The sequence below is a fragment of the Drosophila subpulchrella genome, chromosome 2L, assembly GCF_014743375.2.
Source record: "Drosophila subpulchrella strain 33 F10 #4 breed RU33 chromosome 2L, RU_Dsub_v1.1 Primary Assembly, whole genome shotgun sequence".
NCBI lineage: Eukaryota > Metazoa > Arthropoda > Insecta > Diptera > Drosophilidae > Drosophila > Drosophila subpulchrella.
Window position 1 is genome coordinate 10,104,038 of NC_050610.1, and position 210,135 is coordinate 10,314,172.

Sequence of the window (210,135 nt, forward strand, 5' to 3'; positions counted from 1 at the left end):
GTTCCTATCGGCATCCCTTTCCCGCTCACCGTGTCTTCGGTATGGCCAGCCATAACGGAAGTGTGCCAATTTCCGTTTCGGTGTGTTAATTGTTTTGTTGCCCCGCTCTGCGGCCCCCTTCCTACACCCATGGCCATGGTGAGTTTCAAGTGCATTAAAAAGATCATGGGTGGTAAATTAACTTATTGAGGCGTCACTCTGCAGACCGTCGTCCTCAGACGCGGGGCTGCTAGTTAACGGTAATTGATTCCTTGTTTTTGTTGCTATTGCTGACAATTATACAGATGTACATATGTACCACGTATGTACATAAATATATACGTACTTTGCTAGAGGACAGAAAGGTTCGCTGTATTATAGAACTAAGCGTTAAACCTTTAATATTTTACATTTACATTTTTTGTCCTCGCAGTGATATTATTTTTTTTACAGACATTACATTTTTTGTACAGATACTTCGATTTTGGATGCACGGATGACAGATACCAAGTAATTCTAATAACTTTAATATTGGCTTTTAGATAAAATCATGTTTAACTCAATTGTATAAGTAGTGCAAACCTGATTACTGGAATCTATGGAGTCTATAGACTCTTTCAACACAAAATGGATAGTTAAGATAAAGGTTACTTAAATTAAGTCAGACTTTATGTACATAAGTACATATTTTAGTCACAAACTAAAAAAAACTTTAATTGTGTTTTAAAAAAATCTTTTTTTAAATTGGTTTCTTTTATAACCACTGATTAATGTCTAAATAAAAGTTTATAACAGAAAGCGAACTGGAGGTGACATACCGACAATATATGTACATATAGAAATCGGGTTTTCTTCCTGGTTTTGAAAAGCGAAAATATGTATGTACATTATATAATATAGAATTCAATTTGCGTGAATCTTATAACATCTGTCAATAGTTTCACTATACTTTGACAAATTATCTTAATTACTTTTATCTTATCTGTGTATTTGGAATATAATGTGCACCTAAATTTGTTTACTCTTTAAACTAAGCAGATATTTTTAAATGTTATTTTAAGAAGTGTGATGCTCGGAAATGGTTTCTTCGCTTAGTTTCTGATATTGAGTAGGGTACTTCTAAATTCAAGCTTTGTTTTAATTTTTTTTAAACAAATCGATTGATTGATATTTATTTAAATCTTTATGTGTGGTTTGTTTTGAAATGTTACCCTTTAACATACAAAATTTTAAATAAGTGTCATAATATCTTTTCCTAAAACCTGTAGGCCTAAAAAAGGATGTGAATACCAGATCGCGTCAGGATCTAATATTAAAACCAAGCTTTTCAATTACCCAAAAACATAGTAATAAACCTACTCCATTTTTACATTTCTTAGTTTTTAAATATTTTTTTTTAGGTAAGTGCATAATAATGAAATGGATTTGCGTTAATTTCTCAGATCATAATTTTGCAAAAGTAAATGTGTCCCTATATAGAGAAAGCATATATTTGATTATTTCCCCATTTAAGTTCCCTAACCTAAAACTTTTTAAATCGATTTCAATTATTTTGGTGGTTTCTCAAATATTTGAAATGGTATTTAAGCCAATTATTATTATTTAAGTGAAAATGATAAAATAAATAATGACTAGAGAGGTTTTTTTTGGGAAAAAATTCCAAATTACCTTAACTTTTCTAAAATTTTATTAATTCACAGGGGTTTGAACTCAAGCTGGGGTTCATAAATATCTTTTTTGAGCTGTCTGCTGTATTTATACATGTCTGACGATCACTTAGAGGAACTCTCGAAATGGCTCGTCGAAATTATCGTTGATATCTGCGAAGCTGGAGGTGTTGTTGCCCACACCCACACCAACCCCCACCCCCACGCCCACGCCCACACCAACCCCTATGCCAACTCCCACGCCCACTGGTGAGTTGCCATTGAGTATGAGCGTGGGCTGCTGCTGCTGCTGCTGCTGCTGCTGTTGCGACTGCATCATGGTGGCCCCCAGGTGGCCATGGCCATGCATCGCCTGCTGGTGGTGGGGGAGGTGGCTGGATTGCTGCTGCTGCTCCAGCGGCGTCTGCATGTGGATGGCCTGCGGCTGGAGGCTCTGCATCGCTGGACTGGCAGTCACTGCGGCGGCGTTGAGCAGGCTGCCGGTATCGGTGGCCGCCAGGAGGGCACAGTCGAAGGCTCCTCCATTGGCCAGGGCGTCCTCGAAGCAGAGCGTAGCTGCACTGGTATTATTTGCTGACCCACCTCCATTTTCCGCAGTCAAATTGGAGAGCAGCACACCGCCCACCGCGCCCGAGTTGAGCTCCAAGGCTGCCGCCTCCTCGTTCCGCTTGGAGAGTATTATGTGGGTCAGATTGATGATGTAGTTCTTGGCCAGCGTCAGCGTTTCGATCTTGGACAGCCGCCGTTCCATCTCCACGTGCGGGATGACCTCTCGCAGCGATTGGAAGGCATCGTTAAGGCTGTGCATCCGCATGCGTTCGCGTTCATTGGACTCTAGGCGCCGCATATTCCGCTCCTTGGCATTTAGAGCTCCCTTGCGCCGCCGATTGGCATTGGCATTTGCATTGGAGGCGGCGGAGGAGGAGTTGGCGCTGTTAGGGGCCAGGGTCGAAGGGCAGGAGGCACCGCCACCTGAGCCGGCCTGCTGGACGCGTCCGCGACTCGAGGATCCCTGGTTGCCCAGCGAACCGCCAGAGGGATGACCAGTGTTGGTGGCACTGCCTCCTCCATTGCTGCTGCCCCCACCGCCACTCGTGTCATCGCTCTGCGAACTGGAGTCGGTCATCTCCAGGTCGTAGGTGTTATTGCTTAACTGGATGGAAGGTACATGATAATGGCAGGTGTTAAGGCACTACATTCTACCCCCTCTTTTTGACCTACCTGTGAGGTGCGTCTGGTGGCGCGACGAATGGGTCGCGAACTCCCCTCCGCCGACTCCGAGGATAGTCCATTGTGTCCGTCTGTGTTGTAGTTATTGTTGTTGTGGTGCAACTGGTGTTGCAACTGCATGAAGTCATGACTGCTCATCAGTTCCGTTAGCTGCGTGGCATCCATTTTTGGTGAAACTTCCCAATAGACCAGATTGAAGCTTTCACTATAAAAATTGATTATTTTATAGAATTTTAAAGATTTTAAAATTTGATTAAAAAGGTTTTCGGTGGAAATCTTCCATTACTAAACTTTTCAGTATCCCGTTTAATGAGAAAAAGGCTATTTTGCCTTTGGCAAAAAAATGTAAGAAGCAACAGGAAACGTTTTCGACTACATAAAGAACGTGTATTCTTCATCAGGATTGCTAGACGAGTCGACAAAGTCCGTCTGACTCATAAAAGTCTAGAAGCCGAGATTTTTCTTTGGCACACATTTATTTTGTTACAACTTATTAAAGAAGTTTTTAAGATATTAAGGTACAGTTCAAAAATCTTAAAAGATATATGGTCTGTTCCAAAAACAAACCGCCGACGGCATTTTTGAAAAATTATGTAAAGAAATTTTAAGGTCTTTTATTAACGCTAATATACTTTCAAAAACTTAAACCGGCAAAGTTTTGAAAAGATATCAATATATGTATATATATGTCATGTTTCCCTTTTTTTAAATAAGTATGCTTACTGTTTAAAACATTTTTTGATTTCCCAATTCATAATACTCTATAATTGTAATTGCTTTGTTATTCTTGGATGGATTTTATCTCTAAACCAAAATCGCTATCTGCAATTGACATTGCACGTGTCTATTTATCACATTAATTAGATTTGGTGACACATACCAAAATGATGCTTTGAAAAATTAATAGCTGTCCGATAATAAAGCACCAATAAAAAAATTGTATTTGGGTGCTGTAATAAACGGGAATCAAAGAGGTATCAATGTTTCACATTGAAAAAAGGACGAGTTAGTCATAACACTGGTTAACAAATTAAAATTTAATCCAGAGATGAATGTATTCTTGAGTGCAGCTGGTCCCCATTAAAAGAAATGTAGACCATTTTTTAGTATTGTAAATATGTTGTACCCTTTTCCGTGGTTAATTTCCTTTTTATCTCGAGATCTGATGGTTAACTTTTCAGATAAAAAAGTTCTTCAACTTTTCCATACTTGTTATAAGAGCAACGTTCTTAATAGACCCCAACCGCGATAGTCTACATAGTTTTAAAAATATATTAGTGCTCCCGTCCTTCTTTTTTCCTATAGTACTGCAGGAATACAATATACCCTTTCACTCAATGAGTGAGGGGTACAAAAAAAATGTGCGACAAAACATTTACCGATGAAACGCTTTTGCGGCATTGTCGTTGTTATGGTTATGCCCCTTGGCTTACCAGCATTTGACCCGGAACCGTGCTGCAGCATTTAAAGCGTGGGACTGACCTGGGGACCCGCGGAATGGGAAATGTACATCTACACCGACTTTGTTGTAATAGAAAACGCGCACTTTGCAGTGCATTTCTTTCGCGGTCGGCGCTGAGTGAAACAAAAGTGTCGCTATTATTTAACGACAACAGCTCCTTGGACTTCAGACTCTTTGGAGCCTTTTAAATAAATGTTGAGAGAAATGACATAGCTTAACACAGCGGTGGTCTGCCTCAAAGGCGGGATTGTTTGATCTTTTATCGAAAAACATAGCGGGGTTTTACTTTATAAGAAGGGTTTCTACTTGAATTGAATTCCAATTTTTGAAATCACAAATATTGCCGGTTTTGTGTTAAACAAATTCTAAAATACCACTATTTTTAAGATATTCACATATCCAAGTATGTGCTCTATATTAAATTTAAACTTTAAATACCGGATCTTGGGTGTATTTAAAAGATACGGATATTATAGATAAACATATTTGGGTCAAAATAAGTCCTTCAACTTGTCACCGATGGCTTTTGATGCCGATCAAACCCACATCTCAGACGAACTTTCTGTTTCTCTTGGGGATTTCACTGAAATTTCAGTTCCATTGTCTTGCGGCAGACAGGGGTTTGGGGATCTTAGCCATGTACCCAGCAGTCAGCACCTGGTCTTGTGTAATATTTATTATGCTTTCTACTAAATAAAGCATACTTTTGTGAGCTTTTGTTTGCCTTTTCTGTGGGTCGACGCAAAGTTGCAACATCGCTGCACTGCATTTGACAAGTGTATTGGGAGTTTTGTTTAGGTATTAAATGAACTCAAGTTGTATGAAGTCTGAAAGACTTAAATGCACAATGTACTATCAATCAATTTAAGTTTATAACCATTTTATCTTAGTCGTATTTGTTAGGAAGAACCTGTGTTCAAAACCTTTTAAAATATGTATTTTAATTAATAATTATTTATAAAGCATAGCTTTAAAAGCCATGATTCACAATATCAAATTTAATTTTTAGAATTTCATAACTTTGTAATTGGTAAAATAAGACACCAGTATTTTTACAACTTACGTTTACTTGTTTTCAAATAATGTCAGGATACCTTTAAGACATTCAAAAACACTTTTTTTAAAACACTTTCACACTTTTCACATCACTTTCATTAACTTGTTATATCATCTTTCTTTATATCAATTTGGTTTATGAACCTTTTATCCTTGACTAAATCAACACTATAACTTGTATGCTTTCTGAATATTTCTTGGCATTAGTAGATTTTTGAAAAATTCCGCACCACTAGGAATTTGTTTTTTTGGAAACTTGCAATGATAACCAAATTGCTCTGAGCCAAGTAACGAAACGAGTACCGGAAACGCGGAAGCGCTGAGGATGACGGCCACTTGTGGAATGGCTGCAGGAACGAAGCGGCGCCATCGGCAGACCCGAGTCCGGACCAAAGACGAATCAAATGCCTGCCCGACGGACGACGAGTCGAGCAACAAGTCCACCCAGCAGAGGGGGCTGGAGCTCCAGCCCGCACGAAGGCCTGAGTAGAATCTGACTGGCGAATGGAGAGCATCTGAAAGGGCTCAAACACCGAGTCGAATTCCGAGTGAGTTTGGGCCATTTTATTTGTGTCTTTCCCATGCGTTTGAGCGTAGGCGTGATTGGGGTGGCACCCCTGAAATTAGAGGCTTAGGTTAAGTTGGGTCGACCAATTAATACTTGGATATCAAAGTATTTTACAAATGATAATTGGTAATTCATAAAAAAACGTCTAATGTATATGGTTTTCCAGAAATACATAAAAGCATAGAAGAAGTTCGATGATACGGGTCGTGTCGGACGATAAACTTATAGATACTACTACTAAAACTCAATATTTTCCTCATACAATCTAAAAAATACATCTTTTTTTAACTTATTGTTTCTTTTTAGCTATGAACAACCAATAATGTTAAAATATTTTAGGATCATAATAAAACCCTTCCAAAGTAAAAGTTTTACACCAATATTTTTGAGTTGTACAATTTTTTAAATTATAACTTGTCGAAATCTTATATTTTTATAAAACCAAGATCGACTTTAGATTGCTCTCTTAAAGGATATACCATTTGTGGGTCCAAAAAATATATTTTAGGTATGATAGGTAGCACTTTGTGTTTGAAAATCCAGTAGATATATTTTAGGTATGATAGGTAGCACTTTGTGTTTGAAAATCCAGTAGATTATCTGGCCACCAATGAAAATCCCAAGTAAGGGTATTATAAAAACTCGTTAGCACATAAAACTAATATACTCCACAATTGTAGAGTAACCAGTGGAGCTCTAAATCGTAGTCCTTATCACATTACACGTTATCCCAGTCTAGCACACATACACATAGATGCAGTTCCAACCCCACAATCACACAACCCCCAACCCCAAACTTCTATTCGCCCAACGGGGTGGCTTGTGCTCCGGAGTTCCTAGACAGGCACACCACGTGCTCAGGGCCCAACTCCAGACGGGGGGTATTGAGCCAGCGGACCACGGAGGGCCACAGCCACAAGGGTCGAAATGGGAATGTGGGGTGGATGTGGGCTAGAGTGGGTGGGGTTGGGTTGCGATGGGTTGGGATGGGTGCCGAGCCTGATTAGTCCATGTGACGCATGTTGCTCTCGACGGCCTGCATTCGACTTTCCACTGCGGCTGACTTTCCACTTGGCTGTCGCCAGCTCCTTTGTTACCAACTCCGATTGACTGAGTGAGTTGTATACTGTTATTATTATTATCGTCTGTTTGTCCACGCTCTTGTTGCTGTTGGTTATCACAGTGCTTACGCCCTTATCGGGTGGGCTTTATCTTATGATAAACTATTGTCGGCAGATAATAAAATGTTGCTAGAAAAGCTATTTTGCTTATTCGAATGTTGCCAGTTTCCCCTCACACCAAATGTTTGCGTCTGTGTGTGTATATGCGGTTTTTTATATGACTAATATTTCTTTTGTTTGATTTGGATCAAAGGGTTTTTAATAATTGCTTCAATATTGGAGAGACGTGAATGATAAACTTTTATGTGGAAAACAGTGAAAGCAAAAAACTATAAATGTAGACTTTTAAGACTACCCTGTCTGAGGCAACTAAATGCAAATATGCCTTGGATAGTTGGGATTGGTATTTTCAAAGTCCTAAGAAATACGTAAAGTAGATCACTACTTTTATTAAAATAGCAATAACTTTTACATTACCTCCGTCTTGAGCGACTCTTCTAGGAGAACTGCGGGAGAGTCTTCTAAGGGATTCGTGGTAGTCTCTTGTTAAGATGTCCAGTCGATTCTTCTTGGAGAGTCGCGTTAGAATCCTCAAAAGGATTCTCGAGAATCTTTTCTAGAAGAATCGTCGGAGACTTTTCTAGGAGAATCGCAGGATATTCTCAGAAGAGTCTTCTGGGAGAGTCGTGTGAGGCTTCTATGAGTCCTCGCTGGAGACTCTTCTAGGGGAGTCGCGCAGCATTTAGTTGGGTGAAGGGTATTTGATAGCCGATACCACTTAAAGACTAAGGGGACATTTCCGAGAATATGGACTTGGTTTTCTTTCATTAGAGTTATCGATAAAATAAAAGCACATTTTCTGTTTCATCAAGCATTCATTCCGTGTTTTTATTCGTTTTTTTAAACAAATATTTAGTTTTTTGCTCAAGTTGGGGTAGAAAGATAAATTACTTTAGAAAAAAAATATACCATGGATGTGTCTTATGACACAACTTCTGTCTTTAACTTTATTGTGTGAATAATAGTGTACGCCTGGATATTCTCTGGGAAAACTGTTTATTTACTGGAAGTCTTACTTAAAAAGGAAGTAAGTGAACTTAAGTATCAGCTCTCCTCGTTTCTTGCTCGGCCCACAAATTCCTCTTCAGCCAAGTGTTGCCAAATACAAATTGACAGTTAATATTTTTAAACTGGCAACTCAGTTCCTCAGGATGGGTAAAATAAAATAGAGAGTGCACAAGCAGCATGTTGTCGACAAGGACATTATGCAAATCACCCGACGGCAGCGAAAGAATTTGCGTCGCCCACCGCCTTTAGCAAAGACATGAAAATAATAAACAGGATAAAAAAGCCAGGGATAGAACTGCGAAAGGAGAAAAAATACCGGTCGACTGCTCTGGAGGCAAAATGGTTCAGCCGAAAGCTCCTTACAGTCCTTCGGAAAGGAATCTTTTGATTATTTTTACCCAGAAAAGTTTGTTGTCGTTTGTGGCTGGCTTGAAAGTTGAAGGTTCCCTATCAACAGTTGGTTGTTGTATTCATGGATTATCTTCCCCTTTGACTTATTAAACCGATCATTGTACTCGACATCTCATACAAAACCAAACCAAAGAAATGTGTATCACGCGAAAAACATCTGTAGGTATGGCGCAAATATAATAGAAATCAAGAGAGGATGCTAGTTTCGACAAGTCGAAGTTGATATACCCTTGCAGTTTAATCCATATCATGCAATTAAAATCAAACGAATATTACAGACACCGTATATTCGAAAGACTTGTACATAAATATTCCGATAAATCCTATGGCTGCTTTATGATATAGACGTCCGATTAAAACACAATTGTATTGAATATTTCGAAATCGTAAAAAGAGGCTATAATCAAAAGCAAAGAAGCTAAAATTTTTGTACTTTTATTTTTCCTGTTTAATACTATGGGAGCTCGGATCGTTCCGGCTTATATGTACATATACTACATGAATTAGGAAGAACATTTTTTTGTAAAGATTCGTCACGATAGCCTTCAAACTGAAAGACTGACGCTTATCAAGAATGTTTATACTTTATGGGATCGGAAACGTCTCCTTCACTGCGTTTCAAACTTCTGACTGAAATCATAATACCTTCTCTAAGGGTAAAAACAGCCATGGCCAGCAGAAGCAGCGCTCTTGGCCCGTGGACTTGCAAAAATTCCTCTGCCGCTGCTGCTGAAGGTCTGCCACTACAGTTGCAGTGCACGGATCTGTTCACACACACAGAATAGTACAGCGGTCGACCCTTACACTTCGACAAGTTTCGCAGAGCAAATAATTCACTCAAATTATTGTATGCTATGCCTCTGATGACCATCACTGGTATAAAGACATTAAAGTTTTTACGAGGTTAAAGCAAATTTTCCTATACTTCTTGGAAAATGATGTATTGTGATATGTACAAATTAAAGGCCCTTAAGGGAGATTCTTAGTCAAAACACTTCAAACCTAATACTTGTTAAACATTTCTGTTTTATTAAAAAATGGGCTTTTATTTTCTGATAGAGTTTTTTAAAAATACACTTTGCATAAGTTTTAGCCCCCGAAAATATACAACGTTACGTATTTGAAAAATAACAGATGTCGTCTTAAGAATAACACTCGAATTTCTTTTCTTGCCTCGCCCTCTATCAATCCATCAATCCTGGCAACCGCAAACACGATTCACTGCGAAAGCCCAGCAGTCAACGCCTTTAATTAAATCAAAAGGGAAGTTTTCACCACACGACTGGCATTTTAAGCGCCGTGATCGACTTTAACACGTTTAAAACACAAATTTCATCATTGCGACCCCCACCATCGAGGCATCTAAGTCGGTTCTTAGACGGGGCGGGAAAATCGCACCCGCGGCTATTTAAAAATTCTAAAGACAAGAGAAAACATTATAAGGCAATAATAAATAAAAAGGGAGCAAAGTAGGCGTACCCCTCGGTCGGTCTGCATCGCATGCCCTCTGGGGCCCAACCATCCCACTCGACTCGTCAAATGTCAATAGCAAAAAGTTTTCGACCTCCTGGTCGTCGACAGCTGCTCAGCATTCTGGTCCTCGTTCCCGGCCGATCACCGCAAGAAGCCCTGTTGACAGGCCCCAATAATTTCACCCCGCTTTTTGAGATGGGTTGGGAGGGGGGGACTGGTCACTCAGTCGGCGTATTTACATTTATTAGGGCAACGCTGCTAGTGCCGAGATTGGAGTACATATATTTCTCACATAATCGGCCCTTCCAATATTTACTTTACGGAATGCGGGAGGCGATTACTAAATATTAACTTCAACTTGATCCCGAGTAAGAAGAGAAAATGTTTTTTCGATGGTATACTCGTATAAGTGGTTTTCAATTGACGCAATTTCCGGTTGACAACCGATGTAGACTGAAGTCTTTACATAATAACCAATGCTTTAAAGCTTTCCAAAAAATATATAGATATTTTGTTGACATGGGACTTGTTTTAAGACTAATTTAATGTTATAATTATGTTATATCTAAGGAATGCATATATTTTGTATCTAAAAAATGGTTAACTAATCTCTTTACTTACTTTTATGAAAATCTTATCTTATCTTAAGTAAGATATTAATTTTCATTAAGTATAAGGACAAAGTAAGAAAATTCTGGAACTGAGTAACAGGTCCAGAGGCCTGCCATTAATGCAAATGACATTCCATTGCTTCGTAACACTCATTAAATATACGGACAAATCCTGGAGACTCGTAATGCGCCATCAATAACAATTATTCGTAGTGCCACTTTCCTAGGTGCAAATCGCGAACCATCAAAAGCAGGTTTTAGACGTCATTACACGGCGTTCATATCCATTCCTCCTCCCAACTTTTCACCCCACTTGCCATTCCATCAGGATATTCCAATTAATAGCGCTTCATTGAACTTTTTCCCGTAATTTAAATGCAAATTTTTCATGGAAGGTTGCTATTTTCGTGTGCATTTTTTTTTAGAGGCACACCTTTTCTTTTTTGTTAGTAAAGTTTATAATTTCTTTAATCACAAATCAGGCGTAAGTAAAACTTTGATTACATTAACATTGTAAAACAGGTGCTGGCGAGGCATCGAAATACAGCCTGCTCCTTGTCTTCATCTCAGCAACGCATTCGCCATCATCCGCATGACGGATACGTAATATTTGCTGCTGCGACATATTTTAAAGACTCGCCTCCAACTTTTTAATGACACCAATTAGCCACTCTTGAGCCACTGAAGCGAGTCGCCATGTAAGGGGATGGGTTGGTAAATATGGAGGAGCAGTACCCAGGACACACTAAAAGCTGCCTTTCATATAAGTTGCATATCGCTCTGGCTCGTTAAATCAAAATGTGTGCTATAAATTCACTCGTTTCCCGACGGCCACTGTGTAAATAATAATTATTTATACATACTTAGTTTCCCTTTTCAAGAGGCTGCCGAGACTTATCAGCCATGAAGTGGTTATATAAATACGAGTTTTTCTGAAAGTCCTTCTTTTGATTTAAAGAGCTGTGCTTGCAGAAAACATTTCACGCTGTAATTAAAGCTTTTTGATTGTGCATACTCCCAGTTCGGGGAAAATAATTCTGGGTGAAAGAAGTATTAAGTAGAAAACCAACTCTACTTACTTATCTAAGAAATTGTAGAAATATCTGCAATCAAGGTTGATTGCCACCACATAATATTAGTAGTTAACTGTTAGCCTATGATATGGATAGTTACATGGGTACCCAAGATATGGGTAGTTTCCCTGGTACCTTTTTTACTCAGTGAGCTGGCGTTCGACTACTACAGTCAATTTTCGTTTCCCCCCACTCACCACGCCACATTCAAAACTGCAGGGTACAAACAAATTCTTTTTAGTGAAGAATTTAGGAACTACAGACCAGAGAATCCCATGTTGGGAAGGCCCAAATACAAGGGAGAGGCTTTAGTTAGGTTAGGTTAGGTAGGAGTGGTTGGAGATTAGATACTAATCCCCTCACCTAGGCCACATTGGGCCCCTTGTGATACCACATGATCTCTGATGAGATCCTTTTCCCTAGTTCATGGGTTATCTGCTTTCGCGAAGTATTCTGTTCTTCTTAAGAAACATAAGAGTTTTTGGATGCTTACGCCCTGAATGGCCGCAAGGCTCGGAAGTGTGTAGCTACCTAGGGTTTGAAAACGCTTTAAGGGAGAGGCTTTAATAAAGTTTTAAATTTAGAATAGTATCGTTACTAAACAAACATGCCTAAATAGTTATATTGTCGAAAATGCTGTTATATGGTTGGAACCATTAGAAAGCAACTTTAACTATTTCAACTTATTAATTTATTGGCATACTGATTTTATTATACACGTTACTAGTAGAGTTAACTTGATTCTTCCGAAAGTATAAATCAGGCAAAGGGAAGCGTATTCGACCCTAAAAAGTATATATATTCTGTCCGTATGAACGCTGAAACTATAAAAGCAAAAATGTTGGGATTAAGCACGTAGATTCTAGAGATTCGTGCGCAGAGTGCCCTACTCTAACGCCGAAAGCACCCATAACGTGAAAATCTGTATGGTATCGATTAAGAGATCCAATGTTTTGATTCAAAAATATTAAAGAAATACATATGTATGTATTCAAAATAAAATCAGAGAAACTTTTTTTATTGCGGTAAAACTTTTACACTCCAGCAGAGCGCCAAGGCCATCGGAAACACTTCATAATCATTAAAATATGAACCCCAGCTCGTCTTCGTGTGTGTCCATCAAAAGGACCGAGAAGACGGGAAACGGAAATGTATATTTTAATTTTTACACATAGCCAGCGATTACGATGCGAAGGGGGGTGGGAAGGGGAAAGGAGAAGAAAGCGGAAGAAAGAGGAAGTGAGAGCGAAAGAGAGATTCAGTTTACTTGGGCGTCTGCCTGGCGCCGCTTTGACCAGGCCGCAAATGAGCGACGCCCTTTGGCCCTCAACAGGCGATCCCCTGCCCCCCCCCCCCTCTGGATTTTCCCCACGCCCCTGACATGGCCACCCTTTAATCACCCACACACACATACTTAAGCATGTAGTGGTGTAAGGGGAGAACAATCTATTTACATTTACACCAAATGTTCAAATTTATTTATCGGTGGGGCAGTGGAGAAAGGGGGGGGGGGGGGTGTTAAGGGGGTGGTAAGAGGGGAGGTGGGTGGAAAGGAGCGTGGAAGCAAACGTCAAACGACGTCACGCAGAAAGTTGTTTGCGTTGGCGAATAGCGCGCAAAAGTAGGCAACGTTATCTGTTCATTGCGGCGTGTGTGTGTGTTCCTGTGTGTGTGGTAAGTGGGTCGGTGGGTGGAAAATGGGAAAACACATACATCATGTTTACACACATGACCGTGTGTGTGAGTGCGTGTGTGTATGGCATGCTGATGAGTTCTGTTTGTTGTTTTCCTTGAACAAACTTTAATTGTTTTTGATTTTCCTAAGGATTCAAGTGCCGCGAGTTTTATTCACTGTTTGTTTGCTCATCAGCAGAATGATGCACGCAGAACTGGGGACAGTTGGTCTTTTATTTTTTTTCGAAGCCCTTCTCAAACGCTCAGTTGGCAAAACAAATCGGGCAACGGAGTAGGCGGATAACTGAAATGGTTCGCTCTTGGCTAATTAAATGTACATTTGTGTAGCTTCCCCTGAAAAAGAGGGGGAGTTTCAAGTGGTGTCCCGAACTCTTTCAACTGCCTGACAAGATTCTTCCTATCTGCGCACGGTACACTGAAGAAAAGGAATTGATAAGATACTATGATCATATTGATGAAGTTTCGGGATTATTTCTATATAGATACGTTGCGTTTCTCTACTTTTTCTATTTCTTAGAGTTTTATATATAGCTATCTCGATCTTACCCAGAGTAATATCTCGCGACACCTCGTTCTCTTCTATCTTTTTCAATTTTTAAATTATATTTACCGAGAGAAAAATAATACTTATTAAATTTACCATACGAATTTTATACACAAAGAAAATTGTGACGTTCTCAAATCAAGTATTTTTACACTCAGTTAAAGGACTGAATTTAAATACAAAATTTGGGAAAATCTTATAATGAGAAAAATTAAACTCAATTATCACAATATTATCAATTTGTGCTCTTTAATTTCCAACTTGAGAAAAAATATTCTAATATTAAGAAACCGAAAAACTCAAAAAAGAAATGGGAATCCTCATAATGTGTTCTAGTTTACTCCTTTTTAAATAAGTTCGGCAAACAAGATGAGAGATAAACGCTCTTTAGATGTGATGCTAATATAAGAGCAGCAATTTACCATGGATGATTAGGATCTAAGGACTTTATAAGCTTAAGGGATATACATTTTTTTTTTTTTATATTTTATTTCAGTTATAAAAATCAAGTATGTATTAGGTTTTAGAATTTTTTCAATAAACCAGTACCAATTAAAAAATAAAATGCAAACTAAAATAAAATATATTGATAACTAAACAAGCATAATTGCTATAAAAGTTTAGAGTGTAAAAACGCATGCATTTGTCTTCTTTTCAACTTGTACCCCTTCAAAATTAGCAACGGCCATTGCCAAAATGTCACGTACTCTGGGGCACTGGGAGCTACGTGTAAACGGTAAAGATATGCCTGGGGGGTGAAAGCTCGAAATACCGCTAATTGTTGCACATGCTGCGTACTTCATGGCGTACTTCAAAAACCCCATTGTACGCCTCAATTTCGAACTGTATGCATTCGGCTTAAAGCCCCGCCACGATGCAACTTGTTTCATGGAACTTGCGGCCTCTTTCCGTTGGGAAGACTCCCTCTCAACTAGGTTTTGTGGCTCATCTGCATGGCAAATTGAAAATTGCGCTCATTTATTTCATTATTGGAAAATGTTTTTTCTCTTGTCCCATTCAAATAGCCGTGAAATTGCATTTGCTTTTGTATGTGGCAAGTTGCAAAGCGACTGAAGAGCGGGTAAGTAAAGTGATGAAAAATCGTTGCATTATCAATATCGAATTTCCGCTTAAAGCTTATCGGCAGAATGTTGCATTCTCATGCCATACATTTTTTTAAAGATAAGTATTTTTTTAGTATTATATGTTTTTTGTTTGATATAGGTAAAACAAACTACCATTTTTTGTAAGCAAAAAAAACTTGAAATCTATCTGCAAATTGAAATTAACTTTTTGGAATAATGTGGGGTATGTTTTCACTTAGTTAAATATTTTCACGCTCTGCCTTGCATTGCAACCCTTTTACCCCCTTCATAAGGTTCAGTTTACAATACAATAAGTAAAACAATTGAATTGAAATGACCCGCATTTTGAACGTATCACAACCCGCTTGACTTGGGCTACATATATTGTTTAACTTTATTTTTATGGCCGTAAGCTAAGAGCTGAAAATGAAAATAGAAAATGTGTGAAAATTGGGTAAGCTAAATGTGTGTGCGGGTTGCGATAAGTAGAGGTACAGTAACTTTTTCGCACTCAATGCGATTAGATAAGAGCGAGCGAAAATTGGGAAAACGAAAATCAAACAAATGGATTGGCTCATAAAATTAGCTTGTAATGTAACTTGTTATGAAGAAAACATACTAAGCATAAAAAGACTGAAATGGAGTTTCTTCAATAAAGTTAAATCCAAAAAGAAACCGCTCTGTAATTATGAACATCTAAAGAAAAAGATGTTGCACCACGCTGGGATAAACCACTTTGGTTATTTGTGTGTTGCGTGGTAATTATATAAAGTAAGTATACGTACTCCACCATTTCTCTTATAGTTTTCCTCGGTTTTACTTCTGCTAAGCGGTAATTGAATTTATTCTAATGGACGCCTAATGCGGTTATCTTGTGGGAATGACTCACTCATGACTGATACGAGTTATATAAGCCACAGTGGCGGCTCGCAGAGGAGATCCTCTGATATCCTTTAAACAAATAATAAAATGTATGCCTCACACAATCTCATTAACATTCGCCAGGGGATAGAGCCATCCCACCCCAGCCGATAAACACCCATTCTGCGCCTCATTATAATTCTGTTAAATGTTATGTAAAACGGGTGTCATGTTCTCCATCCCGCATCAGCACTTTCCCTATGGCGCCTCATTGACGACTCTTCGGTCCTTGGGGGGTTAGAGGGTTAGAGGGTTGCCCACTGGCTTCCATTTACAGTGACGTTTTGACTTTTAATTGTGTTTTAAAGTGTTGCGACCGCCCTTTGGGCCACGCGGTTGAATTTCGCCTGCACTTGGGTCACTTTCAGGCCATTTGGTTTTGATTTAGCTCGCCTGCTTGGTCATTTGATGCCTAATTAAATTTAACGATGACGTTGATTTCCATCTCCCCTTGTTCTGCGACTTCTCCAGGGATTATTGCTGCCAGCAAGCCGTTTTATTTTACATTATCAAAATGGTTTTGCTTGCTAAATGATTATTTGTGAATTCAAATGTGTGTTCTCACATGAAATTGATATGGATACATTGGATTACTGGCCACACAAATATTTCAAACCCTATGCAACATATCGAAAACTATAAGATCAAAGTTCAACGCATTTGTTTCTGCAATGAACGCATTACATTATAGTTTTAAAATCTATAAAGAAACCTATTAATTTTTATATCATTACAAATATTTTTAAAAACCTTGGACAATGATCTATTGAAGAGAACATTTTAACTTTTTCGAGTGATGCTGATTCTATTTCACACAACCACGGGTAGTTAACCGGAATATTTAAGTGAAAGTTCAATCCAGTGTCTCATTAATTGCTATGCTGTTTCATAAATACTTGAATAGCTTAATATATATGTTTTATATCTAGACCTTTCAGTCATCAATATTTCTCGCTACGCAGAAAATTTAATAAATATCCTTTAAAAAGGGGACCAAATATGTAGGTCTAGTTCATCCATTTTCGAGGGCAGGAACAGCATTCATCAAAAAATCGGATCACAAGTATATTGAAAACTAAAAGTTCTAACCCATTTTTTCTGTAATAGGGTTATGCAAACATATATTTTTGAAAACCTTGGAATATAATCTATTGAACTACAAAACCTTAGCTTGTGTGCCAGATGTTGAATATATTTCACATAAACTTGTGTAGTTAACCGAAATTCTTTAATAAAAATTCAATCGTATATCTTATTAATTGATATACTGTTTCATAAACACTTGAATTGCTTAATATTTCAGTTTCCTATTTAATCCTTCAAGTCATCATTTTTTCTCGCTACGCAGATAATTAAAAAGGAATCCTTTAACAAGGCGGCCACATATGTAGGTATGTAAGCAACAGGTCTAGTTCATTCTTTTTCGAGGGCCGGATCAGCATTCATCAAAAAATCTGATTTTCCCATCCACCAATCTGAAATTTGCCACCATCCCAAGTCCGGCGCTTCATGCGTTGTGCTGGCATTTAAGGGGAGCGTATGAAAAGGATTCAGCAGCAGGATGGCAGCTAATAACAGGATTAACACAAAGGAGGGAAATTGAATTTTATGCCAATATACTTAACCAGGCGCTTAAAGTGTCACTCGGCTCGTGGACTCGGCTGAGGAATCGAAGTTCGATGAAGACGGGGCTATAGGGATGTGGATGTGGATGGGGATGGGGATGGCTTCGGCGACGAGCAAACACAAAGTCCCAAACGTAATTTTCACGAATTCATTGAACTGCGTGAGTGTGAAAAATAACAATTTAGATAAATATTGCGCCGGCGACCTCCATGGGCTCCAACGTGGATGTGGCTGTGGATGTGTATGCCTTGTCATACACGGCGGGAGTCGACATCGGCGACATCGGAGTTCGTAGCTCGAGACCTCAGACCCCGGAACCCAGACCTCACCGGCTATATGGCGACGCCTTGGAAGGCGAGCTCTAGACGGCAGGCGCATCGACCGTTGACACAGAAATCATATTAATATAAATTAACGATGTGGAAAATTTAGTTTAGTAGTGAAACCCAAAGAATAAGCGCCAGCCACCGAAGAAGCCAAGTCAGTTGTATGGCTCACGTCGCCGGCTCATCAGTCAAAATGTCCTGGCGAGCAAATCCCAAAGCAACCCATGCCGATTCCCATATCCCAACCCCAATCTCAGCAGTGAGGGATTGTTTTGGTATCGCACTTCTCGGTGTCGACTGCTCGTAGCCCCCGGTGTAACAATTTGGACCATATCAATCTCCATCTGTGACTATTTGCTTTGTTTTTCCATTTTGCATTTAATTGGCATTCGCTGATTTAATTTCAATGCACTTTGTCAAGTACGTGGGAAGCGAGACTTGGCGATAATAACCGCCTCATATTCATCGACATAATCATAATCCGATTATGCCCACGTCATTCAGGACATGCACATGGTGGAGTAGTTTCCCTAGCTTCCGTTGACATCCAGCATGTTGGAGTACCTATCCAAAGTCTGCAGGGACAGAGAAGCTTTCAAGTGGATCGGATTTATGAAAGTTGTTGATTGCAAATTAATTAGGGAAAGTTTTCATTAAGGCAGATGAAGTTGAAAGTTATCCTTAGGACAAATAATAAATCAGTCTGATAGTTGTGGCACGATTGAACCGCTAGAAAACTGGATATTATATCTGAAAAAAATTGTGAATATATATTTTAAAGTGCCAAAAGGTGTTATAAAACAAAATTTGTTGGTTTGGTCACTTACAAAAATAAATAAAATCTCGCACAAACATGTTTCGGTTTTTAGTATTTTTGTATCTTCAATTTATCCTTTTAGGAATATATAATGCAATAGCAATATAATCATGAACACCTAAATTTACCAAGTTATTTTAAAAATCTTGGAAATACCTCCTTTACCGCTTATTTATAAGGAACATCCAATAAAATATCACGTCACCGTAAATAATTTTTCTTTTAAAAACCCTTTTGATTTATTGCTGATACATGTTGAATAATATTCTGTATTACATACTGTTGAAAAATCAATAAAGTAAATCTACTACATTTGTCAAAAAATAAAATGGTTTTCAAACTAGTACAGCAGTCGCGTCACAGGCCAATCCGCACAAAAAACAACTCAAAAAGGTTTTCGAGAATGCAAATCGACCTGTATCGCATGGGGTTTAGGCTTGCCATTGGCCACCATTGGCATAGGATATTTCGGAATTCGGTGACTCGTCATAAGTGCCAAAAAATGAGGGCCAAGACAGACTGCGTGCATAATTGTTTTCCAAAGCTTTGGGTAAGCTGGTGATTGTTGTTGTTATGGGGGTTACATTGAAACATTATGCAGTTGTTAAGAGAATGTGGGAGAGTGTTGGGTCTAACGATAACGATAACTTTGCAAACGACATTGAAATCTAAATGAAACAAAGGATAAAGCCTAGCGCTTGCGGTTTCGGTAGAAATCGCGTAACAACTGGCGCAGATAGCGCATCTCGTTGCGACGCTCCTGCAGAGTGCGGCGAAGCTCCTCGTTCTCCTGGGACAGTACATGCTCCTCGCCCAGCACGTTCTCCATTTCGAGCTTCTTCTTCTGGCGGTACCGTGTGGCGGCGTTCTTGTTCTGCTCCTTTTTCCGGATCTTGCGATCCTCCACACCGCGACCGTATGTGCGAGTACGCTTCTTTGGCTTGGCCACAGACTGCTCCACCGAAGTGTGAGCTGGGGAGGAGCAACTGCTGGTGGTTTCTGGCAGCCAGTCCTCGTCCACGTCGGCGATGCTTCCATTTACTCCGCTGCCTGTGCTCCTGCTATCCAGCGAGGAAGAGGCCTGAGATTCGCAGTCGTCATTGAACTGCGGCCAGTTTGTGGTCAACTCAAGCTCCTTGGCGCGCATATTGACGATATCATCGACCAGTTGGTTCTCGCGTGCGATTTCGCTGCCGCCCACCCAGTTGTTGAAATTGAAGGGTGTGGCGGCTGCCGCACTTGTGGCATCAGGAGTATAGCATTGCTGTAAGATTTGTGTTCGTTAAGATCATATTGTTTGGTATTATGTGTATTTAAACTTACCACCTTCTGCTCGGCCTTAACAGGCACGGGCTGTGGCGATTCCACTGGCTGTTTGTAAGCATCGAATTGGGGCGGAGACTGCGGCGGTGTCAATTGCTGCAGAACAAGGGATGGGGGATCGCCGAGCTGGTAATCGGCGGAAGAAACGAGTGAAGCAGCGACGGAAGATGCAGCGAATGGTACTTTGTTTACGGGAATTATCGGCTGGCTGACAGCATCGATGATGGGCTGATAGCTGTTCCTCTCATAGTCGATGCAGTTAATGGTTGCCTTTTGGTCCAGAAGACATTCTAATGATATAGAAAAATGTAAAACTTTAGAAATTGCACTTTTAGGATGTAATTTTGATTATTTTGTACATTGTATTCTAGAAGACTATTCTATCTTTTTCATCGTTTTAAAACGTTTGTAAATTGTTTTCCCAATCTGAACTATTGAAAGTTGCAATGGGACAATGTGATACCTATGCCAATGGCCCACTCATCTATGGTTAAACCTAAGAATTTCTTGTCCTCTAATATGATAAGTGCCTTTCCTTTGGAAGATATACCTGTTTTTGTCATAAACAAAATGTTAGTAGTTCCTAATAAGTTAAGTTTTAATTTCAGCTTAACTAGGGGCCACGCCCGTACATGGACTGACTCATATACTGAATAAATTATTTTTTTTGTAAAGTAACTTCGATTTACATAGACCTCTGAATTTTAATTTAATGGTGCTTCTGATTTTAATAATATTGAAAATCTTAGTTTTAATTGGTTTTGATCTCTTCCCTTCTTTTTTTCTCCAACTTCATAAACACAATCTACGTCTCAGCTCTGTCAAAGCGAATTGTTGTTTTCTATATTTTTCCACTCTCAATTGAAACTTATTTCCATTGAAGTGAAGGACGCAACCAATGCTCGTATCTCGTTCAGAACTCTAGTAAACATTTACATATTGATTGTGGCATATTTTCTTCAATATACGTTTGATTTGCTGTTGTTTTCAATTCGCTTTTATTGGAGAGCGACGAAGACCACTTATATTGAACAAAGTTCGACGACATGGGTTTTTATTATTTGATACAAATGGACTGACATCAAATCACAGTGAGAGCAAAGTATCACATCGCTGGGAAATTGGTTGTGAGTACAACCTTCCAGAAGCATTGTTGCAACACCTGCTTACTTTGTAAAAGTTGACCCAGCGACACCTTGGGCTAAACATTCACCTCTCTCCCAAGATCGATTCTACATTAGCATAACACGTTTCGCATCGATCGATCTGTCAGTCGTTAGTCCATTTATATAGCAATCTCCTCGCAAACAGCTGCGCTTGAGTACGTTGAAAGCAGAGCAAGTGTAGCTGCGTTATTTGATTAACATAAAAATGTGATTTTTAACTGTGCTGTTACCATGCCCAGCCCTGCTTTATTAGAATATTAAATTATATTTCATTGTGCATTTTTGCGCAACAACAAGCTCAATACCCATACCCACTTCAATCATAAAGGCTATGAAACGAAAACGAAAAAAAATTACTTAGAAGTCTCAACAATAATATTATTTTTATTTAAGTTATAAAAACCTTATTGATACCATTAAAAATTCTGCAGTTTTTGTAGTATTAATATTAAATTGGAGCAGTTTAAAGAGTTATTTTATAGAGCTAGTGAAAAAGCCATTGTTCACCCAAGCAAACAATGTTGCCATTCGAATTATCAAATAAAACGACAGAGACAACTATATCAGCAATCGTAAGGAAAATAAAAAAATAAATTATATATATAAATATTTAATGGGAACATGATTAGCAAAAACCTTGACGCAAAAATGACTTTATAGACAAATAAATATGCAGTTTAGTTCGGATTGGTTAGCCTAGATTGCTGGGAATATCAAGAAAACTAATGTAAAATTCCCATTGTATAAGACAGCTGCTAAGCGTTTGGAATTTTTTTAAATTATTTTGGAATTATTTTTACAAATCCAATAAGAATTGTGTATCCTGGCATAATTTTATTAAATAGTAATATATCTTTAGTTGAAGTAAAAGTTTGTTTCCAGATAATTCCGAATTAAGAAATTCCAGCAAACCCAGCCCAAGTCCAGTCATTATATGCAAATGAATTATATAAATATTTTACTGAATGCGATCAATAAAAAAAACCAAAGCAGTACGAAGCAATTCACTGATAAACCGGATCGCCCTGAAAGTCACCTTAAGTGGTCAAAGAGCCAGAGTAAAAAAACTGACTGAGCAACCCAAAGTTAATATTATGTTTGGAAAATATTCATATCATAACAACTGTATACTAACCATAGGCTTGCATGAATATATATGTACTCATGTTTGCGGCAGCAGTGAATCGTTATGTTGTCGAGTGTAAGGAAAGTGTATTTCAAGTTTCAAGTAAAGGCAGTAAAGGATGGGCAGAAAAAATGTATTGTTAGATTGATGACCTAATCTAAACTATAAACAAGACTGTCAAGAAACACTAGACTAAAATATAAAACAATGAAAAATCATCTAAATCTAGACAAAAACCTACAAATAATTTTTTAAAGATATGCGCTTTGTAAATAATGATATGAACAATTTTCGTATAAATGGTAAGTAAATAATATATATAAAATATTGACAAAAGAAAAGTAAAAAATCACAGAGTCAATTTTGAATGTACAATCGAATAGGCTTGAGAACGTGCTGGTAAAGCGGTTATAAGTCCAGCACTTGGCTGGGTAAATAGAAACACAAAAAAACCGTTCACAAATAGTACGGATTTTTGCCAACTTGAGGTTAACTGTCGGTTAAAATTTAAGTTAAATCTGAACGCGACTGGTGCCAAAACGCAAAAAACGTTTTCAAAGTTTAAAACTCTATGATAGTATTTGAGTTATGGCTTTTAAATGTTTGTCTGTCCTTCGGTTCCTGTTGCTCTGTCCGTGGGATCCAACTGCTGCCGCAAAATGCTCGGCGTGGTCGGACAACTTGGATTCTTCTGCTTAACGTCGTTTCACCAACTTTTGCGAGTTTATCACAATTTCACGGTTCCACATGTAACGGTATCCACAGTGTGGTATCATGCTAACAAAGTCCTTGGTGCCCGCACTCGAATTTCCAGGTGCTCGCGACGTTATCGTGGGTTTGTCTATTTTCCCGGGATGGGCTACATATAGTTGGCACTCGATGGTCGCCTTAAGCGGACTCTAGCCGTTTTGTTTGCTGTTGTTGAAAATTTTGGAGTGGCTCAAAAGGCCTTCACTTCACAGCCAGCAATTCACTTAACAAAGTTCGATGAGGCTTCGAATTTGGGCGCGTTAGCTTAGTTTACAAGTTTCTTAGACTTAATTTTAACGACACGCCAGATTTCCTTCATCAAAACCATTTAACAAATTATAACAACGCTTATTTGAATCAATTTTTTTTTTTAATATTTCGCGACTGCCTTTTCATTTGTCTTTTGAGCGTTTTATAAACGTCAAGACGTGCGATTGTGTGGTTGCTACTTCGCAGCTTGTTTATTATTGTCTCGGTTCGCTTTGGGCAGTTTTCTTTGTGTTGTTCTGGGTCGCTTTTGTTCAAGACGGGGTGGTTGGGAGCGGGGGGCGGCAGAAATCGAAGTCAAAGCCGAGTTTCGATCCGAACGCTCGCGTCTGAGTAACGATTTATACTGAGTTCCGATCGCAGAGCGCGCCAGGTTTTTGCTCGACTAACTGGGAGGCCAGAGTGAGCGGAATGATACTGGGGGAAGTCGGCCGAGCCCAGAGAGAGGCCCTGCATTAAGATCAATCTGTGGGTTTATTTCCAGCCCGAGATGCTATCAGCAGAGACAGTCGAGCAGTCGCAGCACGAGCCAGTGCGCTTCAAGCCAACGGACTCTGCACAGTGGTGCGGAAGTATCAATTTCACTGACCTGTGGTCAAGTGAAAGTCACACCAACTTTACGTCTTCTCTGAAAGAATTGAGGTCTGATGGGTGTATCTACTATACAGGTAGAAACAATTTTCAAAACCATTTTCCTATAGAATACGTATTTTATTAAAGTTTATAATCTTCTACTAATTAAAATTGTACTCAAAATCATGTAATATGATTTTTATTATCATCACTAACATTCGAGTCTTTTGAAGATCAGGTTTGAAAAACAAGTCTGTAAGTTGGTTTACTTCTTTTCCGGGTTTTGAACTTCTCTTTAAAAATGTATGACCGTCTTCGGGGGTATATATAACAACTATTAAAAACTTAAAAACATGATATATCTTTTTACAGTTTAGCTAAATGATGTCTCAAGAATGCACCATCAACCACTGTTCTTTTCTGCCGCTTTACTTTTTCTAGAAATGCATATTCAAAGTATGTATATGTGTTTTAAATATTATTATCAACTGCTACTGATGTGTACATCAGCAGTCAGTCACCTCTCACCCTCGACCACAATCGAGTCACTGGGTGGGTTCTTCTTAGTGTTAGGTTTGTTACTGGGCAGAGGACAGTAGTCATGTGTATTGAACACGTACTGCACTTAATTTTTCACACCATCACAACTGGAGTAAACAGTTCAATAATCTTATTTCTTAATCAGAGATTGCTCTCCTGAAGAAAGTTATTTATAGCCTGGCCAAGCCTCAAAACACAAAAAACTGTCAGTGTCAAAATGGGGGGCACGTCTTGGGGATAAATATAAATTTTTTAAAACAAAGAAGCTTCCTGTCCCGCTTTAAAGCTCCAAAAATATGATAGCCATAACTGCGTAAAATGGTTCATTGATCGAAGTATTTGAAAGGTCCGAAGTCCTCTCTTTGTAGGAAGGGTTTTTGGTTTCCACCAAACAAACCAGATCCGATAACGTTAACCTTCAATCGAATATTACGAAGTTTTGAGAGAAGAGAGAACCCCCACCATGCGGAGATTTGTTTGAATTCCTCCGTGAAATAGCACACAACCTGCTGTTATCTATGGAATTCTTTGAGGCGCCAGCTGAGCCCCAGCAAAGAGTCTAAAGAGAGTGCTTAAGAGCGAATAGGAGAGACCGATCACTGATCACTCGCTCTAGGCGTGATTAGCAACGCAATCAGATCTAAAGCTGATTCCGATTTCATGGCTCTCTCTCGCTCTTTGCCTTTGTTTTTGCCTCGAAATTGGCCATTACAACGCTGGCTTGTGGGCCACGTTAAGAAACAATAATAAAAAGCACGGTGAAAACAACATAAGTATACGCTGGTAAAACTGCCAGCGAATTCGGTAACGAAAACAAAGCAAATCTCGAACCGGTTCCTCAACTTCGCTTGTTTGTATATTTCGTTCGAAAACATTTGATGTGCGGGCCCCTTAATGACTCGGGCGTCATTTACTTGTTCATGCTGATCAATACGAGCATTTACCCTATATAGGGACTGAAAACCTTTTTTGGCTTGGACTATAATAGCCTGCAGAAGCAACAGGTATATAGCAACAAAAAATGAATTTATATTACAGTTGTATTGTAATATTTTCCTATAATTCATTTATGCCAGGTTTTTGCGTCAACTTGCAGACGTTCAAAGTTCGATTGAATTTGTTATTCATTCGATTTTGTGTTTCCCCTAGCTGTATTTATTAAGTATGGATTTTGCTTGTTATTTCAAATTGGGTTTGGTTGATAAGTCTGCAATTGGCTATTCAAGATATTAATTACATTTTTAGAAACATTTAGTTCTACATCAGAATTATTAGTTTTTAATATATTTTCTTTTAAAGAAAGAGATATTTTTATACGACCTCCTATAAACATTTAATTATAAATTCGAGATTTTTTTTAGTTACCCAAATGAGACTTGGTAAAAGGTTGCTTTAATTTTATGAGGTTGTAAAACTGCATTTTTTAAAATTAAACTATGAATTTTTTTTTAATGTGTTAAATTACTACCAGACCAAATATGAACTTGGGGGCAGATTTCTTTGGCCGCCCAGTTAAAACAAGTAAACGCCATATCTTAAAAAATAGCTGCTTTTTCTCAAATCAAAAAAAAAGTTTAGTCTTTAAAAAGAACGGTTTCCTGGGATCTCAGAAAGTTTTTATGTGGGTCCATAGGAAAAGTATAGTCAGCACTTTCCATAATAAAATTTCAGTTCTTTTCAAATAAAATAACATTCTTTCTTGATAAAGAGAACGAATAGACTAAATAAAACTTTTACCTTCATCCTTCAGGTCGAAGATCTCTACAACAAACTCCTCGTCGCTGAGCAGCTCGAGGGAGCCGGCCTCGTTCAGGATCAGAGCGTCTTCATCGCCAATAAGACTAATGCCTGGAATCAAGAACACATTAAAGCAATTTCACTGGAAGGAGGCAACAAGGAGCACAGACCATTTGCAAAGTTATCGTCACACAGCCAATCGGCGTCTACTGAGTCAGTGAATGAGAGCAGATCGGAGCCCAACGCCGATATTGGGGACTGGGGCTCTACCTTGAGGTCCCAGTACAGCTCCTTGGGCAACTGTAAACTCTCCATTGTTTGTTGAAATGATGCGTCCATATTCAGAATCAAAATCAGAAGTCAGAGATATGTGTTTTGTTGATAAATTGAAGTCCGGTCCGAAGAATGTGAATGGTTGTTGTTGCGGTGTTTCTTGTTGTTGTGAGGATGCCATGGTGGCACTGAAAAGGTTTAGAAAAAACGTATCGTGGATTAGTTGGTTGTGAGTAAAAATGCATGGCAATATCGGCATGAATCGCACTGTTAAGACCCCCTAATCAAATTAATTTGACCGCCAGTCATGCTGATAAGCAGTCATCGCCACCCTTCTAGACATTCTAGCATTCTGAGCAATTTCGTAGGAATACTGTGAAAATCTCGTTTGAACTTGCACTTTAAAGTGCATAATAACTCTTTGCTAGATTTTTAATTATTTAATTTTTTTTTAAACTTGAAAAGTTCCCCTTGTTTTAATTACTTTAATATTTCCTTGAGACTCGTTCATTAAACTTTTGCATGTTATCCACATAGACATGTTTTATATGTACCTATTTATCAGTATTATATAAATCTAGTTTGTTACAGAGAGATCCTTTCTAATCAAAGTCCAATTTGTAGTTTAAAATGCACCGAAAGGTAAGTACATACCTACAGACATGTGTATATACCGTGGGGAAAGTAAACAAAGACATTTGCGATAGCGCAACACGTTTCGGAGTCTAAAATTCAGACCCTCCGCCATGCATTGTGGTATGTCCGCGGGGGGTAGTCTCCACGGTGGTGAGTCATGGTAATCCCTTGATTTTCCACACGTGCTGGTAACTTGCAACGAGAATTACTCAACTCCAGCAGGCGATTGCGTCAGCCAATTTCTCTACCTGGTTGCATGCCTCATTCGATTTGCCATTGCTTTGTTTTTGCCACGTTAACATGGCCTTTGGATTGGCCAAGCAGCGAGAATCCATACAAGCCGATCCCACACACACACACGTGCAGCGGTGATGAATGTGCAACGCCAAAGTGCGGCAGTGTGCGTGGGACATTGCGAAATTAGCAAGCGTTCGATTTGCGGCATACTCACGATTGTTTTTTATACGTTTCCATTTTGTTGTGTTTAGGGCACCTAGGTGCAGCTTGGTTTTGCTTGCGCGCAATCTATAGAGCCATCTTTACGTCGATATAAATGCCGAAAACGTTGGAGAAAATAACACTTGGACCTTTTTGCGTTTCATTTGGAACGATAATGATTGTTGTTGGAATTAGTGTTACCAGAGGGTGCATCGGCGTTTGCCGTTGCGGGATTTCCCCTAAAAAATCCACCACTTTTACCCCTAAATTCAAATGTGCAAGGAAGGATTGGATGAAAGATTAAATAATTATTATATTGGAATAAAGTTGTTATCAATTCCTTACATTACATTTATATAAACATAAAATAAATATATTTGTATTAAATAAATGTTTTTGCCTTAGTGAGTAAATCCATCTTTTGAACAGTTATTGAATCAAAGAATAGAATCACCTGAATATTCACAGATAAACTTACAAGTACAATTGTTATTATTGAATTAAATTAAGTTTATGAGAACAAGACCATTTCCTCTTTATTTTTGCTATCACAGGGCTTACTGTACAGATCAATCAATCAATAGCTGAAAATATTTTAAAAATTTAATACAATAGTTTTCGAATAATATATTAAATCAACGACAAAAAATTATCAGAAATTATCAGTCACTGATAAAGATGAGCCACTTGTCTGAACAGACCTAAGCTGGGTATCGACAGGTAGCTTTGAAAAAAGATTTAAATTTAATTAACTTTGTTAATAAAGATATGGTTTTTGCGTTTAGCCCAAGTCTTAATTTTATTGTTTATTAATTAATATGTTTATTAATTTTTTGTTCACTTTTTGCCTTAAACGTGCAGCTTTCGCATTAAGTGTATCAGTGTGAACGGTTACATCACCTTTTCGTAAATTGGATTTTCAACATCTGTCTGCAAGGGGTATTCCCATCTCAAAACCAGGGCTGTAGAGCATGCTAAACTCAATTTTCCTTAATAGGAATTGCATTATTTCAGGTGCTCAATTACTATGTTTGCTACGATTGCTACGTCTTTACATTACGTTTCGCATTCGCCTACTCAATTTGGCGTTTTCCCCACTCACAATTGCGTCGAATGGCGGTAATTTTTAGGCAGTCGCCGCTGTTTATCACAACCGCCGATCGCTTGACAACCCTGGTGGGAGGGCGAGGGCTCGCTCCTCGCATTAAGTTAATGTGTGCTAAATTGTAATTAAACTACGTAGCAGCTTTGTATCTTTGCGCGTGTGTGCGTAGTCGTCGTTGTCGCGCGAACGAACCGCTCGTTTTTTGTACTTTTGGGGGCAGCTGCAGTTGTGCCCCCAGTTCGTGCGTGAGAGTGTGTGTGTCCGTGTGAGTGGTGGGCACGGGCAAGTAAAAGGAGGAAAAACGGAGGCAGTGCAGAGCCAGAGGTCAAAAGTGCAAACGTAGAGCTGTTCGTGGAGTGCATTGCCTAGGTGGCAAGGTCAAAGGCGGGGAGGTCCATCGATTGCTAGTTTTTGGGGGGTTTGGTGAGGAGGGGCATCTCTTCTCTGCACATAAATATATATTCATAAGTACATATATGTACACTTCTCATGCTGATAAGCAGCGCGAGAGAGAGAGAGGGAAAGAGAGAGCGCGCCTGTCAGCTGTTCAATGTTTTGGCTGTGTGCGGCGCACAGGTTTCGCCTGGGTCGCAGCTTCGTTCTTCGATCAGTTCCGTTTGTGGAATGGAACCGCTCGTTCTGCACCGTTCTCCGCCCACTCCGTCGCCGCCCTCCGTTCGCCGTTCCAAACCAATCCGCAATCCGCGTGTGCCTTCCGAGCGTTTTTCGATCGAGTAGTGGGGGTTACACTATCATCGCTACAAGGAGCCATGTACATAAATACATACAAACAAGCGGCCACTGACGTCTCTCTCGCTGACGTCTGACATACCCCCCAACACCCCCTGAACGTGCAATAGTGTGCGAGTGTGTGTATCTGTGTGTGAGCGATTATTGTTATTATTGTGCTTTGTGACGCATATAACGGCAAAAGCGGGGCGTGTTTTTTGCCTCCATTAGAGAAGCTCCCCATCTCGTGGGTAAAAAAGAGCCAATCGGACAGGTGTCGTTTGGCGGAAAGCTCGAGTTGTCGCTGTCCGTTCGTAGTAAACAAATCAGAGATTAGAGCACCGTGCTCGGTAGCAAATAACACTCCAAGAATAACGCCTCAATTAGCGAATCAATCAAGAGATTGCCGGATCTCTCAGGAGTATTTTAAAACGTGCTAAACACTAAACATATTCCTCCGAGTCCAAAACAAATCTCGGTCATCGCTTACAACTCATTTGACCCGCGAATTCGTTTACAGAGCGATGGAAAATCACCAGCCACACGGAAAAAGGGCCAGCGCCAGCATTTAATTGCCACTGCTACGCCAGAGACATTAAAAATTAATACAAAAAAAAAAACCATTAAATGTGCCCAGTCACCATCAATTAAAGCAGTTTCGAGCTCGCGAGCAAAGTATTTGCATAGACATCCCCCGGGCACCTGGTGAAAATGATGCTGAACAAATACGAGGGATACCAACGCACAAGCCAAATGTTTCCCCACCACCAGCAGCAGCAGCATCAGCTGCAACAGCTCCAGCAGCTGCAACAGCAACAGCAGCAGCAGCAACAATCGATGTCCCTGCCTCACAACTTTCCGCACCTGCAGTATGGATCCGCTGCATCATCCGATGAGCTGCTCAAGGCGGAGCGGGAGTCCATCCACTCCGGCCAGTTCATGGTCTCGCACTTCGAGGCCGAGGAGGCGCAGGACGACCTCGAGGACGACGGCGAGGTGAAGATGCTGGATCCCGAGGATCCCGACCTGGCCAAGCCGGGCGAGGAGACCAACACCTGCCGCGACGTCCAGCTGTACGTGCCCCAGACGGTGGCCCACTTCAGTGCCATGGACCAGGAGGGTGACGAGAGCAGCATGAGCATGGTGACCTCTCACCTGGAGATCGAGACCTCGCTGACCAAGCTCTTCAAGTGCATGAACCTGGCCTACAGGTGAGTAGCCCAAAAGCGCCGAACCCAAAACGCTCAAACACCAAACACCAATCGCCAAACACCTACAAAATATAGTTTCCCGCTTGTTCACGCGCTGCGAGCGTGATAACCGCCAAAAACTGGCCAACGAAAATCCAGCAACCCAGAAAGCTTGGACCGCTTCGGTCGCATAATCGCGGCACATGTTGCGAGGCGACGTCGCTGCTCGGGTTACTTTGGACCCAACTTTGCCTCAATCGCTTGTCCACTCAATCCGCTCCTCTACCGCTCAGGTCCCCCCATTTTGGGTCGTACTTCTCCCATTTCTGCAAACGTCAGGGCAATTATCACGGAAAAATATCAAAATATTAAATATAGCGATATCAGAATGATTCCGAACCGCGAATTTCTGTGCGAAATTGGCGCAAATGACTGACCGGTTATGAAGCGCGAAATTAAATGCAAGGTGGTTGAAAAATATTCTTCTTTAGAGGACTTGGATAATATCTAATATACGTTTTATATGGGTACATTTTTTTCATATTCAGGTGATACACTTCCTTATAAGACCCCTATAGCCCAAAAGTTAGATATTTCACATGCATAAATCATGATCCATAATTCGGAAATATAAATCTTAATTGTTTCATTAGCTGCTACGTGTGAATCGGTGGAATGTATAAACTAATTGTTTTTCGAATCTTAGATAAGGTTCTACCTTATTTGGTTCATTTAGATCATTTGTCATTAATAAACATCATACGACACGTTCGTCTGTTCAATCTATATTTAACCACATATTGCCGATGGCTACCAATTCCGACCTCTTCTCTCATTTTATTCCCTGTGGCTTAACTTATTGTTGTTGTAAATAATAGTCTTATCAGCAGCAGTAATTTATATTGGACTTTCATTCTGGTCTGTTTACTTTTATTTCGCTAATTGTTGTATAGCTAAACAAACTGCGCTGTGGGGTAATAATCCTCATTCAGATATGGCGTAAATATAGCCGGAAAGCTTCCATGGGTCAAAAAACAGAAAGGCCTTAAAGAATTTACAGACAAAAGCAAAATATTTTTCAGGTGTTAACTTAAGAAAAGCGCAGTTTATCTAATCTAATATCATAGGTGTTTATAGCATCCTTCGTGATTATACTTGGTAAATTAGCCCACAACGTTTATTAATAGGTATGCACTATTAAGCAAAAATAGTTCTCAGCGGGGTAAAAATGGTGTGACGATCACACCTTCAACATAAACTATTTCTTATTATAAGTACATTTATTTTGACTAAACTTAAATAAATATGTACTATAAAATTTGTCTCTACCAGCTACTGAAATCCATTATGAAATATTTTTAAACTAAGGGGCCCAAACTTAAGGATTTACATATATATATTTATATTTTTATTTGGTATATCGAAGTAAGTAAATTAAACGGTTTTTTCTTGCTAAAACGTTTCCGAATCTTTTTGAATTAAATAAACTTTTTTAATGAGGAATTGTTGACCAAGGACAATTTTTTTGTTTGTAAATTCTGAAATAAACTTAAAAAGTATATAAATAGAGAGCAACAATAAAGAGCATTTACCTCAAAAACTTAATGATAAATGTTTGAAGCTTTCGAACCGGAATCCCCCTTCAGTTTGGAAATTTAAATATGTTTATGTCTCGCCAGACATCATTTTGTATTATACCGCAGCTATATGTAAGAAGTTTAAAGACTTATGCGTCATCGGAATACCCATCTCTCTCGTCAATACTTAGCAAATATCCAAAGAGTGTGAAATACTGGATTTGTGCCAGTGAATACCAATACAGGAAGTTAGTCAAGGCCAAACAGCTACGTCACTAGATAAAGCGGTATCTAAGTTCTTCGATGGGGAGCCACCCCCATATGGGAATGTTGTTTGACTGCTTTCGAGTGCTCGATTGTGCAATACGAAGGGTCTGTTTGAGAGTAGTAACAAATGCCATGTATTTACCTGTTGTTAGCCTAATGTTTTTCACTGAATCATCCATCGACTACGATAGTAAGAGCAATAACAATAATAAATCAACAGTGTCAACATATCGAGTATCTGGTGAAGTCTGTTAGCAGTTTATTGTAGACATTCCCACTCTGACATGTGGGTATTTGATAATTGCTTTTAGTTAAGCCCCATATGCTTCTTAATTCACTTTACTGGAAACCCTTCACTAGAAAGCGGGATTGTGACAGCACAGATGTGCATATATAGGCAGATTTTACAGAGATTGCAACTCAGTTGGGGTTAGGGGTTTGTTTATTTTTAGATCATAATCTGCGCACTGCTTTAATATTTATAAACAAAGCGATTTGTTTGTTATAGACTTGTAATACTGAGGCAAAGGTAGATATCATTATAGAGATAGTATAGGCGAAATGATATAATATCCCTTGTTAGACCTATCTTATTTATTTATTTTTTAACCTTTCATAACTTGCTTTCCAATTTACAGCCAAAAACTCACCTCGCCCAAATGGAATCATTTCAAAGGAGTGCGACTACGTTGGAAGGACAAAATTCGTCTAAACAATGTGATATGGCGCTGCTGGCACATGCAATGTAAGTTAAATAACCAAAGTGAATAATAGAAAAACCCCAATAAAATTAAAAGTAAATTTGGCGAGATTTTTCCAAAAATCTAATCAACGAGTGCTAATGATTGGTTTCTACCGTTAAACAACTCAGATAAGGCCCCCTATTGTTTGTTTAGTTAGGGCTCTTGAGAGATTGCAGTTCGTAGAAGTTTTCCATATGTTATTGGTATTGGCTCAGGCCGATTGACCGCCAACGTCGGCATTGGTAAAATATTCCAAACAAATTATAAACCAATTTGATGTTTATTTCCCTGAAAAGCACCACACGTGCGAAAGCCTCATAAACAAAAAAAAAAAACAAGAAGAAACGCGATAGTCGAATGCCTCGACTACCAGATACCCGTTACTCTGTTTCAAATTTTAACTAAAATACAATTTTAGGGTGTTTCTATTAGAGCGGCACACACGCCACCTAGCGGCGGGTATCAATACCACTGACCATGCCAAAGCCTGTTAAAGTTAGTTATTAATAAATCTTAAAATAATATTGCGATTGATACGATTCTCATCATTTAGATGGGTATTAATAAATAAATTCAGTTTCTATTTACACTGAAACAAAATCTTTGAAAATGTGGGCGCCAGACAGACTTTAGTGTTATCAGCGTTAGAGTGGGCGTGGGGCCTATTAAAACAAACGTGCGCTGCTTAAGAATTCCGAGAATTTGTATGTTTAATCCCAACTTTGCTTAGCTTTTATAGTTTCCGTGATGTCAGAGTTCATACGGACAGACGAACAGACATGGCTAGATCGGCTTGGACAGTGACTCTGATCAAGAATATATGTACTGTATAGGGTTGGAAATGCATCCTTCTAACTGTTACATACTATTCGACGAATACAATATACCCTTTTACTCTAGAAGTCACGGGTATTACAATTCCAAGTGATTCAGAGAGGCAGACGCTAGAAGCTTTTAAAGCACACTCGCACTGAGGTAATCTCACGCTTTTGGAGCAGCTGAACTACTTTCGGCTGTTGGAGAGTTGTCAACTGGTTTGGGGCAGATCCCAGACAAGATTCCCGGGAGACTGGATGAGTTGGCGTTGCCAGGCGGGCATCGCCTTCGCCACTCCAGGCACTCTTATCAAGGTCTGGCCGGCTGTGCCGCTGTTCCGTTGTGCCGGTGGCCCTTATCAGAGTCTGGACCCTCGGCGGTTGTCATTTCGTTTGGATTTCATTGCTTTTTGTTTTTGGCCTTGCCGCGGCGTCTAATTAAAAAGCTGAACATATGATTTCGGCGTCGGTGACTGGCCTCTTTAGTCGCTGCTAAAACATTTTAGTGACCACCCGCTCAATCGTCTAGACTGGCTCGGAGTTTTCCCGCGCACTTCAGCCGCGCGGCAGGAGTGTGGCGCATTCTCGAGTGTTCAATTGATTAGGGCACCTCGTCATAAGGCAGAGCCAGAACCAAATGACAAGTAAAGACCTCAGTTTGAACAAACAGCAAATCGCTTTCCATTTTAATTTCTGCTCACCGGCTGACCGTCTGCCAACGTTTCTGCTGATAGTAGTTTTTGAAAAATTTCCGTTACATCATTTTGTGCGAGTGGGAGGACGGCAGCGCAGCGTTACACCCCATCGCAAGGGCAGTGATTATCTGCCCGCTCTTCTAGATGTCGACGACAACGGAGCGACGACAAAGGCAAATGGAAAATTTTATGTTTATTTATAAGCAACAACTTCATCCATTTCATCAGCAATTTTTTTTGCTGTCCTCCAATTAGTCTGGTACTTTTATCTTCGCAATTATCTATATATCATTATAATATAATCCTTGTAAAAGGTGGTCTGATAGCTATTCACACCTCATATTTAAATCTGCGCATATTACGTTTCTATTTTCATCGTGAACAAATACTTTAAGTGCCTGAACACGACTATACTAAAATTCAATTAATTTGCAAGATTAGTCTTTAGCCTTGTTTTGGTTGTTTTCATATCTCCCAAATCGTAGTGTCAAGGTACATCGACGTCCAACACTTTCGGAAATTCCCAGGCAGACAGCGTTTTTATCAATTTGTACCTGTCTGTGGAAAAATTCTACCGTTTATAGGGGTCTTTCTAAAAATAAACTAACTCTTTATTATCAAAATACTCTGCGGAAAAAAGGAGTAAACCAAAAAAATTACCTGTACTTGCTAATTTTACAAAATATGTATTGAGGGCATATCAAATGTTTCTTCAGCTCGGTGGTGATACGGATATTAAGAACTGACCAAAAAAAATAATTTATCTAATTTTATAGATCTAACTGATTAGTTCAATGAAACAGATATAAAGTTTAATGTTTAACAACATTAAAGTCGAGCGCATACTTAAGCTACTAAAGCCTTGAAAAGTGTCAAAAAATTCTAGTACTTGAAACTTTGACCAACTTTTTTTTAAAAACATACATATGACTTAAATTAGCAATCTAAAAACTTTTAAAATTACAATGTAATTTAATCAACTTGTTGTGAAAAACTATTTTTATGATGATAGGTATTATGTACTGCGATGTTATCAAATTAAACTTAAATCTAACAGGTACACTGAAACTTTTTAGAACTGATGTACCCTATGAAAGAATATTCACCGTCAGTACCCGTCAATCTTACTCACGTTACGGTATTTTTCGTGCCTATATGTGTACAGGATTTATCTGAGATTTAAGAACAGTTTGCTTAGTTGTACAATTGTTAGCTACGTCACAGCTCTCCAGATAATTGTTAGGAAGAGCCACTGGCAAAATCACACGTGTTGCTAACAACTCTTGTCATCTCTGGGATACTCGCTATCTCTATCTATCTCTCCCTAGAATCTTATCACTTCGCTTTTTTTTTTATGTTTTCCATACTAAACAGTGTTTGTGTGTTTTCCATTTTTGCAGTCATACAAAAGCGCAGAACCCCGGTGTGTCAATTCGCGTCGCCGCTGGACGTTGACATACATAGTAATCCTCAAGTAAGTACCACTAGAAATAAGAAGTGACAGCAGACAAGTGAAGGTTCTGTTAAATAATTCTGAAACCTTGACACATCGACAATAGTTGCAAGAAAAACTTCGAAAATATAGGTATAGTGATTATCATTTATGAAAGTACATGTGCTAGATCGTTTCGATTGTGTAATAGTCAACGCTTTTTATAAAAAAGTTCTAGTGATTTTTAATTTTGTTTTACTATCAAACGCAATAAAGAGGTACACTTAAAAGAGTGTATGGCTTGAATTTTACAAATTGAATAACGTTATTTTTAAAGTAGGTATAGTCACTATAGTGATTAATATTTGTGAAAGTGTATGTCCTAGATCGTTTCGATTGTGTAATAGCTAAGGTTTGACTGAAAATAAACTTTAAAATTAAGTAAATTTAATTATATTTTATATGCCAAGAAAGTTTTGGAGGTAAACTCAAAAAGTGTTTAGCGTTTAAAATTGTTTCTTCATTTGAAAAAAACATTTTTTTGCAAGTATACCTTTTTATCTAACCCTTAAAAATATCGTCATTAAATTAAAACTCCAAATTTTTAAAGCGAATGCTTTTTTGAGTGTAAATCTGTTAACAATTTCAATATTAAAAAATCTTAACCTAACTATTATTTGCTTTTAAATTAAAACCGGGTGGGTTGCTTAGGGAGGTCATAAATAGAGTTTATAATCAATTTTGTTTTAAGATTTAATCAGAGATTATTCCGCCTCACTTAACTACTTAGTCATTGGTTTAATAGTTCGACCACTCGAAATTCAATCGATCAGTAAACATCGTACCACCCATCCATACGCATCAAAAACGTGGAAATACCTGCAAAAAGTGGCGCACGCCTGGATTGGTTGGCAGAGATATCCTCATTTCCTCTATCGCCAAAAAAAAGAAAACACCTCAGTGCTGAAAAGGAAGGGATCACTCGAATGCCGCGTGATCGTCGCGCGATCGTCGTGCGCCATTGAATACCAGGGTGAGATACGGCTTGGACCCCTGGGATTGCCGTGGTCCTACCATCTTCTTCCCGCCGGACTCTCCGGCCGCACGTGATAAGCGTTGTGTGACTTTTTTGCGATGGTATTTTTAGCTGTCATTAACCTATTGGCGGGGCACTTTTATTTATAGACTGAGATTCAATTTAAGTACCATAATGTATAATCAATGTTTTCACTTATCGTTTGGTTACTTTCGCTGAAATTTATACAGTTTTAATACTTGGTACTTGTAGATTACTAAGTAAATTTTGATTAGTTGTAACGGTTGTAATAAAAAATATTAGTCTGTTATTGTAGTCAGATTAATAAGAATTACTCTATTGTAAACTAAATGATGGTGATACTAAAATCGGCTTATTGTAAAATGCTTCAAAGAAACGAATATTTTTGTTTGTAATTGTTCTCATAACGCACAAATCGATAGCTTGTAAAAGTATCTCGTCAAACGAACTTTGTCTTAATGTTTCATAAACTTGTTAAGACTACACAAAACATTTACAAAGTAGGGTATGGTCAAAGAGCTGTTGACAAACATATTTCTGTTCAAACTTTTGTATGTCGACGTTCTAACTAATAAGTTTGGTGTACATGTTCGTAAAAATGATTGTGTTTCTGTGCAATATGCGATGTGGGTTCGTGTAAAACGTTACCGAAACTTTTAAACAACGAGTGCCTACGAAAATACATACCTAAAATCGGATAAGAATAAAAAGTGAGCAAAGTATAGATCACTTGCTGAGAATATTACCTACCTCTCCCGTTATCTCGGCGTGAACGTAGATTACGATTAATCACAATTAAGTTTAAGAACATACAGTATATATTTGCTTTTGATTAGGAAATTAACAAGGTTTGGTTGTATACACGCTCTCATCTTGCTTTATCTTTCCTTTGTACCCCACACAGACTGTCGTTCTTGAAGGCAAGTACTGGAAACGTCACTCAGCCGTGATCAAAGCTGAATATAGGAAATGGCGCAGAAACTATAGATCGAAGGCCACGGGCTGTTTAACATACGATTCGGTAAGTCAATCAAAATTTGTTAATGGTCTTTGTGGTGTTTTCCATTTCCTTGAACTGAACCAAAATCACCATGTACGTAAAGATTGCTGTAAATAGCTATTACAAATAGGGAAAATGAATAAGAATATATTTATTCGGTGCAAAGGGTTTTACCTTAAACAAGGTACTTTTATCTAGGGCAAAAAATCCATAGGCTGTTAGAATGGGCTGCTGTCGAAGGTTCTTCAGTAGAAATTTTTCAATCTAAGGAAGGATTGTTATTGTGATTTCTTAAAAGAAAATATTAGGCAATCTTTTTATACCATTCTATCCAAACCAGTTCCGGTTCTTGGAACTTTAGCCAATATCTTTGCTGTTTTGTTGGCCTGCAAAATAGAGTATTAAAGTGATATCAATAAATTTGGAGTTAAGATTACGATTTTTAAGATGTGTGCTTATTTGATGGACCCATTTCCACAACGAACTCACTTCCACCGTTATGCCATTGGTGCTCAGCATTAGAACCAACATAATCATCCAGGGCGAGTCCCATGTGGAGGAGGTCAAGAGCATGGATAAGCATTCGTTAGGTCCGAATTTGCCCTCTAGAACGGTGCTAATCAAGTAAAAGGGTCCCGAAGGCGCCATCAGCAGTATCAGTCCCACAATGGGCAGCATGAGCAAGCCGAAGCAATCGTTCAGCTCACCCATGCAAACCTTTAGGATCTGTTGTCTGCCCCTAAGACCAGCAATCAGATGACCCTGGTCCAGCTGGCCATTGTAGTGGATCAAACCGGCGGCCATGATTTGCTTGAGGCACACAAAGAACACCAACAGCAGGCAGATAACCGAGAAGGCATAGATGTAGACCACCATATACATAGTCAGCGGAATCACTGCCAATCCAGAGCGACTGTAACCATGAAAATAGTTGCCGAAGCAGACCACGGTGAGCACTCCGTACAGGATTAGGTTGTGCAGGAACTGGCGGTCTCTGGATTTACCCAGGCATCGTCTATTCAGACGCAATAGGTGTTGCACCAGATCCCTGTGCCGATGACGTCGCACATACATAACCAAGTAGAGCAGGGAAAGCACCAGGCACGTGCTTCGAAAGATGAGGGTCTCGTAAAAGTTTCCCGTCCGGTTGTAAATGCCTATGTAGAAGAGATGTGGCTGCAGGTGGGCAAAGGTGAAGCAGGCCGTGGTGGCGGTGAACATCAGACTCGCGTAAGCTAGAGCATATCGTTCGCTTTGCGGCGTTGCAAGTAGCTTGCAATGCTCCGAATCGAAGTGACAACACATCATGCCCAGGAGGTGCAATAGGCGGAGGTACAGTCGAAGGTCCCGGCACACGCTTGACATTCTGCAGTCGAGTTGGACCTTCTCCTGCGAACTAACCAACCCACCCGATGGGTATTCAATTACTTTGTTGATTTACCCGATAGCGAAAAGTCAATATTATCATTATTTTCAATACTATTAGTGCTATTGTGAAGACCAGAAGCTTATTAAATTAGGCGCCACACCTTTCGTTCTCCCTCACTGTGACACACTGGCAAAAAACACCTAATAAATTGTGGGAGATTTTGTTCTTTCAATACTTAAGGACATCAATAATGAAAAAATAGTTATACTTTGGGCTTAGTAATTATAAACGATATTCGCAGAGTAAACAGTTAAATATCATTCCTCAAAAAGTATGTAACTGGTAATGGAAGCATTCCTACATGTAATAGGAAACAATGTAATTTTTATCATCATGAAAGACAGAGCGATAGCACTGAATATGCAGATTGTCATGATAATGGTGTTTTAAAAATTTTGCAATTTGGAAGCATACTAATTTTGTATAATAAATATTTTTTTGAATTGGACTAAAAAACGGATTGGTTTTAAAGTAATTTCAGGGTAAAAAATTCCAACGTCCGGAAAAGACTAAATTGAAAAAAATTTGTTCTATGAATTCAAAAATTATAAGACAGAATTTGGTATAGACAGGTTTGGTATTTATAAAAATGTTGTTTCTTAGTTGGTTCCACTCTTTTTGTAGTTTATTGTAGTAAGGGCCAAAAGTTACTCACCTCCTTCTGCACATCGTTGATGCCCATTGCCAAAACCAGCAAAACCACCCAGGGCAGGCTCCAAAGGGCGGCAGTCAGCGACATGAAGGCAAAACGCCAATTCTGCTGATAGCGGCCTTCAAAGATAGTGGATACCAGGTAGAACGGACCCGAGGGGGTTATCAGCAGAACAAATCCAGTTATGGGTAATAGTAACAGTCCGAAACAATGATTGATTTCTACATAGCATAACCACACCACCTCGCTGTAATTGCGAAAGATTCCATAGAATCCGCCGCATTTTTTGCAGGATTTGAAATTTTCGACAAGTAGTTTATTATGGTGCTTCAAAGTCGAGATCAGAATACGTTGAAAACCGACAAACAGGACAATCACCTGACCCAGAATGAGATAGGAAAAGCCGTACTGAATGAGAAAAATGGGAATTGTGGACCCACGAACGCCTGCCTCCCAATAACCATGGGCGAAGTTCAGCATGCAAAAAACAAAAAGGGATAGATGTAGCTTATAGGGAAAACCAAATGTCCTCGCTTCCGTGTGACTGCCAGATATTTTGTTAAACTGCAACATGGACTTCAGCAGGTTGGCGAAGCGATAGCGTTGCATGTAGAGCTGAATGTAAACCAGCAGGGTGACCAAGGCACTGGACCTTATGTTGATTAGGGCATAGCAGTTGCCAGTGCTGTTGTGATTGCCCAAGAAAAAGTGGTGCGGAAAGTAGTAGCTGTAGATGATCAGACAGCAGGATATGCACACCACGCCCATCATATAGAACCAGGCACTCTGCTCCTCGAAGGCATTTTCCCGCACTAAGCACTTCTCAAAGTCGATGCTGAACCGCAAGACTCCCAGCCACCTCAGGGTTCGCAGCTGAATCCTTAACTCTTCAAAAGCGTTGCGCGACATTTGCTATGCGTCAATCAACTAATAACTCATTTTCTAAAGCGTATTAATTTTTTCTGTTATCACGTATTACACTTGCCTAATAAAAGCTCTTGAGGGACATGGTCGCCAGTCAACCATTAAAAAACCGAACCTTTGCTCATCTTGGTTTGGGTAAAACCACGTAATGGATTAATGTATATAAGCTCTGTTTGCCGTTTGCTTATTAATTGGTTACCTTTTCGAGCCTATCGCATTGAAAGACATATTGAATGGTAAAGAATGTTTGATGATACGCCTTTCAGATACGCAATTCTATCGTAATTTTAATAAAATATATTATTGCTTATCTGAAAAATAAACGTGTGTATGTCGACTCTAACCTCTTATTGTAAATCGCGAATTTAAAAAATTACCATTACCATTAGCATCTTTTAAAGAAGTCTTTAAGCTTTGTGGTTTTTCTCACCCTTGGTTAAGATTTAAAGCCCCAGCTTACCTCTCTGCCCACCACATCGGTGTGCAGTGCCATCAGGATGGCCACCAAATTGGGAAGATTCCAGAGGAGCGTTGTGGCCAGCGCATGCCACAGATACTGCCTTCCGACAAGGAGTGCGTCGATCTTGAAGACGATTGTTATCAAAAAGAAGGGAGCAGCTGGCGCCGAGAAGAGTAGGAATGCCATAACTAGCACCAAAACCAGACCAAAGTCGGAGCTCAATCGCTGATTGCAAACCCAAAGTAGCCGACTGCGCTGACGCAGACGATGGGCAAAGAAGGTTTCTGGAAATTTCAAGTTCAATCGGACTATAGTCGAAATCTCTTGGTTGTATAGAAAAAGCAAGCTGGCCGAGATCCGGACAAGGCAATAATGCAAGGCTACAATAAGACCGATCAGGATGTAACTGTAGGTGGAAAACGCGGTCAGTAGCACCATTTGCCACAATTGGAAACCAGAGTGATTAAAAGCCTTGGCCTGAAGAAAGCCTGATAGAAGAACCTGACTGACATAAACAGTGTAAATTCGGGCAAATTCTTTGGCATGCCGATTCTTCAGATCCATGAGATTATGATGCAGTAGCAGCGATATCAGCGATGTCAAACTGCCACGTCGCACATAGAAGTACAGATGGATGAGGCATATCGTTAAGCAGGACAAGCCATAATTGGCCACAAAATAGGTATTTCCCACTTGCCCATAAACGGCCAACTTGTATTCTTGGGGCTTAGTTATCACATGGCCAAGGGCCACCAGAGACAGGCATTGTGAGCTCAGCAGGCCTATCAAAGATATAATATCATCAGTCCTAGTTGCTTGCGATCTATAGCCACTTTGATAGTCGAATGAAATGCAGAGCAGGCCGATGCACTTAAATGTTAAGAGGTACACCCGTAACTCGCCACCGAGGGTCATGACGGAATAACACCAACTGACAACCGGAAATACTAATGGTTGCGAAGCCTTTTCGGTTTCAATAAATAATCAATATATATGAGATGTAGATTGCAGCTATGTAAGATGTGGGTTCAAACTAACTTCTTCAAATGGAATTAGGAGCCTCTCTATTATAATTATAGGAAATGCCGAAATGATTAATTTATTATTTATAATATTTAAAATATTTTTCCAAATACCAAGAACGTTTTCGAGACCTCTTCCCTTTTGGAAAGCGTTAAGTATACGCGTACTAAAGAAAGTAATTTTTCAAAAGAATATTGCAGACTTAACTTATATTGTTATTTCCCTACATCATTTAATTCAATTTGTTTATAATAACTTTGGGCAAAATCAGTTCATAACACAAATCTACACTACACTGTTGTTTTACTGGCTTAATCCATGCAATGATTCTTAAAACTTAAGTGAGAATATTAGATGTATAGATTAACAGGGAGTTACACAATGCAAAAACTGTTCAAAAGAACTTTAAAAAAGGTCAATATGGTTAATATACGTAAAAAATTGAACACTATCATTTAAAATATGATTGCCCCTTTGTACATACCTCAATGCCGACGCGGTTGCTCATGAAACTGGCGGCACAGGTCATAAAGGTTGGCATTAGCCACAAAATGTTGGTCACCAATTTCAAACCGATCGCTTTGTTGGTCTTAACCACCATGGTAAGATAGATAACGCCAGTTACATCCAGCGAGGCGAACATCCACGACAGCCAGGCGATGAAGCCGTAGACCAGACTGATTTCATTGTTGCAGAGGAGCACCAGGCGATCGTGCAGCTCCAGGCATCCACGCAAACGAAGAAGGAGGGCGCTGCTCTTTTTGAGATCTCCCGATTGCTCGAGAATCGCCGAGATCTGCGACTGATTCCAGATGAGCACCAGGCGCAGGATGTGCACCATGCAAAAATAGGTGCCCATTGTAAAGCTGGTGACCAAATATCGCAAAGGAAATCCCAGCGTGGTAATGACAAAGAGCTGCGAGGCACTCGACAGCCACTCGTATACGCAGGCCCTGATGAAGTTGGCCATGTAGAGCACATTGGTGGCGATGATTAGCCACATCAGGCGTTTGGGCAGCGTCAGTCGCTCCTTAGCCAGGTGCTTCCGGCGGTAGAACTCTATTTTCCTCACGATCCGCAGGTGTGGCGACTGCAGCCAAATGAGCCAGGCGTTCTGAACAATCAGAATAACAAGGGCAATCACCAAAACCAGTCGGTCATAGTGGTTGCCGGTCTGGTTCAGGTCACTCTTGAAGCACTTTCGCCAATACATGACCATGACGGCCAAGCAGCCCACCAAATACGATTGCAAGACGAAGTGCACCACGTAGCAGATGAGACTGCGCCGCAAGAGGAACTTCTTCTTGGTGGGATTATAGTCGATGCAAAATATGCCCAGGTACCGACACAGGCGGTAGTAAGCACTCAGCTCCCCCGGATAGAAGTCGTCCATAGCGAATGAATGTCTAGTGGTGGAATGAACCTAGATCAACTGCTATTCTAGTGGGTAACCCACCATTACTCCGATTTTAATTATCTACCCTGTACGTAAAGTCAGCTGGATCCTTAGGGCTAGAGTTAATAAGATTTGAGATTTGGATTTTTTTTACATTTTATCTATTCACATAAAACTCTTGTTAAAATTTTAAGAACCAAATATTCGTTCTCTAGCATAGATTAAAGTAAAGAACTGTTTTTTCCCAAAGCTATCATAGCCAGCTTAAAAAAGATTAGTTAGGGTCGTTTTGAAATAATTCAAGAGTTAGCTGGGTATTACATAAAATCAATCTATTCCTCACTAAATATTTAATATTATACCGAATCCGATACCAATGTAGTAAGGGGTGTCCCTAAGTCTTGTCTACAAACTATAACACCTTAGCTTGTTTTCATAAAAAAGACGGTCAAGCGTTAATATCAACTTACCTGATTAAGTACGTCATTAGCCACCAAAGGTAGGCAGAGATAGAAGACCATTGGCGCCATCCAACAGAGAATCAACATCAGGTCCACGGTTGTCTGGAATCCCACGGCATTGCTGACATATAGTATTAAAACACACTGCATGACCTGATACAAGAAGAGAAAGAGTAGGACTCCGCCGTAAACTGCAACCAATTCCCGTTGACCCAGCAGCAGGATCTCGTCGTGGGCTCTCAAACAGACGGCCAGATCAGCCGTTGAGATGGAGCTGCTAGACACCAGATCCTCCAGCTGCTCCACCTGAGCCCGCAGAAGCCTTTGTAGAACTAACACCATGCTGGTGTAGCAGGTAAACTGGAAGTTGCCCAAAATGCAGCGAGCAACAAATCCCAGCAGGGTTAGAACCCGGCTCAACTGCATGTTTGTTAGCCATTGGACTCCGAATTTTCCCACCATGGAGACATAGAGGAGAGACACCACTAGCCAGATGTAGTACAGCCAACGGGGTTTGGACATTTCCAGTGGCTCGCAATGCAATCGCCTCACAAGCTTCGAAAGACGGTGCAGCAGGTTTGCCTGGGATTCTTGCTGCGAGCGGAACCAAAAGTTCGCCAGCAGCTGACTAACCGATGCGGCCAGGATCACAGCGCTGTCATATGTGTTCCCGGTCTGGGACTTGGTGTCCATGTAGTAGAGGGAATCGGCAAGTGCTGCCACCAGAGAGGACACAAAAAGTCCAACGACCAGGATCTGAGCGGCAATCGAAGTCCACGTGGCATGGAGCCAGTAAACTTGTAGCGATTCGGAGAAGTCCAAGTCTGTGAGGCCCAAGTAGCGTTGATGATGCAGAAAAGGCACAAGCTTCAGGTTCATTTTTTCCATATGTACGTGCTTTTTCCCATGTTCCACTCAACTAACTAACTAACAAATCGTCTAAATATCGAGCGTCGCTATTCCAATTAGGCTAATTGTCGTCAGGTTATGTGCACCGGTATCTTTCAGTTGATAAAGATTATTGCTTTTATAACCAAGTACAAGGGGTCCTTTTTGATGTCAGACCTCGGAAAAAGACCAAAGGGATTCCAAATAAAATAACAATTAAATGGTAATTTACTTTGATTTCTTAATCGTAATACATTTACTTTGTCAGTACTTGGTTTAGTTAATGTAAATTCTTTATAAATATATCAACATTTAATATCTTTATTTTACAAATTTATTAATAACCTTAAACTTATTCTTAACCTCCTTGCAGAAAAGCGAGTTGGACTTTTTGGAATGGTCGCCGCTGAACGATAGGAACTTGATGCCAGACGACTGGACAACAGACACCTTGTTCTCGGCTATAAATGTTCCCTTTCCTTTTCCTGATTCCAGGGAAATTGGTAAGTGATCCCCAAAGATTACTTTTATACGATCTTATCTTATGGTTTCTTCGCTGATTAGCACGCGGCGCTGGCATCGCTGACTTTATACAGCCCAGTTTGGGACCCTTGCAACCGAATTTAGATGACATAGACATCTCCTTCTCAGGTCAGTAGAGAACATTTCTTCATTATCGAGCTGCTTTAACGAATTCTACTCCCATTTCACAGACCTAATTCCCACAACTCGTTTGCCACCAGTTCCGGAGGAGGGAACCGATGCTGAAATGCTCAAGAACGACGAATATTGTCTGTCAGCGATTGTGGGTGCTCCACACACGCTCTACTGCAATGACAGCATAATGGATGTGGTCAACAGCAGCAATAGTGGCGCTGGAAACGTGGACGCAAGCATGCTGGAGCTCAACACACCAATAAGCAACATGTCGTACAATGAGGTGGAGCAACGGTTCGCCGTGGCGCGACAGGTGCAGCAATCCGCCAATGATTCTCAGCTTCTCGGGGACCCGAGCTCAATGTCAGGCAGGATGCACGGTGGCAAGCACTTTGGGGCCGTCGGCGCCAGCGACAACAGGTGTGTGATTAATGGCCGCGTGGCCAAGAACACGCAGCGTCCATTCCGACGCGAGCCGCACAACTACGACAAGGCCCAGCCCACCTTGCACCAGACGAACCTCTACCAGCAGATGCTGGCCGAGCAGCAAAAGAACCAGCAGCAGCAACATGTTGTCGGCGGCGTGGTGCTGCAGCCATCTTTTCAGGCACAGCAGCAACAGCAGCAGCAGCAACAACAGCAGCAGCAGCAGCAGCTCACGCAACAGCAACACTTCCCGACACAGCAGACAAACACCTTCAATAACCAGAGCTTCTTGAGCAGCTACACGGACACCTACCAGCAACAGCAGCATCAGCAGCAACTCAACGTCAAGGTGGAGCCGCTCCATGCCGACGTGCTGTCATTACTGGGCGACACTGGATACAACTCTATTGGTTACAAGCCCTATCCGCAGTTCAAGAAGTCCGCCTCGACGGGAACCTTTCTCAATGTTCCACGGCTGCCGCAGCAGCAACAGAGTTATCTGCAGCAGGAGCCGCCGCAGATGCAACAGTCGCTGCCTTTGGGTCTGAGTACCCAGCAACTTCTGCAGCTTTCGCGACAGCAGCAAGCCTCAAACACACAGCAACAGCAGCACCAAACCACTGTAGCTAGTCTGTTGCAGCAGCAGCAGCAACACCAGCAGCAGCAGCATCAACAGCAGCAGCATCAGCAAGCTGCTGTCAGCACAGCCACTTGGGTGTCTCCGAACACCATTTTGCCAAAGGAGATCCATCGCTCCAACAGCTTGCCATTGAACGTGTCGTTGAACAAGCTGCCCGATGGCCGGCAGCTCATCCATGAGCAACCCTTTGCAGTGCCCAAATATCATGCCAAGGGCAAGTCGCGGGTGCGCAGCAATTCGATGCACCAGCAGCACACGTCGGTGGTGGCGGCAGCTGGAGCGGGAAGCTCTCCGTTGAGCGCGCACAGCTGCAGCAACCTGCTGGTCACACAGCAAATGCAACAGGCGACTAGCGATCCTATGCTAAATAGCACTCTAGCCCAGTTGCTCACTTCGAGTAGGTTTTGGCTCTTCAGAATTCCCTAAAATAGTTATGCTGACATAATTCCAATTTCAGATTCACGTCTGCAAACAGCCGTGGCGAACAGCTCGCCATCGAATTCATCTTCCGCCAGTGCCATAGTCACCTCTAGCAACAGCAGCAACGTGTCTCCGGCTCTTTATGCTAATGTCACAACGCCGCTGTCGGTTCCGGTGCCAACGCAGCAACACTCACCAAAGAAGTCCACCTCATTGCCCATGTCCATCAATCCTGCACAGCACAGTCCCCCCGGTGGGAGCAAAATGCACAGCTTTGGGCCGACTACGGCTAACCTGGGCAGCAGTAGTCTGAGTTTGTCGCCGGACTCGCCGTTCCACGAGTCGCAGGATTCCCCGCTGTCGCCAACGGCCAGCCTCAAGTACCAGCCGAGGGACACCCAGCGGCGGGCGGGCCACATCCACGCCGAGCAAAAGCGGCGGTACAACATAAAGAACGGGTTCGACACCCTGCACGCGCTCATCCCGCAGCTTCAGCAGAACCCCAACGCCAAGCTGAGCAAGGCGGCCATGCTGCAGAAGGGAGCGGACCACATAAAGCAACTGCGACAGGAGCGCAATGTCCTAAAGGATAAGATTGAGGCTCTGCGAATGGAGCGGGACGAACTAAACAACTCGCTGACGTAGGTTAACCCGGAAAATATTACACTCTTCAAATTATTAATATATACTTCTTTCTTTAGGCACCTTCACTCAATTTTGCCTGCAAATGGAGCGCCTGTGACGCGACAGGGCACGGAGCATGTTCGGCAGCTGTACGAGATCTATGTGCGGTACAATACGATGAATGATTGGAAGTTTTGGATTGTAAGTAGGGAAGCGACTGTGTTGGGAAATAGAGGGTTGTGTTAGAAAAATGATTTGATTTGAGAAATAACATTTTAAAAGGTGTAAAAAGTATATTAAACAATTAGAATCCAAACTAATCGGTAAATATACTTTTTGTAAGCATGAATATTATAAGACAAAAGCAATTACTATTTTTTCCGCATCTTAATGAATTTTTGAGTAAAAGAAAATGACCATATCACATTGACATACTATAATCTATTATAGCTTATTAATTTTTGATTGCATTTCCAGTTGGGTCTCATTCTGGAACCTTTGCTTGCCTCATACACGTCAACAGTCTCGAGTGCTAGTTTGGATGAGCTACGCCGAACCGCCTTCCTCTGGGTCGATCAGCACTGTTCCCTTATTGATCTGCGACCTGGTATGAAATTGATTTTCCAAGGAAATATAGTCTGTTTTAATATTCATTATACTTTCAGCCGTTACGAATAAATTGAAGTACCTATCTATGCATACGGATATCGTATCGGATCCACCCAGCACATTGCAAGAGGAGGTGGTCAAGGCCCTTCAGAACTCAAGTGGCCAGCATCCCAATCTACATGGCCCCTAACCGTCGATGCTGTTGCCCGTGATATGAATTTATTTAATTCAATCTTTATTTTAAAAAATAACTTCAACAAATTGTGCAGCACTAATTGTACAAAATGAAAATTAGGCAGTTTTTATACAAGAGATTGGCAGCCGGCAATAGATAGATACGCAGAGCAGCAATTAGTGCCTACAATCTTTGACTTAAGCGTAAAATAAACTAACGATTTTACAAGTTTTTTGACGTAACCTGCGAATGTTTTTATGGGTGTTTGATTAATTGTTTTCAAGGATTGAATTGGCTTGTTATTGCTAAATTGTAAAAGTTTTACAGTAAAACTAATCGTATCATACATTAAAAGTTGTTAAAAAACAAAGATCCATTTCATATAAATTTGATTGTTGATTGCCTCGACAATGGTACTAACATATTGGTATATTTTATGGGGTCGAAAGCCGACCTATTACTTTTCAGTACCATATTCCCTTTAGTAATTTTAAACTAACTGTTTACAAAGAGAAATCAAAATCCATGTCGTAGAAGGAACATTTTTTAAAGTTTTGTAAGCTTTTAGTTTTGAGAGCTCATGACCAAAAGGAAGGCCCAAAAACAACTCGTGTCCCGATCTATGTACCTCCAATTATATTTTGGGAGAGAATGACGGGAACACTTATGTATAAATAGATAAGTCATATATCAGGGATTCGGTTTGTTAGCTCAGAATGCTCGAATGTATAAGTAATGCATTTTGTGTACTCTTTAAATCGTTAAGAGAGTGAAAATGTGATCGTATTACTTAGTTTGCAGTTGTATAGGTGTCGGGCAGATAGCGATGTACAATCAATTAAGCTCGTCTATATAGTACCTCTGTGAAACCGACTGCAGTTGTGGTCAGACAGTCCTCACGTAATCATGTTTATTACTATATTTTTTATTATTGTGGCTTTTGGAGTCCTTGTTCTACTGCCCGTGGTCGCTAGCGGTGGATTACTACTTGCATTGATTATCGTTTGGCTGTGGCAACGTCATCATTTCCGGTACTGGCACCGTTTGGGCGTACCCTTCGTGCCGGCTACTCCATTTGTGGGAAATGTGTGGAACCTTTTGCGAGGAGCCTGCTGCTTTGGCGATCAGTTCCGAGAGTTGTACGAGAGCAAGGAAGCTGCCGGCCGCGCCTTCGTGGGAATTCATGTGCTGCACAACCATGCTCTACTTCTTCGGGATCCGGCTCTGATCAAGCGTATAATGGTTGAAGACTTCTCCCAGTTCTCAAGCCGTTTTGAGACCACAGACCCCATTGGCGATACAATGGGGTCCCAGAATCTATTCTTTTCGAAATATGAATTTTGGCGCGAGACGCATAAAATCTTTGCACCCTTCTTTGCTGTGGGAAGGGTGCGTCAAATGTACGGTCTTCTGGATAACATTGGAAAGAAACTGGAGGAACATATGGAGGAGAAGCTAGAGGGGGGAGATAGTATGGAGCTGGAGGTCAAGCAATTGTGTGCTCTGTTCACTACGGACATCATTGCATCATTGGCTTTCGGCATAGAGGCACACAGTTTGCAGAATCCAGAGGCGGAGTTTCGTCGTATGTGCGTTGAGGTCAACGATCCGAGGCCGAAGCGGCTGTTACATCTCTTCACAATGTTCTTTTTCCCACGATTATCGCGCCGGGTTCGCACTCATCTTTACTCCGAAGAGTATGAACGTTTTATGCGCAAGTCCATGGACTACATTCTTGCCAAACGCGAGGAAAGTGGAGAAAAGCGGCATGATTTGATTGACATATTTCTACAGTTAAAACGTACAGAGCCAGCGGAAAGCATAATCCATCGGCCGGATTTCTTTGTGGCCCAGGCTTCTTTTCTGCTTTTGGCAGGCTTCGATACCTCGTCATCCACCATAACCTTTGCCTTGTACGAGCTGGCCAAAAATCCAACGATTCAGCGCAGATTGCGAACGGAGATTCGCGATGTCCTACATTCTAGCCATGGTCCGCATCTAAGCTGCGAGTCCGTCTGTGGATTGGAGTACCTGCGGCAGGTGGTGGATGAAATTTTGAGACTGTATCCGCCTACGGCATTCTTAGACCGATGCTGCAATTCCCGCGATGGCTATGATCTGTCATCGTGGAACAATGGATCACCTTTCAAATTGCATGCAGGCACGCCTGTCTACATATCGGTATTGGGACTCCATCGAAATCCTCAGGTTTGATAAGGAGTTAATCTATAATAATAACAATAATCTGTAATTGCACCGATTTCAGTACTGGCCAAACCCCGAAGTCTTCGATCCAGAACGATTTTCAGCCGAGCAACGCCAACAGCATCATCCAATGACTTATTTACCTTTTGGAGCAGGTCCAAGGGGATGCATTGGTACGCTGCTGGGTCAGTTGGAGATCAAAGTTGGACTGCTGCACATTCTTAAAAACTTTCGGGTGGAGCTCTGCGAGAGGACCTTGCCGGAAATGAGATTCGATCCCAAAGCCTTTGTTCTTACTGCCCATAACGGAACCTACCTTCGTTTTGTTAAGGATCCCCTTTGAAATAAATGTTTTTCATATTTTAAACTGTAGTAACGTTGTTTATTGGTAATTGAATTTTGCACACATCTTTTTTTTCTGTTTCGTATTTAAAACTTGTTTAACTTCAGCACAAAAATCTTCACAAATTTGTCAGTTGAGTTGGCCAATTGTTGTTATTATTAAATCTCAAGACGTTTACAGATTTCTTGCCAGATGTTTATGTAAAGAAATAGTGTCAAATACTCATAAAAAATAAAATAGGAAGTTTTTAAATATACCTTTTTTAAAAGCTAAGGTAGTCTTGAAAATAAATCCGTTTCTTCACAACAGCATTTGGCCAACTCGAATTACTTGACATTTATCAACCATGGATCTTGTTTTTATTTTTGTTTTTTGCATGTACAATTTATAAAACTAATATGGAGGTTTTCGAGTTCTCCTCTTTTTACAAATTATCGAAAAATAACTAAAGCAATTTTACACAGACATTATTAACATAAGCTATAGCTAATAACTATTTTCATTTTTTGATTTTAATTTGAAGTGTTGGATACACAAAATAATAAACGAAATATGTTCTTTACATCAAAACGGTGAAACGTTAAGTGCGATATTTTCACAATTCGCGGTTTCGGAAGTATAAAATAATAACTACGAGCTAAGAATACCAGTTAGCAATGTACAACGATGGATAGTATGTATGACGTTAATAAAATAAAGTTCTTTGTGAGTAGCAATAAAAGTATGTGTAGGTATATTATCAAAAGCAAAATGCAAATTACAGGCTGAATTGTAAATGTAAAACTATTTTAGCTGATTATTAACTTATTTAGTTTTTTGATTGATGCGCTATATCTCGATGACTATTACAATGCGGGATTACAATTTTGAAGCTTTGCACTTGTTATGGCATATAACATCATGTGTAGCAGAACCCGTTGTAATTCAGGTTGTGTAGCAAATTTGCATTTTGTTTCGATTATCTTTCTGAATATATATTTTAATGCCTGAGGCTGGACATATTGATGGAAGCAAAAATCGAAATCATAATTTTAGAAATTAGAATTAAAACTTTTCTCATCTATATTATTTTTGTGATTTACTTTTTATGCATATGTATATAAAGTGCAGTTTTACGAAGTTCATTTTTGGTTTTCCTAATTCTCAGCGGTTGTTTACCTGATCCACAACACTTGCCAAAAAACACATAGACATGTTAATAGAGAACGAGTTGACGGCAATATTGTCCGACTGTTACCCTTTCAACATATCTATAAAATACATGCATATTTGTTTATGATCATATATAAGTATAGCTAGTTAATTACATTCATAGTAGTGTAGTTTCGACATGACATACATTTATATACTCATATATAGCGTATTTGTATTCTCACTTTAGTTTGCAAGTAAACAATGTTTTGCATTACCTAAACTATTTCGATTAGTTCGATACTCATTCTGTTTTTTTTTACTCGATCAGTAAGTCTTCTAATTCATTTTAAAAAACAGTTGTGAGTCCCGGACACTACTATCTCCTATCCTGCATGACCACCTGTTTTAGGGCACCCGCTCGGACGCTTGACTTGACCTCGTGACCACCCAGGGAGGCGGTTCCGTCACGGGCGATGTACAGCTGAAGACCAGAGGCTAGACAAGAAAAGTGATTAGTGGATATTCACAGTCATTTGCATAGGTTACTCACTTTCTGCGGACTCCTCCAGCTGATCCAGCTTGGTGTCCTTTAAAATCTCATCAATTAAAGAGTCCGGATTGACCCGTGTCTCCTCCACTCTATCCGAAACGCGTGGCCCATCATCGAGCGCATTTTTTTTGCGCTTCTCACCGCTACTTTTCGTCCGATCTAGAGATCCTGTTTCACTTATAACTAACGAACCGGAACTGGGATTCCTGAAGGAGAGAAATGAGAAAATTTAACATGGTTGTTAACAAACTTTTAACACATGTGCTTATTACTTAACAGTATATGATGTAGAAGTGCAATAATATGAATAAAACTTTTGGGCGCGCTTAGCAATTGCAAGAGAAACAAGACAACAGAAACGCAGGCAATAACGAGGCAGAACAATACAATAAGTTTGGGCACTTCTGGTTACCATGCCAACCAAACACTGTGCTTTTTCATTTATGGAATGAGTACGGTGATGTACGGTATGTGCATGAATTGAAAAATGATGAAATTTTAAATAAAAACTATTTTTGGACTTTAATCAATATACAAAAGTAGTTTTATAAAAAAAAATTGTCCAGATTATTAAACTTTTTAAATAAAATGAATCAAAATTATCATTTTTAATTCATTCAGTTCAATAATTAAAAAACATAAAACGAAAAAACAACTTTTGAAGTGAAAACAAATTTTTGATAGGTATTAATTTATAACAAATTAAACTTATAGCTAGGGCTGGCAGTGGAAAATGCAGCTCAAGTTACTCCTCTTTTTGCGGAAATAATTTCGAATCAAAATTATTAAAATTCGATATGATTTGGGCAGAGAGTGAAAATGTGCTGTTTTCTAGACATTTGAAAATAATTTTACATTACAATTTAAAACACAAAATTACGCAAGTCAGTAAAGTAAGTAAAAAACTAGAAACCAATGTGTGAACTTCAAGTCAACCCACATCATGGTGATGCTAGGGCGGCGAATGATTTGGGTGGTGGCCAGCGGCGAGAGGGTTGCCCCCGAAACGGACACAGTGGTGGCCGAAGCCAGGGCGGAAGCCTCTGCGGCAGCTGCCGACGTGGAGAGAAGCAGCGAGGCGGCCGATGGGTTGGAGCGGATGCTGCAGGCGTCCGTCGGACTGGCGGCCATCGAGCTGAGGGCATCCCCGGACATGACATTGCCCAACCGGGGGCTGCTGCCATGGCCATTCGGCGATCCAACTGACTGCATCTGCTGTTGCTGCGGTGTGGATGCGGCTGTGTGGCCGTCCACTGTGTCCTGACCACATCCTGAATTGCACTGGAAGGTAATCACTGCTCCGCTGCTGCTGCTGTTGCTGTTGCTGCCATTCGAGGAGGAGGCCGAGTGGTTTGAGTGTATACTGGCCAGAGTTCCACAAGGTGATGAATTGGATCCCGCCATATAACAATTGGTGGCTGCCACACCAGCCTGCTGCTGCTGTTGCTGTCTGTTGGTGCTGCTGCTGCTGACTGCACCCATGTTGCCGCTGTTGGTGCTCCCATTGCCGTCGAAAAGTCGACGAGGGACTCCACTAAAGCTTCTGAATGAACGCGTCGTTAAATGCGAATATTGGTTTTAGACACAGAACATCACAAACATATCATATAGACACGGATAATAAATAAAAACTTTCAAAATATTTTAACACAAATAAAAGTAAAATAAAAAGCCAATAAATTTGGTACTTTTCTATGTTTCTCTATACTTTTAATAAGAAGCGAATGATTTTATTCTATGCGATTTATATATGATAAAAGCGTTTGAGATTGGAAATCGATGTAATCATGTATGTGTAGTGTGGGAATAATTGTTTTCGCGGCTGTGTCAACAAGTCATACCGGGATGACACAGAAATCTCTTCCAACTGACGGTTGGAACCTGTATTAATGTATGGCTCAGCACCAAATTTTGTTGAAAAAGATTTTTGTGTCTCCCCAGGTTTTAAACAAAATTTAAAAACATAATCTTTTGTTCATAAGATAAACAAAGCAATCGGATATCTCAATCAAAAAGGTCCACAAGAAACGCATTATTTAAACGCAAACTTATTTAAAATAATGCGATGATTTGTAGGACTAGGAAATACTTATACAGAAAACGTCATTTAAATATAACACGATCAAAAGCGAAACCAAGTCTAGCTGTATTTTTGAATCATTTTTGAAACTACATAGATAGCTACAGAGCTGAAAAACTAGAATTGGACTTTCACTTTTTAAAAATGCCTACTAGAACATCATCCGTGATAAATTATAAGGTTTAACGCTCCGTCGTTTTAAAATAATAAATGTGTTATAAGAGTCCTAATTATTCAGTTGGATTCTTCACCGCATTTACGTCATTGCAGACATTATTTGTAAACAAAATGTTATGGAATATCAAAAGATCCATCAGGGATCAAGATGTTTAGGTTAACGCGGCCAATATCAACGAATTCACTTCCTAGGTAATACTAACACCGCCAATAAAATATAAATGTTTTGAATAGACGTTTCTTCGAGCTAAGCCTTTGTCATCATTGAACTTATCGGTATTTTAAAAAAAAACATTTTAAATCTATTACGAGTTGAAGGTAGTAACGAGTAACGAATTGAAGGTAGTAGTAAATATTAAAATATGTATATTATCGATCTGGTCAAACATACGAGTCGGCAGACTAGCTCGACTGACCAGCTGTACGAATTATAAGATCTCTAGAGCTTTTCTACACCGAACTGTTACCGTAAAGGTTTTACCAACGTTCATAAAAGTCTTTAACAATAAAACATTTTATAAAACAAGAAGCCCAGAGGATAAGAAAATAATAATGAAATCGTATCCCATATTTTCTATTTATCGAATTTTTGCATATCTTTGGTATTAGTCAAAACTTTGTAGCCGGCGTGATCTGAGGCTTAAGGCTTAAGTTAAAATTAACCCCTCTAAGCTTTTTGATATGAACGACCATTTTAATACTATAATTAATCTACACTTATTAGGGATTAGAGTGGTTTGATTAGATCATTAATATTATGTGATGTAAGTAAAAAAGGCAGTCGTAAAAGCTTGCTCCATGTAAGTACTGTACAATCTTTTTATGCGATTACGAACCAACCTTTATAACCAGCTTACATCTATCTTTAAAAGGTACTGTAACCAAAGTACTCAATAAAAAACCACAAATGATTAGTACGAACTGGAACAGAAAAAAACAAAGGGCAAACAAACGAGTAACGAAAAACGGTGATAATGTTAAATGGAAACGATAACGGCAGTGTGGGGTAGTGGACCAATACCAAGGACCAGGACTAACTCTATGACTATGTCGCGAAAGCGAAGTCTTAAGCTATAAACATTTAGGAACACAGTATAACAGTAACGAGAACGTTTCAACGAGTAACGAGTAACCCTCCGCTTTCTAGTTATACCCGTTACTCGTAGAGTAAAAGGGTATACTAGATTTGTCGGAAAGTATGTAACAGGCAGAAGGAAGCGTTTCCGACCCCATAAAGTATATATATTCTTGATCAGGATCATTAGCCGAGTCGATCTAGCCATGTCCGTCTGTCCGTCTGTCCGTCTGTCCGTCTGTCCGTCTGTCCGTCTGTCTGTCCGTCCGGATGAACGCTGAGATCTTGGAAACTATAAGAGCTAGGCTATTGAGATTAGGCGTGCAGATTCCTGAGCTTCTTACGCAGCGCAAGTTTGTTTCAGCAGAGTGCCACGCCCAATCTAACGCCCACAAACCGCCCAAAACTGAGGCTCCTACAGTTTTCATGCTAGAATAAAAATTTTAATTGAAATGTATTGTTCTCATCAATACCTATCGATTGACCCAAAAAAAAATTTGCCACGCCCACTTGAACGCCCACAAACCGCCCACAAACTTCAAAAAATCGTAAATATGAACGCAGATATCTCGGAAAATATCAAAGATAGAGAAATGGGAATTCAGATTTAGATTCCGTAGGCTTGAGCGCAGCGCAAGTTTGTCACGCGAATATGCCACGCCCACTCTAACGCCCACAAACCGCCCAAGCCTGTGGCGCCCACAATATTCATGCTAGATAAAAAATTTTAACTGAAATGTATTGGTCTTGTCAATACCTATCGATTGATCCACGCCCACTTTAACACCCACAACGCTTAAATCTGTCTACCGCCGGTAGGTGGCGCATTTCAACCTCGCTTTGCTGCATATCTCCATTTTCCTTTGGTCATTTTAGCTGAGTAACGGGTATCTGATAGTCGAGGTACTCGACTATAGCGTTCTTCCTTGTTTTAACTATTGAGTTGATTATGGGAACCTTCAGGGGGTTTTTTTTTTGTTTGACTTGGTAATGATAACGCGACGCACCTCATTAGCTCGTAGGCAGCATTCGTGGAATGTGGCCGCACGACGAAGGATTCCTGAGTGGCCAGAGGCGTTGAGGAGGTGCCATGCTGCATATTGCGTCGAAGGGGTCGCTGGAAAGGCGTACGTGACATGAAAGACACCGAATTGGTGAACAACTCTGCCGGCGAGTCCACCACGTCGTAGGTGAGCAGACGATTGACATAGCTGGTGCCCAGCACCGGCTTCTCCGCCGACTGGACGAGACGCGGGAAATTCGGCTTGCGTTCGGTGGTTGGAGTGAGGAACGGGTCCGGCTCGATGCGATCGCTCACAATATCCGGTATGGTGCCCATCGATCGCATCTTCTGAATGGGATAATGAACTGACTGCGGACTCTCGTTGCCATCCTGGCCGATGAACTTAGCATTGCCCACTTTGTGATGATGATGGTTCTGGTGGCTGCTCAGATGCTTAACATACAACTTCGCCGCCGACCCATTCGATGTGGTGGAGTTCTTGCGCAAGTGATGGTACTGCTGAAAGCGCACCCTCTCCTCCAGCGATTGTTCGTGCATGCGCTGGAACTCCTCGCGAACCGCTTGCTCGGCATACTCGTCGAAACACAGATTGTTCAGCGACTTCATCTTGGGTATCTGCGCATGTTCGGCCAGTTGCTTTAGGCGACGCGGTGAGTTGCGGTCCAGCTCCATGGATGCCTTGTGAAATTCCATCTCCAGGATGGAGAGATTCTCCATCGACTTGATCTTGGCCACCCGGGGCGTATGAAAGTTCTCCTCCAGGCCCGAGTCATTGTCCGCCGAATCCTCATTCGGATACTCATCCGTGTCGCTCGCCTCTCCACTATCGTAGTACTGCGTGGCATGGGAGGGAGATCCTGCACTGCGGTAAGTGGAGCTGGGAGTGGCTGCCACCGGGTGGAACAGAGGAGCTCCAAGCTCTGCCATCGGGGTGCGGAACTCCTCGAAGGCCAACGTCCCCGAGGTGCTCATGGTGGCGTTTGGGGTCTGGTAGAGCTGCTCCTCGCTCACATATTCCACTGTGGTGCTGAGGCTGAGGTGCGTGTGAACATTATGGGTTTTGGACACCACTGGCACACTGTGAGGTTGCTGCTGCTCTTGACCCTTTTGTGACCCTTGATGATGTCGACCGTGTGGTATGTTCAATTTTATGGCATTAATTGCTCTCTGATTGAGTCTATTAAGTAGAGAAACGGATTTTCTAAAACGACTGTAGTTTGTTTGGTATACATTTGGAACGCAGGCACAGTCGTTTATTGAAATTGATTTTAATTGGTGTTATTGGAGAATTTGTTTGGCAGTTGGTTAGTTGGCCATATACCCCATTTGTTATATACAAAACATAATTTTAGTTTAAGAAAGAAAGAAAACAAAAATAATTTTTAAAAATTTAGCAATAAATTAGTAATACGTAAACATAGGATGTGTGAAATAATTAAACTAACATAAAATATAAAAGCTACCGTAAGACCATATATGACAGAACCAATTAAAAACCAAGACATTGAGGTTTAGTATTTATGTGACCTTATATCCCTCTTAAATCATTGCTTTATAATAATATATGTGAAACATTGCTACTTGTATATAATAACTTTAATGTTATGTTTAAGTTTTGTTTTTTTTAGGAATTCAAATGACCTAGACATAACCAATTACTTTCCTGAGCTCCGTTCATGCAAGCTTTTACACAATCATAAAAAGGCCAAAAGTCAAAGACAGAATTGACCTTAAAAAACGAAACTTCCAACAGAGGCGGCAAGGGCAAAAGACCATTGCGCACGCCTCATGACGCCAGTTTGTTGATGAAGTCATCGGATTCATATTTAAACAGGTCCCAACCATTTATAATAGTGTCCCCCGCCGCCCACAGAAATGTACCCCCTGTAATCCCTGCCAGCATGCATTTTTGAATTGCAGCCAACATGCATATAGTCAATCTGTTCATGTGAACATGGGATAATAAGTGACCGCGATCTTGCACTTGGCATCGGGCGACCTTAAACTTAGCTAATATTTCTTTTTAGTATCCGCCCAGCAGGTGCATTTCAATATGAACAAAAAATTAGCATTACATATATAAGTAACTGCAAAGATCGAACATTATTACTTGGCTAAATGCCTTTAGTTCATCATGACATTTATTATATCAAAGAGTTGTACCCGATTTTTAAATGCTTTCTGTTGAAATATATTTTCAAAACAATCCCCTTAAATGCTTATGGGAAATTTTGTAATGTTCTTAAAGAAAAGATCTTAATAATATGTTTTTAGCTAATGATAATAAATGGACCGTAAAACAGTTAAAAGCTTTGTATGCTTTGGAAGTAAAACAATAGTATCAATTAAATACAAATACATAGATGTAAAATAAATTAATTTAAAAATATATCATTAAAAATAAAATTAGCATAGTAACAAAAGTTTTACCAGTTCTAACTTAAAGAGTTTTCATTGTGAGTGTATAAGAATTTGGTTGTTAAAGTATTTGAGCAAATATTTAATTAGTATAGTTGAAGACAAGCAGTGATTACATTTCTCAAGTTAGGACATACTGGGCGCGAGGTGTATAAATTTTTGTTTAGTGTTTTTGTGTTAGGATTTTAGAAACAACTTAATTATGTTGGTAATGCTTTAGCATATATAACGCATGTAGAGATTTGAGCATTATAGTATAGCAATTTGTTATTTAAAGTATGTAGTTCTGGCTTACACGAATCTTGGCAAAATATGTCAAAATTAATATTACAAGAAAATAAGTCAAAACTTTTTACAGAATATAAGAATTTTAGATGTCTATGCTCTTGACTTACCTAGCATGTCCCGAATCACCCTCGGAACTTTGCCTTGAATGTTGACTGTGCGAAAAACTACTATAACCCGAACCTTTTGACATCTGATTTGGGAGAAGCAAAGAACATTAGGTATTTTTCATTTCAGGTACCTCGCCCCGGGGAACTCACTTGACTAGTATTACTGGAATTTCTTGAATGACCCATTTCTATGAGGGTGGCGTTGCCGCCTCCAGAAAAAGCGATTACACCTCCTGTGGTTCCGTAGTTATTGCTGCCAATGATTCCCAGTCCCGGCTGCGGCTGGGTCACAGGAGTAATGGCATTGGCAGCTGAGGCTGCCGCATGTTGCTGAAGATTATCCGTGGTCAGCGTTACTCCCGACTCCGAGGACTCCGACAGGCCGGAGTCCGTCACAATAGCCGCTATCAAAGCCTGGTTATCGATATCTGCCAGTATTGCTGAAAAAAGAATGATGGTTAAAATTTGCGGTTACAGGAAAATTTGCATATCTTGAACTTTTTATTAGTTTGAAAAATATGTATTTTTCCTTTTTATTTATCACACTTTTCCTAGGACTATCGAAAAATTGCTTTCCCAATTTCTAAATATTTCGAAAGATATATAAAAACACAATATTCCTTTTTAGGAATTGGGATGGATGGGGCATTCAAGGACTGAAAGCTTTAAAACAGAGGTTACGCAATACATTTTGGCACGCAATACAATGGCTTCCTTTTATTTGAGAGTAATTTTCACGGAACGCTTTTTCGATGTGGCGGCAGAGACCAGGAAGATGCCGACCACTGCTTTAATGTTTTCTACCCCTCAAATTTTTGCCATTTCTATTAGTTTGTATACATCCTACATTTCTTTATGATATCTCATTTTATAGGTAATTAAATTCTTTTGCACTGCCTTAACTGTTTAGAAAAAATGCTAACTCTACATTTTAAAGGCATGTTTTCTTATCATCAATCAAGAAAACCTTTGATCAAACCCTATGGTTAACTAACCCTTATACTTAAAAATAATAAAATTACATGGCTTTATGATAGCTAATTTTATAGGTAATTAAATGCTCTTTCACTGACAATCATTAAAACAAAATACAATTAACTGCACGAACTGTTTAAAATAAAAATGCCAGTACTCTACATTTTAAAGGCATGTTTTCTTATCATCAAACGAGAAAAGCTTTGATTAAACTCTATGTTAAACTAACCCTTCGACTTAAAAAGAATAAACTGAAGTACGATCCCTGGTTGAGGTACTCACACTCTTCCTTTGTGGTGGATACGGGCCGCGTTCCGGGCAGCGACTGATTGCTGGGAACCCCACCCAAAGTGGCTCCACTACCACCCAAGGGTATGGCCGATCCTCCGCTTCCGCTGCCGATGCTGGGCATCGCGGTAGCCGTCGGAGTCTGCAAGCCAACTCCTGTGGCGGCATTCGACAAATCATCCATCGAGGGCTTGCTCTGCTTGCTCTTCAGGTTGGGCGTAGGTCTGTTGAAAGCCATTAAATTAGTAAGTAATATTTAGTGTTCGATTGATTTACTTACGCCTTGAAGAGAATATCACCGCTGAGCATGTGCATCTTGATGCTCACCCGCAGCATGGAGTTGTCCAGGCGATGTCTCGAGTCGTAGCCCTCGAGGAGGAATCGACGGGAGGTGAGACCGGCGCCGGCGAACTCGGCAAGATTGAGGTCGATGAAACCCAGCTTATAGTAACTTCGACCGCCCTTCATTTCTTTGCGTATCGAAATACGCAGGTGGCAGGGATCCAAAACGCCGGTCGAGGCATTTGCACTCATCTTGCAGGGAAACTCGAAGCTGCGGTTCCATTCCACTCGATGGTTGCGCACATCCTCGCTAAAAAAAAAGAAGTATCTTTATTAGCTTTTGATCAATGGTTTACAGAACTTAATGAGATCTCACCGACTACTGTACTCCTGAAAGGATCCTCCATCGAGCAATCGTATCTTGGCAAACAGGACCTCATTGACCAGGGCCACCTCCACTAAATCCTGCAGCTGCACTTCAACATTGAACTTGTACTTCTTCTTTTTCATCATAAAGGCCATGCCAGGGGGGCTAGGCCCAAGAAGTGTCATTAATTTCTGACCAACAATCCGAGTTCTTTCGCCGTCCTACCGCGAAGTGGATAGAAAGTTCCAAGCGGTTGTTTAGCACCGCCTCAAAGTGGCCTCTGAATTGATGGGTCTTCTACGATTCTCGAAATTATCACCTTATTCTTAAGCTTTGTTGGTTCTGGCTCCCTTTATTCTGCTTTATTTTCTTGGGCTGTTTACTTCACTGCCATTTTAATTGTTGACCGTGTGCCTGAGGCAGAAGATAGTGGTTAAGGTCCGGTGGTATCCCCGCTGGAAGTAAAATAAGCAGAAGGCAACCAAGGTGTTAAAATTGCTTGACATGTAATCGTATTGGGAGATTGTGTGAGGTACAAATGGAAAATTAATCTCAAGCATAGTTGATTTGAGTAGAAACTCACTACCATTATTTATAAAATGTTGTACAATTTTACTAAGGTGTTTTTGAGGCTATATATGAAACAGTTCTGACCCTATAAGGAAAAAAATGATCGTGAACACCATTACCAGTGAATTTTCCTTCCTCATTTTAAAAAAACAAATTAAGCTTCAAGCGTTCGCACTTTCATTTTTATACAAATTCCGAATCAATTTATTTTACTTATGAGCAATCTACAGATTTCAGAATAACACCCAAATTTGGGATAATAAAAAAATTATTATAGCAAAAACAACTAATTTAATTTCAATTGACCTTTACCTTGCATCATCCACAAACACAGAGGCACAAATATTTAGCGGGCAAGGTGTCTATTTATTAACGATGACGCAGCATAAGAAAAAATCATATAGTATAGCAGTGAATGCAATAAATTAGCAAAATACGAAAATAATAGTTCTTATTTCATCTAGTTCCTCAATTGGCCGCCTCACATAAGTTGGCAAGTTCAAAATGCATACACATATGTATGTACACCTAGAAAAAAAATCGGAAACCCCAGTTTTATCTGGGTGTACTCTGTACGTTTGTATGGAACAATAGCAATATAAACACAAACAGCTGCCGTCGTTCGGTAAAAAGCACGGTGTAAACCAAGGCTTTATGAGCTCGAGAAAACGCGCCGGCGGAGGTAGCTATGAAAACTGTGATCTCTTTATTCTTATATACCTAGACATATTTGTTCTGATTTAACTATTTGTCGTTTCTCATTTGCAAGTGTGGGTACACTGTCTTCTAGAAGTACATGAGGCTTGACAGACATGATTCTTTAGATCAGCGATGATCTTAACTTTTCAGTGCTTGATATGTTGGTCTTGGGAATTATAAATGCTTAAATCGGGAGAATAATAGCATTTACAATTTTTATAGTAACTTTACATTATACAAATGTTTAATGTATATACATAGAATCAAAAAACTATCGTATAACAGAGATTTGTGTAGGATTATTTCAAAAATATAGGCTTTACCACCTTACACCTTTAAAGCCCATTGTCCTAAATGAATCTTATCGCAAATACATTCCGCATATCACTGATATGGATGTTAAAGTCTACTATACCGACAAGTCAGAATGTCGGAAACAACAAAACCATTAAGAACCATTAAAACATTTTTACAGGAAAAAATATCAGACCCATTTGTATAGATTATATAAAAAAAGAACGCAACTTTAGCTGACAATTGAAACTCGATGATGACTCGGTGATGATCTCATTGAAGCAATGTGAAAATGTGGCACACTTATTCCTGATAGGAAACGGAAGAACCGGATGTGACTTCGACTTGTTATTAAATGTACGCCTCTGTTATATACAAGATATTGGTAATGAATGAATAAATGAGATGTGTCTAGACTCTAGACTATATGTTGAGATCAGAGTTTATTTGCATGCAACTGAGATCTATTGTCTCATCAGCATCGAGTATAATTGCACCTACAACAACCGATATTCGTATCACAATTATAAACAACACTGAGCTACACGAAAAAAAAAGTTGAGTTCTGAAAATAAACATCACCAGATGAAGAAAAATAAAAACTTAATTAAAATTCGAGATAGAACAGAATAAAATATCTAATGTATTTTGGCTACTTTCGATATGCTCTTTCACAATCATTGCACCAGATTGTTGCACAGTGTAGTATGCGGCGTGAGTTTCCACGAATGTTTATTGTTCCTCGCCAAACTTATCTAATAGGTACATTCAAGTGACGGCATGCCAATATATATGCACATACAGATAGAGATTGCGAGAAAACGTCATCGACAAGGCTTTTGCTAACCAATTGCTGTCGCTAAACAAATTTATGACGTGGCCTGCCGTATTTTTGCCAAAAAATGTTTCTATGCACTCAATGGAAAATGATTGTTTATGTTTTTGTGGGAAGAACAGCAGGTATTTCCCATTACTTGGCAAGCCCACTCAAAAGATATTTCAGAATTTCCATGAAAAACAGGATTTCCATTAATACCGAACATTTATTTTAATCTTCCCACGTAATTTCAATACATTTTTTTTATGAATCAGATGAACTGTTATATGATAAACTACCTATCGAAATGGGATTATTATTTTTTCTTAGAAAGAACTTACTATAGGTTATTTAGTAAAAATTAACTTACTTCATTACTAGCATTCCAAGCTTTTGTGAACATACAAACATATTTTCTGTTAAAAATTAAGATTAGGAACTTAAAGTTAAACAACCTATTTGCCAGTACTTATAAAGTTCTTATGGTTTTTATATATTATCGTATCAGGGACTTCTCCGAGTCGAAATATTTTTTCCATTCTAGTTCCGTCTATGATAACCTCAATAACCATTTAAACTCAAATCTGCTGTGCCAGATTGTAGAACCAGTCCACAATTAAGCACAAAATTAAACTAATTCACTCTTAGAATGCCTATCAGCCCTTCACCAAGTTCGGGGCAATGGGTGCACAGTCAGCGAAATTTATCAGTTGCTCAGGGTAAAAAAAGTCTAATCTTAGGTTCAATTGATCACACTTGTAATAAATGTAAATAACAACATTGTCTTTCTAATAGCAATAGTTTGTTGTCGTTTGACGGTTGTTAAATGAAATCCATGGCTGATGATTTGGCTGTAAAACTTTCAATAACTTTGTAGGATAGAAATATTTAATAATCTTTAATCTATATTTAGGATTTCCAACTGTATCCTACTCGTCGTTGGTTTTATTCTTGCTGGGACGAAGCGAGCTGAATCTATCCATAATGGACAATACAAATAAATACAATAAATACCTATGTATACATTTCCGTTTTGTCTATCTGCCCACACGGTACGTGACTGAAAATGCGAAATGAAAATCTGCCCTCTTTTTTTCATGGTTTAATTTTCTTTTTAAATTTCTATCAAAAACGCCGGAACACGTCTGTAATTTAATGAGATGGTTCTCCGAATGCTTCTTCTGTTCTCAGTCCAAAGCGACTGACAGTTATGGATATAATGAATTCAAAGCGAGCCCGGGGACTCACGTGAGTGAAGTGTACTTAAAAGGATTGGACATATACTTACACGAGTCACCGGATGGACTTTGTTTTGTTCGGTTTTGTATCTTTTTAAAAGATTTATAGTTTTTTCAGACCTACAAAATTTTAAAATCAACTGAGGGTAAAATATCTGTTAGTTTAATTGCAGTTTTTAAGCCCGAATAGATCTGTATATATTTGTGCAATCAGGTAGTCAGACTGGCATGGCTTTTTATATCGACTCGGATGTTAAAGCTTCCTTCATTAAGGAAAATTGCTCAACTTACTTTTGATCTATTTACGCGTGACTGGTATAGACAGCAAAAAAACAAAGGTTAAGGTAGCTAGGGTTCAGGTTGCTGCTTATTTGTCATACCTACATTTATAAAAAAGAAAAAGCAACAAAAAGTTTTAACAATGCATTTCTTAATCATGTCACCTTTAAAAATCGTCTTTGTTTTTGTTATTTACGCAAATGTGTTGAAGAGACATGTGTATTAAAAAGATACACATTAATATACATATGTAGACTGTAATATGAGTAATGTGATACAAAGATTGACAACTGCGGCTACAAAATAAGTGGAAATAAAGAAGACACGATCATTGTGGTTAATGTGGAAGAGGTCTCTGATTTAAGACAGGTGCATTTTACAGGGTAAGTAACTTGTGATAGAAATAATAAAATTTAAATGGAATAATATTTGTAACTTCAACAGTAATATATCTTTTCTTTATAACTTGAGCTTATTTCTCAGCGATGTGTATTAATTGTATGTGTATCACGTATCTGTTTACTAACTTTAGGCACATCGATGATGAAGTCATTTGCTCTGACAGTCAATGACTCGCATTGGAATAAGCGCGTGCAAGGTTTGAAATACATATGTGTTTTTTTAACTTATTTTTTCCAGCTCCACATCTGTCTCATCCCCACTTCTTCCCTCCTATTTTATACAAACGCAATTAACTGAATACTTTCGATTTGGCATATCTACACGTATTTGTTAAACTTATCAGAATTCCTGCGATTAGATCAAAATATAATTACGATCCGTTTTCGTTTTTTGTTTTCGCTTTAAACATTTAATTACACATTTTAAGCAAGTACTCCGAATTCAGATCTTTTTCATTTATTGCTCCAAATAATTTGAGATGACTCAAAATGAAAAGTTATGGTCGACATTTTATTTTTTGATTTCCCCACTATGTAAAATGGTTTAATTTAAGTTATTACCTTACGAGTTTTTTATAACAACTATTAAAAACAAACCTGTTTAAAGGGATGCTTATTATAAGTTTATCTGTTGCTGTCTCTGCTTATAAAGATAATTATAATTAAACTAATTCCTCGTAGATTAGAAGGGTATATTGTATTCCCTGAAAAGTTTGTACCTTGTTATACATAGTTAGAAATCTGATTATATGCTAAATAGTATTCTAAAAATTCAAAACTATATTCATAATCTTTTAAAGATCATATTAAATTAAAAAATTAAAAATTCTCTTAGAACCGAATGTTTAATAATCAAGTTACTATTAATCAAAACAACTGCACAGATCAAAACATCGTTTTGTACTGTAAGTAAACACCACCAAGTCTTAATGGCAACAAAGCAACTGAACCAGTGGTACCCAGTATCTACTGCCCTATTTAAACCTTAATTTTATTTTTGTTCACTCAATTGTGATTAAGATACACAGACAAGAAAAGTTTTTCAATTTCGCATAAATTTGCCAACAGTTATGAACTCAGATTTTTCTGGATGGATTCGGATTCGGTGGGAAAGGCTGCTACCTGAGACCATGTTACACACATTTGCTCGAAAACAATATACTCCGTACTCTCTGTACAAGCACCGTGCATAACAACGTAGACCCCTCACATGTACTACGTATATTATATTATATATAGTATATTATTACCACGGCGAGTGGAATCCGCAACTTGACAACAAGCAACGACACCAAATGCGATAAATTCTAATTGTGCCACGAGGCAGCCTCCCAGCGACTGAGGGGAAGGGGCACCGCGGGTCGGTCAGCGTTTCATTGAGCGTTGAATAAGCGACCGCACACATGCCTAATCTCAGCTCGTGTCCAGATGACTTTGCTAGACTAACCGGCACTTAAACCGATTTACAGTCGACTTTCTTGACACACAATTGTGTATGCATTATTTGCCTTGCGCTCGGACCTGACGTAACAAGTTGGCATCAACATTTACTAAATTCTGTAGCAGTTATAACTGTTACGTGGGGTAAAAGGTTACTATTATGTCAGTTGAAATGTATATGACCAGGTTCTCGTATCTATTAAGATCCATATCCGAACTGCACAGTGAGTCTGATTTAATGTTACACAACTTTTTAATGGAAAACACAAATTATTCATTGATATATAGAACGGAAATAAGTTTGCCTAAAATTAAAATACAAAAAATTATGTTCTATGTGTCTTCTAATTTCAAAATGATGATGATGATAAGGACAACCCAATTTCTACCGACACGATTACACTTGGTTAGCATAAAAATGTAATTTTCTTGACCCTGGTTCTTTGATCTTTCAACAACTAGCCATTTGTCGAGTTATATCTCCTAAGTACATAATATATTTAAATTTCATTTTTAAGCACGGGCAAAAGTCATTGTGTAAATTATTATTGTACCTCTTATTCTTGGAGTTCAAGGGCATATTGTAATTAAAATGTAGGACAATTATTTAAGAATGTTACCACCTCCATGTGTATATTAAGATATTATGACAGGGTACTGAGTAAATGGGTTTGTTGCTTTGTTATTAAATATGCGTAGGAATAATATTGATTCTAAATATTGCTTGAACCCAAAAGTAAACTTAAGCTGAAGGAGATAAGCAAAGCACATAATTTAACTCCTTGTCTGTTAATTATAAACCACTATCTATGAAAACAGAACTTTTCTTATCAAGGCACCGCTAAAAAGGCCTATTATGGATGTTACATTGAACTTTATCAAACATTTTCTATTTATTAAACCATCGCTAACTTGCACTTGAAAATGAACGACGAAAACAAAGATAAAGCGCAAAACAAAAAACTACAAATACACCTGATCACATACATGGCATACACGACAATATAAATATAAATTCAACAACGTAATGTAAGCCCCTTGAACGATAACACTAAATTACAAAGAAAATAATATTTTTTCAGCATTTGTCACAACGTGTTAGTTAGAGCGTAAGTTAGCACTCAAATTTGAACAAAAGGGCAGTAAACAGCTTAAAAACATTAGGATCGCCAAAATATTCAACAATTTCCATTAAAATGTTACTATCCCGGAATTTTAAGAACCTGATCAGCATACGTTTTAAAAATAAAACAGAAAAAGAAGCAAATTTACAGGCCGTAGCAATTAAAGCTATGTCAGCTATACGACATAGTGGTCCGATTTCCATAAAATTAAACTGAATTCGTATAAAACGACATAATGCATAAATAAAAAAAAATATTATAAGGTACACCAACCATTTGCTGGGTCAGCAAATATTTGCAATTGCATTTAATAAGGCCAATCAATATGAACAAAAGTGATGTTGAAAAAATTGACCCAGAAAAAATCTGATAAAGGAGGGAGAAAATAAACGTATAGCCAATTTCAAAATGGAAAATATGAAAGAAAACAATAATATGCTTGTGGACAAATGACAACTTTGAAAGGGGTCCAATGTTTATTACTAGTGCAAATGAAATTGTAAGTCTTTGAAGCGAAACCAAGCCAAAAGAGCAGAAAATAGAGAATAACAAAAATAAAAGAAGCAGCTTATTGGGTAAAAAATTTACTATAAATAGGGTCTCGATGGATTATGAAAAGTTTAAGTGAGGGAAGGGAGTATGTCTAAAATCGTATGCTCTTAAATAGCAATTAAAACTCTGAGCATGTTAAAGTGATAAATGTTTCACTTATTATAATCATTCAGTTAAGGAACTTTGATTTTTTTTAACCCAAGTTTAAAATTCATTTAAAAAGGTGATTGTAATTTATATATTCTTAATTAAAGTTTTGACTTCACAAAGATATATTTCTAACTATATTCAATCTATTTATCATAGTAGTTTTCTTTTAACTAACTAATTTTTAATCTAGACGATATCCTCTATATTAAGGAGAACGAACGTAGAGTACCGACAGAATGATTGAAACCCAAGAAAAAAGTTGTTCGTCTGCTTTTTAAGTGGTTATGGAGAACTTCAATCACCCCCTTCAATAGACCAACACCAAGCGGACGAGCCCCAAATGCGGAAGTGTTTTAATTTATAAACCTTTTGTTAGGTTTTAGTTTTATTTTCGTTTGTTTAGCCAGATGGAAATTGCGACGTTCCCACGATAGACAATTGAAATTGTCAACTGACAATGACCGTTAAAAATTTAAAAATAAAAAAAAATAAACAAAACCGTATCGCAACTTGCAGTCGAGCGGCAATTGCAACAGCATCCGAAACACACTCGTCGGTTTTGTGGAAGGTGACCCGGTGTGATGGGGACACCCTTTCAATTCGTTACTGAATTTGGGGGCCAACAGCTACGGTAGGGAATTTCCCCGATTTTGTTCGGATTGTGGGGGAAAGAGATACAAAAAAAAACACAATGCATTCACATATATGTAGGTGTGCTCCGGCTTTTACTTTCGCAAGCTTTTTGCACTTTACTACTAAATCGAGGAAAAACCAGAATGGAAGATAACTTCGGCAAAGTTTCTATACCCGACCTGTCCCGTGGGAGCATTGTATGTATGTATGTACAGAAAACTAAAAACTAATTACAGAAATTTTAAGATAATGTTCCATTATAATTTACTAACGTATATTTTTAACGAAAACGAACGGTCTATGTATATTTTTGACATTAATTATCCGATCGTTCCTATGGCATAAAAACGTCCGATTTTTTTTAAATATTATTCGAAAGTCTGAAATATTAAGAGAATGATATTTTTAAGAGTAGAAGTTAATATGTCAAAAAACACCGAAAATATATTTTTTGTAAAATTTTTTAAAAATATTTTTTTGATTATTCCTATGGGGGAATAGGAGTTTTCTGAAGGTTTAATCCCGATAGCTTCAAAAATTTATTGGCCAGAAATATTAAATATATTGAATAAAATATTGATGTGTTAAGACTAGTAAGCTTTATTAAGTTTTTCTTGTCCGTCCAACCGTCTGTTTATAAGCCACATTTACAAAATTCAAGTTCAAATATTTGTCAAACGGGAAAAATTATCATAATCAGATACAAACTACCACACATGCGAGTGTTGTTAGCCGTCTACAAACTACAAAGTGTACGCTTGTACAATAAACATTGAGCAATTGACATGAAATAACCTCCAAAAACATATGGACAAGGAAACAGAAAGGGCTCCGCTAAATAGTTGCCACGAAAAAAAAAAACAGAAAAACAGAAGCTAAGAAAAATATATAATAATGGGAAGCGAACGGAACTTGTTTTGAGGCAGAAAGCCAAACAGATTTTCTCACACTTAAAACGGCACTGTGTTATGTGTGGAAATGCCAAGAAATTGCACAGTGAAAGAGTGAGAAAAGTCTTGCTTTAATTTTCTTTAATATTAAGGTGTCCATTAATGGGCAACAGCAACAGTAACCTTAATCAGCCATGTAACGACTTCGCAAAAAGTGCTGAATTAATAAAAAAGTTAACAGTGATAAGACCACCCGAAATTCGATAGACACTTTAAAGTAATATAAGAATGATATGGTGAATCATCCCTTTAAAATTGTTCTACGCAGACTATTATCATAAATCAATAATCTTTATAGGTATACCAAGAAAAGTAAGTATAATTACCAATTCCTATCAAGACATACCGCAAGGTTATATTATCGATATCTTTTTGCACTTAAAACATTTAGTCAGTTCTTCCAAGAAAACACCTTTATGATCCTGTGTTTCCAGTTAAGATAAGATAAGTCTGGACACAAAAATAATAACCAGCGCAAACAGCTTGAAATCAAACAGTGACAATAAAATATTAGTAATAATAACCAGACTAAACTCGAAGTTCAAAAGAGTGCAGGGGCGTAGTTAGGTATTTTCAGGGGGTAATAGCCCCCGCCTTCCATTCTCCACCCCATGTCATTGACAATATAATTTAAAACCACTTATGTTATTTTGTTACCTGGTACCCAATCATCCAAGCCCTAAAAATCCCCCCTCTTCATAAAATATTTTACGACTACGCCCTTGAAAGAATATATGACCTTTTCTCTGATAAAGACTTAAAACGATAAAGTGAAAAGCATTCCCGACATCGATAACAAAAGTCATAAATTGTTTAATTGCACACAGTCCAAAAAATCTAGACCCCAGCAGATTAAAAAGCATAACAAATAATTAATACGAACTAACGAGCTCGAGCGGCCTTGACTTATAAAAATGCACAAACGAATTTTGAATTTTAAAGCATGACAACAGAGAAAACAAAAAACACCTGGACATGCAAATGTACTTTGAGTTGAAATGAATATTTTATCCTAAAACTTAAACATAATTAGAGCAAGACCGAAATAAAACCGAAACGTGTTTTCGATTTTAGCGAGTGCAAAGGCACCAAAACGAAAAAAGACAATGAATTGTATTTAAATTTTAAAATAACATACAAATCAGTGGAAAGAAGGAAGGAGAGATATCATACAATGGAACTTGAAAAGTCAATATATACTAACCAAATTTATAACTACAAGAACTGAAAAAATCTATAAAAATGATATGTTTTAATGGTTTATAGTCAGATCGCATTGTTGAAGTGGATTGAATATTTTTTGTAAGATTAATTTACTGATCTTCCTTATAGGAATATTTATTATTAGCAAACGGGCGGCGCTCAGCTATCTTGTTTGCTTGCTATTTTTCCATATGTTGACATTTCCTATCTTTATTTGCATTTATATTGCATATATGTTGTTAAAAATCGCTGGCGGAACTCACCCACTCTGATATATTTATTGGTACTCTCGGTGATGACTCATTGCAAGTATTTATATGGAAACAATCATAAAAATGGTTCGGTGGTTAGCACACCTTCTAAATATATATATTTAAATAATGATATTACAGACAATTATTTTCAACCATAAGATGAATTTACAATTGAACTTATTGCTGCCCAGGTTTTCTTAAATCTTGGAAATATCATGAGCTTTAATAGTTCTATTTATCAAGGTTGTTCAACGAAAAGGGGATGGTAAGATGTACGCTTCATTTTACCTGTTAAATACCCGTGCATTACGAGTAATGACTTTTAATAGTGTAAGTAAATACAGCCTTTGCCAAATATGCAAATTAGTGTAGGACTCGAGTGCAGTAAACAGACTGATTTTAGCTGTCTCTTTATAAAGTTCAGCGAACCTCTTTTGAGAAGGAAAAGCACAAGGGACTATTTGACCACATATGATGTAAACTTTGAGGTGGATTACCCAACATAACGTAACAAAACGAGGGGAATGGGAAAGAATGTTGACCTACAAACCAAATAATTGATTTTAACAAACCCCCAAAAACGAATCCATACCACTCTACGAACACAACCCTCACTAACAACACCTTTCAAGTTTTCATTTTTTTAATTTGCATGTCAACCTCCTAAAGTTGATATACCTGTCGTCCCATGGACACAAGCGATTCCTGGAAGCGAACGAGGCGTGTCGCCCACAGGTGAATGAATAAATGTTACCCGCTGCTGTCCTCCAGACCCGATCATCCCCTCCTCCAATCCGGTTAGACCCACTTCGGAGTGGAAAGGCTCATTTGACGCGTGGACGGCGCACGATAGCCAAACAAACTGAACTAAAATGCTGTTTAAACATCACAAAGTTGTAGAAAATCAATAAGCTGCTGTTTGGCTGTTGTTTTTGGGTTTGGGTTGGTGGTTTGGGTTTGCCATCGTTTGAGTGTGATGTGTGTTTGGGGTGGTTTGTCGTCCTCTGTGATGTGGCAAGGAAATGGCAAGTGACTTGTTTTGCCTTTGAGGCACAGCGCTGTGCAAAGCAAAAGCATAAAATTGTAGCATTTATACGGAAGTCGGAAACACTTTTTCCACATGCTAGCCAAAGATAATGCATGTTGCGTTGAGGCGTTCATAATGAGGATGATGATGATGATGATGGCGACGATTACTGGGTCTGGCTCTGCTGATAAGGAAAGGCAGTTAACGAGGAGACGGAAGGAATGCGTGCAGTAGGGCAACAAAATCCAGTAAGTTGAGCAGATTCAGATACCATAAGTGGGAGCTTAGGCTAAGAAATGTAATCCCCAATATGGGTTTTCATTTTCAGACTATGCTTTCTAATGCTTAAAGATATACACATATATGAACCCTTGTTTTTGCTAGTACCAGTTGGGAATTATAACCCCAAAAATGGTATATACACGAAAATTCACATCAAGTAAGCAAAACATGCAGAAGAACAAGTTCTAACACATTTTAACATTTCAAGAACTATGCGCATTCTTTCATTCGATCAAGCTTTTTCTTTGTTTTGAAAATCAAATTCCTCTCTGCGGGAAGTGTACACACGAAATAGCATTTACAAACCCAGCAACCCCTCATTTCCAACTTTATTTTGGTTTATATTATCATTTCACAAGAAAAAGCGAAATACTTGTTTTCCTTATATGTTCATATAAAAGTGCAAAAAAAAAAAGAAAGGAAAACAAAGAAAAGAAAGCAAATCTCGTGCAAGTTAAAGCCAAAAATATGTATCTCTTTTATATGTACATTATAATTCTCTTTTCACTCTCTGTATATCGTCTATGTTTTTTCAAGTTTCTTTCAGCGACTGTCGAAAAAGAGCTTTGAACTTGAATTGCACAGATCAAAAAGCCAAAAACTATACGAATTCTGTGTGTTATGCTACGAGTTATATGAATTCTTTAAGACGTGAGTTGTATGCGTAAGTTCACACATGAGTTGGTATTAATGCACACTACCTTGATGGGTTTGTATAAAATAATTGCACGAATTAGACTTCCCATAAACATGGTTGTGGTACAAAAGATACGTAGATACACTCCGGAACCAGAAGAATTATTTGGCTTGCTTTCCATCTTCTTTGCGACATTCAAATCGCCAAATGTTGTCGGACTGGTTCAGCAAGCTCTGGCGAGTATCTCTCTCTAACTCCCCGTCCCATTCCTGCTCCCTAACTAGCCCTGGGAATTGGGTTGCTCCAAGTGCCTCGAATCCCCCTTCATTAGATGAAAAAACAGTGAATTAATACCGAAACTCTTTTGCAAATATGTTCGTTTTGCGTATACTTTACTGGGGTTCTCGTTTCCGATTCGGAAATTTTGAGTGAAGAGTAATTAAGCCACAAAATTAATCTTTTCCGGCGAAAAACTAGTACAGAATAGCTTTAATTATGTAAAGATTACTTTTAATTTACAGAGCTTCAAACTTGATACATTATCGAAAACAAATATATTTAGGAGGTGATCAAAGTCTCCGAATATAAGTTAATATATTGACTACCCCTATCACTTGCATTTTACAATTTATCACCTCAACGAGATTTATTTAAATGGGTTAAAACACTTCCTATTGCTCTAGTAGGCGACATATAGATAACCTAAACCGCATAACTACCCATATTTCTCGTTCTGCGCCCACATGCAAGTGAAAAATTTGAATTTAATTGAATGCATCCTCATTAGAGAAGCAGACGAAGTCATTTGTGAACGAGAAGAGCAATTCAGGGTTGCCCTCCCCTGTTTAACCTCATTGGCGCTGATTTTATTTGATTATCGCAAACATTTTTCGCACTCGACAGCCGTTTTGGCTGCGAAATTGAAATTCTGCCACCGGACAAATTGAATTGCCCGTTTGCAGCTCAGATTCAGATGCGCCCAGCCAAGGCCCAAGGCCCAAGGCGGGGTGGAGCCCGACTACCAAATTCTGAAGGCCCAGCCAAAGCCGAAGCCTTTCGGAGCTTCGTTCTCGATGGTCCGCTATTTTTAGACAACTCGTTCAGCGAACATATATTACAGGCTAAAGACCGAGTATTATGTGGTCTCATCGCAAATGTCCCGCTGGATTTGTTTTTGGATTGAGTAAGCACATCTGGAATTTTATTTTCAGAAATCTCATATTTAAATTCCAAGCTTTGCTTGACTTCAAATCGAGCAAAAGCAGCTCATAATGAGCTACAAAATTGTAACGTTTGTTATTAAAAATAACAATTCATTCTACTAAATAATTACACATCCTCTTACGAACTTGTGACGCATAAGTATTGGCAAAATGTAATTCAAAAATATGAAATGACTTTTAAGGACGGTATTTTGTTTGCAAAAAATGTATCATATCGATTTTTTTGCTTAAATTAAATGTGAATTACAAGTTTTTTAGAGTATTTCTGATCCGCTGTAAAAACAATTTGTAATTTTTACGCATTTTTCGGACTGCTTATAATTTTGACTATAAATAAAAAGCCTACGTACATGTTTTTTATGGCAATTCTGAAGAATTCGCGGATAATGTGGCGAAATTCCAGGAAAGGATCATAAGCCAGATTTTAACCGAAATTACCAAAGATAAATTATGGATGTGGTCCGACCGTTTGCAAACGGAAATAACAAAATAAACGTAGATAACGCTCCGAGATATCGAAAATACTGTTCCGTCAACTTCGATAGAGAAATTCTTAGAATGCCTGAATGTCGATTCGGAAAAAGCGGTATCGTGAAACACACGTCAAGATTGTAGATTTTCCCGGTTTAGTGTATGTTTGCATTGTAATTATCTGAATTGGACTTACCTCTGAATCGAAAGCCCCACACGGAAAGTGTTTGTTTTTGTGGGCGTCAACGCTGAGATTGCAAGCTGCTGATTATACGGTGGAGACACAAGGGAAAATCATATTTAAAATACACGGTTTACACTTGTCGCAAAAATTATTAAGAACTTGAGAGTGTGCGATAAAACAGATGTATCACATAAAAATCGAACAAGGTGGCAGCACCAATACAACGACAGCAGGCCACCAATACCAGTGCAAGGGCTCCCCAAAGGGCGTCGCACGTCGGGATTGCGATTGTAGTTGTTTGTGTTTTGGAAAATATCTACATTTGTTGTTTTTTCCCCTAGCTTCCGGGGGGTTTCAAAATAATTAAAAGTCAACTTGGCAACTGAGAAATATGACGAGATGCAATTGTAAGATTCGAGACACACGCTTTTGTTGATGTAGTCGCTGGTTTTTCCACTTCCACTTTGTCGAGAACAGTGGAAAGAGAGAGAGAGAGGCAGAGGGTGATAGCAAAGTGAGGGTGAGACGGAGAAAAAAAAGCGAGAGAGATGAATACCCCCCGCACACCGAGATCAGATTCGTTTTTCAGCTATGCGTTTCGCATTTGGCGATTTTCGTTTGAAACAATATGCAACTGTATAAATTGTATGCCTCACTGCTTTGGCAACACTTTTTTTCTTGTGTTTTTTTTTACATTTTTCTGGTGAAAAGGCTCACACACACACAGGCACGCAAAGCAACACTAAACACGCACTCGAACGACGCTGCTTACCAGAGACAGCCACACAACAACAACAACGTTTCGCTTTGTTCGCGTTTAAATTTGCAAACTCCAGTCGCTGGCCACTGTTTTATTTGCTCGGTTCAACTGGCGAAAATACTATTTTTGCACTTGTTTAATTGGCAGCAGAATCGCGATGATGCGCCACCCACGACCGAACCACAGCTAAACAGTATGACCCTGTCGAAATGGTGTGAGAATACCAAGCAGCAAATACTAGATAGCAGAAAAATACCAGTTCTACTTTTATAAAACACCCCTTTCCAACAGCCGCAAACAACTTTAGAATCTGTTTTTAAATTAATTGCGGTGATTACCATTTGTAGAATTTTTATATTCTGTATTTGCAGCGATGCAATACAAATAAACAATTTGGGACGATCCAACCAACATTTTTTTGGGTTTGGTTTTTAGGGTAGACTAGATATACTTGACATTCACCCCAGATATTTTGTATGTACATTATTAAAAAATAAAAACGGCAATCCTGGAAATAAAAGGGAATTGCCTAAACATCCAGACCTTTAAGAAACCAGAGTTTTCACCATATATTATTTAAAAGCCATGGCAACTCTGCAACATTTTAGTATCAACAGTAATTACTTAAAAAATATTGGCAAGTATAAAAATTGTCCCTCTTACCTTGCTAATATTTAAAGACTTTAAATTATAAAGAAAAATAAAATATAAAAATTGTTTACTTTCGAAAGGGTTACATTGCTGATTGTTTCCGTTAAACTTTCAAAAGGGTCAAGTGTAGTGTAAACGCCTCGTATGATTTTTGAATATTCGACAATGATGCTAGTTTCTTTGTTACGATCTAATAATTTTAGAGCAACTAAAAATATACTCACATAATTTAAAAGAAAAAAAGTAGTAAAGCGTAGAGTTCCCATTCAGTATTAATCAAAAATATAGTCATCTGGAATTTTTACCAATGCTGTTGATTTCAAATTTGTTTGGCAAAGCTAGCAAACTACCAAAATATTAAATACACGATAAAATAGGTTCTTAGGAAGCTTTCGAGTAAAATCGAAACATTCATCCAAAACACATGGTTTTTTGTTTTGGAAGAGAACTTGTTAGCATAAACAACAAATTTAACTGCTATTTTTAACAAAGACTATGCATTTAAAGAATCGACTTATGTTTAACACAGTTTTCCGAACAGTTAAAGTGTACGAAGAGCACGGCAGCAGCCAGACGTGCCTGCAGCTCCTGTTGACTTAGATCGTGGGCCCACTCCACGCGGCCCCAGAACTTCATCTGGTACTCCTCCTCCAAGCGAGCCAGGGCCACGGCCTTCTCCACGGTTAGCATTTGCTCGATAACGGCGCAGGCCAGGACAATCGACTTCAAGGTGTCTACTGCGAAGATGAAACCTATTGGGAGAGATTTTCAATGGGCTAGTTTTACAATCGACTTGGACTGCGCATTACCATGCAGTGTTTCCAGGCTGTAGGACTGAAAGTGCTTGGCGACCTTCATCTTATCCTGCTCGCTGACCTGTGGCGGCATGATGCTCATGGTCTTCTGCAGGTTGATCTCGAAGCGCTGGTTAAACCATTCGATAACCGGGTCCCACTCGTTGATCTGCAGATCGTGCAGGGCCTTCTCGTCCTGCAAGGGTTACATAAGACTGTAAATTTAAATGAGCAAATAAAGGAGGGTTTCCATACATCGTATTGGTAAAGCACCGTGTCGGTGGCAATGTAGTTGAGCAGGTAGTTGACCATGTCCAGCTTGGAGAGGTGATTGGGATTGTCGATGGCCGTGAAGCAGAGGGCGGACAGGTGCATCCGGGACCGCTCGATGTGCTCCTTCTGGGCGTCGAATTCCGTGGCCACCGCAATGGCCAGAGGTTCGCTGCGCACGACAAAGGGTGCTCCCTTGGGCGTCTTTAGTTTCCGGTGGTCCAGCACCACCTCATAGCCCCCATCGCCGGTTAGCACGGAAGTCTTCTTGTAGAATCGCTTGGGTGGAGAGGCTGCAGTGGGAAAGATGAGAAAAGACCGAGTGCCGATAGCCGGCTTGTTATGAAATGGTTCGGCGTGGTACTACTAGTTTTTTTGGTCCCGAACTCACCGTAGTGACGAACTGGGATTCTGTTTGTGGCCGCCGGAACTTGCCACTGGCTGCTGTGGCCCATCCGGAGGGCCCGAAGCGCATTCATCAGCAGCTTCCCACTCATCTTGTCAAGTTTTGTCTTTTTAAACGTTTTTCAGCTGTTGAAACAGCCGTGAAATCGAAGTAGAGGCTTATCGATAGGTTGGATAAATAACATGTCTTGAAATCGAAGAAGAAGAGGAGGCTTATCGATAGGTTCTCATCTCTCAATATAACTTTTGGCTATTTTTGGGATTTTTATAGCGGGAAATCAGGTGCCGCTATACGTTAAGGCCCGTTTACACTGTCCAAATGGTTTGGGCGCCCATTTTAATATGACTGTTACAGGATATAATAAAAGAAAATATAATAAAAACAAGGAAGAACGCTATAGTCGAGTAACTCGACTATCAGATACCCGTTACTCTGCTATTGGGGCCAAAGGGAAATGGAGAGATGCAAGCAGCAAAGCGCGATTGAAATGCGCCACCTACCCGTGATCTCAATATATGGTTATGTGGGCGGTATACAGATTTAAGCGTTATGCGCGTTAGAGTGGGCGTGCAAACTTTTTTGGATCTTTTATTGGATTGACGAGACCAATACATTTCAGTTAAACTTTTGTATCTAGCATGAAAATTGTGGGCGCCACAGGTTTGGTCGGTTTGTGGGTGTTAGAGTGGGCGTGGCAATATTTTTTTTGGATCATTCGATAGGTATTGACAAGACTAATACATTTCAGTTACAATTTTGTATCTAGCATGAAAATTGTGGGCGGCAAAGGTATGGGCGGCTTGTGGGCGTTAGAGTGGGCGTGCCATATTCGCGTAACAAAAATCGTAACAAATCGTCAAAAGTCCGCGATTTTCCACGAGGGGGGGAGGGGGGGTCGAGGTAAATGTCCACGTGGACATAGTACAAATTTTATTTTAATCATTATGTTATTTATTCCACTTTTAAATTAAAATTAAAACAAAAATTTCAATAAAAAAGACCACGTGGACAAAAATAGGGGGGGGGGGGGCGGGTTTGTTAAAAATCCACGATTGTCCACGAGGGGGGGGGGGGGTCAAAAAGTGCTTAAAAGTTGTCCACGTGGTTTATGGACGGCCCCTAAGGACTTTTCGCAAATACATCCATAGACCTTTCAAAACTTTAACCCTTTAACCAACAACCCGTCATTACTTTAAAATTTTCCGAAACCTGATTTTTCGTAAGCAAGATAAAACGTTAATACTGAATCATTTTACAGGAGGCCTTGCAATCTAGTAAGCACTTAAATTAAAATTCTTTCAAAATGTCAAAATAAAATTTTTATTGATTTTACTGTTTCGGTTCCGTGTTCAGTGTGCCTTCAGGCTTTATCCGAAATGGAGCGATCTAACATCAGTGCCGGAGAAAATAAAAAAAACCGTTCCACCTTGAAAAAGATCAAGAGCATTGATAAAATACATAAGACATATTTACCTAAAACGTCGGACAGCAAGTTGAAAAAATTACACTCTTCTAAAATAAAAATTAAAAACACCGAAAATAGTAAAATCAAAAATAACAATCTTGATCCTAATAATACGGATTCCAATACTACTGAGCGTAGTTTTCTAAACTTTGGACCAAAATCACGTGATCGTTTTTTCGGTCTTTATCCTCACGGCAAACCGCCTAGTAGTGACCATTATACCGCGTCCACGAAAACATACGAAAACATGCCCGAAGCAACTGGCACGCGACAATCCGCGGACTTAGAAAAGTATGAAAACAAAGTTTTACTAAAATTTTGACAAAAAATGTATGTTTATTTCTTACCTAGTCGTGCTCGCATTTCTTTCGGGGAAATGAGTAAGCCAAGTGTGAATTCCACGTCCACGACAACTTTAAAGAACGAAGCTGCTGGTATGCGACAATCCGCGGACTTAGAAAAGTATGAAAACAAAGTATTACTAAAATTTTGACAAAAAATTTGTTTTTTTACATAGTCATCGTGCTCGCATTTCATCCGGGGAAATGAGCAAGCCAAGTGTGAATTCTTCATCCTCGGAGTGTTCGGCCAACGGCGGTAAGTAAATAGAAACTAACTTCAAATTATATGATAAAATAAAATAAAACAAGGAAGAACGCTATAGTCGAGTAGCTCGACTATCAGATACCCGTTACTCAGCTAAAGGGACCAAAGGGAAATGGAGATATGCAAGCAGCAAAGCGAGATTGAAATGCGCCACCTACCCATGATCTCAATATATGGTTATGTGGGCGGTAGACAGATTTAAGCGTTATGGGCGTTAGAGAGTGCGTGGCGAACTTTTTTTTGGGTCAATCGATAGGTATTGATGAGAATACATTTCAGTTAAAATTTTAATTCTAGCATTAAATCTGTAGGATCCACAGTTTTGAGCGGTTTGTGGGCGTGGCTCCTTCCTGAAACAAACTTGCACTGCGCAGGAATCTTAGGAATCTGCATGCCTAATCCTAGTATTGTAGCTTTTATAGTTTCCGAGATTTCGGCGTTCATACGGATAGACGGACAGACGGACATGGCTAGATCGACTCGGCTAGTGATCCTGATCAAGAATATATATACTTTATGGGGTCGGAAACGCTTTCTTCTGCCTATTACATACTTTACGACGAATGTAGTATACCCTTTTACTCTACGAGTAACGGGTATAAAACGTATTATTCGGTAATTTACACAATATCAAATTGAAAAACTATTTTTAGGTGCTCCGATCAGTTTAAACCAAATGAACTGTGTTACCTTCGCCGAACCGGAAATAGGAAATATATCTTTCTCCGACCCAGAATCATCTAGCTCGACAAATGTGCGTGGTCGTGAATTTTTAATTCCCTCTGGGACTTGTAAATGCCACGATCTGGGATTAAACTGTTTTTGCTTCTGCCAAAGTGATATGCAAACAGAGCCGGGTTCAATAGATAGTACAACCCCATCGAATTTCAGTTCCGTTGAGCAACTAGAAGTAACGGTTGAGGATCCTTGTTTCTCGGATTCTAATGAAGAAATCGCTGGAGGTGACAAGGATTCCGATGAGAAAATCGCTGGAGGTGACAAGGATTCCGATAAGAAAATCGCTGGAGGTGACGAGGATTCCGATGAGAAAATCGCTGTAGGTGACGAGGATTCCGATGACATTGAGCAGAACCAAGATTCAGAGGATCGCGGATTTCAAATGCCGGATCCCGAAATCCGCAATTCTATCACGCAATTTGTTACTACTACAACTGTTACGCGCTCGGTGAGCAGTTTTTCCATGGGGCTACGATCCCCCAGCATTCCATCAAGTAGGACTTATTGTGGTCCGCCTCCGCCGGAGGAACGCAATTGTCTGGATATCGACGGAATCCTTAGAGCCCGACACCGACGACCACCACCGAGACCAAACAGCGTCAACGATATGCTGCAGAGCCAATCGGTTTATATGTCCGATTACAGGCCGATTATGCCCATGGGCCGTCAGATTAACCAGTTTCCGGAACCACGATACGGACGTCGGCCTTTTGACGGAGGACGCCGTTTTCGGGATATGCCAATGCGCGGCGGGTTTGAACCCAGATATCGCGTTCCCATTGAACCGTTTATTATCGATCCTTACCTCCCGGACATGCCAAATGGAGGTGGATTCGAAGGCAGATATCGCGTTCCCACTGAACCGATTTTTATCGGACCCCATCCCCAGGACATGCTTCCGGAAGACGGAATTGAGATCAATTATGCCTTTGCCCCCGAACCGTTTTCTTCAAATCCGTATGTTGGTCGCTATCCTTCACCTGAACCAAATCCATTCCCCTATTCACCTGGTTACTCCACTGGAACCTATGGAACAGGGGCAAACTACATGGAACCACAGGGCCGCTATCGTCCTCGTTCGGGGTATGTTGATTTATTGACTTTTAAAATATTTATTAATGTTATCCTCCTTTTAGCCCTGGTTACGGCCGCCCTTCTCCATACGGTCCTCCAATGTGGGGTCCATAAGGTAAAATATCCAAAATCTTTGAATTAGACTAGGTTTCGGAGTTCCGATTTCTTGTTTAGCGCAAACTTAAACAAATTTCTCATTTTTTAAATATTTTTTATTACAAAATATTGCATTGACAATTTACTTTAATTGTTGATCAAATAGTGTTTGAATTTTAATTATTACATTTATTTAAAAGCAAAATGAAATTAAATATTTACTAGGGGATGAGTTGGCATGTAGCAAGCACAAACGTTACAAACAAAGAGAATTGCATAACCCGTAACTTTTGGTCTATGAATTTTGAGTTTACTTTAACTATTTAAGCAACGAACTTAAGTAGGAAAATGACCTGCATTATTATATGCATACCGGAAAAATTATAAAAATGTTTCTTTTTTAAGGTTATGAGCCGTTTTCTTTGTTTGCGTTTGCAATGCTGGGGAAATTATAAGATAATTTTGATTTGAGTGGTCTTAATTAACTGCGTGGAGGTTATCATTATTTAACTATGGTAAACTGTATATTGATATTTAGTTAGGGCGCTTTATTCATTAAATTAACATTTAACTATTTTCAATTTTACTTAAGGTTTTCATTGACGGACAGAAGCGGTATAGGGCAGAAGACCACGATCGTTATGAAGTAAGATCCTCATGAAAATACAGATACAAGCAATACACTTTGAAAAACACAAGCAAATTCAGGAAATTCCAATGAAGAAATCGGATGAGCTGGATATAAGCAATTTTAAAACTGAAACATTTAACAAATAAAAACTCCTAACACTGCACAAGATCTCTTGGACTTCTGCCTTGAACTTTTGTAGACACAAATTTATTTTATTTGGAATTACATCTGTTTTTCTTATTGCGTGTGATTTTTCTGGTGGGGCAGGAAGTTTTATAGTTAACGTACTCACATATAGACACACACATATGCAGGATACACATCTAACTATCTAAGATATAAGCAAAAATTATTCTTTTAATAATGTTTTGTGTATTTGTGTTTTGAATCCTGTTGCAGGATTTGCTTCAGCTATTTAAGTAAGAGTTACACAATAATTATAAAAAAGAAATTAATACAAAATTAAAACTGACATTAAATGATAAATTTGATTTATGTATGTAGTTGTGTTTTTTATGCAACAAACAGCATAACTGGAATAGTCTTGGCCAACCAGAGATGGCGATTTCGAGTGGTCTTTTGTTGTATAAAGGTTTTCGGACATATCTGGCTGAATATATATATTTATATACGTAGACATGGGTGAAATTGCACTAAAACTAAATGCTACAACATTTAAAAATTGGATTTAGTTATCCGTCTTCTAATAATGAATATATATATATAGATATATTATCGAAAATTCCAGCAGCTCTCATTCAAACCAAATCGGTTTTGGCATTTCATTAAAAATACATTGAATATTTTTTCCCTTATATAGGTAAGTATAAAAATGTTGCTAGCTGCTGTAACTAAATGTACTTCTTCGCCTTAGTGTTTTTTTCTGCTTTTTCGTTTTTCTTCTTTTATAATAGTAAAAGTAATCTTTTAAATAAATTTTTTTAGTCTTTTCATTTTCCATGTGTGCTTTAGTTTACACTATACATAAGTCAAATATGTATAAATAGCAAAATCAATATATACTTTTTCTTTACTGAAACTTTAGCCGACAACAACAGCAATCTAGGGCCCTGCACATGGCTTATATCAAAATATATATTGGTGTAAAAATTTGGCAATCTTGCGCTAAGATTCAATCTTGACCAGTGGGCCTGATGTGGCTGCTATTGTGGCTTTGGTTTTTAGGCACATGTTTTCAGAGCTTACAGTTAGAGAACCTATTACTAGAATATATGTATCTAATACTAAATATGTAAAACTTGTTTTGCCAATGGCAGCAGATCTCCATCTCCGTAATCAATTGTCAATGCTCTCCGCGCAAGAGCTCCATTAGCAAATTGAAATCAGCCCCATCGCGAGTCTTGATCGTCAGCATCTCCTTGCCCAGCTGTAGAAGATTTATTATTAATACATGTTGGTGGTGTTTATCCTGATCATTACTCACCTGGCACGTTCGCTGCAGGTCGGGAATGCGCAGCAGGAGTTCCCCAAACTTTGACGGCGTGTCGGGATAATGGGCCAGGGTGTACGCCTGCAGGCTCTGCAGCGCCTTCTCCTGGCACTCTCGCACCTTCACCGCCTCCTGTAACTCCGTCGTATCTGATGGGTTAACAGTTGGTTAGTCATGTTCCGAATTTATTTATATATATTTCCCTTACCTGACTGCAGCAGCACAATCACCTTCATGGCAACATATTCGTAGCGATCAACGCGTAATCGCCTCAGGTGATCTGTTAAGTTGAGCATCCGTTCAATGCAGGTCTATAATGAAAAAGTTACCAGGTTAAATGTAAAAGAAGAATTAATATTATGCTAAATATTCCTCCAACAGATGGCGCCTTGAGCAATTCTATTTGCGCTCCAAAAACATACGATTTTACCAAATTTTTTCACCAACTAGCATTTTTATTGGAATAGATATTACCATCGATAAATAGATAGATATATAGATATTACTATGCTTGGTACATTTTTCTAAGATCTCGACGTTTATACGGACAACCAGTCATACGGACAGACATACGGACAAGACTATATCGAATCGGCTAATGTTCCCTGATCAAGAAATAGTATATTTGATCAAAATCGGTTTAACTGACCTGCAAGCCATTTGATTTAGCCTGCGATAGGGTTATCTTCCTGCCTTGTGACATTTTAATCTCGCCGGGGGTATCAATCGATCGAAAACAGCAGGAGAAGAGCAACAGTTCGCACCACGAATTGATGAGCAAGCAGATCTGGTCATCGATCTGGAATGTTTTGAGATAAAGTACAATTAAAATTGGGTATGAAGAGAATAATAACCCCCATACGAACCGAAATATTCTTGAAGAGCGGCAAGCTCTTGCACCATTTGACAATCTTGTACAGGCGATGATCGGCCACGTTGCAGAGATGGGCAATCAGATCGGGGTTGGCGTTCTCGCCATTCGACGTGAGACCGGCACTGGCTAATAGAGGATTGGTCAGTTGCGGTTGTGCGTGGGCGCCCGAGGATGCGGCTGACGATGACGATGAAGATGAGCTGCCGGATGCGAATGCGGAGAGCGGTTGGTTGATGCGGGCCAGCTCGGCATCGGTGTACTGCCACAGATGCTCAACATCCATGATTTCCTGGATGAGAAGATAGAAACTCAAGTTAGTGGGGTAATAACCAAAAGGATAAACGTCGGTACATGCAATAACGCCCACTCGGTCTAAAACTTTAAAATTTAAATATATTTATTTTTTTAGAAGTACAAGATTAGACTAAAAGGGCGTTTTTTTACTGGGCTTTATTGCATCAATCCGTCTTTTGATTAAAATAAATTCTTTTTTAAAAGCATTAAAGACCGTTTTCCCGAGTGCCAGTTAAACTAAAAGATCGGTAACTGTCTGACATAGTCAGCTGTCACTATATCGAGTCAACATAATACTTAACAGGCAGTCCAGGTGGAAGTTATAGTTAACTCTCACTTAAACGCTCAAGAAAACTAAATTTCCTTAACGGGCACTTTATCTGTTAGTCAAATGTTAACTGACACTTGAGAAATCGGATCCAAGGGCCATTTTCTCCATCATTTTGAGTAAAAATTCATGCATCCCACCTGCAGTAGTGGTGGTACGCTTCCGGTTCGCAGGCTGTGCTTGCCCGTCTCGCCTGATTCCTCTGACTTGATGGAAGCTCCCCCCAAACTGGGACTGGCTGGCAGGGAAGTGGAGCAGGGGATGGGTACGCCTCCAAAGCCATTCAATTGATGGAGTCGCTGTTGCTGCTGCTGCTGTTGTTGCTGCTGCTGCTGCTGACTTGCCACCGCTGCGGCGGCGGCAGCTGCAGCCGCTTGGTCAGGACTCAGGAGCGGACTGAGCATCGAGTTGGGCAGCGTGTAGGAGCACTGGTAGGTGGAGCGGCCACCGCGAGTTCGATCCTCCCGAATGGCCTCCAGTTTCATGCCCTTCTGCAGGCACTTCTCGAACCGACAGGCCGGGCACTTTTTGCGCGTGGAGATGCTCACCTGGCAGGGACCACCGCGCACGCACACATAGTTCTTGCGATTCTGGACGGTGCGCTTGAAGAAGCCCTTGCAGGACTCGCAGGAGAAGATGCCGTAGTGGAAGCCACTGATCTTGTCGCCGCAGATGGGGCACGGTGAGTTGATCAACTGCTGCCGCGATATGCCAGCCGGCGAGGCGGGATGCGAAGATCCTGAACCAACTCCATCCAGACATCCGCTGGATGTAGAGTCCATGCTAAGGTTCTGCGCCTCCTGACCACTCGATGGCACCGTCGATGAGGCCTCCACCTTGAGTGGCCGGTACAGAACGCTGTGATGATGGACTCCGCCATTGCCGTACAGGGTGCCGGCCGGTGGGGCATGCCGCGCCTGGATGGGCGAGTGGGTGGGACTGAACTCGGAGCTGTAGCTGTAGCAGCTGCTGTGCGAGGCATCGCTGTTGTTCCGGCTCAGCGAGGGCGTGTAGGGGGCGTGGCGCGACGTTAGCGGCGACTGCGATGGTGAGCTGTGCGTGTAGACGGAATGTATGGCGGAGTCGGGACTGGGATTCGCTGGCAGGGGCAGGTGGCCACCACTGCTCGACTTGCTCCGGGCAGTCAGTAGCGGTGAGTTGTCCCCCAGCGGTGGCTCAAACTTGAGATTGATGGGATCACTTTGCGTCGGCGCCAGCTTCATCTTGGCAGCCCCATGTCCCTGGGAGTTGGACATGGGATAGGACTTCCCCTGCAGCTGCAGCTCGCCGGCAATGTTCTCCAGTTCTGTCTTGATGGGCTGGAGGGCGCAGGTTGGCTGCAGGGGCGTGGCAACACTGGCCACCACCACCTCGTTCTTGATCGTTGGCTCCATTTCCATCAGCTCAGCCTCACCGCCGCCATTGACCTCGGCGTCGCTCAGTTCGCCCTCCCAGGACATGGGACGAGGTCCATTCTTATCCGCCGCCGTCCTTCGTCGCACCTTCAGATTCTCGATGTTCGCCAGCTCCTCCTCCGAATCGGAATCCTCGTGACTGGGCGGCTGTCCAGAGAGGGGAATGCGCAGGCTACCATGACCGTAGTTTGCGATCACCGGCACCAGATTTCCATTGGGCGTGGGCAACTCATCCAACTCACACTTAATATTCGTCACGGACACATTGTGCCGGGATCCAGTGGCTCCGCCGGTGGCTCCCACTCCTAAAGTTGTCGTCGTCGTGGTGGCCACGGAACTGGTGCACATATTGACCGGCAGTTGATAGCCACCGGTTCCTCCTCCCATGGGAGCACCCTGCTGCTCCGCCTTGATGCTCGACATATTGGGCATCTTGTTTCAGCTGCGATTTTCAGTCAATGTCTGCAATCACCGCTTCTCTTAGGGTTTAGATATTTATCAAAGACTTTTGATTCTCAGTTGTGCAATTTGTAAAAATTGGAGAGGTGTCGTTGATGCAGTTCCATTGTGTTGTAAAACTAGAAAGATCAAATGAGTTAAATTAGTTATTAGTTAGTTGCGGTCGGAAATTGATTGTGATTGTTAAACTCTCCTTCGAGGAAATTATAAAGTCGGTTAACAAACTCTTTTAGGAATTGAGGCGACTATTACTAAAGTATGACTGGATTATAGTATTGTAAAGCTTCCCCCCATTATAATAAAAAGATTTGTTCTGGTTCGAAACCTGCTCTTGGGATTTTCTTTATAGTTGGGCTTCTCCCACAATTCTTTTTAAAGCGCTTCTCGAGCACCTTTTGGCAATGACTCAATTTACTTCGTTAGCGGAATGGAATTTCTCAGACCCTTAGCGCCTAGCAACACGAACAAAGGCCTATTATAAGACAGCGGGATGTCAGCAGCAATAAGGTCAATGCCACCCAATACCAGAGCCACCCACCCTGGCGACCTTGCCCGACCATCCATACCACTTATGCTAATTGAGTTCATTCGCGAGCCGGCTTCAAAGAACCGCTCACATATGTATGTATGTGTTCAGTTCTTATCAACAGCCGTGGTCACTGTCTTTCCATCTCGCTTACCCACAGCTCCCCGTCTCTTTTCTTTCCCCTCTATCCGTCTCGCTCTGAGCACAAACAATGGCTTAAGCAATATACAACTTATAGGCAATGGCCAGCGTCGAAAAATGTCGTCGACCTCTGCGATGGAAAGAGGGAGCAATGAAGCAATCCGCCGAGCGAAAGAGGCACAAAGCCAATGGGATGGAATTATAATAAATTTAAGGTACAATAACCCAGCGCCCCCGGTTTTCGGTGTATATTTGTAACGCTAGCTAGATGTGGTACACCAAATTAGTGGTCAATAGGAAGTTGTGTAAGGGGTTTCCATTAAAAAAAATTTTGGTTTTACCAAGTAGTTTCTTATGATAAGATTAGATATCATTTAAGTAAAATCCAGTGCTTTTTTTTATTCGTTACTCTTGTGAAGCAAAAACTTTTTACTAACAAAAAATTATATTTTAAAAGACAATGTTGGAACATGTGTATTTCAATTTTATAAGAGAGCATAAGTTAGTGAAATTAAAAAAAAAGAGATCTATTTTAAAATGTATTAACCTAAACTATTACCAAATTTAGTTTTTTTGGGATTTCTGATTAACCGTTGATCATACCTACCAAAACTAATTTGGTAATTCAAAATTCGAAGTTATATAATTAAAAAAATGTGATCCACTTAAAAAAAATTTTTTTCAACCATTTGAGAATTTAATTTTTTTTTAAGATTTCTCTTTTAATCATTTATCTTCCCTTCTAAAACTAATGTGTTTTGTTTTTAATTTTAATATATTAAGTTTCTTGGGGTCGAATGCAATTCCTGTTTAATCGTTATAATCAAATTGTACAACATGTATAGTTTGAAAATAGACCCCGCCATGGGTACGATAGTTTTTAAGTTACAAATTGTAACAGTGCAACGACTATTAGTATCACTTGGACTGTCAAAATTTTCAGATGAACCCATTCGACCCCGAAGGAAATGCGTTTTGCTTAGCGGAGACCACAACCCACGCACTGCACCAAGACAAAACCGAGACAGCGACAGAGAGGGATAATCGGCAAAAGCCAGCCGGGAATAAGAGAGAGAGAGAGCGAGCGAGCGAGAACGGGTAAGAAGCGACGCGCAGAACAAGCAAAGGACGACCTTCAAATAATGTTGAATTTTGTACGCAAACGACCTTGCATAAAACAACAACAACCACGACGACGACGGCGGCGAAGCAAACCACGAAGAAGAAGACGCAGCAACGAAGGCAGCTCCCCACACACACCCGCACTCAGAGAAGCACACACACACACAGGGCAGTACGGACACATGCGCCGCCGGCAGACAAAACACGGGGGTCGAGAGAGATAGAGCAAGAGAGCAGAGAGCTTCTTTTGGTTTGGGGTTAGAGAAAGAACTGAAATACTCTTGCATGTGTGTACGTGAGAAATTGGCACAAAAGAAAACAAACAAAATTGGTTGTACGAGTATATTAAAAAAGAAAGAGGCACAAGATTGATTCTCAGCAAAGGTTGCGTGGGTGCGCCACCAGAAGGGAGAGAGAGCAATGGCAGGGGGGCGTGGTGGATAAAAGAGAGGGGGAGGCAGAGAGTGAGTGGTCAGCATGTGGATTTTGCTGATTTTCATATTCTGGCTTTCAGGGAAGTACTCAACATAAAAATGTACATATGTATGTATGTATGTACATTAGGGTGGTGCACATTAGTAACGACATTTTTAAGGTCCTTCTCTCATTTTGATGTTGCCAAAAAAAAATATTTTTGAAGATGTAGGTTTTAAGATTTGAGCATCGACTTACGGATTATCACTCATAAGCATTGTTGCCCTTACCCTAAAAATGTATTGTAATCTAGGTGGTGTAGATTCTAACTATAACGCTAAGTTTGGTTGGATTTCTTATGTGCATCAATATAAGTTCTACAGGTCAATAGAGTCGCAAGCATATTTATTGTATAACATTTTTATAGGCATACATGTTGAATGAGTTGTTTGTTTTTTTGTTTTTTAAATACTTAAAAAAAAGTTTAAATTTTAAAAGTTTAAACCCTAATGTCCATCTTACATACTCATATGGACCTGGAGTTTTGTGGTTCTGAGGGCACTTAAGGCCCGACAAATGCAGCCAACCGAGGTTCGATGATGGCCTCTCTTTTCGGCTTCTCGGTTTCCGGTTTTTTGGAGTTGTTCCTCCTGTGCTTGTTGTTTTTGTTGTTTCCCGAGGATAGAACTGTACCCATAGAGTGGGGATGCGGGTTTTGTTGTTGTTTCTGAGGACTTAAGAGCACTTTCAGGCGGAAGTTTTGTTACAGTTGGAGTTCGATGTTAATGGGGGGGGTGCCGAATGATGGAATGCAAATTGAAGTGAATGGATGGCATTGCGTAGTATTGGACATCGGAAGCTCTGCTAATTTCTTTGTACCTCTCTTTTATAACAGACTTCTAATTTCACCACTCGCATGTAGTACATTTACAGATCTTGAAAAATGTAGAATGATCTAGGAATTAACATGAAATATCTATGCAGTTGGAACCCCAACTATCACAAGTTCTGACATCTTTCTGGGAGGTATCAAACTCGATAAAATCAAAAAATTGTCAGCGTACATTGTCATTGACATCACATTCCTTTAATTTTCCCAACCAAAATAGAATTTCAATAGTATTTCGTGACATTTCAATAACCAAGCACGACATTCCGGAACACAGAATGTCGAGTTCAGTTCGGTTCAGTCAGTTTTGTGGGGGGATGCTGAAAGCCCGACAAAACTGCTGACCGAAAACCCACCCAACATAGATGCAGGGTTATTCTTTAGGCTCCATCGACCATTCCCCGTTCGCTTATCGATTTTTTATCAGGCCCTGACTTTGACAGCCCATCGAAAGCAACTTCAGACGCACAGAAAACTCCCCTCAGAGCTGTGGCAAAGGGGTTGACCTTCAGGTTTTTCCTATTCCACTACTTTTTTTTACTTTTTGTTCCTTTCTGTTTTTGCGGAAATGTGCTCCCTTAAAAAAAGAATATGGCGTAGTCGTTGGTCCTGCTGTGAGTTCGGGATTTGTGTGGGTGGAAGTTCATGTCAATAATATTCATGACATTGACATGCATTGTGGGGCACAAGCTTTGAGGGTAGGACGGACTCCCCCGTTCATTTCCCTCCCTTGTGACCTCTTGCCCTCCCAGTGGGGGTGGTTGATATCGTTGTTGACGTCGGAGTTTGCCCACTGAATGGGATTGTTGGTTTCAATTATGCGTAACATGAAAGCGGCGAGGGTACACTTTTTATGGCAGATCTGCTTACCCTTAAATGGCACCCCCACTAGACCGTAGAAATGGGGGTTGGTAGGGTGCTTTAATTGGGGGCAAAGGCATTCCACATTACACAAAGGGGCCCTTTCTGTGGGTGGCTATTCTAGCCTAAATAATTTTGTTAGCTTTAACCATTTGGGAAGAGTACATTCATTAATTTTCCTCAAATAAGTTCGGTGACATTTATTTCGGAAAGATAATATTATACGTCTTAATAAAATGGACTAGTCTCCTCTTATATCTTATACATCAAACTTCATTCATTTTAAAAACAACTTCAAAAGAAAAATGTTTAAGTAAACGAAAACTAATAGCCTTTGAGTAACAGAACATATTATTAACTGCATTCCAATTCAGAAAACCATCTTTCATATTAAAGTTGCTTACACAATGCTGTTGAGACTGACAATTTTAACTGCAGGCAATATTCAGCACGCTCCAAAGAAATACCAAAACCTCGCTTAGAAATACCAGCTGGGGATACAGATACGAACAGACACACCTTTCGCCAATTGACAACAAAGAGCCAGGTTATTTCTATGGCCAAGACACCAACTGCAGAGTGGGTCCATGTATTTCTACGGGTCCAGCAATTGCAAATTGCATTACCTGGCAATGGGGCACCATTTTGCGAGTGTTGCGAGCTTTTTGATTAATCACCTCGACCCGGAGAGTCGAGTGGTATCGGGAGGGGCAACGACGAAAGGAACGGCGGCAGGTCATTAGCATAATGTGCAACAGAAGTTGGCTTTTGGAAAATGGCAAACAAATTGCAAAACATGCGCTGCAAAAGCCAACAGGTTAGACATGACACAGAGATGCTCTGAAATGCTAGCTATTTTGTATTTTGTATTTAATACCATATTTCTATTTACTGCAGATTACAGGTTATGAAGGACATACATATTTAATAGTATACTTTATACTTTGCACGAAAATATACCATTATCTTTTATGAGCGACAATCAAACTTTAAAATTATAAAACGCCTTCTACGTTACCAAATAAATTCATTTTTATTCAGCAAGTAACGGGTATACAAATTGAGTAGTGCAGAGTGGTAACATGCATATGCATTGTACATACATATCTAAAGTATGCATATGCAGACAACTGAAAGAACTTGATTTTCAACAGGTGCGTCAGGTCTCGTCTCTTGTCTGGCATCGATAAGACCACTGTTGCCTTGTAATAGCAGAAAATATAAAAATGGCGTAAAAAGCATAAAGAAAACCGGTACTAGTGCACTAACTTCACTGAGAAAATACATATATATTCATCTTAATTCCATTATAATAAGGAGAAAAACACAAAAGATTGTATAATATTAACACAGTATTAAGTTAGAAATACAGAATATTATTGAATTTGTTCTTGATTATAGTGTCATTCTTCCTGGCAAGAAATCAACATTTTTCGATTATATCCTTTTTTTTCTTTAATTTAACCTTATAAAAAACCAAATATTATTTATAATTTCGACTCTCTCCGACTTCTCAAAATCGATATGAAACATTATAAAAAATTAAACTACTTTTATCTCGCTTCATTTAAAAAAATTAAGAGTACACATCTCTTGATTTCAAGAATGATTCTTCTTGAAGAAGTGAGAAGTCAAATACTGAAATAAAGAACATTTAGTTCTTAATTTTTCTGCGTGTATTTCTTAATAAAGCTTATAAGTTTTTGTGCTGTGCACTGTGCAGATAGTTCAAAAACACAGTAAACAAAGCGAACAAGTTTGGCCGCCTAGTGCAAGAAACCAGAAGACAACTTTGTCAACGTTGCTGCCGTGAATAGTATATGCTATATAGCCAGCAGCGGAACGGCTAATCTAACGACCTAGACACATTCCGAGAGGAGAGCCTGGAAGCCCCGAGCTTGCCACCTCCCAGCAGAGGGTCCCAGACATTTTCGGGGCATTACTATGTTGCAGTCAGGTATTCATCGTCTGCATAGCAATTACGATTTACCGTTCGACAAACAGGAAATGTTATTCTTGCGCATTTGTATTTTTATTATTTTCTGCTTTATCATTCGTTTTTATTTTTGCATTGTTAGGAATGGCGCATTCGCAAATGGGGAGGGAACGTAATAGCACTCCCCGGCAATTTTCCGTATGCATTTCCATTTTCCGTCATCTGCGGCTTTATCAGCGGGGCCTTCACTCCATCGCCATAATCGAGTTTCACCACACTATCAGTATCAACAAAAGATAACTGAAAACGGGAGTGAGGGAATCGTATTGCTCACGAAAGTTTATTTATAAATCTTGTTCTTAGTTTGATTTTTTTTAACTTGTTTGCAGCTGTCGACGCTGTTTTGCCAGACTCAAGGTCGTTGCGAATATTGCTTATAAACACGGGCGTGTTGTTAAAAAGCAAGCCAAAAACAAAAAGCAATCTGAATATCAGTTCCCGGATCAGCAGCCAGTCAACTCTTATCCAGAAGTGCTCTAAATTGTCATAAATCAAGCGACTGTCCCAATTTTGGTTAGAGCTTTAGATCGAAACTTGTTTAAAAGTTCCTATTGTAAGATCAGAGGGGGATCTAGGAGGGCTAAACTCTACCGAGTTAAAAGTGCGCCATTTGGGAATATTTTTAAGTTTAGAAAATAAAATATTCAGCAACAGATTTCAAGGTGAACTAGAATCTATTTTTTTTCTATGTATCTTATAAAAACAATTATTTGGGTAACAGCCAATGAATAAAAAAAAACTACAATTTTAAAAAATATTTTTGAGTCAATTTCCCTGAAAATTTCTAATTGAATCAGAATCAATTGCTTCGTATAAACAGCCATAAAACAAAATAAACAAAATTTGTAAAAAATATTTTAGAGTTATTTGCCCTGAAAATATAACTAGGCGTCTTTTACGTAATTGTACACGGTGCATCAGCTGTACGTGCAGCATTTGTGTTCTGCAGCACTAAGCTTTTCGCTTACCAAACTCTTTTATGGGGTAATAAATAAAAAAACAAAATATCTAAATGGCTTTCATCAGAATTAAGAGTAGGTATATTAAAATTGCATGATTCCAATTCGCCTAAGCTGCTGCTGCATCGTCTACGAATCTGTTAGATTATTTGAGTGTTGGCGACAACTCTCGACGATCGCCCACCAAAAAGCAAAATGACGCACTGAAACCGTCTCGCACATTGACTTCTTTTTCAATTTTTCTAAGCCCCAACTTCAGGTCGGTTTTGGAGTCGCTTTCAGTTTGCTTCCCTGCTTATTTTTCAGCTCCGCTGTGGGGCTCTTGGAACTCGTTTCAGCATGATGCTGTTTCTGCTGCTGGGTGGGCATGTTGCAGGTCTCGAGGTGCAGTTGCCGCTGGCAGCGACTCTGAATGCGACTCCGTTCTGGTCCGGCTGCGTGTGTTTAATTAATATCAAAAGCCAGCTCGGCGACGCACACGTACAACATGTATCTACCAACCAAAAGAAACAAAAAAAAAAACTGCTGGATACGAAATTCAGCGATACTGGCGCAAGTTGTTTTGGCACAAGGTGGTTACGATCACATTCAACCAAATGCAGCTGGGCTATTCTTGTTGTTCAACTGAAATCCACTCTGCATGCGTGTTGGCACTCGGCTGTTGACCAAGTTAGATGCATCCATTGAGCTTTAGCCAAGTTGATCGCTCTGTTTTTGGCAGGTTGCAATTTATAAAGTGTTTATTGTGTAATCGATAAACTGGAACGGTTGGTTGTTCGTCATTGAGCCGGATCAATGGAGTTAGGAGAGCGGTGTGGGTTCAGTTCACATGTATATTTTATAAAAAGTTCAGATCTTGAGACTATTGATTTGATATGTGCAATAACATGCTAAGAAATAAAGTCAAAGTTTAAATCCAAGGTATTATTTACTTCTTAACAATTACAAAGAAAGATTAAAAGCTCATATTTCTAGTAAATCAGTAAGAATATATATATACATATATATTTTTTAAAATTTGGCCCCCCCGGTCACGAACTATCCTAACCACTTAACTATTCTTAACCTAGCCTATTTTCTCCACCTCATGTTAAATTATAAGTACCCAATGAGAACCCAATTTTTGTTTAAAGTTAGGATAGATAAGGATCATAAGGAAATCTTCACTTCAATAAATTTAATTCCCGTGAAATCAAATAGATGACCAATTAAAGGCAGAGCCATACAATACTTTCACCTTAAGGGAAACCAATGATATGTACAATGGTTAATAAAATTATTATTATAACACCCATACTAACTAGTCCCACACTATATCTTTTTCATTTATTCAAACCCATGGATACACTGCAGAGTACTTAAATTTGTTTTATTTGTATTCGAAAAAGTATCGAAAAGTCCCGTTGCTCGATTCGCCTTGGCCCTGTGCCCAAATATGCTTTCCACCTCCCCCTCTTCTTTAACGCTCCCCCGGCCATCTCTCTCTCTTTCGCTCCAACAACTGGGGGCTCAGTTTGTCAACAGCTGCAAGCGCAATGCTCCCCAATCTTCAGCTGCAGTGGTGTGTGTGTGCATTTGCAGCTACCCCATCTTTGAGTTCTTTTCATTTTAACTTTACTATTATATTTTTCGGGCAAGGTCATCAGCGAGACAAAGTCAACGGCCGCCAATGACCCTTCTCTCGCTCTGCTCTTCCTCTCTCTCCCCCCTCTCTTTCTCTCTCTTTCTTTTTGTTGGGTTCTTACGCTGGCTCTCCTTTCTGTTGCTTTTCTGCCTCATTTACAACTTGTTCTTGGGCACAGGCGAGGGTGGGAAGGGGGGTGGTAGAAGGTAGGTAAGCAAACGCAGTCAGCATGACGTGATGTGTTTTTTTTACTGTTCTTGGTGGCTCTCTCTCTCGCTCTTGGTTCTTCTTCTCCTTCCGTGGCTTCCACTTCTTCGTCACATTTGCTTTTGTTTGAGTTTGAGTTTGAGTCTCAGTTTAAGTTTGAGTTTTTTACGTCTTGGCAACAAGTCGTCGTGCCACTTCTTCTTATTTTGTGTTGCTGCTGGCAGTGTTTGAACGTATTTGGCCTTTCTTTTGTCCACTTTTCTTCTTCTTTTGATGCTGATGCTCTCTGCCCCATCTTCTCCACTGCCCTTCTTTGTGTGCCTGGTTCTTGATGTCTTGTTTGTCCCGCAAATGTGTGCAATGATCTCTTTCTTTTCTCCCCGTTTTCAAGCTTAATTTTATTGTTTTTGGCCATTGTTGGTCTTCTTCTTCACGTAGTTGAGTTCTACAACCCCCTGGCCATGGACCCCAATCGCCCTCTTCCCCTTCCCACACTCGCATTCACCGCTCATTTCCCTGTAGTGCATTTTTAGTTGGGGTATTCAGGGGTTTCTAAAGTTAACTTAAATAACTAAAATACTATAGCATAATAGCATACAACCCCCTGGCCATGGGCCCCAATCGGCCTCTTCCCCCATTCGCATTCACCGCTCATTTCCCTGTAGTGGATTTTTAGTTGGGGTATTCAGTGGTTTCTAAAGTTAACTTAAATAACTAAAATACTATAGCATACTTTCTTCACACAATACTTTGGATAGGATTTGTAATCTTATGGGCCCCAATCGCCCTCTTCCCCTTCCCCATTCGCATTCACCGCTCATTTCCCTGTAGCAGACTTTTAGTTGGGGTATTCTGTCGTTTCCGAAGTTAACTTAAATAACTCAAATATTGTAGCATACTTTTTTAACACAATATCTGGGATAAAATTTCAGCCGAGCGGGGAGTTACTCCCAAGACGCCCAGGGCACACGAATTATAGATGTTTCAAAAAAATTAAATCCTATCTACGGTTGCCTCTGAAAGTTCTTTAGCTAAATATATTAAACTGTTGAACTAACCAACATATAACTAAATAAACAACTTAGACTAGAGGATTTAACCCCAAAACCGCCAAGGCACATGCCACTGGGTGTGTTAATGTAAAAAATAATAATCTTATCCAGGGATGCCCTTAACACTTTTTCAGCTAGAAATTTTAGACTATTGAACTAACCAATATAAACAAACACAAAGAACATTTCATTTACTCCAACTCACTCTACGTTAAATTAACACTACATACAATATTATAAAGTTGGATATTTTGTAGCAGGAAAGAACAAATGATTTTTAGGCAATAACAGCTCTCATCTTCTTTTATAGCCGTACAATCATTGTCCCATAACTCTTTCGAAAAATGCTTCTGCTTAAATAAAACACCTTTACTTAACTTTATTACTTCAAAATGTGTGTGTGGTAAATATCCCACCCATCCAAAGTGAAGCAGGTGTTTATCAAACATTATTTGCGTTATCTGTCTAATATTGACCAGATTAAGTTCCTTTCACGGTGTTTTCATTACCACTGCCAGAGAGCTAGACACTTAAGATCATCACGAGACAGTCTGGGACAATTCGGAGCAGCTTGCAAAGATCACAAGGGGATACGAAAATAAATTAGACAGAACGCTATTACATTTTTGAAATGCGGTTGAATGATTCATTTCTCAAACTGAGAAGAGCCATTTGTTGTTACTTTTCGTTTATACCCTATTCACACCAACACCCAAATTTTATTTTATAGACGACTTCCCAAGGTCGTTGCTTGACTTTCTGTAGAGGGGAAAATTTAGCAGTGGTCGCTTCACAAAACGATTTTCGCTTTCTGTGGTTTTCAATGATCGTGTGTGTATTTCCTGTTTGAATTGTGATAATTTCTTTTGCACACAAAAATATATACCATTCTAATTGTTTTTTGTGCGACAGTCTACCAGATTTTAGATTGTGAGATGGATGCAATAAATTACCGTGCGGTATCAACCTGTTCGAGCCGTGCTGTTCAATGATTGGATTTGACTGTTTACGGGTATAGTATCTTGTTTTGGTTTAGTAGTAAGATATATTAATTTAGGTTGATATTATTTTAGAATAAGAACTAATAAAAACGCTTACATAAAGATCCAATATTTATTATTAGTCCATATCAGATTGTTTAATACTTTGAACTTAATCAAATGATATGGGGATTGTGATATTGTTTAACTTTCGACGAAATCTAAAATATATAGTTCTTGATAATAAATATAATACAGTTTTCAAGTTTACATTTTTTACATCATAATAACACTGCAGCTAGGAATCGTTATGAACTCGTCATATGTTTTTAAAAACACACAATTCTCCAAAAGCTTAGCTCGGAGAAAAACGATCACTGTAGAAAAGACAGCCGAAAAGAAATCTGAAGCAGGGGGAAACTCGTTTTTTGCGGCGGGTTGAGGACCATTGATGGGGGAGGGGAGTGAGTGGAACCAATCAAGCACAGCAACTAAGAGGACCAAAGAAAACGCAAAGCAAACGAGGGCAGAATAAAGATTCTGCGAAATCTACGCGAAAGATCCAATACCCTATAAATTCAGGGGATTCATTTGTTTAGGTATGTAACTGATATCAATATAAACTTAAATGTAATTCCTTATTTGACATTATTTTTTTTAAAACAACATCAATTTTTGTTGGGAAACAATTTGAGAATAAGCACCTATAAGAACCGCTTGCAGAAGACGACAATCTATTTAACCTATCAGTATTTTAAACTTAACCAAGAGATATAAGGAATAGGTATTATGATATTAATTTACTTTCGACAAAAATTGATATATTTCGTAATAAAAACCAATAATTCTTCTGTATTTAATTATTCCTCAAAATCTTTGATGAGTAGTAGCTCCCTCTTTATAGAGCATTTATATCTAAAATACAAAAAATCCAGACTGTTCCGATCCCAGAACCTCCGAGCTCAGTCGATGGATGGTGGGCAATATTCAAGTGATTAGTCATCAGACGAAAAGTAGTTGGCAAAGCAAAAATGCCAGAAGAATGGAAGGAGAAGATCCCCAGCTCGGTTCAATGTTTCCATAGCCCCCTCTTCGACTTGGCCAGCCTCTACGTCGCATTAGAATAGTTTCTTAACAAATTTTATTGACTGGTTTTTTCACGGATTCACGGTAGAAAACTTTCAAGTTGCCTTGCCAGTCGCGAAGCCTAGGTTGAAGCTGTAAATCGAGTTGTGTGGATCTGAAGCTGTAGCCAAGAAGATATGGGGGCCTTTAAAGGCGTTTGTCTGGAGCCATGCGCCAATCAATTTTTATCGTTTTGCCTTAATTTGATGAGATTTTTATCGATTTCTCGTTTCCGAACCCAAGTCAAGTTGAGCCTGATCCCCACCATCCAAGCTCAAGCCGGCAGCTTCTTCTTATTCATCATCAAGTTATTCTTTATTTTTTGCATAAATTAAATTGGCTAATGGTCATAAATTTCGGCTGGTCGGGCCCTGATTGTTTTGAGCTCCTTGAGCGTTGCTTTCAGGGATTTATTAGCTGACCTTCAACGTTATAAATAAACATGAAAATTCCTTTAGTCTCCGCATTCTGTAGACTCTGCGCTGATTTTCTTCTTAATTGAGTGACTGACACGAGGGCCGATTCTGTTGATAGCTCGGAAAAAGTTGTTATAAATTGTATAGGTGTGGTTTGGTAATTTTGGATGATCAATCAATAAAACAGTAAATGAAAAAATGGTGATGGTAAATAACATTTATATCAAAACATGGCGATAAAAGTTTAAATAGTTAGGATACAAAGGGGAAGCGAGAAGATAAGTTATTGGAAAACCCCAAATTTCTCTAAAAAAAAAAAAATATAAAAGCCAGATAATTGGGTTAGTCATCCATATTTTGGGGTTTCCAAAAGGTGTAAGTTTTTCAAACACTCTAGTGCCAACAAATGGGAAAATTCTGTAGAATGCCTTATTGTCAACAATTTATTTGTAACCTTTTCAACAGGCTTTTTTTTTAGTTATCCTAAGCATAAGTATTTTCCTACTAATTTTATTCATAGCTATAAATATTCCAGGTATTTCAATCTGATCTATCAACAATTTAAGACTTATCAACGGGTCTAAGTCTTACATACACACATTCCTTTTCGGTTTTCAACAAAAGTTCAACTGCAGTCCAAAAATGCTTCCAATTGTTGCACAACCATCAACAACGGTGGGTTGTTGCAAATGCAACTGCAACTGCGGCAGCAACAACATTTAGGCAACATGTTTTTCGTCTTTTTCTATGGCCCCGCGTCACCTTCCATCGCCAACTGAAAAGTGCCGAGCCAAGACAAGAAATCGGCCAAAGTGATCATGTTTATATAGACACGTATAGAGTCTATGGAAAAAACACAAAAACGACAAAGGCAACAAACATACAACGGCAACCGCCGAACCAACGGCTGCACAGTTATGGCAATCGGTAAAGTTGCCAGTTGCAAAAATCAAACAAAATGGCACAAAAACAGCGAGAGGGCAACTGCAACAGCAACGACTGCCAACTGCAATTGGCCAAAAACTGCAAGTAAAAACGAGAAAAAATATAGTTTCTGCAATCCGAAGAGTACATACCCTTGTACTTTAAACGATTATGTCCTTATGATTTTGATATACATAGATGATTCTATCAGCCTTGTAAAAAAATACATCTATACAATGTGATCAGCCATTCTTTATTAAACGCATTTTCAAGATTGTTAAAAAAGGAATTTATTTCATGAAAGACTTCTCTAATAAGGCATACTAATGACCAATTTTTATTTTATTTCCAGAATTCTGAAATTGATATTTTATTTACAAATAATTTATCGATATTTTTTGGCTTTATGCTCGTTCCGTACAAGTTCTTTCTTTTTTTTTGCAAATCTTTATAGCTAAAAGAGGATTAACTGCCTTCCAAATAAACTTCCCTCTTCAATATTTCCACCCAGTAGTTTTTATAATTATTTATCACTTTTATAATACCTGATAGCAGTTGTTTTCCTATAGGAATACTTCACAAAACTTGTTAATTTCAATAATCAATAACAATAACTTAAGTGCGTTCGTAATACTTATATTTAATTTTCCCTTAGAACATTTTCTTCCATTCAACATTTAGCCAATATGCAATGTTACAAACCACTAGACCTAACCAAAAAACCCTTGAAAATTATTAAAAAATTGTAAAAACGACAAGCAACAATGTTGCCAAGTAATAGAGCGATGGAAAAGCCGTCTTTCCTCTCTTTTTCTCGCTGTAAGAACGAAAAGAACTTTGGCTATATTGTGTTCTATTCTTTTTCTGCCTTTTCACCTGGAGTTCTTGGCGAGGTTACAACAAGGTAAACCTGCTGCCATGCTATTGTATCTTTCAGTTGGATCTTTCGCCTTAGACAATGGAACAAAGCAAAAGGCATTCTCGCTATTCTCGGAGTTCGCTCCGCCAGAATAAGAAAAAGAATTATGGTGAGGAGGTCAATGTTGCAATTGTTAACTGCTAATTAGCAGTCAGAGTCAAAGCCAGGGAGAGAATCGGACGGACGATTCAAGTGGGAGGTGGGATGGTGAGATGGGCAGGGGAAGTACCCGAAGGCATGTTCGAGAACCGGTTAACAGCTGGCACCCAACTGACGAACGAAAAATAGTTAAGTTGTGGCAGTTCAAGATCGACATAAGATATGGCTAGACAAATTATGATCTCTTAAGGGGACGGTGTTCTTAAATATAGGGGGTAAAATATTACACATAGTATGGATATATTCTTGGTTAGCTATGAGGCGTACCACTTGTTTTCTTACTAAATAGTTCATAATTATATTGAAATTGGTTCTCTGAGAAGGTAATATTTTAGGGTACATATTACCATTAGGGTGGACCAAAGCGTCGACATATTCAGAAGCAGCCGATTTTAGCCAGAGTTATGGCAACTAGAAATAGTTAAGTTGTGGCAGTTCAAGATCGACATAAGATATGGCTAGACAAAATATGATCTCTTGAGGGGACGGTGTTCTTAAATATAGGGGGTAAAATATGGATAGTAAGGATATATTCTTGATTAGTTATGGGGCGTAAGACTATTTTTGCCCACTAAATAGTTCATAACTTAAACTGGATTAGGACCTCTAAGGAGGTAATATTTTAGATTACATATTACCATTAAGGTGGACCAAATAACTAATTTATTCAGAGGCAGCCGTCTATACCCACAGTTATGACAACTAGAAATAGTTAAGTTGTGGCAGTTTAAGATCGACATTAGATATAACTAGACAAAGGCGACGGTGCTTTTAAGTATAAGGGGTAATATATTTTAAGCCATCCATTATACTAAGTATGGATGTATTCTTAGTAAGTAATAAGGTGTACAACTAGTTTTCTGCGACATGATCTCTGGGAGGGTAATATTTTAAAGTATTTATTACCATTAACATGGACCAAATCATCGACTTATTCAGAAGCAGCCGTCTTTAGCCAGAGTTATGACAACGAAAGCTGTAAATTAACCTTTGAGGCTGCGCACAACGTTTAAAAAGAGTTCAAGAACATAAACAAGCTTATGCGGTGGATAAACCGGAGCCAATCAACTTACAAAACTCGCGGTTAACCTTCGCAAATGTAGAGAAGACTCGGGGGTGGAAGAGGTCATAAGTCCAGCTTACAAAATGAAAAGAGTTGAGACTGCAGCAGCAAAGTAAGAACCGCCAATAAACACAAAAACCGCAAGCCGACGCAGTCAAAATAATAATGAGCCCGACATTTAAAATGGTTTATGAGACAGCCCCTTCTGCGGGCTTCTCCTCAAAAGCACAAAGTTTGGCCCAACCTCAGCCGCAGAATTGGCCAGTCTTCGATTTTTCTGGGTCAAGCCTCACGCGAAAGCAGAAAGAGCAAGAGACTCTCGGCCGCGGCTCAAGAAATGTGTGGTAGAGTTCAAAACGTGCCTGGGCCATATTGTTCAGAGACATGCATTGCCATCGCCTTACACAGCCAACTATCCTCCTCCGATACTCAACTCCCTGATCAAGCCCGTCTCTGCTCTCATTTTCTTCAAGTCGTTGTCGAAACAATTTCCGGTGGCCTGCACTGAGAAAAAAAGCTCCCCTTAAGTCAAAGGCAAAATACTATAAGACCATATACAAAATTCCTATATCATCTGGCTAAACAGGATGGTTATTCCTTATAAGCTTGCTTTTAAAATATGTCAAAAAAATACTGATATATTATTCTTCGGAAATACATTGTATGTTGTGAGTCATTTAAGCCTAACTTTAAGTTTTTATCGAGAGTCAGCACTTAAACTTAAGTCAAAGCTGGAATAGCCGTTTATAAAATATATAATAGGTTCGTTTGAATACAAAAATAAGCTTTTATAATAAAAAATTTGGTCTACTAGGAAACACATATCATGTGGCGAAACATTTAATCCTGACCTTAAATCAGTAGATTTATTTTAAGAGATGATTAAAAACTTAACTATCTTAGTTTTCATATCATGTCATATTTAAATATAGCATTTGGAGATCCTAGAGAAATACGTTTTCGGTTCCCTGAGCTTGCTAGATGTTTTTGACAAATGAATGAGTCAGCCAAGTTGGGGTCCGAATTCGAGGTTCGCTGAGGCCTCCGCCATATGAAAGTAGTTCAAGTGCCCAACGGCGCCGTTACATTTCACTGCTTATGAATTGAAGTGGACGGCCAGTCACTTCGTAACTCGCCACTGGCTCCCCGTTCCGATATTTCCGCAGATTGGGGCGTTAATTAATTTGTTTTGATTTCAAAGGCTCAAAATGCTTTTTTTGTGGTGTGGGTGAAGTGGCTTCTTGGAATGGGAGAGAAAAAATGCTGGTATTGAACTGAGCTACTTCCTAGGTACACTTTTATTGAAACTTAATTTCTGAACTTTTTTCAAAAGAGCTTAATTATTTTATGACATTCTTGGTTCCAACAGATGAACACAAAAGAAACATTTTTTTAAAGCAGTTTGGTTATGGATCGTTAAAAACATTCTGTTCTTTTTTGTTAATATCTTTCTTTTTAACTTAAAGAAATCACAACCAAACGTCAATTTTTTTTCGAAGTGTAAAAACATTTTTAATTTCTCCTAGTGTATAGTTTTACGATTTACTGAAGTGTTCTGTTAAGAATAAGTGTCAATCTTACCATTTAAAAGTAAATAAAAGTATTCCAATTGTCCCGTTTTTCAGTCTATTAAGATTTTAATGGATTTCCGTTGTTGTTGTTGCTGTGTTGATAAGATTTTGTTACCCAAAAGCCAGTTGGGATTTCAAGTTGGTCTTGTTTTATGGGATTCACATTCTAGTTTGTGTCACATTTTACTTGGTTGGTAAACTTATTTAATTTGCTTGCACATTTGTGTATATAACTTTTCTTGTAGATTATTTGCCCGAGTGGAAGCGATTCGATGGCAAAAACGAGGAAATTATTGCACGACAAACATGGGATTTTTCACCTGTGAATTATTAACGGTAAATTACTCATCCAGCGATGGCGAGGCGAGGCGCACTTGTGTGGGTTAACGAGCGACGAGGAAAGGCAGCAGCAGCAACAGCGGCAGCGGCAGCAAATTGACAATAAAATAAACAAAATGCAGCCGCGAAAAAAAACGACGAAACTTGTTGGAGCTGCAAACGCGGAAACTGTTGCAAGCGAATCGAAACCAGAAAGACTTTTCTGCACACACAATGTCCAATCAGAACCAACACACACTCTCGCAGTCGCATTCACATTCGCACTCTCCTCTCTCTTCTCTCCCACTCACACACACACACACACACGCTGTTCTGCACTTGCCTCTTCTTTCTGCGGCTTTCTTCGAGTCTTGGGTTTTATTTTACACGACGGCGCTCTTGTTGCGTTTTTCCTCACCTTTCGCAGAGTTTATTGACATTTTCAGCGTTCGCTTTGTGCGCTGCTTTCTTCGTGCCAGCGAGCGTGCGCTCTCTCTCCCCTGGCCTGGCTCTCACTCTCTCGGTTCTTTCTCTTTTGCCGCCTCTCTCCCGCTCACCCCTCTCAGCACTTGCTTTTTTGTTTACAATGGAACACTCTCACACACACACACACTCTCGCACAAAGAATAACCTTCAATTTTATCTTATCTCCAGTCCACTCATTATTCTACTACTTTGCGTTTATTAGCATTTGCTTTTCGGTGCAGAATTTAAAACTTAATCAATGCCCTTGCATGCTGCACCCACACACACGCACGCCCACACACGCAGCCACAACGAACGACCTTTGCGGTGCGAGCGAGATGACGCGACACGAAAACTCCAACGCCGCTCTCCCGTCCCATTCTGCCGACTGCAGAAAAAGGTTTCGTTTCGTTTCCGATTTAATATACCATTTGTTCACGGATTCGGATTTAATTGCACGGCAATTGCGGGCGGCGCAAAAGCGCTACCTGGCCACTCTTTTTCACTCGACTCACAGGAACACCGATTCGAATCCACAACCACAATCGCACCGCTCAAACCGATCCCACAACAGCACAGCATTCACAGAAGCACTTGCCCAGCACTTGCGTTGCGACGAAAAAACTGACTGAGCCTCGGTGGCGGATGATTTATTTTAGAGACGTTTTTAACAACAAAACGTAAGGGTCGGCAAACGTAAGCCAACGTAAGTGTCAGTAAAAAAGGGAGACAGCCTCAGCGTAAGTGTCAGTAAAAAAGCGAGATGCAAGATGGAGAATGGAAGAATGGACGAATGGAAACCCACAACAGAACCGCTCGCGGTGAAAATGCAAAATGTTTGTTTTGCTGACGAATCCCACCACAGGCCGCTCTAGAGGTGGAGCGACCAGGGTCTATCGATGTCCCCGAAGTTCGACTATCGATGTTTACACGTCCCTTGAAATGTTTGCCACCACCCTGCTACTGAGCCTTGCCACTTTTAAGAAATTTAAAAAAATCTAAAAATTTTTTTTTCATAATTCGATAGTTTAGATATTCAAAAATATCTCCCTAATCGGATTTTTCAAAATTCAAATTATTTTTAAAATTATGGCTGATTAAGAGAATGTAAGTTATACGTGCTATTCTATCAGTTAGACTGCCTGAAATTTAACGTAAAACTTTAAACGCGTTTTTCTCAAAACTACTTTTTCTGATACGGTAGCCATAATATTTCAAGTTCTAATCAGCCGATTTACTTAAAATTTGTCATGAATATTCTGTCAATATCTCTCTATCGCATGAACCAACAAAAATTAAGAATTTAAAATTTGTAATATTTTTAAAAAATTCGATAAAATTAAAAAATTAGTAAAAAATCGACCTTTTTTTTGAGTAGCCGCCATTTTATGAAAAAAATTTTTTTTTTTTGTTTTGCTGGTTCATGACATAGCGACATTCGTACTGATTAAGAATCTTTTTTTTTTTATTTTTAAGATGACCACAAGGGTAGAAATCATGGCGACGAGGACACGGCCTTTTTTTTTCCCCCTCTACTTCAAGAACGCATAACTCGATGAAAAAAAAAATTTTTTTTTTTAAATTTTATTTTATGTACTCTTCTAAGTTAAATAAACAAATGATAAAAAACCCGACACTAAAAATATCAATTGTTTAGTTTTAATTAATTGTTAAAAAAGGCTCGAAACTAGAGCCTCTGGACTAGAATACCCCCTTAAGAGGTGAGTATTCCATTTGAACTATGTTCTGATAGTAACCCGTTTATCAATTAACTTTATTTTTGCGACTTTAAAATATAACAAGAAAGGAAGTTAGCTTCGGCAAGCCGAAGCTTATATACCCTTGCAGCTATAATTATTAAATTTAAAAACACAAAAAATGATATTCCCAATAGTATAAGATAATATGTCAAAAAACACCGAAGCTATAATTTGTTTCACATTATTTTCCTACCAATTTTCCGATCGTTCCTATGGCAGCTATATGATATAGTCGTCCGATTTTGATAAAATTAAATTCGAAATTCAGAACTAATTAAAAAATGTTATTTCCAAGCGTATGAGGTTATATGTTAAAAAACACCGAAGCTATAATTTGTTTCATATTATTTTCCTACCAATTTTCCGATCGTTCCTATGGCAGCTATATGACATAGTCGTCCGATTTTGATAAAATTTAATTCGAAATTCAAAATTATTTAAAAATTGTTATTTCCAAGCTTAGGAGTTTATATGCTAAAAAACACAAAAGATATAATTTTTTTCATTTTTTTGTCCGATTATTCCTATGGGAGCTATAAGATATAGTTGTCCGATCCGGCTGGTTCCGACTTATATACTACCTGCAAAAGATATACGACTTTTGGGAAAGTTTCAGCCCGATAGCTTTAAAACTGAGAGACTAGTTTGCGTAGAATCGGACGGACAGACGGACAGACGGACATGGCTAGATCGACTCGTCTAGTCATGCTGATCAAGAATATATATACTTTATGGGGTCGGAAACGTCTCCTTCACTGCGTTGCAAACTTCTGACTGAAATCAATATACCCTCTGCAAGGGTATAAAAATCTTTAACAGCAAGGGGAGTCTAAGAGCTATTTGTGATTTTTACTTTAAAATGCCTACAGCAAATTTTGATTTAAAAAAAAATAAAAATAAAAATATCGCTTGATCTTATTCACAAAGTACCAAATAATCAGAAAATTTTGATAAGAAACAAAACCAACTTAACGCTTGATTACAAAATTAATCATTTTCAACAGAGCAAATGTTGCCTGTATTTAGTTTTCTACTCTACGGGTGAACTATGATTTACTATAAAGTATTTGTAAACAAGACGAAAGATTAAGTTTACTTTAAAAATGGTTTTCGTTTTTGGAAATATTTGAAGTGAGAAATTTGGGGAACTGATAACAAATAATTTTCTTGGAAAACCGTTACTTATAGCTCTGTTATTTTAAGCTCTTTTATCCCACAAAATATTACTGATCTGAGAACATATATCATATGAAATACTCACCTTTGAAAAGTGGCGGGCTTAGTAGCAGCTTCCCGAAGGGTGGCAACGTTGGCCACACATCGATAGCCGATATTCAGAAAAATCGATAGACCCTTGTCGATTTCGGGATTCGTCAACAAAACAATCATTTTGCTAGCTAGGAACACTACATTTCCTAGGAAACATTCTGGCTTAAAGTGCCTTTTACAGACCAACGATCTAGTCGTTGCTCTTTCTTTTCTTAAATTTGGCAAGCCAAATATTTTTAAATCGTTCTGGAAAACGGAAGGCTTGTTTATGGCCTTCGCAGTTTTCAACAACGCAATTTCTGAAAAAAGAAGTTAAACTATCCACCTTCCATCGCTCAAGATATGTATTACAATGATTGATTTGAAGAAAGAACATTTAATAAAAAATTCACAACCTAAGGATAATGTCACAACACAGCCTTTATTAAATTTCGAATTTTTAAAGAATTTGTAGTAATTTAAGGATAAACGAAATAGTTTCGAATTCTGCATAATTTTGTATTTAAATTAGTTTTCTTCTAACACCAGCAGTGTTATCCAAACAATAATTATCGAAAAAGTACAACAACTAATTATAATTAAATCAGATGTGAAAAAGGTTTTAAACCGGGCTCAAGTTGGCGAATTAGAATATCTAGTTTTTTTTATGTTAACATTTTGTTAAATGCTGTTTAAACAGCATTTAACAAAATGTTAACATAAAAAAAACTAGATATTCTAATTCGCCAACTTGAGCCCGGTTTAAAACCTTTTTCACATCTGATTTATTTCGTGGTGGAGGCCACCGTGGCGTTCTGTTGACCACTGCCGGGCGCTTCGGCTGCTCCGGATGCTGAGCTTCCGGCGAGATCGAGACCCTGAGGTCCGGCGCACTGAGAAGACGCTTCCTGCTCGCCGAGGGCGCGCAGTTCCAGCTCTCCGATAAGCTGCATTACTCGTATTTTACCCCCGGTGGCCAGTTTGGGCGGTAGGCTCTTGACGGTGGCGCATATGCTGTCGAAGAAGAGTTCCAGGGAGTCGCGCTGCGGCGTTATGGGCGACATTTGCTGCAGCTGGTAGGACTGCAGCTGGCGGGCGGCGTAGGAGGGCGTGGTGTGTATGGGCGTAATAGTGGCCGGTAGTTCCCCGGCAGCGGAACCCTCCGCCTCCGTATGATTTTCTTTCACCGGCATCGCTTTTCTTTGGGCATTTTCCGAGTGCTTGATGCTGCCCTCGTGCTTGCCCAGATCAGATCTCTTGCAGCTGAGCCGGCACTCGCAGACCGCGCAGAATACAAAGTGCGGATCAGTTTCATCCGGGAGCAGCCACGGATATATCGCCTGGTACTCGGGCTTCGTCTTGGGTCGTGGGTATTTCAGCAGGGCGCACGGCCGGCGTGGCCTGTACTCGGAGCGTAGGGCATCTCTGTGGGATATAAAGTCGGTTAGCTACAACCCCCGGTCTGGTGCACAGCAATACTTACAGTTTTTCCTGAGTTAACTGGAGGTTCGACATTTTGGACTCGATTTTCCAAAATATAAATTACTTTGAATGAGAAGCTCGTGCAGAGAAGTAAAGTGAAAGGAAAATAAAAGCTAAAATTTATTATAAAACTAAAAACATAGATACATCATGTGTAAGTTATTCGTATTAAAACTATTTTGCTGAATGTCTTTTAATATGTTCCTTTATTATAGCGCAAAAGGAAGTCAAGGATTCCACAATAGCAACTAGGGAATTTTTATATTTTTCTAAAATCAATAAAATGTTAAATTCTACCAAGCCACTGGCTCGATTTCGATGAATTATATATTAAAATAATCAGGAAATAAATACCAATTAGGGGGTGCATACATATCACAATGAAGATTTGATATTCAAAATATATATTTTTGAATATTTGGCGGCCAAAAGTTGCCTGGCACTTGGCGATATATCGATAAATACCTTTTTGTGGTAAATGTCTTGGCTGAATTCGCTTTCTCGCTGGTCTGGACAGTGTGACCGCGTGGCAAAAGCCATAATTGAAAAGACTTGAATTTCTCGAAAACTGTGGGTTTGAATTGCCTGTAATTTATTTAGAAATTAGCTATAGTGATTCCCCTTCGAATGCGATACCGTGCAAGTTGGCACAACCTCTGTGAGAGCTGTATGAATTAATTAAAGTTTGCATATATATTTTGATGGTTAATGTCACGGGTCATACGATTTATCGCAGGCCTTGACAGTGTGACCGCGTGGCAAAAGCCATAATTGAAAAGACTTAATTTTCTCGAAAACTGTGGGTTTGAATTGCCTGTAAATTATTTAGAAATTAGCTATAGTGATTCCCCTTCGAATGCGATACCGTGCAAGTTGGCACAACCTCTGTGAGAGTTGTATAAAGTTATAGAAAGTTAGCGTCGAATGATTGTCATGGCTAAGCTATTTACATTGTGGTTCATGTCTTAGTATCCAATGGTTCCGTTTCTGGATTAAACGGCCTTTTATTAACCTTTTTAACACCCCCAACTGTTAAGCAATTTTCTCAAAATCTGTGGGTTTGATTTTAATAAAACTTTCACAGAACACTCCTTAGATTATCCCCTATCTACCCATATACCGTGCATGTTGGCACAACCTCTAGGAGTGGAGCAGTAGGTAATTTAATTTTTGCCCCCCTTTTTTGTATGGGGAAAATCCGAGGTTGCGTCACTGTTAGGCTATTTTCTCGAAAACTGTGGGTTTGATTTTGATGAAACTTTCAGACAAGGAGCTTGAATTAACCCTCAATAGCTTGGCTTATCGTGCATATTGGCACAACCTCTGTGAGGGGAGCAGTTAACAAAATTGTGGAGACACGATTTTTCAAATGCATTTTTGAAACATTAATAGGCCTCGGATGTGTCCCATACCTACCTAGATCGATAGATCTTTTCTTTCTTAACAATTTAGCATTTTAGATTTTTCGATTTGGTCCCCAAATAGCGAGAAAATTTAAAAATAAAAAGAGCCCCCATGTTCCATATTCCACCGTTCCCGTTTTCGTTGCTAACAGGCCGACGCTAATTTGACGCACATCAAACTCCATGTAAGCTTATTTCTTTTTTAAAGCCTAGTACTCAGATCGGCTAAGAGTTTCACTAGTCGAAAAATCTTATTCTTTGTAGTGTGACCGAAGTTTTTAAAGTTCACCCGCAATGCATGTAGCAAGGTCTTACTGACAAGCAGCTGGGTTTGTGTCCAAACGGAAAACAATTCAATTGTAGAAATTTAAAAAGGAAGTCTGCTGATACACAAAGAAATTAAATTAAAAATAAATGGAATGTTCAACGAATGTTTTTATTTATGTAAATTAGTAGTTTAAAGCTTCCTTCTCGTCCCACGGATGCTTCGCCATCTTTCCCGCTCCACCGCAGTGCAGTTCTGAGTCCCGCGGGGTTGATCCGCTGATGCTGCAGGAAGTCGGCCAGCATCCTGGCCATGGCTTTTCCAACTGTTCCCTAGCGGGCGCCCTATTTTCCTCCTCCCTATAGAAGCCACCGCTTCCTCCAGCTCAGCTTAAGCTGCCAAGTAGCTGGTGGTGGTGGTGTACGGAGTCCTAATGGAGAGGATTTCGGAGATCATAATACTGGTGTTCCTGCTTCTATTAGTACAACGCAACCAAATTATTTTGGCCAGATCTTACTTTCTTTGCGAGGACACGCTCGGCAGGATGTCCATGTAGAGAGCGAAGTTCCACTCGGCATGTTCCTTCCTACTGGGATTCTCTAGAGGATCTCCTCCAGCACGTCAACTATTCAGCGGATTTGCCCCTGTTGTGGTATTGCTTCCTGTCGGTCAAGTCCCACAATAATGGGCAACAGCTTGGATTAGGCGCCCTTTTTCATCTGCACTGACCTCCTTTAACCGTTTTTGGGGTTTTTCTTCCGCTTAACATTTTTAAATTCCCCGCCGCTTCTGCACGAACACCGCCAAAGATCAAATTTCTTATTCTTTGGGCCGCGGCTAACGGCGTTCATCAAAATTCACTCGCAAAATCTGCTATTTTTTCTGGTATTTCCTTAGCTCATCTGAGTACCGCGCTGAAAAACAGACCCGACGAAAAGCGTTAGCTGCGTATTTGCCTCTCGCTCACTCCTATGGTTAGCTCGCGGTTTTCGTCGATGTGAGTACTAGGCTTAATAAACAATAAATACGAAGTACATTTAATCCTAGTCTTTGCAAATTCTAGATGTCATTTCTTGCAGCGGTTCCAGCTCCTTGGCCGAAACCATGTCGAATTCTTGCACAAAGTAGTACAAATGTTAATGGGCTCAGTAGCAGCTTCCCGAAGGGTGGCAACGTTGGCCACACATCGATAGCCGATATTCAGAAAAATCGATAGACCCTTGTCGATTTCGGGATTCGTCAACAAAACAATCATTTTGCTAGCTAGGAACACTACATTTCCTAGGAAACATTCTGGCTTAAAGTGCCTTTTACAGACCAACGATCTAGTCGTTGCTCTTTCTTTTCTTAAATTGGCAAGCCAAATATTTTTAAATCGTTCTGGAAAACGGAAGGCTTGTTTATGGCCTTCGCAGTTTTCAACAACGCAATTTCGGAAAAAAGAAGTTAAAAAATATTAAAGTTAATAATAAAATACTAAAAAGTACAATTAAAAATAAAACTACAATAAAAAACAAGAGAAAAACGCTATAGTCGATTTCCATCGACTATCAGATACCCGTTACTCAGTTAAACTATTTTTTTATACAAATTGTCACCTTCACTTTGTACGTACATACATACGTACATGTACCATTGTACCATTTTAACGAGTAACGGGTATAACAAATGTTATTCTAAACAAGGCGCCTCCTTAACTACTACTACTTAACTACTAACTAATATAATCTTTCACTTCACTTTTCACTTTTAATCACAACAATTTTCATACACTTGGACATATGCAAATTTGCCTGCATTTGATAAAAAAAAAAAAAAACCGAAATATGTATGCGGGACAACAAATTTACATATCACTCTTAGCTTTCACATAATCCCATAATCCAGACACGTTTTATATTCCCGACCGACGACCGAACCGAAATATAAGTAAAAACTTAGTTATAACTAATATTATAAATAAAAAACTTACAAAGTTGGCTTTTCCATTTCGTTTCTTGCGGGTCTTACCGTCTTACCGCAAGCATTCCATCTGCTGGAGATGAATATTGGTCTGAAGAATAAAAATTTTATTTTTATTATAAAAAAAATTATACAAAATATATACCTTTCATTAGGACGCTCGACTACCAATTTTAGACTTGCTTGTTTGTTTTACAAGCTGAGGACATGTCCTATTTTCACATCGAAATGTGTTATAGTCTAACCCAATATTTAGCTTATATTATAATTAATTTATTCAATTACCTGAGACTTAAAATATATAAAAACATTTGATAATAGTTCCCTGGCCTGTCAAGCGGGGCGCTGTGTCTGCGGTTATTATATCATCTTTGATGATGAGGTGCAGCGGCTCGCCTAGGAGCGTCGGCACTATCATGTGTAACTCGCTTAGCGCTTGCTTCAAGGAGATCCGGGCCGTGAACCGTAAATTGCACCCCTCCCGGCGGAAGAATGGGTGTGGCTTCTCCCGAAGAACGAACACCACGTCGGTGACGTGGGCCTGGGACTGTTCCTTCATCTCCGACTCATCGTCGACTTCTTCCCCGACTTCCCAAAAAACGATGTCACAGAAGGCCAGATCCTCGCTCTACTTCCTCTTGCCCTGTTCCCAATGAGTCGCTGCCACATCGCAATTGACGGCGTTTTTAAGTACATAAGCTTGTAGTACCATTGTGTTTCTCTCAATAACATATTCAGAATAACATATTACAAGCCGAAATTTTTCGCCAGGACATGTCCTATTTTCACAGCGAAATTCGTAATAATCTTATCTAATATTAAGCTTCTATTATAATTAATTGATTCAAGCTTGTAGTACCATTGTATTTACCTCAATAACATATTCAAAATACGAGTTTCGTCCACTGGCCCTTTTTTTGGGAAATTACAAGTTTTGCTATGTCCATTGGGCGGTATGTTGGCTTTTTTATTCTTGTTTTTTTTTTTCTGCCTCATAGGGCTGTACTGACCCGCCCACGACTCCACGCTAAATAATTTGTTATATTTTCATTTTACTGCTATTCGCTTCAAAAGTAGAAAATATCTTTTCATATATTTGGATTTTTAATAACAACGAAAAATGTCATCCGGTAATGTAATACAAATGCATGCCAAGTGGTACCCATATATACGTGTGCAGCTCGTGCAGACGATTGTTGTTGTCATTATTCTGAATTAATATCATTTTAATTGTCAGGATTATCCTTATTTATCCAGATTATTATTATGGTTGTTCTTATTACTAGTATTGTTATTATTATTATTTTAAATCAATATCATTATTATGCTTATTAATTTACCAAATCATAGTGGGAAATTATTACGAAGTAAGTTTTTTAAATATTCTAAGTTTTAGATTTAGCAATTAGGCTTAATATACTAATAGATTAGATAAGATTGTTTCGCTGTGAAACTAAGACATTTCACAGTTTCGCGAAAATTTCGGCTTGTAAAACAAACAAGCAAACCGATAATTGTGGTCTATTATACTCGCGCGTTGTTCGAGCCCTCGATGATCCAACTATTGGTTAATTCTTAAGTAGTTAATTATTATTATTTTAATAAAATTTTTTTTTATTAATATTATATAAAATGTACTAAATTAGTATATTTATTTTCCAGCGCTCGTCAAGGAGGCATCGCCGCTCCCGGTAGGGCGGGTTTTCGGTTTTTCCGATCTTCCGGGAGCGGTCTCCAGATAATCGAAGCCGCTCACCGGACTTGACGCCCCCGCCACCTGCCGGTACTCCTCTTTCGCATTGAGCAGCGGCGGAAATTCCAACTTTTATTTGTTAATTTTTAAGTAGTTCATTATTTTTATTTTAATACAATTTTTAATGTTATTAAAATGTATTACATTTTTATTTTCCAGCGCTCGCGTTTCCTTGGCGAGCGTTCCCTTCCCTCAACGCTCCCGGTAAGGGACCTAGGTTAGGAGCCCCGGGGAGCCTTCTCCGACATGCTTCTTGACCGCATGTGGGTCTGTTGTGGGTTTGCTCTAAAGAACTAGAATTTTTTGCCTTGAAGTACTGCTCATTTTTGGATTTGATTTCGTCCATTGAGGACAGAGTTTAAGCACATTTAGAGAATTTATATGCGATACATTTTTTTAATTTACGTGCTTAAAAAGTATCTTAGGGCATTACGTTGTCCCAACTTTTCGTCAGGGTAATTTCATTGCGTTGATTCTATCACCCATTTAGAATTATCAACTGCATTGTCTTTAAGAATTTTAAGAACAATTCATTAATTTATGATTATTATTGCCATTATTTCTGCCACATTCAAAGGCTCTCTGAAGAGTTTTGGCAAAATGTTCACCTCGTATAAATTTATTTAGGACGCCCAAAGATTCACTTGACCACGGATCATAACCGCAAGCTTTCCATCTGCTGGTTATGAATATTGGTCATTGCCAGGATAACCGTCAGTTGCCGCGACTGGGGTGACACCGACCCTCTGTCCCTCGAAGGGTGGGACTGGGGACCCCCATTGGGGTTTTAGGTTACCGCAGTAAAGGGGCAGTAGAGGTACGAGTAGGTGCCGGACGTGGCCAAGCAGTTGTGGCCCCTGAACTTAGAACCGTCTCCGCACTTTGTCCAGCATTGAAATGGCGCCGTCGTCCATAGGAAATGGGAATGGAAACGGGTTAGGATATTGGAGTGGGACACTGGGAGCTGCTAAGAATTAAACAATTTCCTAGTCTTAAAATAAAATAAATAAAAAGTTTTTAAACTTACCCTCAAAATCACTGCCGTCCATGTTGCCGTTTCCTGCTTTATGAAAATGTTCTTCTATTCGCATTCTTTTCGTGCTCCCTTTTGTGGGCTTTTCTTTCCTAGCTCCACTTTCCTCTGAACAGTGTAACAGTATTCCCTCCCGTTTAAAACAGTTTAAAATTTTCATTTCTTTTCTTTTGAATTAATATTGTTTCTTAAAATTAAGACAAATTACAGGACTTCCCCCATCGCCTCCTTCAAAGTGAAAGCCCACTTTTGGCTGATGTTCTCCAGGAGGCCAGCATTGCAGCTGGTCAAGGACACCTCCTCCGGCACCAGCTGGAAAACGTTTCGGAGAGCGTACCCCATCCTCCCAAACTCTGCCTCATAGTGTGCGAGCGCCATGTGGTTGGAACTTACGACGGTGCTTGCCTTTGCTCCCAAATCGGCAAGGACACGCATATAGGTTCCTTCTCGGAATTTAATATTCCTATATGCGCTCCGGAGCAGGTCGTCTACAAGCCCCAATCGCGCAAGACGCCCGGACAAGCTGGGGACTCCTTTTTCAAGGAGCCACTGGGTGGCCTCCTCGTTGGCCGCGATCCAAAAAACTTCGCGAACGCCGCTTTTGATTTCGCGACTCCCCAATTTCTTAATTTCCGGGGACATCTATAAAAAGTAACAAATAAAAAGTAAATAAACTGGCGCTTCCGTTGTTGAAGGAATTCATTTTTGCTAAATCCATTACATTTTTATTTCAGAACTTTTCGCTCTCTAACCACATGCAGTCTCTTTCTAATTTGCTTTTTGAATAAATTCCTCATTTAGCGTTGCCATAAAGATTTATTTGCCGGTATTTTCATTCCCGATTCATTTCGATCGAGAATACAAATTAACGCTGGCAAGTATGGCCTTATGAAATGCTAAGTTGAACTGTAAAATAATTTGCTTTGCTCTTTGTGACGCTCTGACCCCCAATCAGCCGAGGAACAACCACGATGTCACTTCCCCCTACTACATCAATATACCCCACAGGCGTCGTGGGTGCTGGGGGCTCCCGACCCAGGTCCCTAACCAAGAGCGTCGAGAAAAGGGAACGCGAACGCTAAAAAATAAAAATAAAAATATAATACATTTAATACAATCAATTTTAATCAGCTGTACGCAGCGAGTATGCAAGATTGTTTTAGGACCCCTATAAAAAAAATATTTTAATTATCAAATAAAATACGCTCGGACTTTATTTGAAAGGATTTTGAGTATACTTAAAAGGTTTAAAACTTATTTAGTAAACAGTAAATATATTTCGCAAAAATCATGGCGAGCGCTGGAAACGTCGTCTGAAAGTCAATCCAGCAATCCAAATGCCAGCTGCAGTGCTTCCCGCTGGCTGACGGAAGAGGTCTTCAAGCTGATTGACATTGTCCAACGCGACGAGGGCATCTACGCGCCACAAGTACTACTCTTGTCGCCCGTATGTGGATAACTTCTGGCGCGAGGTGGACCTCAAGCTGGAAAAGAATCCAGGCGCTAGTCTGGCCAAGGACTATTCTGCTCATCTCGTTCCGGCGCGAGTACAACAACTGCCTGGAGGAGAAGGTGCCACCCTGCATGTTCTTCCTGCATCCTTATCTGCGCAAAAAGCACCAGCAGTCCACATTTAGCAAGCCCGCGGATCTGGTTAGCGCGACAACTCACAGCGGCGCAGGAGGAGTTCCGGGAAATGCCGGCCTATCGGAAGTGGAGCTGCCCACACCTTCAACAGCAGCAGTGGCCACTCCGAATGCACCCAGCAGTAGCAATAGCTACCTGAGTCAACGTCACGGGCACAACCACGTGCATGGAGGACATCAACAGGTGCCGCCGTCGTCGCTTCCTTCCCGCATGGAAGCCAACAACCCGCTAAGCGGTTCCGTATCCAACGGCGGTGTGGAGCTGTGCGACTGCAAGTCCGATCCGGATTCCATGTTTCTGATGAGCCTGCTGCCCAATATACAGAAGCTCAATGGGCGCGTTCGCGACAAGATCAGGATAGCCTTCCAGAACATACCTCTATCCGAACTAGTTTTGATCTCTGTGTATACTTTTCGCTTTTAGCAACGGAACCCAGTCCCACTTTCGACCTTGTTTATTTTCTCTGTTAATTTTCGTTGGTTAAAACTCTTAAGCTTTGCTGTGCAAAAAGAAAGTAACCTTAAAACGTTTTGAACACTATCAGATATGTTTATTAATTGTATAAATATTTATATATATTAAATGTGTAACACAAGAATTTAAGTAACACTAAAAATTTTATTAAAATAAAAATAATTAACTACTTATTTCGATTATGTTATTGAGAGAAATACAATGGTACTACAAGCTTATGTACCTAAAAACGACGGCAATTGCGATGTGGCAGCGACTCATTGGGAGCAGGGCAAGAGGAAGTAGAGCGAGGATCTGGCCTTCTGTGACATCGTTTTTTGGGAAGTCGGGGAAGAAGTCGACGATGAGTCGGAGATGAAGGAACAGTCCCAGGCCCACGTCACCCACGTGGTGTTCGTTCTTCGGGAGAAGCCACACCCATTCTTCCGCCGGGGTGCAATTTACGGTTCACGGCCTGGATCTCCTTGAAGCAAGCGCTAAGCGAGTTACACATGATAGTGCCGACGCTCCTAGGCGAGCCGCTGCTCCTCGTCATCAAAGATGATATAATAACCGCAGACACAGCGCCCCGCTTGACAGGCCAGGGAACTATTATCAAATGTTTTTATATATTTTAAGTCTCAGATAATTGAATAAATTAATTATAATAGAAGCTAAATATTGGGTTAGACTATAACACATTTCGATGTGAAAATAGGACATGTCCTGGCGAAAAATTTCAGCTTGTAAAACAAACAAGCAAGTCTAAAATTGGTAGTCGAGCGTCCTAATGAAAGGTATATATTTTGTATAATTTTTTTTATAATAAAAATAAAATTTTTATTTTTCTGACCAATATTCATCTCCAGCAGATGGAATGCTTGCGGTAAGACGGTAAGACCCGCAAGAAACGAAATGGAAAAGCCAACTTTGTAAGTTTTTTATTTATAATATTAATTATAACTAAGTTTTTACTTATATTTCGGTTCGGTCGTCGGTCGGGAATATAAAACGTGTCTGGATTATGGGATTATGTGAAAGCTAAGAGTGATATGTAAATTTGTTGTCCCGCATACATATTTCGGGGTTTTTTTTTTTATCAAATGCAGGCAAATTTGCATATGTCCAAGTGTATGAAAATTGTTGTGATTAAAACTGAAAAGTGAAGTGAATGATTAGTATTTTATTATTAACTTTAATATTTTTTAACTTCTTTTTTCAGAAATTGCGTTGTTGAAAACTGCGAAGGCCATAAACAAGCCTTCCGTTTTCCAGAACGATTTAAAAATATTTGGCTTGCCAATTTAAGAAAAGAAAGAGCAACGACTAGATCGTTGGTCTGTAAAAGGCACTTTAAGCCAGAATGTTTCCTAGGAAATGTAGTGTTCCTAGCTAGCAAAATGATTGTTTTGTTGACGAATCCCGAAATCGACAAGGGTCTATCGATTTTTCTGAATATCGGCTATCGATGTGTGGCCAACGTTGCCACCCTTCGGGAAGCTGCTACTGAGCCCATTAACATTTGTACTACTTTGTGCAAGAATTCGACATGGTTTCGGCCAAGGAGCTGGAACCGCTGCAAGAAATGACATCTAGAATTTGCAAGAATAAGGATTAAATGTACTTCGTACACGATTGTGATGTAAATATTTATTGTTTATTATAAAATAAATAAGCTTACATGGAGTTTGGTAATCTTTGTTATTTTGTATATGGGCTATGACTTTTGGTATTTTTGGTCAAGCATAAGGTATATTAAGGGCATTCCTTGCAAAGGAAAATGGTATCTTTAACTGCAGAAGATATGGTCTCATCGATGTAAACAGATTTGTTTTGGCAGTACTAATTTTTTGCTGAATTGTTTTATCGAAATAAGCCCGAGTTGAACTATTTTGCGAAATGGAGATGGTTGACCCAGATGCACATTTGGTGGCCCTTAAAGGTAAAACAATATATTTAATAAACGTTCCTAAATTCCTATTACCAGGGAAAGCTTTTGTCATTTGTAGTTATGCGGCTGATGCGGCCCACTTTGGTGGGAGTTGGACCTGTGGTAACTTGCGAGCCCACGGATTTGGTTCAGAAATTTAGCAGCTCCCAGGAGAGCGACGGAATATCCGGGGCCTGTGCGGAAACCTTGGCGGCGGGACAAGTTCTATTGCTGCCCCAGTCCTTCGGAAGCATTTATCTGGGCGAAACATTCGCCAGCTACATCTGCGTTCACAACACCACCGCCAATCCTGTGGAATGCGTGACCGTCAAGGCCGATCTTCAGTCAAACACCACGCGCATCAACTTGTCCATGCACGAAAACGCCAAGTCCCCAGTGACGTTGGCCGCCGGTGGAACAATCGACGATGTTATACGATACGAGGTTAAGGAAATCGGTACCCATATGTAAGTAGACATTATAACAAACGCGAATTCTTCAGAAAAGTAATATGTATAAAATCTGCATTCTTCCCTTGCAGCCTCGTCTGCGAAGTAAACTACTCGACTCCAGCGGGCTATGCCCAGTCCTTGAGAAAGTTTTTCAAGTTTCAAGTTCTAAAGCCACTCGATGTTAAAACTAAATTTTACAATGCGGAAATCGACGAAATATACTTGGAGGCACAGGTCCAAAACGTGACTACCAGCCCGTTTTGCCTAGAAAAAGTGGAATTGGATGGTTCCGAGGACTATTCCGTAACACCTTTGAATACGCTGCCCAATGGGGAGTCTGTCTTTACGGTGAAGCACATGTTGCAGCCCAACAACAGTTGTCAGTTTCTTTATTGCATTAAGGTGAGCAGCGGAAACATTGTGATTCCCAAGTTCATAGCATTTATTTTCTTGTGTATCCTGAGCAGCCCAGAGGAGATATTGCTAAGGACATAGATACTCTGCGGCAATTTAATAATGTGGGAAAACTTGATATTGTCTGGAGGTCGAATCTTGGCGAAAAGGGCAGGCTGCAAACCAGTCAACTGCAGCGGCTGGTAAGTGGGAAAGTATCCTAGGAATATAATTGATTAAATTCCTCATTTTCAGCCATTTGAGTGCAAAACTCTCCGTTTGGAAGTTCTAGATGCGAAGAATACGATTAAAATTGGCACTATATTCACGTTCAACTGTCGGGTGACGAATACATCTGAGCAGGCGATGAAATTAAATGTTCGTCTGGTTGCCAAGTTTTCACCGGACAGTCAATACACGGGATGCGCTGATTTCATGCTGGGTTTGCTGCAAAGTGGCGAGTCTGCTGAGTTTCCCTTGTCCGTCTGTCCATCTAAACTAGGCCTTGTTAAAATATCACCCTTGATATTGACCAATACGCTACAAAATGAACAATTTACCATAGAGAATGTCGTTGATGTTTTTGTCGTAAATTCGGATTACGACAACGATCCCACAACGCACCAGAATAAGTTAATTCGTTACGAAAGTGCTGGAAACTGTTTAAACCAAAAGCAAGTTCAACTGCAGGTTGTCTAGTATTGTCTGTTAATAAATGTATTAATTCTATTTTGTTTTAATAAGAAATTCTATTACACCGGTGGACTTTATTTTGGGATTTGTTACTATTGTTTGTCAAAATAGTAGAAATTCAATTTTAATTTTGAAGACTGAATAGGCTATACCCCACACACGTAAGATGTTACATGCGTGCTGATGTTAGTAATAACAGTTTTAGCGAATACCTCAAACCTGTTAAGTAACATTTAATACCAAATGATCTGGCTTTTTAGATCAGGCTGCCAATCCCAATTGTATTTTTTACGAGACACCAACAACAATTTCCTTATAACGGCGTCATTGCAGTCCAAAGCATTTCCTTCCTTAAAAAAATATAGAAAATATATAAAAACAAGCTAAGCTCGAAATAAATTCTAAATTAAAACTAATTGATTTGCATGTGCGGTCCCATTTTTAGAACAGCATGTGTTTCTTCTTGTCAGACCTGGTCACATTAGTTTAGATCAAAACACTAGAGATGTTACGAAATTTATGCACCTTTACCTTTTCCACAAACATCGGAAAATGCATTTATCAAACGCACTCTGTTCGGGGCATGGCGGGCCATTCAAAGTGGGCCAACATAAAGCACACAAAGGCTCTGAAAGATGGGGCTAGAGCAGCCCTATTTGCAAAGATCTCGAGGCAAATCCGCATGGCCATTCAGGAGGGCAACTCCGCGTAAGTCATTGGTTTTCTCTCTCAATCTGATAAATTAATATTATGTCCATTAAGACAGTGATCCAGCCATTAATTCCCTCCTGCGCACGGAAATAGAAAGAGCCCTGAAGCAAAATATGCCCAGCGGAACCATACAAAACACGTTGAATAAATTTAAGTCAAGTAAAGTTCAACTTAAAAAGTACCGGCTTGACATCAGGTACAAAAGAAGCGTATACTTGATATGCATTTTCTACACGGACAACTTTTCTGGGGTTAAAATGGATGCCACGCCAATGATTAAGAAAGCGGGGTAATATCTAACCTAATGTTATTATGTTGCTTAAACTAATCGCGATCTTTATCTTTCAGAGGTGAATTTATGGATGTTGGTAATTTGTTTGAGGACTTTGGCCTGATAGAAGCTCGGTATGATGCATCTAAACTCCTCAGCGGGTCCAATTTGGAAGATAAAGCCACTAATGATGCTATAGAACTTGGTGCTGAAGAGATCGAAATAGTTGACAATGCCGAAGGATCGGTAAATGTACGTAAACTGTTTAGTTTTATGTTTACTATATAAGTAAGGTTGATTTTGTTTGTTCTCGCCTTTCCAGTTCCTATGCAGTCCTGTTGTTTTAACTAGTTTAAGTAGAAATTTGGAAAAAGCTGGCTACACCGTTGAGAGCAGTGAACATATATTTTCTCCCATGGCAAGGCCTTTCTATTATATACTAGAACTAAACGTTTATTATTCAGAATTTTCACTTTCAGAATGCTGTGAAATTATCCCCGGAAGACCAAAAGGCGTATGACGTGTTTATAGAAAAACTAAGAAACATCCCAGGCTTAGAGGATATCTATGACAATGTTGAATAAAAATAACTTGTTGAATAAAAATCAGAAATATAGGCAATATTTAAAAAAACATCCGTGTAAATCGGCTGGCATCTGTTAAAAGCTATGTTAAGTATTTAGTGTTTCGTGTACAACGTTCCTAGAACAATGCAATCTCTCTCTGTTATTAAAAAACGTATGTAAACATGATGGAATGCCCCTAATGAACTAAACTTCAGCTGTGTAAATCGGCTGGCATCTGTTAAAAGCTATGTTAAGTATTTAGTGTTTTTTGTGCAACGTTCCTAAAACAAGGCAATCTCTCTGTTATTAAAAAAACTTATGTAAACACGATGGAATACCTCTAATGAACTAAACTTCTGTTAAAAGCTATGTTAAGTATTCAGTGTTCCATGAGCAACGTTCCTAAAACAACGCAATCTCCCTCTGTTATTAAAAAAAACTTATGTAAACACGATGGACTACCCCCAATGAACTAAACTTCAGCTGTTTGTGTGAACGCAAACCAATACATGTGCAGCATCAAAATCGTTGGTCAAAATAAAATAGCAGACTTTAAATATGAATTATTTAAGAGTCATTCGGAATAATTGGAAAAAATGCACGTTCGGAGCGGCAGTGTCTGTTTACGCTCTGCAATCGCTGAAAACGCACATTGAGTATGCATTCAGAAAACCAAAATAATTGGCAAAAACTTTAACCTCTTTCTTATCCACAGGATTGAACAACATATGAGGGAGTTTGCCTCGCAGATTCAATCAAATCAAATGGCTGATCAACCAAAGAAGGTGCTTGTGGTCATGAATCCCGTGGCCAATAAGAAGAGATCGGAGAAATTTGTAAGCAGCTGGCGCACACCTTTGACCACGAACTCAAAACAGCCTTTGATTTTCAGTTCAAGAACTACTGCGAGCCGGTTTTGCATTTAGCTGGTTACTCTGTGGAGATCCTGCGTACCAACCACATTGGACATGCCAAGAGCTATGTGGAGGAGATGGCTGCGCTGCCCGATGCGATTGTGGTAGCCGGCGGCGATGGAACCTCATCGGAGGTGGTGACGGGACTGATGCGACGGCGGGGCAATCTCTGCCCCATCACCATTCTTCCGCTGGGCCGCTCTGTCCAGGCCGCCTCGAAGCGCCTCCAGATCTTTGGCGTCAAGGATGTGGCCTATGTGAAGAGCCTGTGCAAGGCACTGGAACCCATGCTCAAGGATGAGAGCCAGTACCAAAGCGTGATACGCTTTGATGTCATCGAGGGAGACGAAGAAAACGACAGCCAGCTGAAGCCCATATTCGGCCTGAATGGACTCTCCTGGGGCCTGATGGAGGACATCAATTCGGCCAAGGATAAGTACTGGTACTTTGGCCCCCTGCGTCACTATGCATCCGCCGCCTCCAAGTCGTTTGCGGACAACTGGAGCCTGAAGACTGACTATGTGTACACACCGCCTTGCCCAGGCTGTGTGGATTGTGCTTCGGTTCAGCGGCAGGATGAGCTGCCCGTCGGCGGTGGCCTCTTCACCAGGAACCTCTTTAAGTACCAGAGGAACAGCGGCGAGGCCAGGAGGACTTTGGCTAAGAACGACCAGTGCGGCAACAAGTTCGAGGGCAGCGTGGAGGCCAGCCAGATAAACATCAATTGTGTACAGAACGAGGAGAACTTTGCGGAGCTGGAGAGCCAGTTCATCAGCTCGCTGCAGCCGGGCTGGGAGTTCATCAAGCAAATTCCGCAGGTCACCTGCAGCAACATCCTGCCCAGCCTGGTGGTGAAGAGTCGCACCATTCAGCTGCTTCCGGCCGGTGAAATGGCAGAGAAATTCTACGCCATTGACGGCGAGGAGTACGATGCAAGACCCATTAAGGTATCTGTTGTCCCCAATGCTATTAAAGTTTTTTGTTGAAATTTTAAACGTGTATATTAATTAAAATCATGATTAAATGGCGCTATTTTAGTATAGCATAACACATTCACAGCAAAAGTTAACCGCTATTTCTTCCCAAATCCAGAGCTGCGTGTAATCATTCTCAAATTTCTCAGCGGTGATCAAAATCAATTTATCGTTTATTCGAATGCATGAGCCAGCCTTACGGCGCAGTACCTTTATTGTAAATGATTTTGGCTTGCAATTAAAGTGATCATACCAACATTTTCTGGCAATACACTCGATGGAACGGATATAGCGTGGAAAGTAATTTAAGCCTAAGTCGATCCAGTTGATCCTGGAGGAGCATTCCCAGGGTCGCTGTTTGAAGCCATCGATTCTCGGATGGTGACCCACTCGATCCATGAATGCGCTCCTGGTTCGCAGGCTCTTGCTCCGCGCCGGTTCCTTCTTTTCCACCAACGCAAAGTGGTTGGTCTCCCAGGCGGGAAAGTGGCTAACCGAAATCGCCTCACCGTCGGCATAGAATGGCAGCTCGTACGACGATCGCTTGTAGCCCAACTGGTAGCTTTTCTCCTCGGGCTCGCCGGGCGGATCGATGCTCATGTAGCGAGGATTGAATGCCTGACCCAGAATCTTGGCCAGTGACTGTGTCGAAAGCTCGGCGCAGTAGTCGGCATCATCTTGGGCCGATCCAAAGTACGCAAAAAAGGTGAGGAAAATGGCCAGCCAGCTAAGTTCCTTCTGTGATTTCATATTTGTAGATGGTGTTTGCAAAAACATGGCTGGTTGAAAACAGGGTTACAGCAGTGATAGGAACTCAACTATCGTTTCAAGTGCTGCGGCTATCGTTGGTATAACTTATTCAAGCCGCATCACAAAATTATAGAAATTTGTAATAATCAAAAAGAAAAACATTTCAATTTAATGCCAATTATTACGATATGAAATCCAATTTTTATTTGAAGATTGTAAATTATAATTTCTTTATTCATAAGCAACTAAAATGTATTTAATTCTTTGGACAAAGTCGAATAACTAACAACTATAAATCAGACAAGTTATTATGTCTTTTGTAATGTTTTTTATTAATCTATAATTTGTAATATAATATAAATTTAAGAATCCAAAGATTCATTTTCCCACTAAAATGGGCGAGCTCTTCTGATATCTCAATCAGATATAACCCCATCTCTATGAGTTATCCGTTATGATTTATCAAAACACTAGAGTGTATGTTGTACGTTGTAAAATATACATATATATTAAATCTGCATTATTAAAAATGATTCCTCGTGTTACAACTACTGAGTGTATGCTAGTCCTTGGGTTCTGTGTAAAGTGAACGAATCGTACACGCGCTGCAGCTCAGACAGACGATACTCCTCGAGACAAACGATGCCCTGGAGCGATGGGGACAGTTTCAGGGCGCACGATAGGCAGTGAACAACATGTCGCTTTTCCTGCTCCTTTATAAAAAGAACATTGAAAACCTCAACCTGCAAAGGAATAATACTATCGTTATTGTACATTAGAATATATTTCAGATATATACCTCGCATTGTCCGCAATAATGGGAAGCTTCGTTCTTCCCGCGTCCATTGAAACGTATTTCTACACCTTTCGATCTAACATACTCTTGTATGTGCAAAACGTTTTTAAGCGTTTGCAACAAGCACATTCTGAAAATTCCAAACAATTATTAGTAATACTCCCAAGGAAAAGCATTATTTAATGGTTATGTACTCACTTGATCAGTTCGAAAAGTTTGGTATCGGAGACTTTAATGTTTCTTGCCAGGTTCCAGCTTAAATGGACCATGGGAACAATGCTTTTGAAGGCTTGCACTTTATTCCACTCATATCGCTCGATGGCCAGCGAATACTGACGGGCAGTTAAGGGACCCACATTCCACGCAATATTGTTACACCATCCCACCGACTGAACCCAATGTACGCAGCTAAAATATAAATTAAAATTGTAAGTGCTTGAACATTCTCACAAAAATCATATATCTCTGCTTACCCAGCATTGACCCAAACCAAGTCTCCGGGTTTCTGTATAAACCTGTAGACTGGAATATTCTCCTTGTACAGATCCTCCAGGACAGGCCACCACGAACCGTGCAGATAGCTGATGTTGTTCTTCTCGCACAGGTTGTGAACTCCGCCCCAGTAGGCATCTGGCACGGCAAACCATTCACAGTCCCCGGGACCGATATTGATGTTGATTGAGCAGAAGTTGTTGTTCTCCTGGTGGCCAGGCGTCCTACTTCCCGGGACTTTCATATACAGCTGAACGGTGTTCATGCCCAAAATGACGTGACCCACGTGGGAGAGCATATTGGCAGCGGATATAACTCGTGCAAAAGCAGGCAGTTTTTGTAGCTCTGTTAGTTGTGGCTTCCACTTCTTCTCATCCGAGAGATCAACGTTGGTTCCGAATCTAAAATGAGAGAATCCATTTCAGTTTAGGCCTAAGAAGTTTGTTATAAAAACATAAGAGAGTTGATATATCACGTACCTTAACATTTTACTATTTATTTTGTGTTTTTTACGCTTTAAGACAATATTCGAATTGGATACCGAGTCCTTTGAGTCCGAGTCCGACATTGCCTGTGAGCCCGGGAAACCCTTATCGCTTTCATCCTGCGGTAAAATAAGCTATGCGATAAAGTAAACTGTATTCATGTTGACCAAAAACCACTCAACGAACGTTACCTTCAGGCTGTCTTGAAAACTGGATGCCTGATATTGGGCATATTTGGCAATTGTTGTGTGAGACCGATGGGATATGCAGGCCCAAACGCGCTTGCCCTGCGACGTGTCCCAATTTTCATCGGGCGACTGATGAACCTGTGTCCGAACCTCAACACTGTGATCCGGATTGGCTTCCACCAGTGTTTTGGTCGAAAAGAGACCGAGATCTAGCTTAAGGGCGCCAGCCAAGCCGCGTACAACGGCAATGGGATGCTTCAGGCAAAACTCCTGCAGCTGGGGGCTGAACGCGTTCTTCTTATTTTCTAAATGAACCGAGGGTGTGGGGGGCAGGAGTTGATCCCTCGTGAGTTTCTGCGGTGGGCAGTCGGGCGGAGATGGCGGGGGCGCGTTCACTTGCAAAATAGTGCAGTGCACGGGCGGTTCATCGATGGGCAGCAGCTTCACGGCTGCCATCAACTGTTTTGAGTCCATTTGTATCTTGAACGTGGTCGACAAGTCGTCGGTGGCAACACCATTATTATATTCATTGTGCTTTGAGTCCTCATTGTTACTCAATGCATCGTGGCTCAAACGTTCCAGTTTAATAGTCTCATTTTGTTTATAAATATCATTCGAGATGTCATCGAAAGTGTCCACAACACTTTGCTCCGAATTCTTGTTGGTTTCCGGCATGGCGTTGAAATTGCGCTGGTTTAATGAGTCTGAAATGTCTGTAGTACATATGTTATGATGTTATTAAAGACGCTCGAGTGTATCAACCTACTTATTAGATTTTGATGCAATTGCGATGATGCCTGAATATTGTTTTGCATTAATTCTGGCTGGCCTGCTCCATCATCCTTAATACGTTTCGCAGGTATGGGACTTTGGCTGAGTTGGCTGTGCGGATAGGGTGGAGGTGGCCCCTGAAAATAAATTTTATTAAACTCCTTAGTCTTGTTAAACAAACGATTGGTCTAAATTTAAACCCACCTGTATTGGACTTTGCTTTGTAATCTGTCTTGGTAGCATCTGCGCTGTTTGTTGTTGGCGAGAGTTCATTTCTAAGGATATTGGCAGGTTCCAAGCTTCTTCAATTGAACACAGCTGGCGGCGCTTCGATGTAATACTTGGCAATGGTGCTTGACTAAGTTGGCCCTCTAAAAACGTAATTCTCTGCGACAGTCCTTTCGACAGCCCAATGGTGTCCTTTTTCATGCGTATTGCTTGTTTTCTTCGAAATAATGAAGACTTCTGGAATAGCCAATGTTTAGATACGGCAATAACCACAATAATATACAATTATTACCTGGAATGATATTTGTTTGGTTGCATTTAAATAGCAAGCATAGGCATCTCGTAATTGACCACAGCTCTCATAAAGTATACCCAGGTTGGTCCACGCGGCTTTATGGTCTTTATCCAATTGCACAGCGCATATGTAAGCTTGAAGGGCGTCCGTCGGTTGATTTTGTTGCTGATATAAAACGCTAAAAACGAAAGTGTACAATTATGAAAAAGTGGAAAAGCCAAACCTTAATGCGATATTTTACCCGATCGAACACCAGGTATCTGCATTTCCCTCACTCTTTTCCACCGAATTGCGATATGCTAGGAAAGCATCGTGGACCTTATTGATACCCGCATAACACCTTCCCAGTAAATATAATGATTGTCCACTCTTTGGGTCGGCTTCAATTGATTTTTGAAGAAAATTCAATGCGTTTGCTTCACGTTCCTTTTTTTCGCCTAGGCATTCTACGCAATGGTACATCCATCCTAAAATTAAAACGAGATAAAGTTTAAGAGGTGTGTGAGGAAAGAAATATATAAGATGTTCTTTTTTAAAATATTTGTATAATAATTTGTTTAATAAAATAGTCAACATTTTAATAAAACTGAAAACTTGAAAGTAACTTTGTAAAATAGCTTACCTAATTGTCGATAAACATCTGCTTTAAGTTCCAATGAAATATTTTTCTCATTTAGCAGAAATTCGTAGCCATCCTTTGCCGCTTTATGTTTGTTTTGAACTTCATACAAATGCGCGATTTGAAATTTTACTGCGAAGTAGATAAATAAAAATACAAATTTTAATTTTTAAAGAAAGGAAAGTTATGTTATCATACTTTTTTTTAAATAGAAATGTTTTATATTTTTTTGTGAGTCGTATAGTTGATTATTTAATATTTTAATCCGAAACATTATAATCACCACAACATTTTATACAAGCATTGTATGGGTATTTCATGTTGTGATTATTAAAAAAAACAGGAAATTTATATATTTACTTATGGTCTATTTAAAATTGTATAATAAAATAACATAGCTTTCATAGAACTACTTACCCTGAAGTTCTGAAAAGGTCGAAGGATATGTATAAAGCAGCGCCAGTTGCAAATGTTTCTGGGCGATGTGAAACTCCCCGCAATGTTTTAGCATAAGACCTAAACGCAAATGAACCTCATTTGCACATGTAAAGTTGGGACTTAGGTATAAAAGCTCCTGAAATGATTTGATGGCCCTGAAAAAGAAAACAATAAATACTTCAGAAGAGGTCGATAAGGGTTGAAATATGAACTTCATATAAGTTCAGAATTTCGTTAATGATTTATTTTGCCACATTTTCTAAAAAACGCAGGCTAAAAAAATTTGCATTTTCTTTAAATTATAAATCTCAGTGTATTTTTCCTAAATTTTTAAATACAAACTCAAAACCGTTATTTACAGTGAACTGTGTTTACATAAGTACATACATGCGTACATACCTATGTGCATGCAGTCACGTACACACATGCATACATATATACAAACAAATTCATGTAACATAGTTGATTTAACTAGAACAACAAAGTTTACTGCTTAAATGCCATATTCAATGTGTTTTAGCAAGTAAAATTGGAATAGAAAGTGTAAATTTCGATTATAAATAACAATAGAACTTGCAGCCGTCGGCAGACATGTCTGAATGCACTTAAAAAAACGAGACAGTCATTTTCATTGGTAACAAGTACCAGCCGCAATCTTCTGCTTTATTGATTATTTGCGGCAGACGTTGTCTGCCTAAACGTTAGCATTCAGAATAATTGTGATTAAACAAAGAACACATTTTAACCCCGCAATTCTCAAAACGACCTTAAAGGGGGGCAATTCGTTGCATTTTGTGCACACACACACACGCGCACGCACATTGTACATACATGTAATGAGAATTTATGTATTTTTATAACAGCGATTTGGGAAAACAAAGGAACAAATACTGCAAAAGTATTGATTCTCATTTTATTTAGTCACACTACTCAATGCCGTTAGCCATTTTTGATTGAAAAATTAATGTTGACAGCATCTATTTGTTGTTAAGAAAAGTAAATCAAATCAAATCACAATCCCAGACCGATAACTAACCAGCAAACGCACTTGTTTTTGTGTAGAAAATCTCCAGTCTTAATTCTATTTCGTTGTGAACTGTTTACAAATATATAATTCTAGTGGCAGTGTTGTTTCGTGTAGAATCTATTTAGTAAACAATTTAATATCAATACAATAGAGATGTGATAAGCTCGATAAAGAGAAAAATGGAAACGAGTGAAATCGAAACGTTTATATCGATAAGAAGCTATCGAATAATTAAATTGACAAATGGAAACGGTTCCACTACATTTGCGTCCACATCCACTTTTAAGAATCTAAATCTTCCCCGCGTTTCCAAAAATTAATCATTTTTGAGACCAATAATCACTATAATTCTTATTTGAAAATAATAAATTATTTCTTATCGACTTTCTCATGTTTTTGTAGTTTTACACTCCAAGAGATCCCCAAATCGTATGGTTATTGTTCAGATAAATTAACCTTAGGATAAATGTAAGCTAATAACTAGATCTTTTTTTACCAACTTCAATTCTTATTTTTATACACTTTTTTGGCCTTTATATTTTTGGGTTTTAAAATCAAAAGCTAGGTCAGTTAAATTGTATGGTTTGCTTCTAGTAATTTCAAAAGAAAACTATTTTAATTTGGGCAATATTAATATATCGGTGCAAAGACCAAATTGCTGGTAATTTGTAAATTTTAATATGCAAAATAAATTGCAGGGAGGTAGGTCTAAAAAAGTGTCAACGAAACTTACCATTTAAAGCACCTAAGTTTAAAATAAGCGACTCCTATTCCATAAATAAATGCATGGTTTGTCCAGTAATTATTTTCTCGGAATCGTAAATACTTCTGGTACGCAGATAAAGCTGAAACAATGAAAATAGAGTATTAATTATAAGTTGGAGTTATAAATTAGTTTGTCTATCTTTACGTTAATAAAATAATAGAATATAATCAAATTAAATGTTCTTTTGACAGTTGCTATTAAGCTTATCATTCCTTTTACATAGTTAAGTATCTGTTTCAGATATTATATAATTGGAAATCTTCATATGTATATATTCTAGCTCACACGTAAACAATCTGGCTTTACTTTAATAATATTGAATCTAAGTCCAAAATAACAGACATATGATGGAGACTTGTACATTTACACATATATCTTTTTGGTGATTCTGAGTCCCCAGATCGTATATAGTCAAGTGCACGTAGATCTTTAGTTACCTTCCGAGTATTCGCCAAGAAGAAGATGCAGGTGACCAAGCTTACAAAGAGCATTAATATATTGTTCATCTTGGGCTTTTTCATCTCCAACGGCACCTTTTTCGCAAATTTGCTTATCCAGAAGCTTGCTGTCTTCATTATTTTGTGACGATGCGTTTTCCATATGTTGATCCACTGGGTTTGAAGGGTCATACTTTTGTATAGCATTTTTATTGTCATGGGTGTTCTTCATATCAGGCAATTGGCCATTCGCAATGTAGTTTTGCAAGTTCGTTACAGTCTGTTGAACCAGATTCCTTATATCCACATTTTTTGAATTGGACAAGTCCAGAAAGCCATAGTATCGACTGAAATTTATGTAAATATTATTCAAGGAAGACCACGCAAACCAAGTATATTCTTACCTATCCAGCTCGCGGATGAGGCAATCATCCTCAAAAGAAATTTGTCCCATTGTTAAACAAACTGTTAATAAGAATACCGGTCCTTAAAAGTGTGGAAAATAATACAGCGCAGTTTTTAAAACCTTTTTTATTTATATTTTCATTATAGTGATGGCACAACACTAAAATATGGTTAGCGATGGGTTAGATTGAAATTTTGTGACGTGTCACGGTATTCATAATATGGTTTTCACACCGCGAAATTCTTCAGGGAACGATTAGACTAGTAAGTTTTATTGGATACGAACGACGATTTTGAAAATTAAGTAAAAACTTGTATTGTTTCTTAACAAAGACCCAAAATAAAAAACTTAGAAGCTTATTAAAAATGTTGGCAGCGATATTGGCTTAGGTCAGCTACTAGCATAATTTGGATATCGATATATTTGATAATAGATAAATTAATACAGATTATATTTTAAATTACAATTTTACGAATTTAATTCTTAAAGCTGTAAACCGTTTTTCTTGCTGAAATGTTTAAAGTTTAAAAAAGTTAAAAATGGACCATTTATAAGTTCACAAAATAAACTGCTGTTTTTAGAAAACTTAAAGCTTTAACAAACGGTATTGAGCAGCAATTACATTTAATATTAAAATCCATAAAGAAATTCCCTTGGCCGTAAACATATTTGCTGCGTTCGTTAAGAATCCTTTCTCGTTTTCGATGTTTTCATTAACTGTAAAAAGAAAAAGAAAAATGATTTTTGTAGTATTTTATAGTAATAACGGTGTAAAATAAAGTAAATAAAAATATTAGATAAGAGTTAGAAAAAAAAAAATTTATTTTCCTGTGTTCTGAATGCTGTTTTAAATTCTATAAATATATATATATATATTCTATATGCATAACGTACATGTGTCTGCTGGGTTTGTAACGTCCACTGAGGCAACTTCTACGTTTTCGGTATCTGAAAGAAAAATAATAGGTTTAGCTCCAGCTATATTTTGGGGACAGTTTGCTATTAATTTTAAGAGTTAAAATGCGAATAAAATTATACAAATAAAATGAAGACTTAACAAAATTAGTTCTTACCGGTTTCTGTCAAATCCTCTACCTCAGTTTCAAAGTCAACTTCAACTGTAAGAACACAAATTTTAAATAATTAAACACGAAGTGTAAATCTATTTAGCCTTACTGGGATTAACTGGTTCTTGAAAATACACTGCATCAGAATCAACGTATTCCTTAACTGAAATAAGTTGGAAAATAAATATTAAAATACATTATTTCATATATGAATTAATATGAATGAAAGTTTACGAAGCTGTAGCATTTCTTCTCTTTTATATTAAAATTCCGGTTTAGTGTGGATCTCTTTCGCATTATCGCAAAAATATTCTTATCAAATTGCAGTTGATCTTTCTTTGGAAAACAATGGAAGGTTTCTCCGAAACTATTTGTTTTCACGATCCCTGTATGATAAACTATTTGACAATAATAAATACTATTATTTACATTACCTATTTCTGCGCTTTTTCTTTGACGATAAGGTAGAGATGCGCTGTAGTTATTGTTTTCAATGTCCGCAATCTCTGCGCTCTGTAAAAGGGCATATATCCAACTTAAGTATGAGTTTAGTTGCGTAAATCTTGTTGAATTCCGAATTTCGAGATTAGATTCGCGTTTGCTTTTCGATGGAAGTTCGAACGAAATAATTCCAACTAAATTACTTTCACGAATAACCCCATAACCGGGATAAACATTTTCTTCGTTTGAAATTTTCCAAATCTGTTGGGTTAAATTTATTATTAGAATAGTGAACTTTGCAAAAATTGGGTATAATCAGTACTTACGTAAGATTCCACGCCGTCTTCTAAAGGAGAATCCTTGAGATCATAGTCAGCCACCAAAACCCATTGAATATCGTTTCGTTCAGAAAGGGGAAGTTGTGTACTTAGACTTAGAATAGCAATATCGTTATCCAAAGATGACTCATTAAATCCAGGATAGATGTCAATGCCACTAACAAAGTAAATTGACTCATCCAAGTCTTCACCTTTAAAGGATACAGCTAATTCATCAGATTTTACAAACTCTTTTCCGTTTGAGGTTTTGTTAGCACTCAATAAACACGAAGCAGCTGTTAGAACTAGACGACTTTGAATAATATTTCCAAAGCAGTGCCCATCATTCAAAACTCCTAAGTTATCATTTTTGTGCAGGAGAACTTGGTAAGGAGGACGTAAGTACTCATTTTGAACGCACGGGAATAAGCACAATATAACCAGAGCTACCGAAATCATAATTTCTTTTGATACGTTGACGGGAGAACCTTGACTGTCTTCACGGCTCCGGCTCCCTTACAAGTTTAAGATAGTAAGTAACCTCAGATGCACAGCAGAGATAAGGCTTATCTTTTTATAAAATTTATAGAAGTACAGCAAAATCCGCATAACTAGGTTTTATATTAGCCATCAGTAAACTAGCTTAAACAGGTGTGCGTAGTAACACTTATTTTAATAAATTGGAACTACAGAAGTAGTCAAAAGCACCATAGACATTAATCTCAGAAGATAAAGAATTGCACAGGGGTCGCAAAATTTTAATGGCTTATTTCACATGTTTTTACTGTTTTACCGTTTTACTGTTGTTTGTACTGCCTAATAAAACAACCGAAAAATTTAAGAGGGTAGATCACTAAAAATCTTCTAAGGGTGAACCTTTAAGTGTCCGAATACTCAATTTTGGTACACCTTTTAAAAAAGTTCAAAGTAATTTGTATTTAATTGAGGAACCAAATTCTCGTTTACCAAAAAATCAAGAATATACTATCCCTTAACATTTTTTTAAAATTTTATATATTTAGGTTATTTTGGAGCTTTCTCGAGTTAAAATGTTTTTAGATCGGATAACACTAGATTTGTATTAAATAAAAATCATGATATTGCTTTATTAATTGTGGAGTGGGTATAAAAAAAGTTGTATTTGCCAAACCTAGCAATAAAAACTATTTACGTTCAGTAAATTTGCTGCGAGCAACATCAGCACTTTGTGTTAGAAAAGCTATAATTGTGCTATTCAGCGCGCGTATTGATAGTCTTAATTTACGCACTGAGCTGTTTTTGATTAAACAATTTGGTAAACAAAGTATTAACAAAAGGATTCCTTCCTTTCAATTTGTTAGTTAAGAAAATATTTGAAAAAGTAGTTAAATACTTTCAGTAGGGTTTTTTTTTTTTGATAAAGGGTATATCACTACCGTAAACGTAATTTTATTTTTATTTGTTGTTTTAAATTTCAACAGGCTGCGATTTGTTTGTAAACAAACGCAGCTGAGTAGGAAGTCCACAATTTATGGAGTTCGTATAAACTCGTTCGCAGAAAAAGATAGATAAATTGCGTATTTTGTAGACTTAAAGCGGCGGTTCTGATATAGTCGATTGTTCTTACTTATTTTGATCTTTCTCCAGCTTTAGTGCCACAGAAACTCCGACATTCCAGAACCCGAAAAAATATCTTATCCTTTCATTACACGGTCCTTTAAAAACTATATAAAAAATAAAATAAATTGTTTTGGTTAGTTACCATTTTACTGGCTAAATGAAATTGTGAAACAGTAAGCCGGACTTTAGGTATATTCGATAAATCTAAACTAACATATATGTAAGAATTGACTTTAAACATTTTAAAATATTTACAGTATCGCTTATAATGTTATACAACAGTAAGCTTTAAATAACAAAAGTTTCAAATTTTATTAACTTGAATATCGAGTACAATAAATTTTTTAATTTAAATGAAACCCCTTTTCTTTAGTTGCTGTTAACAAGCGCTCCTTCATGATCTCTTCAGTTGGGTAGTCTGGAAGCTTTAAGTAGTGAACGCAGGTGTTCACGGATGGATAGCTTCCCACGCCAGCATCTACCTTTCGAACAACTGTCAGCCGGGGATGTAGGTTCGCAAGTCCTCCTGGAGGCAGGCTACTGCAACCAGTTGTGAATTGGAGGAAGGCTTTCCTCTCGTCTCCCGACATGCTTAACAAAACGTTAACAAAGCGTTGGAACCCAGGACTGAAAAACAATGATTGTTTAGTTGTTTCATAAGGCAAAATTAAAATCAATTGCTTGGTAATCATACCTGTCTTTGTTGTAGCCAAGTTTTGGTTCCGTATATGAAATAATGTCTTCTCGGCTCCAATGGGGGAACTGCTCGCCGCAAATCATCATTCGCGCCTCTGAGGGAGTGAAGGCCGCCAACTTTTTCAGGGGGAACACTTCGTTGAAGCCCTCGCTGAACGCTTTCATTTGCTGAGCGATTCCGTCCTGCAGGATGAAGTTCATGAGCAGTTCGCAGTAGGCTTCCAGGTTGTCAATGGTGACATTCACAGACGATCCGTTCGGCAGCAACTCGGCCTGCGTATATCCGTAAATCGAGGAACTCGGCAGATACGTGAACGTAAGGGCCAGGTCTTCGAGAGATACCTCCAAGCCATTGCGGGTGTGCAGCTTAAGCTCGTTGATTAGTTCTTGTTTCTTTTCTGCGCTTATAGTATCGTCAAACTCAATTGACTGCTTTCGCATTAATAGGTTCTGCAGTTCCTGTAGGAATTGATAGCGAGTTGGATCTATTTCCTTCAAATTCTCCAACGACAGAATTCCTCCGAATGCGTTCGTCTTATTTGAATCAGTTCGCAGTAGTTTAGTGCAGGTTTCTAATAAATCGGATTCTTCTGACACCACAGAGAGATCGCCATTTCGTCTATCGGAAATTACTTTTTGGAGATTACGTGATAAGACTTTGTTGTGACAAAGCAATTGAAGAAATGATGTTGATAGAGGTATATCCACTAAACGCATATCCTGCAATACTTTGGCCACAAAAACACCGAAAAACCAGAAGTATTTAAGAACCCTCTCACATATTTCGGTGTTCTGTGGTAGTGGTGCTGGGAAAATGCCGTGCTCCCTTCGATTTACGTAATACCCAACAGGTTTTGCATTGCCCTCCGTGTTCTCCGCTGGGATTTCGGCGTCCTCACCCAAGTCATCGTCACACAGCCACATACAGAGGTCGGCGCGTTGAATTTCTGCGGCCACCAAGGCGTAGAACTCTAGAGTAGGCCCCAAGCCAGTGCCTTCCTCGTCCAAAAACTCTACCTCCAACACAGACTTTCGATTGCAGTGCGTCTTCATCACCTGCATTGCCCACTTAAGCAAATCCTCGTTTCGCGGCACCTTAACGCGTTCGTGCTTAAGACGCCCAATGCGGAATTCGTGATCGTCTCGCCGTGGACTCATGATGGGTATCCTCTGCCGTTCGACGGTCACATCTCGCTGGGATTGCAGGCATACTATGCTGCGCGATGCTCCGAACGAGGTGCAGTTAAAGTACAGCTGCCTGGTCTCGAATGGAAACAGGAACGGGCAGGATTGGTTCAAGTTTTCGCACCAGTTCGGCAACGCGTTGCTTGAGAGCACCAGTGGATCCTGAATTTGCTGCTGCAGTTTGTTTGTTATTTTCTTGCTGATGAAGAGATCTTCGGACAAGGCCGAAACACCAAGCTCCTTGACGTCCGAATCGATATCGGATTGATTGAGACCATTGATTTGAGTGAGAAGCTCAAGAACATCGTCCACGGAGCACAGGTTATTATCGGCTACATTGAATCCGATGTGCATGGGAGAGTTGGGGGATAGTGTTGATGCACCACTTTTTGATGACACATCCGGCGATTGGGGAAACTCCTCAGACTCCAAGCCAGTGCTTTCCTGTGCCTCGGGTGAAACCTCTCGGTACACAATAGTGTATGTGGGCTCCCATATTTTTCGGAACTTGTCCAGCTTGTTCAACTGACTGCACTGCAGTAATTCCTGCACGGCTCTGAATATGGTCCAATCGGTGTTGTTCAAGTCGATTTCCACTTCGGGAATACCTCCAATTCCTGGACCTCGCAATTTAAGGCCGAGCATGGGCTGTTCAATAGTCTCCGGCCCGCTTTGCTGTGGTTTGGGTAGTTCAGATCCAATGGGGGATAATTCCAAATCAGACGTTTGGTTAACATTTGTGCGGCCCGGTCGCGGATCGAATGCTGGAATCAACGCGGAAAATTGCCTCTTCAGGACGAACTCGTCGTCCCAAGACTTGCGCTTGGTTACACCCACCAACCTGTTCTCCAAAGCCTCGTCATCCATGAAGGTAAGCAAGTTCCTGGATACCATCACTTGGAGCAGAGTGTTTCCCACCTCTTCGTACTCGTCCTCGTTTTCCTCCTCATCGTTGTCCTCATCCATGTCGTCCTCATCGTCCAAGTCGCCCAACAAAGCTGGCGCCCTGCAACTCTCCAAGAAGTCTTCCAAGGACACTTGCTCACTGTCACTCGATGTGGAAGTTAGACTCATTGTTAGAGTATGATTTATGGTGGAGGCCGATTGCTGACCCGTAGAAGTATTTGTAGGGTTCGATGGGGCTATGTTTTCGCTATTGTTCGACGACAAACTTGGATAACTTTGGGCGGTGCTTAGCAGGCCAGAGTGGAAGTTGCTCGACAGCGCCAGCTTGACCAAACTGGTTACCGAGTGGCCGAGGAATGAGCCTGATGCATTCTGATCGCCGTGCTCGTTCACATTCACATCTGCATTCATAATCTGGTTATCCTGTATATTGGTACCCTGGGAGGTACGACGCCGAGCAATTGCGGCAAATGTCTCCAGCAATCCGGTGTGGGTAGCCACCTCCGAAGTAGAAGGAACCTCTGAGGCCGAAGTAGTTGTCAGGTTAGGAACACTTATGCTCATCTGGCTGGGTACCGAGACGTTTTCGGTTGCAATTTGCGGATCGTTGATGTCCACAATGGACAGCACAGCGTTTGGCTGCTGGGCTGGTTTCAATGTTACACTGGGCTTCTTTGAACTCTTGCTTGGGAACTCTTCGGTTGCAACTATAATTTGTTTTTGATTCGTACTATCGGGATTTATCAGTGCCTGAGCCTTCGGGGTCTTTTTGATACCGACTGCCACATTTGTGCAGGGCACTGGGAAAGGATCCGTGGATAAAATGTTATTGGAGTTGTTCCGTATCATGTCCACGCCATCGCGCATTTTGTCGATCATCTCGAGGGCCTCGGTGGAAAGTTGTGTCACCGGCTGGCAGCTCGCAATGTTCGAGGTTCGGAGACTCGCAAGCAAGTCCTTAGATATCTTATTTACCGAGTTGTTGGCGTTCATCTTGTTGTTCTCTTCAATGTTGGATATGTTTTTGATATCACTGTCGCGCGGAGATGAACTCTGTACATCCGGAAGGCTTGAGCTTTGACTCGCAGTGACGCTCTCAGCGGGTTTGTAAGCAGGCGTCGTCAGAGCGCTGCAGATATTTTCTTTGGAGAGCTCAGTTAGGGATAAGTTCTCCGAAATAGTGGCTAGGTCGGAGACAATAGTTGAGTTAATTGCCGGCATGGAGTTGTTAATGGCCGACAAGTCCGATATGTGCTCCAACTCTCGACTCAATGGTGACGGTCCACTAATATTATCCTTATGCATTTGGTTGGCACCCGACTCCTTATGCTTGGCTCGAGCTTCCCTCGAGGAAGATGTGTTGATAGCAAGTTGGTTTGAGATTATCTGCGTCTTTGCCGAGGCAAACACGTTCTCGGCAATCGTTTCGACGGCCTGCTTCCAGGCCAAGTTATCCGCCGAAACGGTTTGATTGGACGCACCCTCTGGGTTCTGGTTCTTCTCAGTGGCCTCGGGCAGAGATGGTGTGGAACTCGATTTGCGTGAGGTGAGTGTGTTTCCCTTGTCATTTAGCTTGGCACCTGTATTCACAGTAACCATCGACTGATTTCCCTCGAAGACAGAGAGATATTCACAATCGGCCAACTTCAAATCGTACTTTCCCTCGGCTCCCATGCGATAGGAGTTGCGTACGCCATGGTCCCACTTCACATCGATCCAGCCGTTGTGTATTTCTCCGGTAATTGTGCCCTCGGCACAACCATCCTGATCCTCCCACCGCCAGTCGACGCCTCGAATCACCCGTGCACCGGTGGTCATCTGCTTGAGCTGAGCTCTAATCTGGCGCCTCTCGCGTCGTATTTTGGCCTCGGCTTCCTTCACGCTCTTTCCAATGTCATCGGCAACTCCCACGACGCGACCGTAGATCTCGAATCCACTTAAACTCAAATAATGGGTCTGGCCAGACGCATTGCGTCCATTCTGCTGGATTCTAATGTGACGATATCTCACGGAATCGTCAGTTGCGCAAGTAATGGGCCAAGTCGCTGTGCTACCGGGCTCCACGAGGCTCTTGTCATCCACATGGGAGCTCAGGGTTGTCCAGCTTAAGCCGTCCTTTGAACCCTGAAGTAGCCAATTACGCAAAGCTGATCTTCCATATCCCCGGGCATGACGCAGCGTATAAGCAGTTGGAATAATATATACGCCCAAGTCGATGGCGAACCAGGCCTTCTTGTTGTCCTTGGTGTGACAATTGAGTGAGATGCTGTCGCGAGATAGGATATCCTCCAGCTTGCCATACGGTAAGGTCTTTCCTTCCGAACTGGTCACTTGCACAAGGCCATACTGTGCCGGGTTAACCCAATCGCAAGTCTTCGCATTGGAGCCAATGTAGAACAACAGACCATCTTCATCGAAATCAAATGAGTGCGAAAACACGGTTCCGGTTCTATGTTCCCTTATTTTTTTCAAATAGAAGTATGTAGACCTGTCGAGGTCGTACCACTGCTTGGCTACCATTTTTAGAAGGTACTTGGATAGTTGTCCAATTGTGGCCAAGGGTTCCATTTTTAGAGTTCGTCCTGAACGGTCGAATAAAGTGCTTTCGCATTCTGCACGCTCCAATCGGAAACGCAGGCGTTTCTGCAGAATTTGCAAACTGTAGCCAGTGCACGGAGTGTCGTACAAGTACACTGGTAGCTTCTCTGTGCTTTCCAAAACCGACACAAGCTTCTGGATCAAAATACTTGCAGTACTTTTAGTCCTTGGCTTATTCGTTGCAGATTCAACGTTATCCTCGAGTATACATTTCTTGAATACGGAAACTCGTTGTTTTTGCATTTTGTTTCGCTTGCAGCGAGGTGAATTATTTTCCCAATGGTTAACCGACAAAACGGCCACCAGCGCTTGTACCAATCCCGACGAATGCATTTCATAGGCGCTCACGACACCATCTTCGTGGATCAGTTGAGACAGCTTCATTAGGGCGTCCGATAGGGTGGTTTCCCAGTTGCCATTTGGCGCCATGTGCTGCTCCTCAAAGGATACCTCAATTTGCTTCACGATGTCCGTGAGAATTGCTACGGCCCCTCGAGGAATTGTTTGGGCCGACTTGAAGTATTTGTTATAAATTTCTCGGGACAAGTTTCGAACTTGGAACTTCTGACCTTCTGTCTTGGACTTGTTGCGCTTCTTCTTGGCCGTTGACCAACCGGAGGCGAAGTCGGGACCCAAGACAGTTTCTGCCGTGAAAGTGTGCTTCGTTCCTCGATTGCTTTCAAATATAAAGCCTGGCAGGTCATCCTGCAACACGGTAACTTGATGTCCTTCAGTGTTGTGAATCTGAAGTTGATTGGTTTTATGCGACTGCAGGACCCAATTTCCCACAACCAAGCGTAGAGCACTCGCAGTGGGCAAAATGGGCTGGGATACAACTCCTGGAATAACGCAGGAACGAGCTCGCATCAGTTTCTCAAGGAATTCACCGCGATTTTCTGAAAGAGAAATTTATTATTATTAGGTTGTTATAACTTTAAATTCAGAAATGTAAATATAAGTCATTAATTTTCAATTTACCGGAGCTATCATTTCCGTTTTCTGGACTTCCACTAGAGTACATCGTAGCTAGCTTGCCATCTATTATAAAACGGAACCATCCGTTTGAGCCGTTGGACAGCTCAAGTGCTACAGAGTCTGACCAGACGTACAAGCAATCGCGTCCCCTGCAAATGCTCCACTCCCTCCAGTGATATGGCTTTCCTTGCAATATCTCTTTTGCGTCCTCCATAGGATCATCTAAAATACATTTTAGAAAAACAACAGATAAGCACATAATTTCCTTTAACAGAAAGTCTGAATATACCTGAAGTTGATCTTGGCGCGACAACAACACTGGTCGAAGACCTTGGCGTTAAAGCTGGCTCCTCCTGGCTTCCAGATAATTGTACATACAATTCCTCCGCATCAGTGTCCATCAGGGCTTGAACCTTTGCAAACACTCCTAGTCTTGCAAAATGATCCAGAAATTCCTCTTGTGTCTTACACATAATTTCCTCAATAATGTTTAATACAATTAAATGACCGTCGTCGTCATCCTGAAACGGACATTATTGATTTATTAATTATTTATAAAGTAACAATGATTTCTTACCTCGTTGTCTAGGACACTGGCGATCACCTCGATCAAAAGGTTTCCACCATTTTGCCCAGATGTTGAAGCCTCATCTTCGCTGAAATTGGTTTCGCTGAGACTTTGAAGCACCGTTGGGTACGCGTATTGTACGATCTTTTTTATCAAGGCCAAGCTGGCACGTCGCACGCTGCCGAGCATTGAACCCAAGAAGGTGCGGCAGAATATGGGGAGGAGCACCTTTAGGTAAATGGGCGCCATTTCGGGATCGCCACGCGGCTCCATGAGCGTGTATTTCTTTCCATCCTTGTTTAGAAGCGAATGATCGGGTGACATCCACTCCCCTGGTGATTGCAAAATTGCCGCTACCTCTCGATGTCCATCGTCCAATCTTTCGCGCGCTTTATCCAATGGGGTTTTGCCATCTTCGTCGCGCAAATCCGGATAGGCTCCGAATTTCAACAGGATCTTTGCAATGGCCGGGCGACCAAAGCAAGCGGCATAGTGAAGGGAAGAGCTTCGCTGGCCCTTGTTGACATCGGCACCCTTCTCGCACAAATATTCGACCATTTCCAAGGTGCCAAAGGCTGAAGCCCAGTTCAAAAGGGTTTGGCCCACATCATCCATACAGTTGACATCAATGCCGCCAGATTCGATGGCCTCACGAAGGGCCTCCGAGTCCTTCGACCGTATGCAATCGATGAGCTGTCGATGGGTGCGATCGGTGTTGGTATTATTGCGCCTGGGTCGTGGCGCCAACTGCCCCTGGTTTGGGTTGTTACTTCCTCGGTTTAACGCTTGGCGCCCCTCGAACAAAAGTAATAGCAAGAGATCTGCGAATCGCATGCAGTCCAGCACACATCGTTCATCGCCCTGCAGGGCTCTTTCGAGGGCATCGGCCAACTGAGACCGCAAAATGTCATGGGTAATGGAGGGTGAGCCGCGGCAAAGTGTGGATAACAAGGAAATCGTAGTCGATATGGACTGAGGGGATGCGGCGGCATCAGATGACTTTACTTTGGAGCTGTTGGAAATGGTTGCAGTTGCCGCAACATTTTCATTGATTGCATCCGAGTTTGTGGTTGCAGCGGGTTGCGTGGAGCTAGTCGGTTGAGCTCCTGCTGCCGATAGCGAAGAGTGTGTGTTGCCTCCGACACTTTTGAGGCGCTTCAACAGCTCGGTGGTTAAGCCATACTCTGCCAGTGGGGCTGGATCCACCCACTTTCGTGTGAATCGGTCTGCCACGGAGGCAAAACACTTCAGAGCGCCATCGGACACCATGGCGTCCTCATGTTGCAGCAGAGTACTCAGACTCTCGACGCAGTTCTGAATGCAGGGCGTGTTGGGCTCGACCTTGGTGCAGAGTCTGGAAACCACGGACATGGCCGAGTGCAAGGTATCCTTGTGAACCTGCGAGCCGCAGTCCCGGATGAAGGACAGGACGCAGTTTAGGCCACCGCCCTCGAAGACGGCGCCCGCCTCTCGGGTGCAAATGAGCTCGAGCACCTTGATGCATTGCTCCGCGAGATCGCGAGATGTGCGCGATGATAGATCGGCAACCACAAGATGATTGCAGATGGCCTTGATGGCTCCATCGATCGAAACGATTCGCCTGGTGCACTCCGCCGAAACGTCCAGGTAATAGGTGATCGCTCGCGCTGTGACCTCGAGTACATTTTCTGGTGCAAGTTCATCCAGGAATATCTTGCACAGTGCTGGTAAAAATGTTCGAGGAGGACAACTGAAGTAAGGGATAAGAAAATGAGCGTTCAAAAGTGAGTTCAACTATAGGTGTCACTATCAAATACCTTTCGAAGCAACGATCTACATTATCAGACATAAGGAGCAGCATACACAGCTGCTCCAGGGCAATCAGTTGCATGTCCCGCTCATCTCCTTGTCCCATGGACAACCATTCCAGCAGCGTCTCGGGGTCGACATCGCCCATCTGTAAGGTAAACAAGAAAATTTTGAATATTGACTTAAAAGCTGTGACATGTAATGTATCGACAACTGAAACACAAATCAACAAACACGCAGTGGATCCTTCTAATGGATTTCTTTCGTGTTATCCAACCAACAAATATATATATATTGATTCGAAGGACTGACAGGCAATGCGCTGTTCTTAAGTTGATTCAAGTAAGCAAATAATGTATATCGGTTTTCACGAAATGGAATATACTCCGCACAGCTTTTACAAATTTTTACGGACTCATGTACATTTAAAAAGATATTTCAAATGACTACTAAATAGCAAATGTACGACCTTAGAAGATTAGATGGCAAGAGATATCAATCCTTTCAATAATTTTTTTTAGGAAATTTCTGTGTAAGTATTACTTACAGCACCCACAAGAAATCTCTGGTCACTGTGATTTACTTATTATTCATTGTGGTTTATTTATTGGAAATGAGATTATCACTATGACTTGAGCAAAGCAGCTGAATTGACAGAATGTATTCGGATAAAAACGTTACTTTTATTTAGTTACACATTTTGTAATGTTACCAACACTTTGAATATAATTTATCGATTTAGTTTGAATAGTTGAATAATGGCAATTTTCATTATTAAATTACCTTTTATTATAAAAAGAGAAAACTGAACTATTCAACCTAACATTACAATATATGAGTTCGATATGATACTATAAATACCCATGAGGTTTATAAATTTGTAACCTTATCTTATATCTCTATCTTTAAATTAAATTTGTTGTTCACTTACCGCAAATCGAAATTTGATTTATGTTTCTTAACCAAAACTGAAAGAAGAAATATATGTATATTAGTTATTATATAAAAAAACAAACGGTTTCTAGGTAAACTATTATATTTTATTTGTTTATAATTACGAAACCTAACTAAGTAATTGCAGAAAAGAATAATAATGATTTGATTACCGATATTTGAGTACCAATTGGGGTTGCTAGGCATTCTTCAGTTGGCAAACAAAGGGCTAACTAGATACGATAAACATGTAAAATAAAACCTAAAGTGATTACTTGAACAAATAAATATTACTCTTCGAGAATGCAATGGAAATTGTATAATACTAAAATAAAATCAGCAACATATTTCTTATAGAAAAACGGGTATTTCATCATTCTTATAAAGATTTATTATCAAAGTTGAGATTACCAATTAAAAACTTTTTAAAAACAATTCTTATAGAAATACGGGTGTTTCATCATTCTTGTAAAGATTTATTGGCAATTTTGAGTTTACCAATTGGATAACTTATAATTCCTTATAAAGTAACCTGAATTGCCAAATGCTCACATGGCACACAAAGAAATAGTTGGAGGGAAACTGCGTTGTACCATCCCAACTCACTTAAATTTCACCGCGATGACTCGAAATTCGTCTTGTCATAATGTTATTATGGACATACTTACATATATTGATTTAATTCAAGATAAGGAAATGTGTTTATAACTAATTTATAGGGAAACAACAAAAGAAAATATAAACATACATCTATATGTAGGATTATGCACACGTACATACATATGTATGTATGTTTTTTTATACTATCACACTACATACTTTTTCTTATACGATTTTAGGGATAGAAGAGCACACATATTTCATATTAACAAGGTAATTAAACTTGCAGAAGGTGAAGGGCCCCAAATAATGTCTTTTTCTTACAAATGCACCAATTCTGCGTAAAAGAATGATGACACTTCTTCGCTCTTTCTCCCCCTCAACGAAATTCCAGTTGTGTATGTATAATTTAAGACCTTTCTTTTCTGAAATCAAAACTACTTTGGAGTTACATAAAAACGCAGTTGTAAGGTCCATTGTCTTCGACGAAGTATGTACGCATTTCGCAATACATATGTGAACCAACGCGAAAACATGTGTACGTAATGTAATTGTCCATTATTTATTAACATTAGTGTCGTGTCTGCTCGAACGCAAATGTACATACACACATACACATGGATGTGAATACACCAATTCTGACAAAATCGCCATTGAACCAAGTTAATATACCTTTTTTGCATTATATTGAATATTTTGCTAGGGTTTGCAATCTTTTTTAAAGCTGCTTCTTAAAGCTTTTTAACAATTACTCAATACACCACACTATTTTTATTCACACAAATGTCCAGCAGCTCGAAAATTGATTATAGAGATGACAAACAGACGATGACTTTTTATCGATATCAGCCTATAAACGGAGACACGGATTAGGGGTATTCACACCTTATAATAGTCCGTTTCCCGAATCTGATTATCAGATTATCCAATTAAATTCAATTGGCATTAAATAAAAAGGCGATTTAATTTTGTTATTAACTGTTTCTGGATTATGAGTAGTGACTATTTAATCAATCACATGGTTGAAAAAGTGGAACCATTCCGTTTCCGTGAATTTCTTATCAGTTTAATTCCACGCGTTCCTAAAGAGGAAATTCATACACCTGCCAAATACGAAGATTTGACTTTTTTTGCTCTCTTGCCATCAAGTTGGGTTACAATCAACCACAAGTTTTCTAAGTAATCTTTTTCTGAGGAACCCTGTACAAAAAATAGGCAAAATAAGTTTCAGTGATTTAAGTGTATTATTTTTATTTAATTTTATTTAAGTGTACTTAATAAGTATATATTTATTATGACATAGAATTTAAATAAATTACACTGTGCAACATTTTTAGAGTTTTCGAGTGTAACCACAGCTTGGATTTAAAATTCTGAAAGTACTCATCGAAATGAGTCAGACCCCATTTGGTGTTCCTCTTAATTAGCTCGCGTTTGGATATTATAGCAATGTAAAGATTTCAAGTATAAATTGTATTTTCTGTTCATTGGCTGTCACGATAATTGTTTTGCAAAACAAACTTCTTAAAAAATGCACCTTTCGTGAAAAAACTTTAAAATTTCGGAAATATATATGTATTTAAGATACCAACTTCTATGTTTCCATGGCATTTTTATATTCAATGTTCTGAAACAAATTTTTTTATTCTTTTGTACGTCTTTATGTCTTTGGCAATAATATCATTGAGGACCTGAACCTGAAATTCGAATGGTCTTTCGAAATACTCCCCTTAAAAATAGAGTTTTACACCAAATAGATATATAAGTAGCTGTAATATTCAAACGCGATCTAAGCCAGAGGAAAATCAAAACTGCGGTTACATTTTTCGCGTTGCACTGTTTTACGGAAGTCTAATTATGTTCTGGAATAAGTTCCGATGCCCAAACATCTTGTGGCCATCCCGTACGGCCCTTAGTCGACATGGGAATATTCTGAAATGATAAATAGCATTAATCGTTGAAATTTAGATTGCAAAGTAATGTTTAGGATATTAGTAAAAATACTTAGCTTAGAAAATTTAATGACATTCTACGCCATTTCTTACAAATTACTATTTCTAATTGAATAAATCGTATTTTGAAAACATTATTTTGGAACTGTGGATTGAAGTACACGTTTTAAAAAATCTTTAAAAATGTATCTAATGTATATCCGAATGTGTGTTTATTTTTTTTAATACTGGACTCTTTTGTCCTACATTTATTCGGTAATCTTGGGAAATCTAGCTGAACTAGTAAAAACCTATTAACAGAAAAAAGAAATATTTAAAAATAAACAAGTTTCTTAACTTTCTAGTAGGTTTAGTAGGTGGCCTTTCTCATATATAGTATCTCGATAGATAGTCGACTATATCTATTTGTACTTTATATTTAAGAAACTAGTGGAATTGGTAACTTAATTTGTTTAAACGAAACGTACATAGGTTTCAATTGAAACGTACTGGCTGATGTCTAACGCGCTCACTTTGTTTGTATAGATCATAGTTTCTTTTTTGTATACAATTTGTACCCACAAATAGATAATTAAGAAGTAAACAAAAAGATAACACGTGCACGGAAGCACTATGGAAACACTTTACTATTTTATTTAGAAATGTAGTTCAGTTTTAATTGTTTTGGCTTGTAAGGCAAGACAAGATCCACAAAAATTGGCATTGGGAAATTATTCCTAAGCACAAAGTATTGAAAAATGCTAAGCGTTTGTTTTTAAGGGCTGAAAAGTACATAAATGTACCAACAAAATGAAAATCATTTAACGTATCAATTTATTTTTATCCGTGAAATATAATTATCTTGATATTTCCAATATTTCCCAGAGAAGTGTTTTGACAAAGCACTTGATTAATCAAACCCTTAATGGATTAAATATTTTTTGAAACAGCACTTAGGCACTTGTCTCCGACTTTCATATCTTTTACCAGATTGCCCTATTAAAATAATGGTTCGAGCATTTCACCCCCACTTTTCGTGATGCCGGCGGCGGTCGGAAAGCATGGATTCTCAATTACGCCTGCATGTGTCTGCGGTTTATCACTTCCCAAATTGCATAATAAAGTACAACTTACAAGCGGTCACTGGTCCTATAAGTCCAATCTCGATTTTTGAAGCTAAACATGCCCTTCCATTAGGAAAATCAATCGTATTTTCACTTGCGGATTACTAGGGAAAATTGCTTTATGCTTACGGATGGTTTCTTTTCGAACACAGAACTCTTTTATAGAGTCAAGTGCTTTTATTTCTTATAATAAACAAACAATTGAGATATCTACCCCAGTGCAGAAACAAAGCATTGTCGGTGGGGAGAAACATCCAGTGTACCATGAAAATTCCGAGTATAGACCTCAATAAGATGGAAAAACAGAATTGAAAATCGAATTGGTTTGAAAAATACACAGAAGTGTATTTCGGTCATCATTACTATCTACAAAATAGCATATCATACGCCCCCAATAAGCGGGAAACTCTTGTTTATCTCTATTTCTGAATAACAAAACTCAAACCTAAAATATTTTTCAGATTCGATATCAATGAACTTCTTATAAAGTAACACCTGAAAACAACATCCATCTTATGAGTAGCTTAAAACAATGTGATTATGATTATGATGAATGAATGTGACGACAAATTAAAATTATTATTGTATTTTTTTATAGTTTGAAAATATAAACAAATTTAGGATAGTATTGTATTTTTCAAAGTTAAAATATATAGGTTTTAATAGTTTGGAATGGTTATTTTTTAATATATTATTATTGTCGGGTCTACAACACTGTGGTACTCGCTTAAAACAATTGAAATGAGTACAAAATTTCAAACCAAAAAAGTTAATAAAAACGAATTTAGTAGCTCAAATAATATGTTTTTCTTACTTGAATTTCTGACTTTAAGCAGTGTTTCTTTTCGCTACAAATCTTACGGCTGACCGGCTTAAGTTCTGCTCGAAATCCGCCTTTTGGATCCTGATCTCCATCAAGAACATTAACTAAGTAGTTTATGTACAATATGGCCAACTTCAATGTTTTGATCTGTTAAGTAAACCAAAAAAAAAAACCATCAAAATTTTTCTTCAAGCATTTCTTACAAGGATTTTAACTTATATTTACTTTCCTAAAACTTATTAGTAGCTAATAAAATATTGAAAACATATTTGAGTTAGAAATGTTGAAAACTTCGAGCTGTCCAATCTCCGTCGGTGAAATTACCTTTGAAAGTTTGGTATCTGTGGGGACATTAGGAATCTTTTCTCGAAGGTAGGAAAATGCATTGTTTATGCTTTGTGTTCGCCTTCTCTCCTTTTTGTTAGCTGTATTTCGTTTTTTAACGATCCGAGTACTTGAAGTTGGCACATATCCTATGTGATTTGTGTTATATATCTGTTGCTGAACTTGACTTTCAGAGTCTGAAACAATGTGCAAACATATTAATTTAAAACAAAACAATAGGTATAATAAAGAGGGTCCCAATTGGGAAGTTCTTAAAATGATACACCACATTAGTCGCACTTTTACTAGAACTTTTGGTAATGCCTCAAGTTAAGATTTAAAATGTTTTTTAAATTTTCTGGGTTTCATTGAATTCACTGCCACAAAGTACAAAAGGTATTTAAAGATTTACGTTTTATGTCGAACATCGTAGATGCATTATACACAGAGTTATAATACATGGTTGAATATTCACGCACTGCGGCTACGGAATTTTCAAACATTTTCTAGTTTAGCTTATATAATTCCAAAATAATTTCGCGGTTTGAGATCGGCATTTTCATCGCTGGTACGGAACAGAAAAATTCTTCTTTGCTGTTGCTGGCTGGAACGTAACTGAAAAAGTGTTTCAATTGTTGAATGAGTAAGCGCCAGCATGAAAATCCTCCCTCAAAATCCACCAATGGCGAACGCTGGGTTTTTGTAATATCTCCGCCGGCCAATAGTGAGCGCTTTAAGATTTGTATGTACTCGTGTATATATATTTATTTCAGTCTTTATCCAAGATAAGACTTGCCTTCCATGGTCCTGTTCTCTGTGTTTCTGTCAGTCAGTGTTCAGTGGTTTTATCAGTCCGGTTTCCGTTTTCTATCCACAAAAATTTCTACTTACCTCCAGAAACTCACAAAATAATCAATTTATCTCAGCCTTTTCTAGCCTTGCAGAACACCCTCTGTTTTATTACTAGATTTGACACGCAGATAGGAGACTTTTCCGACGCTAATTTAATCAATCTACCCCTGTCCTTGTCCCATTGAAGGCTATTCGATACAATATTTCTGATAGATATAGCTACTTATATACCACAGAAAATAAGTCTATATGTGCTTTTTAAACATACTCGCATACAATACCTGAGCAAGTCGTTTTATACGATTTCAGTAATGTTTTTAATTTGATAAAAATCGGTTTCAGTAATATGTTTTTAGTTTGATAAAAATCGATCGACTTTATAGCAAATTTAATTTAATTGTATTTATATATTGGACGAATAAATTATTTTACTTGTGTTCGGTTACAAATGTTTATTTTGTGATTGATATGTATGTATGTACAATGTATTTGTACATGTTAAAACTCAAATATTACGAAACTGAGATAAAGAACTTTCAATATCGAGCAGCACATAAATGAGCCTCGGTTTTCGGTCCCAAATCTGAATTACAGAAGTTTTCTGAACTGGAAAATAATATTGTTATGGACAGACTTTAGAATAATTGTCAAATAATTATGGTTATGAACGGACTTTAATACATATAACTCACAGGACATCATCTCCTTCTAAAGAAATTCGCGGTTTCTTTTGGTGTTCTTTGTTTTAGAATCTAATCAAAAACAAAGAAGAACGCTACAGTCGAGCAGCTCGATTATCAGATAGCTTAAGGGGACCAAAGGGAAATGGAGAGATGCAAGCAGCAAAGCGAGATTGAAATGCGCCACCTACCCGCGATCCCAATATATGGTTCTGTGGGCGGTAGTCAGATGCAAGCTTTATGGGCGTTAGAGTGGGCGTGTCAAACATTTTTTTTGGGTCAATCGATAGGTATAGACGAGACTAATACATTTCAGTAAAAATTTTTTTCTATGCGGTTTGTGGGCGTGGCCAACTTTTTTTGGATCAATGGAAAGGTATTGACGAGGCTAATACATTTCAGTTACAATTTTCTATCTAGCATGAACAGGTTTGGGCGGTTTGTGGGCGTTAAAGGCATATTCGCGTAGCAAACTTGCGCTGCGTAAAAGGCTACGGAATTTAAATCTGAAATCCCAATTCTCTATCGTTGATAGTTTCCGAAATATTCGCGTTCATACTTACGATTTTTTGAAGTTTGTAGGCGTTAAAGTGGGCGTGGCCAACTTATTTTTGGTCAATCAAAAGCTATTGATAAGAACAATGCATTTTGTGCGGTTTGTGGGCGTGGCACCATGCTGAATCAAACTTGCGCTGCGCAAGAAGCTCAGGAACCTGCATGCCAAATCCCAATAGCCTAGCTTTTATAGTTTCCGAGATCTCAGCGTTCATCCTGACGGACTGATGACTCGGCTAGTGATCCTGATCAAGAATATATACACTTTATGGGGTCGGAAACGCTTTCTTCTACCTGTTACATATTTTCCGACGAATCTAGGATATCTACTCTACGAGTAAAGGGTATAATTAGGATTTACCAATATAAGGCTTTAAAAATCCGGAAACTCTTTAGGAAAGGTCAAAAAATAAAGAAAATCACGAATTCTTTAGAAGAGAAGGAATTCAACCACCAGCATGGAACGAAACTGCAGTTCAATAGCATAGTAATATGAAATTGTGAATTCTTTAGGATTACAGATCGTAGCTCAACAGCCCGATAGAACTGAACAGCGAAACCGTAGGGAACTTCATTACTAATAATACAAGTAACCAATGCAGTACACTGAACAAAAATTTAAGAACATATATTTTATATCTTTTAATAACATTTACTCCCAGACAAGTAAAATAAAAATCTTAAATAGTTGTAATTATACCCGTTACTCGTAGAGTAAAAGGGTATACTAGATTCGTCGGAAAGTATGTAACAGGCAGAAGGAAGCGTTTCCGACCCCATAAAGTATATATATTCTTGATCAGGATCACTAGCCGAGTCGATCTAGCCATGTCCGTCTGTCCGTCTGTCCGTCTGTCCGTCTGTCCGTCTGTCCGTCTGTCCGTCTGTCCGTCTGTCTGTCCGGATGAACGCTGAGATCTTGGAAACTATGAGAGCTAGGCTATGGAGATTTGGCGTGCAGATTCCTGAGCTTCTTACGCAGCGCAAGTTTGTTTCAGTAGAGTGCCACGCCCACTTTTACGCCCACAAACCGCCCAAAACTGTGGCTCCTACAGTTTTGATGCTAGAATAAAAATTTTAACTGAAATGTATTGTTCTCATCAATACCTATCGATTGACTTAAAAAAAAGTTTGCCACGCCCACTTTATCGCCCACAAACCGCCCCCAAACTTAAAAAAATCGTAAATATGAACGTGGATATCTCGGAAACTATCAAAGATATAGAATCAGGATTTCAGATTTAGATTCCGTAGCTTTGTACGCAGCGCAATTTTGATACGCGAATATGCCACGCCCACTCTAACGCCCACAAACCGCCCAAGCCTGTGGCGCCCACAATTTTCATGCTAGATACAAAATTTTAACTGAACTGTATCGGTCTCGTCAATACCTATCGATTGACCAAAAAAAAAATTTGCCACGTCCACCCTAACGCCCATAACGCTTAAATCTGTCTACCGCCGGTAGGTGGCGCATTTCAGTCTTGCTTTGCTGCTTGCTTATTTCCATTTCCCTTTGGTCCCTTTAGCTGAGTAACGGGTATCTGATAGTCGAGGCACTCGACTATAGCGTTCTTTCTTGTTTTTAAAATTTATTTATAGATGTCAAAAATAATGGAAAATAATTGTGAATTAAAATGTTCTCCTATTTTATAAAAACGCTTCACGGAAAACTTTTTCGAAAAAATAATTTTGTGTCTCCGTCCTTGTTTTCGGAACTATTTATTAATTACGGGAAAAAACAAGGGAGTAACTTTGGTAGAAATTAAACCACACAACTAATTACGCCCGGTACCTACTTCCGAGATCATACATTTTTATACCCGTTACTCGTAGAGTAAAAGGGTATACTAGATTCGTCGGAAAGTATGTAACAGGCAGAAGGAAGCGTTTCCGACCCCATAAAGTATATATATTCTTGATCAGGATCACTAGCCGAGTCGATCTAGCCATGTCCGTCTGTCCGTCTGTCCGTCTGTCCGTCTGTCCGTCTGTCCGTCTGTCCGTCTGTCCGTCTGTCCGTCTGTCTGTCCGGATGAACGCTGAGATCTTGGAAACTATGAGAGCTAGGCTATGGAGATTTGGCGTGCAGATTCCTGAGCTTCTTACGCAGCGCAAGTTTGTTTCAGTAGAGTGCCACGCCCACTTTTACGCCCACAAACCGCCCAAAACTGTGGCTCCTACAGTTTTGATGCTAGAATAAAAATTTTAACTGAAATGTATTGTTCTCATCAATACCTATCGATTGACTTAAAAAAAAGTTTGCCACGCCCACTTTATCGCCCACAAACCGCCCCCAAACTTAAAAAAATCGTAAATATGAACGTGGATATCTCGGAAACTATCAAAGATATAGAATCAGGATTTCAGATTTAGATTCCGTAGCTTTGTACGCAGCGCAATTTTGATACGCGAATATGCCACGCCCACTCTAACGCCCACAAACCGCCCAAGCCTGTGGCGCCCACAATTTTCATGCTAGATACAAAATTTTAACTGAACTGTATCGGTCTCGTCAATACCTATCGATTGACCAAAAAAAAAATTTGCCACGTCCACCCTAACGCCCATAACGCTTAAATCTGTCTACCGCCGGTAGGTGGCGCATTTCAGTCTTGCTTTGCTGCTTGCTTATTTCCATTTCCCTTTGGTCCCTTTAGCTGAGTAACGGGTATCTGATAGTCGAGGCACTCGACTATAGCGTTCTTTCTTGTTATAATTAAAAAATCCATTACACTGGTGACTTACAAAAAATTTATTGTATTCATCTTTATTATAGATACATTTGTTCTAATGGTACATCATAATATCTGTGCTTTGGTACAGACACATATAGGCATCGCAAAAAATACGCTTAGCGTGTTCAGGTAATACTTTATCGTTCGTTGAAGTTTCATTTATAGATCGTGCGCCTTCTTCCGAGAGCCACTGTGTTAATTCTGGAACACACGTAATTTCAGGTATATTGTATCCATTCTGTTCACCTGAAATAATATTTTTGTAATTAAAAATAAGTGAGTGAGGTAAACAAATACAATAAAACGAAAACAAGGAAACATCAACAGATTTAATCTGTGAGTTCGGGAGGAATACTGTATTGCTTTGACCTGATCCAAAGATGACCTTATGCTTTTGAATAACCGGTACATACATAGATTATATCTAAGTTGGCCTTGATGATTTCAAAACTTAAGTGGATTTCTTGGGACAGTTGGGAATTATAAGATGCGCACAGTACTTATAAGGCTTACCTTTTCTATCAGCCATTGAATCGAAAAAGCACCATGGTGCATCTGGCCCTGACCCAGACTTTACAAACGCCACGTAATGGGACGTTTCTATGCAAACGACGGCAAACAATTCCATGTACAATCGCGGGACAACCATGTGCTCGGCCATGATTCTAAATTCTTTCGGACTGAAGATCTTTTTCGACACATGGTTAGTTCTGGAAAAAAGGAGCTTGAATGGTGTACAAGTATTCAATAACTTGAGAAATCAAACCTTTTGACGTGAGAGTGAAATGTTTTCAGACATATTGGGCAAAAAGCTGTGCACTCTAGTCCTGATCCAGCTTGCAGGCTACCAAAGCAATCCCGGCACTCGTACTCAGCCAGTTTTCCACACAGACAGCACTGTCGAGGAGCTTAAAACGTAGACGATATTTAATCAAAAATATAAAATAGTGCCTCTGTGAAAACTCACAATTTTCAATAATGTCTGTTACATCAAGTACTTGCGAAGGCAATATTCGTGGATACATCTTATAGTTTTTTCCAAATCGAGGCATTTGAATGATAAAACAAGAAGGAACCTCCTTGAGTTTTATATCCGAAGAGTGAAAGCTTTGTTCAAACAATTGCTGGACACTCGGTAATGTTAACTTTTCATCCTTCTCCACAAATAGTTGGTAAAAATAAGAATCTTGTCCGGAGCTTAGCTAAAAACAAAATATTTATTTAGTATTAATGTTTAGCAAATAGTGTACTAACGCACCTTTAAAAATGGTTCAACTCGCATAATTTGTGAGAGCAAACTATTTAGGAACTCTTCAGGATCTTTTTCCTCGCAGGTGAGACCGCTTACAGAACTAAGCTTATCCAACAGTTCGCGAAGTTTCATCACACGATCAGATCGAACAAACACGTTCTTTCGCAATGGATTGACGATTTCATCGCGCAAAACCTTCTGAACTTCACTGTAATGACGAATGTCCTAAAAGAAAGTATAATAAATTTATTAAATAACCAGACAATTTAAATATCTTACTTGTGGTCCCGGATGTCTGTACAGAATGGAATCAAATACGCTGGTAAACGTGAACATTGAAAATAAGGTTGCATCAAGATAGCAGGAATTATGGTGTCCTTGAATTCCCTTAAACTTTCCACAAATGCTTGCCAGCTCTTCAGAGTTGTGGATTTCTAAAAACAAATAAACGTATTTACATTTATTTTCATTCAAGTACGTTTGGATCTCAGAGTTTACCCAATGGAGGTATCGAACCATAAATGGCGGGACAGTCAGCAACTCCAAATTTCTTAGCGTGGTTATTGGAAACTCGGTTTGTAGAAATACTATTATCCACATCAGCAAATCGCCGGTCAGCCGTGCATCTGTTGGCTGGTACAAAAATAGCTCGACCATCGTGGCAAGTAAATAAGCTAGAACAAAAGGAAAACAAATGATAAATTTTAGTATGTACATTGTACGCATGCATCTTCAAGAGTTCTGATAAAGCAAACGAGTTCAATAAAAATCATTGCCAATTAAAAATATAGACAGCGATTTCTTAATTTGGATTATTTCTGTACACATATAGAATGTTATAAGAAAATCATACCGAACGCCATTGTGCCTCCCATCCGATGTGACAACATTTTTCAAGTTCGATTCGTCTTCAGCCTCTATTCCAACGAGTACGTTTTTTGGTGAACCAGGAGGGATGCCAATCCATCTTATAACGCCATACAGATCGTCACACACTCCAGGGTTCGAGACTTCTACAAGGGAACCGATCGCTAGTTCGGTTCCTGGTATTTCGATCAGCGGTTGGTAATCAGCGGCTGTGAATCCTAAAATGTATAAAAACAAATATTTTATTAGTCCATACGGTATTCTTAATTTCGATGCTTTAGTAAAAACAGCTCCCCAAAGCACCCAAGGTGTCCCTCTGTTTCGTAATCGAACATACCCGGTTCCTCTTGCATGTAATTGGCCGAATAGAATTCGAGCACAGTTAATGGGATATTGTTGTGGATATCTGAATCAGATGACACTGGGTTTTGGTACAGATTCATTTTTAGTATTCACACAACAGTTTTGTTAATAATTAAAATATTTTTTAGCAGCCAAAAGCATTGACAAAGTTTAACACAAATAAAACTCCTCAACAAACTGCATATATCAACTCAGAGCACTGGCGTTTTACGTGAACGTAAATAGAATATATGTATGTATTCGTATGTATTTGGCCGGCGATCTAAAAATACACATGTTTCCTGTGATGTTTAGCAAGATAGCAAAACAAGAAAATAACTTACAAAAAATGTAATATTTAGACTTAAGCTCCAAAGGACCACTTTTTTGGGAAAAGGCGTAATTTTTAAAATAAATGGAGATATTGACAAAGAATAAAATTGTGGGACAAATGGCCAAAAGGGCATAATGGAACTTTAAACAGCTGTCTTTTAGGAAGAATAATTAATAATGACAATAAAAAATGTAGATGTTACATTCTTGGGAATATTTATAACTCCTATAATGATTTTCTTATTTTTAGGATTTAAAAAAGTGCCATAGTAACAAAATAAATACGACTATAAAAATAAAAACACAATAAAGTTACATATGCAAATAATCGTCAAATCATATTAATCGGTATTAAGTTTTTTTTGTTGCTCTGCAAAGCTTTGAGCTTTATAAGATAAAGGGACTTCCCCAAAAATCTTACGTTATTACTATACAAATTGACCAATAAAAGATACTTACGTATGGGTTCCTCTGGCTCTACTTTTGTTAATATAGGGGAAGTTGGTTTCAAAATTGTATCCTCGCAACTATTTGGCTCTGTCACCGTTTTGCTTTTATTGTTTAAGATCATAGCAGCCGCTCCCGCTCTTTTTGGCCAATTTGTTCCAAGAATGTCTGCCAAATCGATATCCTCGTGATAGGGATTATCAACAGCACCATGGTTGCCATCGCTGTTCCTAAATATTGTAATTTGATTAGATGTTTATATCTAATATCTTAGATGCTTACTTTAATATTCCATTTTTTCTGTTGGGAATCTTCTTGGGGTAAACATGGGGTTTGTGCTCGCTGGATTCGTTGGGTAGTTCATAGTTCTCCAGGGAATCCCCAAACCTATTGGTAATGGTCAACTTTTTTTCTTTTTCGGCTTCATGATCGGATTTGGAATTCATTATTTCCAACTAAAGGCTGCAAAAGAAGAAATAGTTAACTTTAAAATTATGTGTTAAAAAGAATTTTAAAGAGTATTTTGTTGGGCACCAACATTTATATTTTACAAAACAAAATTTACATATATGTATGTATGTAAGTTTAATGAAAATCAACCTTGATTATTGATGTAACTGCTTGTTTGCACTTGCTTGCATACAACTGTATGTATGTATGTGCGTGTTATCGGGTTCTCGGAAATCAATTTTATAAACATTGCTTAGATTCTTTCGCATTAAGTGCCATTATTTTCGCCAAAGGAGACGGCAACAATCAGCTAAATCAGTTACCAATAGCGATTTCCTTAACACTTTTCCCGTATTTGACAAAAACAATGACACACAACATCGTCACTACATCGCTTTACAAAGATTGTTGTCGACCGGAATGCCAAGTGAATGGTTTATTTCTTACCAAATTTGTTTTACAATTCCAGTCCTAAACATATGTTTATAACAAACAAATAAAAGGATGTTTATATCCTTCAACTATATTTTAGTATTATTTATGCAGCTTGTGTCTTTTAGAATGCGATTGGAATGAGTTCTACTTATCGTTATCGATATATAATAAGCATTAAGGGTGCTCCTTTAATAGCCTAATTCCATTGTTTCACTTTAAATGAGAGAGATTCCACTGTATTGGAAATCTAGCTAGAAGTGAAATCGTATGAAACAACCTATTGTTTTAACATTTGTTTAGGTATATTTCTGTCCCAAGTCTCCAAGTTACTTGTTTGTGTATTAAAATCTCTCCCACAGAGTCAATTCATGTAAACAGTTGGGATTTTTGACAAACGTAGACTACGATTCCCACAGAGCACATCCACCATCCGATAACAGCTGACGTGAACAGCAGTTCAACATAAACGATAGGAAAATGCGCATTATAAGAGAATTACTATATAATTATGTTTCGAGCCTTCTCTAGTCTTCAGAACAGCTTTAAACTTACTTTAAAACGTATTAGCCAAAAATCAATGAGTTTAAACATTTTGGAATTTCTTTTTGCAGTGAAAGTACAAACTTGAACTTTTAAGAATTTATGTCTAGACCGAAAAAGACGCGATCGCATTAAAGTCGGTCAAATTTCGATAGGGGGCTAATGTTGAACGAATGGTGGATGAATCTCTGTGGGATGAGGCTATAAGATTTGACTTCGAAATATTGTACTTTTAGGTGTGCTCTGGCTTTTACTTTAATTTGGCGTTTTCAGTAAAACTTTTCGCAATTCTTCCGATTCTTTCTACTTTATCAGCTGTTATTTACCTTCAAGTTACACAGAGGAGCCATGAATATTAACCTAGACATTTATTAAAAAAAAAAAAACCTATTTTGTCCAGGTTAATTAAAAAACTTTTTTTTTGTATAACAATGCATTTTCTGACATCCAAAAAGTTTACAATTAAGATGAAGGATTTCGTTATTTCTAGACTTGATCAAGTTTGAACTTTCCACCCTTGCTGGTGGCATCATTGCGATTAAGTTGGTATAGCAGCCGCTGCTCCAGATGCTTCACTGCAGCGACCGTTAGAACAAGAGTGTCGTGCTTGAGCATGGAATACACGTTCAGCCCAAAGGATGGCATCAGGTTGACATAGCCCAGATCATCGCTAGCCTGGGATATATTGGCGGGGAACATGTGGTCTCTGGAAACAAAGTAACGCATGTAAAAAGATTTCAATATCTTCATCACTGCTTCCATGCAATACTCACTCGTCCACAATCAAGACGGAGGGTCCCCAGTTCCGTTCGGCAATCAGATCCTTGAGGAACTCTGCATCACCAGTGGGTATGTCGACATTCTCGATGATGTGCAGATCATCCTGGGCCAGCTTAACGCTCAGCGTGGAGGTCAAGCCCAAAACCCTTTTGTAGAAGGGTAACATGTAGAAGTGGGTGGTGGGCGATCTAGGGCCATGGACCACGCCGCCGCCCTTGAGCATGGGCGATCGTAGGGAACCGTGCCGGGCACGACCTCCTCCCTTTTGGGGCCACGGCTTGCGGCCACCACCGCGCACTTCTGCCCGGGTCTTCGTGTGCGCCATGCTTACATAACGATACTTGCGCTGCCACTCCACATTTTCCTGTATGATGTCCACCCTCGGCTGCGCGGCAAAGACATCCGGATGCAGTTCGATTAGTCCCACCTTCCGCTCCGCTACCGCATCCGTATTCTCGATCCACGCCTGACGGGCCGTGCTCCTGCTGACCGGCAAGTGGTCCGTGTAATCCTGCGGCAGAATCAGTGGCAATTTCGTGGCCACTGGAGCGGTCACAGGGGATTCGGTCACTACATTGCCTTGGATGCTGCTGCGGCTGAAGGTCCTGGCCACGGGATAGAGCACCTGCCTGGATGCATTTACAATATTTTTCAACATTTTATTCAGCCCAAGCCCGAACTTCCACGAAGTGCAATTTTCCGCCTGAATTCAAGTGGGCTCTGCCCTTTAAATATTCTCCAATATTGGAAACAACTAGCTGTCCACGATGGATATTTGTTTTAATATTTATAATAATATTAAATATTATTATCAGAGCACGGGGTGTGTTATCGATATCAGGCGGACCAATGAGGCCTATCGGGAGAATCAGCTGCTCCGCTAAGGGTGGGACTCAAACGATAGTTTATCACGGTGACTGTTATCGGTAGCCAAAAAATAACTCAAAAATTTAGCTATAAAGTTTTTGAATTTGGAAGATAATTATCACTTTAACTTCAGTAAAAGTGGGCTACGCCTCAATATTTTATAACTGAGATAAGTAAAACTAAAGGTTTACGATTTTTAAAGTTTTACAACTTAATACTTTTACTAAATTTAAGGAGTTCCATACACAAGTATCCTTAAAATATTGGCCAGGTTCAACGTGACTACCAATAAGTAAATACTATAAGTTCACATTTTTATTTGATTTAAATATACATTTTGTACTGATCTTAACTACTTACTTTGAGTAATTATGATTGGGAATTTTCTCAAAAATTTATGTTTTCGTTGAAACTCTCAATCATAGTTACCGCACAATTTTATAGAACCCATTTGCACTGGCACATGGGCAGTATGGTATCTCCTGCTCCTCGATATTTTGGCGGCAGGATATTGTTGAACTTGCACGCGATGAAGCATACCAATCCGAAGTCTCCTGTCCAGGGTTTTGGGGATTATTATGGCAATATATGGTTTTTGGAACTTCAGCACAACTGCAGCTCTCTTTCTGGAAACGGAAACTGGAGTCATATAAGACCTTTACCTCGCCATCGCCGATTTCATCGGGGGCACATGGACAGCGGAAGGGAACTGAAGGTTGAAGCATGGGAACCTCTTCATCTTTGGGTGGCGATTCACTTTTACATGTGCAATCTGGAGTCGAGGGAACTTCCTCTTTTTTTAGCCTATACTCCTTGGGAGTATCGGATTTTCTGTACCAACTGAAAAATCCACTTCGCTTCGATTGTTTTTCACTTGAATCTTTGACTTTTTCATTTCCACGTTTATCTTCTTTGGGCCGTTTTTCGGTTTTTTTGAAACAGAGAAAACCACTCGATTTGGTTGATGCTGGTGCTTTCTCTTTAGGTTTCGGCTCTTCCTGGGGAACCGTTTCCTTTTGTTTGATATAGGTAAATCCACTTGACTTAGATTGTGTCTTCTCTTTGGGTTTCGGCTTTTCCTGGGGAGCCTTTTCCTTCCTTTTGAAACAGCTAAATCCACTCGTCTTCGATGCAGTTTTCTCTTTTGGCTTAGTTTTTTCTTGTGGAGGTTTTTCCTTTCTTTTGAAACAGCTAAATCCACTCAATTTTGATTCAGTTTTCTCTATTGGTTTAGATCCAGTTTTCTCCTTTTGAGCAGGCTCAATTTTTCTCTGTGGTTCGGGCTCCGATTTACTTTCATCTTTTGGTAATATTGTACAGCACCCGAAGAATGAGACTTTGGATTTGTTTTTTTTCGTATCTTCGTGTTCTACAATTTCTTCTCTTTGGCAATCGCACGGGGAGCTATATTCTTGGGGTTCTATTTCGCAACTGCAATCAGAGGAACTTTTCTGCGAAATATTCTTACGACCAATAAAAGGACAGTCTTCAATACATTTTCGCAGTTTATTTTCCTCTTTATATTTTTCAAAATTTTTCAAAATATGTTTGTCGTAGCTATTAAAAATCGGATCCGTCACAAGGGGATTGTGTCTATTTCTAACAAAAATTGGTGCTTGCTTGCCAGGGCTTATGCAGATGGCTCTTACGAAGCTTTCTACGGATTCGGTCTTCTTTGCTGCTTCAGATCTACAGGGATTACAATATTTGTTAATCGCCTGACGATCCCTTTCAAGAGGTACATAACGCTTGCATGCATTACAGGACTTTGTTTTGATGTGATCATCATCGTATATATCCGCTCTTCCACTGCTTTGACGACTTGTTTTATTTTGTTTATTCTTACATCTACGCAGATCGGTAAAAAGAACTCGATAACGCTCAGGACAATCCATAGAGCAGAGATCTAACTCATCTGTACAATAGCATTTGTCATTCGAATCTCTTTCTCTATCTGTTGAATACTTTTCCCTCTTTGATGATGTATTTAATTTATCGGGACAATGTGGATTCTCACAAAGTTTGTTTTCATAATGATTATCTTCATAATTCTTTCTATTGTCAACTTCTCTTAGTCTATCTGGGCATTTCGGATTGTCGCAGAATCCAAAACCATTATCCGTTTTACCATTATTTATATCATTGTTAAATCGATACCGTTGGCGATCATAACCATTTGTACGATTTATGTCTGGATCTTTCTCATACTGAGTGTCGTTATCTTTATCTTCCCGACCTGGACAGTCGGGATCGGAGCATATTGATCTTGGTTTCTGTTTTTGACCTGTTGATCTTTGCGAATCATGTGCTGCATATCCATTTTCCTTCCGTTTCTTGTGTATGTTATTTTTATCAGGGCATTTTGGATTCTCACACAACTGCTGATCGTTTTTTCTTTTGGAACTAAGACTATTATAATGATCGTTGTTAGATGGATACTTATTTTGATCCCTGTTTGTTCTATTTTTAATAGGACCTTCCGAATTATCATAAGCTTTTTCATATCTTTGAGTTGTGCACCTTTTTCTTTCGGGGGTCTTTGAATCCTTGCGCCAATTCTCCTTTTTGGAGAGCCTTTTTGATCTATCTGGGCATTTTGGATTTCCGCAGGTTTTCCAATCATCAGTTGGTTTTTTGTTTTGATTATTAAGATTTGTAAAGTATCCTCGATTAGGACAATCTTCAGGGCATGAATCCTGAGAATCCACATCTTCTGTGTTTTCCTCTAATTGTGTTTGCCTTTCCCCTTTCCATTTTTTATTGTCATTTATAGAGTTATTGATCGTATATCGTTCCCTATTTGTCGGGTTTTTATCGGGACAATTTGGGTTTTCACATAAATCGTTAGGATTATCGTCTTGGTAAACTTGTTTTGCTTTCTTATTCGATTTTATTCGTTTGTCAGGACATTGCCGGTTGTTGCAAAAATTCTCTTTATTGGAAACTCTATTTAATCTATTGGGACATTTGGGACTTAAGCATGGTTCTAAATCATTTGCAGCTAGGTATGATTGTTTATTATTCTTTGTTCTAATGTCTTTTTCTTCTCTTCTGTTACTGCTAACTACAGTAAATCGTGGACCTCCTCTTCTTGTATCATCTGGATAAGAGCACTTTAGTCTTGTCGGACAAGTTAGTAAACACTCTTCTGTTCTATAAGACTCTTTAAGCTTCTGATGCCTGGGGTCATTAAAATATGTTTGGTTTTCTGCATAGTTTACATTTTCTACTGCTCTACTTGGACAAATTTGTTCATTTGGGTGCTCTAAAAGCAGTTGTCTTCCAGGACATTCGCGTAGTTCTTGTTGATATGCGTTTTTGTTTTGATATTTATTGGAACTCCTATAAAGCGGCTCTTGTTCTGGAAAGTCGGGATAAGCTTGTCTTCTTTCAGTCCGGGTTGATACATTATTAATGGTATTATTTTCTGGACAATATGGGATTCCGCAAAAGTCTTCAGAGTTATTAGCGGTGCCACCCTTTTGAAAAGGTATGTGTCTCTCCTTTTGATCACAATAACATTCGATCTCTCCCTTCGTAAGATCATTTTCCCTTGGATAAGATTGAGTTCTATTTGACATGGGGTAAATTGGATTCTCCCGCAATGTGGAATATTGCATTGCTTCTTGGCCAGTTGAAGGGTCTTGATAATTTCTGGATCTACTGCTGTCTTCAAAAGTTACTGCCCCTCGATTGTTTCGATATGGGCAATATTCGGGGCCTTTGCAAGATCCTGAATTTATTGATTGTTCATAAACACATTCAGGGTTGCACTTGGGTAAGTCAATTTCAGTTGGATAAGGTTGAGTTTGGTTTGAAATGGGAAGGCTTGGACTATTCCACGATTTAGAATTTTGTGATGCATAAGGGCAAATAGAATTGTCACATATTTGTAGGGGCTTTTGGACCCTGCTTTCTGTGTTAGGTATATCTGGATGTACATCTTGAAAGGTTACTGGACCTCTGTTTCTTTGACCATCGTCTGCATTGTACATACTTCGATATGGGCAAAACTCTGGTCCCCTGCATATTTCCTTAGGATTCGTTCTTCCTGAACTTGTTGTACCTTTTGAGCCTTGGCTATAAGCTGAATCCGTCATTGGCTTCCTAGCAAGAGGGCTCTGTTCGTAAACCTCCATTTGGGGATCATTTCTAGTGCATAGACACGCTCGAATCAATGGTTGATTAAAACTTTGATTATTATAATATCCCATGGTTTGTCCTTGTGTTTCATTTGTAATGCCTATAGGTTCTTTAAAGGGTTCTTGGTTTCGATACGGTTGACTTTTACGTTCGCTTATTTCTTTGGGGTAATCATATTCATTTTTTCTATATGGTTCTTCATTCCTATATGGCACTTCATCATTGAGAGCGTTGGATCCATTATCAAATCGGTCATTTTGGGGAAATGGTTGCCTTTCAAATGTGTTGTTGTGATAGTTATTTGCTGATGGTTGACTATAATTTAGACTTGCTTCATTATTTAAAGAGGGAGGAGCTGCCGAATCTCGAACATTGGCTGGGCCTAAACCTTTATTAAAAGAGTCGTTTTCAGGCATAGCTGGCCTTTGAATTGGGTTATTTTGGTAGGAAATTGCAGATATTTCAACACTATTTGGACTTGCTCCGTAACTTGAAGATTTAGGACCTGTAAAACCCGTATACGAATTAGTTCGAAAAATATTCGAAGAGTTTCCACCATCGAAACCAAATCTTCTATTACTATAATCATCATTTTGGTATACATCCCTTGTTCTTTCAGCATTGGTAGGAGTAGTTGAACTATATTGTTGATTTCGAAACGTAGGCATACCCTCATCGAATCTATTTCTTTCCGAATTATATTTATCTTGCGGGTAAGGAAAGTGTTGTGCACGGACATCAATAAAAGGTTTATTCTGAATATCATTTAATTTTGATTTTGACTTGCTGTTCTTAGATGTTTTAAATCCCTTTGTGTTATTCATTTGTTTCTCCAGTCCTGCTACAGTTTTATGCAAAATATCTAATAGTTCCCGAACATCACAATTGCCTTTGCTAGTTGACAATTTGGATATTCCCTCTTTGGACTTTGTGGACGGTATTTTGCATTGGCAATTTTCACACATGGGACTTTTAGTTTTATCGGATGGGTTAGGTTTTTTCAAGGATCTTTTTCGAGTACTACATTGACTACAGCAACTGCGACATCGACTTCTTTTCCTTTTCCGAGGATGAATTACCTTTTTAGTTTTTGGAGCAGTAACTTCAGGTGCTATTAGTTCTATGGAACTGGATTTTGCTAGACCGGGTTGCTTTTCTTCGGATAGATTTATAAAGGATCTGGATGGCACTAGACTTAAACCAGTGGGTTTGGATTTTTGTGGCTTACTTTGCATTTTGTTAGATTGAATTGATAGTTTCGAAGGTTTCCTTTTCATTTGTCGGGGTTGTTGGGACTTCGGAGTCGCTTTAACTGATTTTACTTGCTTAATATTTTCTTGATTGGGTGTTCCTATATCGGATCTTACCGAGTTTGCGTGCGATTGATAGGATTCTTGGGGCGATTCAAGTTCTTCTTTACTAGATTGTACTACGCCATATTGGTCTTCATGGGATTCAAGTATAAGAGAATTGGATTGTACTCCCCGTAAGCCAGTTGGTTTCGATAGAGGTGCCTTATCCTGTTGGGACTTGGGAGTTTTACCTGACTGTACTTGCTTGACATTTTCTTGATTGGACGTTTCCAAGTTGGATCTTACTACATTTTTCTGAATTTTCTTGGGTTGTTCTGCATTGTTAGGCATTTCTGAAGAGTTTCTATAGGTTATAACTAATTCAGAAGTCTGGGTAATGGCTTCAACGCATTTTGGACCACTGTTTTTTGCTCTTCTTGCTTTCTCCGCGTTTGCCATTTTCAAGGATGCGAGAGATGGGTCCTTAGAACTTAAACTTCGAGTGGCTCTTTGATCACCAGCTGTACAAAAAAAATAAATGAGTTAGTCAACGTGAAAAATAATTACGTGCAGAGCAACAGTACCATTCCGATACTCTGAAGATTGATGTTTCCTGGCATTGAAGGATGCTTTATCCGTTTGATTGTACTTGGCTGATATCCTTGTTTTTGGATTATCTGAATTATTTGAAGAGTATTCATCTCGGTCAGAGTAACGATGTCTTTTACTATCATATTTATTGCTTTGATAGACATTTGAAGTGTTCTTCCCGTAAGGTATCTCATTTTGTTGGTAAGCATTTGGTTTCCCAAAATCACTTTGGCTTAAATTATCTTCACCCTCTATATCATTAAAGCGCTGAGAAAATTTTTCAGACGATAATAAGCTAGCTTGTGAAGGTATTTTATCGCTAGATTTTTGATTACCAAGTATCGATTCATTTGAGAAATTATATTTATTTAGACCACGTCTTTTCGGTACAGTCTCTTCGTTGACGTTTCTCTTCCCTTTTGTACAATAGCAATGAGAGATCTTTCTCCGTACTTTCCGATCTTGAGGTTTGTACTTGGGTTGATCTACGACTGGGTTGTCCATATATTGTTGGATTTCCGTTTTGCTGGGCAGTTTTAGGCTCCAATTGTTACCTAAACCTGAGGGGGGCTTGCTGATCCTCTCTATTTTGTTAAGATAATCGGATCGGCTTTGTATCTTAGGTTGGTACTCAACTGGCATTTCAATATCCGTTTCCGAGGGACTGTAGCCCCCATAATTCTTGTAAGATCGGCCAGGACAATTTTTTTTACAATCGAAAGATATCTTAGAGTTTCTGCTGATCTTGGATGAATCTTTGCAAATCCTTTGAACTTGTCTGAATTCCTCGCCGCTGTATACCCTTTCTTTCAATCTTTGGAAGAGGCCACTTAGTTGGACATTTCTATCTTCCGAGGGATATCTTCTTTTAGTTTCCCCAGGAACTACTTTGGTTTTCCTGCTCCTTCTTCTAGCTTTCTTATTTATAGCGCATTGACAGGAATTATCCGACTTGAGGGGCGTATTAAGCTGGTGATCATAGGGCGTTCGATTGAGAATCGAGCAATTCATAATCTCTTCCAGGGATCCGTTTGAATTCTCCTTCGGTTCTTCCTTGGCTCTACTGAGATTTAGATGCCAGGTGGAGGGATAAGTGGAGGAACTGTGTCGAGATCGAGTGCTGCCCCTAGAATGTTCATTGGTTTTCAAACTGTGACTGCTTAAGGTTGGTTTATCCTCTGGAAAGAAACTGGATAGAAAAGAGAAGTAATTATGGATTAGCCTCACCACTTGGCTTTAGTTTCCTCCAGGAACAAGAGTCCTTCTTTTTGAGTGCACAGCCTGACAATTTTCCTGCCGTGTTCCTCTCACCCAAATGCCTAAAAGGATTGGCTGCCAAAATCCTGTGCAGTTTCCTCACTGCTCTCGACGAGGATCTCTCCCGAATTCGACTAGTCTGCTGCAAGTCCCTGATAAGGAAAGGGGTTTCCACACCGTCACCCTGGTTTCGGACCAATTCGGTGGTGGCATGGTCTCTGCTAACGCTTTTGTTCAAGGCTCGTCGCAAGAGGATCTGCTGGGCGGTGCGACGCCTTCGGGTTAGGCCAGACATATCAAAGGAGCGGAAGTCAGGAATGCCAGCTCAGAGGCTTAGTTACATTTCTGGTTATATGTGACATTTAAAACTAAGCAATCACAAAATATTTAGATCCATCCAGAACATATATTGTACATTTATAAAACCCTTGATATACTCTAACATTAATAAAATTTCAAAAATCATTTGTAGAAATATTATTTTGTGTTTATTCGTGTTCTGGAAGGGTTAAACGAAGATCGGCATTAAAAAATGGGATCTGCTAGAACACCCATAAGATAAGTTTTTATTCTGACATTATATTATATTTATCTGAGATCCTCAAAAATTGTCAGAGAACGTCAGAACAACAGCTCACAAGAAGTTTTCTGGCATCAGCTGACAAAATATTAAGGATCTGTTAGGAGGGTCGGGAATCGTCAGTAATCATCGAAAAATGTGATCCTAAAACCTACAGCCGTAGTCACAGGTGTAGCAGCTTTTTCCAACTGGTGCACAGCAGCAAGGATTATAGCAAGGATTACGAAAAGGACTGATGCCGTAATCCAGGCATCTGGGTTTTGGATTTAGGACAAACGGTGGATTGGCAAACCGGTCGTAATAGACTTTTGGAGTCCACTTCTTGCGACGCCTGCGTCGTTTCTTTTTCAAATAGCACATGCAGTCGGCATTTGGTATAAGTTCTCGAAGAATTCTCTCCAAATTGGTCAGATCGCACTGGCAGGCATTTTCATCAGGGAACATTTCACCGGGAACACAGGTGCACTTCCCATTTCGATTGCAGACGCATTCCGCTTCCTCGTCCAATGAGTCCTCCTTTTCCGTATCCTCGACGGGGGCACATTTGCAACAGCGACAGGTATTCGCTTTTCCAGTTGAAATGCAAATGGGTACCTATCATGGATATATTGCCATTATTTATTTACCTAAAAATATCTATAGACTTAACTTGTATGCATTTGTATGTCTTGTTTTTGGCATCGGTCACAATCACTTCCTGCGGACTTTCGCTATCTGCATAATATTCCATCGTGTTATTCGGTGTCCCCATATTTTCATTTCTCCCCGATTCTGTATTTTGCGATTCTTTATTGGGAGCACTCGGATTATTTCCCAATGGATTGGATGCCTGGCAATTACATGGATTGCCAATTCCGCTGCCCACTAGGCGCTGCTTGCTTTTCTTTTTATTACTTGCTTCAAGCTGATCCTGAAGGATATCGTCATTATCTGGGGGACTTGGCGGGCTTTCCGGTTGAGATTTCTCCGTTGGAGGAGCACAGCGACAATTGCGTCGATCTTCTGGGCGACGAAGTATTCGTGGCTGGCCGGCATAAGAATATCTAAAAACATATGGATGCGGTAAGGAATTATTAAAATATTTTAGGAATATTAGAAAATATCTTACCTTGGCTGTCCGTTCCAGTCATCCTGGTATCTATCCTGGAACCTGTCCTGGTATCTGTCTTGGTACCTATTAACATTAAGTTAGTCATACATCTTTTAAGGATCTTAATACGTTACTTTACCCATTTCTACTGTTACTAAAACCGTCGCTGTGGATAATCAAAATATAGTTAACAATTGTGATTAAGTTTAAGATACGGGTTCTATACATACCTATACCGACGTTGGTTACTGTAGGTAGGTAAGGGTTTAACACAGTTGTAGATTCCTATATTATATATAAGTATAAGAAATACATTTTTTTGAAAACTTACTAGCGAACATGTTCATTTTCATAGTTAGGTCTTGGCCTTCCCCTGGGTCCAGTGCCATTTCCAGGTCCAGGTGGTGGGTAGTAATATCTACAATATGAAGTGATATATTATGACCTATTATAATATATTTTAAAGAAACAATCAAAGGAATTGTGTTTATTAATAAGCTCAAAACTTAAACTTTTGTTTACCTTGGTGGTCCTCCTCCTGGACCTGGAAAGTCTCTGGGACCTGGACCTTGATATGGCCCTTGACCCTGATATCTTGGACTTCGTCCTTGGTTTTGATACCCATTTCCTGGTCCAGGGTACCCGGTGTACGCTCTGCCCGGTGGAAACGGTGGTTGCTGTGGTGGATCGTTCTTGCTGAAAACGAAAAGATTCTTATCGGAACAGAGATTGGAGATACCTATCCCTTACTTGACCACAATCAGCAGGATGGTGGGTTGAGCTGGTTGAGCTGGCTGCTGCTGCTGCTGCTGATGCTGCTGTGTTGGCAAAGTCCTCATTGGCGTATTGGCACCAGTTCCATAATAAGCTGGAGTCTCATCCCCATGGTTTGCAGGAGTGGTGCCCCCGTGTCGATTATATGGTGCCGGATAAGTAGATATAGTCGGATCGTTACGATTATTGTTATGATTTTTGTAAGGATCGTTCTGCTGCTTCTCCGTGCCATCTTTTAAGGTATAAACGCTGTCCATCGAGGGTATTGTTCGGGTGGACATCCGACGACTGTTGTTGCCATCTTTTTCATTGTCTCGTTCAGCCATGAAGCCAAGTGGTTCGGGCCAGGGAAGGATATCCGAATGGCGGAGTACACAGTTCTTGCAGCGACAGACTTTCTTCTCCGGTTCTGGCGACGGCTGCTCACAGAACATTATAGTGTTCTACTAGTCATCACCACCAAGCCCTCCTTGAAGTTCTGTGCGAAAAGAGCCGAAAGGAGTTGATAAATAATTTCAGATCTGTTGAATTTGATATGACAGTATACGGTTGCTTTTTGCCATTTTTCTATGGTCGCCTAGTTTATTTTCTGGACTTAAAGGTAGAGCGTATCTGCTTGCAAGAATTTCTCTTGACCTTGGGTGTTGTTAAAATTGGATCCGTTCCCGTGGATCTCATTTCCGGTTGGACCTGCACTCCTTCGGTGTGTTGCAGCTTTTCAAACATTACTTTGTGAGTGCTTGTACCACTTTTAAGCTTATGGCGCTGTTTCATAGATGACTTTTTGCAGATTCTCTCAATTTTCATTGGTTCTCGTTTGGTTATAGGATTTATTTCTGTGGTGCTGAGAGCCTTATCACTAGTGGTTATTATATTTACAATGCTGCTATTACTGGAGGTTTCCGGATCAGTTTGAAGGATTTGCTCTTTAGTATTCATTTGAGTTTGCCTAAAGAAGTCTTGCTCCACTTCCAGTTCAGCTAACTTATCGCTAGCACTTTGGTACCAGTCATCCTCATCCAACTGCTCCTCCTCTTCTTCAATAAAAGAATATCTAAGATTTCCCACCTCATGACGATAATCGCAACTGGAACTGTAACTAGATGATTGAGGAGAGCCAAGCAGGTAGATGGATTCACCCTTTGGTTGATAATACTGTCCCTGATCATAGATTTCTTCCTCTGATTTAATACTTGGTGGTGGGGCCTTGAGGCAAGGAGGCGGAAAGACATCAGTTGATCTCAGGGAGTATGCAATCTCAGGATCTTCTGGCATCCTTTCCTGTGTAGAAGAAAAGCCTTCCTGACTCCTAACCCCACCGCAACATCGCCTACAGCAATCCATGGGACACCACATGGTTGTGCCAGTGTCCTTAGTAGATTGTCTGGATGTCCTTGGGATGTTATTGGCCGAAAATGATGCTTCCAAAATCTTTGGCATGTCATCAGTACTACTTTCCTGGTTCTGCATGTGTATATAGGTAGTGGACTTAGGAGGACGTTTACGTTTTCGCTCCTTTAACCAAGGTAAACGCTCGAGTTGGGGTTTCTTTTGAAAAAAGGATTCAGATGAAGGATAGTTTTCCGAAGATGGATATGCTGGAACGATCAGTGGCTGCACTGGTAGCTGCAACACCTGGACAGGTGACACTCCTCCACTGAACTGGTTCATTGGGTTTAGAGTAGACTGAAACTCCTGTTGTGTGGAGTGATTGCCTATATAATTGTTTAATCGACTTATGGTTTCACACATAATATCGGTTAGAACAGAGAGTTGGCCTTCCTTGGGATCAGCGCTTTGATTCTCAAGGTTCTCAGCGGTGTTGGTCTTCTCTTGACACGTTTCGATAAGCTTGACTTTTTCCGCTTGTAAATAGCCATCCAATCCCATAAAAATATCCTTAAGGTCATGAACAATCTCGGGACCTAACGTATTTTGGGTTTCTTCCGGAGTAGGTAAGGCTCCTTGTGAACTACATTCATATTGCTCGCCTGCATTTAAACGGTCTGTGGATTCAAATAAATTTCCGTAACCATAAGGCATTTCATTGGGGCAGAAATCAAAGCCCCATGGATGTTCCAGCTGCATACGGTTATAAATTGGAGGGTAGGTCATAAAGTAAGGATGGAGGAACTCCCTTCTTCGTCTTCTTCGTGTTCTTAGGGGCTCATTAGCTTCAAAATTAACGCACACTCGACGCGTCCTTCGCATTGTAGTGGTTCTTGTTGGAGTGGGAATTAAGGGATCCAGTCTTAGCTGGGATCTCCGGCGACGCTCTAACATTTCAGAAAGTCCTTTTATAATTGGTCTCCAACAGCTGGGTTTTCAAGTTGCCAGGTAAAGGTATAATTTTCTTAATTTCAAATTTAATTTTGACAGCTGATCCAAAAATTGAAGCCAATTTCACTGGTATAAAAAAATACTGAATACCCTAAGCATAAACAATGTATATATAAATATATTTTTAAGTTTTCTCTTAAATTAAGTCTGGAACTGATTTCAATAAAATCAAAATAGAACTCAAATTTTAAGTATTTATTTAACACACATTTAGAATTTGTATTTTATTCGATTTTTAAAGTATTTTTCAAAATTCTGTGTATAAGAATGAGTTCAAAATGGTCAGTAATATAAATAAATGGGAATAATGACTGCAGTTGAACAGAGGAATAAATCGAAGTATGGTATTTTTAATGAAAAAGCTGCATTGGAAACATATCGTCACTTCTTCGGAACTATTGGCTTGTGGTGTAACCCGTGGCGAGCATTCACGCGGGTATTCTCGCCGGGAATCTGGCTGCGGAAATGAGCCCACTCCTTCTGGTAGTATTGGAATAACGCCACCGGATCGCAGTGCTTGGATTTGCAACGACGGCGAGCTGGAAGAGGTTAAATGGATTTATTTAAATAAATATTTTTATAATTTTATATTGAAGACTAACCCAAGGAACGTCCCCGACTGGCGCTGCGCGGATGCGACTTGCTGCGCCGTCGGCGTTGCATCCTGGGACGGTCCTCATTGGCTTCAGATTCGCCACTTGACAGTGGAGGTTCCTTCCCTTGGCGGGTTTTGCTGCGACTGCGACGCTTTTCGGGTTCCAAAACATTATTTGCCGTGGGCGGCACAGATGCATCCATCAGGAGTTTTTCCTTAAAAAGTCGAGCCAGGTCCGCAAATCCAGCCCCGCCATCGGAACGCTCCCGCTGGTCGTCATCCGGGTCAGTCTTCGACTCCTTCTCCTTGGCAGTTGGACATGGACATGATGGAGGAGCCGCGTTCTCCTTATCCTTATCTCCTCCACTCAATTTGGCACGCGAGCTGACGGTGCCGCGTTTATGCAGGCCGTTGAAATTGTCCTCCTTTGCGTTCTCCGCCAGTCGTTCCTCATACTTGATGAGCTTGCGCAAGTCTAAATGGGAAGGGGATCGGATCAAAGAAGTGGTTATTAGCAGGGAAATGAGGATGGCGGATCGAGGGTATGTGATAGGTGCGGAATTAATGGTGGCGAATCGAGATTGTATACCCTAAATTTGAAATTACCTTTATGTGAAAGAAGAAAATAACGAATAAGCAAAGCTGAAAATTTGCTGAAAAATCTTAGGAACGGCTACCTAGAAAATTTAAAGCCTATTATTAAAAATAATAATATTTATAAACAATCTAAATAGCTGAAATTTTACAATATTTAAATAAATATCAATAGAAATTCAATTTTTACAACCAAGACCTAAGCCCTAAAATTCATCTATCGACCCTTTCGATAATCTTTCAATAAATTAAAACTGATACGTGTATGTTTAAGTGAATATTTAATTTAATTTACTCTTTGTTTAAATATTTTTACAATTGCTTTTGGTTTTTTGTTTAAATTTATTTTATCTGTTACATAGTTTACTTTTTCCTTTTTTTTTCTTCGCTTGAGCGCTGACTTTGATAATAGTACATGGCTAAGAAAATGAAAACAGTTTACTTGGTGATTTCCACAGTTAAAAACAAAAAACGATAAATGGAAACTTGACTACTTAAGAGCTAGATTGAAAATGAGAGATTTTGGAATAGTCCGAAATTGTTGATGTGGTTTATTTTTTGGAGGGGTCGGGGAATTTGAGCTAAACTAAGATTAAACTAAGGCTTATGTACGTATTTCAGTGTGTGATTTGTGTGAGTTTTAATTATGCTACATTTAGTTGATGGATGGGTTTGGGTCTTCTCGTGTTTGGAACCTGATTAAAGTTGACGAAATCGTTTTGAAAACATATTAATGCATTTCGCTTTTAACAATTTTGGCAGTGGGTAAGTCTCAAAAGGTGGTAATCAAGCGAGTGCATTGAATATTCATTCAACTTCGCCAAATTTAATCGGGATTTAAATTTGAAAAAGTGACCGAATTGAAATCGCGTTGTTTTTGTGGTTTTGGAGGGATTTGTGGCCTAAAAATACCTAAAAACTGAAACTTATTACTCATCGTCGCTGTACACACTAAAAGCTAAACGTGGTGATTGGTGCTGAATGATGCGTTTCTTGATCTGGATGATGGTAATGATGACACACAACAACGGGATGCTCAGCGGCGGTATCGGAAGCGTCGGAATGGCGCCCTTAGCCGCCGGCAGGTGACACGCACCTCCTTCTTGAGGAACTGCGAGATGGCCAGGGATTTGACGGCAGCCGTCGCCGCTTCGGCGGCACAACTGCTCGCCGCCTTTCCATTATTCGGTGGCGCATACTTGGAGATGTCGAATTTCCGCTTCGGCGTCGTCTGGTGCGGGCAATGCTCGTGGGAATCGCCCGCCTGGGTGTTGCTTAGATCCAGATCGGTGTCCAATCCGTCCGAAGATACGGTAAAGATGTCCGAATTGTCCCCAAGCTTCTCACTCGGCGAAATGCAGCTGCCTAGGCTTCCATTTAGCTGGGGCGTTCTTCTCTGCTGTTGCTGAACTTGCCCGGTACTTGGCGTCGAGGTGGCCTGAAGTCTCTGGCCGTTGTGCAGGGTGAGCAGGAGTTTCTTGCCCTGCGTGGAGTGCTCTTCAGGTGGCGTCGTAACGGATATGGAAGGTATCCGTGCTCGTTTCTCCGGCGGCTCCGTTTTCTTCTCGCCCATCTCCTGCTCCTCGTAGGCATCTTCAAAGACATCTTCATCCTCCTCCTCCTCTTCCTCTTCGACATCCGCATCGGTGGCCTCGATTTCAGCCTCATCATCCTGCTGCTGATCCACAGAATCCGCCATGGTTTCATCTTCCTCCGGCAGACTTTCCATTTCATCCGCCTCCGGTTCAGCCTGCTCATCAATATCGGTCGCTGGCGGCGTCATCACGGCATCTTCTCGGGAGTTCTGTTTATCATCGGCAGCTGATCCATCGCCATCTCCTCCACCTGGAGTGCCGCCACCTTCATCATCTTCATCTTCTTTGCTAAGCAGGTTTTCTCTCTTCGCTGAAGTCGTAGTGGTTGTGGTGGTGGTGGCGGTGGTTTGCTCTTCCTCCGTCTCCATGGGCTCTTGCTTTATGGGGTGAAGCTCGGCAAGACCCATTTTCTGGAAATTGATTCGCTCATCTGGCAAGGATCGACCGCCTCCTAATCCGCCAGCATTCCGCCTTCGCTGAGCCTTTGGCCAACCCGTTCGATTGGATTTCAGGCTCTTCTTCTTTCTATAGTAGCTGGCATACAGGTTGAGATTGTTCATTCGTCGACTGGAGCCTGGTAGGTTTCCTTTGGCTATTTCTTCCTCATCATCGCCACTGCACGCGCTTGCCAAGATCAAATCGCACAGGTCGAACTCGCTGGTGAAGCAATCAGTGGGTGGTGGAGTCTGCGGGGTATTGACAAGCCTTTCTTCTCTTCCTTCGCTCTCCTTCTCCACTGGCAGTTCGTCCTCATCCAGATCGTACTCCTTGCCAGCTAGCTCTAGATACTTGTCCAACTGCCAGGCAACGAAACCTGGATTACAATACTGACGGGCTTGATCCAGAGCTTTAAGGGCACATGGTTCCATTTCGTATTCGAGCAGTCCCTTTTTGCTGGGCAATTTGCGAACTCCGCGAAAGGCACCCATGCCGGGAGCTTGTTGGGTAGTGGGACGAACTGTGCCAGCTACCGGAGGATTAACTCTTCTGTTACGCTTGCCCAACAGAGCACTCGCTGAGGATTCCCTTTGACTGGTTGAGAACTCCAGGCGGCGCGAATAACTTTGACTCAGATTTTGTGCTGCAGGTGTCAGGCGACGACTTCGGGCTGGCGAAGAAGTTACCGGCGTGGGATTTGGCGCTGGTGCGGGTGGAGAGTGATCGTATTTATTCTGCCCGCGTCTCATCCTTTTCACCGTCTCGCTTATTTCGGTGGCAAATCGAAGCTCCTCGACGGGAGTGGCAGCTTGCGAACGAGTTGTCCTGGGGGATGAAGGTGCTATGGGTTCCTGTTTCATAGGAGTTTTCAGCTTTGGCGCAACCACAGGGGGAGGTGGCTCTTCTGCTTCAGAATTCGTTTTACTTTGAGAGTCCTGCCGTTGCCGGATAATGCAACTGACCAGAGCCAATGTGGAAGCATGTTCTCTGGGCGATTTCCTAGGCGGCAACTCGGCAATTCGCGCCAGCTGTTTATTCCTGCAGGTGATACTGCTCCGCTGGCTGTTACTGCAACTGGAACTGGAGGTGCTCCTCACTCGCTCGATCAGTTGCACTCGATCTCCCAGAGAACCCGAGGCGAACTCCCTCTCCAGTAGTTCTGGGGTGCTGGCCTTGCTATCACATTTGGCTATGGCAGTGGCTAAGGAATTTCCCTCCAGCTGCTGCAGTTGCTCCTGTTCCTGCTGATAACGCTGGAGAAGGTGCAGCTTTTTGTTCTTATAGGTCGCAGACGAGGACGCCTGAGCAGCTTCCTCCTCCTTCTTAACCTCCTTCTTGTGCACAGGCTTCTGGTCTTCTTGCTTCAGCTCCTCTGCCTTTTCCGGCTTTTCCTCGACCTCTGCGCAGCACATGGCACAACTGTGTGCCGGCAATGTTTTGGACATGGGTATGGGACCCATTTCATAGGGCAGTTTCCTATAATTAGTGCTACCGTAGTACGTGTAATAGTTCTCTTCGCCCGCATCCTGTCGCAGGAACACCCGATTCCATAGCTCTCCACTTGGCAGCGATTCGAAAGTGTATTGCATTTCTTGTAGCCTTTCACTTTTGCTGCAATCGAAGAACAAATCCATCGCTGGTGGCACTATCTTCGCTTGTTTGACCTTGTTTTTCGTGGGACTCGAGGACTTCTGGCTCTTTCCGCGACTTCTTCTTGTGGGCGATGATTTGACTTCGGTCAACTCTGTCTCTCCGGCGCTTCGATTTATGGTTAGTCTGGATAACCGCCTTGCTGCCCTCTGCTCTCGAGTATCCGTAGACTTGCGAGTGGCTGCCGTGGCTCTACGGCGACTGCCAGCTATATAGTCTTCATCGCTGCCAGAGGACAAACTACTGTCCAACTCCTCGCCTAACTCATTATCCAGCAGGTCTTCCAGGTCTTCCAACTCTTCCTCTACCTCGATAACTTCCTTCTTAATTTTTATCTTCGGCTTTACTGTTTCCCCCATCCGATCCTCCAGTTTAATGGCCAATTTCCGGCTGGTGGTCTGCCTTAGCTGCTGCTGCTGATGACTGCTGGCGGTGGCCGCTGTCACAATGGCCGTGGCCGTGCGACTGCTCTTCCTGGTGGCCACCACTTGCTCCTGCTTTAGCTTGATCTTTAGCTGCGGCTGTGGCTGCGGTTGAGGCTCTTCTTCTGGCTGGATGGGGGCGCTTGGAAAGCGCTGCTGATTGCTATTGCTGCTACTACTCCCAGTGGACAATTGGCGTTGGAGTAGGTCCTGAGCAGCAGCTCCACCTGCTTTTCTCCGCCTTCCCACCGCTTGGGCTCGCTTGCGTATGCTTGACGTGGGTAATCCTGAAGATTCCTTCGTCTCTGCCTCGCTGGTGCTCGTGTCTAGGCTGGCGGAGGAGATACTGTGTCTGCCCCTCACATCCGAGGTGGTTTGCCGATCCACATCCGTGGGCAGCTCACTGCTACTCCTAGTGGTTGTAACCGCTGTTCGGGGGAACATAAAGTTCTCCGCCTCTCCATTAAGTCGTTGCAACTCGGTTTGCCTAATCTTTTGGAACTTGACTATCAGCGAGGGCGAATCCACTTGGTTTGGAGGTCTTCCTCTTCCCCTGGGAGGCGTGGCACATTCCTCCCTGGTCTCCACAACTTTATAAAGTGATGATGGTGGCAACATGGCTCTTATTGGGGGTGACAGACCAGAATTCTGCGTTTTCCTACGACCTGAATTCGTTGTTGGCGTTGCCGCCGCTGTAGTTGGGTGCTCCTGGCGCTGGAGCTCCGACAGACTACCGGGTAGATTTCCCAGAACCTTCTTGCCACCAGGGGAGGGCGTTTGAGGCGACGCAACTCCTGCTGCTTGAAACTTTTCCGACGAATGCTTCCCCTTGGTTATCCTTTTGGATTTCTCGCGCAATGCTGGCGACGGCCTCTGACGGGGACTCTGCAACTCCTCATTACTCAACGATTCATCCACATCCATGTCCAGTTCACTCTCTTCGGGCTCCTCCTCCAGGAAGCGATTCACATTCGCTGAACTACGAATTAATGTGTCTAGGGCCAGGAAATTCTCCGAATTCTTGGCAAACAGTTCGTGATCTTTGCTCTGCAAATGGATATTCAGGATATCGTACTCCAATTTGCAGATCTCACAAACTCCACCTTGTTTCTCACTCGAATCCTTGGGTTCGCGACAATTGGAGCGCGGACTATTCGGGATTGCCGATTGCTTTTTAAGTTGCTGCAAAGCGGGATGCTGGGGTGGCTTCTCTTCACCCGGTGCTGGTTTCTCTTTCTGGGATGTGCGTGAACCCAATGACTTGCGGGTCATGCTCTGCTCCTTCTCCTTCGTCTTCGACTTGGTAAGTAGTCGAAAAGCGCCGTCTTCGCTGCTTAAATCTATCTTTGGCCAGTCGTCTGGCTGCTTGATGAGATGGTAGTAAGGTCTATAATTACGCTTGACGGATTCGATCTTCACATACTGCTTCTTTAGCTGAATGTGATGGGGGCTAGCTGATGACGTTCCTCCTCCTCCTCCTCCACCTTCCTTCTTACCCTCAAGGTATTGCTTAAGCTCAGTCTGAATGCGCTTGATGAAGCGTTGGGCGTAGTCCGTCTGCCAGATGGTATAGCTTCGCTTTACGGATGTGGTGGGTGTGCTATTGCTACTGTTTGGCACCCCAACCGTGCTCCTACGCACACGACTCAGTATAGCATCCGCTCTTGATTGCCTTTGATTCGGTTTCCTTGCCGAACCATCATCCTGTTGATAGTGATTGGTGGGTGTGCTGGGTGTTCCTGGTGTACCCGGTGTCCTGGGTGCTCCGCCTGTGGCTTCAGGCTTATCGGTGATAAAGTGTGTGATGCTGTCGCTCAGGAAGAACTCGAGATGTCCGCCCAAAGCCTTGATATCGGACTCAATGCGCTTCGCTAGCTGATGATCGCAAATGTCCAGGTAGAATTTAAAGTGGCACAGGGGGCGTTTGCTCTTGATGACCTTTACTTTTGGAGGAGTGCCTGCTGTTGCTGCTGCGGAAGTTGCTGATGCTGCTGCTCTTGTGTTGCTAGTTGTTGTTGCGAGTCTGCTGGCGCTTTGTTTGTCCGACTGCGGTTGCATACCTTCTGGCGCAAATTAGCTGCAGCCGAAGGACCCAGAATTAGAGAGAAAAAGAGAGTGAAGAAAACGCCATTAATTACAAGTTATCTTTGGGGGATTGACCAACAGTCGAACTTCGAAAACTAATTGGGAATGTTTAAATACTATGGAACTTAATACGGTTATAGATTGTAGATAACAGATAAAGTGATATACGCAGGCAAATGCATTTGGAATAATTATTAAATATTATAAAAATTAACAATGATACAAGCAAGATCCAAAAATTGGATTTAAAATTTTTAAATATTTCGAAATAAAAAACATACAAACAAAATACTTTACAACTTTATGTAGATTTCAGTTCTCATTTTTCATTACTCATTGTATTATAGTTTGGATGTGTTTTTTCTAAACACATCCAAACTATAATACAATGAGTAATGAAAAATGAGAACTGAAATCTACATAAAGTTGTAAAGTATTTTGTTTGTATGTTTTTTATTTCGAAATATTTAAAAATTTTAAATCCAATTTTTGGATCTTGCTTGTATCATTGTTAATTTTTATATTATTTAATAATTATTCCAAATGCATTTGCCTGCGTATATCACTTTATCTGTTATCTATTATTATCTTTAAAAGGAATACGAAACGCGCAAAATCATTTTCCCTCCAATTCTAGTTGGTGTGCAATTATACCATCTTAAGTTGTAGTTATAAGCACCAGATTAATTAAGTTCGTTTGTTCAATTTTATCCGATCTATTCGAAATTCGACTGCAGCTAGGAAACCAACACCAACCGCTTTTATAACTTATTTGCCACGAAAAAAATAAAATAATACAGATAAATCACTGCTTGGGAGTTTCACTCCTGGCGGTTCTTCTTCTTCTTGCTCCTTGTGGGCGTCGCGTTGTGATGTGTTATGCAATTTTGCATTCGGATACACACAAATCAAATCAATAACTGCATTCGAATGCATTTCGGTATGTATTGCCTAAAAGGCCATCGAGTGTCGAGTGTGAGTTAATTTATTTTAATTCCAAACTAAAATGGGACCACAGGAAGACAACCCAAGCGGGTGGAAGAAGAAGAAGCAGCAGCTGTGCCACCGCAGCGAGTTGCCAGGTAGGCTAAAATCGGCCAGGTGTTGCCAGCACGCCGAAAAATTAGGGGTGACACACAGCTGCTACATGTATTCTACTCGGCAACTGCATTCGATTAAAAACCAGTTGTCTGTATAATTCCGAAAAAACACATGTGTTAGAATGGGGTATAAAAAGAAACAGTTGGTACTAAAATCAATGTCTGCCAGACATTTAATTGGATAGATTCGATTTATTTGTTTATAAGAATTTCTCAATTTGAGAAATTTAACTTCTTTAAATTTAAAACAATTATTTAAAGTCACATCTATATACTTATGCATCATTTCCTTATCTTATCGTTCATTCTCTTTGTTACTTTGCGCAATTTATTGTTTATCGCCTTTATATTTTTTGTTTTGATTTTTGACGTCTTCCAAAAAACAATGCGAATGAGCAGGCGAAGGCATAATGGGCGATGACCGATATTAAACTCAGATTTGCAATTAGTCCGGCAACCTTGCCGCGCTCCACACTCACCCACTCGTAAATACTTGTAAATAAGTTATCTGCCCAACAACCAATATGCGTACATATACCGACGGGCGTTAATATAACCTGAAAAACGAGCACATCAGCACGCTGCGCTGGCACTTTTTCTGCCCCCACTTTATATTCGCCATTACAACACGAAGCGGTGGCGCAAAGCAAAACGCGAGGGAACCGAGTGGCAACCCTCAAGCGGCAGCAGCAGCAACAACAACAAAGGAAAATAAGAAAAAGAGGACGAGCATACAAAGCGCAAAATAACACATGAAAAAAACGCACAAAACTCAAAAGAGAGTAGAGAGAGGGGAAAAAGGCAGGCAACACAAACACACACCACTCATCTATACAGCTGCGGTAAGGGTAATATCAGTGATAAAATAGAAAAATAAGAGAAGGGATTCAAAACAAACTTATATTTTTTAATTTCCCTAAAACAAAATTCTCTGCATGTTTTTTTTTTCAAACAATACTTGTTTTTAAGACATACAAATGACCCATAATTTTGCCCCATGCTGTACGCGTATGTTTGTGGATAAAATTCATGTGAAGTTGCGGATGAAGCTGACAATGCGGTGGAGGCCGAAATACACACACGAACACAGAAAAGCAGGCCCAGGGCAGCAGCAACAACAACTATGACAGGCATAACACAAAAAAACACAGTACAGTGGGGCCCAGAAGAGCCATGTGTTTAGGTTTCCACAGAAAGTTACTTATATCCCATAGTACGTTCTCCTTGCAAATGTCGTTTTCCTCCGTCGCCGTGCCGGTCTTTATTCGTTCATTCCTAAATTTTCGGTCCGAATGGCTTTTGTTGCTGCCAACCACTGTGCCATGTGTATGTACATTTGTGTACATGGTGTGTTATTCACAATTTCCGAGTAATACTCGTTTTTATTTTTCTTCTTTTTCCATTGCAACGTATTTCTGGCTGCTCTTTTTCTCGCCTGCGCTTTGAACGCACGTTCGTTGTGGGGGGAAAAAGAAATAAATACAAAAATGGTGACGAATCGTTTGAAATTCAGCCGAAAAGCCGCAACTTAAAAACAGTGCTTAAAAAAATAACAAACCCAAAACACTCACACACACACGCCGCACCACACGCACACACTGGTACGGATTTCTTACCTTTTAGAAATTCACGGAGTTGCTCGGCTGATATATTCCTATAGCCCAAATCATTTAGATACTGCAGAATGGCCCGTGCATCCAGCGGCAAATGTGACATTTTACTTTTCGCCAAGTAGAGCAATTGTTCTTGATTTTCGTATTGTTAATTTTTTGTTTATATTCCACCCTCACACATACACACACGCACACACGAATGCAAAATCGCCGTTCGTTTCGTTTCTCTTTCTCGTTTGTTTCGCTCGCTTCTTCTTCCCCTTATTCGTGTTCGTCTTCGTGCGCCGACAATCGAATCGACCAACAGCAATTTTCACTGTACTTTTGCCTTGCGTTGGCCGTTTTCTTTATTTTACTTGCATTTACTTGCGTCTAATTAGTTGGTTGCAATGGCTAAATATACACAAGTGCAGTGGAACGAGCGGTTGGAGCGTCTATTTGCCTTCTTCGCCCGTCGTTCCTTCGCTAACGCCTTTGTTATTTTTATGCTTTTCAGCTAGTTTTCGCGGCTGGGGCGTCATCAATTCGATTGTGCACGCACAGTTCGAGGGTCCAAATCGGGCTTATTCCTATTTTCACATATTTTCTCGCCAGTTTTATAACAATTTTCACCAATTGAAAATAAAGTGTACACGAACAGAGTAGCGCACACACGCTCGTCAAGCAAATTTTCGTCGAGTTATCGATAACGGTGGCGATGGGCGATGGTTGCTAGGCGGCGTGCGTGACTGAGTGACGGAAAGCTTGTAATGTTGTGAGGAAAGTCACGACTTTATAAATGGCTTAAACTAATTTTAATAATATATATCTGGGAATGAAGAATTAGATAAACCTCGTTGTTTATATATCTGATTATTATTTCAATATTTTTAGTTTGACCCTACGATATTTTTTCATAACATATTTGTATGGTTCAGAACTTTATATTTAAGTTCATTTGTAGTTTCAGCGGTGGAAGAAAACTTAATAAAGTTAAATGATGTCAAATTGTAGAGTTTAAGTATAATCAAAACTTAAGGTACATAAGAACCCTTTAAATAATTTGGATGACTTTTTTTGTTGCTTTGATAATTCAGTGACCTAAGCTATCGCCCACTAAAACTATCGCCATGTATCGATACCCAGCACCTTACCATCCCTAACTCCTACACGAAAGGTTTTTGTCTTGTTGCTTTGTGATTCTTCTGTTCTGCGTCTGCGTCCCGTTTTCTTGGCCGAAAAGAAAGAAAGGCAAACGAACGATTTTCGCTCCGTGTTTTCGTGCCCAATCGTAAACTCTAAATAAAATAAAATGTCTCGCAGTTCGTACCTGCTGTGTGTGCTCTTTTTAGGTGAGTGAATGAACGAAAGTGACAAACGGGAAGGGGAAAAGTGGGCAAGAGGAGGAGCATATCGCATCGCGAGCAGATTTCATAGAAATCCAATCTCGTTTATTGCAGGCGCCAGTTGCTTGGTCTTTAGTGCGAGCGGAGCGAAGAGTTACAAGAGATACAAGACCACGGAGCCGCCCACCACCACCCCGGCCCCCCCGACGCCCAAGGAGTACCTGGACAGCCGTTCCGGAATCTCCACATTCGGCATCATCGCCATCATCTTCACCGTCATCGTCCTCTGCCTGATCTTCTACTACGGCATCATCTGCTACCCTCTACTCTTCCGCGACGAGAAGAAGTATCGGTTTATGGACGTTTCCTCCACCATCACCGCCGCCACATCGCGCTCCATCCAGTCGATAGAGAACTATCCCGACCAGAAACACCATACGATGGCCTGATTCGAGGTATAGACATCCTAGGGACCGTGGTTTAGTTGTACTTATACTTAGTAATTCGAAAAAAAAGACTTCAATGCCAGCCAGAACGAAAACCGACAAGAATGATTACAGATTTTAGGTTCTAGTGTCCTAACTGACAAGAAATATCTCGAATTTGACTGCAATATCTCATCTCAGACACCATATCTATAAATATTGAGCAACATTTTATATCAAGAAGTGGGTAACACACAAAATCTGGGTTACAATCAAATGAATTCTGGATTTTTTTTAAGATTTTAGAACACCATTTCATAATGTAACACCTCCCTTATATTTCTTGTCAGTTGCACTTAGGTCAACAGTATATAGCAATAACCAGTTGAGGAGTTCGCTGGAAAGGGAATTAATCATTCATAATTGTAAATTGGGTTTCCTACGCACCACCGACAGTTTCTTTATCTGTTGTTTCTCTTAATCCCAGGCTCAACAAGTATGGCCTGTCCACCGACCCTTTTTACCTTGTCTCTCCTGCGTTTCTGGCCTTTTTATTTCTTTTTGTGCAGGTAGTCTTGGCCGTTTACGTGCCGCTTTGTTCCTTGCCCTTTTATTTTTTCTCTTGGGCAAAGCCAAAGTGTGGCAATTGAGTCACGTTGCCTGTTTCTTTTCTTACGAAATCCCGAGATATTCGGCAATCTTTTTATATACCGTCTCGTCAAAGCCCAATTTGCATTCAGAATCGAACTCTGTGTGATGCCTCGAATTTTCCCATACCATACCTTGCTAAGGCAAGTCCCCGTCCCTTCAAACACAGGTTGTACTTAAAGCGAAACCAAGTACTTAATAAATATATACCTTGCCAATCATAGCATAAGCGTCAATCTGCCACCACGAATACATTTAAGCAGTCTTTAATTTGTGCATTTAGACCATACTTCCTTCTATACATTGTGTCAAAATACGTTTTTAGACGTTACCTAGAATAAGGCCTATCAAATTTTACATATACAAATCTTTTTTGGACATTTTTATGCGAATTTTTACAAAAAATAAACGATTTTACCATTGCCAATGGTATAAATGAATAAATAAATTACATTTTTGTTTAGTACTAACACTATTTATTAAAATGAATTAATAAGTTCATGAGTATTGGAACTTGAAGACTTTTAGATGATTCATCTTTTTAAAACCACTATACAACGAGTATGTGAAATTTGGTTAAATAAACTGGTTTATGCTAATTAAGTTCGAATAATAAAGATGCTTGGCGGTAAGCATACCATTTCATACTTGAGCTATATTGGCTTTAAGAAATACTTCATTTAAATTTATAATATTCTGGCATTACTTTGCATTATGTTGTTGCTAAATGTTGTGTAATTTCTTCACAACTGCCTGCGCTTTTTCGTAACCCCGATTAACACTTGCCCACAATTCACACGTTTCGTTGCACAGTTTATTCATTTTATGGTACATAGTTCTTATGTTCGCTGGTTTCAATTCTTTAATATCTATGTGAGGGTGGTAGAAAAGGCTAATAGATAATTATTAATTATTTATATTTAGATACGCTGGCTGACTAATGAATATCATTCAGAATGCAAGTGTTTGTAAGTTTAATAAGTGGAAATTTGAGCTTGGGCCGCTCAGTCTTAGTCTCCGATCCTGACAGCCTTACAGCTCATCCTTATCCAGATCGATGTCGCTCAGATCGATGTCCTCCTCGGTGGGCAGTTGGCCATCCTTGCCGTCCCAGGGATCGACGGACACAATCGCTGGCTTCTTGGCACCGCGAACCGGTGCCGTATGGCCACGTCCGTAGGAAATGTCGCGCAGGAACTCGTTGATGCCGTCCTTGGAGAAGGATCCCTTGAGCACCGAGAATTTCATCTTCTTGAAGTTGACCACAGCCATGGCAGGGTAGCCAAAGCCTCCCACCTCAAGCGACTCCTCCAGCGCCAACTGCTGGCCACCCTCTGACCAGGCCCAGCCCCACTGCTTCTGCTTGAACTTGTCGCCCAGCGTGCGCAGCGTGTCCAGGAACTTGTTGCGGCACTTGGCATCGCAGTCCAGGATATGCGGCAGCACGGAGACGACGCACAGAGGCTTGCCCTCGCAGGCAGTGTCGAAGGTGGACTCATTGGTGATCTCGATGAGTTCGGGTGCCGGTACATTGGCCACATGTTTATCGCCGGCCCAGGACACAATATCCGAGGCAGTGCGTCCGCCATCATATTCCTGGGCATCGCTGGCGCGCTTAGATCCAGCAGGGAAGAACTTAATGGTGGGATAGCCGCGCACATTGTACTCGGCGGCCTTGCTCTGATGGGCGGTGGCATCCAAAGCGCCCAGCTTGACCTTGCCCTTCAGCTCCTTGGCGGCCTTGGCCCATTCGGGTGCCAGGTTCTTGCAGTGACCACACCATGGAGCAAAGAACTCCACCAGCCAGATGTCGTCGGAGTTTAGGACCAGCTGGTCGAAGTTAGCGTCGGTGAGTTCGATGACCTCATCGCCGGATGAGCTGCTAGAACCGCCGGAGGATCCACCACCGCCGCCCAGAACGGACTGAACCTTCTTCTGGACCTCGGCCAGAGCGGCCTCGGCAATGGCCTTTGCGGTGCGCTGGCCATTGTAATCGCTGGGCGACTTCTTGTTGGCCCCAAAGATCTTGATGGTGGGAAAGCCACGTACACCATACTGGCCGCTCAGCGAGCTATCCGCATCGGCATTGACGGAACCCACTTTGACCACTCCCTTGAGCGCCTTGGCCAGCTTCTTGTACTCGGGCACCAGGCTTTGGCAATGGCCGCACCATGGGGCGTAGAACTCCACAATCCAGATGGCGTCGTCTTTCAGTACCTCCCGGTCGAAATTCGAGGGCGTCAGCTCCACAACGCCATCGGTGGGCGAATAGAAGGCATTAGCCCGGCCCACGACAAAAGCCAGCAACAATATGCTCGCTGCGGGGGCGTTTTAAATGTTTCATTAACATATTTTTGGTTATATGTATATTTCGTTTGGAAACCTACCCAGTTGCCTCATCTTTGGTGTAGCTTTTGAACCGCTTACGTGTCTATTTGTCTAGGGTTTATCTTGGCTGTTTTTGATCAACGCGGCTTGTCAGTCGGCTCTACTTTAACAAAATCAAGTGTACAGATGCGGCTTATATTTTGCTAAAAAAAAGAGAGTACACGTCACTACTCGGTGTTTGAACGTAAGCAAACGTAAGCAACCGTAAGCAAACGTAAGCAACTTAAGTGTCAGTAAAAAAGCGATAGCTCGATTGCCTTCGTGACTATCGATAAGTCAAGCGGAAAAATTGTTTTTAAAAAATGTTTTTTTTTTAAATAAAATATTCTGTACACCACACACCACCGTCATTGTTTTCGTTGAACAAGGCTTGTTTAAATATCATATTGGTATTTTTTGTTTCACAAACTTTTCATATCTTCGGCGACTTATCACTAAATTAACGCAGTCCGAATCACGCTTCAAGTAGTTCTTATTACTGAGCGATTATCGTGCCAAATCATCCACATTCTTTAAAAAATAATATATCACTTTATCTGTATGTGGAAGCAAAGCATTAAAATTACTTTTACAGCTCATGTTTGTCTATGCGGCAACAATTCGTCTTGCTTTTATTAACAAGCTAACATATCACAAATTTTAAAGAAAACATTACCTAATAAGTAGAAAAAAATTAAGATATTCCTTGAAATTTATATTTTTTTAAGTTGTTCAAGTATGCTTTTGCCTTCAAGATTTTAATAGTCAATTTTTAAATGGTTCAAATGCTTGGAAATGCAATTAAGTAACGAGAACAAAGACTTTTAATTTTCCCGCCAAGAGTTTTGGTATTTTATGAAGATACCAAAAGTACTACAGAGCTGCCAGACTTCAGGAATAAGTACAATCCCTGTGTGTTGGCAACTCCGTTTCTTTTTGGAGGGCTTTTTAAAATTGCTTTATTAACGCTTGTTTACAAAGGCTGTACGAATATTACGTTTTTTTAATTTTCACTGGCTTGGCAAATAAAATAGTATCTCGTCTCGCACTTATCATCGTAAAAAACGCCTTTGTAGAGGTCGACGCAATGCTCCCTGTCATATGCATTGTTGGGTTCTCCAGATTGCCATGTTAAAAACGGTGCTCGCTTGCCGGTTGTCCATGAAACATAATGTCCCTCGTTTACCAGATCGTTGATGTCCAGCCAGTAGCTAGTATCGTGGGTGATTCGCTCCCTAAGATCCCGTAGCTCCTGTTCGTCCTGGATGACCGCCAATTGCCCGCCCATTTGAACACAGGTTTTCGAGGCAGAGAACCAGTTCTGGTGGTGATTCCTTTCGACATAGAAGTATCTCTTGCCGATCTTCTCGAAACCCGGTGGTATTACTTTATTGGGTGGCATCTTTGAGTTTTTGACCGTTGTTAGTACTTCCTGCAGGACTGACATCTGGGCGGTATGCTGACTATCTAGTTTTTCCAGGGATTCGTTTAGCCTTAGGACATCTGAGTTATTATTCCATTGCTGCTGATGCATTGCTATGTGGTCGATCAGTGGTTTCAATGCGGTCAGACAGAATTCGCCGCATTGATTGGGAGGGTCATTCAATGGGCATACCGATCGGTCCCCATTCTGCACCTCTGCCAAAGGTCCGAAAAATCCCCGTGCGACCAAAGCGAAAAGTAAATAAATTTCAGACCACACGAACATAATGAGATGGTACAACTGCTCTGGGCAAAAATGTATAACAGAATGATTTTATATGTATTTCATTAATTACCAGAGGTTGCGATAAGCATAATCACTATACTGTATATGTACTAAGTACATTGTACTTACATCCATATCTTATATAAAAATGAAAAACATCAGAAATATACAAAGCATCAGAATATATATATTATATACGTATGGGCATTTCCAGGGGTCGCGAACGTACGTTCGTACGCAATTAGTGCAAATAAAAAATAGAAAAAAAATCTTTTCAGAATTTTTTTTCCTATTTTATAGCATTTTGTTAGCTCTTAGCTTAGTGTAAATGATGGGATTTATTGAGCTATCACTTTCATAATATTGGCAAAAAACATGCGGTCGCGAACGTACACAGAATGGAAGTCTACTTTGGCTTAATCTAGTAAAATGCAAATATCTGCGAATTGGGACGGAATATTCTAAAGAAATAACTTTACTTTTAAAATGAATTTATGTAGCTTTCATTCGAGTCTGTTCCCAAGGAAATATCTCCATTTGTTTTTATTTTATTGAATTAAGTACCGGTCGCGAACGTACGGGTCGCGAACGTACGATTTTTCCATGTTGATTTATTAACAGTTAATTGAACATTTTTTTGCCCTCCTTGGATTTTTATCTTCTAATTAGATTGCAATAAAGAGATTTGGTAGAAAACGTTCAAACAAATCATATGTTTTCCTTGCGAAATAATTAATCATAAAAATGCCTTTAAAAGTAGCTAAAAATGAAAAAATGTGAATTTTTTCAATTTCAGGGAAATTTCTTCAACAAATCAAATGAAATATGCTTTGGTTCCACTGTGTTAAGAAAATATGGCCATTGATTTGTGAAAATACGCAAAAAATTCGATGATTTTGAAGATTTTCTTGATTTGGGCCTGGATGACCATTTTTAGGATTTGCCCATATACAATATTCGTCGAAAAGTATGTAACAGGATCACTAGCCGAGTCGATCTATGAACACTGTGATCTCGGAAACTATAAAAGCTATTATGTTAGGACTAAGCATGCAGATTATATAGGTTTCTGCCCAAAGCCGTGACGCCCACATTTTTAAAGATTTAAAATAAAAACAAATTTTATTTTATTTCGCTTCTCAATGCCTATCGGCAAGCCAAAAATTGTTAAAGTAGGACCATTAGTTTATGTAATGATTTTACGCCTGAATCTAGCAAGAACATGGTCAGTAACACCACAGCCAGAAGATAAAAGTGATGTTAAAATGTAAGTATATAATTATACAAACATAGATGTTTCTCAAATCAAAGGTATATTAATTTTGTGGGTATCTATTAGCCGGGGCTCCCGAGGGTTGACCCCTAAGCAAAAAAAAAAACCGAGATCTCAAAATATGTATATTCTACATGAACAAGGTGTACCAAATAGGTATACCTACTATAGTATAATCTAGCAGGTAAAAGAAACCAAATTAGCCTTAAGATTCTCTCTTTTTTCATAATTAATTTCAAGGCAGGAGATTAGTGTTACTACCTGCTATTCCGTATAAGGAGACCTATCTCCTTTTCCAGGATATTTTCTTTGATAATGAATACGCAGGTAGAGGCACCCCTAAATCTAATGACTCTAAGGTCGACCAGAGCATATAAATAGCCTTATCCGCTAGGATAGACCTCAGTTGCAAGAATACCCTCATACTCGCCGGTTTCACAGGGAAGCTAAACACAAATTTTATAAAAATGAAATTCTTGGTAAGGCCTAGTAAACTTCTTGGTTTCTGAATTTTTCACTAATTTAAAAATTGATTTTTAGATTCTATGTCTGGTTGTTATGCTTGCCGTAGCATCGGCGCGTCCCCAATTCGGATTTGGCGGATTCGGTTATAACAGCGGTTTCGGTTCCATTGGACAGCAACAACAAATACAACAGCAACAACAAACACAACAGGTAGCCTTTGGCGGATTCAGTCAGGAACAGCAACAACAAAGTTTCGGTGGATTCGGTGCACAGGGGATTGCCGCCTTCGGTTAACTACAAATAAGTAAATAAGTTCAGATTTTTATTTGATTTAAATATACATTTTGCACTGATCTTAACTGCTTACTCTTTGAAATTATGGTAGTGAATTTTCTCAACAAAGGTTTTTGTTTTCGTTGAAACTCTCAATCGTAGATACCGCAAAATTTTATAGAACCCTTTTTCACTGGCACATGGGCAGTATGGTATCTCCTGCTCCTCGATATTTTGGCGGCAGGTTATTACTGAACTTCCACCAATCCGAAATATTCTGGGCAGGGTTTTTGGGGCTTATTATGATAATATATGGTTTTCGGTACAACTCTCTTTCCTTAAACTAAAACTAGAGTCATATAGGACTTCTACCTTAGCATCGTCGATATCATCGGGGGCACATGGACACTTCTACATGTTTCTGAGTATCGGTTAAACCGCTTCGATGGCTTTTTAATGAATCTTTGACTTATTCATGAAATCGGCTCAGGAAACAGTAAAATATTTATACATACTACTCGAAAACTAAAAGGGTAAAAAGTATTCGTTGGAAATTATTAAACACGTGGAAGGATGCGTTTCCGACCATATAAAGTATGAACTGTCCGTATGAATGCAAGGGGCAAGTATGTTTCAGATGAGTGCCGCCGCACAAGTTTAATCAAAGTGATAATTGCAAAATGCAAAAAATGCATCGATATTTCTTTGCTTCTTCGAAGGTATATTTCTTTTGTAGTGGGTTAGCTGAGTGACGGGTGTCAGATAGTCGAGGCACTCGTCATTTGCATTATCTCTTGTCAATTGAATTTTAAGAACAACATTTTTAAAATGTCTAAGGTTTTAAATGTATTATTTTTGATAAATCTCAAATAATATATTATATTATTATATTAAAATGTCTAAGATTTTAATGTATTATTTTTGACAAATCTTAAACTATATTATTTTATTGATTGCATAAACCGTTTCATAAAATATATTAAAAACACTTGGCTCTTACTTTGACATCTTTCATTGAAGTTTATTTTATTATTATGTATAATATAATTTCTTTCCTTTAGAGTTATCCGTTAATTGTTTTTTTTCCGAAATTTATTTGGCTTGCGATTTCTTGGAGCTTTGGTTTAATTTACTCGCACATTGTTTTGGCTGTTGGGCAACCACCCACATCCCACCGCCACCCCATTGACCTCTGACCTCCCCTATTTCGTCTGCCTTCGTTGCGTGCGCATATGAGATAAAATATGTGGTCAATTTTACTTAATAGCGACTTAGTAGTAGTGTTGCCAAGATTTATGTGACGTTCATATTGCCACAGAAAGACAGAGCCAAACAATTTCCTTTTCTGCCATTCAAGGGTTAATTGGGGGTAGTTCAGTAGGGTAGGGGGCTGAATTTAGCCTTTATTCTGCGTGTTATTTTTATGATTATTGAATTTTAATGCATATCGAATGCACACATAAAGATTCAATGACACAAAGTCATAACTTCTGGGGGGCGGCCACAAAAAGCTGTGGGTGTGGCCAACCCTTTTTCCAAAAGTAATGTTTATGCCACATTTGGTTTGCACTTTTTGCTTTCAGCATAAAAAGGCGTAATATTTGTATTAACTTCAGAGGGGAAGAGTAACTTACGACACTGGAAAATTATTTATTAACCTTTTTTACTTGATTAAACAAGTAAAATAAACTGAACAGGTATTTGGATGTTGGGTATACAAAGTATAGTTAACTTTAACTTTAGTTTAACTTTACTTCATGAAGAATAAATGATTTGTTTTAAAGAATGTATAAAATAATTTTCTTAATTATTAAAATAATATTATTATAAGTTATAGTTCAATATATTTTTATAAATTGATTCAAAACTCTTGCTTAAAATTTCTTTAAGTGTTGGAACTTCTCCACACTGTCTTATCAAACAAACATTTCGTATGCCCAGCGGAGCGATCTTTTTATTGATATGCCACGGTGAGGGTGCGGCGCAAATATTAACCCCTTGTTGCCACTGCTCCTGTTTGATTTTTTCCTGTTTTTTTTTGTGTCTGCACTTCTGACTTGCCCTGACGCCCTGTCAAAACACCTTTCCCGAAGGATGTGCGTCTGTCAGTGACATCAAAACCTTCCTTCAGATGTGGGGCGTTTATGAGTATGCTCACTTGCAAAAATATTATATTTTGTATGGTATGATTCTTTGAGATTAAAAGAGTTTTAACATTTTTTTTAAAGGTTATTATATAGTAAGATTGGTAACAAAGAACTAAGAGGTCAATAATATGAATTATATATTATTATATTATTTTAAAACTCCATTTTCATTCATTAAAATAAATCGTGTTCCGAATTTAAATAAAAACGTTTTTTACGATTTTTAATTTTTTTTGAAATATTAAATATTTAATTTTAATAAAAAGAAAACATTTTCCAAATTTGGAAACACTTTTCTGCGAATTTCGATTCTGGAGAATATGGCACGTTTCCTGGTTTTATTTTCGAGTGTGCTTCAGAACCCCGAGATTCTCTTTTTTTATCATCGAATGCCATTTTGCAACGTGTCATATTTACTCTGCGGATTTGTCCCATTATTCACTTGACAACACCACGGAGATCCGAGTGCTCTTCGATTTTTTTGTTGTTGATTCTCAAGTGCCTGGTGCGGCTTAGTTTAAAGTTGATTCGCTGCCACGCGTTTTCCATTTGCCATTTCCCCTGCCATTTTCCGAGTCCCTTTGTTGTTATTTTTGCAAATTTAGCTTTATCTATTTTTCTATATCATTGAACTGTTTTTTATGGGATTTTCTTCATCATTCGGCTTTTGGTTTTCGGTTTTGGGTTTTGGAAGGGTGGCCTTCGATTTCTGGTTGATTTGCAGGCCTTGCTGACTTCTTATCGAGTGGAACGTACGTCTGTGCATATGTGTGGAGAGTGAAATGATGATATGTGGCTTATTATTGTCAATTTTTATGGGATTTTCATGTGTGACTGCATTCGGGGTGTACTATAGAATACGTTGAAATGAATGTGTTAGATAAGAATTGCGTGAAATGTTGGTGAGGGGTGGCGAAAATGGAATATGACCTGAACGGCGCTGATGGGATTAGGGAGATAAATATCTTGGAGTTAATTTGCTTAAAAAAATGTTGTTTCTGGAAAGTATATAGGAATATGGAACATTTTTTTGTATTCATAACGAAAAATGTTAAATAGATATATAACCTAAAATAAGACATATTTGTACAAAATATAACATGTTTTTTTTTAATATTATTTGGATTTGGGTAAAATTTATCAAATAGGGAAATTAAACAATTTAGTTCTTACTTAAAAGATAAAGACATTGAAGGAACTTCAATATTAAGAGTAATTGTGTAACAGTAATTTTGTTAGTACGTTTATTTTCTACTTTTAAGACACACTACAAATTCTTTTTCCTGAAACATTGCCACCCAAAATCTTTGCTTTCTTAATCCCTTATGAACACTAGAATCCTGCGACTAAATCTTCTTATCTCATCCACTCTCCGTAATGCATCTCAAACTACTGAAATCCCAGGCAAACAATACTCTCCTACCAGCAAATAAACTTTGCAACAGAACGTGATCAAACATAATCAAAGAATAAGGTACACTATCCCTCCTCCAGAAGGCAATTTCCCCGCCCCAAGGAAAAACTATCAAGCGTGTCACACAAAAAAAGGGGGGAGTTGAGAACCTTATAATTTTCTTACGAAATAAACTGCAAATAAAGTGAATTTTATGCAAAATATGTTTAATAAACAAAATCAAGTTGGGCCAAGGGTATAACAAAATGGACTAAAACGTAGGAAAAGCCGGAAAAGGACATCGACGACAGTGTGAAGATTTTTAATTGCCTTAGGAAAACGTGTGTGGGTGAGTGGGTGTTTCTGTGGGCCTTGAGATGCCAAGCCGAGATAATAAGATTGTAAACTATGAAACGAGGGGGTGTTGAAGAAGAATTATCCCCAGCTCGGGTTTAACCCCATATGTGTGTGCCTTTCCCTTTGGCTGGTTAGTGTCCATAAGGATGTGGATGTGTCCTTTCTGCTTGGTTTTGCCTTTTTAATGTCATTTCAGCTACTTTACAACGAGATTTTTCAGTGGGGTTTTGCCAGTGTCTCGGGGAATTTCACAAAATGCCAACTCATTACAATTTGGCCTGACTCTTGACTCTTGGCGGCAACTTTCTTTCCCCCAGTTCACTACAATCTGGCCACGTAATTAATGGTCTACATACACACAAGTATCTTTGTATCTTTGGCTATTCACTTCGAATATCATCCCAGGTCTTCTCTAAAAACCTCATCGAACTCAAGGCGAAGTCAAGGAGTTTTTTGACTTTTTTATGCTGACGCTAACTCGAAAATAATTTGATATTTTCAATTAAAGTTTTCAATGGCTTTTGAGAATGTTTTCTGATTTTCCTTTGGCAGGGGGAAAACAATAATTGCATTGTAATTGACTTTTGATAGTGTTCCCTCTTCTGGTCCTTGTCTTTACTGACTTTTCAAGGAGGGTGGGATGTATAGTTAAGGGTTTGGCGTTCGATGGAAGTAAGAATGTGTTGCGGTTTAGGGGTGGCTTTGCCTTGAATTTGACTTTCAGTCTCTCTGGGGTAAGGTCATTTATCGAGACAAAGCTAATACGTAATTGAAAACGAAACTTTAGCTTTAAAAAGAGTGAGGAAACAATATATTTTTTTATAAAAATTTAATAATATAGCCTTCATTTACCATACCAAATTTATTTGAAGTCATTTAAAAAAAATTAAGAGAAATCGAACCATTCATTAAAAAGTTATAAGCAAATTTAGTGTGCATTCTCGGAAACAGTCGATTTGCTACATGCATATCTCCATCTTCCTCGCACTTCCCTTATCTGAGTAACGGGTATCTAATGGTCGATGCCATTATTTTTATAAAGCTAAAAACTAATTACATTTGGAAATTGGTAGGAATTTAAGGAAATCTATATTTTTTTCATCAAAGTATGTATAGTATCTTTCTCAAATAGGACCTCACTTTTCTCTGACAAAAAATATAATTTTACGAATTCCTTTTAATTTCCCCTTGCCCAGTCATATTTTTCCTTTTATCATCGATTCTTGCTCTCTCTTTTTTTTGTGAGATGACGAGCTCCATTGAAATATTTTGCCATTATTAATTAATTTTTATTTCTGTCTTTCAATATTGAGTTTCCTCCCCCCACCCACGGTTCTCTCATTATAAAAAAGCGCAATGCGGACGATTTTAATTTACACCCGAACACATAAAACGCCCTACAGCTTCCTCGTCCGCTCTTCCACAAAGCTAAAAATAATTTGCAACAAACAAAACAGCGCAAAAGGAAAACTTGATTATTTTATAAAAATATTTTGTTACGTTAAAGAAAATTTCACCATTTTTCTCTGTTGCTCTTTTTTCAACATTACCCCACCCCCCACTTCTGATTTCTTTTCCGTTGGCGCTTTGTCGATATTAAACGAAAATAAAATATAAACAAAAAAAGCGACAAAAAATTGCAAGTTTTTCCTTTCTTTGTTGTTGTTGGTGGACAGGGGGGGTGGTGGGCGAAATACCTGTATAGCTGAGGTGGGCGTGGCAGTGGGGTGGAAATTGTTATTGAATGCCATGCTCGGGCAGCTCGACAATTTTTTCCCATTGCATACTTTTAAGCGCAAAATCAGCTTAGGGGCTCATTATCCAGCGTTCGTTCATTCATTTAATTTTTAATTAATTTTCCCAACGCCCGCAAAAAATCAAAAAAAAGAAAAACAAATTAATATAAGAAGGAATATGCATATACATATAGAAAATGTGAAAGGATTTCGCTGGCTGCCATCAGCACTCGCTAGCTTTTGGCTATTTGTGGGCTTCTTTGGGCCCCGAGTTTAAAAAAAAAAGCAAAAAAAAAATTAAAAAGAAATGTGTGTTGTGGGGAGAAAGTGGCACAAAGGGTTGAGTGGGTGGGATTATTGGGTGGAAGTGGTGGTTCTTTTTCCTTGGCGCGCTGCCTTCTTCACTACTTAATTATTTTCGCTGCTCTTTTGAGCCTGGCCTTTGGCTCAAAACTTGTAAAATACTTATGTAATAAAAATTAAATAAACAACAGAACACCATAAAATTGCACGTAAATGAATGTTGGGTACCCTATACTTAACATGTGAAATATTAATCAATATTATATAAAAGCTTGTCAGTACTTTTTGTGATTATTCTTAAGTATTAAATATTTATAAACATTAATCAATATTTTATAATATCTTGTTAGAAATTTTTGTGATTTATGTTAAACTATTTATTGATTATGGTTAGAATATTTCAACATATTTAATATTTGAAAGTATTAAGCAATGAGATATATTCAATTTACAGAATTTTAATAACTAAACTCATTTTATAGAAAATAGTATTTAATGTGATTTAAAATTTATCGTGTTTTCTTTTGCGTTCTTAAAAAATAATTCAAAATATTTTAGAATTTCTAAATAAAGTATTTGTAATGCATTATAATTTTTTCTACATTAAAAATCCCATTTCCCCTATAGAAAGGGTATTTAAAAAATACAACCAGCCAAAAGCAAAAACGGAACAAGGAAGCGTTAATTGATTTTGTTTTATTCTTTTGCACTCTCTAAGCTCGCCACACGAAAGCTGGGAAAATTGGAGCTGGGGAAATGGGTTGTTTTCGGCGAAAAGGAAATGAAATACAAAAGAAAAACACAGTGAAACAGTAGCAAGTAGCAACCCTTTGCCAAAGTTTTTCCCTTTCTTGCTCCGCTCCTTTTATGCTTAATTAAATATTCATCAAACACACAATGGAAAACTTTTAAATACTCATCAAGTTTGCGGGCATCGTCGTCTTGGGAGACAGGAAAATCGCCCCTTGGATTTTCGTGGGGAAACCGAGATGATGAAGCCAAGGATGAGCTCATATGTTTGTCTGGGTCTGTCCGCTCTAATCAATAACAACAAATCGCCGTTTACTTTGTATTTTAAATCCGCATAGCTCACTCTTTTACTACAGTTTATACACTGTTAAAAATTAGAAGTGATTTATTAAATATAAATAATATTTTATACTGCAATCATTAACAGCGTTGGTCAGTGCTATAACTAGTTGGGAATTATAGCGTCACCAGAGCGATAAACTGCGGAAAGTTGATCAAGCCCTTATTAAAACTTTTTCTTAACACACTTACAAATTTGTGCTGATTTATGAGCTGTATTACTTTAAAATGTAATTATTTAATTAATACATTTTGATCCCTCTATATCATATTTATTGCTTATTCTACGGAATTGTACATTTATCTACATCCAAGTACATGGTTATATTTCTGCGTAATCTAAATAAATCCTTAAGTTCTAATTATTTTGTCTGACTCATATTTTCAAATTTAGAGAAATATCGTCACTGGGGAAGTAAAATACTTTGCTTAAGCAATAAAATTGATAAGGAAGTATGACTCCAGGATTTGAGACGTATAAAATGCGGGACCAAACACCATGGGATTGTTAGTTACTTTCTCTACTCAAAGAGTTATGGCACGATTCTGGGCACTCGGAGCTCTTTTTCTAAGCTCCTTAGTTCTTTTTGGGGAAGCCTGCAATTACCAATGCATTCCCAAAGAACATTGTGAAGAAGAGGCAGCTATTTTGGGTTTCAATCACCCAGCCCACCGCACAACAATATGCAGATCGTCTGAGATTTGTTGCAAAGTTTCAAGAAAAGTAAGTTAATTAAAACGGTTTGTATACAATATATCTAAAGTTAATATATTTTTGATTATTCCCAGCAAACTTATACGAATGAACCTCCTGCAAGATGTCTTTTATACGAGTCACCGAATGGTGGACTTGAAAGTCAACCTTGCGGAAAAAGCAATTCGAAAGAGTATATGAAAAGGTTTATCACCGAATATCAAGTGACTCCCGGTGAATATCCCTGGGTAGTGGCTATATTTAAAAAAGGCGAATACTTGGCTGGCGGTTCTTTAATTGCCCCTGGAGTGGTTCTCACAGCTGCCCATCGTGTAAAATTTGAACTGAAAGATGATATTGTGGTAAGGGCTGGCGAATGGGATTTTAATTCGAATACAGAAGGGTTCCAGTTTGAGGAACGCCAAGTGGAGAAAATAGTGTGGCACGAAAGATTTGATTTTCAAAGTGGTTCCAACAATTTGGCGCTGCTCTTCCTAAAATCAAAGTTCCAATTGAAGGAGCATATTCGAACTATCTGCTTGCCGACCCCAAAAACTTCGTTCGAAGGACAACGCTGCATTGTAGCCGGTTGGGGAAAAACAAATATCACCGATCCCGAAGATTCTACCGTTCTGAATAAGATTACACTACCCATAATAAACCGAAATAAATGTGAGCAACAACTGAAGTTGACCAAGTTGGGCTGGAGCTATCAACTTCCCCAGGGTATGATTTGTGCCGGAGGTGAGTTAAACCAGGATGCCTGTATCGGTGATGGAGGATCCCCGCTTTTCTGCTCCATTGGAGATCGCGATAAGGATATCTACATGCAGGTGGGCATCGTGAACTGGGGCATCTCCTGCGGATTAGAAAATGTCCCGGCAACCTATACAGATGTGGCCATGTTTCGGGAGTGGATTGATGAGAACCTGCTGGACTTTAACTATAATTAAATAGTCGGTTCGAGATTATTATGTTATATATTCTACATATTACTTTATGTCTAACCACATTTTAAATGATATTCCTTACTGAATTGTACAATTTGAGATGATTTTGAGACTAAGAATAATATGATATTATTTTGATAGTAATTTAAAGTACGAGAGTTCAATTTGCGTTTTATGGTAAAACCTGGTCTGGAATCGTTTTATAGAGGAGGGTCGCACCCCAAAAACTGGAACTTCCTTAAAAATCGTAATATGTACTTTGATTTAAAGATCAAATTAATCCCAAAATTTGTAACCAAAAAAGTTGGTACCATATAGAATTGTAGAAACCTAGCTGATTGTAAGGTAAACCCTATTTTAAATAAAAAAATGTATTTTAAATACCCTTTTTTTCCGTGTAGATATGTGAGGTTATCTACAGCTCCCGAAGAATTCCCCTTTGGGACATTAAAAACTCATTTCCCCACCCGTGACGTACCGAATCTCACTCTCAACCCTTTTACTCTTTATAAGATTTCCTAGCCTTGTTTGTTATTTTGATATTTCAACATATGCAAAAGTTTTTGTTGTTCCTACTGCCAACCCCCATACCACATGTACAAATAACCAGAACGGTCTTCTATACTCTACTGTTCAGTTAGATAAACTTTAAATAGTTTTCAAGTGTGTGCGAATGATTTCTCGGAAAAGAGAGTCAAAGTAGTGGAGTTGGGGGTTAAGGGTTGTTCAGTGGGTGATGGGTGGGCTTATAAGTGCTCGTGGATCCATTAGAAATCACATAAAACTATGAGATTTTGTTTACTTTTCCTTTCGGTTCTTTATTTCTTTTGTTGTTTATTCTAAAAGGGGTGGTTGAGATATTGAAAGGAGGTGTAAGCTGAATTAATTGGCTTAGTATTACTAAGGAAGAAGGTTAGTAGGAAGAAGGTTAGTAAAGTAAGTAAAAGACAGTAAAAGAAGAATATTCTATATACGAAAGGCACCTTAAGATTCCCATTACCTTAGCAACTTATCATAAAACTATGAAAGATTTAAAATTGCTTTTGTGTACACAGTCTCTGTGAAATAATAATAATATATTCAATTAGTTATTAAACTATAATGCTTAATTAAGCATGCTGTTTTTGGGGTCTAATCTTATAAGCATTTAATATAAATAAATATATATTTTTTTGTGAAATCCCCCGAAAAATATTATGTATAGTTGGTTAATCCAATTTGCGAATTCAGAAGAAAAAAAATTTGATAACGATTTCAATTCAAAACAAGGGAGAACGCTGTAGTCGAGTACCTCGACTATTAGATACCCGTTACTCAGCTAAAGGGACCAAAGGAAAATGGAGATATGAAAGCAGCAAAGCGAGATTGAAATGCGCCACCTACCGGCGGTAGACTGATTTAAGCGATGTGGGCGTTAGAGTGGGCGTGGCAAAGTTTTTGGATCAATCGATAGGTATTGACGAGACCAATACATTTCAGTTACAATTTTTTATCTAGCATGAAAATTGTGGGCGCCACAGGCTTGGGCGGTTTGTGGGCGTTAGAGTGGGCGTGGCATATTTGCGTAACAAACATGCGCTGCGCTCAAGCCTACGGCATCTAAATCTAAAAACCCATTTCTCTATCTTTGATATTTTCCGAGATATTCGCGTTCATATATACGATTTTTTGAAGTTTGTGGGCGGTTTGTGGGCGTTAAAGTGGGCGTGGCAAACTTTTTTTTGGGTCAATCGATAGGTATTGATGAGAATACATTTCAGTTAAAATTTTTATTCTGGCATCAAAACTGTAGGAGCCACAGTTTTGGGCGGTTTGTGGGCGTTTGTGTGGGCGTGGCACTCTACTGAAACAAAGCTGCGTAAGAGTCTCAGGAATCTGCACGCCAAATCTCAATAGCCTAGCTCTCATAGTTTCCGAGATCTCAGCGTTCATCCGGACAGACGTCTAGATCGACTCGGCTAGTGATCCTGATCAAGAATATATATACCTTATGGGGTCGGAACGCTTCCTTCTGCCTGTTACGTACTTTCCGACGAATCTAGTATACCCTTTTACTCTACGAATAACGGGTATAAATATATATGTTAATGTTGATTTCAAGCTGACAAACCGTATAATTATGAATCATAAGTATGGAATTTGGCAATTATAACAAATGATTATGTTTTCCTAAGAACGATAAGCTTACCCTTTTAAAAGTAAAAGTAATGTGGTTCTGCTTTTATTTTCTAAAGGGCTCATTTAAATATAAATCGATTGTAGTTTAGGGAATCGGTTCATTGTTTAATCCTGAAAACAACTCTCACTTAAATTCCTCCTTGCTCCCTTATCTCCAATAATAATTAATTTATGTGATATAAATGCATTAAGATACCCCAAGCCAAGGAACTCGAGATACTCCCAAATGAATCGAAATCTTAAAGACCCCCGTTCGGTTCGTTTCGGTTTGGTTCGTCCGATTTAATTGATTTTCGTGGCTCTGTGACAGCTCGAGCCAATCGTCAGCTCTCGGTAATTGCAAGCCGAATAACCCCTTTTGCCCATTTTGGCCAAAAAGAGTCTGCGACAAATGCAATTAACCAGCCGTAACGCCCACACACATTAAGCCAGAAACAGAAACCCAGCGAGGGCTTTTGATGTCACTTCTGGCAAATGAATTTATACGGATGTGATGCCAGTCGAGTGTTGGAGAATTCGAAATATGAACGTGAGGTGGAGTCTGGAATACATGTAAGTATATTCATATCCCAGGGACATCAAACGGTCGTACTGCTCATATGTGAAATATTTCAAATATCATGAGCTTCGCTTTCTGGGCCCGGCAGCAATTACACAAATGTAATTTGCAGCTAAATGGAATGTTTTTAATGAATTTATATTCCCCGGAATATCGCAGAGAAGGTGAAAAGGGTGAGCCCTGTCTCCCACTCAAACCAAATAAACTCCCCCCCAACCATTTCTATTTCTGTTTTGTAAAATCATTATTGATAGGTACTTATATTTATCCAAAAATAGATTAATATCTTTTGAACTATTTTAGAATAATTCTTAGGGTAGGTCATCGAACCAACTTCAGTTTTTTTTATGTCTTCTTGGGTTGAATGTACCTCGAATATATTTCACTTCTGCACTTTCGGGATCACCGAAAATTATGAGCATCATTTTTTGGGCATTCTCATTCGTTTGTTGGGTCTTATCGCCATTGTTCAATTGGAGGCTGGTACACTGGTCATGAAAATTATGGTAATTTCGTGTGGAATTCACTTCCAGGGGTGTGCTCAAGTTCATTTGCGATTTGCATGACTATGCCTGGTTACGTACTTCAGGCATAGTAATTCTATGAAGGAAGCATTAGCTAAGCTCCATTGACCTAGAACTTGAGCTTTCCATGCCCGATTTCTGGAGATAAAATCGAGCACGAGGTTTTGTAAGTGTTTTTTTTATTGTCGCGTGAGCATTTATGAAAGTTTAAAAAGTCGTTAAATTTTTTTTTTTAGTATTTTAGTTTTTGTGCAACTTTTTAATTTCAGTTGAACGAATTCTTCAGTTTATATTCATTTTTGTTTGTAATAAATGTTATATTATATTTCTCTAAAAGAACTGTTTAACTATACAGATTTATAAATTATAAAAAACGAAATCCAAACTAAATATTTAATATGAAAAATAATTTTTAAAAAATGAATTTGATAAAGAAATACATTTTTTAGTAAATGTAAGTGAATTTTTTTATATATTTAATTACGGCTCTCTTAAGTTTTTAATAAACTTTGCTTATTATTTAAGGAACAAAATATTATTTCATAGCTAGTTGTTTTATAGCCAAAACAAAAGTGTTTACAAATACGTATTTTAACAAAGAAAATATTTGGAAAACTACTATACTTTACTATAATTTTAATTGTCTTTTTTTTTCAAGTTCGATGCTTATTAAAATTAACATTAAAAAAATGCTTATAAATCTTTTATGAACATTTTTTTAAGTCATAAATGTAGTATAAATATGTTGTTGACCAGTGTATTCCCTAGGTGCTAGCTCTCTCTTTTTGTCGTATTTCCCTTAACGGAACCAATAAAATTACAAAGCTTTAAAAATAAATAATGCTGGTACGTAATTAGCTCGACGTCATGAGTTGAAGAGCGGGATTTGGGGCGAGAGTAAATTAGAATCTCCGTCTGATGACATCACGACCGGGGTGTATATAAAGCTGAGATCGGCTCCAAACGTCGATCAGTTGTCGAGATGAATCAGGCCTCTCTATATCAGCACGCCAACCAAGTGCAAAGGCACGATGCCAAGTTGATTCTGGACGAGTTTGCATCGACTTTGCAGTGGCGTTCCGATGGAGAAGATGCCCTCTTGGATGTGGGTTCGGGATCCGGAAATGTGCTCATGGACTTCGTGAGGCCCCTGCTCCCCATCCGGGGTCAGTTGGTTGGCACTGATATATCCAGTCAGATGGTGGGCTATGCCAGCAAGCATTATCAGCGGGAAGAACGTACCCGATTCCAAGTTCTGGACATAGGATGCGAACAACTCCCTGAGGAACTGAGTGGCAGATTTGACCATGTCACCTCATTCTACTGCCTCCATTGGGTGCAAAACCTCAAGGGAGCCCTCGGCAATATCTACAATCTTCTGAGACCCGAAGGCGGTGACGTTCTCCTGGCATTCTTGGCCTCCAATCCGGTTTACGAGGTCTATAAGATCCTTAAAACGAATGAAAAATGGTCGACTTATATGCAGGATGTGGAGCAATTTATATCCCCACTTCACCATAGCTTAAGTCCTGGCGAGGAATTTAGCCAGCTCTTAACCGATGTGGGTTTTATTCAGCACAATGTGGAGATAAGAAATGAAGTATTTGTTTACGAAGGTGTCAGGACTGTGAAAGGTTAGTAAAATATATATAACAATTATTGGATTTTTTATTAATTAATAATCGTTTACTTTTAGATAATGTAAAAGCCATTTGTCCGTTTCTGGAGCGAATGCCCATAGACTTGCATGAGGAATTCCTCGATGATTTCATAGACGTTGTTATATCGATGAATTTGCAGCAGGGCGAAAAGAATGAGGATCAAAAGTTTTTATCGCCCTATAAACTGGTTGTGACCTATGCTCGCAAGACTCCCGAGTTTGTAAACAATGTTTTTCTGGAACCCACACATCAAAATTTGGTCAAGGGAATTAATTAGTTATTTTGATTATTTTTGTATGGAATGAGAGATAATTTTTATAGAGTCTATTAATGCCAAATAATATTTAATACTTAACTAAATTTAATATAAAATGTTCCTAAAAATTGTCACACACGTGTATCTGCGGGGTTAAAATTAGAAAATTATTAAAAATAATAAGAGTAAGAGGCTTCTAGAATTTTGTATTAATGTTAAGAAATTGCTTAATAAACTAAACCATACTAATTATTTTACCTATATTATTTTCACATTATCCAACTTGCCTTACCTAACCATCTTATTCAAGATTAATGTTTTTCATTTAAATAATAACACTTGTCTCGGCTTACAAATGAAATATGTAATCAAATATTCCATTTGATATATCATTTATAGAGGGGCTTAGGCATTATAATTGCTGCTTTTGACAGAACCAATTATTCCAGCCAGCAAGTATAACTCTCTCTCACTCTCCCTCTCAGTTTAGTACCATATATATATAGTTGTCTGGGGTTAACTCTCACTCTCGAATGGAACGTTTCATCTTTCCCAAAGCTTAACGTCAAAAACCGCGCGTTTCCCTCGCGATTTTGATGTATCAAAACTTTTCCTCAGACGAAAAGCCGCCCGTTGCGTTTCAAATATGGGGGTAAACCGAGTTTTTGGGATCCCTTGAAAGGGTTGAAAATGTTGCCATTTCAGTCTAAGAACAATTTTAATTGTTTTTTCGCTGTTCTTTTTTTATGTCGGCTGTGGGTTACGTATGTTAGAGTTTGTTGTGGAATTTCGAAATGAGTTATTAACGCGATGTCGACAGAAATGCGCATTCATGTCATTTATCAGTGGGTTAGCATTTTCGAGGCGTGAGTCTGTCTCGCATCAAGGCAATTGGAACCCCAATCCGAAAAGTAGTAAATGTTTGTCTTAATCTTTGATTTTTGTTTTCCTTACCATTTAAAATCAACTTACCCCCGAGAAAATCACCCGGCTCATCCTTAAAATACCCCGACCCTTTTGTTTCTGGCAAATGTAAACGACAGGAATTAATTTAGATAAATGATTTCTCAAGTGCGATGGCTGGGCTTCAGACGATTTGCCGCCTGTCAGTCAAATGGATTCTACATTTTCCCCCTTTTCCGCCCCCCGATTTTCTTCGGTTTCCGCGTTGGGGCGTGGCATGCGATTTGTATATAAGTATATCCCCCCAGATTTATCCCAGAGAACTTACCAACCCGTCTCAAAATTGTTTTCGCAAACAAATTTTCGTATTGAAATTTGATTTATTTGTTAATTTGTTTGTAATGAATTTTCCGTTTGCTTGGCTGCCTGCCCGGAAGGTTGGGGGATTTCTGATTTTCGGTGGGGGAGGGTATTGGTATTGGGTCCTCTTTAATTGCCTGTTCCTGGCATTTCGGTTTTCCTTCTCTGCATCATTTGCTGGGCTAATTTTCTTCGAACTTGAAAGATTCCGGGGGTAAATTTTTGTGCTTTGGCTTGGAAAGAACAATTGGAAGAATCCTAATTATCCGAATTGGTTGTATTGGGGGGATTAGCTTTCTAAACAAAGTATTGTTTATTTCTTGTTTAATCAAAACACTCTGCAGGCATATATTTTAATTAGGTTTTTAGGCTTGCTTCTTATACATATATGCGAGCCCATCACTTTTAAATACCCAAATATGAACATGTTATTATACCCGTTACTCGTAGAGTAAAAGGGTATACTAGATTCGTCGGAAAGTATGTAACAGGCAGAAGGAAGCGTTTCCGACCCCATAAAGTATATATATTCTTGATCAGGATCACTAGCCGAGTCGATCTAGCCATGTCCGTCTGTCCGTCTGTCCGTCTGTCTGTCCGGATGAACGCTGAGATCTCGGAAACTATGAGAGCTAGGCTATTGAGATTTGGCGTGCAGATTCCTGAGCTTCTTACGCAGCGCAAGTTTGTTTCAGTAGAGTGCCACGCCCACTCTAACGCCCACAAACCGCCCAAAACTGTGGCTCCTACAGTTTTGATGATAGAATAAAAATTTCAACTGAAATGTATTGTTCTCATCAATACCTATCGATTGATAAAAAAAAGTTTGCCACGCCCACTTTTACGCCCACAAACCGCCCACAAACTTCAAAAAATCGTAAATATGAACGTGGATATCTCGGAAACTATCAAGGATAGAGAACTGGGATCTCATATTTAGAATCCGTAGCCTTGTGCGCAGCGCAAGTTTGTAACGCAGATATGCCACGCCCACTCTAACGCCCACAAACCGCCCAAGCCTG

General features: G+C 39.5%; 32 protein-coding genes across 57 annotated transcripts; 10 read left to right on the forward strand and 22 right to left on the reverse strand.

Annotated features, from left to right (window-relative positions):
• Positions 1–1,755: 1,755 nt before the first annotated feature.
• LOC119547731 (protein dimmed) lies at positions 1,756–3,075 on the reverse strand. Its single transcript, XM_037854717.1, has 2 exons — positions 2,868–3,075; positions 1,756–2,799 (listed from the first exon to the last, which is right to left on the reverse strand). Exons 1-2 carry the CDS (start codon positions 3,039–3,041, stop codon positions 1,756–1,758), a joined length of 1,218 nt encoding a protein of 405 aa, XP_037710645.1. The 5' UTR covers positions 3,042–3,075.
• A 15,878-nt stretch (positions 3,076–18,953) lies between these two features.
• Positions 18,954–27,743, reverse strand: LOC119546494 (activating transcription factor of chaperone). 2 transcript variants are annotated; one of them, XM_037852793.1, is made up of 5 exons: positions 27,576–27,743; positions 26,386–26,676; positions 26,216–26,326; positions 20,057–20,346; positions 18,972–19,997 (listed from the first exon to the last, which is right to left on the reverse strand). In XM_037852793.1, exons 2-5 carry the CDS (start codon positions 26,552–26,554, stop codon positions 19,425–19,427), a joined length of 1,143 nt encoding a protein of 380 aa, XP_037708721.1. In that variant the 5' UTR covers positions 26,555–26,676; positions 27,576–27,743; the 3' UTR covers positions 18,972–19,424. The 2 variants fall into 2 exon arrangements, with proteins under 2 accessions (XP_037708722.1, XP_037708721.1); XM_037852794.1 differs by lacking the exons at positions 26,216–26,326; positions 26,386–26,676; positions 27,576–27,743 and adding an exon at positions 22,358–23,674 and having other exon boundaries at positions 18,954–19,997.
• Positions 27,744–28,721: 978 nt separating this feature from the next.
• On the forward strand, positions 28,722–49,199 carry LOC119546531 (protein WBSCR14 homolog). Of its 3 annotated transcripts, none has more exons than XM_037852869.1 (12): positions 28,722–28,788; positions 29,917–30,607; positions 33,069–33,175; positions 36,084–36,157; positions 38,077–38,193; positions 45,779–45,908; positions 45,970–46,056; positions 46,119–47,525; positions 47,586–48,189; positions 48,250–48,373; positions 48,650–48,779; positions 48,838–49,199. In XM_037852869.1, the coding sequence occupies exons 2-12, from the start codon at positions 30,108–30,110 to the stop codon at positions 48,969–48,971; spliced, it is 3,414 nt and encodes a 1,137-aa protein (XP_037708797.1). In that variant the 5' UTR covers positions 28,722–28,788; positions 29,917–30,107; the 3' UTR covers positions 48,972–49,199. The 3 variants fall into 3 exon arrangements, with proteins under 3 accessions (XP_037708797.1, XP_037708799.1, XP_037708796.1); XM_037852871.1 differs by having other exon boundaries at positions 28,726–28,776; XM_037852868.1 differs by lacking the exon at positions 28,722–28,788 and having other exon boundaries at positions 28,829–30,607.
• On the reverse strand, positions 38,152–39,537 carry LOC119546532 (gustatory and pheromone receptor 39a-like). Its single transcript, XM_037852872.1, has 4 exons — positions 38,662–39,537; positions 38,496–38,558; positions 38,347–38,436; positions 38,152–38,289 (listed from the first exon to the last, which is right to left on the reverse strand). The coding sequence occupies exons 1-4, from the start codon at positions 39,535–39,537 to the stop codon at positions 38,203–38,205; spliced, it is 1,116 nt and encodes a 371-aa protein (XP_037708800.1). The 3' UTR covers positions 38,152–38,202.
• On the reverse strand, positions 39,899–41,162 carry LOC119546061 (gustatory and pheromone receptor 39a-like). The gene is made up of 2 exons (XM_037852130.1): positions 40,257–41,162; positions 39,899–39,955 (listed from the first exon to the last, which is right to left on the reverse strand). Exons 1-2 carry the CDS (start codon positions 41,160–41,162, stop codon positions 39,899–39,901), a joined length of 963 nt encoding a protein of 320 aa, XP_037708058.1.
• Positions 49,200–49,848: 649 nt separating the features above from the next.
• Positions 49,849–51,533, forward strand: LOC119548790 (probable cytochrome P450 6t1). Its single transcript, XM_037856362.1, has 2 exons — positions 49,849–51,164; positions 51,223–51,533. The coding sequence occupies exons 1-2, from the start codon at positions 49,863–49,865 to the stop codon at positions 51,502–51,504; spliced, it is 1,584 nt and encodes a 527-aa protein (XP_037712290.1). The 5' UTR covers positions 49,849–49,862; the 3' UTR covers positions 51,505–51,533.
• A 307-nt stretch (positions 51,534–51,840) lies between these two features.
• LOC119548789 (protein FAM102A) lies at positions 51,841–77,653 on the reverse strand. 8 transcript variants are annotated; one of them, XM_037856361.1, is made up of 11 exons: positions 77,470–77,653; positions 76,710–76,774; positions 62,279–62,724; positions 61,901–62,212; positions 61,615–61,844; positions 60,508–60,797; positions 60,358–60,440; positions 57,528–58,754; positions 54,129–54,731; positions 53,189–53,394; positions 51,841–53,133 (listed from the first exon to the last, which is right to left on the reverse strand). In XM_037856361.1, exons 3-11 carry the CDS (start codon positions 62,452–62,454, stop codon positions 53,015–53,017), a joined length of 3,246 nt encoding a protein of 1,081 aa, XP_037712289.1. In that variant the 5' UTR covers positions 62,455–62,724; positions 76,710–76,774; positions 77,470–77,653; the 3' UTR covers positions 51,841–53,014. The 8 variants fall into 8 exon arrangements, with proteins under 8 accessions (XP_037712289.1, XP_037712286.1, XP_037712285.1 ...); XM_037856358.1 differs by lacking the exon at positions 57,528–58,754; XM_037856357.1 differs by lacking the exon at positions 54,129–54,731 and having other exon boundaries at positions 57,528–58,721.
• A 933-nt stretch (positions 77,654–78,586) lies between these two features.
• Positions 78,587–79,746, reverse strand: LOC119546899 (ATP synthase mitochondrial F1 complex assembly factor 2). Its single transcript, XM_037853521.1, has 4 exons — positions 79,564–79,746; positions 79,158–79,465; positions 78,918–79,098; positions 78,587–78,860 (listed from the first exon to the last, which is right to left on the reverse strand). The coding sequence occupies exons 1-4, from the start codon at positions 79,667–79,669 to the stop codon at positions 78,610–78,612; spliced, it is 846 nt and encodes a 281-aa protein (XP_037709449.1). The 5' UTR covers positions 79,670–79,746; the 3' UTR covers positions 78,587–78,609.
• A 1,152-nt stretch (positions 79,747–80,898) lies between these two features.
• On the forward strand, positions 80,899–84,281 carry LOC119546597. Of its 2 annotated transcripts, XM_037853023.1 has the most exons (6): positions 80,901–81,334; positions 81,395–81,505; positions 81,561–81,640; positions 82,303–83,470; positions 83,524–83,576; positions 84,150–84,281. In XM_037853023.1, the coding sequence occupies exons 1-5, from the start codon at positions 80,955–80,957 to the stop codon at positions 83,573–83,575; spliced, it is 1,791 nt and encodes a 596-aa protein (XP_037708951.1). In that variant the 5' UTR covers positions 80,901–80,954; the 3' UTR covers position 83,576; positions 84,150–84,281. The 2 variants fall into 2 exon arrangements, with proteins under 2 accessions (XP_037708952.1, XP_037708951.1); XM_037853024.1 differs by lacking the exon at positions 81,395–81,505 and having other exon boundaries at positions 80,899–81,334.
• Positions 84,282–84,471: 190 nt separating this feature from the next.
• On the reverse strand, positions 84,472–107,557 carry LOC119546596 (nuclear hormone receptor FTZ-F1 beta). 4 transcript variants are annotated; one of them, XM_037853022.1, is made up of 8 exons: positions 107,255–107,557; positions 105,967–106,276; positions 87,275–89,127; positions 86,505–86,801; positions 86,288–86,437; positions 85,847–85,949; positions 85,633–85,787; positions 84,472–85,575 (listed from the first exon to the last, which is right to left on the reverse strand). In XM_037853022.1, exons 3-8 carry the CDS (start codon positions 88,979–88,981, stop codon positions 85,492–85,494), a joined length of 2,496 nt encoding a protein of 831 aa, XP_037708950.1. In that variant the 5' UTR covers positions 88,982–89,127; positions 105,967–106,276; positions 107,255–107,557; the 3' UTR covers positions 84,472–85,491. The 4 variants fall into 4 exon arrangements, with proteins under 4 accessions (XP_037708950.1, XP_037708949.1, XP_037708948.1 ...); XM_037853021.1 differs by having other exon boundaries at positions 107,168–107,557; XM_037853020.1 differs by having other exon boundaries at positions 106,693–107,557.
• Positions 107,558–110,508: 2,951 nt separating this feature from the next.
• Positions 110,509–111,309, reverse strand: LOC119547855 (protein suppressor of variegation 3-7-like). The gene is made up of 2 exons (XM_037854886.1): positions 111,231–111,309; positions 110,509–111,172 (listed from the first exon to the last, which is right to left on the reverse strand). Exons 1-2 carry the CDS (start codon positions 111,260–111,262, stop codon positions 110,533–110,535), a joined length of 672 nt encoding a protein of 223 aa, XP_037710814.1. The 5' UTR covers positions 111,263–111,309; the 3' UTR covers positions 110,509–110,532.
• Positions 111,310–121,547: 10,238 nt separating this feature from the next.
• Positions 121,548–123,263, forward strand: LOC119548516 (probable trafficking protein particle complex subunit 13 homolog). Of its 2 annotated transcripts, none has more exons than XM_037855805.1 (5): positions 121,548–121,687; positions 121,755–122,142; positions 122,217–122,529; positions 122,595–122,723; positions 122,776–123,263. In XM_037855805.1, exons 1-5 carry the CDS (start codon positions 121,645–121,647, stop codon positions 123,217–123,219), a joined length of 1,317 nt encoding a protein of 438 aa, XP_037711733.1. In that variant the 5' UTR covers positions 121,548–121,644; the 3' UTR covers positions 123,220–123,263. The 2 variants fall into 2 exon arrangements, with proteins under 2 accessions (XP_037711733.1, XP_037711734.1); XM_037855806.1 differs by having other exon boundaries at positions 121,550–121,687; positions 121,739–122,142.
• A 439-nt stretch (positions 123,264–123,702) lies between these two features.
• LOC119547211 (probable transcriptional regulatory protein MCA1220) lies at positions 123,703–124,807 on the forward strand. Its single transcript, XM_037853961.1, has 5 exons — positions 123,703–123,921; positions 123,980–124,213; positions 124,273–124,447; positions 124,518–124,613; positions 124,675–124,807. Exons 1-5 carry the CDS (start codon positions 123,719–123,721, stop codon positions 124,777–124,779), a joined length of 813 nt encoding a protein of 270 aa, XP_037709889.1. The 5' UTR covers positions 123,703–123,718; the 3' UTR covers positions 124,780–124,807.
• Positions 124,808–125,258: 451 nt separating this feature from the next.
• LOC119546822 (acylglycerol kinase, mitochondrial) lies at positions 125,259–126,670 on the forward strand. The gene is made up of 3 exons (XM_037853414.1): positions 125,259–125,417; positions 125,477–125,597; positions 125,654–126,670. The coding sequence occupies exons 1-3, from the start codon at positions 125,320–125,322 to the stop codon at positions 126,659–126,661; spliced, it is 1,227 nt and encodes a 408-aa protein (XP_037709342.1). The 5' UTR covers positions 125,259–125,319; the 3' UTR covers positions 126,662–126,670.
• A 2-nt stretch (positions 126,671–126,672) lies between these two features.
• On the reverse strand, positions 126,673–127,426 carry LOC119546823 (protein trunk). The gene has a single exon (XM_037853415.1). The coding sequence runs from the start codon at positions 127,424–127,426 to the stop codon at positions 126,710–126,712; it is 717 nt and encodes a 238-aa protein (XP_037709343.1). The 3' UTR covers positions 126,673–126,709.
• A 458-nt stretch (positions 127,427–127,884) lies between these two features.
• On the reverse strand, positions 127,885–134,492 carry LOC119546821 (lysine-specific demethylase 6A). 6 transcript variants are annotated; one of them, XM_037853411.1, is made up of 15 exons: positions 134,346–134,492; positions 133,942–134,288; positions 133,472–133,583; positions 131,691–131,866; positions 131,277–131,405; positions 130,896–131,121; positions 130,652–130,832; positions 130,336–130,593; positions 130,127–130,268; positions 129,364–130,073; positions 129,167–129,291; positions 128,669–129,088; positions 128,394–128,603; positions 128,199–128,325; positions 127,885–128,142 (listed from the first exon to the last, which is right to left on the reverse strand). In XM_037853411.1, the coding sequence occupies exons 1-15, from the start codon at positions 134,393–134,395 to the stop codon at positions 127,948–127,950; spliced, it is 3,408 nt and encodes a 1,135-aa protein (XP_037709339.1). In that variant the 5' UTR covers positions 134,396–134,492; the 3' UTR covers positions 127,885–127,947. The 6 variants fall into 6 exon arrangements, with proteins under 6 accessions (XP_037709339.1, XP_037709336.1, XP_037709338.1 ...); XM_037853408.1 differs by having other exon boundaries at positions 129,167–129,306; XM_037853410.1 differs by having other exon boundaries at positions 130,336–130,596.
• Positions 134,493–134,750: 258 nt separating this feature from the next.
• On the reverse strand, positions 134,751–136,682 carry LOC119546914. The gene is made up of 6 exons (XM_037853544.1): positions 136,182–136,682; positions 135,849–136,116; positions 135,524–135,577; positions 135,421–135,465; positions 135,242–135,295; positions 134,751–135,064 (listed from the first exon to the last, which is right to left on the reverse strand). The coding sequence occupies exons 1-6, from the start codon at positions 136,629–136,631 to the stop codon at positions 134,934–134,936; spliced, it is 1,002 nt and encodes a 333-aa protein (XP_037709472.1). The 5' UTR covers positions 136,632–136,682; the 3' UTR covers positions 134,751–134,933.
• A 1,352-nt stretch (positions 136,683–138,034) lies between these two features.
• LOC119548784 (E3 ubiquitin-protein ligase Ufd4) lies at positions 138,035–148,829 on the reverse strand. Of its 2 annotated transcripts, XM_037856348.1 has the most exons (8): positions 148,693–148,829; positions 147,419–147,455; positions 146,496–146,635; positions 144,709–146,428; positions 144,421–144,652; positions 144,135–144,353; positions 138,466–144,052; positions 138,116–138,398 (listed from the first exon to the last, which is right to left on the reverse strand). In XM_037856348.1, the coding sequence occupies exons 3-8, from the start codon at positions 146,633–146,635 to the stop codon at positions 138,116–138,118; spliced, it is 8,181 nt and encodes a 2,726-aa protein (XP_037712276.1). In that variant the 5' UTR covers positions 147,419–147,455; positions 148,693–148,829. The 2 variants fall into 2 exon arrangements, with proteins under 2 accessions (XP_037712277.1, XP_037712276.1); XM_037856349.1 differs by lacking the exons at positions 147,419–147,455; positions 148,693–148,829 and having other exon boundaries at positions 138,035–138,398.
• Positions 148,830–149,304: 475 nt separating this feature from the next.
• LOC119547455 (heart- and neural crest derivatives-expressed protein 2) lies at positions 149,305–152,817 on the reverse strand. The gene is made up of 4 exons (XM_037854318.1): positions 152,635–152,817; positions 152,223–152,419; positions 151,890–152,045; positions 149,305–149,952 (listed from the first exon to the last, which is right to left on the reverse strand). Exons 1-4 carry the CDS (start codon positions 152,723–152,725, stop codon positions 149,872–149,874), a joined length of 525 nt encoding a protein of 174 aa, XP_037710246.1. The 5' UTR covers positions 152,726–152,817; the 3' UTR covers positions 149,305–149,871.
• A 4,228-nt stretch (positions 152,818–157,045) lies between these two features.
• On the reverse strand, positions 157,046–161,321 carry LOC119548345 (ubiquitin carboxyl-terminal hydrolase CYLD). Of its 2 annotated transcripts, XM_037855552.1 has the most exons (11): positions 161,186–161,321; positions 160,571–160,750; positions 160,301–160,518; positions 159,153–159,384; positions 158,798–158,973; positions 158,579–158,733; positions 158,306–158,524; positions 158,015–158,249; positions 157,814–157,955; positions 157,561–157,757; positions 157,046–157,293 (listed from the first exon to the last, which is right to left on the reverse strand). In XM_037855552.1, exons 2-11 carry the CDS (start codon positions 160,732–160,734, stop codon positions 157,100–157,102), a joined length of 1,932 nt encoding a protein of 643 aa, XP_037711480.1. In that variant the 5' UTR covers positions 160,735–160,750; positions 161,186–161,321; the 3' UTR covers positions 157,046–157,099. The 2 variants fall into 2 exon arrangements, with proteins under 2 accessions (XP_037711480.1, XP_037711481.1); XM_037855553.1 differs by lacking the exons at positions 160,301–160,518; positions 160,571–160,750; positions 161,186–161,321 and adding an exon at positions 159,504–159,654.
• Positions 161,322–162,127: 806 nt separating this feature from the next.
• Positions 162,128–163,348, reverse strand: LOC119548548 (39S ribosomal protein L4, mitochondrial). Its single transcript, XM_037855842.1, has 2 exons — positions 162,487–163,348; positions 162,128–162,419 (listed from the first exon to the last, which is right to left on the reverse strand). Exons 1-2 carry the CDS (start codon positions 163,149–163,151, stop codon positions 162,200–162,202), a joined length of 885 nt encoding a protein of 294 aa, XP_037711770.1. The 5' UTR covers positions 163,152–163,348; the 3' UTR covers positions 162,128–162,199.
• A 323-nt stretch (positions 163,349–163,671) lies between these two features.
• Positions 163,672–170,989, reverse strand: LOC119548436. The gene is made up of 3 exons (XM_037855685.1): positions 170,614–170,989; positions 169,380–170,564; positions 163,672–169,316 (listed from the first exon to the last, which is right to left on the reverse strand). The coding sequence occupies exons 1-3, from the start codon at positions 170,936–170,938 to the stop codon at positions 163,786–163,788; spliced, it is 7,041 nt and encodes a 2,346-aa protein (XP_037711613.1). The 5' UTR covers positions 170,939–170,989; the 3' UTR covers positions 163,672–163,785.
• A 164-nt stretch (positions 170,990–171,153) lies between these two features.
• LOC119546647 (uncharacterized protein CG42266) lies at positions 171,154–173,666 on the reverse strand. Its single transcript, XM_037853094.1, has 8 exons — positions 173,064–173,666; positions 172,836–173,009; positions 172,645–172,731; positions 172,544–172,561; positions 172,453–172,479; positions 172,332–172,397; positions 171,873–172,266; positions 171,154–171,817 (listed from the first exon to the last, which is right to left on the reverse strand). Exons 1-8 carry the CDS (start codon positions 173,519–173,521, stop codon positions 171,368–171,370), a joined length of 1,674 nt encoding a protein of 557 aa, XP_037709022.1. The 5' UTR covers positions 173,522–173,666; the 3' UTR covers positions 171,154–171,367.
• LOC119546645 lies at positions 173,536–175,502 on the reverse strand. The gene has a single exon (XM_037853093.1). It carries the CDS (start codon positions 175,368–175,370, stop codon positions 173,670–173,672), a length of 1,701 nt encoding a protein of 566 aa, XP_037709021.1. The 5' UTR covers positions 175,371–175,502; the 3' UTR covers positions 173,536–173,669.
• Positions 175,503–175,808: 306 nt separating this feature from the next.
• On the reverse strand, positions 175,809–176,225 carry LOC119546227. Its single transcript, XM_037852366.1, has 2 exons — positions 176,030–176,225; positions 175,809–175,966 (listed from the first exon to the last, which is right to left on the reverse strand). The coding sequence occupies exons 1-2, from the start codon at positions 176,223–176,225 to the stop codon at positions 175,809–175,811; spliced, it is 354 nt and encodes a 117-aa protein (XP_037708294.1).
• A 28-nt stretch (positions 176,226–176,253) lies between these two features.
• Positions 176,254–186,185, reverse strand: LOC119548717 (protein chiffon). Of its 4 annotated transcripts, none has more exons than XM_037856189.1 (3): positions 185,523–186,185; positions 177,713–182,798; positions 176,254–176,497 (listed from the first exon to the last, which is right to left on the reverse strand). In XM_037856189.1, the coding sequence occupies exons 2-3, from the start codon at positions 182,777–182,779 to the stop codon at positions 176,390–176,392; spliced, it is 5,175 nt and encodes a 1,724-aa protein (XP_037712117.1). In that variant the 5' UTR covers positions 182,780–182,798; positions 185,523–186,185; the 3' UTR covers positions 176,254–176,389. The 4 variants fall into 4 exon arrangements, with proteins under 4 accessions (XP_037712117.1, XP_037712119.1, XP_037712120.1 ...); XM_037856191.1 differs by lacking the exon at positions 185,523–186,185 and adding an exon at positions 185,108–185,125; XM_037856192.1 differs by lacking the exon at positions 185,523–186,185 and adding an exon at positions 183,605–183,997.
• A 480-nt stretch (positions 186,186–186,665) lies between these two features.
• Positions 186,666–188,340, forward strand: LOC119548718. The gene is made up of 2 exons (XM_037856194.1): positions 186,666–186,850; positions 186,959–188,340. The coding sequence occupies exons 1-2, from the start codon at positions 186,811–186,813 to the stop codon at positions 187,291–187,293; spliced, it is 375 nt and encodes a 124-aa protein (XP_037712122.1). The 5' UTR covers positions 186,666–186,810; the 3' UTR covers positions 187,294–188,340.
• A 369-nt stretch (positions 188,341–188,709) lies between these two features.
• LOC119548102 (protein disulfide-isomerase A6 homolog) lies at positions 188,710–190,465 on the reverse strand. The gene is made up of 2 exons (XM_037855191.1): positions 190,305–190,465; positions 188,710–190,235 (listed from the first exon to the last, which is right to left on the reverse strand). Exons 1-2 carry the CDS (start codon positions 190,315–190,317, stop codon positions 188,950–188,952), a joined length of 1,299 nt encoding a protein of 432 aa, XP_037711119.1. The 5' UTR covers positions 190,318–190,465; the 3' UTR covers positions 188,710–188,949.
• Positions 190,466–191,227: 762 nt separating this feature from the next.
• On the reverse strand, positions 191,228–192,018 carry LOC119547179 (accessory gland protein Acp29AB-like). Its single transcript, XM_037853914.1, has one exon. The coding sequence runs from the start codon at positions 191,990–191,992 to the stop codon at positions 191,288–191,290; it is 705 nt and encodes a 234-aa protein (XP_037709842.1). The 5' UTR covers positions 191,993–192,018; the 3' UTR covers positions 191,228–191,287.
• Positions 192,019–193,683: 1,665 nt separating this feature from the next.
• Positions 193,684–194,089, forward strand: LOC119548173. Its single transcript, XM_037855286.1, has 2 exons — positions 193,684–193,744; positions 193,806–194,089. Exons 1-2 carry the CDS (start codon positions 193,733–193,735, stop codon positions 194,022–194,024), a joined length of 231 nt encoding a protein of 76 aa, XP_037711214.1. The 5' UTR covers positions 193,684–193,732; the 3' UTR covers positions 194,025–194,089.
• A 7,830-nt stretch (positions 194,090–201,919) lies between these two features.
• On the forward strand, positions 201,920–202,675 carry LOC119546228 (phenoloxidase-activating factor 2-like). The gene has a single exon (XM_037852368.1). The coding sequence runs from the start codon at positions 201,920–201,922 to the stop codon at positions 202,673–202,675; it is 756 nt and encodes a 251-aa protein (XP_037708296.1).
• A 4,237-nt stretch (positions 202,676–206,912) lies between these two features.
• LOC119546553 (juvenile hormone acid O-methyltransferase) lies at positions 206,913–208,039 on the forward strand. The gene is made up of 2 exons (XM_037852912.1): positions 206,913–207,567; positions 207,630–208,039. The coding sequence occupies exons 1-2, from the start codon at positions 206,916–206,918 to the stop codon at positions 207,869–207,871; spliced, it is 894 nt and encodes a 297-aa protein (XP_037708840.1). The 5' UTR covers positions 206,913–206,915; the 3' UTR covers positions 207,872–208,039.
• Positions 208,040–210,135: the final 2,096 nt, after the last annotated feature.

Coding starts and splice junctions, on each gene's coding strand:
- LOC119548790 (XM_037856362.1), top strand. CDS start 49,863: ATGTTTATTACTATATTTTTTATTATTGTGGCTTTTGGAGTCCTTGTT. Junction 51,165..51,222: donor GACTCCATCGAAATCCTCAG/GTTTGATAAGGA, acceptor CACCGATTTCAG/TACTGGCCAAACCCCGAAGT.
- LOC119546823 (XM_037853415.1), bottom strand. CDS start 127,426: ATGTTTTTGCAAACACCATCTACAAATATGAAATCACAGAAGGAACTT.
- LOC119546647 (XM_037853094.1), bottom strand. CDS start 173,521: ATGTTCTGTGAGCAGCCGTCGCCAGAACCGGAGAAGAAAGTCTGTCGC. Junction 173,010..173,063: donor ATCCTGCTGATTGTGGTCAA/GTAAGGGATAGG, acceptor TTTCGTTTTCAG/CAAGAACGATCCACCACAGC. Junction 172,398..172,452: donor TTTAGTAACAGTAGAAATGG/GTAAAGTAACGT, acceptor TAATGTTAATAG/GTACCAAGACAGATACCAGG.
- LOC119547731 (XM_037854717.1), bottom strand. CDS start 3,041: ATGGATGCCACGCAGCTAACGGAACTGATGAGCAGTCATGACTTCATG. Junction 2,800..2,867: donor CCACCAGACGCACCTCACAG/GTAGGTCAAAAA, acceptor CCTTCCATCCAG/TTAAGCAATAACACCTACGA.
- LOC119548784 (XM_037856349.1), bottom strand. CDS start 146,635: ATGGGCGATGTCGACCCCGAGACGCTGCTGGAATGGTTGTCCATGGGA. Junction 144,354..144,420: donor CGCGCCAAGATCAACTTCAG/GTATATTCAGAC, acceptor AATGTATTTTAG/ATGATCCTATGGAGGACGCA. Junction 144,053..144,134: donor AAACGGAAATGATAGCTCCG/GTAAATTGAAAA, acceptor TTTCTCTTTCAG/AAAATCGCGGTGAATTCCTT.
- LOC119548345 (XM_037855552.1), bottom strand. CDS start 160,734: ATGAATTCCAAATCCGATCATGAAGCCGAAAAAGAAAAAAAGTTGACC. Junction 158,974..159,152: donor GGGAGGCACAATGGCGTTCG/GTATGATTTTCT, acceptor CTTTTGTTCTAG/CTTATTTACTTGCCACGATG. Junction 158,734..158,797: donor TGGTTCGATACCTCCATTGG/GTAAACTCTGAG, acceptor ATTTGTTTTTAG/AAATCCACAACTCTGAAGAG.
- LOC119547211 (XM_037853961.1), top strand. CDS start 123,719: ATGTTACGAAATTTATGCACCTTTACCTTTTCCACAAACATCGGAAAA. Junction 124,214..124,272: donor CCAATGATTAAGAAAGCGGG/GTAATATCTAAC, acceptor TTTATCTTTCAG/AGGTGAATTTATGGATGTTG. Junction 124,614..124,674: donor AACATATATTTTCTCCCATG/GCAAGGCCTTTC, acceptor TTTCACTTTCAG/AATGCTGTGAAATTATCCCC.
- LOC119546531 (XM_037852869.1), top strand. CDS start 30,108: ATGATGCTGAACAAATACGAGGGATACCAACGCACAAGCCAAATGTTT. Junction 33,176..36,083: donor GCGCTGCTGGCACATGCAAT/GTAAGTTAAATA, acceptor CCATTTTTGCAG/TCATACAAAAGCGCAGAACC. Junction 45,909..45,969: donor TCCTGATTCCAGGGAAATTG/GTAAGTGATCCC, acceptor TTCGCTGATTAG/CACGCGGCGCTGGCATCGCT.
- LOC119547455 (XM_037854318.1), bottom strand. CDS start 152,725: ATGTTTGAAAATTCCGTAGCCGCAGTGCGTGAATATTCAACCATGTAT. Junction 152,420..152,634: donor TACGATGTTCGACATAAAAC/GTAAATCTTTAA, acceptor ACATTGTTTCAG/ACTCTGAAAGTCAAGTTCAG. Junction 152,046..152,222: donor CAGATACCAAACTTTCAAAG/GTAATTTCACCG, acceptor TTTACTTAACAG/ATCAAAACATTGAAGTTGGC.
- LOC119548516 (XM_037855805.1), top strand. CDS start 121,645: ATGGAGATGGTTGACCCAGATGCACATTTGGTGGCCCTTAAAG. Junction 122,143..122,216: donor AAGGAAATCGGTACCCATAT/GTAAGTAGACAT, acceptor CTTCCCTTGCAG/CCTCGTCTGCGAAGTAAACT. Junction 122,530..122,594: donor AGTTTCTTTATTGCATTAAG/GTGAGCAGCGGA, acceptor TATCCTGAGCAG/CCCAGAGGAGATATTGCTAA.
- LOC119548789 (XM_037856361.1), bottom strand. CDS start 62,454: ATGACACTTCTTGGGCCTAGCCCCCCTGGCATGGCCTTTATGATGAAA. Junction 58,755..60,357: donor GGTGATTCGGGACATGCTAG/GTAAGTCAAGAG, acceptor AACAAACTACAG/TCGTTTTAGAAAATCCGTTT. Junction 53,395..54,128: donor CGCCCTAGCATCACCATGAT/GTGGGTTGACTT, acceptor TCTCTCCTTCAG/GAATCCCAGTTCCGGTTCGT.
- LOC119546645 (XM_037853093.1), bottom strand. CDS start 175,370: ATGTTAGAGCGTCGCCGGAGATCCCAGCTAAGACTGGATCCCTTAATT.
- LOC119546914 (XM_037853544.1), bottom strand. CDS start 136,631: ATGATTTCGGTAGCTCTGGTTATATTGTGCTTATTCCCGTGCGTTCAA. Junction 135,296..135,420: donor AGAGGATTTGACAGAAACCG/GTAAGAACTAAT, acceptor TTTTTCTTTCAG/ATACCGAAAACGTAGAAGTT. Junction 135,065..135,241: donor TACAAACCCAGCAGACACAT/GTACGTTATGCA, acceptor TTCTTTTTACAG/TTAATGAAAACATCGAAAAC.
- LOC119546532 (XM_037852872.1), bottom strand. CDS start 39,537: ATGTCAAGCGTGTGCCGGGACCTTCGACTGTACCTCCGCCTATTGCAC. Junction 38,559..38,661: donor CCAATGGCATAACGGTGGAA/GTGAGTTCGTTG, acceptor TCTATTTTGCAG/GCCAACAAAACAGCAAAGAT. Junction 38,290..38,346: donor ATAAAAGTACCTTGTTTAAG/GTAAAACCCTTT, acceptor TATTTGTAATAG/CTATTTACAGCAATCTTTAC.
- LOC119546597 (XM_037853023.1), top strand. CDS start 80,955: ATGGAGCGATCTAACATCAGTGCCGGAGAAAATAAAAAAAACCGTTCC. Junction 81,641..82,302: donor GGAGTGTTCGGCCAACGGCG/GTAAGTAAATAG, acceptor AACTATTTTTAG/GTGCTCCGATCAGTTTAAAC. Junction 83,471..83,523: donor CGCTATCGTCCTCGTTCGGG/GTATGTTGATTT, acceptor TCCTCCTTTTAG/CCCTGGTTACGGCCGCCCTT.
- LOC119546821 (XM_037853407.1), bottom strand. CDS start 134,395: ATGGGACAAATTTCTTTTGAGGATGATTGCCTCATCCGCGAGCTGGAT. Junction 133,584..133,941: donor TCTTGGCGAATACTCGGAAG/GTAACTAAAGAT, acceptor TCATTGTTTCAG/CTTTATCTGCGTACCAGAAG. Junction 129,307..129,363: donor GTTTTCAAGACAGCCTGAAG/GTAACGTTCGTT, acceptor TTTATCGCATAG/CTTATTTTACCGCAGGATGA.
- LOC119548436 (XM_037855685.1), bottom strand. CDS start 170,938: ATGTCTGGCCTAACCCGAAGGCGTCGCACCGCCCAGCAGATCCTCTTG. Junction 170,565..170,613: donor GAGGAAACTAAAGCCAAGTG/GTGAGGCTAATC, acceptor GTTTCTTTCCAG/AGGATAAACCAACCTTAAGC. Junction 169,317..169,379: donor ATCTTCAGAGTATCGGAATG/GTACTGTTGCTC, acceptor TTTTTTGTACAG/CTGGTGATCAAAGAGCCACT.
- LOC119547855 (XM_037854886.1), bottom strand. CDS start 111,262: ATGTCGAACCTCCAGTTAACTCAGGAAAAACT. Junction 111,173..111,230: donor CAGTTAACTCAGGAAAAACT/GTAAGTATTGCT, acceptor TATATCCCACAG/AGATGCCCTACGCTCCGAGT.
- LOC119548717 (XM_037856189.1), bottom strand. CDS start 182,779: ATGCAACCGCAGTCGGACAAACAAAGCGCCAGCAGACTCGCAACAACA. Junction 176,498..177,712: donor CGCAGTTCCTCAAGAAGGAG/GTGCGTGTCACC, acceptor CTTCCCATTTAG/ACTTGCGCAAGCTCATCAAG.
- LOC119546822 (XM_037853414.1), top strand. CDS start 125,320: ATGAATTATTTAAGAGTCATTCGGAATAATTGGAAAAAATGCACGTTC. Junction 125,418..125,476: donor TCGCTGAAAACGCACATTGA/GTATGCATTCAG, acceptor TCTTATCCACAG/GATTGAACAACATATGAGGG. Junction 125,598..125,653: donor AGAAGAGATCGGAGAAATTT/GTAAGCAGCTGG, acceptor TTTGATTTTCAG/TTCAAGAACTACTGCGAGCC.
- LOC119546899 (XM_037853521.1), bottom strand. CDS start 79,669: ATGAGTGGGAAGCTGCTGATGAATGCGCTTCGGGCCCTCCGGATGGGC. Junction 79,466..79,563: donor AATCCCAGTTCGTCACTACG/GTGAGTTCGGGA, acceptor TTCCCACTGCAG/CCTCTCCACCCAAGCGATTC. Junction 78,861..78,917: donor CAGCCTGGAAACACTGCATG/GTAATGCGCAGT, acceptor CTCTCCCAATAG/GTTTCATCTTCGCAGTAGAC.
- LOC119546228 (XM_037852368.1), top strand. CDS start 201,920: ATGAAAAGGTTTATCACCGAATATCAAGTGACTCCCGGTGAATATCCC.
- LOC119546596 (XM_037853022.1), bottom strand. CDS start 88,981: ATGCCCAATATGTCGAGCATCAAGGCGGAGCAGCAGGGTGCTCCCATG. Junction 86,438..86,504: donor CGCTCTTCAAGAATATTTCG/GTTCGTATGGGG, acceptor AAAACATTCCAG/ATCGATGACCAGATCTGCTT. Junction 85,576..85,632: donor ACCTGCAGCGAACGTGCCAG/GTGAGTAATGAT, acceptor AATCTTCTACAG/CTGGGCAAGGAGATGCTGAC.
- LOC119546061 (XM_037852130.1), bottom strand. CDS start 41,162: ATGTCGCGCAACGCTTTTGAAGAGTTAAGGATTCAGCTGCGAACCCTG. Junction 39,956..40,256: donor TCAACGATGTGCAGAAGGAG/GTGAGTAACTTT, acceptor CTGCATATTCAG/TGCTATCGCTCTGTCTTTCA.
- LOC119547179 (XM_037853914.1), bottom strand. CDS start 191,992: ATGTTCGTGTGGTCTGAAATTTATTTACTTTTCGCTTTGGTCGCACGG.
- LOC119548548 (XM_037855842.1), bottom strand. CDS start 163,151: ATGTTGAAAAATATTGTAAATGCATCCAGGCAGGTGCTCTATCCCGTG. Junction 162,420..162,486: donor TCCGTCTTGATTGTGGACGA/GTGAGTATTGCA, acceptor CTTTGTTTCCAG/AGACCACATGTTCCCCGCCA.
- LOC119546227 (XM_037852366.1), bottom strand. CDS start 176,225: ATGGATGCATCTGTGCCGCCCACGGCAAATAATGTTTTGGAACCCGAA. Junction 175,967..176,029: donor CAGTCGGGGACGTTCCTTGG/GTTAGTCTTCAA, acceptor AACCTCTTCCAG/CTCGCCGTCGTTGCAAATCC.
- LOC119548718 (XM_037856194.1), top strand. CDS start 186,811: ATGTCTCGCAGTTCGTACCTGCTGTGTGTGCTCTTTTTAG. Junction 186,851..186,958: donor GCTGTGTGTGCTCTTTTTAG/GTGAGTGAATGA, acceptor CGTTTATTGCAG/GCGCCAGTTGCTTGGTCTTT.
- LOC119546494 (XM_037852793.1), bottom strand. CDS start 26,554: ATGGACGCATCATTTCAACAAACAATGGAGAGTTTACAGTTGCCCAAG. Junction 26,327..26,385: donor TGACGATAACTTTGCAAATG/GTCTGTGCTCCT, acceptor TCTTGATTCCAG/GCATTAGTCTTATTGGCGAT. Junction 19,998..20,056: donor TTAAGGCCGAGCAGAAGGTG/GTAAGTTTAAAT, acceptor CAAATCTTACAG/CAATGCTATACTCCTGATGC.
- LOC119546553 (XM_037852912.1), top strand. CDS start 206,916: ATGAATCAGGCCTCTCTATATCAGCACGCCAACCAAGTGCAAAGGCAC. Junction 207,568..207,629: donor AGGTGTCAGGACTGTGAAAG/GTTAGTAAAATA, acceptor GTTTACTTTTAG/ATAATGTAAAAGCCATTTGT.